Source organism: Plecotus auritus (assembly GCF_963455305.1).
Source record: "Plecotus auritus genome assembly, chromosome: 2".
Taxonomy (NCBI): Eukaryota; Metazoa; Chordata; class Mammalia; order Chiroptera; family Vespertilionidae; genus Plecotus; species Plecotus auritus.
This window is the reverse complement of record NC_137771.1, coordinates 140,615,877-140,904,234: the sequence shown is the minus strand read 5'-3', so window position 1 is coordinate 140,904,234 and position 288,358 is coordinate 140,615,877. Positions and strand designations below refer to the sequence as shown.

The window sequence follows — 288,358 nt, the reverse complement described above, 5'->3', positions numbered from 1 at the left end:
TGCGCATGCCCTTACCCATAATGCATACAGAAAAACCCACAGTGGGGATGGTCAAAACTGCAATACCAATCCTATCTAATAAAAGAGTAATATGCAAATTGACCATACCTCCGCTACACCCACCAGCCACGCCCACCAGCCACACCCACCAGCCAATCAGGAGGGAATATGCAAATAAACCCAACCAAGATGGCTGCAGCCACAGAGAGCAGGAGGGAGGCTTGGGTTTCCCTGGCAATGGAGGAAGCCAAGCTTTCCACCTGCCCTTGCTAGCCCAGGCCTCCACTCAATGCTACAAAGTTTCAATTATAGAAGATAAATAAAGCCCAACAGAAATGGAGGCACCCACGGAGCTGGAGAGAGCAGGAGGCTAGGGTTGCCTGAGGTGATTGAGGAAGCCAAGCTTCTGCAGCCCTGGCCTGCTTTGGTCTACTCTTAAGGCTACAAAGTTTCAATTGTAGAAGATAAATAAATCCCAGATCCCAGGGCCTGCGCTTGGGTTGCCGGGGGGCATGGCCGACCTGCAAACCACCACAGGCCCCTCCTCCAGGCCACCCCATGCCCCAAGGGAACCCCCACCCTGATCTGGGACACCCTTCAGGGCAAACCAGCTGGCCCTCACCCGTGCACCAGGCCTCTACCCTATCTAATAAAAGAGTAATATGCAGATTGACCATCACTCCAACACACAAGATGGCTGCCTCCATGTGGTCAAAGATCCTGCCCCCATGTGGACACAAGATGGCCACCACAAGATGGCCAGCAGGGGAGGGAGTTGTGAGGAACCAAGCCTGCAAGGGAGGGCAGTTGTGGACGATCAGGCCAGCAGGAAAGGGCAGTTTGGGGAGACCCCGGTGTGCAGGGGAGACAAGTTGGGGGGGACCAGGCCTGCAAGGGAGGGCAGTTAGGGGTGACCAGGCCTGCAGGGGAGGGCAGTTAGGGGCAAACAGGCTGGCAGGGGAGCAGTTAGGCATCAATCAGGCTGGCAGGGGAGTGGATAGGGGGTGATCAGGCTGGCAGGCAGAAGCGGTTAGGGGCAATCAGGAAGGCAAGCAGGCGAGCAGTTGGGAGCCAGCAGTCATGGATTGTGAGAGGGATGTCTGACTGCCCATTTAGGCCCGATCCCAGTGGGCCCGATCCCATTTCTGGAATGTATTTGTTTATAAAGACCCTGGAAGAATAAATTCTAAGTCCTTGCCTGCAAGATCATATCTGAGAATTTAACATCCTTCATTATAAAATAGCTCCTGAGAATTAAATTTCAATTCTTTATCTTAATTTAAGTCTCAGGCTCTTTTGTGTATATCAGGAAAAAGTTGATACAATGTGTTCAACATTAACTTTTTATTCATTTGAAGACAGTTCTGAAGACAACCTTCACATGGATATTGAGCCTAAAATTCACTCTTACCATGGCAACTGGTGTTTCTATATTTTTAAAAAAATTATGGAAGATATTCAACCCACTTATAAGGGGTTTCATGAATATAATACAAGTACTTTACTTTTAAAGTTATGGATATTTAAAAATACATTTCTAAAGAAAATAAACTGGGTAACAAATTTGCAAATCCAAACATGCATTAAAGCTAAAATTATCATTTCTAAACTAAGTAGCTGAAAAAATAAGACTATTAGTTAAAATAGGTACATATATTATTCAAATGAGATAGCTAACATTTTAAGCTTAAAATAAATTAAAAACAAGTGCCTAATTGATATTCATTTATTCCTGTCACTATATAACCACAACAGTGAAAACTAGTTTTGTATGGCATCATTCACAGGAAGAGTGTCCCAACATAATTTATAAAATTAAAATAATGCATAATATTAATTTTGTTTGTTTTCAGTTTCTATGACATGTCTAACATATATAACTGGATATATCCACTCTCAGTTTCCTATTCTTATTGTAAACCTGATGAAGGGGTGTTAGCATTGTACTCAACAAAATCCATCAAATGATCAATTTTCTTAAACCAGTTTGACATTAGCCTAGTAATATGGAATTACTTAAAAACATTAATTAAATGTCTGTGTTTGCTTACTAACCCTGACCCCCTGTGCACTGTTTAACTGCATAATTCTACCAAGCTGGAATATCCATTTGTCTCTTGACAGACTTACTTTTATGAGATCTAAAATGCAAGGAAAGTTAAAGGTAGAAGTAGAGAAAAGGGGGCTACAAGAGGAGAGTGACTATTTGGTAACCATCAAAAGTCAATTTCCATATGTAAAGGTATTATAGAAATGAGAGTGTATTTTCTCATAGAGAAATGAATTATAAGTAAAGAAGGCTAGAACAAAAATCAGAAATTTCTATATCAGTTTTTAATAGAAATATGAGTAGACATGGGTGGGCAGTTAGACAGACATGAGCAGAGCAAGTATGATAGGCCAGGTGGGATGTCTATGGAGCACACCTGTGCCTTTAAACACCCCTTGCCCCCAGACACATTTTACTTGCCTCTTTCTTCCTCCTTAGCTCCAAGGGCCATTGTTTTGCCTCTGTAAGTTGTTTCCTGAGCCCATTTCTTCTATGGCTCACTTCTTCTACCTTTGTGACTTTCTAAATAAACTTTCTCTTATAGTTTGAGTCTTGGATCTGAATTCTTTCTCAGCCAGAACTCAAGCACTGAAATTACTGAACTGATGTCTGATCTGACTCCACTGGTCTAACACCTGGTGCTGATTTGCCACCAATAGATAGTTATAGAAATAAATAAAGATACATCTGTATGCATAGGTTAGTTTATATGCATATATATTCCAGCTCTGTCCACTGAGAGAACCCAGTAGCAATACTATTCCAGTAATAATAAGAGTACCTAATTTCCAGGTTTTAGTTTCTAAATACTTTGCTCCAATGAAAGGAACTAGGGCTCTTGGAGGAATGGTGGATTCTAGGACTAAGTAGGGAAAATATCAGACAATCCTGGAATATCTTGTGGTGCCAGAAAGAAAGGGAATGTTACAAAATGATGGAAGTACATTGATGAACAGTTGAATAATTTCAATAGGCAAATCTAGACCAATTTAAACAATGAAATAAATGACATACTGTATTTTTTATATCATGGTGAACTATGGATTATATAATGACATCCTATATAATAAAAGCCTAATATGCAAATTATCCCCAGGGCAGTCATTCAACCAAGAGTTCAACTGGGATACCAGGAGTTCGACCGCTCTCTATGATGTGTGCTGACCACGCGGGGGCAGTGCAAAACATGGTGGGCATTGGCGACACATTGCTGGCAGCAAGCGGCAGTGGAGGCACTGCTGGCCCTGATGGGCCCCAATGAGAGTGGGACCACGGCGGGATGGTGGAGCAGGTGAGCAGGCAGTGCCAGGTCAACGCAGGTATGAGAGGGGGCCCAATTGCCCCACCGATCACCCCACAGATGGTGAGCAGCAGCGGCGGTGGTGAGCAGTGCCACTGCCTGGCTCCCAGGCGCTGAGGGAGCAGACGGGGTCCCACCCCAATCTATCTCCCCACAGGTAGGATGGTGGAGCAGGTGAGGGGATGGCGCCAGGCCAAGGCAGAGTTCCATGTGGGACTGCAGGGCTGTGAGCCTGGGGGTGTGACTGGGGCCTGATCTCCATAGGCCACCCCGAGGAACCCCACCCATGCATGAATTCTTGCACCAGGCCTCTAGTATTATATAATCCATAGTTCACCATGATATAAAAAATAATTGAATAAATAAATAAAGGAAGAAAGGAAAAGGGACAGCTTTTGTTATAGTCAAATTCTAATTAATATGTGTAGAGAAACTATGAAAATAGAAAATCATCATTGGGCAAACACCACAGTAATAATTATTGCTGAAAAGAGTCACAGATGGATAAGAAACAGGATATTTGCATAGTTTCAAAATATCACCTTAATTATGAAGAAAACCAAAGTTTTGCCACTCCAAAAATGTGCCTTTTGGGATATTGACTTTAACCTGGTTATTAAAGAAAAAAAAAATTCAGAAAGAACCTTTGAACTTCCCTTTTTCCTGTCTAAGAGAGTTAAGATGAAAAGTTCTGTTCCAGGAAGGGAATCTTATATTCACTTAGCATTAGATAAGAAGGGTCCGAGCAGGAGGCTGTTAGCTAGATTTCTCCCAGGAGTTCCATTGTTTCTAGGTTACCTAACGGGAATTTGTTTGCCATATGTGTTCTGCTCTTTTCAGCTACATATTAATTGCTTTTTATTCCCTTTAAAAATCCAAAACCCTTAACCCCTTTTCTCCTTTGTTCAGAATGGCATATAAGCCTCAACTGCCCAATGAGTATTGGGTCACATTCTTATAGCTCCCCCCAAATGTGCATTTGTTTATTACATTTTTTTATTTTAATCAGTTTCTGTTAATTTGATTATTAGTCCAACTAGAAGGTGGAAGGATTTTTTTTACCCTCCACAATTACAAATAAAACAATAACCTTACAATAGAGAAAACTGATAGACATCACCTTAACCAAGTGACAAAAGTTAAAATTTCATAATAAGACATAATGAATTAAGACATATCTTAAGGCTGTACCTGATACAATATACTGAGAAGGTTACAACAGTATTTCCTTGATATTCTTGCCAAAAAAAATGTATAACTTGAATTTAATCATGAGGAAACATCAGATAAACCCAAAATGTGACATTCTACAAAATAACTGGTTCATGCTCTTCAAAATGTCAAGGTCATAAAAAACAAACAAAGACTGAGGAATTATAATAGATTTGAGAAGGTTAACAAAAAATAATAACTGAAGGCAAAGTGGGGTCCTGGATTGAATCTTGGACTAGAAAGCAGCATTAATTGTTCAACTAGAAAAATTCAAGGTCTCTAGGTTAGTTAATGATTTATACATTAATAAATCATTAATGTATGAGTTAGTAATTTATACATTATTGTATAAATGTTCATTTCTGATGTCATTAATTTTACTGTGATTATGCAAGATGTTGACATTAGGAGAAGCTGGGTTAATGGCATATAAGAGCTCTTTGTGTTATTTTTGCAACTTTAGCAAATGTAAGATTTCAAATCAAAGCTAATTTAAAATAAGTACATCTATATCCCCCATCCCCATAAACTTCAGTAAACAATACCTTTGTGTTATGGTTATCTATTGTTGTAAAATAAACCACTACAATCAATAACATTTTTTATTATGTCTCATGGTAATGTAATAAGATGAGAAAAAAGAAATAAAAGACATACATATAGGGAAGAAGAAATAAAGCTATCTTTGTTTGCAGATGCCATGATGGTCTATGTAGACATTTCCCCAAAATTACAAAAAAAGAACCCCACACCCAACTTCTTGGAAGTAATAAGTGATTACAGCAAGCTTGCAGGATACAATATTAATGTACAAAACTGAATCACTTTTCCATACACCAACAAAGAACAAGCAGAATTTTAAATTGAAAACACATTATCATTTACTTTAGCACTCAAAAAATAAAATATTTACATATAAATAAAATAAAATATTTACAAGATATTTGTGAGGAAAACTCTGATGAAAACTATCAAAGAAGATCTAAGTGAATGGAGAGCTATTTCATATTCGTGGATAGGAAGACTCGATATTGTCAACTTGTCAGTTCTTCCCACTTCGTCCAAAGATTTAACACAATCCAAATCAAAACATCAGCAAGTTATTTTAATGATATCAATAAAAAGATCCTAAAGTTTATATGGAGTGGCAAAAGTCCTAGAAAAGCCAACTCATTTCTGAAGAACAAAGTTGGAGGAGATATATTATTGGACATTAAGACTTATTATTAGGCTACAGTAATCAAGGCAATGTGATATTGTCTAAATAATAGACAAATCAATGAAACAGAATAGAGAGTCTGGAAATAGATCCACATGCATACAGTCAACTGATCTTTGATAAAGGAGGAAAGACATAAAATGGTGCCAAGATTGTCCTTGTAACATATGGTGCTGGAGCAATTAGACATCCATATGCAATATATATATATATCTAGGCACAGACCTTATACCCTTCAATGTTAGCACAATATAGATCATAGTGCTAAATTTTAAACAAAAAAGTATAACTCTTAGAAAATAACATAGGAAAAAATTCTAGATGACCTCTAGATAATGGCATTTTAGATAAAATACCAAAGGTCTGATCCATGAATGAAAGACTTGATAAGCTGGACTTATTAGAATTAGAAAGTTATACTTTGTGAAAAATAATGTCAAGAGAATGAAAAGACTGAGCCACAGATTGGGATAAAATATTTGCAAAAGACACATTTGGTAAAAGACTGTTATCCAAAATACACAAAGAACTCTTAAAAATCAACAATAAGAAAACAGACAACCCTATTTTAAAAATGGGCAAAAGATCTGAACAGACACCTCACAAAAGAAGATATACAGATGGCAAGTAAGCACATGGAAATATATTTAACATCATATGTCATGAGGCAGTTGCAAATTAAAACAGCAATGATATACCACTACTCAAATATTAGAATGGCCAAAATACAAAACACTGACAACACAAGTGCTGGTAAGGATGTGGAGCAACAGGAAATCATTCATTGCTGATAGGAATGTAAAATGCTTTAGCCACTTTGAAAGATGGCTTGGTGGGTTCTTAGAAAAGTAAATATTCTTTTGCCATATGATCCAGCAATCACATTCCCTGGTATCTACCTAAATTAATTGAAAACTTATGTTCACCCAAAAATGTGCAAGTGGATATTTATAGCAGCTCCATTCATATTTATTCAGAACTAGAGGCCTGGTGCACGAATTTGTGCATGGCTGGGGTCCCTCAGCCTGGCCAGCCCAGCAGGGCCAGCCAGGGGGAGGGGCCACAGGAGGTTGGCTGGGCAGCCCTGGCCCCGATCGGGGCCCTTCAGGGCCAGGCATGGAAGGTGGGGGAGGGGCTGCAGGAGGTTGGCTGTGGGAGCTGACCACCAGGGGGCAGCTCCTGCATTGAGTGTCTGCCTCCTAGTGGTCAGTGTGCTTCATAGTGACCAGTCATTTGGTCGTAATTGTCACTTAGGCTTTTATATATATATATATATATATATATATATATATATATATATATATATATATATAGAGAGAGAGAGAGAGAGAGAGAGAGAGAGAGAGAGAGAGAGAGATTCTCAAAACTTGGAAGCAACTCAAAACTTGGAAGCAACTAAGGTGTGTCTTTCAGTTGGTGAATAGATAAACTGTGGTACATTCAGACAATGAAATATTATTCAGAGCTTAAAAGAAATGAGCTATCAAGCCATGAAAATACATGGAGGAAACTTAAATACATTTACTAAGTAAAAGAAACCAGTCTGAAAAGGCTACATACTGAATGATTCTAATTATATAATCTTTTGGAAAAGATAAAACTACAGAGACAGTTAAAAGATCAGTGGTTTTCAGGGTTAGGGTAGAGGAAGGGATGAATAGGCAAAGCACAGAGGATTTTAAGGCAGTGAAATTATTCTGTGTGATAGTACAATGATGAATACCTGTCATTGTATGTTTGTCAAAACCCATAGAATGTACACCAAGAAGAGTAAACCCTAATGTAAAGTAAGGGCTTTGGGTAACAACAATGTGATAATGTAGGTTAAGCGATTGTAATAAAAGCAACACTCTAGTGCAGGATATAGATATCTGGAACAAGAAATATATGAGAACTCAGGGTACTTCCCACTCAATTTTTCTGTGAATCTAAAACTGCTCTTAAAAAAAAAAAAGTGGTTAATTTGAATTTTTTAAAATTTAAATTAAAAAATGGGTGAATATGACATTTTATGGAAATATTTCTTCTTTAATATATATTTTTATTGATTTCAGAGAGGCAGGGAGACGGAGAGAGAGAGATAGAAACATCAATGATGAGAGAGAACCATTGATTGGCTGCCTCCTGCACACCTCACACTGGGGATCGAGCTCACAATCCAGGCATGTGCCCCAACCAGGAATCGAACCTTGACTTCCTGATTCATAGGTCATGGTGGCCAGGCTTATGGAAATACTTCTTAAGCAAAGCACAAGAGGTGTCAACCAAAAATGAAAATAGTGATTACTTGATTACATTAAAATTAGGAACTTCATTCTGGGAGAAGATATTTGTAACTCATTCATTTCCAGAACAACTATAAAAGAAGTACAAACAGCCCTAACCGGTTTGTCTCTGGATAGAGCATCGGCCTGCGGACTCCAGGGTCCCATGTTGATTCTGGTCAAGGGCATGTACCTTGGTTGGGGGCACATCCCCAGTGGCGAGTGTGTAGGAGGCAGCTGATCGATGTTTCTCTCTCATCGATGTTTCTAACTCTCTATCCCTCTCCCTTCCTCTCTGTAAAAAATCAATAAAATATATATTTTAAAAAATGTTAAAAAGGACAAACAATTCAACAGAAAAGTAGGAAAGGAAATGAATAGGCATTCACAAAAGAGAAAACCCAAATAGAAATAAAACAAATGCATAACCTCACTAGTAAACAGGAAAATACAAGTTAAAACCTCAGTGAGATATCATTTCACATCCATCAATTCAGAAAATTTTTTAAAAGTCTAAAATTACTAATATTTTGTGTGGATATGGAGAAATACAAATCTTCTCTCCAATGATGGGAGAAAAATTGGCACAGCCAGGATAAAGAGCAATTTAGCAATATCTTGTAAAGTTAAGATGAAAATACTCCACCATTCCTAGAGATAGTTTTTTCCTTGTGAATAAAAAAGTATGTACAAAAAATTATTGTTACAACATAGTTTAATTTAAATGTCCACCAGCAGGAAATGATAAAGTAAATTGTTATATATTCATTCAATGAAACACTGTACAACTGCTACAATTATTAAATTAGAATTCAGTGTCTCATCATGGGCCAATCTCAAAGCCAGAGTTGAGTTGGGGGACGGGGAGTGAGTAATTGAAAGGTATGTATAGTATAAGAATATTATTGAAAGCTAGAAAATCTGCAGAACAGTGCTATCTATTGTTTGTGAATACATGCAGTTTTAGTTATTGTGTAAAAACTTGCAGAGAAATGGTAAATACTAACTTGGGTTCATCTCAGGAGAGGGAGATGATTAGACTGGGGACAGGTACCCAGGGTAGTTTCAGCTTTATCTGCAAAGTTTTAGTTCATTTAAAAAATACTTTTATTGATTTTAGAGAAGGGAGAGGGAGAGAAAGATATAGAAACATCAATGATGAGAATCATTCTCCTGCACGCCTCATCTTGAAGATCCAGACCACAACCCAGGCATGTGCCCTGACTCAGAATCGAACCGTGGCCTCCTGATTCATAGTTCCTGATTCATAGTTCAATCGATGCTCAACCAGTGAGCCACACCAGTCAGGCTTAAATATGTTTTTTAATTGACTTTTTTTTGAGAGAGAGAGAAAGGAAGGGAGACAGAGAGAACCATTGATGGGTTGTCTCCTGTACATCTCCTACTAGGGAGTGATCCTGCAACCTGGGCATGTGCCCTGACTGGGAATAGAACCTGCAACCTCTCAGTGCATGAGATGATGCTCAGCCAACTAAGCCACATTGGCCAGGGCTTTTTTTAAAGCAAGTAGAACAAAAGTGTTATATTTTATATAACATTCTTTGAAATATTTCTGAATTATGAAGAAATGTGATAAAATTGAACAATTTTAAAAATCTGTTTTCTCTCTACTCATTATCACCTATCTTTGGCATAGACAGGGGATTGTTCTTGAATTTTACAGCTAGACTAGAAGAAATTTTGTAATAATATGATTTTAACAAAAAATTAAGAACAGGATCTACAATCAGGACATAAATTTGTATGAAAAATACATAGCTATGAATCCCCAAATCATGAAAATGAAAAAAAAAAAAATGCCTCCAGGCATCACCTTTCACTGTTCAGTAAGAGATGAAACCTGACAGAAATTGAGTATACCAAACACAAGGTTGTACTTGGTTCTCTAGTTATTAGATGAGACTTCACTCAGGAATTGAAATTATGCAGAGTTCCTATCTGTAAGTTTATAACTCATCACAGTAACTGAAAGGCTAGTCTTTCATCCTGAACTGAGAAATTAAAAATCATACCGAGGTAAGAGTCTAAATTAATAGGCAGGAACTTTGTACCTTGTGTTTGATGGTGGAACTTCTGCAGGAGGGACAATGACATGGCAAACAGTTTTGCTGTAGGAGCATCCAAGGATAGCATTGCCACGAGAGGAATGGAACAGCCAGCTATAATCCCAAGAGAAATGTGAACCTTTTGATTAGCTTCCCTATTTCTTCTATGCTTGTGCTATTATTCATTTCTCATAGATTGGTTTATAGATATTTCAAAGCTGAAAAAGCTTCTTTCCTCCTGGAGCTGAATGAAAAGGTGGAAAGGCAACAATGTCCTCAAATGTTATTGTCACAACCTGCACAGATCCCCCCATTCCCTACAGAGCAAGGCCTGAGAAGGAAGGAGATGGTTTCCTACATTTCTGAGGTTTTACACAATTTAATTCCAATTATATTTGACTTTACATTTCATAAAGCACTAAAGAGTAAATGCCATGTTATCAGCTTTTAATTCTAGGGCTAAAGAAAAAAATACCTGAACTGTTAAACTATTAGTGTCTTTAATAATTTGGCTCTCGCTTCTCTGGGGTCTTGCATTGCAGTGCAATGACTCCCAGGTGGGATCGAATGTCTTATCCAGACATCCAGATGAAAATGTAAACACTTATAAAAGACCAAGAACAATATATCTTCTAATTATAGAAAAATATACATTAGGAAGGCTTTTAGATAAGTAATTGGACTTTATTTTTGTTGCTATGTTTGATGTTCTTTGACTTTAACCTCTGTAACAGATATAACAGATACATTTTTGCACTGAGAAAATGGACAACATGGCAGAGAGAGTGTTACTATTTATGAGATTATGGACAGTTAATTTTGCTGGTAAATGACTTCTTGAGATTTCAATTACAGCCTCAAAGCATGTGGGGTACATCACAAAATTCACGAGAAGCCCTTATATTTGAAACAACGGAGTGCCTACAGCATGCTGTCTTGTTGGTTATTGTACAGCTTCCATTGGAAGGAGGTAGAAAGGTTTATAATACTGATGTTTTAAGTACTGAGTCCTTCCCAATCACAACAACCCCAATGATGAACTAAGAACTTATATGTATGATCCCCATACCCTCTGCCTCGTGCTGCCTTCTGGCTCAGGAACATGTCTTAAGGATAAAAACTGCGTCATTGCATTTGTTTCCTTTTCTTAAGTTAGTGGAGTGCCTGGTATACAGTAGGATCTCAATAAATATGACAGCGACAAATAAATTCTCCATGTTTCACAGATGTGGAAGCTGAACTCAGAGGTATAGGAGCTTGTGCAAAGTGGAAAGGCAGATCCCAAGCCTGGCTGACATCAGCAGCCCCCTTGCCCTCGCCCACGTTAAGGTCTGGAAGGCCCCTGATGCCGCATTCTTGTCAGGCAGCTTCCTAGAAAGACTACAGGTTTCTTCTGTTCCTCAAATGAAAGGTGGCTTCAAGAGAGTGACACCTGATTAGTAGGATACATAGTGGAAAGTACCATTTACCGTAGTGATAACATCCTGCTCACGTAAACTAGGGATGACATTTCTGACTGCTGCCTTAATTCTCAAAGCTGCTTAGAAGGGTCGTTTTCTGTTCCTACATGATTAAAATCCCTTGAGATCTTTGTATTCTTAATGTAATCAAAGAAGAAAAGTGAACATTGCCCCCTATCAAGTGTACTTGGAAGCATTTTCTCTTCCTGGGGATTATAAAACAGATACCTTTCAGACAGTTCAGTGTCAATTAATAGGAAGCAAACCTTCATTGTGATTATGGATACTTAAGCCAGGTGCGAATACCCTGGCTGTGTTGAGCCAGATATCCTGCAGACCCTTTCCATGTAGCGCCTCTCAGTTTGGTCTGATCAAGGTCGATTGGCATCCTTTTCAGTTTACTGTGGCACAGCAAGCTTCCAGTAGAATCTTGTCAGTGCAATTTCACACACTGGGAGGGCAGATGTGTTCTGAATATTAGGAAAGGCTCCTGTTTGCCAACGCAACAGGTCTTTTATTCTGAATTCGTTTAAAGCCTCACATGAGGTTACAACGGTAAATATCACAGAGGAACAAGTTAACAATGACAGTCACGGTTCTCAAATATCTTGGCTTCATCCACCAAACTTGCTGTACTGTGCTCTGTTCTTGCTGCTTTTTAATTAGTAAGGCTCTGATTGTTTTATTAATGGAAACTATGTTTTGCTTTTCATTACTTATAAATTAAATGCATAGGGTAGGTAAGATTAACTCTCATTTCTTACTTGATGCATTTTATATTGTTTGAATTTTCAAGTAGCATGTGCTACCTTAGTAAGTTTACATATTAATAAATAATCTTTAAAATAATGGAAATTTTTCCAAATAAGCAAACACAAGCAACCTCCTTGTTTTTTAAAATTCAAATAATGCCAAAATATACAAGATAGAAAGCAATCCTATCTAGAGACATCAACTGAGAATATTAGTATGTATATATTAAATTGTGAAAATACTTTTGACTTGACTAATATAGTTTAGTTATATATTTATTTTATTTTTTATTTAATTATTAATATTAGTCTTTATTTTTTAATCTTTATTGTTGAAAAGATTTAAAAAATTTTTAAAAAGTATTATCTATGTCCCCCTTTTTTCTCCCATTAACCTTTTATAGCCTGACCCACCCTCCCCCCCCCAGGCCTCCACCACCCTATTGTCTGTGTCCCTGGATTATGCATATATGCATATAAGTTTTTTGGTTGATCTCTTCCCATCTACCCACCCAACCCTGCCTTCCCTCTGAATAGTTATATATTTCTTTGCTTAATAATACATAATGATCATCTGTCCATATAAATGTATGAGTCTCTGCAACATTATTTTTAAATTATTTATTGTTTAAAGTATTACATAAGTCTCCTTTTCCCCCATTTACCTCTCCCCTGCTGCCCCCACCCCAGCAATGCCCTCACCCCCCTACTGTCTGTGTCCATGCAACATTATTTTTAATGGCTTTTAAATATTCCAATTTGGGCATGCCTTAAATATTTTTTAACCAATCCCCTAAAAATACATTTATTTAATTTGCTTCCAATTCCTCAATGTTATAAATATGCTACATAAACATGTAGGCACTTCTGTGATTAATTCTTTAGGATAAGGAGGTTGAAGAGGATGCATATTTTAAGTCTCTTGCCAAAGCATCATCCTCAAGTTTGAACCAATATGTATTCCTACCCACAATATAGTAAAGTTACCATCCATTTATAATGGTTATATTTCACCACACGAAAAAAAAAAGAAACTATTTTAAACATTCTAATCAATGAAAATAAAAGTTAGAAAAGCAAAAGTACTAACATCAGTACCAGCTTTGTTCAAATTCCTTTTCTTGGGAGGACAGAAGAAGCTAACTACATTTTTCGGAGTACCGATAATGGACCAATCACTCTGCAATACCTTGACATAAGGTATTCCATTCAATTTTCATTAATAACTTTAGGGATAGGTACATATTATCTCCAGGTTACAGATAAGGTCATTGAAGCTCATGAAGATCAAGTATCTTGACCAAGGTTACCTAGATAACCTTGACCACCTGAGATGTGCAGGTAGATTTGTCAAACACCATGTTCTTTTGTCATTCAGATTATTCACCGGATTCCCAACTGGCTACATGTTAGTGATACATGACCTTGCTGAGTTCCATGTAATGCAAGGTCTCAGGTATGGAAGAAATACCTGGTTCAACATATACATCTTTTATTGTTAACACAGAAAGCAATTAGGGAGTAAATTAGGAACAATATTAATTTGTAACATTTTCACACAATTTTCAACTCAGGGGTCATTCATACTCTGTAACACTTCTCTCAAAGTTTGAGACATAAAACTTTTCAAATAGGTTTTGGGAAAAGACGTTATAAGCTACACACTTTTGCCTTAAATTAAAAAACAGCTTTAACTTACTAATGATATGCACCTTGAGAAATAGACAAAGAAAAATAAAAAGGCACAATGAAAGCTTAGAAAGCAATACTGTACATCAGGAATATGCACTTAAGAACAATAGTGACAACTTCTAATGGGTAACTCACATCCCACACAACCCTGTGAAAGGCAACATCTTAAGTAATAGACCTAGCTGTCAATTATAATAACTGTTCTCACACTTAGTGTTAATGAAACGAGCAGCAGGAGAAAACACATTTTTTTGTTAGAATAATTAGGTGACTTCATTTGCTCCAACTGTTTAGGTTCCCTTTGTTGACTACACTTTCAGATTTTTTTAATGTTTTATTTTAATCATAAAGTCACAGTTTTGAAAAGAGAATTACCCTCTTGTAATACCCAATGCAGTATCTTGCTAACATGTATAACTTCAGTTATGTTTCCTGCAGAAATGATCACTCTTGGCACTTGAATGAAGTAGGCAGAGCAACACAAAGGTTTTGTTTTCAGCCTTCTCCCCTTTTCCTTCTATCAAAACCTTTCATAAAATATATGCTGTGACCCAATTCTTATAGGAAATTTTCAAAATTCATAGGAAGCTAATCTTGCTTTTTTGTCTCACAACTTTAATTTACAAAATGAAAAATTAAAGTCAGAAAAGAAAGAAACTAGGAACATCCTTGCTTACACTTGGGAGAGAGAAACGTCTTTTTTCTTTTTCTGCTTGCACATAAAAGCCTAAAGAGAAAAATTTAGGAGCAGAAGTGATGCTGGCATTCTCATATAATCTAATAGATGTTTGAAAAGCAGCTCTTCATTCTATTTATCTACTAGAGGCCTGGTGCATAGATTCGTTCACCAGTGGGGTCCCTCGGCCTGGCCTGTGGGGATTGGGCCAAAACCTGCTCTCCAGCATCCTCCCAAGGGATCCCGGATGGCGAGAGGGTGCAGGCCAGGCTGAGGGACTCCACCAATGCACAATTGGTCTGGGGAGAGACCACAGGAGGGCTCCAGGCTGTGTCTGGCCTATCTCACCCAGTCCTGATCAACCGGACCCCACCCAGCAGCAAGCTAACCTACCAGTCAGAGAGTCTATCCCCTGGTGGTCACTGTGCATCATAGCGACTGGTCAAACGGTCAAATGAACGGTTGGACACTTAGCATATTAGGCTTTTATTATATAGGATACTGTGGGAAATCAGTTTTAATCATACTTTGACAAACGACATCTTCCAGAAATGCACATAGGGTGGTATCTTCTATCTAAGATGAAGTCCAAAGTGTTCCTCCACCCTCACCCTCTCTCATGCTTACAGGGGTCCCTGTCTTCCTCACAGAAAACCTTTGGAATACCCTATGTCATCTATTCAGCACTCATCTCAACTGGAGCACTTCTTATATCAAATCAATTATTTTAATCCTCTGAAAGAAATCTCTCCAAATAAACAAATACTAGAATAGTATGGCCTTATATTTACTGAGCATCAGACGTTTTAGATTTAACAACATGCAGTAGAGTGACTAAAATGAATGACTTTCTAACAAATACAAGACATTGGCTTTCATTGCTCACACTATTAAAAGGAAAAAAAGGCATGATTATACTATACGTGATGAATCCCAATTTTAAAAGCCACAGATAAACTCTGTTTAATGTAATTTGTATTGGTCAGAAAGCATCCTTCAATTCTCTTAGACATATTGGGAACGTAGCCTCATCCAGCTCCCATGTCCCTGCTTGAGCAGAAGCAGAAATTCAAAGGTGAGGATTGTGCCATTAGAATGTGTAAGAGGCAGGACAGCTGTGCTAAGCCTGGCAGGCAGTGTTCATTAGAACTCTGCGAGCTGAGGTCTCTCACCAACTCAATTTAAGTAACTTTTATTTACTTAACACCTAGAAAGCTCATAAAGAAAGAGCAGGTAGCCTTCAGGCTATTCCTAAATTACCTCAGGAATAATACAGCTCTTCAATTCTGCTGGGTAGGGAATCCACTTACATTTCCAAAGATGAGTTCTACTTTCCCTTTCACGGTTATTGACAGCAGCACAGGTCTTCTACTGAGATTCAGGCCTGGGGGCAATTTTAATTAGAGCAGACAGAGGCTTCTTAAGAGTCTTACTATTATTTTGACCCAACTGCCCTAATACCCTGGGTTGGACAACACACAGATTGGAAGCTGTCGTTTATACACAATCCATATATCCATCCTTGCTACATTACAAAAATGTAAGATTGGAACACTGAAAATGATGGTGAGGGTACACTTAAAGTCACTGGATTTTTTCCAGACCATGAAAATGCCACCTGTGCAGCAGACCTGACATTACTATATGTAAATGAGCAAATATGAAGAACAAACACACAGTGCTTACTTAGTACTAGTCACTGTTCTAAGTGCTTTACATATATTAAACTCCCTAATCCTCACAACCCGACAAGGTGGGAACTGCTATGATCATACTGTTACAGAATAGAGAGCTGCAAGTTTAAATAACCTATTCAAGGTCGCACACTTAATAAACCAGCTGGTGGAGCTAGGTTCGTGCTGAGGCATTCTAGCTCTAGAGTTCATGCTCTCTTTATTTTTTAAAATATATTTTATTGATTTTAGAGAGGAAGGAAGAGAAGCGAGAGATAGAAACATCAATGATGACAGAGAATCATTGATTGACTGTCTTCTGCATGCCCCCTACTGGGGATCGAGCCCACAACCCAGGCATGTGCCCTTGGCCGGAATCTAACCTGGGACCCTTCAGTCCGCAGGCTGACACTCTATCCACTGAGCCAAACCAGCTAGGGCTAGAGTTCATGCTCTTAACCATCACATTATACAACCTATTTTCAGTTTTTGGAAAATAATTACAATTTACTTTTCCTGTAAACCACCATACAGAGATATTAACTTGATTTATTCTCAGCACTCAATCATTCCCTCCATTTCCAAATGCCCTGAGTTTATCATAAAAGTATGCACATTGAAGTTTTTATTTTCTCAGAGATGGCTTTGTAAATAGCATAACATTCTTTGAAATTCCCAAGTAAATGCAAATAAAATTTTAAGTCAACATTTGATGTGCTAACAAGTTGTGCCAAAGCAATTTTTATTAGCATAAAAGGCAAGTTTCAATGGCCTGATGAATCTTTTGTTTATTTATTTATTCAATTATTTATTTATAACTTCTAGAGCATCTGATCTTTTGGGTTAATTTTACAGATGAAAAATTTCAGAGATTGGATAAAATAACAGATGGCGTAATTCCAGGGAAGGCCAGGAAACTTAGTAGTTTTCTGCATAGCAATTTAAAGTAAAATTCATATCAAAACTGAAACATATGACTAGTCAAAGAAGGCAATCTGTTGTCTGGGTTAGAGTTTATAGGAAAAGCTTAAGTTCACCAGTGAGCATATCATCTCCGACGCCAGGGATGTTCCCACACCCTCTCGTTGGTGCCATTCTGTACTAATCAATACATTACAAGCACCTAACAGACACTTCTGCGAATCCTGGGGAAACAACTTGCACCACAGAAAGCCCTGTAGCCCTGAATATTCATAGCCAAGTGCAAATGTTAATTCATGCAGTGCTTGCGGTAAACTGGTCTAATTATCTACTGAAGGAATCTTTTAAAGACATGCTGTCAATCCTACCGATTGAGTTCAGCAAAGTGAAACTGAATTGCATGCCTTTTCAGCTATTTACAAGATTCTGCCTGGCATGCTTTAAGAATGGTAAAAAAAAAAATTACACACAGCCAGGACACAGCTCCCCAACACACACTGTCTCCTTTCTTATCATAAAAAAAATACAAGACATGATGATACAAGAAAAGAGGCACAGCCTAGGAGACCTGTGTCCCTTCTTTACATCTCTTACCTATATATATAAAACCCTAATAGGCAAATTGTCCCCTCAGGAGTTCCACTGGGAGACCTGGAGTTCGATCGCTCGCTATGATGTGCGCTGACCACCAGGGGGCAGCACAGAACGAAGGGAGGCCCCAGCTAGCAGCCAACAGCGAGGGAAGGGAGACCCCAGCTGGCAGCTGGAAGGCCCCAATCGACCCTGATCGCCGGCCAGGCCTAGGGACTCTACCCATGCATGAATTTCGTGCACTGGGCCTCTAGTGGTCTCATAAGGAATGTGGCATGCCACAGGTACCCAGATTGTTAAGAAATCTTAGGCTGCATATAATTGGTTTTTTATTGCATTTATTGCAATAACCAATAACTTCTAAACACTTAGAGATATTCCTCAATGGCTATGTTTTGTATTCCTATATATTTAGCTAAAAATATTTTGTCTATAGAATTATGTTTGCTTTTGTCTCCAATAGTAAGCTGAAAAACCAAGAGGCTAGTAGGAATCTTCCCTTCTGCTTCATCCACATTCTCAAGCTTGAGACTGGGTCTCAAGTTTCAACCAGCTCATTTCACACTCAGATAATGCTGAATAAACTTTATAAGAAGTACTGAGAAAGCAGTGTATAATATAGCAATATCTAGATAGCATACTAAAATACTTTGTGGGGTGGGGCCAACTTGCTGTCAAAACCAGATATTCTTTTCCTCTACCTGCAAATGTTGACTATCACCCAGTCCAGCCAGAATTTCCACACCCTCTTGTCATATAGGTTTCATACCATCCACATCTCGGTTTAAAACAGATAGAAATACTAAATTCAAAATAATAACCCTGAGCTATCAAATAGGCTGCTTCAGCATCAGCATGTTATTATAGAAAATCTTAGTCTACACTGAGTGGCCAATTATTATGATCTCTTAAGCATAATAATCTAGCCACTCAGTGTGTGTGTGTGTGTGTGTGTGTGTGTGTGTGTGTGTGTGTGTGTGTGTATTTATAGGCCCGGTGCATGAATTCGTGTATGGGTGAGGTCCGGCCAGCCTGGCCAGGGGGAGGGGACATGGGCGGTTAGCCGGCCTGCCTGCTGGTTGAACTCCTGGTCAAGGGGACAATTTGCATATTAGCCTTTTGTTATATAGGATATGCACTAAGTGGACAGATTATTATGCGTTCAGAGATCATAATAATCTGGCCACTCAGTGTATATCCCCTTCACACAGAAGGCATAACATAGAGATAATATAATAAAGTCAAAATATAAAAATCATGTCAAAGTGAAATAAGCCAGTCACAAGATGACAAACACTGTATTTTTTCACTTAGATGAGGTAGCTAAGTAATCAGACTCATAGAAAGAGAAAGTAGAATGGTGGTTTACAGGTGTGGTAGGAGGAAAAAAGGGGGAGTTGTTGTTCAATGGGTATAGAGTTTCAGTTAACCAATGAAAAAGTATTTGAGACCTGTTGCACACTGTGATTATAGTTGACACTACTGAACCATATAGAGAGAAATGGCAAAAATTTTTTAATTAAAAATTAATGGCAGAGCTTATCTTTCCTCTACTCAAAAATCTTCCCGTGACTTCACATGTACTTAGTGAAATTCTAAACCTTTTCCATGGCCCAATTTGTCAAATATTAAAAGAGTATAATGGCTTGGGTCTCTTTCTGGGTTCTCTATTCTATTCCATTGGTCTATATGTCTGTTCTTGTGCCAGTACCAGGCAGTTTTGAGAACTGTGACTTGGTAATATAGCTTGATGTCTGGTATTGTGATCCCTCCAACTTTGTTCTTCTTTCTCAGGATGTATTAGAAAGATCATACACCATGACCAAGTGGGATTTATTCTGGGGATGCAAAGAAGGTAGAATATCCACAAATCAATACATGTGGTACATCACATAAACAAATTGAGAGACAAAAATCACATAATCATATCAATTGATGCAGAAAAAGCATTTGACAAATTTCAACACCCTTTCGTAATAAAAACTCTCAGCAAAAATTGGGGTCTTTTTTTATGACAGATGAATTTTGGGAGAGTTTGTTCTAGATCTTTGAAATATGCCATTGGTATTTTAATAGGTATTGCATTGAATCTATAGATTGCTTTGGGTAGTATGGACATTTTAGTGATGTTGATTCTACCAATCCATGAACATGGTATGATCTTCCATTTGTTTATGTCTTCCTCTATCTCTTTTTTCAATGTCCTGTAGTTTTCCAAGTACAGGTCTTTTACATCTTTTGTTACGTTTATTCCTAGGTATCTTAGTTTTTTTGGTGCAAAGGTAAATGGGATTTTTTTCTCATTTCTCTTTCTGTGAGTTCATTATTGGTGTCTAAAAAGGCCATAGATTTCTGGGTGTTAATTTTGTATCCTGCTACATTGCCAAATTCATTTATTAGGTCTAGTAGTTTTTTGATGGAGTCTTTGGGGTTTTCTATTTATAGTATCATGTCATCTGCAAATAAGGATAGTTTTACTTCTTTTCTAATTTAGATCTTCTTGTCTGATCCCTATGGCTAGTACTTCTAGTACTATGTCAAACAGGAGTGGTGAAAGTTGGCACCTTGTCTTGTTCCTGTTCTTAGGGGAAATTAGTTTAGTTTTTGCCCATTGAGTATGATGTTGATTGTAGGTTTGTCATATATGGCTTTTATTATGTTGAGGTATGATCCCTCTATTCCAACTTTGCTGAGAGTTTTTATCACAAAAGGGTGTTGAATTTTGTCAAATGCTTTTTCTGCATCAATTGATATGATTATGTGATTTTTGTCTCTCAATTTTTTTATGTAATGTACCACATTTATTGATTTGTGGATATTCTACCTTCCTTGCATCCCCAGAATAAATCCCACTTGGTCATGGTGTATGATCTTTCTAATACAATGCTGAATCCGATTTGCTAGAATTTTGTTGAGGATTTTAGCATCTATGTTCATCAAAGATATGGGCCTGTAGTTCTCTTTCTTTGTGTTGTCTTTATCTGGTTTTGGGATTAGAATAATGCTGGCTTTGTAGAAAGAGCTTGGAAGTGCTCCTTCTTCTTGAATTTTTTGGAATAGTCTGAGGAAGACAGGTTTTATTTCTTCTTTAAATGTTTGATAAAACTCCTCTGTGAAGCCGTCTGGTCCAGGGCTTTTGTATGTTGGATTTTTTTTTTATTATTACTGCTTCAATTTCCTCCATAGTTATCAGTCTATTCAGATGTTTTTGATTCCTCCTGGTTGAGTTATAGAAGGTCGTATTTTTTTAGGAATATGTCCATTTCTTCTAGGTTGACCAGTTTGTTGGAGTAGAGTTGCTCATAGCATTTTTTTACGATTCTTCGTATTTCTGTGGGGTCTGTTATTATTTCACCTCTTTCATTTCTGATTTTGTTTATTTGGGTCCTCTCTCTTTGCTTCTTGGTGAGCCTGGCTAGAGGTTCATCAATCTTGTTTATCCTTTCAAAGAACCAGCTCTTGGTTTCATCGATCTTTTGTATTGTTTTTTTGGTCTCTATGTCATTTATTTCCACTCTGATCTTTATTATTTCCTTCCTTCTGCTCATCTGGGCTTTTCTTGTTGCTCTCTTTCTAATTCTTCAAGTTGCAGAGTTATATGGTTTATTATCAGTTTTTCTTGTTTTTTGAAGTAGGCCTGTAATGCTATGAACTTCTCTCTCAGGACTGCTTTCATTGTGTCCCAAAGATTTTAGATTGTTGTGTTTTCATTGTTGTTTGTTTCCAGGATGTGTTTTATTTTTTTCTTTGATCTCTTTGGTAACCCACTCATTGTTTAATAGTATGCTATTCAGCCTCCAAGTGTTTGAATTTTTGTGATTGTTTTTACTGTAGTTGATTTCTAATTTTATGCCATTGTGAGCTGAGAAGATGCTTGATATGATTTCAATCCTCTTGAATTTGGAGAGACTTTGCCTGTGTCCCAATATGTGGTCTATGTTTGAAAATGTCCATATGCGCTTGAGAAGAATGTATATTCTGTAGTTTTGGGGTGGAATGTTCTAAAGATGTCGACTAAGTCCATCTGATCTAGTGAGTCATTTAGGATTCATGTTTCTTAGCTAATTTTTTATCTAGAGTATTTATGCAGTGATGTTAATGGGGTATTAAAGACTCCTACTATGATTGTGTTGCTGTCAATCTCACCCCTGATATCTTCCAGAAGTTTTTTTTTTTTTTTTTTAATGTATTTGGGTGCTCCTGCATTGGGTGCATAAATGTTTGCCAGAGTTATATCCTCTTGTTGTACCATTCCCTTTCAAATTATGAAGTGGCCTTTATTGTTTCTTGTTATGGTCTTCACTTTGAGGTCTATTTTGTCAGATATAAGTATTGCTACCCCAGCTTTTTTTCATTTCCATTTGCCCGATATTTTTCCATCCCTTCACTTTCAGTCTGTGTGAGTCCCTTGTTCTGAGGTGGGTCTCCTGTAGACAGCATATATATGGGTTGTGTTTACTTATCAATTCATTCACTCATTGTCTTTTGATTGGAGCATTTAATCCATTTACATTTAATGCTATTATTGATAGGTACTCGTTTGCAGCCATTTCTGCATTTTATGCCTGTGTTCCTTCTTACCTGTTTATTTCTTCTTTTTACAGTATTCCCTTTAGCATTTCTTGCATTGCTGGTTTGGTAGTGATAAACTCCCTTAGCTGTTTTTTTGTCTGTGAAGCTCCTGATTTCCCCTTCAATTTTGATTGATAGTCTTGCTGGATAGAGTATTCTTGGATTCAGTCCTTTGCTTTGCATCACTTTGTATACCTCCTTCCATTCCCTTCTGGCCTGATGTGTTTCTGTTGAGAAATAATTTGATAATCTGATGGGGGATCCTTTGTAGGTAACTCCCTGTCTCTCTCTTGCAGCCTTTAAGAATCTCTCTTTGTCGTTAACATTTGCCATTGTAATTATGATGTGTCTTTGTGTGGGTCTTTTGGGATTCATCTTGCTTGGGACTCTCTGTACTTGTGTGACTTTTTTCTTCCCCATATCAGGGAAGTTTTCTGTCATTATTTTTTCAAATAGATTTTCTAATTCTTGCTGCTCTTCTTGTCCTTCTGGAAGCCCTATTATACGTGTGTTACTTCGTTTTGCATTGTCCCAAATCTCCCTTAGGCTCTCCTCCTATTTTTTAAATTTTTTTCTCCATTTGCTGTTCAGATTGGGCTTGTTTCTGTACCTTATCTTCTAACTCACTACTTTGGTCCTCTGCTTCTTCTAGTCTACTGTTGAAATCTTCCATGGTGTTTTGATTTTAGCTATATCACTTTTGATTTCTTCCTGATTTTTGCATAGGTTGTTAATTTTCTCATCCATTTGGTGTAGGAACTGTATTACCATTACTCTGAATTGTTTTTCTGTCATGTTGCATACCTCAGTTTTACTTATTTCCTTTCTTGGCGATTCCTCCTTTTCTTTCCTCTGGGGATTATTTTGTTGTCTCCCCATTCTAACTAACAACAGAAGGTTCAAATGTCAGGTTGTGGGGGCCTGAGCCGTGTGCAGTGGGAGTTTTGCACCCCCCGAGTGTCACTGAAGAGCTCCAACACCAAGACTTGTGGCTGCTATGGGTTGGTGGGAGCCACACTTGCCCAGGATCAGAGTCACCGGCGCTTAGTGTGGCCTCATGTGTGCACCTAGAATCTGGAACCCTGCCTGCACTGTGCTGAAACAGAGACCGCACTGGCATGTGCCAAAAATCAGAATCCCCTAGCATGTATCAGGAGTCAGAGACCCTGTGCCCATGCTGATAATCGAGTATCAGAGTCTCTGTTGCTTGGTGCGGCCTCGCTCCAAGAATCAGGGTCCCTGTGTGTGAATGCGCCAAGAATTGGAGCCACTGGCTCTTAGTGTGAATGCACTGGGAATCAGGGATCCCAGTTGCACGCAATGAGAAACAGAGTAAAGTGACTGGTGCTCATTGCTGCCTCTCGTGAAGAGAATCAGGGTCCCTGGTCTGCTTGGGGGACCAGGTTGCACAGTAACCCTGTGTTGGCAGGAGGTCCACTTCTGCCCTGTGGAAAACAGCCTTCCGTGCGCGCTTGCCCTGAATCAAAGTCAGGTGGCACTGCTGCCCTGTGTGGGCATGGGGTCTGGTCACGGGAAACAAACTCTCTGTGTCCGTGAACCCAGGCTCAAATTCAGCACAGCCTCTCTGTGTGGGTGTGGGTCTGGTCGTGGGAAACAAACTCCCCAAGTTCGCACACCCAGGCTCAAATTCAGGTAGAGCCACCGCTGCTGTGTATGGGCAGCAGGCCTGTTTACGCAGAGAGGGTCTGGCAGTTCCTATGCTACTGCCATGGGCCGGCAGGGAGGGGGATTGGTTCTGTGATTCACAGAAATCTGCGGCCGGGGTGTCTGGATTCTTGGTGTCTGTGGGTCTGCAGCTGTGGTTGCAGGTCTTTTATCTGAGTGGCTGTAAGGTCCCGGTTTGTGACGGAGACCAGATTGGGTAGTGGCAAGGCTCCTAGTTTCAAGGATCCTAGTTTCAAGCAGTTCTGTTCTTAAAGATGGCCTGGTCTCTGTGCTGACCGTGTCCTCCTCGGAGTGTTTGTGGTGGCAGAGGGGTTTCGCCGTCTAAGACTGCCCAGTGTGGCAGCCCCTTGGAAGACCTGCAGGGTCTAACTGTCCCTAGCTCTCACACACACACACCACACACGTCCACACACTCCTCTATCACTCCCTCACTCTCGCACACACTCTCCCGCCCTACCTTCTTGCTGGTCACCATCTTGTCTCCCATTTTGTCTAGTTTTTGATGTTGTATATTTTTTTCATTCTCCTGAAGTCATAATATACCCAAAGATAGCATGTGATATGAACAGTATTACTTAGCAAAGCTGTCCTGTAGCACGTATTGAATGGTCTCATTTCTGCCAGGGGGTGACACAGGGAATTAGCCATAAATTACAGGTCAATTAAACACACACACACACACACACACACACACACACACACACACACACACACATCAAAATCTGTGTTTTCTAAAGCTAAACTTAAGCCTGCAATCCCTACTGCTGATATGAATTGGTGCCAAGAGGTCTGTAAGGATACATTTTTTTTAAAGTAGGAATGTAAAGAGGAGAAACATTGTTAAGAAAACTGGAGCAAAAGGAATAAACAAAAGAACACTTCATTTGTAGCAGGCAGGTAAATCAAAGCCTCTTTAAAAAAATGAAAAAATGCAGAAATGCAATATCAGAAGTCAAATAAGGTCATTCATAAGAGAATATCTGTAGCAGGTTTCCAACCCACTGTGGGAGTAAAACTCATGAATAATATTAAAGGTATTTACATGATCCACTATTCTCCTGAATAGTTCTTGCTAATACAGTAAGACATGGGTAGCTTGAGCAAAACACCAGTTTTCAGTTATAAGACCTAAACCTGACTGCCCATGTTATTAAAAAGAATACAGTGGTTTACATGAGTATCATCACTCTGTTCCATTTGTTACAGATCATTGTGATTAAATTAATACTCTGTAACACTTATACTTTCCATGAGAGAGATTCTCTTCTCCTCTTTGAGTAGACTTTGATGTTTGTTTCATTTAAAACAAAGTCTTAAATTAGAATTTAACTTAAACAATCATAGACTTCCTTTGTAAAGTAAATAACATGAGAAAAAAATGCAGCTTATCCTAAAGAAACAGAATATTCTTTAATAAATTAAAATTGCTCATCTTTCCAATTTTTATAAAGTCACTTTTTTCTGGTATTTTTGCAGTTATTTAAAGTGACTTTATCTTTTATTGAATTCATTGGGGTGACATTGGTTAATAAGATCATATGGGTTCCCAGTGTACATTTCTATGATACATCAGCTGTACTTGCCTTGTGTGCCCACCACCCAAAGTCAAATCAGAATTGTCCAGATGACTCACAGATGACTCTTCCGTCACCATATATTTGAGCTCCTTTCCCCATAATTACCCCCTTCCTTCTGGTAACCACATACTGTTGTCTGTGTCTATGAGTTTTTGTTTTTCTTGTTTGCTCACTTTTTTAAAACATACATCTATCTCATTTTCTTCTAACTTTTAAAAATTGACAGATTCACGTTTATAAATGCAAAAAGCAAATATTTACAGTTAAGAAGTTTTCCTCTTTCTATTTTTTTTAAATCTTATCTCAGTGCACATATGTATATAAAAATCTTTGGAGGAAAATGAGTAAAATAACTCCTTTATTAATATCAAAATTTCTAGCAGAACATGTCTCTCAAATTCTCTGAGTGAGGATCTCTTGACTTTATCATTTAACTCTATTTTACCTGAAACGTATCTCCAGATAGTTAGGTCCTCGTGGGAATAATTTAAATGCTTGTTGTAAAAAGCTTGTTTTATTTTTTATTAATATCATCACCTTGGTTCAACTAAGACAAGCGTTTTTTAACCACACCTTCCCTGTTCCCCAAGCACAAGTCTATATGGCTTTGGCTCCAACAATTTTAACTTTGCTGTGGCTCAGAGCAGAACTTCCGGCCATTTTGCTTCCCTTCCTAGTTGTTTTGTTGTTGTTCTTAGCCAGCATTTTAACTATCCAAAGAAATCAATCCTTATCTCTCCTCAGAAGCTCCAGATGACTGTTACTAAGTCAAGTTTAATGTGTTTCAGTTTTCCTCAATAAATAGGGGAGTATTTCAGCTATCCAAATAATAATAGGAAAGCACCTTGAGTTATAGTATGTACATGCTCCTTTAGAGCCATGTGGATGTGGAAGGACGTCTCAATGTGGCACTCCCTGTGTTCTTCATTGCAGATTCGTATAATTGATTCAACAAATATTCTGAGAATCTGTTCTGTGCAATGTGCCATGGAAGATGAGACGAGTTAGGTATGTTCCTTGTCCTCAAGGAGCTCAAAAAACCTAAGGATTTACATTTTAGTTTTATGTATCACAGTAAGTGATGAAACATACAGAAATAAGACAATTGTGTAAAATGTTTGGCAAGCAAAAAAAAACTCTGTATAAGCATTCTATCAGATACTGAATCTGTAAAGAAAGAAATTGTGGTAGGTTGCCAAAATGCCCTCAATTCCTCACCTTCTATGCATGCCCTTTGCAGTGTGATCCACTCCTCCCTGCCAAAGGTAAAAACCATTTCCCTACCCCTTGAATCTGGACTGGCCTTTTAACTTGCTTTGGAAAACAGAAAGTGCCAGAAGAGTCCATGTGCCAGTTCCGAGCTTGGGTTTTAAGAGGCTTAGATCACTCTTCTCTCCCTTGGAACCTTCCCAACAGTATATGAAGAAGCCCAAGCTAGATGGCTAGATGGTGAGATATACCTGGCCCGGTCACCTCCATCACCCCAATCAACAACCAGCACACAGACAGATGTAGCCTATGAGATAGGCTACTCTAGATGAGGCAGCCTCCAGATCTGCCAGATTTCCACAGACATGTGAGCTAGCCCAGCTGAGATCTGCTGAGCCTGGTCCAGATCAGCAGAACTGTCCAGATGACTCACAGGCTTATAAACAGTAATACAAGTTTATTCTTTGGAGCCCCTGAGCTTGAGACAGTTTATTGCATGGAATAATGTATTGTTGTGGTGATGCATAACCGATAGGGGATAGTGGATGGAGCATTTGCAAATGCATGGGGAGCCATGGCTTTCTCTACCAGTAGTATGTGACTGCATCTCTGTAATTTGAGTTGCCTATATATTTCAATGTTTAAAATAAAATAAATGAAATTTCATGAACAGAAATGTACGTTCTACAAAAACATATATATATTTTTTTTCTATTTTCTTCACTGATGGAGCCCAAGCATAAAGAAGAGTGACTGGCCCTAACCGGTTTGGCTCAGTGGATAGAGCATTGGCCTGCGGACTGAAGGGTCCCGGGTTCGATTCCGGTCAAGGGCATGTACCTGGGTTGCGGGCACATCCCCAGTAGGGGGCGTGCAGGAGGCAGCTGATCGATGTCTCTCTCTCATCGATGTTTCTAACTCTCTATCCCTCTCTCTTCCTCTCTGTAAAAAATCAATAAAATATATTTAAAAAAAGAAAAAGAAAAAGAAGAGTGACTGGCTCCAAAAAGTTTTGTTGTTGTCGATAAAATAAATGCGTTTAAGCAAATATTTATTTGTTTATCTCTGAATGCAGAGTTAAAGCCTCAGAAAAGGCATTTAAATGGGTTCTGAGGAAGTGAGTAGAGTCCAAGAGGAAAATAGAATGCTGTAGTGATATTCCAGATGCCCTATAATGAGATTCTAAATTGGAGTGGTGACAGCAAGAACAGAAGAGGAAGGCAGATCAATTTGGCCCCATTAAATGGGCTGCACTTGCCCCCCAAATATGTGTAACAACCCATTCTCTAGAATCCCTTCATCTATCCACTTCAAAAAATAATGAAAATGTGGTAGAGTTTCCAACCTCAAGTATTCACAGTCTAATGAAGAAAACATTCTAGCCATGGTTTCTTTGTATTACAACTCAATTTGACAGTGCCATGATGAAGGGAAATGTAGGCAGAAAATGGAGATGCAGCAGAAGCGTTTTCCTGGGAAAGGTGATCTGTTGTTGAAGCCAAAAGAAATACCCACATAAAGGACCAGGTGAAGGATGTGTAAGGGAGAAGCAATGAACACAAGGAGCTGAGGCAAGAGAGAAGAACATGCATTTGGAAATTGCAAATAATTCAGTCTGGCTGAAGTAAAGCTCCCAAGAGGAAGTGAGGCAAGGGAAGAAGTAATCAGGGATTAGCCCATAAAGGACCTTGGAGATACCAATAAATTTTCAGGCTCATGAGGAACCTCCGAGGTTTTTTAAACAAAATGAGGGTTAGCGTTTAGAAAGATCTTCCAAATGTACCCTGGGGGTTGGGTGGAGAGAAGCAATAATGATGTCAAGGAGCACATTCAGTAAACTGCTTTAGTGCTCCCAGTGTGAAATGGAGAAGTATGTATATAGATAGATTTGATATTTTGGAAAAGAAATATGAGGCAGTAAAGAGTAGATAAATAAAATTCTGACTTTGGCAACTTGTGGGTGGAAAGGTCTTTGTACTTTCACAAAAGTGTTGGTCTGTAATGGGTTGTATTTAAAAGGAAACAAATGAAACTAGAAGATACAGGGTGGGTAGCAGGCTAGAGGGAAGATGGTAAATTCACTCTTTGACGTGTTATGTTTGAGATCATTTGAATCCTGAGGTAAAGATGTGCAAAGAGAAACCATCCACTTATCTAGCCTTTTGTCTAGTCCTGTGTGGTGCCTGAACAACAATCAGTGCTCAATAATTAATTTGTGAATGAACAAAAGAAGCTCAGCAAAGACACCTGGACTTAAATGCAGAAAAGGGAATTAATATATACCTGGAAGAAGTTAGATCCGATCTGTTCAAAGTGTGGACTGCACACAATGCTGGTTGGTCCTCAAACTGCCACCTGTTCTCAATGAGATAAGTATAGATATTAAAAATAAGCATTTTGAAATTTTTGTAGCAATTTGACAGAGTCATTTTGTTTGAATGTTGTAGTGATATTCCAGATGTCCTATATATACCTAATGTAAAGAAATTGATCTAGTATTCTCTGTTTTTGTTTTCCTTTTTAAATTGCATTTCTCTAGTAATTTATTCTCTTTGTACTTTTACAAAAGTGTTGGTCTGTAATGGGTTGTATTTAAAAGCAAACAAACAAAACAAAAAATCCTGGTCCCTTACCACAGGTACTTTAAGTACTAAATTAGACCATTTGGGAAAATTTTTATAGCAGCTCCTCTTTGACCCATTCTTACCTTCTATTCTTCCTTCTTAACTGTTTTTCTAAACCAACTTTATTTCCTCTCTGGGATCCCAATAGTAAACTAAAGCCTCTTTTTGAATTTTGTATGCTTATCTAATTTGGCTCCAAAATTGTTTCTATCCCAAAGATAGAAGGCACTTCTTTCACTTGCCTGAGTCCTGTAGAAAATATAGTGTGGGAGACAAAATTCTAAGGTAACTCTCTGGTGTTATGACCTGTATAATCCATATTCTTGGCAGGACTATGATTTGTCTCTAGCCAAATGAATATGGTAAGCATGATTGAATGTCACACTCTTGATTGCGATAGAAAGACACACAGATAGGCAAATTTACTCTTGCACTGGCCCTGAGAAAACAAGCCACCATATATTCTAAAGCAAGAGAGAGAGAGAGAAAGGGAAGAAGGAAGGAAGGAAGGAAGGAAGGAAGGAAGGAAGGAAGGAAGGAAGGAAGGAAGGAAAAAAGGAAGGAAGGGAGGAAGGAAGGAAGGAAGGAAGGAAGGAAGGAAGGAAGGAAGGAAGGAAGGAAGGAAGGAATAATTCTACCAACAACCTGTCTGTGGGGGCTTAGGCATAGATCCTTTCCCAGTTGAGCCTTCAGATGCGTCCTCACTCTCAGCCAGTATCTTTACTTTAGAGTTATGAGACCCCAAACAGGGGACCCTGTTAGTCATGCCTGAAATCCTAACCCAGAGAAAATGTATGTTGTTTTAAGTGGCTACATTTGTGGTCATTTGTTATGCAACATAAACAACTAGTACAATTAGACAGGCAGTAGTTGCTTGGATTTGGGTGAAGAGAAACTTGGATAAATGGGCACTGGTGGTCCTATTTCTATCATTCAAAGCACGAAGGGGAAAACTGGGAGGGGGGAAAGAAAATTAATTTTAGATGGAATGAATTTACAAGACTGAAACTAATAAAATATCTACATATCTTATGCTTAAAACTTAGAAGAGACACACATTTGTTGTCCAATACTTGAGTGACTCATTATTAAATGAAATGTCATATAACAGAAGAACACAGAGAGGTTGGAAAGAAGAGCTATGGGCAAGCCAGGAGTCATGAGAAAGTCTAGGAAATGAGGAAAAGAATTCATGAAGAAGAGAATTGAAAACCAAGTAAAGTGCTTAAGAGATGTCAAAAAGAAGAATTATGAAAGTCCATTATATGTCATAAGAAAATGGAAAATATCACTGGGCCTTTTGAGGGCAGCTTCTCTAGACTATGGAGCTTCAAAATCAATATTGTAAGGAACTGAGAGAGGATGGATGGTGCAAATTTGGAGATACTGACTATAAATAAACAGAATAATTTTTGGAAGTTAAGGAAAGAAGAACTGTTTAATGGAACTTGGGTGATACAGAATGAGGATTAAGGAAAGCATATTTTATGATGGTGGAAGTAGAAAGAAGGAATGAAGCTGAGTAAGTACTAACAATGCTGGAGGAAGAGGTGAGGAAGGCATGACACCTGGAGCTTAAGAGAAAGTGTTGGCCCTAAAGAAAGATACCTTTACTTGTAAATTCATTCCATCTAAAATTAATTTTCTTTCCCCCCTCCCAGTTTTCCCCCTCATGCTTTGAGTGATAGAAATAGCACCACCAGTGCCCATTTGTCCACGTTTCTCTTCACCCAAATCCAAACAACTACTGCCTGTTAAAAAAAAAAATAGACAAAAGAACATGTAGAGAGGAGAGGATATTTTTTTAAAGCTCACATATAATCTCTAACTTCTTGAGAAAGAAGAGAAGTTGTCCACTTCAAAATGAGGGGGAAGGATGGGCCCCTGAATTGGAAGTGAGTGAAGGTTTGGAAAGCTCTTGCGCAGACTGTGTTAGAGGATCAACAAGAGATTAATGAAAGGATTAAGAAGCAATTAAAGTCAGGCAGTGTGAATTGGTAGGAGGCCAAGTCTGCAGAGTTTCACTTGAAATCTGTCACTGATGCCGGGTAACAGCTAGCAGAGAAACTGGATTGATGACGAATCGCTGGCTCATAGAAAGCACAGCATACATCACTAAGAATGAGACCTGCCTACACGACTTGATTCGAAAAGCTCAGCCAGGAGATGGAGATTTTACCAGAGTTGGCAAAAGTGCTTTCAGCTAACTATGACACTGGTCAATTTTTAAAATTCAACCACTGGAAAACAGAAAACATCCTAAAGTGCTTTTATCATAGCCTAATATTGCATTTTCCTTAATAATCCAGTTAACTTCTTTAGACCAGTACTTTTTATTCCCAAGTTCCTTATATATTTTACTTAAAAATATGTATGAGAAACTTCCATTTTTTTAAATGTTTTAAACAGAAACAGCATGGCCTATAAGGAATTTGTAAGTAGAGCACAGTGTCCTGATTCACTAGTTTCATCAGGAAAGTTATTTCATCTCTCTGTGCCTTAAATTCCTTATCAAAAGAGGACAATAATCTCCGACTCTCAGTGTAGATGCGATCATTAAATGAGATAATTTATATATTGGTACCATGGTGTGTATAATAACGTTATTTAACTTTTGTCATTAAAGCAAAATCATTCCATATACTATTTTTTTTTTTGTTTTCTAAAACAACAAGAGAAACCAGTGAAATACTGAGAAAAATTAGAACACACAGAAAAATAAAAGAAAGAAGGTAAAAGTGATTTTTTAAAAATCCAGCATCTAAGCATTAAAACTTTTAATATTTTAATACCAAATGTAAAATTTTATAACTTTGAAGCCATAAGATCCAATCCCTGCATTTTACCGATGAGAAAACTAAGGTGCACAGAATTCAGCTGGCTTTCCTAAGAGCACAACGCTTATTAGCTACAGAGCCAGGGCAAGCACTGAGGTCTTCCATCTCCAGTGCTTCTCCACTCACTGTGATGAGGTGGGTGAAGCTCTGCACTGTCAACAACCAATATTTATTGGGCCCACACATACTCGGGGCACTCACTGCTCTGGGTGTATAATCATATTTGCTATAATTTCACACCTATTAAGAAACCAATTGAAAGTGTACATGTAGATCAGCAAAAAGACAATCTTCCTAAATAAAGTGGAAAAAACACCTTATACCCATGCCTGCAGCATAAACTGTACAAAATTCATTTCCTCCAATATCATAGTTTGCAAAAAGTCTATTTTTGCAAGAGAAAAACATCATTTTTTTCAACTGTCCTTGATATCAAGGAAAGCATGATGGCTGTAAGTCATCTGCTTTGTAGCTCTTAAAACTCAGTCCCAGGGGCCCTTGTGTCTTATCAACAGGCCTAAATGATGTAAATTCGTTCAGGAAAAAAATTTTCCAGTTGTTAAAGACCTCAAGCCTAGCCCAGGGACTCCATACTTAGCCTGCAATGTGGTAAGATGCAAACTAGCATTTAGAGGTGAACAAGGGTAAAAAACAAGGAGATATAGAGTAACCTGAAAATGATGTTCCCTGGAGGTCCATGTTTGAGTTCAATTTGCAGATGATAATTTAGCAAAGAAATAACTGCAGAATATTTTCTTGTAATGATTTAGACATTAGTTCCCCAAATCTTGTTTACACAATTTCAAAGTTATTGCAAAAAGAACACTTCTGTCTGCCTCTTTTAAAACACTAAGAAGTTGAGGATTATTAGTTGGACAGCATACCAGCCTAGGGGCATCCCTCCAGCTCCAGGTATATTTATGGAGTGTGTGCACAGCATGTTTGGTCAATGTGAAGAGCCAGCTTTGGTCAGTGCAAATATTTTAATTTGGATTAACAAAGACTATCTGCCTACTATGTGTTAGGTTTTTTTAGGCCCTTGAGGATACAAAGCAAGAAAGTTCCAGGCCCTGCCATCCAGAATTCTATAATCTTCTCAGGGAGGCAGACACAAAAACAGATAGCTTCAATATGTTAAATTAGAGATATAATGAGGACTCTATTTTGAAGCACAGATGGGAAGTGGGTGGGTGGGTGGGCAGTATTAAGCCTCATCTTTGATTCAGGATTCCTGAAGAAGATGACTAATGTACTGGATAGGATGACTAAAGAGTTAGCAAGGTAGTAAAAGTTCAGAAAGGCATCTAGGCACAAACAAAAACCTAAGTAAGGCATGAGCCAGTATAATATGTTCTGAAAACTACAGGCTGTTAGTTACTGCTAAATAACACATTTCAAAGCAGAGAGTAGAAAGCGAGAAGGATTAAGAAGTACTTATGGCCAGTTATTGGAGAGACTCATGTACTTGATTCTGTAGCTCACACGGAACCAATCAGTCAGGAGCATGTGGTAGAAAGTTCTCTGGGCAGTGTGGTGGGTGAATTTAAAAGGGACTGGACAAGAAGGACTCTACTAGCTAGAAGGGTCCAGATGAGATATGGTGAGGATCTCATGCAAGATAATAAGTGTGCATGAAAGGAGATCATAGATGAGAGAACGATTAAGGAGGTAAGCTTGGAGGAAGCCATGATGTGTCCAAGGAGGAGAGGGTGTAGCCCAGGAAGATGTTGTTGTTTCTGGCATGTGTGCCTTGATGTTTTTACCTATAGTTAGGAAGACAAGAAAAAGCAGGGCACGGGGAAAGGAAATGAGTTCAATTTGGTACATGTTGAAAGTAAGGTGTCTGTGAAACATTCAAGATAAGTGGTCTGGCAGATGAAGGCTACTAAGACTGATGTTCTGGGGTTTCTCGTGAAGACTACCTTCCTTCTGTCTGGTAGCTTATAGCAATTCTTTCTGGCACCTGCCCCAGAAAGAGTTAACCCAGAGAATCCAGCTGGAAGCATATTCCCTTTGCACATGGAGTATATTCCCTCCTAGGAAGCCTCTCCAACTTGGCTAGAAAGCTAGTCTCTGAATAGGGACCAAGAGACGCCAATAGGATCGTGTGGCATGTAAAAACTGTGGTGCCTCATAGGACACCACAGTCAGTTACTTCTGTCAACCGGTTTCTACTGACCATGTGGGACAGCTTCAGGTACCAAAGACAATGGGGTGGCCAACCATATTCCCATACCCTCTATCCCAGTACATCTTGTAGCCTCTTCTGTTTTTGTCTTCCCAACCTCATAACAGAATCCCTCCCAATGGAATTGGATGGCTCAAGACCACATTCAAGTCTAACTGCATGCCCCAGACACCCACCTTTTCATCTTCCCTTGCTTCATGCCAGACACTTCCCTCTGCCACCTCTGCCCCACCCACCACCCCACATCAGTCAGCTCATTTGGTCTTGCATTTCACTCACAACATGAAGGATTCTGGATATAGATTTTATTTAGTAACATATTTTTTTCCTCCCACATTACAGAATTTGCAGCCCATTTTGTAAACTCAAGGACATTTTATTTGTGGTGAGGTGACACAGTGGACTTGGATTTGTATCCCAAATCTACCACCGGAATATGAAAATATAAATGGAGGTAAAAATATTTCCTTGTTTTTTAGATTGGCATGAAGATTAAACAAGAAAGCAGGTTAAAGAGTCTGGAAGGTGGTAGGTAGACAATAAGCATTCTTTCCCTTCCTGCCCTCTCTTTAATTCTAGCTCTCATCTCTTCTTCATAGTGCATTTCATTTTTTTCTGCTTTCATGTGTTTTTTGTTTTTTGTTTTTTTTGAGTTTTTATTCCCTCATCCAGTTTCTCTCCCCGTAGTAACTCCTTTCTGGTTTCATACTCCCAGTGCAGAGATGCAGTAGAGCTGTGAAGAGAAACCTAGATTGTAAAACATGTACAGTTATGATATCACAGTTTTCTTCTCATATCTCTCATTTCTTTTAAAGATAAAGTCTCCCAGAGCATGGCATTTCTTTACTTATTTCTATAGCTAAATAATCACCAAATAGGTACTTAGTCAACACTTCTGAATCATTACTGATGTGTGTCTCAGTGGATTAAGTACAAGTGAGTCTCCTTTTTCTCTACCACTTTTCTCTGCTGCTCCTCTTGTCCCCATACTATAAAACAGAGGTAATCTGCTCATTAGTGCTTGTGTTTCTCACCCCTGTGTCCTGAGACAACTTCTCTATCACAAAAGGTTGCAGGTTCCTTTCTATTCATTAATACCAAGCCTGTAGCTATGCAGCTCACTCCATAAATTAAATTAGGTAGATTAATAAGATCTCAGGTCTCCAAAGCTGTTTATTGTTTCTTTAACTATGCTTGAAAAGAAAGGAGATATTTGTGTGCTGTTTAATTAAAGCATTAAGGGAATGGCAGTCTCCCCTATAGGAAAAAGAACCACAACTCTACAAATTCAGGGTATTTGATTGCCTCAAATACACTTTCAGCTTATTAACAGAAAATTCACTAAAAATGGCTTCAAACTTTATCTCATATTTTAGAAGTTCAGAAGTAGCATTCATTTTTTGGTTAATTCAGTGGGTCAGCCTTGTCACTAAGGACCCAGGTGCTTGGCATTGCACTAATCTGCCATATCCTGCATGTCAGCGATCCAGGCCTCACAGATAACACAGCTGCAGCAGAGCAAGGCCTCATTTACCAACAAGACCATGTTTAGCAAAGAACAGAGGCTTCCTCCCTGTGTATTCCTTTTTATTAGGAAGGACACTTTTCCCAGGAGCACCGCAGCAGAATTCCTCCAGGTCCCACTCACCAGAACTCGATCACATATTCATGGCAACCAATCACTGTCCAGAGACCTGGGCACCATGCTTGCCTTAGATGTATCCTGACTCAAAGATCATGACACACCCCATAGGGGAGGGCAGAAGCTCATTCCTGAACACGGAACTCTGTGGAGGCACCTGAATAAAACTCAGTCTGTATCAGCTTGACAAAAAGAAGTGGCTGTTATAGTTACAACCTACAGTGTCTTGCCATAGTCATAGCAAATATTGGTTTAGTACTATTCCCTAGCATAATGCAGTGGATCAGAGCCGAGATTAGGGCACCTGAGGCACAGAATTTAAGGCAACATTTACTGTTTTTGTTGTTACTTAGTTTTTATTTCATAATCATAAACTTAATTCTGCAATCCAGCTAGACTGGGAAGGGTAGGGAAACTATGGAATCCAATGAACTGGGGCAAGAGCACAAACGTTAGAGAACACTAGAGGCCCAGTGTACGAAATTCGTGCACTGGGGGGATGTCCCTCAGCCCGGCCTCCACCCTCTCGCAATCCGGGACCCCTGGGGTATGGTCCCTAGGCCTGACAGGGGATCAGGGCCTATTGGAGCTTTCCTTCCCCCAGCTTTTGGCAGCTGGCCCCACCCCACCGCTGCCACTGCTTGCCATCTGTGTAGCGCTGCCCCCCTCTTCTTCCCCACCACTGGTGGCCTCCCTCTGGGGGTGACAGGCTTGAGGTGCAATCACTTGGCTTCCTCTGTTGGGTGATCACTGGCCGGCCTCACACACCCACTACAGCGTCCCTAGCCCGTGGCCTGGGTCTCCCTCACTGGGGCAATCGATCTTGTGGCTCGTAGCGACCCCAGCCGGGTGGCCTGGGCCTCCCTCTGCTGGGCAATCGATGGAGAGCCCTGTGATCAATGGGGAGCCCTGCGATCAATTGCCCCAAAGAGGGAGGCCCAGGCTACCTGGCCCGGGCTCCGCGAACCATCACAGTGCAGAAGGAGGCCCCGCCCATCCGCCGCAGTCCACCCGCAGCAGCGCAGCCAGGTAGCCTGGCCTCCCTCTTTGGGGCGATGGATCGGATGGAAGAGCTCCCGATGGATCACCCAGCAGAGGGAGGCCCCACCCACCCGCCACAGCACCACCGGCTGGGTAGCCTGGGCCTCCCTCTGGGGGGCGATCGTGGGGCGATGGCGCCCCCCCCCCCACCCCGCCGCCGCCCCTGCCCTCCCCCGCCACCACCCCCACCAATCACATCTCACACGCCTTGGCTGGCCTGGCTCCAGTGCGTGTTATAGCATGGTCTTCCAGACGGTCGTTCTGCTGTTGGGTGGATCGGTAGATTTGCATATTACACTTTTATTATTATAGATTCCAAGCTGATGGGGGTGAGGGGGTCCTCTCCTGAGTTACAGAAGGAATGGGCTGGTAGTTAAGATAAAACACAATTCAAACTTATATGAGTTATCCACAGTCAGCAACGGTGACCTTCTTGCTGGTCTTGCTATTCCTGGACCCAAAGCGCTCCATGGCTACCACACATCCATGCCCCCTCTCTCCTGACAGAAGACCACATGCTTGCCATCCAACCACTCGGGCTTGGCAGTGCAGATGAAAAACTGGGAACTGTTTGTGTTAGATGCAGCATTTGCCATGGACAAGATACCAGGGCCTGTATGTTTCAAGATGACGTTCTCATCCTCAAATTTCTCCCCAAACTGGACTTGCCGCCTGTGCTATTATGGCATGTGAAGTCACCACCCTGGCACATCAATCCCAGAATAAGTGTATGAAAACAGGAACCTCTATAACCAAATCCTTTCTCCCCAGCGCTCAGAGCACGAAAGTTGTCTGCTGTCTTTGGAACTTTGACTGCAAACAGCTCAAAGGAGACACGGCCCGAGGGCTCGCCAATGATGGCGATGTCAAAGAACAAGGTGGGGTTCACCATGGCTGGTCATGGCGGCTCCGGGGTGCCGGCATCTGCAACCAAGACATTTACTCTTTGCACTTGTCTGACCCTAACAGTAGATGACTTCTTACATTTTGTGTCCTAGGAATCCTGCTGGCTTCAACCTAGTACTGCTGCTGGCTGTGGACCTAGTACAAGCTCAATAAATGCATTCATTTAATTTTAAGGTGTGTTAGGAAACCCATTTGCCCATAAATATCTCAACTGATTCTTAAAATTCTATCAGTAGCAGTTTATTACTTTGTGTAAAACCTTGCCTTCTCTCTATGATGTATTTTCCTACCTTCAAATGCCCCTACAGAAGGAGTTTATTAAACTATCACAATCTTTGCTCCTACAGAACAGATACATTTTGTTTTTTGGTGTGTTTTTTTTAACTTTAAGATAGCGTTCTTCTTTTTTTAATGTTTATTGGTTTTTAGAGAGAGAGGAAGGGAGAGGGAGAGAGAGATAGAAACATCAGTGATGAAAGAGTATCATTGATAGGCTGTCTCCTTCACACCCCACATTGGGGATCCAGCCCGCAACCCAGGCATGTACCCTTGACCAGAATCGGACCCGGGACCCTTCAGTCCACAGGCTGACACTGTATCCACTGAGCCAAACTGGCTAGGGCCAGATGCATTTTGGAATCAAACCAGTGGGTTATTTGCACACATTATCTGTGTGAGACTTGGGATGCTTAAGGCAACTTCTCTGGGAATGTTGTATGTCAGCAGAGTGCCTTCAAAGCACCATGGTATCTTCATAAATTTTGAGGACAATATCACTGGAAAGGGATGAAGTAGGAGAGGGTAAAGGGAATGATATTGTAAGCAGTTAGCTTTGGCTGCAGAAAACACCATCATCAAACATAGAGGCTTAAAACAACAAATGCATTAACACTCTAGAATCTACGCATCAGCTGACAGGTTCTGCTGATTTGGGATAAACTCAACCGATATCCCTTCGGCTCACTCATGTGTGGTTTGGACAGGAGCTAGCTGCGTGGTATTGGATAGTCTCACTGTAGTGGGCCATGTGCCTTTCATCATCCAGCAGGCAAGTCCTGGCTTAAAACCTTTCTCTTTTCCATGTATAAGAAGAGCACAGGAGCACCTCCCAAAGTGCCAGTGCTTTTTCAGGCCATGTTTGTGTTATTCTGCTCCTGTCCTATCGGCCAAAGCAAATCACACTGCCAAGCTGAGAAGTGATGTGTGAGGATGGGGGCGGGGGGGGATGCTAACAGGGCTTATATAGAGGGTGTCTGTGTGTGTGTGTGTATTCGTGGCCATTTTTGCAATATAATACAGGAAAAGTTCTTGTAAGGCACCTGCAGAAGGATTACAGAAATTGCTGGCAGGCTTGCTATGGATGCATGTGAACCAGAGGAAAACCTGTTATGTAAAGAAAGAGTATATCATTCAGAATAGTTGTTTCAAAAGGAAACAGACAAAGCTGCCACTGTGGCCAATACTGGCAGTATCTATCCAGGTACTGTCAAGGGGAGGGACACCCACAAAATCCAGACAGACCTTCTTGTCGCCATGTATATCCACCTGTGGAGATGGAGGAATCAGGTTCTTTGAATCACGAGCACCTTTGCCCTACTTCTTGCTCATAAAGCAAACCTCCTGCACTTTAACTTATGAATTTAGTCTATAGAAGGAACAATACAGTAAAAACAAATTGAAGATTTGGTTGCTATTCCTCTGTGAAAATTACTACATTAGCATTGCCGCTTATAGACTTCATTATTGTAGGAGATCTTAATAGTACCTTAGGCTTTATTTCCAAAACAAATCACAGATTTTTTCATATCACATTGCTACATGAAATATTTGCAAGATACGATTTATGTTCATCACTACTTAACCAGAACTTGTTATTTATTGAGTTGATAAAGAGACATAGATTACCATAGCATAAAATTTTATAACTGTATTTTAACATAATTTTTATTATAAATAATCACTGGCAAATGTATTTTTATTACTTTAAAAATTATTCTGAAAACAGATCCTTAAGCTTAATAAGATTACAGAGGAGGAAAAGGCTTTTAAAAGGTTATATACACTGAGTTACCATAAGCCAGTCTTACCTGATGTAATAAAATCTAAAGCACTGATTGAGTTATTGGACTTGCAAAGCTAAGAAGCAGATCCTAAACCAAGTAAAATTACTATGGATATGCCACTCTTTGTATTGTAAAATTACACAGATATCCTCCCATACTTAATAGTGAGCTAGAAACACCGTGTTTCCCTGAAAATAAGACATCCTTCGAAAATAAGACCTACTTACAGGTTTCCTTCTGAGTGAAATATAAGGCATCCCCCGAAAATAAGGCCCTAGGCTCTGTCTCAGAATGAAAATTAATTTACCGTAAACTGGTCACTACAGCCGCCCCGACTGGCGTCTAGCAACCAGTGACCTTACGCGGAGTCCTGACGTCACTGCTGTGTGGAGGCTGAGCGGAGGTTGGAGTGAGCAGTGAGCGCAGGGCAGGAGAGAGGAGGAGACTTTCACAGATGTGTGTAGAAGAACAGGAGGATTAGAGCGGACGGGACACGGCGAAGGTGGTGAGTGCTGGTCTGTTTCTGGTGACACTACCTGATGCTCGCGGCTGCCTTCATGATGACTGAAGGTTCTCAGTCAGTGGCAGACCCTGCTCCAGCCCAGATCCAGGCCCCAGCAAGCCCAGTGATAGTCCCCAGGCAGGTCCCAGGGGGTAAATGTCTGATAAAGGGGTAGGGGGGATGTCTGGTGAAGGTGTTCAGTGGCACAGGGGTTGGGGGAGGGGGATCACTTAAAATGACACAGGAGGATCAGAGGGGGCAATCAAAATGACACAGGAGGATCAGAGGGGACAATCAAAATGACACAGGAGGATCAAAAGGGGTTACTAAAATGGTAATCCCCCCTCTGATTCTCCTGTGCCATTTTGATTCCCCCCTCTGATCCCCCCTGTGTCATTTTAAGTGATCCCCCTCCCCCCACCTTGATACCCCAATTCCTTTTTTTTTACCCCTATGATAGAAATGAGCGCAAAAAGAAAAAGCTACTCTGTGGAGTACAAGAAAGGAATCGTGGAAGACTCTTGGGGCCAAAATCTTACTGCTTTCTGCAAAGAGAAGATGTTGAGTATCCGATTGGTCCAAAAATGGCGAGCAGAGTATGGTAACCTCATTGAACAAGTGGACAAGGGAAATGCTAAAAAGTGCAAGTGTGGATCAGGATGGCAACCATTATTTTCTGAGCTGGAAGACCTGATCTGTGAATGGGTTGTTGACAGGAGAGCAAAGGCTTTGGTTGTGAATAGGGCTCAGATTCAAGAATTTGCCCTTGCAATGGCACCACAGTTTGACATAGCTCCCGAAGACTTCAAAGCATCACAACACTGGCTGGATAATTTCCTTCAGCGAAGTGAACTGTCTTTAAGAAGATCTACCAACATTGTTTAGGTTGGAAGATACTCAAGTTATTAAGCGAGCACTTGCATTCAAGTCCTTTATTGATGATGCTGACTTCTCTAAATACAATCTTTCCAACATGATTGCTATGGATGAAACTGCAGTGTTTATGGGCCAATCATCTCAAACAACAATTGAACAGCGGGGTGCCTTCTTAGCATACATTCCCTCCACTGCTTAGGAAAGTGCACATGTTTCCTGTATTTTGGCAATTCGTCTGGATGGCACTAAAATCCCACCTTTAATCATTTCTAAGGGCAAGAAGGAAAAGATTGAACATGTTTTGGGTGTTTTTATTCTTGAAACTGAAAAAGCCTGGGCCACACAAGCAGTTATAAGGAAGTGGGTCGATTTAATGCTGCCGCTTGTTATGCGAGGGAGCCAAAGAGGTCTGCTAGTCTGGGATGCAGCCAGCACTCACCGCGCTAAAGACATGAAGACATTTCTTCACAAAAGAAAAATAGATCAGATAATGATTCCCGCAGGAATGACGGCCTATCTCCAGACTCTTGATATTGCAATAAACAAGCCATTCAAAGACCATTTGCGCATGGAAATTAATGATTACATTGAAAATAGAATGGAGAGAAATCAGCGTGGAAACTTTGTGAAACCTAAACTGCAAGAAGTTGTGACTTGGGTGAAGAATTCATGGGAGAAAATCACTGACAGTTGCATTGCAAATGCACTGCGAGCAGGCTACCTTGACAAGAAGTACTCATTTAAAGACAGTGCTATTGCTAAACATGAGAGATTTGGTCCACTGATTCTGAAAGAAATGGAGTCACAAGAAATTCACCAGGAAATTCAGGAATTGGATTGTTATGATGATGTTCCAGAAGATGATGACATGATTGTCATTGAATAAATGAGTAAATTCTTGATACTGTAGGATTCATAGTCTGTGTTGACAACTACCGTACCGTATACAGGTAATAAATTTCCTTTATTTTCATTTAACAATAAATGTGTACCGTATTCTTCTTCATGGAAAAATAAGACATCCCCTGAAAATAAGACCTAGCGTGTCTTTGGGGGCAAAAATTAATATAAGACACTGTCTTATTTTCGGGGAAACACGGTAATAGGGGTGATCCTGAAATAAGGATACTGGACTAGCCAACCTCTAGTGGCCATTTCAATTTAACATTCTACATATAACTCTGTCCTCCCTCAAGTCCCAGACCCAGTCATTCGTAACTAAATGGAGAAACTTTTATTTGGTCTTTTAGAATGGGATCACAAACTCCTACCCACAAGTCCACTAACTGTTTTGGTCTTGCTTGTGAGCAAAGAATGTTTTCTACATTTTCAGTGGTTGAAGATGTCAAAAGAAGAATATTTTGTGACACTTCAAAATTATAGGATATTCACATCTTAATGCCAATAAATTATGCTTTATTGCAGCACAACCACATTCTTTCATGTGTGTACTGTCTATGGCTGCTTTTATGCCACCCTGGCAGAGTTGAGTAGATGCAACAGAGACCATATGGCTTACAGAGCTGGAAATATTTACTGCCATGCCCTTTACAGAAAAAGATCACCAATCCCTGTTCTGGAGGAAGAAAACGGAGTATCTGATTCTCCGCTTCTCTGTTCCCATTAATGTTCCTTCTCAGATTAAGCAGACCTAAAATAACCCACTCCCGTCCCTACCTCTACTGCTGTGTGGACAGGTTTCCTTGTGTGTTCCAATCACAGGTAGCATGTCAGGCAAACCACACATATAATTCACATTTTAAATGAGTTAATTATTTAAGTGCTCAATCTTTTAGTCCATCAGCCAGCATTATAACTAGGAAATGAATAAACATGAGGACACTTCATCTCCCTCCCCCCATCATTCATTAGAAACATTTCAGAGATGCATTAGGAGTTTAAGCAGCCTTTCTAGTAAGTAGGCTGATAAGATGCCAGGCATTACGCTCCAACTCCAGGAGTATCGCCTAAATGGAGGGAGTGAAATTCCTGTCAGCTCAGTAGAAATTAGCTGTGACTCAGCCTCTCAATGCCTTTCTCTAGCTCTTCAGGAAAATCTAATTCTATCTCTGTGATTTATTTAAATTGCTGGGAAAATGGTGAAGCAAATAAAGCACTTGGATGCATAAAATGAGGTGTCACTTGCATACCATGGAGTGCTTTCTGTTCTATCATCAGGAAATGAAAGAGAGGAAGAAAAAAACAGGCAGTCTTTAAAAGGAGTTTAAATCAGAACACTGCATACCCAGACTCTCTCATGGCTCCTAAAAGCCTCCAATGTACTTTGTCCATTTTATGACTTTACGATGGCAAACGTGTTCTTGTACTTTAAATTCTCTTTCCAAAACACATGGTCGCTTTTAAACAGCCACACAGGCAGCGAGCGCTTCTGAGTAACTTGTGCTCAAAGGCACACAACTGTCTGTGTCTTGTTCTTAGCTGCCTGTTGGTCCCCCTGTAGTCTCACAGGGCATGGATGGTAGCAGGATGGTGGACAGTGACCTTCAGAAAAGTCCCTTAGGTCCAGAAGCTTTTGGTGGCATTTTATGATATTTCGTCTTTATGGCCTCTTGCAGTTTTTCTGCTCTCATCTGGTTGTTGTGCTCATTTGGGAGCTTATTAAAAAGAGCATTATGTTTCAATAAAGGAGCAGTCACTTGAGAGGGGTAATGAAGAAGGGGTTTGTGCTTCCATTTTTGTGTCAAGGTCTGGAGCATTAAATAAAATGAGTGCCTTTTGAATGCTTGTAGTTTTCGCACTTACTCTTCATATTGCAAATCCCTGGAGTTCAACCTGTGTCCCCAGTGCCAGCGTGGCATCTGTTCGCAAAGGTGGGCTCAATTAAATTGTAGACTCCTGATAGCTGGCTTCAAGTCCCATGGGTTGGAAGGGTATGCCTGGTGGGGAGAAATGTTTGTTTTGGCAGATAGGGAAAGGACAGCAGATTGGAGCCTTGAGCTGCCGCTTAAAATTAAAGTTGGCCTACCCCCTACGAAATGGTAACACTTGGCAGTGAAGTGCTTCCAACGCAAAATAATGAGCTCGCTCATTAAAAAGCAATAGTTTGCAAAGTAAAATTTCAAAGCATAATTGATGAGTTTGTGGAAAGTGCCAGGAGAACAGTAGCCTAAATGTCAGTGTTGAGTGTGACACGAGTTTATATGTGGCCGGGGGGATATTCACTGGCAAGGTTTGAAGGTTTACCCAAAACCTCAAACAATTTTTTCTTTCATAAACATATTTTACTACTTTCTTTACCACCCATTGCTGATCATACTTCTCTTGAATTTAGAGTCCAATACATTTTAATTAAAGCTTTTAAAAACATATGTAAATTGTCATCTAAAAGCTATTAAAATGTTTTTCTGAGAGTCAATCACTATATGCCTCAGACTAGAATGATTAAATTTTCCAATGCAAAACTTTAAACACATGGTCACACAGAGGAACAGAATATTTAAATCAGGATTGTTCCAGAAAATCCAGGATATTTGGCTACCATAATAAAAAGTTAAATATAATATTGCAAATGCATTTACTCTTAGTGTAGTAAACCCTGGTGCCTACTACGTTTGTCTGCATAATATGCAAGCATCCCATCCCTCCTTTTCTGTTGACAAATACTGCCCAGTCCCCATCCCCTGCCAAAAGAATGAACAAGGATTGGCCATGGGAGCTCATCACACCATCCTGGCCTCTGTGACTCCTTCACTGGAGGGTAAGCGACCAAGCAGGGATCCAGCAGAGACTCTTCCTGGCATTTCAAATGGAAACTGGGGGGAAAGTCTTGGCTCTCTTTGAAGATGATAAGCTGGGATTCTAGAGGCTAGGAAGGGGCAGGGGGGTGGGGTGCCAACAGAAGAAAGCTGGAAAGCAATAGGAGAGATTGAGGCTAACACAAAAAAAGAGGTAGAGCTGAGTAGTAGAGAGAAAAAGACCTGAAGACACCATTTGTATCCTGGATCTGGTCATACTTGGTACCACTTTCTTTTCTTTCTACCAGGTGCTTAATCAATAAAGTATATTGTTTTGCTTAGGCTGGTTTGAGTTAAGTATCTGACTCTTATAACTTAAAAAGATCTGACAATCTGTCAATAGGGGAGATAATCTCGCATAAAGAGTGCGAAGTCTAGGTATAATGAGAAAGTTATTGAAACTGTATTTAATCAACTCCACGGCAACTGTATACCAGGGAATGATATAATTTGCCCTTTTCTAGTTAAAATAAAGAGGATATTGAGCAGGAAGAAACAGAAGATTAATGATAGCCATCTTCAGAATATTAGTGCCATAGAATAATGTTAGATGAACTGGCCACCTTAGGGAGTCCACAGAATTCATATAAAATGAAGAGTTTAAAACTATAAAACAGACAATAGCAGGCATACTATTTTGTTGAATTTTCAGAATTTGGGGGCTTTTGTAATTTTCCAGTGCTTACTATTTCAGTGCCACATAGATATTTCCATATAGATTAAAAGAAAAATTCTCTAAACGTTCCCTGTCAATGTAGAATAGATGAAAACTGAGGATATATTCATGAAAGTAAAGCAACATCTAGGACTGGGGAGCCAAAACCTAAAGAGCGAGCCTTGGTCATTGTGGCACAGTTGGTTGGGCATCGCCCTGTGCACAGAAAGGTCACAGGTTCAGTTCTTGATCAGGGCACTTGCCTGGGTTTCAGGGTTGGTCCCCAGAAGGGGGTGTGCAGGAGGCAGCCAAGCAATGTTCCACTCTCACATCAATGCTTTTCTTTCTCTCTCTCTCTCTCTCTCTCTCTCTCTCTCTCTCTCTCTCAAAAAAAAAAAAAAAAAGTCAATAAAATATTCAAAACAAAAAAAAAAACTTAGAGAAAGACAACTTTTAAAATAATGATTTCAAGGTTATGCAGTCTTAAAATTGGTTAAGACACGTTGGCAGCACATGCATTTCTTCAGCAGCATAGACCGTAACTGAGCCTAGTTAGCAAGACAAATTAGTCAGAAAGCAGCAGCTGCCAGGTGGTGCACATTGTTAATCATCCCATCTGTGAATTACAAGGCTGATTTGTGGGTACATTTGATGCTTCTTTTCTTGGACGGCAAAGTCAGTAGTAACAGCTTTCTGGAGGTGCCTGGGTGCTCTAGTGGCTTCACAGGTAACTAAGTATCTTCTCAGCCTGGAATTTTGAGGAAAAGTGGCTTCTTCAAGCCCAATCATATCATGCTACACAAAGAGCAAACTGTGTCACTAGTACTTGGGGTTATAGTGAATGGTCCCCTTTTTCAAAATCTAGGAAATTCGTAAAATGAAAAAGCCTTTAGAGTGTTAAACTGTAACCTGGATAAGGATATAGATGTGCAAAGTCACTCAAAGCAGCCAATCCTCTAGGGCAGTGGTCAGCAGACTCATTAGTCAACAGAGCCAAATATCAACAGTACAACGATTGGAATTTCTTTTGAGAGCCAAATTTTTTAAACTTAAACTTCTTCTAACGCCACTTCTTCAAAATAGACTCGCCTAGGACATGGTATTTTGTGGAAGAGCCACACTCAAGGGGCCAAAGAGCCGCATGTGGCTCGTGAGCCACAGTTTGCCGACCACTGCTCTAAGAAGAGGAGTTTGTGTCCAGCCAGGAAGCAAAGAAAAAGCAAGGAACGGGGTCTCAGTCTTGGCAGAGCCTAGCTTTAGCTAAATGTAGCGGGGAAAAGCCCTCAACACTTCAACTGACTTCAAGGAGTCCTAGTCCCACTGGTGAGGTTGGATGGAGGTGGCATATGGAGGCTACAGGCAACAGATTTTGAATCTCCAGGTAGGTACATACTAGTAGACATTTCAGACTGTGGCATTCTGATGTCATTAGACAGCTTGATTCTTTGGATAATCTATTTTATTTTTGTTTTGTTTTGTTATTTATTTCGATGACATTGGTTAATAATATATACATTTCAATTGTACAATTCTATTATACATCATCTGTATATTGTATTGTGTGTTCACCACCCCAAGTCAAGTCTCCTTCCATCACCATTTATCCCCCTTTACCATCTTCTACTACCCATCCCCTTTTCCTCTGGCAATCACCATACTGTTGTCTGTAAGTTTTGGGAGCTTTTTAGCTTAATCCCTTCACTTTTTCTCCCAGCCTTGCAACTCCCCTCCCTTCTGACAGCTGTCAGTCTGTTCTCTTATTCTGATTCCAAAAGCAAACGTCTGAATCCAAAATTGGACAGTATATACTGTAGAATGTTGTAATTATTTGAACCTCAAGTATTTCTATGCATGTTATAGGAATTTTAAACTTCATAAAGTGCTTATTGATTATTATTGTCTTTTCATATGTTAAGTTAAACCTTATAAATGTGCTAATATTTAACTATTTTTAATCTACAAAATAATACCTTTATAACTTGACTACCTCAATAAAATGAATTAAAAACACAGGTGTCAATAATTTTTTTCTACATGTCAATTTATTTTGCAAGCTAATAAACTGGAATTCTAGTGTCTACCTCAGAACCATTTGCCTTTAAGTTAGTGTAATACATATAATCATGAAAAGTCATAAATGGAGAGTCCAGGTATGAAATAGTCCGATTCTCTAATTTTACAAAAGAGTAAACCAAAACCCAGACTGGTTCAGCAACTTGTTTGAAGGTGCAGAGCGTCCCAGTGTCAGAAGTAGGTCCTGACCTTGGCTTCCAGTAGAGTGGTCTTTCCATCATATTGTGTGGAATATGCTATGCACCAGAAACAGCTAAGGAAAAAACTGACCTAAAATAAGAGATGAAAACCTTGTTCTAGCTCTTCCTTCAAGCTTTAACTGTCCATGTTTTTATTATTATATACACTGTAAAAGATACTGTACTATTAAAAGTATATAGTATTCTAGTTATAATTTTAAATGCCTTTACTATAGAAAAATTGGAAAATGCACAAATGTATGCCAAATAATAAATATGATCTATAATTTAGATCTACCCACACAGAAAATGTGATATACCCACCCAGAAAAAATGATATTAACATTCGACATAACAGAACTTTTTTCTAGGCATACATTTGTGTTTTGCTTCCTCCACATGCCCAACAGTACCTAGCAAAGAAAAGGAAGAATCTATGTGGATTAAGAACACAGACTTAAAGCAAAACCATGTTCTAATTGTACTGACCATGTGACCTAAGGTCCGTGGTCGGCAAACTGCGGCTCACGAGCCACATGTGGCTCTTTGGCCCCTTGAGTGTGGCTCTTCCACAAAATACCACGGCCTGGGAGAGACTATTTTGAAAAAGTGGCATTAGAAGAAGTTTAAGTTTAAAAAATTTGGCTCTCAAAAGACATTTTAATCATTGTACTGTTGATATTTGGCTCTGTTGACTAATGAGTTTGCCGACCATTGCCTTAAGTAATTAATATCTTTCTTATTCATGAGGTCAAAATAGCTCCTACTTCATTACAAAGTTATAAAGATTCAGTGACATTAATATTTGGAAATTCTTTGAAAAGTCCCTGGAGTATAAGTGCTAGATAAATATAAATAAAACTAGAGGCTTGGTGCACGAAATTCGTGCACGGGGGGGGGGGGGGGGGGGAGGGGTGTGTCCCTCAGCCCAGCCTGCACCCTCTCCAATCTGGGACCTCTCAAGGGATGTCCAACTGCCCTTTTAGGCCCGATCCTGGTAGGATCGGGCCTAAAAGGACAGTTGGACATCCCTCTCACAATCCAGGACTGCTGGTTCCCATCTGCTCACCTGCCTGTCTGCCTGATTGCTCCTAACTGCTTCTGCCTGCTAGGCTGTTCACCCCCTAACCACTCTCCTGCCAAGCTGATTGATGCCTAACTGCTCCCCTGCCAGCCCCATTGCCCCTAACTGCCCTCCCCTGCAGGTCTGGTCACCCTTAACTGCCCTCCCCTGCAGGCCTGGTCACCCCTAACTGCCCTCCCCTGCAGGCCTGGGTCCCCCCACCAACTGCCCTTCCCTGCAGGCCTGGTTGCTCCCAACTGCCCTCCCCTGCAGGCCTGATCCCCCCCAACTGCTCTCCCCTGCAGGCCTGGTCCCTCCAACTGCTGTCCCCTGGAAGCCTGGGTCCCCCCCAACTGCCCTTCCCTGCAGGCCCGGTCACCCCCAACTTCTCTCCTCTGCCGGCCTGGTACCCCTAACTGCCCTTTCTTGCAGGCTTCATTGCCTGCAACTGCCCTCCCTTGCAGGCCTGGTCCCTCCCCTGCTGGCCATCTTGTGTCGGCCATTTTGAGTCCATCTTGTGTGTTGGAGTGACTGTCAATTTGCATATTACTATTTTATTAGATAGGATAGAGGCCTGGTGTACAAGTGGGGGCTGGCTGGTTTGCCCTAAAGGGTGTCCCAGATCAGGGTGAGGGTTCCCTTGGGGCATGGGGTGGCCTGGGCGAGGGGCCTGTGGTGGTTTGCAGGCTGGCCACGCCCCCCTGTGACCTAAGCTGAGGCCCTGGTATCTGGGATTTATTTATCTTCTTTTTTTGCATTTTAATTTCTTTATTGGTTAAGGTATTACATATTTGTCCTCATCCCCCAATTACCTTCCCCAACCCACCCCTACTCATGCCCTCACCCCCCTGTTGTCTGTATCCACTGGTTAGGCTTATATGCATGCATACAAGTTCTTTGGTTGATCTCTCCCCCTTAACCCCACCCTCCCCTACCTTCCCTCTGAAGTTTGACAGTCTGATTGATGCTTCCTTGTCTCTGGATCTGTTTTTGATCATTAGTTTATGTTGTTCATTATTTCCCAGAGATGAGTGAGATCATGTGATATTTATCTTTCTCTGACTGGCTTATTTCACTTAGTATAATGCTCTGCAGTTCCATCCATGTTGTTGCAAATGGTAGGAATTCCTTCTTTTTTAGCGCAGCATAGTATTCCATTGTGTAGATGTACCACAGTTTTCTAATCCACTCATCTGCTGATGGACATTTAGGCTGTTTCCAAATCTTAGCTATGGTAAATTGTGCTTCTATGAACATAGGAGTGCATATATCCTTTCTGATTGATGTTTCTAGCTTCTTGGGATATATTCCTAGAAGTGGTATTACTGGGTCAAATGAGAGTTCCATTTTTAGTTTTTTGAGGAAACTCCATACTGTCCTCCACAGTGGCTGCACCAATCTGCATTCCCACCAGCAGAGCACGAGGGTTCTTTTTTCTCCGCATCCTCTCCAACATTTGTCGTTTATTGATTTGTTGATGATAGCCATTATGACAGGTGTGAGATGGTACCGCATTGTTGTTTTGATTTGCATCTCTCAGATGATTAGTGGCTTTGAGCATGTTTTCATATGTCTCTTGGCCTTCCTTCTGTATTCTATCAAAAAGTTTCTATTTAGGTCCATTGCCCATTTCTTGATTGGATTGTTTATCTTCCTTTTGTTGAGTTGTATGAGTTCCCTGTAGATGTTGGAGATTAAACCCTTATCAGTGATAACATTTGCAAATATGTTCTCGCATGTAGTGGCCTTTCTTGTTGTTTTATTGATGGTTTCTATTGCTGTGCAAAAGCTTTTTATTTTGGAGTAGTCCCATTTGTTTATTTTCTCTTTAGTTTCCATTGCCCTAGGAGCAGTATTTGTGAAGAAATTCCTTCGGCATATGTCTGAGATTTTGCTGCCTGTGGATTCCTCTAGTATTTTTATGGTTTCCCGTCTTATGTTTAAGTCCTTTATTCATTTTGAGTTTATTTTTGTGTATGGTGTAAGTTGGTGGCCTAGTTTCATTGTTTTGCATGTATCTGTCCAATTTTCCCAACACCATTTATTGAAGAAACTGTCTTGACTCCATTGTGTGTTCATGCCTCCTTTGTTGAATATTAATTGGGCATAGTGGTTTGGGTCGATTTCTGGATTCTCTATTCTATTCCATTGATCTATATGTCTGTTCTTGTGCCAGTACCAGGCCGTTTTGAGAACAGTGGCTTTGTAATACAGCTTGAAATCTGGTATTGAGATCCCTCCTACTTTATTCTTCTTTCTCAGGATTGCTGTGGCTATTCGGGGTCTTTTTTTATTCCAGATGAATTTTTGGAGAGTTCGATCTAGGTCTGTGAAATATGCTGTTGGTATTTTAATGGGGATTGCATTGAATCTATAGATTGCTTTGGGTAGTATGGACATTTTGATGATGTTGATTCTACCAATCCATGAACATGGTATGTTCTTCCATCTGTTTATATATTCCTGTATCTCTTTTTTCAGTGTCCTGTAGTTTTTTGCATATAGGTCTTTTACCTCTTTAGTTAAGTTTATTCCTAGGTATCTTAATTTTTTTGGTGCGATGGTAAATGGGATTGCTTTTTTAGTCTCTCTTTCTATAAGTTCACTATTGGTGTATAGAAATGCCATAGATTTCTTGGCGTTAATTTTGTATCCTGCTGCATTGCCAAATTCATTTATTAAGTCTAATAATTTTTGATGGAGTCTTTAGGGTTTTCTATGTATAGTATCATGTCGTCTGTGAATAAGGACAGTTTTACTTCTTCTTTTCCAATTTGGATGCCTTTTATTTCTTCTTGTCTGATAGCAATGGCTAGTACTTCCAAGTACTATGTCGAACAGGAGTGGTGAGAGAGGGCATCCCTGTCTTGTTCCTGTTTTTAGGGGAAATGGCTTTAGTTTTTGTCCATTCATTTTGATGTTGGCTGTGGGTTTGTCATGTATGGCTTTTATGATGTTGAGGTATGATCCTTCTATTCCCACCTTGCTGAGAGTTTTTATTAAGAAAAGGTGTCGGATTTTGTCAAATGCTTTTTCTGTGTCAATTGATAAGACTATGTGATTTTTTCCCCTCAATTTATGTGATGTATCCAATTTATTGATTTGTGGACATTGTACCATCCTTGCATCCTTGGGATAAATCCTGCTTGGTCATGGTGCATGATCTTTCTGATGTACTGCTGGATTCGATTTGCTAGAATTTTGTTGAGGATTTTGGCATCTATGTTCATGAGGGATATTGGCCTATAATTCTCTTTCATTGTGTTGTCTTTATCTGGTTTTGGTATTAGGGTGATGCTGGCTTCATAGAATGAGTTTTGAAGTGTTCCTTCATCTTGAATTTTTTGGAATAGTCTGAGGAGGATAGGTTTTAGTTCTTCCTTGAATGTTTGGTATAACTCTCCTGTGAAGCCATCTGGCCATGGGCTTTTGTTTACTGGAAGCTTTTTGATGACTGCTTCAATTTCTTCCATAGTTATTGGCTTATTGAGATTTTTAAAATCTTCCTGATTGAGTTTTGGAAGGTTGTATTTTTCTAGAAATGTGTCCATTTCCTCCAAGTTGTCTAGTTTGTTGGAATAGAGTTGTTCATAATATTTTTTAACAATCCTTTGTATTTCTGTGGGGTCTGTTGTTATTTCGCCTCTATCATTTCGGATTTTCTTTATTTGAGTCCTCTCTCTTTGCTTCTTGGTGAGCCTGGCTAGAGGTTCATCAATCTTGTTTATCCTTTCAAACAAGAACCAGCTCTTGGTTTCATTGAACCAGCTCTTGGTTTCATTAATCTTTTGTATTGTGTTTTTTTTCTTGGTCTCTAGTTCATTTATTTCTGCTCTAATCTTTATTATCTCCTTCCTTCTGCTCACTCTGGGCTTTTCTTGTTGCTCTTTTTCTAATTCTTTGAGTTGTAGCATTAGATGATTTGTTACCATTTTTTCTTGTTTTGGTTTTTTTTTTTTTTTTTTGAGGTAGGCATGTAGAGCTATAAACTTTCCTCTCAGCACTACTTTCATTGTGTCCCATAAGTTTTGGATTGTTGTGTTTTTATTGTCATTGGTTTCCAGAATGTTTTTAGTTTCTTCTTTGATCTCATTGGTAACCCAATCAATATTTAATAACATGCTATTCAGCTTCCATGTGTTTGAGTGTTTTGGATTGTTTTTATTGTAGTTTATTTCTAATATTATGCCATTGTGGTCTGAAAAGATGCTTGGTATGATTTCAATCTTCTTGAATTTGGGGAGACTTTGCTTGTGATGCAGTATGTGGTCTATTTTTGAAAATGTCCCATGTGCACTTGAGAAGAATGTATATTCCGCAGCTTTGGTGTGAAATGTTCTGAAGATGTCAATTAAATCCATCTGATCTAGTGAGTCATTTAGGATTGATGTTTCTTTGCTGATTTTTTGTCTAGAGGATTTATCCAGTGATGTCAGTGGTGTATTAAAGTCCCCTTCTATGATTGTATTGTTGTCCATCTCTCTCTTGATATCTTCCAGGAGATATTTTATGTATTTGGGTGCTCCTGCATTGGGTGCATATATGTTTATCAGGGTTATATCCTATTGTTGTATCGATACCTTTAGTATTAAGAAGTGGCCTTCCTTATGTCTTATTATGGCCTTCACTTTGAGGTCTATGTTGTCAGATATAAGTATTGCTACCCCAGCTTTTTTTCATTTCCATTTGCCTGAAAGATATTTTTCCATTCCTTCATATTCAGTCTGTGTGAGTCCCTTGTTCTGAGGTGGGTCTCTTGTAGACAGCACATATATATATGGGTCATGTTTTTTTATCCATTCAGCCACTCAATGTCTTTTGTTTGTATCATTTAGTCCATTTACGTTTAAAGTTATTATTGAAAGGTACTTGTTTGCAGCCATTTTTATTTTTTTGAGACTGTGTTCCTTTTTACCTTTTTGTTTCTTCTTTTTACATTAGCATTTCTTGCATTGCTGGTTTGGTAGTGATAAACTCCCTTAGCCATTTTTTGTCTGCAAAGCCCCTGATTTCCCCTTCAATTTTGATTGATAGTCTTGCTGGATAGAGTATTCTTGGATTCAGTCCCTTGCTTTGGATCACTTTGTATACCTCCTTCCAGTCCCTTCTAGCTTGATGTGTTTCTGTTGAGAAATCATTTGATAATCTGATGGGGGATCCTTTGTAGGTAACTCCCTGTCTCTCTCTTGCAGCCTTTAAGAATCTCTCTTTGTCGTTAACATTTGCCATTGTAATTATGATGTGTCTTTGTGTGGGTCTTTTGGGATTCATCTTGCTTGGGACTCTCTGTACTTGAGTAACTTTTTTCTTCCCCATATCAGGGAAGTTTTCTGTCGTTATTTCTTCAAATAAATTTTCTAATCCTTGCTGCTCTTCTTGTCCTTCTGGCAGCCCTATTATGCGTATGTTATTTCATTTTGCATTGTCCCAAAGCTCCCTTAGGCTCTCCTCCTGCTTTTTAGTTTTTTTCTCTAGTTGCTGTTCAGATTGGGCTTGTTTCTGTACCTGATCTTCTAACTCACTTCTTTGGTCCTCTGCTTCTTCTAGCCGACTGTTGAAGCCTTCCATGGTGTTTTTGATTTTAGCTATATCACTTTTGATTTCTTCCTTATTTTTGCATAGGTTGTTGATTTTCTCATCCATCTGGTGTAGGAACTACATGACCATTACTCTGAATTGTTTTTCTGTCATGTTGCATGCTTCTGTTTCACTTATTTCCTTTCTTGGTGATTCCTCCCTTTCTTTCCTCTGGGGATTGCTTCGTTGTCTCCCCATTCTATCACCAGAAAGTTCAAATGTCAAGTTGTAGGGGCCTGTGCCGTGTGCAGTGGGAGTTTGACAACCCCCAAGTGTCACTGAAGAGCTCTGACACCAAGATGTGTGGTTGCTGTGGGTTGGTGGGAGCCACGCTCACCCTGGGTCATAATCACAGGTGCTTATTGTGGCCTCGTGTGTGCACCTAGAATCAGGAACTTAGTGTGGCCTGCGCCACATTGAAACAGAGAACCCACTGGCGTGTGCCAAAAATCAGAGTCCCCTAGCATGTGTCAGGAGTCAGAGGCTCCCTGTGTCCATGCCGAGAATTGAGTATCAGAGTCTCTGTTGCTACCTCACACTGAGAATCAGGGTCCCTGTGTGCACATGCACCAAGAATTGGAGTCACTGGCTTTTAGTGTGAATGTACTGGGAATCAGGGATCCCAGGCGCATGCAATGAGGAACAGAGTCTAGTCATTGGTGCTCATTGCTGCCTCTTGCATGGAGATTCAGGGTCCCCGATCTGCTTGGGAGACCAGTGTCAGGGCCAGCCTGACAGGTTGAACTGGGCTGAGGTAGGGAGATGGGAATTGAGAAAAAAAAGAAAGACAGGAGAGTGGGATTGGGAGGACTACAGGTCATCGAGAGACAGCAGCAAGTTTATTAACTGCGTAATACCTTTTATACACGAAACACTGAATAGGAGGTCTACCAAGAGGAATGTATTCTTTGTTCCTCTTAATCTCTAAGGGAGAGACAGAGCAGAAGGACAAATTCTCAGTACAGCAAATCTCAGTAAATAGTTACAGACTTCTTGGTAAGCTATGAAAGGTTGCTCTCATTCTACTGATAACCGCCATCCAAACAAGCCTGGGAAAACTGTGTGGGTAGGGGACAGCCTTGCTAGTCCCTTCAGGTGCAAGGACCATGTCAGCTTACACCTGGTCTCCAATAGACCAGGTTTCTCAGTCGCACTGTGCGGGCAGGAGGTCCACTTCTGCCCTGCGGTAAACAGCCTTCTGTGTGCGTTTGCCCTGAATCAAAATCAGGTGGCACTGCCACTTAGTGTCGGTGTGGGGTCTGGTCATGTGGGTGTGCACAGTGGAAAACAAACTCCCCGTGTCCATGCACCCAGGCTCAAATTCAGCACTGCCTCCCTGTGTGGGCACAGGATCTGGTCGTGGGGAACAAACTCCCCAAGTCCACACATCCAGGTTCAAATTCAGCGCAGACTCTGCTAAGGTGCAGGGTCTGGTCATGGGAAACAAACTCCCTGTGTTTGCACCCCCAGGCTCAAATTCAGCACTGTCTCCCTGCATGGGTGCAGGATCTGGTCGCAGAAAACAACCTCCCCAAGGTCGTGCACCTATGCTCAAATTCAGAACTGCCTCCCTGCCTGGGCGCGGAGACTAGTAATGGGAAACAAATTCCCAGAATTCACAAGTCCGGGCTCAAGTTCAGTGCTGTCTCCCTGCCCTGCGTGGGCACGGGATCTGGTCACAGAAAACTACCTCCCTAAGGATGAGCAGCTAGGCTCAGATTCAGCTCAGTCTCCATGCCTGGGCGCGGAGACTAGTTGCGGGAAACAAATTCCCAGAGTTCACAAGTCCGAGCTCAAGACAGCGCTGTCTCCCTGCCCTGCCTGAGTGCAGAGATGAGTCACAGAAAACAAAATCCCAGAGTTCACAAGTCTGGGCTCAAGTTCAGTGCTGTCTCCCTGTCCTGTGTGGGCATGGGATCTGGTCACAGAAAACTACCTGTCTAAGGATGAGCAGCTAGGCTCAGATTCAGCTCAGTCTCCCTGCTTGGGAGCAGAGACGAGATGCAGGAAACAAATTCCCAGAGTTCACAAGTCCAGGCTCAAGTTCAGCGCTGTCTCCCTGCCCTGCATGGGCATGGGATCTAGTCACAGAAAACTGCCTCCCTAGGGATGAGCAGCTAGGCTCAAATTTAACTCAGTCTCCCTGCCTGGGCATGGAGACAAGTTGTGGGAAACAAACTTCCCATGTCCAACAACAAGGCTCAAAGTCAGACAGAGTCACCACTGCTCTGTGTGTGCAGAAAGCTTTATTGTGCGGCTGGGGTCTGGTAGTTTCTATGTAGCTGCCACGGGGGCGGTGGAGGGGGGGATTGGCTTTGTGACTCACAGAAATCTGCGGCTGTGGTGCCTGGAGTCTTGGTGTCCCTGGGTCTGCAGTAATGATCACAGGTCTTTTACCAGTGTGTCTGTAGCGTCCTGGTTTGCTTCTGAGACCAGACTGGGTGTTGGCGAGGCTAGGATTCTAGTCTCAAGCGGTTCTGTTCTTCAAGATGGCGTGGTCTCTGTGCCGCCGGTGTCCTCCCTGGAGTGTTTGCGGCGGCAGTGGGGTTTTGCCATCTAAGACAAATGGGCAGGCCCCTGGAAGAACTGCAGGGTCTAACTGTCCCTATTTCACTCACACACACACCCACACACGTCCACACATATCTCTATCACTCCCTCACTCTCTCACACACTCTCCCTCCTTACCTTCCTGCTGGTCGCCATCTTTCCTCCTATTTATCTTCTATAATTGAAATTTTGTAGCCTTGAGCAGAGCCAAGTCTCCTGCTCACTCTGTGGCCGCAGCCATTTTTGTTGGGATTTATTTATCTTCTATAATTGAAACTTTGTAGCCTTGAGTGGAGGCTGGGGCCAGCCAGGAAGTTTGGCTTTCTCCATCGCCAGGGAAACCCAAGCCTCCTGCTCTCTCCAGCTCCGTGGCTGCCGCCATTTTTGTTGGGATTTATTTATCTTCTATAATTGAAATTTTGTAGCCTTGAGTGAAGTCCACGGCCGACCAGGGTGTGCGGAAAGCTTGGCTTCCTCCATTGCTGGGGAAACCCAAGCCTCCTGTTTGCTCTGTGGCTGCAGCCATCTTGATTGGGTTAATTTGCATACTTGTTCCTGATTGGCTGGTAGGCATGGCTTGTGGGTGTAGAGCAGGGGTGGGCAAACTTTTTGACTCGAGGCCCACAATGGGTTCTTAAACTGGACTGGAGGGCTGGAACAAAAGCATGGATGGAGTGTTTGTGTGAACTAATATAAATTCAAAGTAAAGGAGCAGAGGGGAGAGCAAGAGAACCCTCCACTCTTTCGGCTCCGCGGGCCAGATAGAACAGCTGAACGGGCCGGATCTGGCCCGCGGGCCGTAGTTTGCCCATGGCTGGTGTAGAGAATGTATGGTCAATTTGCATATTACTCTTTTATTAGATAGGATAAACAAATAGGTGCTTAATAAATATGTATTGGATAAATAAATATATGTGTATACACATAATAAAAACTGTAGTAATGAATATAGAGTTTGTATCCTGTTTGTTTCTCTAAATACTATATTGCTAACTTTTCCTATGTTAATAAAAGAAATCCAATTTCGTCAGTTTTTCACTTTCTACTGAATCATTCCTATCAGTTTACATATTACTATTTCCCTTCAGATTTCTGCATAGCTAACACCATCATTCAATCTTTGGTCATACTGCCTTCTCTGTGAGACCCACCCTAGCCATTTTGCAGCCACCAACCCCAGCCCACAATACTTTGCTCTAATTTATGTTCCCCACAGCCCTCATATTCTATAAATATTAATTATAAATATTAATTTATTATATTTATTTTTGTCTTCTCCACTAGTCCATAAATTCCCTGAGATCAGGGAAATGATTTTGCTCACTGATATGTCCCAAACTCCTAAAAGAAAATCTTTTACAGAGCAGGTATTCAGTAAATATTTGCTAAATAGAAAGGGTTCTTTCCTCTTTTTTACTATTATAAATAATGATGACAAGCATGTCTGTATGTAAAGTTTTCTCACAATATGTATTTATGTCTTTCATATCCTTGAAATTGTTAGATTAAATGATGAGAGTGCCTTTAAAGTTCCTACTATTTATTGCCAAACAGTTTTCCAGAAAGTTTCTCTCTTAGGGAAGATAAATTTACCAATTGTATAGTGTGTGTGTGTTAGCCGGGGGCGGGGGGGTGGGGGGGGAGTGTGAAGTGAAATTTCAGCAACCAGCCCTCCTCCATGCTTCTGCCATGCCAACCGGCTTCCAAAGCAATGGGGATATGATAATCTGATTCAAATCCTGGACATTGATTGGTAAAAACATGGAAGTGAATGAGGCAACTTTGTATTATATTAAAAGATGTGGCATCTATGTGCGTTCTCTCTCAAGTAGTTTTCTTTATTGGAGCACCTTCAGTAATTGTAAACACACACCTCCTGAAGCAGCCAATTATCTTTTTAGTTCTTCTGATTCAGTCTATTTTATTCTATGCATAGGGTCTAGGTCCATATTCTGAAATTTAACTAAAAATACAAACCTTGAGTCCATTGAGTTTACTAAATATTGGAATATGTTTCTTATATGATATAGATTTTTAAATATGCTAACATTTTGAATGTTCTTATCTGAGGATAGCTTTGTTTGTTTCTATTCTTTTAACAATTTGCTATTCAAAATATAATGCAATATTCCAACAACTGTCTGAGCAGAGTATGCTATCCCCTTTCTCATTCTAGATTGCATTCTTCTGTTAATACCCATTGGTTTTATTGGCTGCCACAACACCCTGTGGCTCATTAAGTTTCTTGCTGAATTTATCTTCCATTTGGCAATTTGTGCTGACACCCAACCTCCTCTTCTCTATATGTATATATGTCCCTGTATTTTGGAATTAGGTTCCAGGTCTTACATAGTGTTAGTTCTCATAGAAAAGAGACTAATATTCACCCCATAAAAACCGTTTGTTCATTTCTAGAGAATTTTCCCAACTCCACTGTAATCTCATGTTTATAATAAGCATTGTTCAAAAAGAAAAGAAATATAAACATGGTACATGGGGGTTTCTGGCATATGCAATCAGCAAGGGAATTTTCAGCATTTTCTGTAGCAAAATTCTAAGCCAATTTTAAAGGATGCTGACTACAGAAAACTGGTACAGGAAATAAGCCAGCAAAAGAATTTAAAACACAAAGGACAATAGAAGTACTAAGCACAAAAATGGCAACATGAGTTGGTTTATACATATGGCAAAATTAGACTGTCATCTTTAAGCACTCATTAGTTAGATCTTAACTTTGCGTCTCTTTCACAGACATAAGTTTTGTGTCTAAATCTCACATAAGTGTTTAAACACTCAGATTATATATCTATATTGCTTTGGTGGAGTACCACTGGGAGAATTGTTTTAATTATATTTAATCCTATTTCAGACTGATAGAGAAGCATTGTAAAATATTGGAGGAGGGGGGTAGATGTAAAATTCAGGTCAAAGATTTTCTATGTTCTTATGTATTTCTTATGTGTTCTCCCTCTAATATTGCATATAAACATTTCTAGGATAAAATAGTTGGGTAGCAAACCCAGAAAAACTTGAGGAAATATGTGCCACTTGCTTTGAAGAATTGTATCTTTCTTTGAAGGCCATACTTGATGGAGAATTTGTGAAATGACAGATTATATTTCACATTTTAAAATCATGATTCCTGTGTGCCTCTCTCTTCTCTCTTCTCTCGATGTAATTTTCCCTGATCTCCTTCTACCATCTAAAGTTCCCTCTCTTGTGTTTTATTCCATTGGGAACCAGCTAGCTGACTAGCTAATTAATAACTTAGCATGAGATAAGGATTGTTATTTTAGAGAACCTATCTATTGATCTTAGGGGACTGTGGGAAGCTTTGGACAATTCCTGAAACTCACCTTGTGCCTTAAAAGAAACATAATGAAAGTGGTTTGTGGTTGCCAATTTCCCAGGTACCATGTTCAGACGCTACCAGCAAGAGCCTTGTACTACTCAGGACAGCATAGTGGTTAAAAATAAAGTGTGTGATAAAATTCTAACTCTTCCACTCACTAGATGTGTGAAGAGACCTTTCTAGGCCTCCATTTTCTCATCATATAATGAGAATAATGAGGCCAATTCAGAGGATTAGTATGAGAACTAAATCATTGCTCGTACATGGAAGGCATTCAAGAAGTGCAGCAATTATTAGATTCATTAACTACTGCTATGTAACAAATTATTTCAAAACTTACTAGCTTAAAACAATGAAAACTTTTTTATCTCATAGTTCCTATGGGTCAGGAGTTGGGAGCAGCTTAGCTGGATGGTTCTGCCTCATGGTCTCCCATGAGAGTGTAGACAAAATGTTGTCCAGGGCTACAGTCATCTGAAGCAGGGGTCCTCAAACTACAGCCCGCGGGCCACATGCGGCCCGCTGAGGACATTTATCCAGCCCGCCGGGCGTTTTTGCCGCTGCTGCCTGTCCTGCTTAGCAGCCGACTCGACCCGGGCCCGCAGTGCGCATGTGTGGAATGTGCGCCGCACTCTCCGACTCCCCTCCTTCTCTCTGTCTCTCGACTCCTCCTCTCAGTCTTGGGTGTGATCAGACGAGTCACGAGCTTGCCTCTGCAGAGCCTGCTGCTGCCTGAGGACCGAGGTAAGAACAAGTTAGGATTTTTTTTTTTTTTTTGAAGTTAGGAGGTCTATTTTTTTTTTTTTTTATTTTGCAGTTAGTAGGGCCTTTTTTTGTGGTTAAGGGGGGCTTTTTTTTTCTGAAGTTAGAAGGTCTTTTTTTTGCAGATAGGGGGTGCCTTTTTTTTTTAAAGTTGGTTAGTTGGTTGGGGGTGGTTTCTAGGGAGGTTGCATCACAGTGATAACGCAAATAGTCAGCGCTCAGTGCTAATGCAAATTGTCAGTGCTCAGAGGTAATGCAAATGGTCAGTGCTCAGAGGTAATGCAAATAGTCAGTGCTCAGTGGTAATGATAATTGTAAGTGCTCAGTGTTAATGCAAATGGTCAGTGCTCAGTATTAATGCAAATTGTCAGCGGTCAGTATTATCGCAAATGGTCAGCCGTCAGTGTTAATGCAAATGGTCAGTGCTCAGTGTTATCACATGGGGGCCCCAAACTGGTAATCTGCCTAGGGCCCCATGGGAACTTAATCCGGCTCTGCAGACAGCCGAGGAGTAGGAAACCCAATTTAATTGACAGTAAGTGCATTTATATTTTGATTGCTATTCAGTTGTGTATGATGTTGTATGTTGTGTGCTGTGTAAGCCCCAGTTCACACTGTTGCGATCTCTGAGCAGTGCGAGTTCAGCCATACAAGCATATGGCTGAACTCATATTAGATTCGGAAGAAAAAAGGCATCGTGCCTTCTTTTTTCCTGCAGTGGAATCTGATTGCATGGGTCTTCTCACCCATGCGATCAGATTCCTGTGTGAGTTCACAGATCTCAGTGCAGTTCACACAGGGTAGTGTGAACTGGAAAGGTGGTGGAGGAACCGGCTCTGTAATCTGTGCCGGTTCCCGCACCGCACCAGTGTGAGCCTGAGGTAAAAGCGGAGTTCCACCAATATGGGCACTGGTGAGGCTGAAATGATGTGAACTGGCAAGGCTGCATTGATGGACACTGATCAGACTGCATTGATGGGCAGTGCAGTCTACATGTCTCTGTGTGGGCGAAGTTATTGCTGGTATATTGCTTTTGTAGTGCTGTAGATATATATTGGTATTTTACTAATAGCAATTTGGAAACCCTAGGAAACAATGATATCAAAAAAGAGAAAAATTGACTCGGAGTGTAGGATATTCAAAGAACAGTGGACTTATGATTACTTTTTCATGCAGTACAAGGAAAGAGCTGTGTGTTTGATATGCCAGAATATAGTGTCTGTGTTCAAAGAATACAATTTGCGTCGACACTATCAAACTCAACATAAAGATAAATATGATTGTTTGGTTGGAGAAGTGAGAAAAGATAAAATATTAAAACTGAAAAATACATTGACAACTCAGCAAAATACTTTCGTGAAGCAGAAGCAGCTAAATATTTCATCACTGCGAGCAAGTTTTCAAGTTGCCAAGCTAATAGCGTGCACTGGCAGACCATTCGTGGAGGGAGAATTTGTTAAAGAATGCCTTCTTTCTGTTGACAAAGAGATGTGTCCAGAGAAGTCTGATTTATTTAGTACAGTGAGTCTTTCAGGACCTACAATTACACGAAGGATTGAAGAAATGGGAGACAATTTGCATCAGCATTTGCAAAACTCCGCAAAAATACTTTCCTATTTTTCCTTGGCACTCGACGAAAGTAATGATGTTCGTGATTCTGCACAACTTCTAATTTTTATTCGTGGGATGAATGACTATTTCGAAGTCACAGAAGAGCTTGCTGCACTGCAAAGCATCAAAGGAACAACTACAGGAGAGGATATCTATGAAAAGGTTTGCCAAACTGTGAATGGTTTGGAGCTGGACGGGGCTAAACTAGCCAGTGTGACGACTGATGGTGCTCCTAGCATGGTGGGGTCTAAGAAAGGAGTAATTGCTCGCATTAACCAAGAGATGGACAAACATAACCATTCTCATCCAATAGCCATACATTGTCTCATCCACCAACAAGAGCTGTGTAGTAAATCACTGAAGTGGGACTCTGTTATGAAAATTGTGGTATCTTGTGTTAACTTCATGAGAGCTAATGCACTAAACCACAGACAATTTCAGGAATTTCTGTTTGAGCTAAATGTTGCCTATGAAGATGTTCTGTACCACACAGAAGTCCGTTGGCTGAGTCAAGGGAGAGTTTTGAAACATTTCTATGACTTACTTCCACAGATTACAGCTTTTCTGCTTTCAAAAAACAAATAAGTACCAGAGCTCAATGGTGCAGAATGGAAATGGCACCTTGCCTTTCTGACAGATGTAACAGAACTACTCAACAGTTTCAGTATGCAACTTCAAGGAAAGGGGAAGCTCATCTGTGATATGCAATCACATGTGAAAGCATTTGAAGTAAAATTAGACCTCCTCATCAAACAAGTGAAGGAGGAAAATTTCTGCCATCTCCCCACAACTCAAAATCTGTTAGCGGAAAAACCATTGGTTGCATTCCCAAACAAAACATGTGTGGATTCACTGGAAAAGTTGCAAAAGGAGTTCCAATTTAGATTTAAAGAGCTTCACCTCCATGAATAGGACATACAGCTTTTCCGTAACCCATTTTCTACTGACATTGAAAATGTGGATACAATTTACCAAATGGAACTGGCTGAACTGCAGAATTGTGACTCTTTGAAAGACGCATTCAAGTCAAGCAGCCTTCCTAATTTCTATGCATCTCTCCCCTCTGAGACATATCCTAATTTCAGGAACCATGCACTCAAAATGGCAACCATCTTTGGCAGCACTTATGTCTGTGAACAGACTTTTTCCAGAATGAAACATCTGAAATCTCCAACCAGATCTAGACTAACTGATGCACACTTGCATCACTTGTTACGACTAGCAGTGACAAATATGGAACCGGACATTGACCATCTCATTAGCCAAAAGCAGGCCCATAGTTCCCATTGAAATACTGGTAACTTTGTTGATTTAACTTTACTTGTTCTTCATTTTAAATATTGTATTTGTTCCCGTTTTGGTTTTTTATTTCAAAATAAGATATGTGCAGTGTGCATAGGAATTTGTTCATAGTTTTTTTTAAAAAAAACTATAGTCCGGCCCTCCAATGGTCTGAGGGACAGTGAACTGGCCCCCTGTTTAAAAAGTTTGAGGACCCCTGATCTGAATGAAGGCTTGACTGAGGCTGAAAGATGCACTCCCAAGCTGGTTTATTCACAAGGCTGTTGGCAGGAGAACTCATTGCTTGCCCTGTGAATCTCTTCAGAGTATTATTTTAATGACATCCTGACATGACACCTGGCTTCCCCCAAAAGCAAATGATCCTAGAGAGAAAGCCTGAAGCTGCAGTGTCTTTTATGACCTAGCCTCAGGTAATCATTTCACAATATCCTACTTGTTTGCACAGGTCATCCCAATTCAACATGAAGAGAACTACAAAAGAGTGTGAAGTCCCGGAGGCAAGAATCATAAGAGCCATCTTGAAGAGTAGGTGATGATAACAACGTTGATGGCACAGACTCCAAGATTCAAGAGCGAAATGAGTGACACTCCCTTTTGCCTCAGAGTACAGAAGAAGAAGCTGGGTATTCAATGTGACACTCTGATCATTTTACAGTGCCTTGGAGAAAGTTCCTGAGTGAACTGTTCTCTTGAAGAACTATATAACTTACCATTTTCCAGGTTCCTAAAATATAATATATTCTAATCTTTCTCAACAAATATTGCTAAGTGCTAGGAACTCTTCTATTTGCTTGAGATACATCAGTGAACAAAAGAGACAAAGATCCCTGCCCTAGTAAAGCATCTATTATAGTGGAGAGAGAAGCAATAAAAACTAACAAATTATATGGTTTGTTAATGATAAGTGAAAGAAAAAGAAGGTGCGCAGTATAAGGGGGATCTGTAATGTTGGGATTGAGTAGGGGGCTGGTGCAGGGCTAAATAACTTATAGGCCTACCTCTGAGAGAAAAAACTTCAAGTTTATATACACTGAGGAACATAACTTAAAACACTAATTGAAAGCAGTAGCTTATAAACCGTGAAAGACATACTCCATGCGGTGCAGGGCCTCAGAACACCAATGAGAGTAGCTGTTAGACTGGACGCATTAGGAATAGCACACAGAGGCCATAGAGCTGGACACTGTGTGTGGCAACCAATTATCCAGTGTAGTACGATCACTGTGAATGAATCCCAGCCAAGAGAAAGGGTGGTGGACTGGAAGCTTCTGCCTATCTGGAGGTCTCCAACGTGTAGGCCATGCAGTAACCTTTACGGCAGAATTAGCATCTATATTACACAGAAGAGAAAAACAACTATTCAGAAGCCAAATGGCTTATTAGGCACCCGACTCTTTTCAAAGACTTATGGTGTGCTTCCCATAAGGCATATCTCTTCTTCCTGAATGCACAAAGGCATCATGTGGGATTCTAAATGTGGGACTCAAGAAGGGACCACAAACTTAAAATTTATAAATGCAGTATGGCATGTAGTGTCTGTGCTGATCTCTTCTTAACATCCCAAACAAGATTTCTTAAGCTTCATGAGGCATAATGCTAAACATGACTGAGAACCTCCTGTCTCTTGCTCTCTACTGAAGGGGCTATACATGTCATGGAAAGTACACGTAACAGAACACAGAGATTGCTGCATACATGGAGCTTTGAGACTTGCCTTCATGTGCTACGGTAGTAGGAAAGTGAGGATCACCCCAGAAAAGCCTTCCTTCAACATGGCAGCAGTGGCTAGTGTAAGGGAAGGAAACTTTTCCTCAACCTTCTTAGGGTCCCTGGCTGGGCCCACAAATTAAACTGACAAAGATTAGCAGGAGAAATTCAACAAATGTATTTACATGACATGGAAGCCTTCATAAGAAAATGAAGACCTGAAGAAATAATTAACCTTGAGTGTTGTTATAGTAGGTTTGAGGAAGAGTGGAAAGTTGTGGGAAAATGTGATAGGATAAAAGGATATAAATTAAGGATACAAACTGAGGGAAACAGCAGCACCCATTCCTTTAGATTCTTCTCCGAGACCCTCCAGAGATAAGGACCCTTACCTTTGGGTAGAGGGAAGGCATCTCTCACATAGGACCTTATGACCTGCTGTGGGAGAAGAGGGACGTCACCTGCTGATCCTCAGATTTCTTCAGTTTAAAATATTCAATATGCCAATAGGTCAGTATTTGGGAGTAGCTTGTTCTCAATCCCAAGACTATGAATTTGGATCAAATGGCTCTCACTTAATCAACTCTGTTGACATGTATACAGAATACAACTAATTCTTAATAGCCCATTGGAAAATTCCATTATGTGCTCATACTTATGATTATTCCTTAGTGAAGTTGGACTAGATGATTTATAATTTATTTTTGATACACAAATAGCTTGACTGCTAAAACAGCATGCTACACTGGAAACAGAGATAGAGAAGACCTACATGTGTATTGCCAAAGAATTTTGAAGGGCTGGTGATCCTTATGCCATTTTTCTACTTTCTAGAGGTAAAGACCATTTTTTGTAGCCTTAATAGAAAAGGGGGAGAGATAGGGGTGACAGCTGAAGAAATCATGCCCCTAGGATAAAATGAGTGGTCTAGAGTATTCCTCACAACATAGAGAGGTAGCTCTCATCCCATGGGGTTCTTTGGAGACTTCTTGTAATGGTCCAGGCCAAGCACCTGTCCTCAGTCTATGCCCTTGTTGCCTGGTATTAAATAACTGCACATGGCATACCAAAGTATGCTGATGGCTTAAAGGCAAATGAAGCCAATAGTAGCTTGCTGAGTAAATACAACTACAACCTCATCTTGCTCTTTGTAAAAAAAAAAAAAAAATGTATTCCTATATATAAATCATAAACCCACTAAGCTCAGCCTCAGAATTTGATATCAATCTTTTCTCTTGAGAGTCATTACTCAGGTTCTCATCTTTGAAAGAGAATGGTGACATTTTTGCTTTAAAAGAACTCATTTTAATTTTAATTCCTACCCACCATGCATATTAAATTATGAAACCCAGCATGAGCGGCGGAATGCTTGCCTCTGCCCCTGCCAGGCCCAGAGAAACCAGGCCAGGGGAGGAAAGGGGAAGAGAAATACCAGACAAGCCTTTGAGAGCCTGAGGAGCCCGGGGGCAGGCAGAGGCCTCAGCAATCAACACAAGCTTTGACAGTTGTCACGTCACTGTTGTCATCTCCCTTTTACCAATGTTTAGCTCTTATCATATTCAAGAATTAAATTCTCAACTTTGAGGGGGGAAAAGAATGGAGATAATGTTTATTCCACATACTCTTATCTCTGGTTTGCCAAGCTGAGTTCTGAATATGTAAATACATTGCGCATGGAGATGTAAAAGACTGTCTTCTTGCTCTTGTTAAAGATAGGAATCAAGCCAGAATGTTCTCAGGGTAGGCTGACAGAGAAGGCAGGGAGGTGTATTTCTACTAGGGTGGCTGTTGAAGCTAATTTATCTAGAAATCCTGACAAAATGACTAGGTACTTTGTAATTGCTCTTTTAGAAATACAGGTTTACGTAGCTGGGGGAGGGGCGTTGAGAACAAATAAAGGGCTTTAAGGAGAAAGTGTGTTCCACTGTTGACAGGTTTTTGTTCCAAGGTGCTCACCAGCGAGGCAGCCTGCCAGCATAACGCATGGCTCCCTGAGCAGAGCACAGGCATTTGCTTAGCAATCGCAGCTTATGGTGAGACGCTTGGGAGTCGTTAGGCCTTTGAGGTATTTTCATCTGGCAGTGCTTGAAATCTGTGACATTAGATGCTATGAGTAGAGACACATCACACTCAGGAAATAAAATATTCTTATAGTTCAGAGTGAAATATATGATTAGTACTTTGCCCATTTCTTGAAATAAGGCATATTTGTGCTCTACATTTGGAAACATGCTTAAGTATTGATAAACCGTTTTTGACGGAGACCTTCACATAAGGTTGGACATTCTGGTACATCTTTTTGCCCTCTTGGCTGCATTTCAGAAGAAATAAAAAGCCAAAAGGGAGACTCTGTGGCAAAAAAAAATACATTACAAGAATGTTAGAGGGACAGGATCAATGCATTCCTCTGTCACCCTATGACCGCCTTTCTAAGTCCCAAGTCTTTAGTAAAGGTTATTGACACACACAGAAGTAAAATCTGTTAATTCTGAGGGATAGTTTGATTTTTTTCCTTTGACTGAGAGCTACGATTGTATTTACAAACACGCTGAGGGCTATTTCTACTGGAGTTGAATCAGAAAAGGAGGCACAAGCTAGGTGAAGGTTGTGCCAAATACCTTTTATCACAACTCTTCTTCGATGAGGTTTATTGAACATTGCATTCATTCATTCCTTCACTCATTTATTCACTCACTCCCTCATTCCCTCATTTATTCAACCAGCATTTACTTTTTAATTTTTAAAATATATTTGTATTGATTTCAGAGAGAAAAGAAGAGGTAGGGAGAGATAGAAACATCAATGATGAGAGAGAATCATTGATCAGCTGCCTCCTGCACACCCCCACTGGAGATGGAGCCTGCAACCCGGGCATGTGACCTGACTGGAAATCAAACTGTGACTCCCTGGTTCATAGGTCGGTGCTCAACTACTGAGCCACACTGGCTGGACTCAACTAGTATTCATTGAATGCATATTATATTCCATCATTTTAGGGTGCCAGAGATAAAAGCTAAGTAAGATAAAATACCTCCCTTTAAGGAGCTCACTATCCTGTGGCACTCCTCTCAAGCTGCTGGGATTCTGCAAATTACAGAGATTAAGCCTAAGAAAAATGAAATTACTGAAAGAATCTATGGACAGAGAGGCTGATCCTCTGTCATGGATATTGATACAAAGAAACTGCTCAATGAGTTCACTGAAAGTTGTAATATATGAATGTATAAGATTACAATTCCTCATAAAATAATAATTGTGTGAGAGGATAATGAAAATATTTTATCATATTCCAGAATTAAATTATCAACTTTGAGGGGGGAAAAGAATGTAGGTAATGTTTATTCCCACCAATGGTGGAGGAGTACTTGCTTCTGTATAAGGGGGTACCCTTAAATGAATCTCTTGCTTGGACACCTATGACATGCAGAAACAGCATTAAACTGGGAAACTCAATGTTCATGTTCTAGTCTTAACTCTGCCACTAATTCACCATTATCAGAATCTTAACTGATTTGGGTGTATCAGCATCCTTAACTGCAAAGCAAGAGGGATAGAATATAAAAGATCTGGCTATGAAGTTCTATAATTCTTTATATCTTGCGTTCCTGAATCAACTAGTAATGGATATAATCAAAAGGTAATAAAATCCAGCCCTGGCTGGTTGAACTCAGTTGGTTGGAGGGGTTGCCAGTTGGATTCACAGTCAAGGATACATGCCCAGGTTGCAGGCTCAATCCCCAGTGGGGGGCATGCAGGAGGCAGCCCATTGATATTCTGCTCTCACATCAATGTTTCTTTCTTTTCCCTTCCTCTCTAAAAATCAATAAACTCTTCTTTAAAAAAAATAAAAAGGTAATAAAATCCAGATAGGCCACTGCCCTTCCACTTTTAAATCCTCAAGCCTCTGTTCTCACTTCTCTGTTAACAGCTCAGCATTCACAGTCACCATCTCTGAACCTCAAAATTACCAAATCCAAGCGCTGTTGTTACTGTGCTTTCCTGTGAGCTCTCTATAGCACTCGACACTGGTGGTCAGTACCTCCTCCTCACAATTAGTTCTCTCCCTGGCAACTATGGAACCCTCCTGCTTCCATCTCAAACTATTCCTATGACTGAGCTCTGAGCCTGACTAAACATTGGCGCTGTGATAGCTCAGCTAGAGTTTCTCATCTGAGCATGGCATGCAGACCCCACGCTTTAGTAGTCACCTCACTGCTTTTCTCCCTCTCCCCAAAGTCTTTCCAGGAGATTCCATTCTTACTAGTGGTTTACAATTTCACTTCTCTCTTCTCTACTCTTCTCTTCTCTTCTCTTCTCTTCTCTTCTCTTCTCTTCTCTTCTCTTCTCTTCTCTTCTCTTCTCTTCTCTTCTCTCTCTCTCTCTCTCTCTCTCTCTCTCTCTCTCATTTGTTTACCTGAAATCACAGTTGGGTATCTCCAATTGCCTGGAAAATAGTTTCAACTGCATGTGAGAAACCACCCTCAGACCCAGCATACCCAAAATGAACTTTTTGTCCCCTCAAAGTAGTTGTATTTTAGTTTTTGCATCAACAATAATACAGGTTCACTATCCTATATCCAAAACCCTTGAGCTGTATATGATTTGAAATTAGATATTTTCAAACATTAGGAAAGTAATATGTTACATATACCATGTATTTTTTAAAAATGTATAAGAATATCTCAGTTGATACTCAAATTTGTTCCTTTGATTGAACTACATAACAAGATGAGGGCTATATATTTACAAAGATGCTAAGGAGTTGAGTCAGGAAAACGAGTTGAGTCAGACAAATCAAGGTCATGAAGTTGAAGCAAATATCTTCTCTTACCCTAAACATATTAATATTTAGGGAGCAAAACATATTATTGTTTACATAGTAAATAAAATTAAAAAAAACTCCTCAGTTCAGGAAAGGTCATGCTTCAAGTCAGGTGGTCAAAAGACTTCAAGTCAGGTGATCAAAAAATATAGTTTCAGAGCTTAATGGGTTTGGGGCTTGTGAATTAAAGAATATGGTCATAACAATTTTAAAATTATTTTACTAGAAACCAACAAGCACTCAATCACTGTGCTAGACATTTAATATACATAATAATAATAATACAAATGTGTGCTTACTATGAGTTAAATACTCTCATTACCTTATTTTACATGCAGGAAAACTATAAAGTACTACCATCATTTCTTAATAGCCAGGCTGGAAATCCAGTCATCTTTAGTTCTCTTCTTTCTTCCTCCCCCATACCTAATTAGTCTTCAAATCTTATTAATTATTCCTTTCCTTCTATACCTCCTTTTGAAGTCCCATTGCTATGATATGACCTAAGTCAGATTCTATGACGCCCTAGGCCATTTCTCAGATCCGTAGTGTTATATAGACCAGAGCAATATTCTCTTTCCTCCAATTCAACCTTCCCCCAGTTATTACTCTCCTTGAAATAATACGTTTAGCATGTATTCATTCTTTTTATCTAAGAACACTTATTCAATATTACTCTGAGTGGCATTCCTCTTCTGAAAAAAAGGCCAAAGGATTGCCATTGCCTATTGAATTAAGTCCAAAATCCTTGGGTTCATATTTGAGGATTCAAATAATATCTACATTTTCTACTTTTATCTCTTCCCATTCATTTAGTTGAACTATGGACTGCAGCCAGACTGCCACCAATATATTTCAGTGTGTACATCTGCTCATGTTACCCGAACCTCCTGGAATATCCCCTTCTATTCTCTCCATCTGGCAACACCCTGCCCATCTCTGTAGTTTTAGCTGTGGTCCTTACTTCCCATAGCCATCTTTGACATCTCTAGCTTATAACTCCATTATTTAATACTCTCTATTCATTTGGCTTATAATTATATACTGCCTTCTACAGACACTTAACTCTTCACGTTTGTATCTTACCTCTACAACTGGAATGAAAATTTATTGATAATAAAGGTAATTTCATATTTTGTACTTTCTACAATGTTGACTATAATTCAACTGAAAGTTATAACAAATTTTCTGTCTAAACAACTAGGTACAGTACAGATTTTAAAAGGAGAGAGAGAACCAATATCTTCCTAACTCTTTACCATTTCAATCGTATTTCTCTCATTGGTTATCTCAAGGTGTCCTAGATGATAATAATAGTAATAGGAACAATATAGTATGGTGGTTTCTTTATTAAATTTTGGGTCTAGAAACAGAGTATTAAATGTAAATAGCTATCAAATATTGAAAAAATTGAAAAATCTCTTAGGAAACTGCTATATTGGGGATCTACAAGCTGCCAATAAATCTAATGTATCCAGCTTTTCCTCCAATCTTAGAAAAAAAAATTGCTGGTTCTTGAATTTAGCACCCTAGATTAAGTAGTTAAGGGCCATGTTATCTAATCAATATGTGTATATAAATAGTAGAATCAGACTCAGAGTGGCAAGATGTTCACAGTAACAAAGGCCTACAGTGGGAGTACATCAGCCACAAGCCTCTCATCTTATACTCACTACAGTATAAATTCTCACTGAGTGTGGGATGGTGGAATCAAATGTGATTCTCTCTTTTTAGTCACTTGTTTCCCAAAACTTAAATGCTTGTTCAGAGAGGATCTGAAATTACGTCTTGTGTTAGGCAGAATTCTAAGATTACCACCGCCTGTGACCCACACCCTTATATAATTTCCCCTTCTTGAGTGTGAGACAAAACTAAGACTATGATGGACTATTCCTCCCACGATTGGTTTACTTATAGGTGACTCTGAGTTCATCAGAAGGGAGATTATGCTAGGTGGGTCTGACCTAATCAAGTGAGTACTTGCAGGGACTGGGAGACTTTCCTGAAGGAAGAGATTAAGAAATTCATAGAGTGATATATGTGGAATCTAAGTAACAAAATAAACTGATGAACAGAGTGGATCCAGAGACATGGAAGCATGGAACAGGGTGCAGAATCTCAGAGGGAAGGCGGGGGAGGGTGGGTGGGTGAGAGGTAATCAACCAAAGACCGTGTATGCATATATGCATAACCCATGGACACAGACAACAGGGTGCTGAAGGCCTAGGGTGGGGTGCGGGGGCAGGCTGGAGGGAGTCAATGGGGGAAAAACGGTGACATATGTAATACTTTCAACAATAAAGAATTATTTTTTAAAAATTCATAGAGTGAGAGGGCCTATGGAGGGGGACATGTGACAAGAATCTATCAGTGACTTCTAGCTGCTGAGAGTGGTTTGAGCTGACAGCTAGCATAAAAATTACACCAATAATCTAAGGGAGCTTAGAGATACATCTCTCCCTAGTCAAATCTCTAGACATGGCTTATACCTTCATTTTAGCCATTTGAAAACATATACGGATAGCCCAATGAAAATATGCTTAACTCTTGACTCATGAAAACTGTGATAATAAATTTTTGTTTTTTGTAAGCTGCTAAATTTGCAATAATTTGTGACACAATAAAAGAAAAATTAATACATGTTTTTTAAATATACGACATTGTGCTCAGCACTTTAAATTCATGGTCTTTTAACAGTCCTTAGTGTAAAGGATCTGACATTTAAAGGAGTTATATAACTTGCCCAAGTTTGCATAACTATGAAGTGATAGAGAAATGATTTTGTATCCAGACTTACTAACAAAGCCCATGTTCTTAAACATGGCTGATAGGAAAGTTGAGCATTCTCCTTTGGTCTCATGGTGTCAGCTAATGTTCTAAATATCAAATTCTCTGTGCTTTCATCACACTCTGTGGGGATTTTCACTCCTTTTTTACTGAGATTGTTTTTGCTTTATTGACATTGAAAGGAACCTGTTTAATTAATAAATTTTATTAAAGATTTATGAAACACCTACTATTAGAAAACACTGAATGAAGTGCCAGGGGAATCCAAAAATTAATAAGACAATCCCTGACCCTAAAGCTTCTTGCATACTGATCAGAAAATAAACTCAGACATAAATATAATGAAGGAGTAAGTAAAAGGTAGGGTGGAATCACCCAGCCTCGAGTCCAAGACAAAACATTCATCTGTTAATTCATTTGACAAAGGGACATTTATAAAACGAGATTCAGGGACAAGTTTATATGCTCACTCAGGTGTTTATGGGACTTGTCTGATTCTGTGACACTGGGAAATAAGGAATCCTTAACTAATTGTATATTTGCTTCTAAAGACTTTAGATGGATACATGCAAAAAAATGAAACTAGATCACCAACTTACACCATACACAAAAATAAACTCAAAATGGATACAGGACTTAAACATAAGACGGGAAACCATAAAAATACTAGGGAATCCACAGGCAGCAAAATCTCAGACATATGCCGAAAGAACTTCTTCACTGATACTGCCCCTAGGGCAATGGAAGCCAAAGAGAAAATAAACAAATGGGACTACATCAAAATAAAAAGCTTTTGCACAGCAAAAGAAACCATCAACAAAACAACAAGAAACCCCACTGTATGGCAGAACATATTTGCAAATGTTATCACTGATAAAGGTTTAATCTCCAACATCTACAGGCAGCTTATACAACTTAATAAAAGGAAGATAAATGATCCAATAAAAAAATGGGCAACGGACCTAAATAGAATCTTTTTGAAAGAAGACAGAAGGAAGGCCAAGAGACATATGAAAACATGCTCAAAGTCACTAATTATCCGAGAGATGCAAATCAAAACGACAATGCGATACCATCTCACACCTGTCAGAATGGCTATCATCAACAAATCAACAAACGACAAGTGTTGGAGAGGATGCGGAGAGAAAGGAACCCTCGTGCACTGCTGGTGGGAATGCAGACTGGTGCAGCCACTGTGGAGAACAGTATGGAGTTTCCTCAAAAAACTGAAAATGGAACTCCCATTTGACCCAGTAATCCCACTCCTAGGAATATATCCTAAGAAACTAGAAACACCAATCAGAAAGGATATATGCACCCCTATGTTCATAGCAGCACAATTTACAATAGCTAAGATTTGGAAACAGCCTAGGTGCCTGTCAGCAGATGACTGGATCAGAAAACTATGGTACATCTACAGAATGGAATACTATGCTGCCATAAAAAAGAAGGAATTCTTACCATTTGTAGCAACCTGGATGGAATTAGAGAACACTATGCTAAGTGAAATAAGCCAGTCAATGAAAGAAAAATACCACATGATCTCACTCATTTGTGAATAATAAAAAACATTATAAACTGATGAACAAAAAGATAGATACAGAGGCAGTAAAGCATCAAACAGACCATCAAATTACAGCAGGAAGGTTAGGGAGAGGTGGGGGAAATAAGAGATCAACCGAAGGACTTATATGCATGCATATAAGAGTAACCAACGGATGCAAAACATTGCGGGGTGAGGGCATGTATGGGAGTGGGGTGGGGGGACAATGGTAAGATATGTACACATATAATACCTTAATAAAAATATATATAAAAGAAAAAAAAGAGTAACCAATGGATGCAAAATATTGGGGGGTGAGGGCATGTATGGGAGTGGGGTGGGGGGTCAATGGTAAGATATGTACACATATAATACCTTAATAAAAAAAAACTGGTACATACAGAAAAAATAAATAAATAAATAAATAAATAAATAAATAAAATAAAGACCTTAGATGGCACTGGTAATTGCTTCATTCATTATCCCCTTATTATAGGCTAAGCAATGTTCTAAGAATTTAAAATTATTATCTCATTTAGCTATAACAAAACTTACATTATATAGATATTATTATTATCCTAATTTTACTGATGAGAAAATTAAGATACAAAGAGTTTAAGTAACTTGCCTAACATCACAAACTCAGCTGTTTAACTCTGGTACATATTCCCTTAGTCAGTACATCTTCCACAATATGATCATTTTATCAAAAAAGGACGATAAAGGGAGAATAAAAGCCATGTGGAGAATGGGGTATGTGAAGGGAGATAAAAATACCTGCTGCAACTGATGATAGTATTTAGCTATGTTTCTCACCACCCAAGCAAAATGAGAAAAAAATATTAATTTACATAGGCTTCCTAAGCTCAAAACATTCATTGAAATCTAACAGAAATTCATAATAAGGGTCCTTACATGGGGAGGACTTTGAATGACACAATGCACCATGTCATATAGAAGGTGATTTTTTTTTTATGTTTTGAAAGTGACTCTTACTTAAACCAAGAACAAAAGAGTAAATTGAAGTTCTGTAAGGACACATGGAAATCAATTAACATAGTACAGTATGTACCCTTTTACTTTACTTCACACAGAAGGGAATGGCTGATTAGCAGTGTTCTCAAACTGCAAACCACAAACCATTAGTGGGTCATGAATTCAACTGAATGAGTCACACCATTTTTTTAAAAAAAATTCCATATGGGCAAGTATATCTTAAGTTTAAGGATATTGTGGAATATAAATTTTTATATGTCTATGGGTTTGCATGTGTGTGTCATTTTGCAAATGTGATTCACATTATTTTACAAAAGTTTGAAATCCACTGCCCTAGCTGAGACTATTCATCTTGACTATCAATTATCTCAGCTGGGATCTTGTCAAAGCTCCTTAAAAAAATAACATCAGAGTAAAGTCATTAGAGAGTGCTTGGAGTGTAGCATCTGAGCTGTTGATTAAAAGGAGATCCTCATGCTCTAGATTTCAGGCGGAGAAGTGGAAAAGAAGTCATTTTGTAATTAAAGAGGTTTTTATTTGTGCTCAGATGGGGGAGCATCTTATTTCTGCAGAAAGGGGACTGTAGGAAAGTGTGCAGGAAGGATACCAGCCCTTCTCATGAAGCATGAGAGCTATTGATCTATTCAAATGAATGAGTGGCCACCCTCACCCTGCCCCATGCTCATTTGGGGAGACCACCTGATCTGTGTGCCCATGATAGTCTTAGTTACACTGGTTGTCCATTATTTTTTTAAATATATTTTATTGATTTTTTACAGAGAGGAAGGGACAGGGATAGAGAGTTAGAAACATCGATGAGAAACATCGATCAGCTGCCTCCCGCACACCCCCTACCAAGGATGTGCCTGCCACCAAGGTACATGCCCTTGATGGAATCGAACCTGGGACCCTTCAGTCCACAGGCCAACACTCTATCCACTGAGCCAAACCGGTTAGGGCTGGTTGTCCATTATTAATAGCTTGCCCTTACACTCTCAAACATATCCTAGTTGTACAATAAATTACATGACCACCTTTTCCATTAGCAAGGAAAAATGTCCCTGGCTTGGAAAGAAACTTTTGTAAGGAAAGGCTGTGTATAAAATGTTTTTCCTTTTATTCAAATTATGATTTTCCTGTGTTTTCTTTCTCCTGGCAAACCCTCTGAGACATACCTGTCAGAGTAGACTCCACATTTTCCTATTCAGGAGTGTTTATAAAGACCAGAGAAATGTTTCTCAGACTGAAGCTCATGGACTTGATGGTTCTCAGATAATTCTCATGTAACTGAGCTCCCTATAAGAATTTGGGTAATTTTGTATTCCATTTAAAGCTATTCTAAATTTAAAAAATAAGATGTAGGCATACTCTGCATCATCTAGATGATTACAATAATATTACAGTCCTAAAGATGTTTCTGTTATCATCTAGTTAAATTAAGCAGTACTATTTTAAGATCTGTTACATAATAATTTAAAAGCCCCAAAAGTATTCTTAATATATAAATTCTGTACTCATGAAAAGTTGGAGACAAATAGGACACCTCAAAAATGAAGGTTTTTTTCCTACAGTCCAAAGAGAGAAAATTGGTGAAAGAAGTGAGAGATTATATGATGCATGGTAGCTGAGATAGGCTGAACTCCAAAGCCCTATATAATAAGTACCATGCTTGGATTTCAAGTGGTACTAGAGTTTCAACAGGACAGTATCATCTGAGTTGTTAAATTAATTCTATTAATTTCAACTTTTAAAAACCTTATAAGGTTTTGTGGGCTTTAGAGTTGTATAAAACTATACACATAGAGAACTTAACATACTATTCTATTTTAAATAGTTGATAAAACACTGAGGCCTCAGAGACTGTTTGCTTTTACTAAGGCGTACCTATATTACCAAAGTGTGAGGTAATAAGAGCGAAAAACATCATGCTTGGAAACAAAGACTGGTTTTCTGCAAAAAATAAACAGAAGCAACCAGGCTTGCTGGCATGTTGGCTTAATAGGAATGCCAGTTTAGCAAAATGAATGTTAATTGCCAAGAATATGAACTAAAGCGGGCAGCTGTCCTCTCCAACTAGGCCCTTCTGTCTGCTTCTCCCTAATCAGCCCCATTGCCTATTCAGACTTACTCTTCTATTTATCACTCCTCTTAGATCTGCTTTGGTTCTCCACTACCGACTATTTTCCTTCTTGACTTTTGTAAACAGAGTTAGCCCTTTACCTCAATCTCAGTTACAGTTAGAGAAGTTTTAGAAAAAAAAGAGATTGGAGTACATAAAATAACAAGTATGTAAATACTTAAAACAATGCCTGAAATAGAGTAATGTCTCAAAATATACTCAATTTTCTTAAAAATAACCTTTTACTTAAAAAATAAGGCAACCAAGGTTTAGAAAGTCCAAGACCCATTTAATGTCATAGATCAAGTTGAAGGTACAAGTATTTCTGAATCATATTTTCACATTTCAAAAAGAGAAAAAAAAAAAACTCTGGAGTAACTGATAAGTTTATATAGAATAAGATTTTTCTATAGTTTCTGCAAGTGCTGCTTTAATAATCTATTTTTGACTGTCCTTGATGTGCTGAAGTACAATTTCTTTTTCTATTTTAAGACATTCTTGTCTGCTGTTCTGCCCTTGGATATTCCTTGTGGTTTTGAAGTATCCTCCAGAAGACAATTACGAATTTATCCATTGGCATTCCAACCTTATTATTGAGCCTATTTCATTTTGAAATTTTCCCACACTGTATGCATGACTAAGCATGCCCATAATATAGTGGATTCTCTATTAATTTACAACTCAGTCCAATGCACAAGCTTTTGAAAATAGTTTCACTATTTTCAAATTTCTATGGAAAAACTAAACAGTACAGCCTAAAATATACCTTTTTCACATAGGGGTATTGTAACAACAAGACTATACTTTTAAATATCTAGGAACAATTAGATAAAAAATAACATCAGGTTCTCTAGCAGAACTCTAGCTAATTATAGAGTAAAAAATGTGGCCCGTTACTTAAATAGTATTCCAAACAATAAGTTTGGGATGCTTTGTTTGTTTAATTTCTCTTTTTTTGTTATTGAATTTATTGGAGTGACATTAATGAAATTAGGTTTCAGGTAAACAGTTCTATAATACATCATTTGTATATTGTATTATGTGTTCACCACTGTAAGTCAAATCTCCTTCCATCATTTATCCCCCCACCCTTTTCCCATTTTTACCTCTCCCCATATGGTAATCACCATACTGTTGTCTGTGTCCATGAGTCTTTGTTTTTTTTCCTTTGCTTAATCCATTAACCCTTCTCACCTAGCCCCAAACCCCACCCCTACTACAGCTCTCAGTCTATTCTCTGTATCTATGAGTCTTTCTCCACTTTGTTTGTTAGTATATTTTGTTCATTAGATTCCACATATAAGTGAAGTCATATGGTACTTGTCTTTCGCTAACTGGCTAATTTCACTTAGTATAATACTCTCCAGGTCCCTCGATGCTGTTGCAAATAGTAAGATTTCCATCTTTTTTTCGGCCAAGTAGTACTCCATTGTGTAAATGGATCACAGCTTTTTTATCTTCTCATCTACTGATGGGCACTTGAGTTGCTTCCAAATCTTGGCTATTGTAAATAACACTACTATGAACGTAGGGGTAATATAGTCTTTCTAATTAGTGTTTTGCAATCACTCGGACATAAGGAAGTTCCATTTTTAATTTTTTAAATGTTTTATTGATTTTTTAAAGAGAGAGGAAGGGAGAGGGATAGAGAGAGAGAAATATCAATGATGGAGAAACATCAATTGGCTGCACTCCCCCACAGGGGACTGAGCCCACAACTCAGGCATGTGCCCTGACTGGGAATTGAACCAGTGACCACTTGGTTCCTGGGTTGATGCTCAACCACTGAGCCACACCAGCTGGGCCATCTTTAATTTTTTGAGGTAACTCCATACTGCTTTCCATGGTGGCTGCACCAAAATGTGTTCTCACTAACAGTGCACAAGGGTTCCCTTTTCTCCACATCCTCGACAACACTTGTTGCTTGTTAATTTCTTGATGATAGCTATTCTGACTGGCGTGAGGTAATATCTCACTTGCAATGGCTACCATACTGGACAGGGCAGATAAAAAATTTCTAACATGTAGAAAGGTCAGTTGAGAGTGTGGCTCCAGACAATGCCAAGGTCTAAGAAATACCTAGGAGTGTGAGTTGCTGGAGACAATGGAGACAAGAGCCACTGAGGGAGAATCAGGAAGGTAGGATATTGGACAAGTTTTTCATAGAGATGTTCAATTCAGCCTGTGGCAGGAGTTGCAATGGAGAAGATATGAGCTAGACACTAACATCCTCAGTGAATATAGAGGGTGTGACCAGGTGATGAACACATAAACCTTGTTGGGGGTTGTAATGTTCTTCCTGTGTATCCTAAACCCTTCAGGCCTATCATAGTGTCCTTCACTTCTGAAACATATTTGACTGACTCATTCCAGATCTTACCCCAGAGTGATATTCCAGATCCCACTTAAGCCTCTTTAGAACCACTCTCTTGGTTTAAAAAAAAAAAATCACCTCTTCTGAAACTAACAAATTGCTTCAGCCAACTCAATACTGAGGGATGGAAAAGGAGCCCGAGTTAACTCTATGTGGTCAAGTTAACTAGATAGCTAAAAATAATGCATCTATGGGCATAGCTATAGCTTCATAAGGAATATGTAACAGAGATTATCTGTACTAGAATATATGAATAAACAAATCTTTTTATTAAAGAGCATAGGTAGTTTGTGTATGTCTGATGAATTTACTAAACACACTTGTTATAATTTAACACTTACACATAATATTTTTATGATTAAGTCAAGATGGATGTCTATCAATGTGGAAATGTGGTATAGCTAGCTATGTTGGCTATTCATGGCTAAAAATATCACACATCACCCAAAACAATTTCCAGTAGCATCATGCTACTTGCCACTACCGTGTCCCCACTTTCCTTTTCTTAAGAGTTGGCAGCTCTGAGCTACAAATGGACAGTAATCCTTCCCACAAACAAATAATGAGTGAGCACAAATTCTTTAGTCCTCTCAATTCTTCCACCCCTCAAGCCAGTGTATTGCTGTGAAATAAAAAGGAGAGAAAGGTTTACCATTTTGGAAAGTTGTTAACATCTTGTTTAGGTGAGTAAATGAGGAATCTATAATAATAAAAGGGTAATATGCTAACTAGACCAGGAGACCTTCCAGGAGACCTTCTGGACATCCTTCGGACAAAGCCATGGTGGTGGGGCCGAAGCAGAGGCGGTTGGGGGTAATCAGGCCAGGAGGGGAGGCAGTTGGGGGCAAGCAGGCTGGCAGTGTGGGGGCATTTGGGGGTGAGCAGGCTGGCAGGGGGGGCAATTGGGGGCGAACAGGCTGGCGGGGATGCAGTTGGGGGTGATCAAGCCAGTGTGGGGGGCAGTTGGGACCGAGCAGGCCAGCAGGCAGAGTGGTTAGGGGCAATCAGGCAGGCAGGTGGGTTAGGAACCAGTGGTCCCAGATTGCAAGAGGGATCAGGCCTAAACCGGCAGTCAGACACCCCCCAAGGGGTCCCAGATTGGAGAGGGTGCAGGCCTGGCCGAGGGACAACCCCCCACCCTCGTGCACGAATTTCGTGCACCAGGCCACTAGTCTCTCTATAACTTATGAACTGGAATAAGCCCAGCCCCTCTTTTCTCTGTCACCAATGCTAATCTCTCTTAAATTTATTCATTATTGTTAATATGTGTAATTTTACTCCTACTTATTTTTAAGAACTAGGGAATAGCTGGGTGCTATAGTTCTGTTTCTGATTTTTTCAATAGGCTATACATTTTTAGTCTTTGTTGAATCTGCTAGGTTGAATAGTTATTTGTGTATAATAGGCTCTTCCACAGCAATATACAGCAGAAAATTCCTTTTGACAAGCCATGGCAAGCTTAATTGAGTCATGACGTATTCCATCAAATAGCTTCTAGTGAGGAAAATAGTCCTTTTCCTAAAGTAGCATATGCTTTCACACAATCTCAACATGACTGTATGGTCTCACATGATTGAGGAGATTACTTCATTTATGAAAAGTTACAGAAAGGTATGGAGTTAATATTTGATTGAGCTAATTAAATTTTAAGGAGATATGCCCTAACCGATTTGGCTCAGTGGATAGAGCGTCGGCCTGTGGACTGAAGGGTCCCAGGTTCGATTCCAGTCAAGGGCATGTACCTGAGTTGCGGGCGCATCCCCAGTGGGGGGCGTGCAGGAGGCAGCTGATCGATGTCTCTCTCTCATCGATGTTTCTAACTTTTTATCCCTCTCTCTTCCTCTCTGTAAAAAATCAATAAAATATATTTTTTAAAAAAATTTAAGGAGGTATATACTCTAGTCTCAGAGGGAAGGTGGAGGGAGGAGGGCAGGTGGTGAGGTGTGAGTGGGTGGGTGGGAAGAAATCAGTGAACTTATATACATAATGCATGGACACAGACAATGGGATGGTGAAGATCTAGTGCGGGGGGTGGAGATGGGTTAGAATGGGTACATGGGGGAAACAGAAGGCATATATAATACTTTCAACAATAAAGATTTTAAAAAATAAAGAAAGAAAGGAAGTATACACTCTACCAGGCTTTCTTCCTCCAAAGATTTAATGAAACCTATTTCTTAAAAACCTTACTACTGAATTACAGGTCAATTTTTACTTTTTTTTTTTTTTTTTTTTTACTCTATTGTTTAAGCATTTCCTAATGAGAATCCCAAATCAATTCTTTTTTATTTTATTTTAAATGTCATATAATAATATGAATAGAAACTATTCTATCAAGACAGTATTTCTTTTTTTAAAATTTATTGAAGTAACATCCTATATAATAAAGAGGTAATAGGCAAATTAACCCTCCTGCCCTCACAAGATGGCTGCCTACGACCAGGCTGGCAGGGGGGTTAGTGAGGGACGACTGAACGACTTAACAGCAGGCTGTGTGGGCAACCAGGCTGGCAGGGGGGCCGTGTGGGGTGAGCAGGCTGGCAGGGAGGGGGGCAGTTAGGGGTGACCAGGCAGGCAGACAAGTGAGCGATTAGGAGCCAGTGGTCCAGGGTTGTGAGAGGGATGTTGGACTGCCCCGAGAGGTCCCGGATTGATATTACTTTCTGTGGCATTGAGTTACTTTCTGTGGCATTGAGTTACTTTTAAAATAGAGGGTGCAGGTTGGGCTGAGGGGACCCCCCCCCCCATGCACTAACTTCATGCACCAGGCCTCTAGTTGGTTAATAACATTATATAAATTCCAGGTATAAAAAATGTAAATTGATACAGCCACTATGGAAAACAGTATTTAAGTTCCTTTAAAAATTAAAAATATAACTACCATATGATCTAGCAATTCCTCTACTGGGTATTTACTTGAAAAATGTGAAAACATCCATTTGTAAAAATAGTATTTCTGATTCACACCCAATGACTTTGCAGCCTGAAGCCACTTCAAATTATGACATTTACTTTTAATGTTTTCAGGACAGAGGTTGTTAGGGCTTTTGGAACGAAAAGTAGATTATCAGCAGATATTAGTTAACTTATGAACTTTCATCTGAATACCATTCAGATACCCATGCGACCTGGGTGATACTATAGCTCAATGTCAGCATGAAGAGTTGCATCAATCATGGGCACCATCCCTTCTTCCCTCCACAATGCAGTAATAAGGCAAGGAAAGGGAGACTATAAACCATTGATTTGAACCATATAAATGGGTTGAAAATAAATTGTGCTGTTATATTTGTCCCCAAAGTCAAATTTACCTAGCACATAATACAAGTAGCCCATTCAATTGCATCAAAGGACTTCCAGGTATCTAATAAAAATGTTGCTATTGGTTCCAATTTTTTCTTTGTTTTCCAGATGAGTTACATTAGCCTATGCAGATTATCTGATGCTTATCTCCCAAGATACAGCCTAGTTGGATAAGGGCCTATTAGATTTGCGATAATTTTTAGTTGCGTAGCCAGTGGTCTGGTCTCTATTATTTTATGTCTACTCACCCTGTATAAAAGGATATTTTTCACAATACTGCTAAGGGGATAACATGCAATTTTGAACATAAGGCTAGATGGATATATATAATTGGATAAAAGGACTGCAGACTGCCTTGATTCCAAACCACAGATAGTATCTGATGCTTTAAAAATTCAGTACACACCATTTAAATGCATTACATTTATTCATAATCTATTTCTGAAACTAGTGGCTGTTCAGTGTGCTGATGGCAGAGAGAAGTTAATGTGTTGGTAAGCAACCTAAATTTTTATAAAGCTATTTTGAAAGTAACTCAATGCCACAGAAAGTAATATCAATTACTCCTTGCTTTTCAATTGACATTGCAAGGCTGCTCCAAATTTCTGTTCTTCAGTTCAGCATCTGCAAAGAAAAGGAAGGCCCAGAGTATGTCCTTGGGATATTTCTGGGTATGACAATCACAAGAAGTACTTCTTTAGAACACACCCTGAAATATTTGGGGTAAAAAAAGCCCCAAATATTGACTAACCCTTAGATGCCCTGTGGATAGGGAATTGCTTTAGAAAACTGAGCAATGGAGAATAAGGGGAAAGCCAGTGGGTAACCCTGAAGGTTCTTATAACCTATATCCTGTGAGACAGCATAGTGCAGAGAGGGACAAGGGCCTGGCCTTTGGAGCTCATTTTAATCTTGGACCCAAGAATAGCACTGAGTTTGGTTTTCTCATCTACAAAAGGTAGTTACAATGATCACTCCTGAGACTGTTTAAAAGATCAAAAGAGCTATCTATCTTTTTTAAAGTTATATATACTTAATCAAATATTTAATGGTCAATAGATATGTCAGCTGTTTCATTATAATGATTGTTAATAATAAAGTGAGATATTTATATGCACAGATGTAGTTGCATTTTTGAAATAATCATAGGAAGGTCTAATCCAATGGCACACTGAGTACTCAGAATAGGCTTCATGGCATTGTGTTGGGGAAATAATGACATTCAATGAAGGGCACTGTGAAAATTTACTTTGTGATTAACCTACTCAGAATGAATGCACTTTTTAAAACTATAGTATCTAAAGACAGGACTTCATATTGAAAAAAATTAATAAGCACACACATACAAATGAATAAGTATCTTTTTCTATTATCGATAATCTTCTTTATTAACCCAGTATATCTGATTGAGTCTAAAAGATCCAGCTTTTCTTTAAACATATTGAATAGATATAAAGAAAAAAATGGTTGTGCTCGCTTCAGCAGCACACACAGTATACTGAAATTGGCACAATACAGAGAAGATTAGCATGGCCCCTGTGCAAGGATGACATGCAAATTCATGAAGCATTCTAAAAAAATAAAAAGGTTAATGGAATGAAGGTATAGAATAAACATTCTTCCTCTGACTTCCTAGTTACAGTAACCCAGTTATATATGCTTGCAAAATAAAAAAAGTTAATGGGTAAATAGTCTATTTACGTGAACAGAATAGAATAAACAATTAAAAAAGATTCAACTTCAGCAGAATTTTATATTTATATAGTCAGAGGTGTTTTTTTAATGCATATTTCCAAAATGATATAATCTTTTGAAGTGTGCATACTTTTTCTTAACAGTTGGAAAAATATGTTTCGGCTCTAAGTGAAGCAATTTCTAGAGAAAACACATGATCCACCCTGAAACTAAAACTTTAAGTACATATACAGAAATGTGTACAACATTCCCAAGATATATGTAAACAGGGAGAGCCACTTAGTAAATGTATTGGGTTTTGGTAATAGTATAATCCACTCTCATTACGCATCTCCCTCTTGTGCATTAACATGTGACATCATACTCTCGTATAACATTGCATAACAGAGTGAAATAAAAAGCCCCTCTAGATTGCAACTGTAAGATAATCAGATTCTGTGGTGCTCATTATAACTGCAATTATGTAACAAAACTCTCCAAATATAGTTCAGTTATTGCAGTTTATTAATCATTCTGGTTTTGTTTCAAGCACTTGCTTTATAGTCTGCTGGATAGACTCCATTATTCTACAAGCTGAATGTCGAAAGTCAAACATGTACATGTGAATCTACTCTTCTAATGGCCTTTCAACATAATTCCCCCTTTCAATTTGTATTTGTGAATACAAAAAAACGTGGAGAAATAAAGCTGGTGTCAGTAGAGAAACTGACCTTTGCAGTAAACAGAAGACAGTCCTTAACAAAAAAACAACTTAAGTAGAAAACATGTTTTTGCTAGAACTAGAAATAGAGCTGCTTAAGAAGTTAGTCTCAGAATACCAATCAGTTCTTAAGAAAAAGGGGGAAGAAAACTCTCAAAGAATCTGTATATTTGATAAGGAGAAAAATTATAAAAGGGACAGCAAATATGCATTTTTAAAGGTTCAAAGTACCAACCTCATGGATAGAATGTACTTCTAAACATCCTATGCACAAAACCATGAAGATTAATTTAACTACAAAATGCCAAGTAAAAGCAATTTTATTATACAGAATAAACACCATCTGCACCACCTAAAATCACTGCTGTGGAAGTATTTCTAGGAAAAATATATACACTTGGAAAATTCTCAAGCCTAAACTCTGAGATGCTAGAGTACTAAGTAGGATTCCAAAACAGATCCAGGGAAACTGACTCCATAATTATTTAAATGTTCACATGTAGAGAGCCCAGAAAAATAAATACAATAGTACATTGACATAATTTCCAAAATGCACATCACCAAGTTCATACAGTCCATGATTTTTTCAACTTGGCTACGTACATTGGGCCCCACGCTTTGCCCTTTTCTGGAATCACCAAGAGTCCACACTCCTGGCCAGTGGGAGCAAATGCGAAGTCTTGGGAGCAAGTCCTTGCCATTTCCTCTATGTTCACAGGCATGATATTACGGCAGGAATTTAAAATTTCACTGATCACATCCTGATTTTCTGCTTTGGAAAGTGTGCATGTAGAGTACACAAGTAACCCTCCAGGACGCAACGCCTTAATTGCAGACCTGCATGTAATCAGGAAAATGCATTAGATTGGTTAGGCACATTATAAGCAAGCTACAACGTTTGAGGACAAGGAAGCTTACATACTTTAAAGTTTTTTGCAATCCTGACTCAGATTGCAATAACTCTGGATGTTTTCTAGCCTCACAACTATTTCTCTCTAACGTATCCCTGGGTGACTAGGAAAATGGTAATCAAATCAATCAACATGGGAAAGACAGCGAGTGTATTTGATTTGTTCACTCTTGATCTTTTAAGGATAGGAGGATTGGGGTAGAATATGATGAAAAATGGGTTTATTTTTTACCAAATTGAGTGGTATGTATGGGTAGGTGGAACAGAGCAGCTGACCTTCAGGAAAAAAAATTAGGGCTCAGTGATAGTTGAAGTGATGGGACTAAGTAGGATTTCCCAGGAAAAGAGCAAGAAAAGAAAAAAGTGGACTAAAGACAGACCCTTAGAGAACGCCTATTTAAAGGGAGGAAGAAATTTAAAAAGAAATTAAGTCTTCACTAGATGAAAGAGTAGCTTCAGGGAAAAGATAGGGAGAAAGATTTATCTGTCTGTCTGTCTGTTTGTTTGAAAGAGAAGACTTACAAATATTTACAAATGCAGATCCAGGAGAAGAGCAGTACCAGGTTTCAGACTACACATGGAGAAGTTAGTTTTTTAAAAGATGGGGTTCAGCTCCTCATGGGAAACAGGATGGGAGCATGGATAGGAAACCAGGATGTTTTAAGGTAATGAAAGTTCATGATAGGCCCGGCTGGTGTGGCTTAGTGGTTGAGCTTCAACCCATGCACCAGGAGGTTGCCAGTTTGGTTCCCCATCAGGGCGCATGCCCAGATTGCAGGCTCCATCCCTGGAGGCAGCCCATCGATGTTGATGTTTCTCTCTCATCGATGTTTCTATTTCTCTCAAATCAAAAAAACTTTGTTTTTAAAGAAAGTTCATGATAGACTCAATAAGAAGAGTGAGAGGCAAGGTGATCTACTGAGACATAAAACTAAAAAAGTTTTAATCATGATGCTGTGGTGATAACCCCAGAGCAATTACTAATCAGTAACTTAAAAAAAAAATCATATTACAGAGCCTCTACTGGATTTGAGTCCAGTCAGCTCCATGTCTCACATCTATATTTAAACAATTAGAGCGCATCCCCAATAATTGAGATTTTTTTTGTATTTTTTTAATTGTTTGAAGTATTACAAATAGTAGTACATATGTCTCCTTTTTTTTCCCCCATTGACCTCCCCCCGGCCCCCCCTTCCCCCCAGTACATGCCTTTACCTGCCCCCACCCCCAGTGTCTTGTATCCATTGGTTATGCTTATATGCATGCGTACAAGTCCTTTGGTTGATCTCTTACAGCCCCCCCGCCCCCCCCCCCCCCCGCCAACCTCCCCTGCCTTCCCGCTGTAGTTTGACAGTCTGTTCAATGCTTCTTTGCCTCTGTATCTATTTTTTCCCCGTTTCTTTCCTTTAAAAAATCTTGCCTCTGCAGACTAGAAATAAACATATAATAACAAAAAATGTTTGAGTCCCAATTTCAATGTCCAACAGTTCTGAGTCCCCATTTCAATGTCAAACAGTTCCTTAAGTGTACATGTCAGCATGGTGTCTAAATAAGACAAAGGAAAATCGTTTGGGCAAAAATAAAAAGGATCCCAAATCAATTACATAGAAAAGATTCCTTTATTAATTTTTGGTCGAGAATATGTTTGTATATTTTCAGAAAACAACTCCAAGACCATGTGGATTCCTGCAACAGAGAGGAATTGACAGGTCTGCTCCAACCACGAAGACAAGAGGAGAAACAGTCCAGAGATGGAAGACGCTGATGACGCCTTGCCACGCTAGCAGTCAGCAGCTGTGCGACGCAGCAGGTTGCCTAGGACCAAACCAGAGAGGGTCGGACCTGCACTGCCACCATGTGTCCACCATCCAATAATTGAGATTTAACAATAAAGATCTACATGGCAGGATGATATTTGCAAATATGATAAAATTAAGGTTCCTGAGATGGAAAGATTCTGGGTTTTCTGAGTGGGCTTAACGTATTCACAAAGATATGGAAAATAGAAGTAAGAAAGTCAGAGAAAGAAAGGTGATAACTGGTGCTAAGGTTGGAATGGCAGGATTGCTGGCTAAAGGCCAGGAGTCAAGGAATGCAGGCTGTTGCTAGAAGTTGGAAAAGGTAAGAAAATGATTATCAATTGGCTTTACCTGTGTGGTCAGTTCAGGCTGCTATAACAAAAATACCATAGACTAGGTGGTTTAAACAATAAGCATTTATTCCTCACAGTTCTGGAGGTTGGAAAGTCCAAGATCAAGGTACTGGTAGGTTTGACATCTGGTGGAGACGTGATTCCTGGTTCACAGATGGCCACTGTGTCCTCACATGGTGAAAGGGAAGAGGGACCTTTTGTAAGGGCACTAATCCCACTCACGAGGGCTCCACCTTCATAACCTAATCACCTCCCAAAGTCGACATTAACTAATACCGTCACCTTTGGGATTAGAGTTCCACATATAAATTTGGGGAGGACACAAACATTCTGTCTATTGCACTCCCCTACAGCTTCCAGAAGGAACACAGCTCTGGCAGCACCTTGATTTTAAAGTTTTGACGTCTAGAAGTGTAAGATATACATCTGTGTTATTTTAAGCCACTAAAATTGTGGTAATTTGTCACAGCAGCAATAAGACACAAATACACACTCGGTAATGTGTTTTGTTTTGTTTTAATAATGATATACTAAGGCATTAGTGTATTTTGCTACAATTGTATAAGTTACAGCTACACTCAATTTGGATCACTTTCAACTGACTACAGCAATGGACAAAAGACTTTCTTTTAAAAAGTTAGAGTATTGTGCAAGGGATATAGGCAGATATGAATACAGATATCTGAAACTTATAGTAAAAAGGCTTTTTTAATCCAAGTTTCATAATTAGCAAAGCCAGTCCTTAATCAAGTAAGTATAATTCTTTCTCATTACAGTTATACAAAAGTATACAGAAGCCTCATCATTCACAAACAGTAAGTTTCTGGCTTAATGCAAATTTAAATTAATTTCTATAATGTTGCCAATGTTGGCTAATTCTTCTGCTTTGTTTTCATTCCAACATTCATAATTTATCTTTCTAAAATTAGGTTGGTATAACTTAACTGGTCTCATTAATTTCTAAACAAGGAAAGGATTTTTTACAAATTGGGTTAATCTCAACACCATAGGGCAAATGTTAGGGATTCCTGTCAAATTGTTGTTGCTGTTTTGCTGTTCATGACTGTTCTTTAAATACCATTTCTATCCTTTTGCTGGTAGTACTTATACATTTTAAAAATACCATAATTTGTATTCAAAGATCAAGGAAAGTAGGCAATGTGAGGGAAAAAAATCACTCCCAGGATTCATATAGCCAAGACTTTTCTATACTAAGAAATATGTTATGCCATAGAAGGCATTTTTCTCATGAATTGAACCAGTTCATACTGAGGTCCACACTGGTTTTGCAGAAAGTGTAAATCTATCTCTACATTAGCATTTATAAATACACATAAGAGTTTCTTTGCTTTTGATACATAAATGGCACAAGGTACTCAATTTTAATTAAGGCTAGAGTATTAACCACTCTATAATCAAATGATTTAAAATCAATACTTTTGGTATTCCAATAAAAATCAAAAGACAGAAAAACCAGCCACTGCTAATGTCAGGACAAGCTGCACTGAATAATGACCCCCTGCCCTGGTGTCAGCCAATCAATCAGTGGAGACCACAACCCTGAAAGGACACACATGAAAAACTGCTGAATATTCTACTGAGATCTTCCCTAGGACCTCCCCTAAAATCTCCACCCTTAAACCCTTAGGAAGGATTTCCCCGTGCACTTTCCTCCTGGGAGCATGCCCTGTCTTTTCCCACCCTGCCTCTCCCCACCCCCAAGGCCTCTTACCATAAGCTCCCTCAATCCCAAGCTCCAAGGGCCCTTCCTTTACCTCCATAATTCGTTTCCTAAGCCCATTTCTTCTAGGAATTTCTTTTTCTACCTCTATAATTTACCCAATAAATGTTCTCTTACAAAAAAAAAAAAAAGATAAATGTAGTATGTGTTTTACATATATTAAATGAAAATTAACATGTAAATGTAAGTACCTAAATATATAATACTTTGCCCACTACGTAGTGCCTAGGATAAATCATCTGCTTCCATAACAATTCACACATGTTTTGAAACAGTCCATCAGATTCTAGTAACTATTATTATATGTTTCATCCAAATCATAAAAAGAAGACTGTGTATGTATTTAGAAGACAGGCAGTAGGGTGTGAGAAAGATTGTGTTGCTCTGGAGAGAAATGATAAGAATGGAAGAAAGATACTACTTAGTAGTTCTTAACAAGCCAGTAAGAAATTAAAAATTCTGGAAGGTAAAAAAAAAAAAAATTCGAAGTTAGAGAGACTGGAGTAGCACTAATACACTGGCAAAGTTGTGGTAATCCTATCTAATAAAGAGGGAATATGCTAATTGACCCTCACACCATCACAAAGATGGTGGCGCCGACAGCCAATAAGGAGGGAATATGCTAATTGACTACCCCGCCCTCAAAGATGGCAGCACCCACAGCCAATAAGGAGGGAATATGCTAATTGACTGGCTCACCCTCAAAGATGGCAGTGCCCACAGCCACAAGATGGCAGCACCCAGTCCTCTCAGCCCTGCCGGGGTGGCAGGCATGTGGCAAGGCCCGGCCCGCCCCAAGGTAGGCCCAGCAGCTCCACGCACCTGCCTCCAGAGTCCCCCAGTCCCCTCAGCCCCCAGCCGCCCAGGGACGGCTCAAGGTGCAGGCAAGCCTCGGATGGTGGCTGCCCAGCCGCCAGGGCCAGCCGAGGCTTGCGCTGCCAGCAGTGGCAGCAGCAGAGGTGTGATGGGGCGTCGCCTTCCCCTGATCGCCGGGTCACCTCCAGCCCCTGAGGGCTCCCAGACTGCGAGAGGGTGCAGGCCAGGCTGAGGGACCGCCCCCTCCAGTGAATGAATTTTCATGCACTGGACCTCTAGTGACCATATAAAAAGGTAAGTCCGGATCACAGAAGAAAAATAAGACATGTTGGATCTGGGTTCTGATAGCAAAGAAGGCAAAGAGTTCTCAATGCTTGTGTCAATTTCTGTGCCATGCAAAGTTATTCTTATGTTTGTTTGTTTTTAAATAAGAGGAAGGAAAACCAAACAACTAACTAAGCAACATCCATTTTGGCATAATGCTATCTTACGCTAATCTCCAAATGAGCCGTGCCCCCTGATTTTTTAATGACTATAAGTTTTATGGTTTAAGAAGATCCTGAGTAATGGATTATTATTCATCTGTACTACACCACTAACTATATTCATGAAATTACTAAATGACAAGTTGTATTATGATTGGAATTATTTACCATTGAATTATGAGTGATGCTAAAAAGAGGGTTAGCAGAGCTTTCTAATCATACAGTAGATGTCATAACTAACAGTAGATGAAGCAAAAGTATTATTCTGATCAGATTAGGGAGAAGGCAAACCTAATACTTTAAACAGAAATGGGAACTAGTAGACATCATGTCAGGTTTTATAATATACATTATTCAATACACAATGTCCAACTATAATACAGGGCTGGGGAAAGCAGACTTGACACATAATACAATCCTTCACTCATTTTCCTGAAACATATATGTTCCCCCCAGAAGCCTCTTATCTAAGTGCTGATTAGACTTAGCCCTACTTGAAATAATAAATAAGATTCTACCTCACAACACTGTTGCAGAAAATAAAACTGACCTTGATTAATAATATAGCATAAAATAGAATGGGAAATGCTTTTACCCAAAGTACTCCTAACAGAAAAAGAATGATGGTTTTCTTGCAGCAGAATGTATGCCTGATACCCTGTTGCTTTATGGCAGAGATTGGCTGTACACATTTCTCCAAATCTTTGATTGTCTTTCAGTGTTTATGGAATCGGCTGAAATACATTCTGTGCTTGAACCACATAGTTAATAAAGCAGAACAACACATATTTTAAAAAATAAAACCATTAAAAATAATATAATGTTAAATTAAAATTTCCCTATTTACAAACAGAAAACCTTACTGATTTTTGGCAGTTTGCAGAGTAGACTGAATAGTATTTACACACTGTTGTGAAGGCCAAAAAGCTCTGCAACCTACAGTTTTTTCTTAAGTTTGTGGAAGACTCATTTAGCCTCAAAATCTGACCTAAACTGATGTAAAGCTATTTATGGTCAAGACTTACCTCCTGTGGTATAACTCTTCATACATTTTGCTGAAAACATATTTATTTTTTATTTCAGGGTGCTTGCTGCCCTAGACACTACTGGGGAAGCTGGTGATGTGATACACCAAATATGTATATCATTACCTTTTTAAAAACAAAACAAAAAAATTTGGGATTCTGAAACACATCTGGCCTCAAAGGTTTGGAATAAGATTGTATTTTAGATTCAAATGAGTTATAAATATATTATGTACTCTATCAACATAATAACCTAGCCACATAGTTATATGATGAAAGCTCAATTTAATTACTTTTTAAAAGTTAACTATTTAAATGTTAACTTTAAAAAGCATCAGATAGGCAAATCTGCAGTCTAGATGCAGGAATCCATCAGTGTTTTCTTATTCTAACACAAAGTAAGAAGGAAAACTGGATTGTTTTGTGTTCTCTCAATGCATCAAGGCTTCCTCTGCAGCCTCCTCCAACCCTATTCAGCAAAAAAGTGTTTTAATTTGTATGTTTGTTATTATTTTTTAATATATTTTTAATTGATTTCAGGGAGGAAGGGAGAGGGAGAGATGAGAGATTGATCAGCTGTCCCCTGCATTCCCCCTACTGGGGATCGAGCCCGCAACCTGGGCATGTGGCCTGATTGGGAATCGAACTGTGACCTCCTGGTTCATAGGTCCACGCACAACCACTGAACCACACTGGCTGGGCAATATGTTTGTTATTTCTTAAAGAACAGTTTGTACAATCAATAATAAAGCCATTTTTTCAGGAGTTCATTTTGTCTTTTTGTTCAGTGCTTTCACTAAATTTCTCCATCCTTGAAAGATCTGCTTAGAAAAAAATAGAGAACTAGGTCCCAAGAGTCATTTAAGATACTGGCTTAGAAACAACATGAGAAAATGCTGCTTTCCCAGCAGAAGAGAGACTACTTTTATATTTCCAGATTTATAGTCCATGTAGCTTTCCAACTATCAAGTAAGTAAAATATAATGACCCAGGAAAATAAAAGAAAAATGATTACGTAATTGTAATAACTTGAAGAAAGTAAGTATTATCCTAATGAAAGCATTATTATTAAGTTCAGTGACCTTGAAAAACTAAACAAACAAAAAACTAAAACATCTGGGAACCCTGACAATTATCCAAGCTCCAGAGGGAGGGTATTTCAAACTTAATGATAACTGAAAACATGAGGCAAGGTGTCCTGTTGTTCCTATGGCAAATCTCTGAGTCTCAGAGAATGTTATTTTTATACTTAGCTATTAAAACAAGCTAACAATTTTTGAAATATAAATTCCACTTTTCTGGTCCATTCTTCAGGTCCTTGATTAGAAATCTGGCATTCTATTGGGAGGGTCAGTATAAATTAGATCACTAAATTTTACTGTTTTATGCATTTAAAAAGACTGAGCCCAAATTGCAGAAGAAAAATACTTAGCACAGCGATAGTGCCATCTTTTGTCCAAAGCAGAAAGTAACTATTCCCCCTTTTCATTAATTCCTCCTGATTTATCATCAGGAGATATATAACTTCTTTTTATGTCTTCCTCGTAACATGTTTCAAGCTACAACTACTGTCTCTCCTATAATTTGTGATGCAGAAGTAAAGCAATCATACATGCCTATACTCTTGAAAAATTTAAGATTACAGCTAAACATTACTGCAATTAATATATTTATTTTTTATCTTTCTTCCTGACTTTTCTATTACAATTAAAGCATCAAGGCAACAGCTACCATTATTTCAGATGTAAATATGGGGAAGCAATCAAGTGAAATAGACTTAAAGATTCCTTATGGTCACAATATTAATTAGCAAGCCTGTCCCTGTCCCCCCTATCTTAGAAACTCTGGCACTAAACATTTTTTAAAACCAAGTATGATTGTAGTAATTTAAAAAATTTAAAATCATAGGAGCATCAATCCTGCAATTGGTTCTTTGTAACCATTTAATTCAATTGATATTTCAGAGATTCTATATAAAGCTACTTTATAAGGTCACTTACAACTTATGAGGAAAACAGTTTTATAATTAATAAAATGAAAAAAAATGTGTGAAAGCTCGGGCAGTCTTTGTATTTTAACTGACAATTTAACTAAATCCAAAACTAAGAAGGTAAAACGCTTATAGAGGACACTGCCCACATTCTTCCATGAGGAAATTATTATTTTCAAAATAGAATAGAATAGAATAGAATCCTATATAATAAAGAGGTAATATGCAAATTGACCATCACTCCAACACACAAGATGGCCGCCCCCATGTGGACACAAGATGGCCGCCACAAGATGGCCAGCAGGGGAGGGCAGTTGTGGGCGATCAGGCCAGCAGGGGAGGGCAGTTGGGAGGGACCAGGCCTGCAAGGGAGGGCAGTTGGAGGGCAACCAGGCTGGCAGGGGAGGGCAGTTGGGGGCGACGAGGCCAGCAGGGGAGGACAGTTGGAGGGCAACCAGGCCTGCAGGGGAGGGCAGTTGGAAGGGACAAGGCCGGCAGGGGAGAGCAGTTGGGAGAGACAAAGCTTGCAGGGGAGGGCAGTTTGGGGGAACCAGGCCAGCAGGGGAGGGCAGTTGAGGCGACCAGGCCGGCAAGGGAGGGCAGTTAGGGGTGACCAGGCCAGCATGGGAGGGCAGTTGGGGCAACCAGGCTGGCAAGGGAGGGCATTTGGGGGGGACCAGGCCTGTAGGGGAGGGCAGTTGGGGGGGGGGGACCAGGCCTGCAGAGGAGGACAGTTAGGGGCAACCAGGCCAGCAGGGAGGGCAGTTAGGGGTAACCAGGCTGGTAGGGAAGGGCAGTTAGGAGCAATTGGGCCAGCAGGGGAGCAGTTAGGCATCTATCAGGCTGGCAGGGGAGTGGTAAGGGGTGATCAGGCTGGCAGGCAGAAGCGATTAGGGGCAATCAGGCAGGCAGGCAGGCAGGCGAGTGATTGGGAGCCAGCAGTCCTGGATTGTGAGAGGGATGTCCGGCTGCCCGTTTAGGCCTGATCCCATTGGGGGATCCCAGATTGGAGAGGGTGCAGGCTGGGCTGAGGGACACACACAACCCCACCCCATCCCCTGTGCACGAATTTCGTGCACCAGGCCTCTAGTAGAATAGAATATTCCTGAATCAATGGGAATGTGGATTTGGTCCAGAAATAAAATGAGATGCTGATGTTATCGAGTGAGGGACAGGTGATCAGCCTAATTAAGAATTTTACCTTATGTTTATTTGGTGCTTAATTTAAAGAGTGCTTCACACATGGAGTCTTAATAAAACCTTATGAAGTGCGCAGGGTGAAGAGTCTGACCCAACTTATCAAATGGAGAGTCACAAAGACTCAGTGACTTGTCTTAAGTTACACAGCCAATTAATTTAGCACAAAGACTGCCAACCTAATCTAATACCAGGAAAGGGACTAAAAACTTTCCCAGTGCTACATATCCTGAAGCAAATATTACCACTGCTAAAATAAGATGGAATCTGGGGCAATAAGACAGAGGACGCTGCATGCATACATTTTATCTTCCCAACTGTCCCAAATACTCACTGAAGGTAAAGATAACTATGTACTTTTAGGCCCTTTTAATATACTAGTAAAGAACTAAAAATTAATAGGTCTGAAGCTATACCCTGAGAATCTGGGCTACCTGCTTTTATAGAGCATACAACCTTCACCTATCAAAGTGCTATTGCACAGAATTTATGAGATAAATGAAAGTACCTCAAGCTGAGACATAATTTGAGGCTTTTCATTACAGACTAGCATCTAAATCATAGTTTTAAGGAATTTTAACAAATTAGACTCAACAGTTAGAAACTCAAAGGTAGTTACTTTATTAACATTCCAAATAATCTGGAGTAATTTGGTAATTATTCTAAATTCCAAATAATCTGGTAATTCATTTAACCAAATTTTGTTCCCACAACTCTAAAAGGTAGATATGTTTTCCTCAGAAACTTGTTGATAAAGTCAATACAAAACCAGTCAAAGTTAAAAGGCTTATTTTCAGCCCTCATCTTACTATAACTGTACTATTGGGTTCTCCACTTCAAAACTTTGTACCACTTTGGCTTCCTGGATGTGACTCTTTCTTAGTCCATCTCCAACTTTTCTGAAGTTTTCTTCTGGCCTCCTTCTGTACCTTTCCTCTTCTTCTTATCCCTTAAATATCTGCTTTCCCTAGAACTTTATCCTTGCTTTATCTATTTTCCTAAACTTAGATGCTGTATATATTATTTCATTCAATCTTTCAATTAAGTTTTGAGACATGAATTATCAGTCTCACTTTTCAGGTAAGAAAACCCAGGTAAGAGAGTTAAGCAACTTGTACAGGTCGACTCAGTAAGTGTCCAAACCAGGATTCAAATCTGGACACTAGAGCTGTATGTAGCATGCTCTTAACCACAGTTATCCTTGACACGTTCTTTTCCTTCCCACTCCAGAGCCAATCAATTACCAAATTTAATTAATTCTCCACTGAAAATATGTCCACATGAGACCTTTGTCATCTACTTCTTTCAAATTGGTTTTCTTATTAATTCTCAGTGTTCTCTGATCAAGGGATTTCCAACTTGTGACAGATACTTCAATTGTTCTTCAATATCTGTTCTCATTTTTCTTTAGTAGTAATGAGATTTTTAATTGGGCATAGCTAAGGCTAATTTCCTAAACTGCCTTTCACTAAAGGTAGTCGTATGACTGAGTCTGACCCATGAGATGTGAGTGAAAATAATGTGCAGTATGCTATTTTAAATAGTAAGAGCTGGAATAGCAAACCCAGACCATGAGGTGGAAGACAGATGGGGCCTGAATCCCTGATAATAGTGGAGTCTGGCAATCAACTGATCACCAGAGCAACCCTGAGAAACCTGCTCAGACTTTTACTTAAGTCACTATGGTTTTGAGTCTCTCTGTGTCTTTCTCTGCCTATCTTTCTCTGTATGTTATATTAGGGGAAAAAAAAAAAACTTAACTGATACTGAAGTTGGCACCAAATGTGGAATTGTTTCAGCAGGATATAAAAGGCAGAACTGGTGGTCAGCTGCTATGGCTCAGTGTTTAAGCGTCGACCTATGAACCAGGAGGTCAGGGTTTCATTCCCAGTCAGGGCACATGCCCCAGTTGCAGCTCAATCCCTGGTAGGGGGTGTGTAGGAGGCAGCTGATCAATGATTCTCTCTCTTCACTGATGTTTCTGCCTCTCTCTCCCCCGCTTCCTCTCTGAAATCAATAAAAAGATATCAAATAAATAATAAATAAATAAATAAATAAATAAATAATAAAATGCAGACCTGGCTTATTAGTAAGCAGGCAATAGGGGACAAAGTCAAACATATACTACAGCTAGAAAGCCAGTGATTACTAATTTTATATGTCAACCTGGCTGGGCTATGGTGCCCAGATGTTTGATTAAACATTATTACAGATGTTCCTGTGAGGGTATTTTTGGATATGAGTGACTCTTAAACTGGTGGACTTTGAGTAAAGCAGATTGCCTCCATGATGTGGGTGGGCCTCATCCAGTCAGGTGAAGGTCTGAAAAGAAAAGGCTGACTGACCTCCTTTGAAAAGGAGGGAATTCTGCCAGCAGACAGCCTTCAGACTTGACCCACAACATAGACTCTTTTCTGCATCTGCAGACTACTGGCCCACCCTGCACATTTTGAACTTGTCAGTCTTCATAATCATGTGAGCCAATTCCTTTTAAAAATCCCTTTACACACACACACCCTTTTGTTCTGTTTCTCTGGATAGTCCTAATACAGCCATGGAAAAACATTTTTAGCAAATCACTATTTATGATATATTGAAAGACAGATCACATGCTAAACAAAGCTTATATAACTCAAGGATGACTAGAAGAAAATATCAAACTGTTAGCATGTGTCAACAAGAGAAGGCTCAGGCAATATCTTGGGAATTTGGAAGCAGAGATGGAAGGAATACAGCCTGTGGATTATAATTTAAGTCAACTACAAATTCAGTAATTTGGGCCTTGTATGATTGGAAAAATCAACAGGTTCTGTGCCCCAAAGTGAAGCTGTGATGAAAAGGTATCCCTGAGGAGGCAGCTCTTACAGAGATAAGATGGTAGCCCAAAGCCCAGCTCAAGCACTTCTGAGTAAATGTTCTTGTGTGGACAAGAGGATTCAGTTCAAAAGCAAAGATGTGGCTTTCACACCTCACCTAATAAAATAGAACAAACTTCTGATACACACAATATGATAAACTTCAAAAACATTATGCTGAGGGAAAAATCACAGATAAAAGAATACAAGTTTGATTACACTTTTATGTAGTTTGAGAATAGACAAAGTTGATCTTCAGTAAGAGAAATCAGAGCAATGGTTGCCTCTGGTGAGTGGTGTGAATGGATTCTGAAAGAGCACTAGGAATCTTTCTGGGATGATGAAAATGTCCTATACTTGATAGGGTCGTGGGTTAAATATGCCTATGTAACTGTCAACATTACTTGAAATGGATATGTAGCTTAGTGTACCCACATGTTTTTACAGATCCACTGGCTCAACTTGTGGGTGGGGTGGGGGGCCTTGTTTTAATTACCTTAAGAAACTTCACCCTAGCAGAAAGACTCCAAGCTTGTTAGTCCCATTAGTCCCATTGTTTCTGAGTTGCCTAGCAAGACTTTTCCTGCCATAGATGTTCCGCTCTTCCTCAATTACTTTTAAATCGTCTATCCTCACTTATATCTAATACCCCCCCGCCCCATTTCTTGTCTAAACATTTCTTATCACTGTCTTGGAAATTTTTATGGGATGCCCCATGCACATGTATTAAAACTTTGATATTTTTCCCTGTTAACCTCTCTATTAAATTTGAGTATTAGCCCAGTCAGAACTTAGAATGTAGGAGGAAAAGTATTAAAATTTCTCAATACCCACAAGAGAAAGGCATGGCTCCTCTTTCTCCTTCTGGGTTCTAGTGTGCCTTTGTCTTCCCCAACCCTCCACTTCATGTGCTGGCCACTGATCCTGCTAACTTTGAGCCCCACACCAGAAGTAGGGAACAATTATACACAATTTCTATAGACTGCTTAACCAGCTCCCATGATTAAGATCTAATTCCTATAAGAAATTGCTTACATCGCTTGCAGGGATTCCTCTCTGACCAAACCCTGACAGTCAGCAATACCTCTGCCCCATGTAGAGTAAGACAGACACAGTTGTATAATTAATTATCAAGTCAAGGAATTAAAATTCATTCTTTGCCTCATCTTTCTTGATGCTTAGCAAGTTGCAATGCTTACATAATTATTTTTCAGTTTCCTTTTGACCAGGCAAACTTTTATTCTTTGTCTTTCTAGACCCACTTCTAAGCTCACGTAGACTCTGAAACCTTCCCTGATTCCCCATAGAATTCTTCCCTTTTCAGTTTTTCCCAAGTGATACATTTTTAGCTTCTTGAAAACAGGGTTTATATTATATTCATTTTGTATTTTTTATATATAACATGACTAGAAAGAATGTTCCCAAAATAGGTTTATTAAACAAGTAAATGAATGAGTGCTATTTTAAGAGGAAGGTCATGCAGAGAATTTTTCACTGTACAACAAAGGGATATATCTTTTAGCATAGGTAGCTAGATATTAATAAAGGAAGGGAGCAAAGGGAATCAGACATCAAGCCTAATAAACTAGGAAGCATAAGCCTGCTTTCCTAGGAAATTACAGCATTCATAGGCACCCCAGAGGATCTCAGCATTTCTCTGACAAGGGGATTAACACCCCTCCCTCCCTGTGTAGGGAGAAAAGACCAGCTTTCCAATCTCCATAGGGTACAAATGCTCATTCCCCACAGATGATGGGAGTGGCGGAGTGGAAGAAGGATTAAAACAATAAAGGGGAAATTCCTCTGCTGGGCACAAGGCCAGTAGAAGCAAAGGTGGCACATGGGAAGTGCTTCTACTATGACACATGTGCAATAGGAGCCAAGTTGATGACCAGAGAGACCTGTGAGTATAGCTTGGAAAAAGGATTAGATTGGATAAGGGACACAGAACCTCGGAAGATCTAGAAAATGGGTTAGGGGGAGGATCCAGTGCCAGCTGAGAAAGCTTGGGAAGATGATTGGTTAGTTTGAAGAAGTGCCTGGTCCTTTTCAAGCCCGAAATAATATAACCCAAGCTCAACAAACAGCTCTCACGCCCTCTTGCCTGGTAACATGCACTCGCCTCGTTTGTGCATTCTCTCTCCACAGCAGCCATGTGGGCACTAGTAGCTGCCTGGGGTCTGCAACCTGGCCTCAAGGGTTCCAAATGTGGGCCCAGGCACAGCCAGACAGAGTGCAGCGGGGAATCCAGACTAAGATAGCTGGGCAGTGACAAGCCCTGAATTGGACTGAACCAATGGCATAGAATTTTTGGATCTAGGCCTTTGTACTGGACTTGATGAAGACAGAGCTATACTTTTCCATGATGGGACATACGGGGATGCTGTGGTAAGCAATTAGACAGACATGAGCAAGGCAAGCGCGACGAGCCAGGCACAGATGGTCACCAGGGAGGAAAGCCTCAGGTGCCTAGCAGCAGACAATTGTAGGGTGGGATCTCATCCCAAGAGCAACCTTTCCTCTCCTAGAATAACACTAGTCATATAGTTTAGACTTTGACCTTTCTTCCCTAGAGATAACATCCAGGCCTCAGTTGTATTTCAGCTCCAGGTCCAGAAAAGCTGCAACACCAGATAATCAACACCACCTCAGGTCAAGTGGCACTAAATAAAGACCCCTGATAGGGTGCAGGGGCCGATCTGGGGTGGGGCTGGGTTGGGGGGAGTGATCAGGGGAGGGCCGGCTGGGGGGAAGCACTGCAGGCCTATCCTGGTGGGGCCGGCTGGCAGGGGGAAAGGGAGGGGGCGTTTGGCCAGCGGCCAGCTCTTGATTGGGGTGGGAGAGTCTGACCAGGGGCAGGCCGTCGGGGGGGAGGGGTTGAGAGGTTGGCCGGCAGGCCCCATCCCCTGATCGGCCAGTTCGCTGGCCACAGTGGGTGTCATAGCGACTGGTCATTATGGTCATTATGGTCACTGGCTTTTTATATATATAGATGTCCTCTTACAGTTTGATTCATGGCTCTGAATTCTTTCCTAGCCAGAACTCAAATACAGAGGTTGCTGAACCCAGGTCTGGTCTGATCCCACAGATCTAACACCTGGTGCCGTTCCCACTGCTGACAACAATGGGACATCAGGAATCTGGGGGCATTCTTCTATTTCCACCTTAATAAATCTTACCATGAAACCACAACCTCCCATGCATGGGTCTCTCGAAATGCTTTTCTCTTAACCCCGTGAAAGGACACCATTTCCACTGGCAATATAGCAAGCATCTAACACTCAAAAATTCTGAATGAATAGGGAACAACTCACAAAACCTACCACTCTTAATTTTAGAACACATAAAAATTATAGAAGCCAGAGGCTTTATTAGGAAAAAATAAAATGAAAATTTTGTCAACAAGTAATTTATAAAAGTGAGAAACATTTTTTTTCTCTCGCCAATAGGGGACATAGATAAATTCCTACAGAAGTAAAATAATCTGCTAATGAAGGTTAGGCATTATGGTCTCATTTCTGATTGAATTGAAAAGTTTGGTAACTTTCAGAAAGTGAAATGGACTCTATGAAAACTATGGCCACTACTTTTAATCAGAGATAGGTGGTACTGTGATACTATGATTCATAATGTGAAATATATATTTGGTCTTCATCCCCTTTTCTGCACACAGCTCCTAAAACCATGGGATTTCCTAAATGATGAGAGCAACAAAACTGTCTTCTGTTATGCTAGCAAGTGACTCTGGGAGGGCACCTAAGTTTGGGGACTAATTGCCAGGAGAAATAACCACAGGACTAGAGGACTTTCAGATCAGTCCTTTGACTCTGGGGAGGGAAAAGGGGCTGGAGGTTGAATCAAGTGCTAATGGCCAATTAATCAGCCATACTATGTAATGAAGCCTTCATAAAAAAAACATAAAGGGTGAGGGTTAAAGAGCTTCCAGCTTGCTGACCAGGTGGTGGTGCTGAGAAAGTGACATGCCCAGAGAGGGCATGGAAGCTCTGTGCCCCTTCTCATGAACGTTACCCTATGCATCTCTTCCATTTGGATGTTATCTGTAACCTTTATTTTATCCTTTAACAGACTGGTAAATGTAGGTAGACTGTGTTTTTAAGCCCTGTGAGCTGCTGTAGCAAATTAACCAAACCCAAGGAGGAGGTGTTGGGAACTTCTGGTTTACAGTTGACAGGTCAGAAATACAGGTGACAACCTGAATTTGCAATTGGCACCTGAAGTGGGGTGGTGGCAATCTGGTAGGACTGACTTGACTCCTTAACCTGTGGGATCTGACACTATCTCCTGGTAGATAGTTAAACTGTAGGACACCCAGCTGATGTTGAAGGAAATTGCTTGGGGGTGTTGGGGTAAACTCTCCACCACTACATTGGAATTTGTACCAGAATACTTTTTAGATATCAAAAACTCCATCAAGACATATTTAAAAACAAAATTTATCCCCATGACACTGCCTTTCTGGACACAAGGGAAATCTAACAGAGGAGGTTCATGTAGGGAGCAGACAATCCTATTTAAAAGAGAGAAAATAAATATAGTCTTTAAAAAAATTATTAGCCTAATTTTTGATGTACCTACGTGTGTGTGTGTGTGTGTGTGTGTGTGTGTGTGTGTGTGTGTGTGTGTTTTGTTCATCTTCACCAAGGATATTTTTTAAATTGATTTTTAGAGAGAGTGGAAGGGAGGGAGACAGAGAGAAAGAAACATCGATATGAGAGAGACATATTGATTGGTTGCCTCCCACACATGTTCCAATCAGGGCAGAGGACTGAACCTGCAAACAAGGTACATAACCTTGACTGGAATCAAACCTAGGACCATTCTGTCCATGGGCTGACACTCTATCCACTGAGGCAAATTGGCTAGGGCCCAATAGATATATTTTAATTACTACAAGATAACTTAACAAATGGTAAAACTACACCTTTGACCAATTGTTATGAGCTCTACAAAGCTTTTTTTTTTAATTTAATAAATCTTTATTGTTCAGATTATTACAATTGTTCCTCTTTTTTCCCCCATAGCTCCCCTCCACCCAGTTCCCACCCCACCCTCAGCCCTTACCTCCCCCCACTGTCCTCATCCATAGGTGTACACTTTTTGTCCAGTCTCTTCCCGCACCTCCCACAACCTTCCCCCCGAGAATTGTCAGTCCACTCCCTTTCTGTGCCCCTGATTCTATTATAGTCACCAGTTTATTCTGTTCATCAGATTTTTTATTCACTTGATTTTTAGATTCACTTGTTGATAGATATGTATTTGTTGTTCATAATTTTTATCTTTACCTTTTTCTTCTTCTTCCTCTTCTTAAAAAATACCCTTCAGCATTTCATATAATACTGGTTTGGTGGTGATGAACTCCTTTAGCTTTTTCTTATCTGTGAAGCTCTTTATCTGACCTTCATTTCTGAATGATAGCTTTGTTGGGTAGAGTAATCTTGGTTGTAGGTTCTTGCTATTCATCACTTTGAATATTTCTTGCCACTCCCTCCTGGCCTGCATAGTTTCTGTCGAGAAATCAGCTGACAGTCGTATGGGTACTCCCTTGTAGGTAACTGTTTTTCTCTTGCTGCTTTTGATATTCTCTCTTTGTCTTTTGCCCTTGGCATTTTAATTATGATGTGTCTTGGTGTGGTCCTCTTTGGATTCCTTTTGCTTGGGATTCTCTGCGCTTCCTGGACTTGTAAGTCTATTTCTTTCACCGGGGGGCGGGGGGGGGAGGTTGTTTTCTGTCGTTATTTCTTCAAATAGGTTTTCAATATCTTGCTCTCTTTCTTCTTCTGGCACCCCCATAATTCGAATGTTGGTACGCTTGAGGTTGTCCCAGAGGCTCCTTACACTATCTTCAAATTTTTGGATTCTTTTTTCTTTTTGCTTTTCTGGCTGAGTGTTTTTTGCTTCTTTGTATTTCAACTCTTTGACTTGATTCTTGCAGTCCTCTAGTCTGCTGTTAGGTCTCTGTATAATATTTTTTATTTCAGTCAGTGTATATTTAATTTCTAGTTGGTCCTTTTTCATATCCTCGAGGGTCTCACTAAATTTATCGGCCTTTTCTAGAAAATTCTTGAAAAACTTTATAACCGTGGTTTTGAACTCTATATCTAGTCATTTGTTTTCCTCCATTTCTTTCATTTGTGATCTGTTTCTTTGTCTCCGCATTTTCGCTGCTTCCCTGAGTTGGTAGAGTAGCTCTGTGTAGTAGGTGTCCTCTAGGGCACAGTGGCTCAGCCTCCCCAGTTACCTGAGGTGGACACTCTCGGTGCACCCCTTTGTGGACTGTGTACTCAGCCTTGTTGTAGTTAAGTCTTGATTGTTGTTGGTATCACTGGGAGGAATTGACCTCCAGCCCATTGGCTGTGAGGATCAGCTGTGTCTACACTGGGAACACTTCTGTGCTGGAGACACTCTTATGAGATAAGACTTGCAAAATTGCAAAAGCCTCTGTGCTCAGCTTGGATGGGGCAGAGTTTCAGGTCGGAGCAGACAGCCTTGGTTTCCCGTCAGCCCTGCCCTATGAGGCCCCTGGGTCTCAGTGTCCCTCGGTAATCGCTGTAAGCACCTCTGAGAGAAAGCCGCCCTCAAGTTTCACCCGCTGCCAGACAGTCCAGTTTCTCCCCGAATGAGTCGGGGTTCCCAGAAACTTGCCCGGAACTGGAGTTCAGCGCAGTTGGGAGCTTCTGTCTCCCTCCCGCTTTAGAAAGCCAGCCACACACTCAGCCTCTCGTGCACTCAGCAGTCAGTCCTCTCTGCGCGCGTGCACCTCCAGACCTCTGCCTTCCGCAGCTCCCGAGTCTCAGTGTGCTTTCTCTTTTCCTGACAGTCCAGATTCCCCCTGAATGCGTCTGGTTTCCCAGCGTCTCACCCAGGACTGGAGTTCAGTGCAGTCGGGAGCTTCCTTCTCCCTCCTGCTTTAGAAAGCCAGCCACACACTCAGCCGCCTGTGCACACAGCCGCCCATCCTCTCCGCGTGCGAGTCTCCGTACCTCAGCCTTTTGCAGCTCCTCTGAGTTTTCCTCTTTTCTTCTAGTTGTAGAATTTCCACTCAGCCAGCTTTCCTGTGGTTCTGGATGGTGTCTATTTTGTCTTTTAGTTGTAGTTTTGATATTGTTGTGCAAGGCAGCAGTTTAGGTGTTTACCTATGCTGCCATCTTGGTTTCTTCTACAAAGCTTTTATTTTTAAGTTGTTCCTTTTTTGCCTCACCCCACCCTAAACGTTTATTACTCTACATTTCATATCTTTTTTCCCCTCTCAGAGTTTTAGAGATTTTTGTTTCATTTACTTTTTCTTACCATTCCATATAAATTTTTCTATGTTATATTGTTGGCTTCTAGTATTCCTTTCCAATTTTTCTATTTTTGTTCCTTTTCAGCAGTTTTCATTTTTCCACTGCTTGTTTCTCATCATTTCACTCATTTGATACATTTGTATCAGTTACTATTTCTGCTGGTAAACAGCAGTCTGGGCAAGAAAGCAAATAAAAAACTCCTACCACTATTATACACTAAAACTAAAGAAAACATTAAGGTGAAAAGTAGAAGTTCATGTATAATCTATCAAAAAATGCAGATTTAAAATTAAGTTTCAGGTACCATAAGTATGTAAAACAGATATTGTATTTCTGGGTTGATAGTTACCTAGTGCTAGCATCGTTTTTTTTTGTGTTGTGTGTGCTTTTTCCTAATATATTTTCTTTATTGATTTTAGAGAGAGAGGAAGGGAGAGAGAGAGATAGAAGCATCAATGAGAAAGAAACATCGAATGGCTGCCTCCTACAACCCGGGTATGTGCCCTGACCGGGAATCAAATCAGTGACCTCTTGGTGAATGGGCTGACGCTCAACCCCTGAGCAACACTGGCTGGGCTCTGTGTTTTAAAAGTATTTTATAAGCCTTGAGGGTACTCTTTACTGTGCTCACGGTAAGTTATCAAAATTCCAGATACCAGGGAGCATTATCTTAATTCATTGATATTCTGCTTCCCAGCAAATAAACTCACAAAAACCCTTTACAGGTTTGAATGTTACTTCACGTTAACATATGTATTAAGATTCAAAAATATTTCTTTTCATTTTTAAAAAGGGGAAAATTTTTCTAGATACTGAACTGTTTATTCTCAAAGAAGTTCTGTAAATTTAAGAGAAACATGACTCCACTTGCAATTTTCAGAGATACCATACCCAGCAGCTATTCCTTTGTCAAACTAAGAAACAAAAACAATGTTGATAATTATCTTTCTCCACTAGCAATAAGTTTTTACCTTGAAGAAGGGTATCTTTATACAGTACTGGTAGAGCAGAATAATGACACTAGATACTCTTGATACAGATTAAAAATGACAAGTTTTTGCATATTTATAATCAGTTTCTACTTGGAGATCTCTAGTTTAATACATCACAACAGTTAATTACCTCATTAAGACGTCAGAAGAATGGCTGCTACAAGGGTGCAACTTTTCCTTTCCCCCTGACATTTCAACAAGTTAACCATCTATACAATTCAACAAAGAAATCCCTGCTCAACACAGATGCACGCCTGACCCATGCAGTTAAACATCTAAAGGCTAAGAGATGAGAAAAATGGAAAGTGCAGACGGCCTGCAGACGCAGCCCTGCAGCTGGGAGCTCGAGGCTCAGCTGGGAGAGGGGGAGAAAGCCAGTAGTAGAACAAAGAGCTGCAGAAGGGAGGGCAGGGGCAGCCTAGCAGGGTGAGTGGCAAGTGGAAGAGTGAACAATGTCACTTCTGCTGTGCAGTTCCCCACTGTCAGGCTGGGTGGTGTTGTTTCAGACAAAGAATGGAACCACAGAGACCTGCCGTTGATTGGACTCCCAAAATTCGCCTGCTGTTGTCATTGTAGTCGGATCCAGGAACATATTATCTGTAAACTAAGAGCTGTTACAATAGAATAGCTGTTTCTCTCTGCAACTGATCCACAGGAGGGTAGTTTGGGGCAGGACTCCACAGAGGTCAGGGGTTGCCATTACTACAAGGGTGAAACAAACCCCACACCCCTAAGAAGCACGGCTGTACTGTCTTATGGAAGCCATGGAGGTTCAAGACTGGGAGACCACATAGGTAAAAATCTTGTGATTCAGCACCATCTACTGGAAAAGAGTAGAAAGATCTCTTTAAAGATAGATGCAAAATCAAAGGAGGACAGTAAATACCATGAAGAGCCACAGTAATGATGATAACCAGAAAGAAAGTGAAAAATCCCCAGAAAGCAGGCTGGAAGACATGGCAATATGTGATATAAATGACAAAGAATTCAAGATTGCAGTTCTGAAAATACTCAATGAGATTCAGAAATATAATGACAGGCAATTCAGTGCACTCAGAAAACCAATCAATGAGAGAGGAAACCAAGATGGCGGCATAAGTTATACACCTATACGTGCTTCCTCTCACAACCACAACAAAACTACAACTAAAAGACAAAACGACTATCACCCAGAACCACGGGAAAGCTGGCTGAGTGGAAGTTCTACAACAAGAAGGAAAGAAAAAAGTGCATTGAGACTGGGTAGGACCTGCAGAGCCACTGAAAAGCAGAGGTACGGAGGCGCGCACAGAGAGGGCTGGCAACTGAGTACGCAGCTGTCTTTTTCAAGTGGGAGGGAGACACAAGCTCCCAATTGCTCTGAACTCCAGTTTCCGGCGAGGTTCTGGGGACCCAGACTCCTATGGGGAGAAACTGGACTGTCTGGCATCAGGTTGGAAAGTGAGGGTGGCTTTCTCGCAGAGGTGCGCACAGGAATCATTGTTTACTGCACTGGGGCTCTGGACCCGGGGTCACAGAAACACAGAAATGCAGAGAAAGCTGACTGGCAGCCATTGCTGTTTGCCACACCCTAGTGATTCCCTGAGACCCCGCCCCACCCAATTTACAAACCCACTGGAGCTGTGCGCAGTGGCTTTTGCATATGAATGGCCTTCCCTTTCGCAGTTTAACCTAACAAATTTGCAGCTGGGTCAGACAGCTCCAAAACTTCCAAACCCCAAACAAAGAGGAGAAATTTGCAGATCTCATTGTAGTTCCTGCTGGGTGGCCTCAGACAGTATCTGACTTGCACCTCCTTGAAGATCCAGGAGCCAGTGTACCTAGTGGTCAGTGTGAGACAACATCAGATTTCAACTCTTCACATCCATAAGTGACACACTCAAGAGGCAGACTCAGTGAGCACCAAAGCCCCATTGAAGCAAGTCCTGCCCCAAAAGGGTGTCTCCAGCACAGAAGTTCTTCCATTATAGACACAGCTGATCCTCACAGCCAATTGGCCTGGAGATCAATTCCTCCCAGTGTACCAACGGAAATCAAGGCTTAACTACAACAAGACTGTGCACACAGCCTACAAAGAGGTGCACCAAGAGTGTCCACCTCAGGTGATTGGGGAGGCTGAGCCACTGGGCCCTATAGGTCACCTAGCACACAAAGCCACTCTATCAACTCAGGGAAGCAGCCAAAATGTGGAGACAAAGAAACATGTCACGAATGAAAGAAATGGAGGAAAGCAAACTACTGGATATAGAGTTCAAAACCACAGTTATAAGGTTACTCAAGAATCTTCTAGAAACCGCCGAGAAACTTAGTGAGACCTCCGAGGAACTTAGTGACACCTTCAAGGATCTTAATGAGAATGCCAGAAAAATGGAAAAGGACCAGTCAGAAATTAAGCATACACTGTCTGAAATAAAGAATAATATAGAGAAATCCAACAGTAGACTAGAGGACCCCAAGAATCAAACCAAAGATTTGAAATATGAGGAAGCAAAAAACACCCAACCGGAAAAACAAAAAGAGAAAAGAATCAAAAAATATGAAGATAGTGTAAGGAGCCTCTGGGACAACCTCAAGCATACCAACATCCAATTATGAGGGTGCCAGAAGAAGAGAGAGAGCAAGATATTGAAAACCTATTTGAAGAAATAATGACAGAAAACTTCCCCTACCTGGTGAAAGAAATAGACTTACAAGTTCAGGAAGCGCAGAGAACCCCAAGCAAAAGGAATCCAAAGAGGACCACACCAAGACACATCATAATTAAAATGCCAAGGGCAAAAGACAAAGAGAGAATATCAAAAGCAGCAAGAGAAAAACAGTTAGTTACCTACAAGGGAGTACCCATATGACTGTCTGCTGATTTCTCAACAGAAACTATGCAGGCCAGGAGGGAGTGGCAAGAAATATTCAAAGTGATGAATAGCAAGAACCTACAACCAAGATTACTCTACCCAGCAAAGCTATCATTCAGAAATGAAGGTCAGATAAAGAGCTTCACAGACAAGAAAAAGCTAAAGGAGTTCATCACCACCAAACCAGTATTATATGAAATGCTGAAGGGTATTCTTTAAGAAGAGGAAGAAGAAGAAAAAGGTAAAGATAAAAATTATGAACAACAAAGTGACAACAAATACATATATATATATATATCAACAAGTGAATCTAAAAATCAAGTGAATAAAAAATCTGATGAACAGAATAAACTGGTGAATATAAAAGAATCGGGCATAGAAAGGGAATGGACTGACAATTCTCGGGGTGAGGGGGAGTAAGGGGTGCGGGAAGAGATTGGACAAAAATCTTACATCTATGGATGAGGACAGTGGTGGGGGGTAAGGACATGGGGGGGGAATCAGGTAGAGGGGAGCTATGGGGGGGAAAAGAGGAACAATTGTAATAATCTGAACAATAAAGATTTATTTTTTTAAAAAAGGAAAACCAATCAATGAACAAAACAAGTACTTTACCTAGGAGAATGAAACTGAAAAAGAACCAATAAGAAATCCTGAAAATGAAGCATGCAATTAAGGAGATTAAAAGTAAAATACTGAGGACAGAAACAGAACCAACAAGATAGAGGAAAGAACTAGTGATATCTAAGATAGGAATTAAGAACTGATGCAGAGGGCCCAGCTTGCATGGCTCAGTGGTTAACCATCAACCTATGAACCAGAAGGTCACAGTTCAATTCCCAGTCATGGCACATGCCTGGGTTGTGGGCTTAATCCCCAGTTGAGGGCATGAAGGAGGTAGCTGATCAATGATTCTCTCTCATCAGTGAGTCTCTCCCTCTCCCTTCCTCTATGAAATCAGAAGAAAAAAATACATAATGTATACATATATATATACTAGAGGGCCAAGTGCACGAATTTGTGCACAGGTGGGGTCCGGCCGGCCCATCGGGGCCATGCCTGACGGGAGGAAGAGACAGCAGGAGGTTGGCCAGCCGACCCGTCCCTGATCGGGGCCCGATCGGGACCTGGCCAGCAGGGGGGAGGGGCCGTGGGCAATTGGCTGGCGGGCCCCACCCCTGATTGGAGCTGATTGGAGGTGAGGCCAGCTGTGGGGAGGGGCTGTGGGTGGTGGGCTGACCAGCCCCACCCCCGATTGGTGTGGGGGGGGGCAATCAGGGGCAGAGCTGGCCGGGGGGAGGGGCCGTGGGCCGACTGGGGTAGTGGGGGCTGATGAGGGGTGGGGCCAGCCATGGGGAGGGGCTGTGGATGGTGGACTGGCCGGTCCCACCCCCGAATTGGGTGGGGGGGCCAATCGGGGCCACCAGCCTGGGGGAGGGGCCATGGGTGGTTGGCCAGCCGGCCCTGCCCCTGATTGGAGTGAGGGGGCCAATTGGGGGCAGAGCTGGCTGGGGGGAGGGGTGTCAGGCTGATCAGGGTGGTGGGGGCCCATCAGGAGTGGGGCCAGCTGGGGGGAGGGACCACAGGTGGTTGGCCTGCCAGCCCTGCCCCTGATTGGGGTGGGGGGGCTGATCTGGGGTGAGGCTGGGAAGGGGGGGCTGCAGGAGGTTGGCTGGCTGGCCCCACCCCCCAATTGGGCTGTTTGCAGGCCGTAGTGGGCATCATAGCAACCAGTTGTTCCAGTCATTCCAGTCGCTGGCTTTTTATATATATATATCTCATATGATCTTATCAATAGATGCAGAAAAAGCATTTGATAAGATACAACATCCATTTATAATTAAAACATTCAATAAAATAGAAATAGAAGGAATAATAAAGGCCAGCTAATATCACACTTAATGGTGAAAAACTGAAAGCTTTTCCTCTAAGATCAGGAACACACAAGGATGTCCATTCTCACCAATATTATTTCAACACTAGAGGCCCGGTGCACAAAATTCTTGCACTGGGGGGGTGTCCCTCAGCCCAGCCTGCGCCCTCTCGCAGGCTGGGACGCCTCAGGGGATGTCTGCCTGCCGACTTAGGCCCGATCCCCCTTGAGCAGTCTGGGACCCCTCGCTCCTTACCACCTGCCTGGAGTGGAGGCGGGAGAGGCTCTCGCCTCCATTGCTGCACTTGCCAGCTGTGAGCCTGGCTTCTGGCTGAGCGGCTCCCCCCTCCCCCCCCCCCCGTGGGAGTGCACTGACCACCAGGGTGCAGTTTCTGCATTGAGTGTCTGCCCCCTGGTGGTTAGTGCACGTCATAGCGACCAGTTGTTCCAAAGTTTGGTTGATTTACATATTAGGATTTTATTATATAGGATAGTGCTGGAAGTCCTAGCCAGAGCAATAAGGCAAGAGGAGAGAGACATAAAAGGCATGCAAACAGGGAAGGAAGAAGTCGAACTGTCATTTTATGCAGATGATATGATTCTGTATATAGAAAACCCTACAAACTCCACCAAAAAACTATTAGAAACAATAAACAAATACAGTCCAATTGCAGGATACAAAATCAATGTGCAAAAATCCACTGCCTTCCTGTATACTAACAACAAAACTTCAGAAAAAGAAATGAAAAAAATTCCTTTTGCAACAAAGAATGTGAAAAATCTTAATACTGAAAATTACAAAGCATTATTAAAAGAGATTGAAAAAGACACAATAAAATGGAAAAATATCCCATGTACATAGATTAGAAGAATCAACATAGTTAAAACAGCCATATTACCCAAAGCAATATACAGATTTAATGCAATCCCCATCAAAATCCCAATGTCATTTTTTAAAGAAATAGAATGAGAAATCATAGATTTGTATGGAACCACAAAAGACCCCGAATAGCCAAAGCAATCCTGAGAAAATAGAACGAAGCTGGAGGTATCACGCTACCTGACTTCAAATTATACTACAGAGCTATGATAATCAAAAGGGCATGGCACTGGCAAAGAAACAGACACACTGATCAATGAAACAGAATAGAGAGTCCAGCTATAAAACCGTATGTATATGGACAGATAATTTTTTACAAAGGAGCCAAAATGGAGTAAAGACAGTCTCTTCAATAAATGGTCCTGGGAAAAATGGAAAGCCACATGCAAACCAATGAAACTGGACTACTGTTTGTCCCCAGGCACAAAAATTAATTCAAAATGGATCCAAAACCTAAATATAAGACCTGAAACAGTAAGTTACATAGAAGATAATATAGATACCAAACTTATGGATCTTGTTCATAGAGAACATTTTATGAACTTGACCCCAAAGGCAAGAAAAGTAAAGGTAAAAATAAATGAATGGGACTATATCAAACTAAAAGGCTTCTGCACAGCAAAAGAAACTGACAACCAAACAAAGAGGCAGCCAACCAGATGAGAGATAATATCTTCAAATAATAGCTCCAATAAAGTTTTAATTGCCAAAATATATAAAGAACTCATAAAACTCAACAGCAAACCAACAACCTAATCAAAAAGTGGGCAGAAGACCTGAAAATACACCTCTACCAAGAAGACACAGGAACAGTCAATAGATATATAAAAAGATGTTCAACCTTACTGGCAACTAGGGAAATGCAAATCAAAACTACAATGAGATACCACCTTACCCCTGCTAGAGTGGCCATTATCAACAAGACAGGCAAAAACAAGTGTTAGAGAGGTTGTGGGGAAAAAAGGGAACCCTCATTCACTGCTGGTAGGAATGTACATTGGTACAACAACTATGGAAAGCAGTCTGGTGATTCCTCAAAAAATTAAGAATAGAGCTCCCTATGACCCAGCAATCCTTTTCCTGGGTATATATCTGAAAAACTCGAAATCATGTATTTGCAAAGATATATGTACCCCTATGTTCATTGCAGCATTATTCACAGTGGCACGACAGGGAAACAACCAAAGTGTCCCACAAAAGAGAACTGGTTAAAGACATATACACAATGAAATACTACTCAGCCATAAGAAAGAATGAAATAGCACCATTTACAACAACATGGATGAACTTTGAGGACGTTATGCTAAGTGAAATAAGTCACTCAGAAAAAGCTAAGAACCATATGATTTCACTCATATGTGGGATATAAAACTGAAACTCATGAACACAAACAGCAGTGTGGTGGTTGCCAGAGGAAAGAAGAAGTAGCTAATGTAGTCAATGAATGGCATCCGTTGTTATTATCTGACTAGTAGATGGAGATCAAATGGATAAAGTCACTATTCATTAGCATTAATGACCTCTTGTTTTCTTGGACCTACCTGAGCTCTGGTGCAACAGGTCCTATCCCTTCATCCTCTTAATCATGATTCCATGTACAAGATATAATCATGTTCCAAGCAGCTGGTTAGAGGAGATGATTGAGTTCCAAGATTTAGATGTGAGGCTGGAATAAGAGGTTTGCACTTGGGACTCTGATCCAAATCATGTTTTCAATTTAGCTTCATTAGAGGTACCTAGTTGGGGTTTAGGGGTGAGCTAAAACTAAGGATTGGATTGTCAAATCAGATTCTCATGAACCAGAGATCTTAACTATTATCACGCTTAACTAATAATCTCAAGTATACAAGCAACCAAGTGTCATAAGAGAAGCAGGGACATTCAATGCGGCTTCTTAAATCCTGTTTCTGGCGCAGAATGTTTTCTAGTCAGTAATAATAGATGAGTTCTCTAAAGCAAAGTTCACTGATCACCTCACACATGGTAAACATTCAGCTTGTCACATCTCAAGAGTTGAATAGCTTATAGGTTACTCTCCAAGAAGCCATGCCTCATAAATATATAGATTCTAAGCTGTGTTTATCACAGGCAGTTCTAACCAAGAACATCCTCCTCAAAGCATGCCATAAGCAAGAGGTTTCCTCTTAAGAGTTTCCCTCTTAGTAAAATTCATTAGTCTATTTACCAAAGAGGTCAGTTATCAACATGTTTAACTGGGTTACCTACCTACTTTCTTTCCATGAGAGTGTCTCCTGGGAAATCAAAAGAGAAATGATCACAGGCCACCTGCTAACTCCTTCCCCAAAAAAGTTATCAGGCTCTTGCTTGGATCATTAAAAAAAACTCATGTTTTAATCTCCATTAAAACATGTTTTGTAATTATTTCTTATATCAATGAGATTCTATTATTAGAAAAAGCAGTCTTTCATAGTCCTACCTGAATAAATGAATGAATGAAGTGATTTCATATGATGTCAGTTCATAAGTATGATTTCAAAGACTACTTAATAATTAAATGTTGCTAATAAATTAAGTAGAAAAAGATATCAAATTGTATATCACTATGATTTCTATTTTATAAATACTATATGCAGTCGAAGGAAATAAGTCAGTAAAATAAGTTTCTTTCAATAGATGGCTTATTTTATTCTTTATATTTTTTGTATATTCCAAAGGCTTTATGAGACTATATTACTTTCATTATTAAAAAAAAACACATTAGAAAATATATTTTCAGTTTAAATATATACCTGTTTCTTGTTTGTTAAAATAGACCTTCTTAGGCCCATACCATATCCTTATCCTCAGCAAAGTTAGGTGTCCCCCTATTGCTCACTCTGTACCCTATTTCTTCTATTACTACATTTTTACTACATTTATGATAATTGCCCTGCAGACCTTGAGAACAAGGATCATCCTATCTAATAAAAGAGTAATATGCAAACTGATCGTACCTCCCCTACACCCACAAGCCATGCCCACCAGCCAATCAGGAGCAAGTATGCAAATTAACCCAATCAATATGGCTGCAGCCATGGAGCGAGCAGGAGGCTTGGGTTTCCCCGGCGATGGAGGAAGCCAAGCTTCCTGCACACCCTAGCCAGCCCAGGCCTCCGCTGAAAGCTACTAAGTTTCAATTATAGAAGATAAATAAATCCCAACAAAAATGGCTGCGGCCACGGAGCAAGCAGGAGGCTTGGCTCTGCTCCAGGCTACAAAGTTTCAATTATAGAAGATAAATAAATACCAGATACCAGAGCCTCCGCTTGGGTCACTGGGGGGTGCGGCCGGCCTGCAAACCACCACAGGCCCCTCACCCAGGCCGCCCCATGCCCCAAGGGAACCCTCACCCTGATCTGGGACACCCTTCAGGGCAAACCAGCTGGCCCTCACCATGCACCAGGCCTCTATCCTATCTAATAAAAGAGTAATATGCAAACTGACCGTCACTCCAACACAAGATGGCTGCCCCCATGTGGTCAAAGATGGCTGCCCCCATGTGGACACAATATGACCACCACAAGATGGCCAGCAGGGGAGGGCAGTTGGGAGGGACCAGGCCTGCAAGGGAGGGCAGTTGGGGGTGATCAATCCTGCAGGGGAGGGCAGTTAGGGGTGACCCGGCCTGCAGGGGAGGGCAGTTAGGGGCAATCAGGCTGGAAGGGGGGCAGTTAGGTATCAATCAGGCTGGCAGGGGTGTGGTTAGGGGGTGATCAGGCTGGCAGGCAGAAGTGGTTAGGGGCAATCAGGAAGGCAGGCAGGTGAGCAGTTGGGAGCCAGCAGTCCTGGACTGTGAGAGGGATTGTAACGGGCAGTCAGACATCCCTCAAGGGGTCCCAGATTGGAGAGAGTGCAGGCTGGTCTGAGGGACACACACCCCCGTGCACAAATTTCATGCACCGGGCCTCTAGTTTCCTATATATTTTAGTATCTGCAGTTCCTAGTAACATTCCTAATACAAAATAGATACTTAATATATGTTGGATAAATTAATAAAGCTGATAAATTCTTATTTTAAACTAGAGGCCCGGTGCACGAAATTCGTGCACTGGGGTGTGTCCCTCAGCCCAGTCTGCACCCTCTCCAATCTGGGACCCCTCAGGGGATGTCTGACTGCCAGCCTAAACCGGCAGTCAGACATCCCTCTCACAATCCAGGACTGCTGGCTCCCAACCATTTGCCTGCCTGCCAGCCTGATCACCCCAACCACTCCCCTGCCAGCCTGATCGATGCCTAACTTCTCCCCTGCCAGCACAATTGCCCCCAACTGCCCTCCCCTGCTGGTCCGATTGCCTCCAACTGCCCTCCCCTGCCGGCCTGGTCACCCCTAACTGCCATCCCCTGCCAGCCTGGTCAACCCCAACTGCCCTCCCCTGCTGGCTGGTCGCCCCTAACTGCCCTCCCCTGCAGGCCTGGTCACCCCTAACTGCCTTCCCCTACTGGCCCGGTCACCCCTAACTGCCCTCCCTTGGCGGCCTGGTTGCCCCTAACTGCCCTCCCCTCCCGGCCTGGTCACCCCCAACTGCCCTCCCCTGCTGGCTGGTTGCCCCTAACTGCCCTCCCCTGCTGGCCTGATCACCCACAACTACCCTTTCCTGCCAGCCATCTTGTGGCAGCCATCTTTGACCACATGGGGGCAGCCATATTGTGCGAGGGGCGTGAGGGTCAATTTGCATATTACCTCTTTATTATTCATGCACTGGGGGGGGGGGGGGCGTCCCTCAGCCCGGCCTGCCCCCATCACACCTCTGCTGATGCCACTGACGGCAGCACAAGCCTCGGCCGGCCCTGGTTACCTGTGCCTCGGGCGGCCCTGGGCAGCTGGGCAGTTGCCATCCAAGGCTTGCCTGCACCTTGGGCTGGCCCTGGGTGGCTGTGCAGCCACCATCTGAGGCTTGCCTGCTCCTCAGGCGTCAGCTGGGCAGCCGCCATCTGAGGCTCGCCTGTGCCTCGGGCCAGCCCTAGGCGGCTGGGGGGCTGAGGGGACTGGGGGACTCCAGAGGCTGCCCTGGCGGGGCTGAGGGGACTGGGCGCCACCATCTTGTGTCTGTGGACCCTGCCATCTTTGAGGGCGTGGCAGTCAATTAGCATATTCCCTCCTTATTAGATCGGATTGTATATCATACTGTTAATCTACATTTGACACATAGTTTTATGGCAGAAAATACAATCGCTACACATTATAGCTATGGATGTCTCCTCAATCTTTTATAATTTCACTTAATGTGGAATATTTTGATCTGTATACTCTTACTGAAAAAAGCATGTACTTTGCCCAAACAAATTACAGACTTCTAATTTCAGAATCTCTGACTCCTGACACCTAACTTAAAGAAAACAGAAGCAAAAGAAGAAGGAAGAAAAAGTGAATTAGTAGTAGCAACAGTAGTAGCAGTAGTAGTATTAACAGTGGCTTGCCTTTGTCTTAGAGATTTCAAAAATAAGACTAAGCATATGATGACAGTATTCAAAGTTAACTGAATTAGTTAACTTTAAAAAGAAATATATACATATATGAAACAGTGGTGGGAATATTCCATTCTAATGTAATTATATGTGTAAAGATTATTTTCCACTATGAACACATCAACGTTTTGGGTGCTGTGTTGAGGAATGATGAAGGCCCATGCTCCACAGTCACTAAGTATCTCTTAGCACAAGAGCATAATAGAAGCAATGTTGGTGCTGTTTTTTCAATATTTCTTTTGAAATACAATTTTCACTGTCAAAGAACCACTTTTTAAGGACTGTTATATGGATGATTTATATGAATTTTCAAAATGTTACAAAATAATCTAAGCTTCCTTTTTCAATGAGTTCACAAACTGGATTTTACTTGTCAACTGATGAGAAAAGAAAACCCAAAGGGGTCAGTATTTTAAATGCGATTGACTTCCTCTGAGGAAATGGATGACATGATACATTACTGCAATAAGATACCTGTATTTTTGTTATAAATCATACTCTTCAATTCATACTTTCCCACCTAAAAATCATGTAAATTGCTCTTGCACAGAAATCATGGACACTTTCTAAAAAGACTAAATATATATCATTTTTAGCATATTTTCCCACTGTTTTTCTTAATATATTTAATTTTAAAATAAGGCAGAAAATCTGATTATGTAGTATGTACATGTATAGTATGTAACAGAAATGATCTCAGAAATTATTTTGAGAAATAATAAAGGTATCAATTGGCACTCTATAATTAGAATTGGCTTCTGTTCAATTATTCCTTATATCCCTTCCCACATTCTCATCTTCTGAAAATGATTGGGAGGACAGATGTTTGAGAGAGTTGTATATAACTTTTTTCTTCATGTTTTATCAAGTTAATAGAAGATTCTAACTTTTCTAATTCTGTGTGGACAAATCAGAGAGTCCTTAATAAATGTACAATGAGCTCATCTGCTTTGAGATCTTTCTCTTGTCATCACTGTGCCTTCCAGTATGCTTTTCATGTTAAAATATCAGGTTAGATTATTATTTTCATGATTATATACATTCTATACATACATTAATTTTTTAAAGAATTTTTGAAAGACTATTACATATATTTTACTATACCATATCCATTAACATTAGTCTTTTTAAAAAATTTAACATCAAGAAACTTCTAATAAATAAAGTATCTATTTTCATTTAAGTATCACATTCATAAAAATGGCAGGTGAGCGATTGGGAGCCAGTGGTCCAGGATTGTGAGAGGGGTGTCCGAGGGGTCCCCGATTGGAGAGGGTGCAGGCTGGGCTGAGGGGTCCCCCCAATGCACGAATTTTGTACACCGGGCCTCTAGTTTACTATAAATATGAATGGTTTCTGATTAGGTAAATGATTATATAGCCATAGAGAGCATCAAGTACCTTTGAATACCACATCTGTCAGCAAACAAAAGCAGATACAAGTCTAGGCCAATCAAAAAGTTTTCCTGCCTGACCAGAGTGGCTCAGTGGTTGAGTTTCGACCTATGGACCAGGAGGTCATGGCCCAGTAAGGGCATGCCCAGTTGGGACTGTGCAAGAGGCAGCCAATCTCTTATCATTGATGTTTCTATTTCTCTCTCCCTTTCCCTTCCTCTATAAAATCAATAAAAAAAATATTTTTTAAAAAGTTTTCCTTATTTGTCTCTCAAATATCCTTTCCATTTCTTTTTTCCCTCTGAGTGCCATCTTCTGTCAACAATACAGGTTAGGCAGTATTTACTTGCTAGCTTTCTAACTGTTCTTTGCAAATGCAAATGAATATCCACTATCAATCCAAAAGAAAGAGAAACTTTTTTGTATGTGATACAGTGACAGATTCATCCCTAATGAGAAAAATACTATAGACTTTCTTTCTTCATTTTTTGGAGTCAGGAGATAAAAGAGATATTGTGGCTGGAATTATTTTTTTCCCATTATCTTTTTAACCCCCATGCTTGTAGGTTTCAGAGAATTAGAACCATTTTCTGTGCCTACAGCTGGGGTATCCCCACCGTCCCCTTTATCATTATAATCACACAGCCATGGGGTTCAAGAGTTCCAGTTGCTTCAAGTGGCTCCAAAACCTCACACAGACCAGGTATCAGAGTCAAAGAATATAGGTTAGCTGCTCAAGGAAAAGAATGGGCGATGGCTGGGATGATGGTCTTTCCCCATCACATATGACTGCATGAAAACCTACACACACTGTGACCGAGATGTCAATTTTTGTGCCCTGTGAATACGCTACTGAAGTGATGTGGTGTTAAAGCCAATTCTTTGGGGGAATAAAATGATAGGAGAGAGGAGAGGCCACCAAAGAAAAGCCCCAGTTGTTAGGACATAAGAAGGTGCCTATGTGAGCTTACGTAAATGCAGGATCTTCGTGATGATGATTGAAATGTTATACGATGTTAAGGGAAATGTATTACATGGGGGAAACTAAACTAAACTAAAACCATGTTTTGGTTAAGTAAAAGCAATACTAATCAAAATAAATTATGTGAATTGCTTTACATTTAAGCCTAATTACCATGCAGCACAATAATGATTATATCATTATTTTTGTCAGATTAACTTTGCTCTAAATTTAATTACAGATGTGAATTCTAAATATTCAGCCCTTGTAATTTCAAGTTTTTAAAAATTATTTATTGACCCCCTTCTACATTCCAAACAACAAATCATATAATGGGAATAAAAAACATTAGACAATCCCTGCTCCCATGGGGCTTACATTCATGTTGAGGAGAGACAAGTACTGGGCAAATATCAAGCAGAAGAACTAACAATCAATAAATTTTTAAGTAAAGTGAAAGACAGAAGGGGGATATCAATCTCAGTCCTAGGAAGTCAGGTAAGAACCGGTAGCGTTAATCAAGAGAAAGGAAGAGAATGAATTAGAACTTTCAAACAAAAGGAACAGGAAATGCTCTGGCCTCAGAAATGAGATACTGTAAGGTAAGTGTGAGGAGCTACACAGTTGGAACACAATGCAAGACAGTCCTGAAACATGAGCCAAGTGAAATAAGAATGAACCATATCCAAAAAGGACTTCAGTATCATACTAAAGAATCTGACATCTTAATGGGGAATTACTGCAGAATTTCAGAAAGGAAACTGCAAGATCAGATCTATATTTCAGATCAGATTTGGTTTTATTATGGAGAGTGAAGTAGAGCTCACACCTGGAGACATGCAGGACAGTTAGGAGCCAGTTGCAATAATTTAGGGGACAGATTGGTAGCTTAGATTAGGCTAATAAGGATGAAAAGAATTAGATGGGCTTGAGAAATATACAGGTACAACTAAAATATCATAGTGATAGATTGCATATGACAAAGGGGAGTTGGAGATGAACTTTGACTTGGGCAAATGCAAGGTGGTATGCATGGCAATTATTGAGATACTAGAGGCCCGGTGCACGGGGGAGAGTTCCCTCAGCCCAGCCTACACCCTCTGCAATCCGGGACCCCTCGGGGGATGTCCGACTGCCTCTCGCAATCCAGGACCACTGGCTCCTAACCACTCGCCTGCCTGCCTGCCTGATCGCCCCTAACCACCTCTGCCTGCCTGCCTAATCGCCCCTAACTGCTCCTCTACTGGCCTGATCGCCCTTAACCACCTCTGCCTCACCCCACACCCAGGACCCAGGATTCCCTCCTCTGGCTGGTTGCAGGCACCTGGGACCTGGGCTTCCCTCCCTCTGGCCAGCCTCAGGCACCGAGGACCCAGGCTGGCTTCGCCAGGGCCACCTGCAGCCGCAGGGGACCGTGGATGGGCAGCTTTGCCTGTGCCACAGTCGCAGGCACTGGCGCCCAGGACTGAGGGGCATGCGGCTTGTCCCTCTCCTGGGCTGCAGGTACAGGTGCAGCCATTGGCACCCGGGACCGCAGGGCAGGTGGCTTGTCCCTCTCCCAGGCCGCAGGTGCAGACATAGCCACTAGCGCCTGGGACTGCGGGGCGGGAGGCTTATCCCTCTTCTGGGCCTCAGCCTTGCTGATCCCCATTCCTCTCTCACAAGCTCATTTGTGCCTGGCTGGTCCCCATTCCTCTCTCCCCAGTGTTGAATGTCTGAGCCATTACAGCGTGATTGCGTGATGACCACTTACATATTATCTCTTTATTATATAGGATAGAAGAGAGGAAAAGAGACAGGTTGGTGGGGTTTCTATTTTGTTTTGTTAATGGGTGGAGCAGAAGATCACTAGATATTATGAGTTCTTTCTTGACAAACTGAGTTCTGTATTTCTGAGGGACTTCCAAATAGACATCTCTGATAGAATCCTATATATTCTATATAATAAATAGCTAATATGAAAATGGTCATCATGCCCTGTCCTAAGCACCAGCAGCTGCGCCTGCACCTGCAGCCCAGGAGAGGGACAAGCTTCACGCCCCATAGTCCCGGGCGCCTGCAGCCCAGGCAAAGCTGCCCGCCCATGGTCCCCTGAGATTGTGGCCGGCCCGGGCGAAGCCAGCCCGGGTCCCTGGTGCCTGTGGCCAGCCAAGGGAGGGAAGCCTGGGTCCCAGGTGCAGGGCAAAGCAGAAGCAGTTAGGGGCAATCAGGCCAGCAGGGGAGCAGTTAGGGGTGATCAGGCCGGTAGGGGAGCATTAGGGGCGATCAGGCAGGCAGGCAGAGGTGGTTACGGGTGATCAGGCAGGCAAAGGTGGTTAGGGGTGATCAGGCAGGAAAGAGGAGGGTTTAGGAGCAAACAGGCAGGCAGGCAGGTGAGCAGTTAGGAGCCAGCGGTCCGGGATTGCGAGAGGCTGTTGGACAGCCCCCAAGGGGTCCTGGATTGGAGAGGGTGTAGGCCAGGCTGAGGGGACCCCCCCATGCACGAATTCTGTGCACTGGGCCTCTAGTCCTATATAATAAAGAAGTAATATGCAGAGAAACCAAGGCGGCATAGGTAAACACCTGAACTGCTGCGTTGCACAACAACTTCAAAACTACAACTAAAAGACAAAACAGACATCATCCAGAACCACAGGAAGGCTGGCTGAGTGAAATTCTACAACTAGAAGGAAAGAGAAAAACACACTGAGACTCAGAGGAACTGCGGAAGGCAGAGGTACGGAGGCGCGCGCGGAGAGGGTGGGCAACTGAGTATGCGGCTGGCTTTTTCAATCCGCAGGGAGACACAAGCTCACGACTGCTCTGAACTCCAAATTCCGGGTGAGACTCTGGGGACCCAGACTCATACAGGGAGAAACTGGTCTGGCAGCGGGCGGAACTCGAGGGCAGCTTTCTCTCAGAGGTGCTTGCAGCGATTAGCAAGAGACACTGAGACCTGGGGGCCTGTTAGGGCAGGGCTGACGGGAAGCCATTGCTGTTTGCTTCGCCCTGAGACTCCACCCCACCCAAGTTATGCCAGAGGCTTTTGCATATGAATGGGTCCTTTGAAATCTAAACTTACCTAACAAACTGCAGCTGTGTCAGTGAGACCCAGAACATCCAAAAGAAGGCCCAAGGCCCCACAGCAGCTTGCATTGCTTCACAGCTGGGCCTCATGTGGGCACCTCCAAACCCAAACAAAGAAGAGGAATCTGCAGATCTCTCCACAGCTCCTCCTGGGTGGCCTCAGGCAGAGGCTAAATTAGCACCTCCTTGGAGATCCAAGAGCCAGTGTACCCAGTGGTCAGAGTAGGACCATCCAGATTACAACTCCTCAGATCCATAAGGGACACAATCAGGGGCAGACTCAGTGAGCACCAAAGCCCCACTGAAGCAAGTCTTGCCTCATAAGGGTGTCTCCAGCACAGAAGTTCTCTCATTGTAGGCACAGCTGATCCTCACAGCCAATGGGCCTGGAAGTCAATTCCTCCCAGTGATACCAACAACAATCAAGACTTAACTACAACAAGACTGTGCACACAGCCCACAAAGGGGTGCACCAAGAGTGTCCACCTCAGGTTAACTGGGGAGGCTGAGCCACTGGGCCCTATAGGTCACCTAGCACACAAAGCCACTCTATCAACTCAGGGAAGCAGCCAAAATGCAGAGACAAAGACATAAGTCACAAATGAAAGAAATGGAGGAAAGCAAATGACTGGATATAGAGTTCAAAACCACGGTTATAAGGTTTATCAAAAATTTTCTAGAAAAGGCCGATAATTTTAGTGAGACCCTCGAGGATATGAAAAAGGACCAACTAGAAATTAAGCATACCATGACTGAAATTAAAAATAATATACAGAGATCCAACAGCAGACTAGAGGACTGCAAGAATGAAGTCAAAGATTTGAAATACAAAGAAGCAAAAAACACCCAACCGGGAAAGCAAAAAGAAAAAAGAATCCAGCCCTAACCAGTTTGGCTCAATGGATAGAGTGTCGGCCTGCAGGCTCAAGGGTCCCAGGTTCGATTCCGGTCAAGGGCATGTACCTTGGTTTCGGGCACATCCCCAGTAGGGGGTGTGCAGGAGGTAGCTGATCGATGTTTCTCTCTCATTGATGTTTCTCTCTATCTCTCTCCCTTCCTCTCTCTAAAAAATCAATAAAATATATTTTTTAAAAAAGAATCCAAAAATATGAAGATAGTGTAAGGAGCCTCTGGGAAAACTTCAAGTGTACCAACATCCAAATTATGGGGGTGCCAGAAGAAGAGAGCGAGCAAGATACTGAAAACCTATTTGAAGAAATAATGACCAAAAACTTCCCCCACCTGGTGAAAGAAATAGACTTACAAGTCCAGGAAGCGCACAGACCCCCAAACAAAAGGAATCCAAAGAGGACCACACCAAGACACATCATAATTAAAATGCCAAGAGCAAAAGACAAAGAGAGAATCTTGAAAGCAGCAAGAGAAAAACAGTTAGTTACCTATAAGGGAACACCCATACGATTGTCAGCTGATTTCTCAACAGAAAATATGCAGGCCAGACGGGAATGGCAAGAAATATTCAAAGTGATGAATAGCAAGAACCTACAACCAAGATTATTCTACAGCAAAGCTATCATTCAGAATTGAAGGTCAGATAAAGAGCTTCACAGATAAGAAAAAGCTAAAGGAATTCATCACCACCAAACCAGTATTATATGAAATGCTGAAGGGTATTCTTTAAGAAGAGGAAGAAGAAGAAAAAGGTAAAGATAAAAATTATGAACAACAAATACATATCTATCAACAAGCCAACCTAAAAATCAAGTGAATTAAAAACCTGAGGAGCAGAATAATCTGGTGAATATAATAGAATCAGGGGCATAGAAAGGGAGTGGGCTGATAATTCTCAGGGGGAAAGGGGTATGGGGGGGTTTATGAAGAGAATGGACAAAAATCATACACCTATGGATGAGGACAGTGGGGGGGAGGTAAGGGCAGAAGGTGGGGTGGGAAAGGAGTGGAGGGGAGCTATGGGGGGAAAAAGGAGAAATAATTGTAATAATCTGAATAAAGATTTATTTAAAAAAAAAAAAAGTGAATCTAAAAATCAAGTGAATAAAAAATCTGATGAACAGAATAAACTGGTGAATATAATAGAATCAGGGGCATAGAAAGGGAGTGGACTGACAATTCTTGGGGGGAAAGGGGTGTGGGGGTGCGGGAAGAGACTGGACAAAAATCGTACACCTATGGATGAGGACAGTGGGGGGGAGGTAAGGGCAGAGGGTGGGGTGGGAACCGGGTGGAGGGGAGCTAAGGGGGGAAAAAAGAAGAACATTTATAATAATCTGAAAAATAAAGATTTATTTTTAAAAAAGAGAGCTTTCTTAAAAAAAAGAATATGCAAATTGACCATCACTCAAACACACAAGATGGCTGTCCCCATGTGGTCAAAGATAGCCGCCCCCATGTGGACACAAGATGGCTGCTACAAGATGGCCAGCAGGGGAGGGCAGTTGGGGGCGCTCAGGCTTGCAGGGGATGGCAGTGTGGGGGGGACCAGGCCTGCAGGGGAGGGCAGTTAGGAGGGACCAAGCCTGCAGGGGAGGGCAGTTGGGGGGGACCAGGCCTGCAGGAGAGGGCAGTTAGGAGTGACCAGGCTGGCAAGGAAGGGCAGTTAGGGGTCACCAGGCCTGCAGGGGAGGTCACTTGGTGGCGACCAGGCCGGCAGGGCAGGGAAGTTAGGGGTGATCAGGCTGGCAAGGGAGGGCAGTTAGGCATCTATCAGGCTGGCAGAGGAGTGGTTAGGGGGTGATCAGGCTGACCAGCGGAAGCGGTTAGAGGCAATCAGGCAGGCAGGCAGGCAAGCAGTTGGGAGCCAGCAGTCCTGGATTGTGAGAGGGATGTCCAACTGCCCTCGAGGGGTCTCCGATTGGAAAAGGTGCAGGCTGGGCTGAGGGACACCCCCCCCCCCATGCATGAATTTCGTGCACCGGGCCTCTAGTATTGAATATAAAGTTCTGAGACAAAGGAGAAAGATCTGAGCTTAGACCAGCCGTGGGCAAACTACGGCCCGCGGGCCGAATCCGGCCCGTTCGGCTGTTCTATCCGGCCCGTGGAGCCGAAAGAACGGACGGTTCTCTTGCTCTCCCCTCCGCTCCTTTACTTTGAATTTATATTAGTTCACACAAACACTCCATCCATGCTTTTGTTCTGGCCCTCCGGTCCAGTTTAAGAACCCATTGTGGCCCTCGAGTCAAAAAGTTTGCCCACCCCTGGCTTAGACCCTTATTTGGGAGATAGTGTTTTATATCAGTTGAAGCCATCTGATAAATAGAAAAGAGCTCTAACATCAGTTGCTTAAGGAAATGCAAAATTTATGGGATAAGCTAATTAAGAGCATATGAAGTATATCAATAGAAAGAAAACCAGAAAAAATATAGGATCCAAAGCTGCATTCTGGTTCAAATCCTGATGAAAGAATAGGGTGATGAAACCTAGGTTTGGGATGGTCCCAATAAGAAAACAATTTAAACCACAGTAAAATCATTTGTGCCTTTTAAAAGACAGTGCACAGTAATACTGTATTTCATTAACAGGGCAGGGGCAAAAGGAACATTCCAGTATGAGAATTGAAAGGGAAGAGATTGAGAATTACCTGGGTGCAGCCTCTAAAGGAGTAAGATTGAGGATTATGAGGATGCAGCCTTTGGAGGAATAAGATTAAGAATTTTCTGGGTGCAGTCTTTGGACATCTACATAGGAAACCTCCTTGTGTCATGTTTTGTCACATCTATTTAAATTACATTAGAACCAAAATAAATGTTTGCATTAACAGCCCTTACCTTAAGAGTTCTATCTGTAGAACTGGCAACTTTCTCCTTTGGCTTATCCTACAGGCTGCCTTCTGAGAATCAGAAGAGAACAACCAACTTCGATCATTTGAACATGGAGCATCAACTAACACCTAGGGGAAAAGAGGATACATGATGCAAGTATGTGCTGAAAATACATCCTCAGACACAAAGTATACAGGGAAGCTGTGTAAACATGACCAAAAATAGCAAATAAAGACATTTCTTTCTTTTAAAGCCAAAAATACACCATGATAATTCTTCTTTATGACATTTCTTTACTAATGCTTTTCAACAAAATTTCCTGTGCACTTTCAGTGTTTGGATTTTTGGAGGAGAGAGAGAGAGTCGGAATGGGGCGGGGGGGAGGACTAAAAATCTACTAATGTCCCCTAATATTTCATATTCTTGACAACTATAGCAAAATATTTTATAAAAGTGACTCATTTTAAACAGATATTATATTTCTGCATTCTCAGCATTTATTTTTAGGAACCAATATTTCAATTTCAGTTTACTGAAATGCTCTTTTTCTTCAACTATCATATTCTGATATAAAATGTTACCAAATCAGAGCAATACAATGCACATGTTTGTGTACTGACACAAGTAATATCTGATCTTTTTCTAAATATCTTTGAGGTACCTGGAATAAAAAACATTCTATAATCTCCAATCCCAATGTTACTGCTTCCTTTGAACCATACTGACCATCAAATGAAAACTACTTCCAGGATCACTTTATCAGAATTTCCCAGGGTACTAAGAAACTGTATCAGGCTCTGTCTGGAAACAGATGGAAACAAACAAACAAAAAAACAACAGTGGTATCACTGGGAGTCCATCAGTTTGTCACAATACAATAAAAGTACCTTGTCAAACTTTTCAGGCTGGGCATCTCCCATTTCTCTGCCATCCAATTCAGACACTTGAATTACATTTTCTAAAGACTCTGGGATGAAAGATTCTAACGTCTGCCTCAGCCACCTCAATCTCAGACTATCATATTCATTGCAATGAAGATAACCTAAAGATAAAGAATTTAAAAATTTTTAAATGAATGCAATGGAATTGTTAAAGTTCTACATTTGGTTGACTAAATTTAAAAAGAAATAAATTTATTATATTTATGCAGAAATAGGGCACAAATGTAAATATTATTATTCTTATTCTTAAAAAAAATACCAGAAACACACACTACATAAAACATTAATAGTTTTGCTTTTATACAGCTTCTCTCAATATTTACTCATTCAAACTTAATATTGGAAGTAAAAACCTGTAATATACAATGAATACCTCAGTTCTCCCTTAAAGCTATTAAGAATAAATGACAAAGATCAGCAAAACCAAGAGCTGGTTCTTTGAAAGGATAAACAAGATTGATAAGCCTCTAGCCAGGCTCACCAAGAAGCAAAGAGAGAGGACCCAAATAAACAAAATCAGAAATGAAAGAGGCAAAATAACAGCAGACCCCACAGTAATACAAACGATTATGAAAAAATACTATGAAAAACTCTATTGCAACAAAATGGACAACCTAGATGAAATGGACATATTCTTAGAAAAATACAAGCTCCCAAAATTCAACCAAGAAGAATAAAAAAACCTGAATAGGTTGATAACTACTGAAGAAATTGAAACAGCAATCAAAAATCTTCCAGCAAACAAAAGCTCTGGTCTGGATGGCTTTACAGGGGAGTTCTACCAAGCATTCAAAAAAGAACTAAAACTTATCCTCCTCAGACTATTCCAAAAAATTCTAGAGGAAGGCACACTTCCAAGCTCTTTCTATGAAGCCAGCATTACCCTAATCCCAAAACCAGATAAAGAGACCACACAAAAAGAGAACTACAGGCCAATATACTTGATGAACATAGATGCTAAAATCCTCAACAAAATTCTAGCAAATCGGATTCAGCAATACATTAGAAAGATCATACACCATGACGAAGTGAGATTTATACTGGGGATGCAAGGATAGTACAATATCCTCAAATCTCTCAGTTTGTTTATGTGATACATCACATAAACAAACTGAGAGACAAAAATCACATAATCATATCAATTGATGCAGAAAAAGCATTTGACAAAATCCAACACCCTTTTTTGATAAAAACCCTCAGCAAAGTGGGAATAGAGGGATCATACCTCAACATAATAAAAGCCCTATATGACAAACCCACAGCCAACATCATACTCAATGGGCAAAAATTAAACCCATTTCCCCTAAAAACAGGTACAAGACTTTCACTACTCCTGTTCGACACAGTACTAGAAGTACTAGCCATAGCGATCAGACAAGAAGAAGAAATAAAAGGTATCCAAATTGGAAAAGAAGTCAAACAGTCCTTATTTGCAGATGACATGATACTATACACAGAAAAACCCAAAGACTCCATCAAAAAACTACTAGACCTAATAAATGAATTTGGCAATGTAGCAGAATACAAAATTAACACCCAGAAATCTATGGCCTTTTTAGACACCAATAATGAACTCACAGAAAGAGAAATGAGAAAAAAAATCCCATTTACCATTGCACACAAAAAATTAAGAGACCTAGGAATAAACTTAACCAAGGACATAAAAGACCTGTACTCGGAAAACTACAGGACATTGAAAAAAGAGATAGAGGAAGACATAAACAGATGGAAGAACATACCATGTTCATGGACTGGTAAAATCAACATCATTAAAATGTCCATACTACCTAAAGCAATCTATAATATTCAATGCAATACCTATTAAAATACCAATGGCATATTTCAAAGATCTAGAACAGCCGTGGGCAAACTACGGCCTGCGGGCCGAATCCGGCTGTTCTATCCGGTTCTCTTGCTCTCCCCTCTGCTCCTTTACTTTGAATTTATATTAGTTCACACAAACATTCCATCCATGCTTTTGTTCCGGCCCTCCAGTCCAGTTTAAGAACCCATTGTGGCCCTCGAGTCAAAAAGTTTGCCCACCCCTGATCTAGAACAAACTCTCCAAAAATTTATCTGGAGTAAAAAAAGACCCCAAATAGCCACAGCTGTCCTGAGAAAGTAGAACAAAGTTGGAGGGATCACAATACCAGACATCAAACTATATTACCAAGCCACAGATCTCAAAACTACCTGGTACTGGCACAAGAACAGACATATAGACCAATGGGACAGAATAGAGGACCCAGAAATTGACCCAAGCCATTATACTCAATTAATATTTGACAAATGAGGCAAGAGCATACAATGGAGTCAAAACAGCCTCTTTAATAAATGGTGCTGGGAAATTTGGTCAGATACACGCCAAAAAATGAAACTAGCTCACCAACTTACACCATACACAAAAACAAACTCAAAATGGCTAAAGACAGGAAACCATAAAAAACCTACAAGACTCCATAAGCAGCAAAATTGCAGACATATGTCTAGCAATATCTTTACAGATACAGATCCTAGGGCAAGAGAGACTAAGGAGAAAATAAAAAAAATGGACTACATCAAAATAAAAAGCTTCTGCACAGCAAAAGAAACTATCAACAAAACAACAAGAAAGCCCACTGCATGGAAGAACATATTTGCAAATGTTATCACCAATAAGGGTTTAATCTCCAACATTTACAGGGAACTCATACAACTTAACAAGAGGAAGATAAACTACCCAATCAAAAAATGGGCAATGGACCTAAATAGAAACTTTTCGAAAGAGGCATTCAGAAAACCAAGAGACATATGTTCAAAGTCACTAATCATCCGAGAGATGCAAATCAAAACAACAATGAGGTACCACCTCACACCTGTCAAAATGGCTATCATCAACAAATCAACAAACGACAAGTGCTGGTGAGGATGTGGAGAAAAAGGAACCCTCATGCACTGCTGGTGGGAATGCAGACTGGTGCAGCCACTGTGGAAAACAGTATGGAGTTTCCTTAAAAAACTGAAAATGGAACTCCCATTAGACCCAGTGATGCCACTTCTAGGAATATATCCCAAGAAAACAGAAACACCAATCAGAAAGGATATATGCACCACTACGTTCATAGCAGCACAATTCACCATAGCTAAGATTTGGAAACAGCCTAAGTGCCCATCAGCAGATGAGTGGAATAGAAAACTGTGGTACATCTACACAATGGAATACTACGCTGCCATAAAAAAGAAGGAATTCTTACCATTTGTAGCAACCTGGATGGAATTGGAGAACACTATGCTAAGTGAAATAAGCCAGTCAATGAAAGAAAAATACCACATGATCTCACTTATTTGTGGATAATAAAAAACATTATAAACTGATAACAAAAAGATAGATACAGAGGCAGTAAAGCATCAAAAAGACTGTCAAATTACAGCGGGAAGGTTAGAGAGAGGTGGGGGAAATAAGAGATCAACCGAAGGACTTATATGCATGCATATAAGAATAACCAATGGATGCAAAACATTGGGGGGTGAGGGCATGTATGGGAGTGGGGTAGGGGGGCAATGGTAAGATATGTACACATATAATACCTTAATAAAAAAATTTAAAAAATAAATAAATTATATTTGCTAAAAAAAAAAAGAAAACTGTGGTACATCTACAAAATGGAATACTACGCTGCTATAAAAAAGAAGGAATTCTTACCATTTGCAGCAGCATGGATGGAACTGGAGAGCATTATGCTAAGTGAAATAAGCCAGGCAGTGAAAGAAAAATACATGATCTCACTCATTTATGGATAATAAAGAACATTATAACATGATGAACAAAAAGATAGATACAGAGGCAGAGAAGCATCGAACAGACTGTCAAATTATAGTAGGAAGGCTGGGGACTGTTGGGGATGGGGGGAGTGGTAAGAGATCAACCAAAGGACTTGTATGCATGCATATAAGCATAACCAATGGACACAAGACATTGCGGAGGGGTGAGGGCATATGCCGGCAGGTAGGGGAGGCCGGGGGAAGGTCAATGGGGAAAAAAAGGAGACATATGTACTACTATTTGTAATACTTTAAACAATAAAATAAAATTAAAAATAAGAAAGATAAATTTTAAAAAAAATGAGTAAATGACATATTCCGTTACATATACAGAGCTCCTTCCAGGACAAAACAGCTTCATGTTAAATAAAGGAAGATATGTGGTATGTGGGGAAAAGCATGTAAAATGCAATTATCACTATGTTTAGAAAGACATGGGCCCAAGTTATGAGCTGTGAGACTTCAGTGGGTGGGGTACAGAGACAGCATGGTTAAGCCAAACAAAGGGATGATTCACATCTGGGGCAGGATGGAACAGGACAGTGCAAGATTTCATCATGCTACTCAGAATGAAGCACAATTTACAACTTCCTGTTGATTTCTTGAATTTTCCATTTAATATTCTGAGACCATGGTTAACCTTGGGCAACTGAAACCAAAGAAAGAGAGAATGTGGGTAAGGGAAAACTACTTTACAGAAGGCACTTAGCAAATGCTTCTCTCCCTAATAAAATCGATGTTTTGATTTTTCTTTATTTGAATATGTATATATTTTTCATTATGCTATAAGTTATATGTAATATAATTATATAATATATATTTAAATATATGTAAGTATTTTTTAAATTCATACAAGTATAAAAAAACACATAAAAAATTATCTGAAACTTTGTCTTCAGATAACTGCCACTTAATATTTTGATAAATAAGCATTCTGTATCTCTTTATACATATACCAGCACAAAAATTTACACAAATAGAATTATATATTTGTGGTATCATTTTTTCATGTCATTCTTCAGCTACCCCTTACACCAACTGCCCAACTACTCCATCAAAAGAAACCTATATAATTATTTATATACCCAGGATTATATTTATACACATCTCTGCCCCCTTACTCTCCACATATGCCTACTTCAAAGGAAATACCATCAAGTCAAGTGGTAGAGATAATTTAAAAAGGCTGCTAAGTGGTACATGGAATAGATGTGTCATCCTTTATTCAACTATTATCAACTGTTGGGCATTCACACTGTTGTAATAATAATTTTTTATCTACTCATCTGCTGATGGGCACTTGGGCTACTTCCAGATCTTGGCTATTGTAAATAATGCTGCAATGAACATAGGGATGAATATATTCTTTTGAATTAACGTTTTGGGTTTCTATGTATATATTCTCAGAAGTAGAATCACTGGGTCATAAGGCAGTTCTTGATCTGTATGTCTGTTATTTAAAAAACAGACATACAGATCAAGAGAACAGTACAGAGAGCCCAGAAATAAACCCATGCCTTAATCATCAACTAATATTTGACAAAGGAGGCCAGAACATACAATGGGGTAAAGATAGTCCATTCAAAAAATGCTGTTGGAGTCATATTTTTGTCAAAAAATTAAAATTTAAAGTCATCAAGACTGTATTATAAAAGTTACAAAAGCCTCCATTAATCAAAAAAGGGGGGATAGAAGGGTAATATCATGTAAGGAAAAATATCCTATAAGTAAATTACATCTAGAAAACTTTTACTTTACAAAATTAGTTTTCATTTGTAATGCTAACAGCAAGACACCCATGAAAAACACACATGGTGTCTAAATAAGACAAAGGAAAATCGTTTGGGCAAAAATAAAAAGGATCCCAAATCAATTATATAGAAAAGATTCCTTTATTAACTTTTGGTCGAGAATATGTTTGTATATTTTCAGAAAACAACTCTAAGACCATGTGGATTCCTGCAACAGAGAGGAATTGACAGGTCTGCTCCAACCACGAAGACAAGAGGAGAAACAGTCCAGAGATGGGAGACGCTGAGGACGCCTTGCCACGCTAGCAGTCAGCAGCTGTGCGACGCAGCAAGTTGCCTAGGACCAAACCAGAGAGGGTCGGACCTGCATCGCCACCATGTGCACACCATCCAGATATCATTGCTGACATGTACACATAAGGAACTGTTTGACATTGAAATGGGGACTCAGAACTGTTGGACATGGAAATTGGAACTCAAACATTTTTTGTTATTATATGTTTATTTCTAGTCTGCAGAGGCAAGATTTTTTAAAGGAATGAAATGGGGAAAAAACAGATACAGAGGCAAAGAAGCCTTGAACAGACTGTCAAACTACAGTGGGAAGGCAGAGGAGGTTGCAGGGGGGGTGGGGGGGCGCTGTAAGAGATCAACCGAAGGACTTGTACGCATGCATATAAGCATAACCAATGGATAAAAAACACTGGGGGGAGGGGGCAGGTAAAGGCATGTACTGGGGGGAAGGGGAGGCCGGGGGAAGGTCAATGGGGAAGGAAAAAAAAAAAAGGAGACATATGTACTACTATTCGTAATACTTCAAACAATCAAAAAAAATAATAATAAAAATTAAAAAAAATAAAAATAAAATAAATTGAAAAAAACAACAAAAAAATGCTGCTGGGAAAACTGGACAGATACATGCAAAAAAATGAAAATAGACCACCTTTTTAAACGATATACAAGAATAAACTCAAAATGGATTAAAAACCTTAATATTAAGACTTGAAACCATAAAAATCCTACAAGAAAACTTAGGCAGCAAAACTTCAGACATCTCTCATAGCAATATTTTTTCTGATGTATCTCCTTGGGCAAAGGAAACAAAAGGAAAAATAAACAAAAAGGACTAAATCAAACTGAAGTCTTTGCACAGCAATGGAAATCAACAAAATGAAAATATAACCCACTGAATGAGAGAACATAATCACTGATACATTTAATAAGGGGTTAATATTCAAATTTATAAATAACTTTTAAAACTCAACACCAAAAAACCCCAAATAATCCAATTAAAATATGGGCAAAGGACCTGAGTAGACACTTCTCCAACGAGGACATACAGATGGCCAATAGACATATGAAAAGATGTTCAACATCACTAATTATCAGAGAAATGCAAATTAAACCCACAATGAGATATCACCTCACACCTGTCAGAATGGCTATCATAAATAAAATAACAAATAACAAGTTTTGGCAAGGATGTGGAGAAATGGGAACTCTTATGCACTATTTGTGAGAACACAGATTGGAGTAACCACTGTGGAAAACCATATGGTGTTTCCTCATAATATGATTGTTTTATGTGTCCTTTTCTATGTAAAAATTGGAATAATGATGCTGTCCATATAGTAAACCTATTAAAAGGGCTATCTGGAAACAATGTAATAAATTTACACAAAAATACAAAATGGTAATAAAGAATTTTAAAATACATTTGAGAGTATAAATACCTTCAGGTTCTGGTTTATTAAGCACCTGTTATGGACTGGGCACAGTGCTAGTTGTTACAGACACAAAGGTAAGCCTCCAGGAGCTGGCTAATGGAGGATGTTGGACAAGACAGCAGTTGAGTAACACTGGGAGAATGTAGCACAGGAGCAAGAGCTAATATTTTAGTGAAAAGTTGAGTTCAGATGCCAGCTCTGCCACTCACCTAGGGCAATTTAGGCAACTTCTCTTTGTTTTGTTTAAAATGGGGACAATGCCCAAATAATGAGTTGCAGCATTAAATGAGATATATGCACTGTGTTCCTCAGAGCCCTAAGACTTCAGAAAGATGTTTATAAGGAGATTCAATCTAAGATGCTAGAAGCAGAGACTACTAATAATGTTTGAAAAACACAGATTTATGCAATGTGATTAATATAGTCCTTGGTACATACTGAGTGTTCCAAGTTGGTTATTTTTATTATCCCACAAAGAAGATGCATCTAATGCAGGGAATTTAGGGAAGTGGATTCTTGAGTGAAAACCTGAAGAATGTAAAGGAGTTAGCAGGAGAAGAGGGGAGAAATAGCATCTACAGGGTATGAAGGAAGCCAAGAGCAATTCACAGTAAAGAAAGGAATCTTTTTAATCTTCTCTATCACCAAAGATTAACCTGATGTCAAAAATATATCACTAACAACAAAGAGAATTTCATGCCTGGAGAGATACAGCATGAAACTAATCAAGCCACTCTGCCAAGGTAGGTCATGCTTCATATATTAATGTTTTTCTATTTTGAATCTGAACTGTTGGTTCTTTTTCTATCAAGACCAGGACTAATCACAGACTGTGTTGACCAAAACAAACAACAACAACAACAACAAAACCAATGGATAGTCCATCACTGTGCTTACAGGTAGGAGCAGCTGGACCAACAGAGAAGTAGAATAATTTTTTTAATCAACCTAAAACATGAGCTTTTTAATCCTTCAAAGCTGTAAGCCTCTTAGCCCAGAATAAAGTTCAGTACTGATCCAAAGAAATTTGGTGTATAAATGCACATTTAGCCAAGCCATCATTTTAAATTTTGCTTATAAAAGCTTTGCTTAGCATTGCTTCTGCATTCCAAATTCAAGCACTGTAGCTAACCTAATTTGGGCTTTGAGCATCAGCATGAAGACATCTGTACTTCTTAGTAAACCATTATCATTAGTCCTACTTAGATGAAAAGCTACTTTATTTGGACCACTGCCTATAGTTCATTACCCCTGATGTAAGAACAGAAGATTCTTCACTTCAAAGTCCTAGAATATATCAGTTTGTCTTAGGATTCCTCAATCACCTTCAAATCATCTTCCCTACCATAAGCATGTAAAATATTTACAGCCTACTAATAGAGATAATTTAAGGTTAAAATGCCCTCTCTTCAAAATGGTACCAAAAATTGACATTTCTTTTCCACCTTTTGCAATACTAAAAATTCTATTTTCAAAACTGATGTAACAGCCAAAATAAGAATACTGTCAAAGAACACAGAGTGAAAGTAAAGCCCAGTACTCCTTATGACACATGATTCCATAAAACTTCAGCTTAAATTATTACAAAATAATCTCTTTTGTTATTTCTTACATAAAAATCCAGCAAGCTGCAATATCAGAGTTTTAACCACAATTCTGAAACACACAGGATGTTTGCTCCTAAATATACTGTTAACTATATATTTGTACCAATGCTTAGTACAACTGGATTCCTGGTTCTCATAAAAATGTTTGTAATCTGTTTCTACAGGGAATGCTCTCAAATGGAGATATAAATTAGCAGTCTTCAAACTGGGATACGCATGGCCCGAGGATACATACAATGTTCTAAGCACAGTGGTCGGCAAACTCATTAGTCAACAGAGCCAAATATCAACAGTACAACGATTGAAATTTCTTTTGAGAGCCAAATTTTTTAAACTTAAACTTTTTCTAACGCCACTTCTTCAAAATAGACTCGCCCAGGCCGTGGTATTTTTGTGGAAGAGTCACACTCAAGGGGCCAAAGAGCCGCAGGTGGCTCACGAGCCGCAGTTTGCCGACCACTATTCTAAGGGATATATGGGCTTGGACAGTTTCGTAAGTATCAATTTTCAGATCAACTTCCTAAAGAAGAAGGCTTGAGTCAGGGCACCTCCTTTCCCAATGGCCCTTCACCAACTTTACATATGAGGAACCAACTTCCTACCCATCCAGAACCTTATTACTGAAAACTGTGCCAGGGTGCAGAAACCTCCAAAGCACCAAAGTTCAACACATTCGAGCTTTGGCTGAGAAAGTGAATGAGTTCAACAACGAGGTGACAGACACAGCCTTTTGTAATTGAGATGGTTCTAATACTTTGCCTTCAGCAAAATAAAAAAGGAACCTAGAGAGTGCTCACCTCGTTGATAATTAAAATAAAGCTTGATGAAAGATAACTGTGTGATGTGGGTTATAACTTAAGAATTTAAAAAACTAGTGAATCTACTATATAACACAGCTCCCATCTTCTTACTTATGTGAACAATAGCATTTGCATTTATAAAAGCAAAACCATCAAACAAGCAAAAAAGATAGAACTGATGCTAAACCCCATCTCATCTAGCTATAAGTAATATTTTTTGAGTCCCATGGTCTCATTAAAAAAATAATGATCGCCCTGACCGGTGTGGCTCAGTGGATAGAGTGTCAGCCTGCGGACTGAAAGGTGCCAGGTTGGATTCCAGTCAAGGGCATGTACCTTGGTTGCAGGCACATCCCCAGTGGGGGGTGTGCAAGAGGCAGCTGATCGATGTTTCTCTCTCATCGATGTTTCTAACTCTCTATCCCTATCCTTTCCTCTCTGTAAAAAAATCAATAAAATATATTAGAGTCTATCTTTAAAAAAATAATGATGATGAAGGTTGACTAATTACTTTTAACAAATATTTATGAAAATATACATTACATACGTTTCATCATTTTTGTGCTAGTAGTAATGGTAAATGACAATTCACTTCAAAAGAACTTTAAATCTTTTAGAATTACATTGTCCCACTTGTGGGCTGGTTCAAATGAAATGTGCTGTAAGTATAAAATACACACTAATTTTAAAAATTTTCTAAGAAAATGAGAATGCAAAATATCTCATTAAAATTTTTATTCTGCTTTCATGTTGAAATGAAATTTTGGATGTACTGGATTACAATGTATTATAAAAATTAATTTCATCTGTTTCTTTTTTTTTTTTTCATCTGTTTCTTTCTACCTTTTTAATGAGATGAAAAGGACCGAAGTTTTGCAACCATAGAGCTGACTTTTGGGATATTAACATTAGTACTCAGAAAGAACATTTTGATACCGTTGTAATTAACCTAGTTATTAATAACAGGAAAGGAGCAAAAGAAAGGCCAGCCCTAGCTGGTTTGGCTCAGTGGATAGAGAGTTGGCCTGTGGACTGAACGGTCCCAGGTTCGATTCCGGTCAAGGGCACCTGCCTGGTTTCGGGCTTGATCCCCAGTAGGGGGCATGCAGGAGGCAGCCGATCAATGATTCTCTCTCATCACTGATGTTTCTATCTCTCTCTCCCTCTTCTTTCCTCTCTGAAATAAATAAAAATGTATTTTTTTAAAAAAAGAAAGGCCAAATATTATAGGCATATCATTTGTGCAGCTTTGCCAGGGAGCTGCAGTTTAACACTCCCCAGGGAGTCACCAGTCAATCCCCCACAGATTGCTGGGGGAATGGAGTGGACAGGGGGAGAATAGATGCATGCCCAGTAAAGTCTGGGTGAAATAGGAAAGGTATTTGTCTGTCAATCATACCTGGGAATAGGTCATTGGCCAGAACGGGCACGGCCACAGCAAAAGCTCAAAATTTGGGCTATTTAATCCCCAAAGCAAAGGAGTTTGCTCTCTTGGTTCCTCTTGGTTGATTCCTGGCTTGCACGGCTCTGGCTCCTGTTTCCTGGCATTCTCCTGTGTGCCCACGGCCATGTGGATCCCACACACAACGGACTAATGAACTGCAACTAGCCTGATGCTGAACTGGACCCAGTTGCAATATGGAATGGAAACTCTACACACCGGCTTTCTCTTTAGCTCTACCAAATCCCCAACTACACTTCTTCCAGGACTGGATTAAGGGAAATGGGATGTTTGAAACACAGAGATGTAAGTCTATGCAAATAAAAATCACTTATCCTCCTATGCGAATCTCAGAAAATTCTTTTTCTTAAGGTATTGTAAGGACTCCACCCCAGCACAATAACAACTTGACTCTACCCTTTTCCTGTCCATAAGATTCAGAGGGAAAGACCTGCTCTAGGAAAGAAATCTTAGCTTATTCATCTTACCCTAATTTGAATTAAGTATGATGGATAGAAGGGCTCCAAGCAGGGCCCTGGTAACTATATTACTCCTTGTGTCCCACAGATTCTGGGCTGCCCAGTAAGAATGTGCCTACAGCCTGGTCGGCATGGCTCAGTGGTTGAGAATCAACCTATGAACCAGGACTCACAGTTCCATTTCCAGTCAAGGCACATACCCTCGTTGTGGGTTCGATCTCCAGTATGGGGCATGCAGGAGGCAGCCAATCAATGATTCTGTCTCATCACTGATGTTTCTATCTCTTATTTCTCTCCCTTTCTCTCTCAAATCAATAAAAATATATTAAAAAAGAATGCACCTACAATGCTTGTTCTGCTCTTCCTCAACTAGCTATGAAATCTCAGACTCCTGCCCCTTCTCTCATATTTCATGACAATCCCTGGCATGTACATCTGTAATAAACTTTGGACATTTCCTCCTGTTAATCTATCTTTGTTAATTTGATTATTGTAGGAAAGAGGCCTCTGTGATTCATCTTCAGCATAGACCACTTTTAGAGAAAACTAACAGCATGAGGCCAGTTGGTTACTGAAGGTTCCCAGGGCAAACAGGATGTAGGGAGAAGGGGAGAGGGTATAAGAACAAAGAACTGTATATGTGACCAGTAGCACATTTTCCAGGAAGACCTGCAACAACTAAACAAAGGGAGGTGGAGAGAACTAGAAAAGGCCTCAACCCATTTATTTTTAAACTAGAGGCCCGGTGCACAAATTTGTGCACGGGTGGGGTCCCTCGGCCTTGCTGGCGATCGGAGCCGATCAGGGCTGTCTCACCCAGTCTGCGGGGAGGGAACACGGGAAGTTGGCCGGCTGCAGGAGGTTGGCTGTGGGAGCACACTGACCACCAGGGGGCAGCTCCTGCGTTGAACATCTTCCCCCGGTGGTTAGTGCGCATCATAGCAACTGGTTGACAGGTCGTTTGATCGACCGGTCCTAATGGCTGCTTAGGCTTTTATATATATAGATAACCCAATGGGAGACAATAGACCTAGGCAACGTATGGGGAAAACTGTTAACTCCATAGTACTCAACCAATGAGGAACTAGGGGAGGGACTCTCACACACTAGGAATAAACAGCCTGTGATCACCGCTCCAAGTGTGTACCTGTTCAACCAGACACCTGATCTTGCAAGACCACATTAAAAGTCTTGTTTTTGCCATTCCTCTGTCTCCAAGTCCATTATTTGAATTTGGACAGGTGAGTGTTTCTCACAATTATTAACTGGGAAAAAACATAAAACTATTTGGTTAGCCCCCACAAAGACTACGCAAAAGTTTTAAATTATATGTAAATGTTACATTATATTTCTACTAGAGGCCCAGTGCATGGGATTCGTGCACTGGTGAGGGGCATGGCCTGCGGTGACTGGCCCGCTGCGTGAGTGCTGCTCACCCCAGTCAGCCGAGTGGCTGTGGACCCGCCATCTGAGCGGCTGCTCCCTGGTCCAATATCTTCTGTGGAGCTGGAGCACTCACCTCTCCAGGAGACAGGGATAATAGCACTGAGAGGCGGCGGAGTCCCGTGGCAGCCAAGAACCCCCCTCCCAGCCTCCAGGGTCAGCTCTGCGAGCCCAGCGACAGCACCGCGCAGCCTGTGGGCATCTGGATGAGGCAGCAGAGAGTGAGGAGGAGGAGCCTGGGGTGAAGAGAATGATCACAGCCCGGGTTCCTGCCCATCGGCCTGTGGTTCGCAGCGGGAGCAGCCGCTCATCCCAGTCAGCTGAGTGGCGCTCCCACTGTGGTAGCACACTGACCACCAGGGGGCAGCCCCTGCATTGAGCGTCTGCCCCCTGGTGGTCAGTGCGCATCATAGCAACTGGTCGACTGGTCGTTCTGATCATTCCGCCAGTCGGTCGCTGGACTTTTATTATATAGGATTGGACAGAACTGCCATAGAACTGTATGATCCAATGATACCAAAAAATGATTTTAAAGGTATATGTTTCTGCTTCATAGTAGTATGACAAGAAAGTCAATATGACTCAAGTATAAATGTAATAAAATTTTTAAAATCTTTGTTATTGGTGTATCAGAATTCATATTATCTGATAGATTTTTATTCCCAAAATGTAATTTTGTGACCAATTACCTACTAGGATTAAGTAACTGGGGAAAAATGTTATTTACACTGATTTCCTCAGCTAAAATTTCCATTCTCTCCATATTGTCCTGGTTTTCATGCTTTCGAAGTCTGCAAACTCAATCTTATGTTTCTCCCCCAGATATTTTAAAAGCACTTTATACAGATGGACATTGAAAAGTGGTTAATAACTGAAGGAAAAGCATACTACCTGGATAAGCACACTGCAGCAGAGCGATTGATTTGCCTCCAGGAGCAGCACACAGATCCAGAACCTTCTCTCCATCCCTTAATTCAAGAGCCAGTACTGGGAGAAGAGAAGCAGCATTCAGGAGATAGTATTTTTTTAGGCTTCCAATTTGGTGTCTTTCTGAAGGCATCCGGTGGGGAATTCTGCTAAGATAACACTTCATTGATTTAGGATAATAAGGTAAAGATCCTTGAAAGAGTGTGTGATAGCCCTTGAAATGTAAATCCTTTTCCAGTTCAAAAGGGTAACTGAATCGGTTAAGAAGGACAGCATGTTGCCAGCATGATGGAGATGTTAGTATATCCCTAGAAATACAAAAACAAAAGAATATTATTATAAACACTAATACAATTTTATATTACTAATCTAGGAACTGTGGTCCTAGTTTTACATTTTACTTACCTGAGATTTTTCAGAGCCAAGATCAGTATTACTGACTTTCCTTTTGCCTCAGGCTCCAATATAACTCAACCCAGCATTTATAATCCTGTCTTTATTTAAATCTTTGACATTTTGTTCATTTTTGGTTTTTCCTTTTGTATCAATTTTGGCCATTAAAGTATTATTTATGTTGATTATAGGTAAACTAGAGGCCCGGTGCACGAAATTCCTGCACTGGGGTGGGGGGGTTCCTCAGCCCAGCCTGCCCCCTCTCACAGTCTGGAGCCCTCAGGGGATGTCCTACTGACGGAGAGCTGGCCCAAGCCATAGTCTGGCCTCCCTCTGTGGGAGGTGACTGGGATGATCAGGGGAAGGCGCCACCCCCATCACCCTGCTGCTGCTGCCACTGCCGGCCGCTGCAGCCGCCAAGGTGTTTTCATCAACACAGACTCCAGGCCCTTCACCACGAAAAAATGCCAACTTTCTTTAGGCATTTTCAAGATGTCTCTTTCATAGGATATGACATTTCTTTCTTTTTTTTATCCTCACCTGAGGATATGTTTCCATTGACTTTTAGAGAATGTGGAAGAGAAAGGGAAAGACAGAGAGAAACATCAATGTGAGAGGGACACTTCGATTGGTTGCCTCCGGCATGAGCCCTGAACTGGGCCCTGGACAGGGAGAAGCCTGCAACCTAAGTACATGCCCTTGATAAGAATTGAACCCAGACCCTGCGGTCAGCAGGCCAAGGGTGTATCCACTGAGCCAAACCAGCTAGGGCAGGATATGACATTTATTAGCTCCTCTAGCAGTGGACCTTCATTTTTTCCTCCAGGAGTGTGGTGGAAAAACCCTGGATCACCTTCTTGGATTCTTATTATCCAAGTTACCAAGAATATTACCAGTGGCGTACAGGGAGCTTAGCCAATGAGCGGTTAGAAAAGGTGTTTCCTCTGTAGCTCACGTGCAGAGGCACCCCTGTGTGTGTCCGCTGGGATGGGGGCGTGCTCCAAGCCGTGCCAGTCGTGACTGTTAGGGCTTGGAGCTGGTCGTGACTGTTAAGGCATCCTGGACAAATTTGCATATTCTCTATCTATCTATCTATCTATATGTATATACACATATATATATATATATATATACATATATGTGTGTGTGTGTGTGTGTATAAATGTTAGGTGCCCTTAAAATTCTGCATCGTTGAGGAATGCCTCAGCTTAGTCCCTCCCTGCAGAATATCTTGCCAAAAAACAAAAAAAACATGGCCTGCCTTTACATACCTCTAAATCCATCAAAGTAGATTCTAGTCAATCATTCTTTGCACAAGGAAGTGTTTTTCTTAGAGACAAAATTTAAAACCTGAGACTATTAATATCAGAAGGAAAATTACTATCATTAAAGGGTGTTTAAATTATGTGTTAAAGTTTTCCTTATGAAGATAAGAGTATGGAAAGCTAACTATAGTGAACTGTACAGTAACAGTTAATGAAGTGATCAGTGGATGGCTTAAAAATCACTTATGGATGGTTCAGGCTCTCACCCCTTCCTGCAGCAAATTTAACTTCTTAATGTTTTATTTAGTCCAATAGTTAGATCTCTTGACAATCACAGGTTCACATCAACTGGCAGATGATACAGCAGGAAATATTTAATTGATCTGCCAGCTGATCTTCCAAGCCGAGTTATTTGGCAGCCTCATTAACCATCGTCAATTAAATAAATTCCAGCTGCTGCTCACACTGGAGTTGTCCATGTGAGGAATGGCTGAATTGAAATGTAACACCTGTGACTTGAAGTGTGCCACATGAATTTCCATCAGGGGCTTATTTGTAAATCTGCTTTCTCCTTTTTATTATGATGGTGCATCTTATGAGCCCAATGCATCTGTTTCGGTATTCTAGAGCAGTGGTCGGCAAACTCATTAGTCAACAGAGCAGCAAACTGCGGCTCGCGAGCCGCATGTGGCTCGCAAGCCGCAGTTTGCCGACCACTGCTCTAGAGGATGACAAACACTTTCTTTAATAATGTGCTTCACAAACTTTAGCATGCATCAAGTGTCCATAAAAGACTGCTGGGCGCTAATGCCAGAGTTTCTGATTCAGTAGGTCTTAGGTGGGGCCTGAGAATTTGTATTTCTAGTTAGGTCTCATGTGATACTGATACCACGACCCCAAGACCACACTTTGGGAACCACTGCATTAAAATGCACTTCAAAGGGAAATCCGTGAATGCCACTAATGTAAATTTTATGTAAGTCCATCCTAATCTTACTCTGCAAACTGGGTAAAAATCTACCCAAGGTTGTAAGTCATGTAGTAACAAGGAAATAATGGTTAGAAACGTAATTAATACAGACTGGAGTGACTTGGCTTACATCATGTGTCCACCCCTTAAGTGACAAGGGTAGGAAACTTCCAATTGGTTAATATCTGACAGGGCAAATCTCCATTCTTTTTTTTTTTTTTTTTTCATAATTTCCAAAACTACTTTATTCTTTCAGATGAACTTTAGAATCAGGTAGTCAGTTTAAAATAATTATAAAATATCTGTGTAGCTAGATAGTAACCTTGATTAGAATTATATTAAATACACTAAATTTGGGGAGAATTAACATCTTTATTGTATTCAGTACTTCCAAACCTAACCACAGTATTTATTCACCTTTCTTTCAGATCCCTTAGTAAAAGTTATTAATCTTGCATAGTTCCTTTTAGCCTTATTGTATGAAAGGATTGTTAGCTTAGGAACACTACCAATTTTTGTATATCATCCACTATCTTGAAGGATGAGGAGGAATTAGCCATAGGACGCAGTGAGAAAGGAAATTCCAGGGTGAATGCAGCAGCACATGTCCAGGCACAAGGTATGAAGGACAGTGCATTTGGGGAATTAAAAGCAGTCCGTTGTGGCTTGTGAGAGACAATTATATGGGTCAAGTATAATATGATAAAGTTTTAAAATTGTGTCTTATAAGTGATGACAAGTCACTGGAAGAGTTTAGGGAGGAAGCTCATTAGACTTAAAAACAAGTGCTTATGGCAGAGGAAGGCAAGAATCTTCTGAAAGTATTCTCTCATTTTTTATTTTTATTTATTTTTAAATAAATCTTTATTTTTCAGATTATTACAGGTGTTCCTCTTTTTTCCCCCCCGCATAGCTCCCCTCCACCTGATTCCCTTCCCCACCCCATGCCCTTACCCCCCCGCCACTGTCTTCATCCATAGGTGTAAGATTTTTGTCCAATCTCTTCCCGCACCCCTCACACCCCCTTCCCCCAGAGAATTGTCAGTCTACTCCCTTTCTATGTCCCTGATTCTATTATATTCACCAGTCCATTCTGTTCTTCAGATTTTTTTATTCACTTGATTTTTAGATTCACTTGTTGGTAGGTATGTATTTGATGTCATTTTGTTGTTCATAATTTTTATCTTTACCTTTTTCTTCTTCTTTCTCTTCTTAAAGAACACCCTTCAGCATTTCATGTAATCCTGGTTTGGTGGTAATGAACTCCTTTAGCTTTTTCTTATCTGTGAAGATCTTTATCTGACCTTCAACTCTGAATGATAGCTTTGCTGGGTAGAGTAATCTTGGTTGTAGGTTCTTGCTGTTCATCACTTTGAATATTTCTTGCCACTCCCTTCTGGCCTGCATAGTTTCTGCCGAGAAATCAGCTGACAGTCATATGGGTGCTCCCTTGTAGGTAACTAACCGTTTTTCTCTTGCTGCTTTCCAGATTCTCTTTGTCTTTTGCCCTTGGCATTTTAATTATGATGTGTCTTGGTGTGGTCCTCTTTGGATTACTCTTGTATGAGGTTCTGTGTGCTTCCTGAACTTGTAAGTCTATTTCTTTCACCAGGTGGGGAAAGTTTTCTGTCATTATTTCTTCTAATAGGTTTTCAATATTTTGCTCTCTCTCTTCTTCTGGCACCCCAAAAATTCGGATGTTGGTACGCTTAAAGTTGTCCCAGAGGCTCCTTACACTATCTTCATATTTTTGGATTCTTTTTTCTTTTTGTTTTTCTGGTTGGGTGTTTTTTGTTTCCTCATGTTTCAAATCTTTGGTTTGATTCTTGGGGTCCTTTGATTTACAGTTGAGTTTCTGTATATTCTTTATTTCAGACAGTGTATGCTTAATTTCTGACTGGTCCTTTTCCATTTTTTTGGCATTCTCATTAAGATCCTTAAAGGTCTCACTAAGTTCCTCAGCGGTTTTTAGAAGATTCTTGAGTAACCTTATAAATGTGGTTCTGAACTCTATGTCGTCCAGTAGTTTGCTTTCCTCCATTTCTCTCATTCGTGACATGTTTCTTTGTCTCTGCATTTTGGCTGCTTCCCTGTGTTGATGGAGTGGCTTTGTGTGTTAGGTGACCTATAGGGGCCAGTAGCTCAGCCTCTCCAATCACCAGAGGTGGACGCTCTTGGTACACCCCTTTGTGGGCTGAGTGCAAAGTCTTGGTGTAGTTAAGCCTTGATTGCTGTTGGTACACTGGGAGGAATTGACCTCCAGGCCAACTGGCTGTGAGGACCCGCTGTGTCTATAATGGAAGAACTGCTGCGCTGGAGACACGCTTATGGTGTAGGACTTGTTTCAGTGGGGCTTCGGTGCTCACTGAGTCTGCCTCTTGAATGTGTCACTTATGGATGTGAGGAGTTGAAATCTGGTGTCTCACACTGACCACTAGGTACACTGGCTTCTGGATCTCCAATGGGGTGCAGGTCAGCTACTGTCTGAGGCCACCCAGCAGGAGCTACAGCGAGAACTACAGTTTTCTCCTCTTTGCTTGGGGTTTGGAGGTTTTGGAGCTGTCTGACCCGGGCTGCAAGTTTGCTAGGTTAAGCTGCGTTAGGGCAGGCCATTCATATGCTAAAGCCGCTGCATGGAGCTTGGGTGGGTTTGTAGATTGTGCAGGGCGGGGTCTCAGGGCATGACTAGGCTAGGGCGTGGCAAACAGCGATGGCTGCCAGTAAGCTGGCTCTGCGTCTCCGACCGTGTCCCCGCGTCCCGCGCCCCAACACAATAAACAATTATTCCTGCATGCAGCCCTGCAAGCAAGCCTCCCTCACTTTCCGACCCCACGGCAGACAGTCCAGCTTCTCCCCGTAGGAGTTTTGGTCCCCCGCGTCTCCCCAGAAACTGGAGTTCGGAGTAATCGGGAGCTTATCTCCCTTCGGGTTGAAAACAGCAGCACTCCCAGATGCCTGTCGCCAGCCCGATTTGCGCGTCTCCGTACCTCAGCTTTTCAGTGCTTGTGCACCCCTCAATGCTGTTTGCTCTTTTCTTCTAGTTGTAGAACTTTCACTCAGCCAGCATTCCCGTGGTTCTGGGTGATAGACGTTTTGTCTTTTAGTTGTAGTTTTGAAATTGTTGTGCGAGGCAGCAGTTTAGGTGTTTACCTATGCCGCCATCTTGGATCCCTCCTTCTCTCATTTTTTAACAACACGATCAAAATAAAGCCTTACTTAGAACAAATACATTTTCCGATCCCTTCTAACTCACACCCAGCCCTACTGAACTTCTTGAATTTCCTGTACCAACTTTTCTTCAGCCTTTACCAGGTTCAATATAAAGTGTTCCCTCTGCCTAGAATGACCTTTCCTTTCACCCACTTGTAGCCTGGCTGGCTCTCCTACTCTCTACTCGGGGGCAATTTAGGCTTTATCTCCCCAGGGAAGCCTTTCTACCTACCACCCAATCCACCTCATCCAGATAATATTACTAATAATAAAAATTACTGGTCAGACGATTACAATTTGCATTCTACATGCTTACCTCATTTAACCATCACAACTGTGGTTAGGTAACTGAGGCTTTCAGAAATTTGACATCTTACCCAAGGACACATTGCTATTAAAAAGTACCTGATTCAAAATCTGGCTGGCTTCAAAACTTAACAGGTGTGTGAGACTCTGGTACTGTAGCATTAATGTATACAACAGAAAGGAATAGAGAACCTCTACTCTAACCTTCGCCTAGTGCCTGTGGCCCCGCCTTCCTGCTATTGTCTCTTAAAAAGGAAAGAACTTGACACATGCTGCAACAGGACCAACTCAGTGAAAACACTGTTCAGGCTGCTCAGGTTGGTGCTTCGTAGCCCCAAGAAAGCAAACTGGTGTATTAATGTGGGTCTCAGCTACCCCTTTACACACACACACCCACCCACTCTCTACCGGCAGATGAACTCCCCTCCCCCCAGTACAGACATGCACACACCCTCCAGTGCTTGAACTGGTGGGATCACAACCTGGGGCTGGCAGGACAGAGGCTACTCAAGTCTAAAGCTCTGATGGATGGGCTACAGCCCAACAGATAGCAGAGTGAGTGTACATTAGAAGATTCAAGACAACGCTGGCCAGGTGCCATACTTCAGGCCTCCTCCCAAGATTCATGAGGAGGAGTCTGAAGCTGCTCCACTTACTGATCTCCAAAACCAGAAGTTCAAGTACACCAGTAGCCAGCAGAACTGGGACCCAAAAAGTCAGTGGCTGGAAACTATTTTCCTAGTATATTCACTGATATCATTGTAAAAACAATGATGTACCCTCTGGCACATTTTCAGTTGACATCAAAATCTTCACCATATGTTCAAGAATGTGATTTCCAGTATACTGTAAAAAAACTGACATTTAAAATGTTATACTACTTTTTCAAGTGTATCCCATAGAACGTAAATATCAGAGTGATTTTGAAACCCATCATTGTCCATTTAAAACTTCATGGACTATTCTTGAACAGATGAAAATTTTACACTGTTCCTTTTTCTCTTTTATTTACATTCTGTTTTCCTATATATCTTTATCCTAATATATTACTATGCTTTAACTCTTTTTTTACTATCCTACTAGTATACTTCTTTGACACACACACACACACGTATATACTAAATTTGCTTTCAACATGGCCTTAAATCTCTAAACGTTAAAATGGTAACTTCTGGATTCAGTTGTAAATATAATTATTAACAATAGTTGATCAAAATAACATTACAAATTTGATAATTATTCAACATAAAAAGGAAAGACTGATAGAAAACGAATCTCTTAATGAAATTAGTGTTTGTTTTTTCATATATCCAGGGATAAATATACCTGGTGCTATGATTCAACATCAACTTTAGCCCTATTTTGTGATTTTATAAGGACCGAGAAAAAGCTTCACTTAAATAAGTGGGTGAGAATTAAATACATTTGTTATAGATATGTCTCCCTTCTGTTGAAATTTTTTCTAAGTTATATTCCCAAATAACTTAATAACCTATCATCAAAAATATTTTAACTCTAGCCGGTTTGGCTCAGTGGATAGAGTGTCAGCTTGTGGAATGAAGGATCCCAGGTTCAATTCCTGCCAAGGGCACATGCCTGGGTTGTGGGCTCGATCCCCAGTAGGGGGCATGCAGGAGGCAGCCAATCAATGATTCAGTCTCATCATTGATATTTCTATCTCTCTCTCCCTCTCCCTTCCTCTCTGAAATCAATAAAAATAAATTATTTTTAAAAAGGTCTTTAAAAATATTTTAAATGACCTGTTAGCTGGCAGGGAAAACAATGGAACCTACCTGACCTGTCAAAGAACTTTAGTCATAAGTCACTTAACTTTCTAAACCCTTACAATGACATTCCAGTAGACTGTCATGTGGGGGTTCTGACACCCAGAGGAATGCAGTGCAGAAGAGTCAGGATGGGGAAGGTGTGCCCTTCTTTGTAAAGAAGGAGAAAGATAATTATATAAGGACAGGCTGGAAAAGAATATTACCCCCTTAGGCACACAGACAGCAGAGTAATTTTCCAAAAAAACTATGTGGAAGTTGAGGATATGAAAGTTGACTGTTATAATTTGATTGGGCCTACATATCCCTTAAAAAATTGCATAGTGTATTATTTGCACAATGATTGTCATTTAATAGCATGATTTTCATTCAATTTTTCTATGACTTTATTCTTTTACTCATCTATTATCCACTATAGCTTCCTATATGAGAACATTTTATCTAGAATGTTTTATCTAAAAATTGCTAAGCACAATTGGTATCACCCTGTAGATTACAAAACCAATTAAATTTTCATGGTTAAAAAAAGAAATCCCTGCACTGGCTGGTGTGGCTCTATTGGTTGGAGCGTTGTCCTATATACCCATCAGGGCACATACCCAGGTTGCTGGTTCAATCCCTGGTCGGGGCTTGTAAAGGAGGCAACCAATTGATGTTTCTCCCTCTTTCCCTTCCTCTCTCTAAAATCAGTAAAAAATTTTAAGAAGACACAGTGGAATACTATGCAGCAGTAAAAAGAAAAAAAAAGAAGGAACTCTTACCATCTGCAACAGCAAGGGTAGACCTGGAGAATATTATGCTAAGCGAAATAAGCCAGTCAGAGAAAGGTAAGTATCACATTATCTCACTCATATGTGAAATCTAATGAACAAAATAAACTGATGAACAAAACAGATCCAGAGACACAGAACCATGGAACAGACTGATGGATTTCCATGGGAGTCTGAAACGAGAGAGATTAACAAGGAACTTGTATGCATATGTGCAGAGCCCATGGACACAGACAATAGTGTGATGAAGGCTTGGGAGGGGTGGGTACAGGGAGGAGGGGGTCAATGGGAATTAGGAAAGAAAATAAAAGAGTTGTTAGCAGAAAACTTTATTTAGTATAATTAAGGAAAATAAGAAATTCCCAATAGAAGCAGATCATTAAATGATATAACTGCCTTTTCAAAGTATACTTCTGGTCACATATATCAAAAAGGGCCAATGTTGACATGAAACTAGCTTTCAGGACATTTCCTATGAAGAGATGTTGCATTTGAAGAATGCCTAGTATGACAAGTCCAAATGCATTTCACAGGTGTCACAATGTCTTACAATCTTCATGCTTCACGAAAATCTTCTACAAGATTCCTCTAATGGTTATGTTTGTTCTTATTCATTTACTTTCAAGTTCAAATCAAGTCTCAGAAATTTGAACTAGAGGGGAACTTGGAGATGAATTCATCTCTTCCCTTCCAATTCTTTTTAAGATATGTTTTATTGAGACCCAGAAAAGTCTGATGATAGGTCCAGTGTCTTCATCCGGGTGATGAAAGGACCAAGACTGATTGAAACCCTGGTTGCATGCCTCACTGTCCATCGGTGTTGCTCTCACTATGCCACTTGATCAATGATCTTGCATGGTGCCCTGACAACTTCTTTGGAATTTCATACTCTCAATAGCCATCTGAGTGCATTGCATCCAGACATTTAAAGAGCAAGTTAAAAAAGAAGCAGGAATATGTTCATGAAATTCGGAACTAGCCAGGCTTTGTCTAAGTCACAGAACTATTGTAAGGGTCAACTGACATGAAGTAGGTAAACTGTTAAAACAGCAGGTTTTGTAAACTGTAATGAATGATACATATGTAAGAAATGTTCAAGGTCATAAAACCTAAAACATAACTATTGAAAGTTTCTTAAAGAAAAACCTAGATATCTTGTCAAAAATGTAGGTATGCCACAAAATATCTATGCCAAATTTTACCCACAAAGAAGTTGATTGGATACATTTTAAAGATATATTAAATATATATTGTTAAGAGTAATCTTATAAAAATATAACTGAGATAGAAATAACCTGAAATTCAGTAAAAATGTAACCAGCATTTGTAGAACTTTGGCTGCTTTCTAAAACTGTACCAAAATGTTAATTCTAAGAGTAAAAGGTTAAATAAAATCATAATTTCATAATTTCATATATTCATTTAATTAAGAAATATACTTTAAAAAGAAAAACAATTTTTTTTTAAAATTCCTTTTGTTTTATTACTATTATTATCCACAAGAGGGCGCTCACTCCCTCACTTTTAAAGTCTGGGTTAGAAATGAAGAATAAATCAATTCATGCAAGTGCACCTATGTATGTTTTCCAGCCATTTCTTTTTTTTTTCTAATGACAAGAATTTCCTCCTACTCTTTCTTGGCATTGTTTCCTCCTTGTCTCTCATAGAAGGGCAATCTATCTCCATATTTGTTATCCACAGTATCTCAGATAAGAAGTCCTGAGTGAAGGTTTTTGTTTCTGGTTGCAAGACTGAAAACACTGCACACAAGGAGTCCCATCTATAAGGAAAAGGTGAGTATACTCCCAAGACTGGGACTACAGACGCTTCATCGCAGCACATTTGGTAGAAGAAAAGGCACAGACTCTTGAGTCACAGGTCTTGATTGGCCAAAAACTGAGACACCTGGTAATTTTTCTAACCTCTGACTAGGAGGGGCTGAAAGTTTCTATCTCCCAGTGATTTGCACAGATTAATGATGAAAATGTACATAGAGCCAAAATAAGGATAAAACAGAAACCAAACTACTAGTCATTTCTGCTTTCCCCAACTACCTCACTCCAGTCCACCCCAGCCCCCTTCAGATTCTGGCAATGCAATCTGGTTATATAATATTTCCCCCTCTAAATGTGAACTATGTGAATTCTGGGTTAGTGAAGACAGTATCCAAATAAAAAATATTTACAGACAGGTCAGGCTTAACAGAGGCTTCCCTGTCCCCTGACCATGCTTTCTGCCCCTCCCCGCCCCCATGCTTTATACAAAGTGACCACAAAAATTCCCAAAGTTCGTAACACTTCCAATTAATCCTCCCCTCATATGTATTTGAGGACAGAATATATAATCCATCGTTGTATCCCCAGTGCTTAACAAAATGCCTGGTATATAAACACTAAATTGTGAATAAGTAGATGACCTGCCCAAATCTTAAGGTATTAGTTCTTAAAGACCCTCCCTTGACAGGGAAGAGACAGCAAGTTACTAAATTATGACAATTCAATCTTGAAAGAAATATAACAGTTGTGTCAATAAATTGCAATGAAAACACAAAGGGCACAATCCCATTTACAATCGCACCAAAAAAATTAAGATATCTAGGAATAAACTTAACTAAGGAGGTAAAAGACCTATACATGGAAAACTACAGGACACTGAAAAAAGAGATAGAGGAAGACATAAACAGATGGAAGAACATACCATGTTCATGGATTGGTAGAATCAACATAATCAAAATGTCCATACTACCCAAAACAATCTATAGATTCAATGCACTCCCTATTAAAATACCAATGGCATATTTCACAGACCTAGAACGAACTCTCCAAAAATTCATCTGGAATAAAAAAAAGACCCCGAATAGCTGCAGCAATCCTGAGAAAGAAGAACAAAGTAGGTGGGATCTCAATACCAGATATCAAGCTGTATTGCAAAGCCACTGTTCTCAAAACAGCCTGGTACTGGTACTGGCACAAGAACAGACATATAGATCAATGGAATAGAACAGAGAACCCAGAAATCGACACAAACCACTATGCCAAATTAATATTCGACAAAGGAGGCATAAACATACAATGGAGTCAAGACAGTCTCTTCAATAAATGGTGTTGGGAAAATTGGACATATACACGCAAAAAAAAATGAAACTAGACCACCAACTTATACCATACACAAAAATAAACTCAAAATGGATAAAGGACTTAAACATAAGATGGGAAACCATAAAAATACTAGAGGAATCCACTGCCAGAAAAATCTCTGACATATGCCTGTGCCGCGCCAGCACACCCAAGGGTTTGGGGAGCCTGAGGGAGGGCCAGCGAAGGATGAAGAAAAGAGGAGAATAAACTGGGTCTAGGTGGATCTTCTGTGCCTGGCTGAGGCCACAGAACAGATCCAGACTGCAAGCTGAGCCTTTATTTTATATTCAGAGGTAAACAAGGTAATTTACAATGTTCTTGCAAGTTTCACTTGTTTTGGCAGCATTTGCTGCACCTCCCACAGCCCATTAGCTACCCAGGAAAGATCTAGGGAACAGTCACAAGATCAAGCTTAATTATGCTAAGAGGGCTGTGCCCTCTAACTGGGACTTGTTTGGGGCTTTACCAGCACATCAGTCCAAGGCTTAACCCTATAACTGCTCCCTACATATGCGAAGCAATATATTCACTGATACTGCTCCTAGGGCAATGGAAACTGAAGAGAAAATAAACAAATGGGACTAAATCAAAATAAAAAGCTTTTGCACAGCAAAGGAAACCATCAATAAAACAAGAAAGCCCACTGAATAGGAGAACATATTTATCAATGTTATTTCCGATAAGGGTTTAATCTCCAACATTTACAGGGAACTCATACAATTTAACAAAAGCAAGATAAACAACCCAATCAAAAAATGGGCAACGGGCCAAAACCGGTTTGGCTCAGTGGATAGAGCGTCAGCCTGCGGACTGAAAGGTCCCAGGTTCGATTCTGGTCAAGGGCATGTAACTTGGTTGCGGGCACATCCCCAGTAGGAGGTGTGCAAGAGGCAACTGATCGATGTTTCTCTCTCATCGATGTTTCTGACTATCTATCCCTCTTCCTTCCTCTCTGTAAAAAATCAATAAAATATATTTAAAAAAAAAAAAAAAAAAAATGGGCAACGGACCTAAATAGATACTTTTCGAAAGAAGACAGAAGGAAGGACAAGAGACATATGAAAACATGTTCAAAGTCACTAATCATCAGAGAGATGCAAATCAAAACGACAATGGGGTACCATCTCACACCTGTCAAAATGGCTATCATCAACAAATCAACAAACGACAAGTGCTGGTGAGGATGCGGAGAAAAAGGAACCCTCGTGCACTGCTGGTGGGAATGCAGACTGGTGCATTCTGTGGAGAACAGTATGGAGTTTCCTCAAAAAACTAAAAATGGAACTCTCATTTGACCCAGTGATCCCACTTCTAGGAATATATCCCAAGAAACTAGAAACACCAATCAGAAATGATATATGCACCCCTATGTTCACAGCAGCACAATTCACCATAGCTAAGATTTGGAAATAGCCTAAGTGCCCATCAGCAGATGAGTGGATTAAAAAACTGTGGTACATCTACACAATGGAATACTATGCTGCGGTAAAAAAGAAGGAGTTCTTACCATTTGCAACAACATGGATGGAGCTGGAGAGCATTATGCTAAGTGAAATAAGCCAGGCAGAGAAAGATAAATATCACATGTTCTCACTCATTTATGGAAACTAATGAACAACATAAACTGATGAACAAAAACAGTTCCAGAGACAGAGAAACATCGATCAGAACGTCAAACCTCAGGAAAGGTAGGGGAGGATGGGGGTAAGGGAGAGAGATCAACCAAAGGACTTGTATACATGCATATAAGCCTAACCAATGGACACAGATAACAGGGGGGTAAGGGCATGAATGGGGGGTTGGGGGGATAATGGGGGAATAAGGACACATGTAATACCTTAATTAATAAAGAAAAAAAGACTAGTGTAGATCATAAGGCAAAATCTATGACTATCATTATTTGTAATTGATATGATGAGATCAATTAGAAACACCCATTTATATACCTCAGGGGAGTGAGAGCCTGAGTGAGGGGGAGGGAGGATAATGGGGGGATAAGGACACATATGTAATACCTTAATCAATAAAGAAATTTAAAAAAAAAAAAAAGAAACACAAAGGGCAGAACTAATTTTGCCAAGGGCATATGAGACAGCTTGATGGAGAACTGGTTAATCACAGTAACAATTATAAAAAGAACATTAACACATATCAAGGGCATACCATATGTCAAATACTATTCTAAGCTATATATATACATACATATATACATATATATATATATATATTTCATTTTACTTTCCCAAATAACTATATGAAATAGATACTATTTTTTCCCATTTTACAGACAAGAATGGTGAGGCACAGATATGTTAAGTCACCTAGCTAAGTCATATGCTGTAATATGCAGAAGTGAAATTTGAAACCACACTTTAACCACCGTACAGAGGAAGGAGGGAGCTCATTCCTGGCAAAGGGAAAAGGACCTAAAGGATAAAGGACCCTGTCTAGTCATGATAAATATTTAGTCTTAACAATGCAAATAGCAGGGGAGCAAAGGAGGCTGTACTCTAGTAGTGACACAATGGAGTACGGCTTCATTAAGAAACAGCGTGGCAGAGTGGATGAGACACACTCCCACAGCTCTTCCAAATGTGAACTGCATATCACTGGGCAAGTTACTTAAGCTCTGTGTGCCTCAGCTTTCCTATCTGTAAAATGAAAATAATAACAACTACCCCACCATGTTGTACAAAGGATTGTCACTATTTATACAGTGATGAGGACTTTGCTTGGCATGTAGTACTTGCTCAAATAAGCAAGCAAATGAATACTGGAAGTGAGAGACGATACAGGGGGGCTGTTGCAGTATGTCAGGTAAGAAATGATGAAGACCTAAGTAAACAGTAACAGTGGAGACACAAGGAGATCCAAATTAAGAAATTTCTCAGGCAGAACAAAAGTATTTGTTGGGCATTTAGACTTGGATGGGGGCGGGGTAGTGGTGTGTGGGAGTACCTAGGGTAATCCCCGAGACCTGCCCTAACCTCTGACACCAACTCTAAGATCAGGGTCCCCACGACCACTTTCAGGTTTACTTATTAGCTAGGAGGACACACAGAACTCACTGTTATACTCACGGTTATAGTTATGGTTTATTACAGCACAAAGATATGGGTTAAAATCAGTCAAGGTAAGGGATGCATGATGCAGAGTACAGAAAATGTCAAAGCATTAAGCTTCCAGTTGTCCTCTCCAGTGAAACATGGGTAAGGACAACTTTTCCTTGCCACAATGTGTGATAATACGCATTGTGTGTTATCACACTGCCAACTATGGAGGCTCACCAGAGCCTCAGTGTCTACATTTTATTTTGCCTCAGCCATACGAAGATGATAGACAGCCTTATGTGGCTGATCTCCCGCCTGTCCAGAGGTTGGAGATCAAAGGTCACCGGCCAAGCTGATGTTGTGGCCCAAAGCCCTCACCATAAATCATATTGTTAGACTTTACGGTGTCGCTCAAGCCCCCAAGAAAACAAAGATACTCTTAGGCAAGGTATGGCAAGGACTTAAGAGACCACCTCTAAGGACCTAAGGGAAATGTCAGACCTGTTTTTGAGTAAGGGTCATTCTTTACTGCAAAGGTAGTGAAGGTATAGAAAAGAGAGGAAACTGATGGATGGGATACCTTCAATTGAGCTAAAGTATGCAAGTAGCAAATAACAAATCAGAATTGGAAAGGAAAAATAATTAGATGCCTTTGAGTTTGCTTGGCATAAAATTAAGTGAAGTTACCAGAAAACACTTAGAAGTATGGGACTGAAGCTTGGGAAGGACTGCATAGCTTGAAATGACAGCGTAGTGAGGGAAGTTTATAGACATGCCATGAGGGGGCTCACTGAAGAAGAACATGCAGGCAACAGGTAGGGCAAAAACTGAACCAGGGTAGACTTCAACATTAAAAGGTTGCCCAGAGGGTGACTGTGCAAGAAAATTCATTACAAAACAATGAAATTAAAATAAATACTAAATCTTCTCCTCTACCACAGGAAACTGAAAATATTGAACAAATTACTTTCTAGGTAGGACTCAAATACCCTCGCCTTTCCCTGGAAGCAGACTGCAAACTAGATTGTACACAACATTATGTCTTGCAAATAAACAGTCAAAAAACAAAAATATTTTTTTCTTCCCCCATCCTATTTTTCATGCTCAGACTACTTTCTAAGCTGAGAAAGTCTTTATTTTGCCTATGGCAAATTTAGCACATGTTTATGCAAAACTTAAATTACCATGAAAACCCAACAAAAAGGTAGATGAAGCAGAAGGCACAGCTAATTAAATGGATTTGAGGTTCACTGCTCATTTTGTTTAGGGTCAAGTAATAATTTATAAATTTGTCTGAGCATATTGAAGACAAAAATAACTCATTACAGGGTATGGGCAGCCAGATTACTATAAAGTCTGAAGACAATATAATATACCTCCTGAAATCTGTGGTTTTTACCAGTAAAAAATCATCCATGTGTGTATAATCACATCACAGGTATGAGAAGCATACAGAATAGAATTTAGCAGTGGGAGTTCTTGAATCAGAGAACCTGGACACTAATCTCAGCTCTGCCACTTACTAAATGGATGACCTTAGGAAAGTTACTTAAACTCTATGCAGTTTCCTCAGGTTTGAAAAATGGGAAACAAATCTCCTAAGTTTATTCTGAGGATCACAAAGTTAGTATTGGGTGGCACATAATAAGCATGCAACAGGAGTTTGGTTATTTGATTGAATACATCGCATATTGAAAACCTCATGAATTTACTGTTCACTATCCGTTCTTTCTCATTTCTTCTCTGTGATAGAAAATACCCATTTTAAAAACCAGTTTTGGGGGAAAAAAGCACAAAAATAAAGTAATTTTCATATTACAGTATTTACAAGTTATAAAACCTGCTTAATTTGTCCTAAAATTATCTCACAATCACCTCAGACTTCAATATCCAAGACTTAGTCTCTTTGTTTTAAAAAGTGCTTTAAAACTGTCCTTTGTAAAGAAGGAATGGTTATTGAGTTGACCTAACAAGAGATGATTAAGACAGCCATCTAATAAAGTTCCAGATGTTATCAATAGCCATGCAACTTTTCTTCCCTGAGCAAAATGCACCAGGTTTTTGTCCCTAACTTCACAAGCAATGCTCTCTTCCCTCCGTCTAAAATGCCTGGCTCCTTTGCCAAGGTAACTCTATAAGTCACCAAGACCTGACTTCTCCTCAGGCCTTTGCTGGCACCATCAGATAAGACCAGGTACCCCTGCCTATTTCTATCAGGATACTCATGGAATTAGAGGTTTACATAGTTTTAAAACCATGTCCCCTCACCCCGTGAACACCAGACTAAAAGCGCACTGAACACAGAGACTGTCTTGCTCTTTGCATCCCACAGGGCCCGGTATGTGAAGAACTCAGTATGAAGAGCCCATAAGCAGTGTTTCTCAACCTTTCTAATGCCGCGACCCTTTAATACAGTTCCTCATGTTGTGGTGACCCCCATTTCGTTGCTACTTCATAACTGTAATTTTGCTACTGTCATGAATCGTAATGTAAATATCTGTGTTTTCCGATGGTCTTAGGCGACCCTGCTAGTGGTTCTCAACCTGTGGGGTGCGACAGTGAGAACCGCCGCTGTAGAGCCTAAGACCATCGGAAAACACAGATACTTACATTACGATTCATTAACAGTAGCAAAATCACAGCTATGAAGTAGCAAAGAAAATAATTTTATGGCTGGGGGTCACCACAGCATGAGGAACTGTATTAAAGGGTCGCGGCATTAGAAAGGTTGAGAACCACAGCCATAGAGGAACATTCTGCAAAAGGAAAAACTCACTAAACATACAAATCAAACTTCCCTCACTTACTTCTATGGATTAAATGCTTATCTGTTTTCTGTAACACATTTAAGGAATCTTGTGTATACTGTATATGTGTGCGCAAGCTCGCATGTGTGTTCAAAACATAGCCAGCCATATAGAGGGAAGAAATATGATTACCAATAATGACTTTAACTAAGATAAAGCAGTGTTGGCTTTAAAGATGTGCTGTATTATCTTCTGAATTTCAGAAACAGGTCAAATATCCTCAAAAGCTTAAAAAAGATTTTTGTTACAGGATAGTTAATTTTGTCAGATTGGTGGGCATTCCTGTTTCAAAGATGAAAGCAACTGTTCAAGGCAAGGGCATAACAACTTTTGTTTACTGTCACTACAGTTTTTATCCCCCTTACTATGTTCCTATGACTTAATCTACTTCCTCCTAGTTCTTCCCTTCTGTAGCCTTGGTAGAAATCACAGCCAACTTCAGATTCCTCTATCTTTTATCCTCACAGCGCCCCGCCCCCAAGACGGTTTCTTTCTTTTTCTATGGCAAAGATCAGAGATGAATTATACTAACCTTACTGCACTCCAGGCATCTCCAAGTTCTTTGGAATACTGTTTTTCAAAATGGTCCAGTACCACTTTGCAAATCTGTTTTGTAAGCTTCCCCTCTGATTTTGCTTTCAGCTATGATGATAAGAAAAAGTTGCTGACACACTCTGATATTACAAATTTATTGAATTTCAACATTAGCAGTCTTTTTTCTTAAGGACACGAGATAATTACTAGTTCTTGCAATGGGAGCAGTACCTCACACATAAGCAAACTGTATTTCCGTAGTCTACCTACTTATTTTAAAAAGTGTTTCTCCAGTTGACTATTGCTCCAATGTAAAACAATGGTAAAGCAGTCTAGTGTTGTTAACACAGAAAGCCAACTTAGGTAAGTCATTTTAGATGTTAACATTAGGGGGACCTGGGTGAAAAGCATATGGGAAGTCTGTATTATCTTCTGAGTGTTTTTGTAAATGTAAAATTATTCCAAAATAAAGTTCATTTAGAAGAAAAGTCACTCTGGTTTCCTCGGAGACTTCCTTGCAATTGTTTCATTTAATCATCCAAGAAAAGAGTATCGAGGGCCAACTATGTCACAGGCACTGTTCTACGCTCCCAGGACAGAGCAGGGACAGACAGCTCCAGCCCTCGAGGAGCCGGCATGCTGGGAAGGCTGCAGGGAGAGGGTACTCGAGTCTGCGCGCTGGAATGCACAGGTTCCCCGAGGCGGAGGTGCGTCTTGGAAGAAAACCACGGGCAAAGCTCACGAGCTAGCGTTCTGGACACTGACACCAAAGAAACCCAGAGATCCCCCAAGTTCCCTAGTCCCAGTCCCCTCCGCCCCCCAGGCCCTTAAATAAGCGTCCGGCCCGCCCTCACCCGGGTCAACATCATCCCGCCAGGAGAGGCCAAACAAGAGGTCTACACGGTCCAACATCGAACGCACTAGGGAACCAAAAGCGGCTCGCTTCGGAGTTCCGCCGGAATTCTCTTCCTTGCCGTATTTTCAACTTCTCGCGAGATACTGCTTTGCCAACGTTATCTAAATCTCGCCAAAGTGGCGTGGGTCCCGCGAGAGGCACTCGCGGAGTTCCTTCCATCCGCGGCTGAAGGAGGCGGAGCCTACTCCCGGGGGCGTGGCAGGGGCGTGGCCGGGACCCCTGGGCGGACCCGCCGTAGACCTCAGGCCGCGCGCTGGGCCGGCCCTGCCTTTTGTGCTCTTGGGGCTCCGTAAAATTGTTTTTAAAGGTTCTCAGAGGCGAAGCTAGTTGTCGAATTAATCTACCAAATCTCACGACGTCCCCGTTAGCCCAGATACGCAGAACTCAGGATAAAAGGATGGATATGGCGAAAGAGAAATTGTCACATTTCCTAGAGATGGCCCATTGGGATAATCTTTTTCTTTTAATGACGAGGGTTAAATGATCGAATTGATTAAAATAAACAAGTAGAGCGCTTAGCGCAAAGGCTAGGAAACAGTAAACGCTCGAATGTTAGCTGCTGCTGTGCATTATTTTCACTACCATGATCTTTATGATTATCAAGTTCTGATACCAAATGCCTAAAGGTCAAAATGACCCCACACTGGCCACCTCTCCCACCTGTGCTAAGGGCAGTATTACTGGTTCTCAGTGAAGCACAGCAGTTTAATTTGTTCTTGAAGTGTTACTCTTTGGTTGCTCCCTTCTAACAGCAATCAGCAACCTAACAGAGAAAATCAGTGCTTAATGTGATCCCTAATATTTAATGAGCATCATGATTTTGAGACCCTTGACACTCAAAATATCAGTGTAGGTGTATACTATAGGTACAAATCTTAGGACCATGTAAACAGATAAATGTTATTACCACTAATGTGATTTGAAGCTTAATATATTTATTTCAACAAGTTCTCCAGGAATCTAAAAATAAATTCAGATTTGGTGGGAAATAAAATATAGTATTAAGAAGTAAAATGAGCACTATGAATATGCTCAAACTACAAAGCACATTCACTGTTTAGAATAAAGCATCTTAATAAGAACTTACTAGTAAACAGGAAAATATTCTTTTATAATCTTAAGCAATTTTATTGCAAAGTCATTTATCTAATATTTCAGAATAAGTACACTTTATAGACTACCTCCTATACTCTTTATGAATAAGACATCTCTCAAAAACCTTCATGTGTATATAGAGGTGTATGTGTCAAAAGTAAAGACAGACTTTATAGTAAAACAATCTGACATTAAGAGAACATTAGAATGGCAGAAAAACACAGGAGAAACTTGCCATCAAAGCAGGAGAACCAAGCATAGTTAGTTACAGGCACTTGGACTTGGACTTCAGGTGAGAGTAGCTAGTTAGCTAAGGCTCTCAATTTAGGCTTCCAAAGCGATGTGTACAAATTCCAGTAGACAACCCACTGGGACTGGGAAATAAATACAGTAACTTGTATTTTAGTTTTATCTAATCTTTAAAAAACATTTAGGGGGATATATGTATGAAGTACAATATAACATGTATATACTAGTAACTGTTATGGGCTGAAACTTATGCCCTCAAAATTCATATGTTGAAGCCCTTAACTCCCAGTCCCTCAGAATGTGACATATTTGGAAATAGTGTCTTTCTAGAGAAGATTAAGTTAAAAGGAGGTCATTAGGGTGGGTCCTAATTCAATCTGACTAGTGTCCTTCTAAAAAGAGGACATTTGGACACGAGGAGAGAACATACACAGAGACAAGGCCATGTGAAGACATAGGGAGGAGACCATCTATAAGCCAGAAAGAGAGATTCCAGAAGAAAACATCCCTACACCTCAACCTGGAATTCCAAACTTCAGAATTATGAGAAAACCAGAGGCCTGGTGCAGGAGATTCATGCATTGGAGGGGGGCGGTCCCTCAGCCCGGCCTGCACCCTCTCACAGTACGGGACCCCTCGGGGGATGTCCACCTGCCGGGAACCCCCAGGGATCGAGCCTAAGCCGGCAGGCAGACATCCCTCTTGCAGTCTGGGGGCAGTCCGGGACCCCTTGCTCCTTACGGCCTGCCTGCAGTGAAGGTGGGAGAGGCTCCCGTCTCCACTCAACAGCGCGGCTTCGAGCTTGCTGACTACCAGGGGAAAGCTCCTGCACTGAGCGTCTGTCCCCTGGTGGTCAGTGTGCATCATAGCAACCAGTCATTCCACTGTTTGGTTAATTTGCATATTAGCCTTATATTATATAGGATAAATTGCAGTTGTTTAAGCCACCCAGTTTGTGGTACTTTGTTATGTATACTCAAAATGTTTACTGAAAGGGATGTATTGTAAAATGTGAAGACCACTGATTCATTACCTAAGGTATATGTATATTCTGTTTCCTCATCAGCATACAGAAGAAATTTACAACTCAGGTTCTAAACATGCAAATGATTTTTATCCTGTTTTTCCTTTAATTATAAGCTAATCCCCTTATTAAAGGAAATTAATTTATGATTTCCTATTTTTTCTCAAAAGAGGGATTCTATTCTTCTGTTTCCACAAAACTAAAGAATTATCATTATTTTGTTCATTTATACCACACTTTAATATGCATTTTGAAATATCTGAATTTTTTGTTCTTTGAATCAGCTGGACTATATATATTTTTTTCTTTTTTTGGACTATATTTCTTGGTAAATTAAATAGTATTAACAGAATCTGATTTGCAACATATATTCCTCTTACAGAAAAACTTATGAATTAAAGCAAAAGGTATTACAATTTATAAGTTATAGCTTTATATGTATAAAGTTTCAGTTCTGATAAATTTTTGCTACCTGGAAGCATTGGATTTCTTTAGTGTGGAATGGGAGAAATTGAATAACATAAATAGCTTGGCATATAGAACCAAGTAAACTAAAATGTTATCTTAGTAAAAGAACACTTAGTAAGAAATCAACTGCATATATACTGACTGGCATAATCTACAGTTGAATGTCTCTGAGCTACTGACAGGAAGTTTTACATATTAAGTGAATTCTATATAGTCCTTCATATGACACTTAAAAGAGTATTTAATTTTAAACTTGCATAACAATGGCACTTAATGTTTTAAAAATTTCAAATTTTCTTCCCCATTATAAAAGTAAGCAAAATTACAAAAATCAGTTTGAAAATTTGAGAAAAAAACACAAACAGGCACTGTTAGCATTTTGCAACACTTCTAATGTTGTTTCCATACAGTTTTATAATTGAAATCAATTATATATAATACTAGAGTCCTGGTACATGAAATTCATGCACTGACGGCGGGGGGGGGGGGGGGGTGGGGGGAGGGTCCCCTCAGCCCAGTCTGTGCCCTCTCATAGTCTGGGGCTCTCGCAGTCCAGCACCCCTTGCTCCTCACCTCCTGCCACCAACGCTGTGCTCTGTGCTCGCCAGCAATGAGCCAGCTTCTGGCTGAGCAGCGCTCCCCCTCTAGGAGCGCACTGACCACCAGGGGGCAGCTGGTGGTCAGTGCGCATCATAGCGACAGGTCATCCCGCCAGTCGTTCTGCCATTCGGTTGATTTGGATATTAGGGTTTTATTATATAGGATTGTACATACGTTATATTCATTTTACATATAAAGGCATATAGAATTACCTTTTATATGAGTAAAAGAATTATCTTTTGGTCAGTAGCTTTAACTTAACAAATGACAGACATCAAATCATAGAGAATCATAAGATGATATGATCTCATTTTTAACTGTCTTTAAATTATTTCCCACATATATGAAACCTTTTGCAAAGTTTTTCAATGTAAAACAGCAAAAAATATTTTAATCTAGCTACTTAAAATCTTTCAACAATTATATTTTAAAAGCTTTCTATTATTTTATTACCCCAAAGAAATAAATTTATCAAATGACAAAACAGAATACTGATATAAATTATGTTTATTGTTGAAATTGTCATAATTTATGATATATTAAGAATAAAAATGCAGCATGTAACAGAATAGGCATTTAACTATTAAAAGCCACCTGGATTTACAAAACTTCTTTTAAAGTATTTTTAGAATGCTTTAAGTATACAAATTTTTTTTTCCAAAATATATTTTATTGATTTTTTACAGAGAGGAAGGGAGAGGGATAGAGAGTTAGAAACATCGATGAGAGAGAAACATCGATCAGCTGCCTCCTGCACACCCCGTACTGGGGATGTGCCCGCAACCAAGGTACATGCCCTTGACCGGAATCGAACCCGGGACCCTTCAGTCCACAGGCCGACGCTCTATCCACTGAGCCAAACCGGTTTTGGCTACAAATTAATTTTTGAGATACATGAAACATGAATTCCGCTTCATTAAATATTTAATTTCAAATTTTATTTTAATTAAACGGCTCAGTGATTATTGTATACTAATCACAAATTTAAAAAAAAATTATTCTCAAACTAGATGAATTTTTAAAAGGTGGCAAAAGTATGAGTTCAGTTTCTTTTTTAAATGAAGAAATGTAAATGTTACAAAAGAAACCAAAAAGATGTACAAATGAGTTTTTTCTCTAAAATCCAGTTCAAAATTTACATGTCTCCTTGTGTTGATTTTCCTTACATTTCAGCTGCCTATCACATTTAGGTTATTATGAATTTTATATCTGAAGTAGAATGCTAGGTGGGTTGGGTTCCATGTATAAAACTTAATAAAGCTGACTCGAGTAATAAGTGAACTGATTAATGAAAGTTCAGGAAGTTTAAAATTGGAATAAAAGGTGATGCTCTCAAGTAAAACTTTCAAATAATCACACTAAACTGCCTTAACATACTTCTCTTATTGTTGTCAGTACAAGTTACCAAGCTGAACAGTTTTGACAAGGTTATATAGGAATCATACCATTTGTAGTATTTTTACCTTGATAGGAATATGTGCTTTCAATTAAATGAAACATTTGAATCTACTCCTCAAAACGTACATCTAAAAGCCAGACAAATAGAGAATCCTATAGATGCCATTCTTCAGTGCAAGAAAAATGCTATTATTTTAAGTGGAAAAATTATTTTGGAATTATTTCTTTATTCTTGTTTTAGTGCCCAAGTATATCCCTGTTATGAAAGACAAGTTTCTGAACCTTCAGGAGCTTTTTCAGTCTTTTTGCCTTTAATTTCAAGGCACTAAAGAATTACAATAACCTACGAGTCAGTGCAGCTGCTGATGACAAAGGAGTGACAAGGAGCAATGATCTCTGAAGAGTTTCACCTTTTAAAGAGGGGTTAATTGGGACTTTTAATAATATCTCACATAGCATTTTTATTTTTTCAAGTGTCTTTTATTAGAATCATCATCAAAGAAAACAACAACAAAAAATTCAACTCTTTGCTTGGGTAGTGCTTTCAAGTAATATAATTTTTAGAATAAAGATCTGAGAATTTATCTTTAAAAATATTATTTTAAAATTAGGTCAAATTAGTATGTATACTTCAAGAACAATACTATTATAAAACATACCTCAAAACATATAAATATATCATTTGTATAGTTAATGTTTGTCCAGTATATGAACTCTATTTTCCAGATACAATTTAAACAAAGCATCTATAGAAAAGTATACAGTCAATATCATAGTAATTAAAATTCTTAAACAAAAGTTTTAGAAAAATATAAAAAGTTAAAAATTTAGGTTATAAATTTCCAAGAGTTCCCCTTCCATGCTCATGTATCTTACAAAAAAGGTTTACGGTACAGAAATAAAGACTATTAAACAAATAGTAATGAAAGTGTGCAAAGTCCATTGGCTTTTTCTGAAAGGTTTTCCTTCAGGAATATGCCCATGAGTGGGGATATATAAACCAGAGTTAATACTAACTCTTGGTAATTTGGTCCATAATGCTCATCCCATCTGCTGGTCTTTTTTGCTTTTTTTTTTTTTTTTTTTTTTTTTAATTAAACCATGAACAACATGGATAAGTAATTATCAGATCAGTGAGATCTTTGGTTATCAATCTCCTCACTGAAATTGCTATGGTTATCTTGCCCCAGTCATCAATGTACAGGGTTTTTCTTTTTTGAGAAAGAAGGTCTTCTAGTTCATCTTGCTGATATTAAGATGGCTCATCCGTACGACTTGGTTATGAGATCATGTCATGAGCATCACTGTTTGGTCTCTGTCGCACCGCCAGCGGAGGCAGTGGCTTCCCATAAAAATCTATGTAGAGAAAGAATAATAAAAATACCAAACTGTTATGGTAAATAAATATTTCTGACACAATTCATTATTTGCCAACTAATACCTTAAAAAAATAAAAAGAGACTCTGACTTGACAGATGAAGCATAGGAGAAAAAAATAAAAATCCAAGAAAACTTGAATAAATTTAAAAGACAACAATAGGGTAAATTCTTACCTCTAGATTATAAATTAATCTCTACTTCATTTAATAAAAAGCTACACCTAATGTATACATTATTTTTTTGTTTCCAATTACACATTCAGATTAGAAGAAAACAAATAACAAATACTCCCAATCTATGGTCAAAGCCATGATAAGTCAGTATTTGTACAATCCATGTTCTTATTCAATGGTGATTTCTTCTAGGTATTTTGGGAGAAGAAGTTAATTAATAATCTTAGTGTAAGTAGGAATCTTTACAATGATGCTTCAAAATAGTTCAGTGATTTAGGGCATATTTGATGCAAAAATGTCTTATTAACTTAATAAGTTCCTATCCCTTCATTATCACAAAATGGCTTATAAATTTAATAGCATATCTAACATTCCAGTAATTAATTGCTTTCTGGCCTATTCCCTTAAAATTATTCTAGAAGCACAGGTGTTCAGGATCACGTGAAACAAATATACTGAAAATGTATTAGGGGCTCATTTCCAGTTCGGCCTGTGTCTATAGTTTAGCTAAGCTACTCCATGGTACTGCTGCCTCAACATTCATTTTGTTTGGCCAAGGGACCTGTGGGGGACCTTAAACAGAGAGAAGCCCTCATGCAAGCACATGCTCGAGATAACTGCCTGCAGATTTGTAAGTAAATGTAAGTTCTTGATATGACTTCCCCAATGGCCCTGTGCTCAACACTATCCCTCACTGAGCTGCCACGGCCTTTTTTCAGATAAGACCAAGGTGGAACTTAACAAAACTCCTCTTTTTGGTTTGAACTGACCAATGTGGCCTTAGCCTGAGAACACCAAAGCCTATCACCCACAGACCCTAATAAAGGCAAGTGCTCAGGTCCTGCAGCTCTCTCAGCCTGCACCCTGCCCTGGCACCCACTGTGGAACCCTGGAGGCATGCCATTACTTCCTCCAGGATTTGTGAATAATAACTTCTTTATTGCAATGTCTCCTGTGGTCTTTCAGGACCCAAGCTTACCATCCAGCATGCAGGAGCTCTACTTAACAAATGTTAATTTAACAAAATCCTAACAGCATTTAAGGAACTTGGAAGTCATCACTTCATCCTAAGATGAAGTAAATAGCTGAAAAGACTGAAAAATCAAGAATTCTTCCTGGATCTGTAAGGGGGAAAAGGAGTCACAGGACAAACCACTGCCTCAAATATTGGACAGACAGACAGGCAAACACAGCGAATCTCAATTTGCTGGAGACATTCATGAACAGAAACTGCTGAGGGAACCAGTGTCCAAGTAGGAAAACCTGGCAAGAAGTATTTTTTTCACCTCCCAAAATATTATTTTTGCAGTTGATTTTGTATTCTTTGCCAGAAAATTTAAATCACTCTACAAAGTATGTTTCTTATTGCCTAACTGTAGGATATATAAGTTGATCTCAGTGCCTAAATGGTATGACCAATTTAATTAACACCCATTTTTATAAAGGCTTCAAACACTTTTAACATGAAAAATTGAAGAGTAGTAATACTAGATACAAAATTTTATCTTTGTTCATATTTTAAAATTTGAAAATATTCTTTAGTTTATACATTTGTTTTTAAATAAATTGACTTATTTCTCATAATGTATAATACATAACATATTGATGAAGTATGGACTGAGTGTTTACAAAGGGAATTTAGATTGTCTCTTCTCTGAATGCATTTGTCTTATCTGTTACACTGAATAAGCAGTACAGATAATAAAAGCAATTAGAAAAGTAGCATCAAATTGCTATGAAGGTAAATGTCTATAATCAAAAAACAAGTAAGAATCTTCCTTAAAAATTCCCATCTGCCCTAACTGGTTTGGCTCAGTGGATAGAGCGCCAGCCTGCAGACTGAAAGGTCCCAGGTCGATTCCGGTCAAGGGCATGTATCTTGGTTGTGGGCACATCCCCAGTAGGGAGTGTGCAGGAGGCAGCTGATCGATGTTTCTCTCTCATCGATGTTTCTACTCTCTATCCCTCTCCCTTCCTCTCTGTAAAAAAATCAATAAAATATATTTTTAAAAATTCCCATCTGATAAGAAATTGTTTTTCATCACAATACATTGTAAGTGCCAAGCCAATTACAGTTAACTTATAATTATCTACACTAGTTCATCATGTATCTGTATACTTTCCATGAACCAAATGCAAAAAAAATGTGTATATAATTAGGGGGGAAAAGACCATGCAATTATAACACTGGCACCTATCAGCATCTCAGATGAAGATCTCATGATAAACCCTAAAAATCTATTGGTTTTTCATTTTATTTATTGCACTAGAGGCCCGGTGCACGAAATTCATGCACAGGGGAGGGGGTGTCCCTCAGCCCAGCCTGCACCCTCTCCAATCTGGGACCCCTCGAGGGATGTCTGACTGCCCCACCGGGATCGGGCCTAAACAGGCAGTCGGACATCCCTCTCACAATCCAGGACTGCTGGCTCCCAACTGCTCACCTGCTTGCCTTCCTGATTGCTGCCTGCCAGCCTGATCACCCCCTAACCACTCCCCTGCCAGCCTGATTTATGCCTAACTGCTCCCCTAACAGCCTGTTTTCCCTTAACTGCCCTCCCCTGCAGGCCTGGTCACCCCTAACTGCCCTCCCCTGAAGGCCTGGTCCCCCCTAACTGCCCTCCCCTGCAGGCCTGGTCCACCCCAACTGCTCTCCCCTGCAGGCCTGGGTCCCCCCCAACTGCCCTCACCTGTAGGCCTGGTCACCCCTAACTGCCCTCCCCTGCAGGCCTGGGTCCCCCCAACTGCCCTCCCCTGCAGGCCTGGGTCCCCCCAACTGCCCTCCCCTGCAGGCCTGGGTCCCCCCAACTGCCCTCCCCTGCAGGCCTGGTCACCCCTAACTGCCTTCCCCTGCAGGCCCGGTCCCCCCTAACTGCTCTCCCCTGCAGGCCTGGGTCCCTCCCAACTGCTTTTCCTGGAGGCCTGGTCGCTCCCAACTTCCTTCCTCTGCCGGCTTGGTCATCTCTAACTGCCCTCCCCTGCAGGCTTGATCGCCCCCAACTGCCCTCCCTTGTAGGCATGGTCCCTCCCAACTGCTTTTCCTGGAGGCCTGGTCGCTCCCAACTTCCTTCCTCTGCCGGCTTGGTCATCTCTAACTGCCCTCCCCTGCAGGCTTGATCGCCCCCAACTGCCCTCCCTTGTAGGCCTGGTCCCTCCCAACTGCCCTCCCCTGCTAGCCTGATCGCCCACAACTGCCCTCCCTTGCAGGCCTGGTCCCTCCCAACTGCCCTCTCCTGCTGGCCATCTTGTGGTGGCCATCTTGTGTCCACATGGGGGCAGGATCTTTGACCACATGGGGGCAGCCATCTTGTGTGTTGGAGTGATGGTCAATCTGCATATTACTCTTTCATTAGATAGGATAGAGGCCTGGTGCATGGGTGGGGGCCAGCTGGTTTGCCCTGAAGGGTGTCCCAGATCAGGGTGGGGGTTCCTTTGGGGCGTGGGGCAGTCTGGGCGAGGGGCCTGTGGTGGTTTGCAGGCTGGCCACACCCCCTGGTGACCCAAGCGGAGGCCCTGGTATCTGGGGTTTATTTAATCATCTACAATTGAAACTTTGTAGCCTGGAGCGGAGCCAAGCCTTCTGCTTGCTCCATGATGGCAGCCATTTTTGGGGGGATTTATGTATCTTCTATAATTGAAACTTTGTAGCCTTAAGCGGAAGCCTGGGCCGGCCAGCGTGTGGGGAAAGCTTGGCTTCCTCCATCGCCGGGGGCAACCCTAGCCTCCTCCTCTTTCCAGCTCCGTGGCTGCCGCCATTTCTGTTTGGGTTTATGTATCTTCTATCATTGAAACTTTGTAGCATTGAGTGGAGTCCTGGGCCGGCAAGGGCAGGCGGAAAGCTTGGCTTCCTCCATTGCTGGGGAAACCCAAGCCTCCCTCCTGCTCTCTGTGGCTGTAGCCATCTTGGTTGGTTTTATTTGCATATTCGCTCCTGATTGGCTTGTGGGCGTGGCTTGTGGGCATGGCTTTGTGGGTATAGCGGAGTAATGGTTAATTTGCATATTACTCTTTTATTAGATAGGATATGCTTTATTTTTTTAAATCCTCACTGGAGGATATGCAGAGAGAGAGAGAAGTGGGGGGAGAGAAACACTGATGTGAGAGAGTGGAAGGGAGGGAGAGAGGGGGAGCAAGAAGCATCTATGTGACGCATTAATTGGTTGCCTCCTGCACATGCCCTGGGGCTGGGGATCCAACTTGCAACTTCGGTATGTGCCCTGGACTGGGAATCGAACCCAGGACCCTGTGGAGCACAGGCCAACACTCTAACCACTGAGCAAACACTGGCCAGGGCTCCATATATTTTTTTTTTTACCTTCAAGATCATTAATTGTTTTTTCTGCTTCCAAATTCTTCTAGTAAATTTTACATTTTAGTTATTATAGTTTTCAGCTTCAGAATTTGTGGGTTTTGTTTTTTGGTGTTTTTTGTTTTGTTTTGGTTTGTTTTTTTTTTTAGGTTTCCTGTCTCTTTAGTGATATTTACATTTCGTTCACACATTTTTTAAAATTTTTCTCTACATCTTCCTTTAGTTCTTTGAGTATCCTTAAGATTATTGTTGTAAAGTCATTGCCTGCTATATCTGCCATTAAATCTTTTTTAGGGACAAATTCTTTTTAATATATTTTTACTTTTGAATGAGCCATATTTCCTGTTTCTTTATATGCCTTGAGATTTTTTGTTGAACACTGGATATTTGAATCTAATTATGTGGTAACTCTAGAAATCAGATTCTCCCCCTCCCCCAAGCTTTGCTTTTTTTAGTTGTTGTTACTGCTTTTGTTTATTGTTTTTGGTTGGTGTATGCTGTCTCTACGTGAGGATCAACCTGAGGTATAAACTTAATGTATTTTTATGTCTTTTCTGAGCTTTTCCTTAGGTTGTACAGTCTGTTTCTAATTTAGCTAATATATGCTGTTGTTTTTTAATGTCCTGTTCTTTGATGTTTGGCTCCTCAAAGGGAAAAAGTGAAAAATGAAGGAGAAATAAAAGGGCACTGGGGGGTCTTTTAAATTTCCTAGAAGTTACTTCAGCCAGAGGTAGGAGGAGCTTGCAACAGTGTCCACATCTTTGCACCTCTGAGATCAGAAGCAGCAATCAGAAATCAGAGCACACATCCCCAGTACTTGGGAGACAGTCTTTTGCCTACCCTAGTCCCACAAGCTATATGTAAACTTCTCTAAAACATGTACACAGCTGCTTGCCATGGTGGATGGGTAGCTGCTACTGTGCTAAGAGCTGAAAGTGACCACAATTTACCCTTCTAGTTTTCCTCTGGAAGTTGCCTTCAACTAAAGCCAGAATTCCAAAATAGTTACAGCAGATAGATTCTGCCAGTGCCATTGGTGTCTAGGTAGGGGGACATTCCTGATGTTCCTACTCTACTCTTTCTGTATTCCTCTGTTCTATTTTATGTTTGTATTGATTTAAAAAAAAAAAAAAAAGATTATCTCCTTTAAAAAAAAAAAACAGAAACAAAAACAAACATTGATGTGAGAGAGAAATACCAATTGGTTGCTTCCTCCATGAGCCCCAACAGGGCCAGGGATTGAACATGCAATTGATATACATGCCCTTGCCTGGAAATCAAACCCGCAACCCAGGTATGTGCCCTGACCAGGAATTGAACTGGCAACCTTTCAGTGCACAGGGTAACACTCAACCAACTGAGACACTCTGGCAGGGCTATATCTGTTGGAGTTTTTTCCCTCCATTAATATAATCAGAAAAGATCATACATTGTTTTTTAAACCAGCTTGAAAAAAAAGAAGATATTTTAAAAACTTGTGAAGTTATAGTGTTTTCTCCTCTGCTCTGAAAAACTAAATTTATTGATACAAACTGATAGTAAACAGAAATATAGGAATATGGTGGTCTTAAACTTGGTTAAGATACTATCATTCTTTCCAAGAAGTTCTAATTAAAAAAAAAAAAAAGCAAGGAAAAACAAAACAAAAACAATCTTCTTAGCCCATTTTCAACCTCTTTTTTCACTTGCCCTTAACTATAATGTTCCTCATAGATATTATCATTAGTTCTTCTCATTCTACATACTTTCCCTAAGAAACAGGGAACTATCATTCTCTGAACTGCATTTATTCATTAAGCAATTACAGAGCATATGGCCAAAGCACTCCTATTGTGTGATGACAACTGAAATTAAAAAAATCTACCTACACACTATCCCACACATCAGGTCCTTTCTTTTCTCCTGAGCTCCAGAATCTTACTTGTACTGGACTGCAGACATTTCCAAATAGGTAAGTCTACAGACACCACCAAAGCAGGTTTCCTTCCTCCTCGTGTATTTTCAATCTCACAGGTAGCACCAACCCATCCAGCTGCTTGAGCCAAATAATCCTCTGTTCCTCTCTTAGTCCATACATCCATTTATCAAATATTACTATTGTTAAAATATTTGTTGCATACATTTTTTACTCTCCATTCCAAATTCCATTCGTCGCTTCTCACTTTGACTACTACAAGACGCTGCTAACACAATCCTTTCTTACCTCAGGTTTGGCCACCATCAGGTCTCTACTCCACACTGTCAAAATAGATTTCCTTTTTTTTTATTAAAACAAAAAAGTTTTCCTAAATAAATCTAGTAACACTATTTCCCTGCCTAAAATGTATAGTGCCTCTTGCAAGTCCAGACATCTTATCTTAACATCTATGTAAGGTCTTTCACAATCTCTCCCTAAACCATAATTCCAGTTTCAACACTCTCTACAACTTTAAATTTCCTCTCTTATCCACTCTACCCGCATGGACATAAGCTCAGAAACTTTATGCTATTTTCCAAATACCCAATGTCTTTTCTAACCTCTACTTTTGAAATTTGTTTCTTCTACTGACAGACTTTTCATATGTTCTAATACCACTTTCTCTAATTGTCCCACAGTTTGTGCACAGTACTCCAATTTTACACCACATAACTTATTACTGTATAGTGTGAATTTTGAAATAGTAAAGTAAGCTGAAGTATGGTCTTCTCTATTAGACTAGGATCCCCAGAAAGGCAGAATTTATGTCTTATTCATCTTAGTATCACCGATGTTTTAGGTAAAATCAAATACAAAATAGTTGTTCATTGGATACCTGACTCAATAAGAGAAAAAAATCTGTCAATGGTGATATTAATATTTTCTATATATACATGTTTGGGTATATATACCTTCCTTTTTTTTTTTCTAACAACATACTGAATATTTAAACTGACAATATATTTTAACCTACACAATTTCAGAGTATAATAAAATAGGAACTAACCTATCATAGTCAATAAAAGCATTGTGATGTAAAGTCAGTCAATCAAATAGATGTGATTTCACTGTAATTCCGATATGGCCTAAGGACAAACTTTTCTGTCTGTCTGTATTTATTTATTTTATTGATTTTGAGAGAGAGAAAGAGAAACACCAATTTGTTGTTCCACTTATTCATGTATTCATTGGTTACTTCTTGTATGTGCCCTGACAGGAGATTGAACCATAACCTTAGCATATCAGGATCATGCTCTAACCAACTGTGCTACCTGGCCAGGGCCAAACTTTTCGGTTTTTATAAATAAAAATAAATATTTTAAAGAAGTATTTCATTACTGACCTATAGTATTCTTAAAAAGAAAGCAAAGAGCACATTTATATTTACATACTTTTTGAATAAAAGTATTTTATACAGTTTGATATAATTTCAAATTATATAGTAAAATAAAGCTTTTTTAAAGATTACACTTCTGACTTTTTTTTTTTCCTAATAAATGGGTCTCTGTAAGAAACCAAACTCTAGATTAGGTAAACAGAGTCATCAAAAAGCAAACTGGATGCTATTGATGGAGAAATTTATTGAGCTATAATATACATATATTATCCTTTTGCATTTCGGAAATATTTCTTTGAAAGAATTTGGGCTGATGGTCTAAAATCAAAACTTCTGCCTGGGTACAAGGCAGTCCTCTACTCCCAAAAGGCCCTTTCTCTAGTTTTCCAGTTGTGGAGTTCTAATGTCCTATGCTGGCTGGACTATACCTTATATTAATTTCATTCAAAGAAAATTACTTTCTTGAGGCAATAAAGCCCTCGTAACTTTCTAGTTAGCCGAAGTTTATTTGGTATACTTTGATTAGTCTCTGATTCTACAACTGTGTTGATCTTTTTACTTCATTTTAATATTCAGCAGCTTGCTGTCTTATTAGAAGCAGAGGAAGAACAATTATATGACATCATTGAGTATATTGAGTACATACATATAAGATAATGCAGTTTTTAAGCACTATAACTGTAATGTCTATTTAATTTAAACTGCTGTAGAGCCTTTCCCTATCCATAACTATTTATATAAATATATAATGGATGAACATTTTTATCTCTGTATTCTAAGGTAAACATCAATTCAAATTATTTAGAGGCAAAGAGCATTAAGAATAAAACGATTAAATAGAAAAAGAAGATGTAGAATGAAAAAGGATGGCTGTGGATTTGAAAGGCTTCTAAAAATAAAAGTTTGCTAAATAATGAGGTAAAGAAAATTGAATGTAATATGTACAGATATTTGAAAACTGATCCTTTTGCATTACCATTATGACGTGTTTCACCAAGAGGCTCAAGTTTTGGAAGTCTAGTGACTTTGGGGGTTCCCCAGCCAACTAAAGAAAAAGAAAAACATTTAAAACACTGTTAAATAATATATCTTTAGATTGGTTGAGAGGATCCCTCCCTAGACAGGAATGTATATAACATTTTATGTCAATTCATATATACTGAATGACACAGTACTAAATAGCCATAATCCCATTTTAAATGACTTCTATTTTAAAATATCACTCATCTTCACCACTACCATAAAAAACTTTAGGTTATTGTTGTAACCCCTACCAGAGGCTATAAGAAATGTTTACTTATTAAATGGAATACTAGAAGTGAGTCTTCAAATAATTCTCAAAGGAAAATGTTACCATCTAAAGCCTTCTGGCTGAGCTAAAAGGACATTATAAACATATATGTTTAGATATTTATTGAGCACATATAGTATACAAGGTACTGTGTCTAGTGCTGAAAAATTACTCACAATTATTATGCACCTAATAAGTCCCAGCACTTTACATGCAGTATTCCATTTAATCCTCATAACAAACTTAGAAGGTCAGTATGTAAATTGAAAATATAATAAAAAAATTCACATATGTTGGTTTCAAATGTTTACTTTCTGGATGAAATATGCAATTTTTTAAAAGCTCATATTAGCCATCCATTCAATAAGCTTAAATTCCTTTTAGCATCTGTGCACTGATATTTTAAATAAGATCTGAATCCATTCTAGGAAGTGCCTGCATAAGATTTTTTTTTTAATTAATTTTTACTTATTTTTTTACCTTTATATTTTTTATTGTTAAAAAAGCAATAGGTAACTTACGTTGATAAATTATGAACAAAAGAGAGCAAAGAACTCTAACTTTTCACAAATTTACAAGATAATGAATATACTGAATAAAAACTACACAATTACTTTCTTTTTCTTCATTGTTTAAAGCAGTATTTCTAAATTCAGTATTGATATTAAATTACTCACCAGGAGGGGGCGGTGGGGGTGGTGTTGGGCTCTTAGGAGCAGAGTCATCTATATTAACGGGTTCTACACGGTGACTTCTTTTTATTCTTAGTCTCTTAGTTTTCTTTTTACTATTATCTACAGAATAGAAAGATGGAATGGGGAAAAAATAAACTTCTATAATAAAAATTAAGAACAGAATAGAATATTGATATTATTATTACCATAGAAATATACCTTCAATTCAACTTTGAAATTATTACTAGTAATGAAATGTGAACTTGCTTTTACTAAGAATTAAGTTATTAGCCCTAACCAGTTTGGCTCAGTGGGTAGAGTGTCAGCCTACAGACTGAAGGGTCCCAGGTTCGATTCCGGTCAAGGGCATGTACCTTGGTTGCAGGCACACCCCAGTAAGGGGTGTGCAGGAGGCAGTTGATCGATGTTTCTCTCTCATCGATGTTTCTAACTCTCTATCCCTCTCCCTTCCTCTCTGTAAAAAAATCAACAAAATATATTTTAAAAAAAGGAATTAAATTATTAATGTTTCCTTATTAAATAATTAATGAATATGATACAAATAACAAAAGCCTATATTCTAGGTTCTAAGAGAAGTTATTCAGAATACAAGGAAAGTTCATATAATATATTCTAGATATAAATAGTTCAAAATAATTCTTTGAAATGTGAAAAGACCCCAATCAAACCTAAACACATTACCCATTAAAATAACCCCCAAATAAGATATACCCAAATACATATATATAATCAAAATCCACATCAGAATTTGCAGAACTGAATTTGTGTTATTTGAAAAAAAAATAATTACAGTGTATTTATAGATTCCACTTAAGCACATAACATTTTAAGGACATGTATGTTGTTAACATGTAGACTTTAACAATGTAAGCCAGGAATGGCATAGTAGTTAAATAACTAAACATTAAAGTTACTGAAACATGTTCATTGACAATCCCAAACTAACTTTATATACTACATAATATATTTTCTAAAATGGGAATTATCTATTACTTAAGAAAGTACTTTAAAAAATATATACACACTGTAATAGCTGATAGCTCAATTTTGAAAATGAAATGTATTTTAATAAACACTGACTTTATAATTACTCAAAGTATGTGTATACATTTTGGAGGGACACCCTATTGTCAACAAAGCAATGAGAAATACAACAATATTTAGAAACATATTTTCTAAATCAGTTAGTGTCATTTGACACATTTACTCCAGATAGAAACAAAGACATCTTTCTATAATTGGGACTGCAAGCTTTACAGCTAAGAGAAAGGAAAGAGAGCCTCCAGAATCATATGGTTCTTTAGGATAGACAGTAACTTGGGTCATGAAAGAGCATAAAAGATAGACCACATGATCTGAGGTGCGGTCTCAGCCCAGCCACAGACAAGATGATCTTAAACACCATAACCATCTATAGACGCATTAAAAAAATATTTTTTGTGAGAATTTTCAACTGAAAATATTCAAGAACACCTGAATTACGAGTAATATATTTACTGTTATAATATTCACTGCAAATTGATTTTTTAAATTAAATTCAAAATATCACGGCATGTGGGGATGGTTTCTGTTTTGGATGTGTGGCAGTTAACTTAAAATAAGTTACTCAACCTCTCCAAGTCCCTGGTTTTCTATTCTGTATAATGGGAATAATATGCCCTAGGACTGCTATGCTAAATAACATAAGGCATCTGAAACCATGTTCTAAATTATGAAATAAAATGTTAATTATAATAACTATTATAGTTATATGATTGACTATCTTAGATCTTCCTACACTTTATTTTCAAATATCTGTCAAATGACTTTGCTCTTTAACAATGTATTTGTGTTAGAAAAAGTTCTTTAAATATATTAAGAGGCTACTCTAAGTCTACCTTCTGTGTAACTCTGCTAACTGAGCTATGGGTCCGAATATGGCTACTCTAACTTCCCCACTTACAAGAAGTATAACTTTCGGAGAAAACCAAGATGGCGGCATAGGTACACACCTGAACTTGCTGCCTCGCACAACCACTTCTAAACTACAACTAAAAGACAAGATGGACATCATCCAGAACCTCAGGAAGGCTGGCTAAGTAGGAATTCTACAACTAGAAGGAAAGAGAAAAGAACACTGAAACTCAGAGGAGCTGAGGAAGTAAAGTGCAGAGGTACAGAGGCGCACACGTGTGGAGAAGGCTGGCAACTGAGTACACAGCTGGCTTTTTCAATCCACAGGGAGACACAAGCTCCCAACTGCTCTGAACTCCAGTTCTGGGTGAGACTCTGGGGACCCAGATTCATACAGGGAGAAACTGGACTGTCTGGCAGCAGGCAGAACTCGAGGGCAGCTTTCTCCCACAGGTACTTGCAGCGATTAGCAAGGGACACTGAGAAACGGGGACCTCTTAGGGCAGGGCTGATGGGAAGCTATTGCTGTTTGCTCTGCCCTCAGACCCCGCCCCAGCCAAGCTGTGCGCAGAGACTTTTGCATATTAATGGCCTGGTCCTTTGAAATCTAAACTTACCTAACAAACAGCAGCTGAGTCAGAGAGACCCAGAACATCCAAAAGAAGGCCCAAGGCCCCATAGCAGCTTGCATTGCTTCACAGATGGGCCTCATCTGGGCACCTCGAAACCCAAACAAAGAAGAGGAATTTGCAGATCTCTACACAGCTCCACCTGGGTGGCCTCAGGCAGAGGTTAAATTAGCACCTCCTTGGAGATCCAAGAGCCAGTGTACTCAGGGGTCAGAGTAGGACCACCCAGATTACAACTCCTCAGATCCATAAGGGACACAATCAGGGGGCAGACTCAGCACCAAAGCCCCACTGAAGCAAGTCTTGTCTCATGAGGATGTCTCCAGCACAGAAGTTCTCTCATTGTAGGCACAGCTGATCCTCACAGCCAATGGGCCTGGAGGTCAATTCCTCCCAGTGATACCAACAACAATCAAGGCTTAACTACAACAAGACTGTGCACACAGCCCACAAAGGGGTGCACCAAGAGTGTCCACCTCAGGTAACTGGGGAGGCTGAGCCACTGGGCCCTATAGGACACAAAGCCACAAAGCCACTCTATCAACTCAGGGAAGCAGCCAAAGCCACACAATGCCACTAGCACACAAAGCCACTCTATCAACTCAGGGAAGCAGCCAAAATGCGGAGACAAAGAAACAGATCACAAATGACAGAAATGGAGGAAAGCAAACGACTAGATATAGAGTTCAAAACCACGGTTATAAGGTTTTTCAAGAATTTTCTAGAAACCACCGATAAATTTAGTGAGACCCTCGAAGATATAAAAAAGGACCAACTAGAAATTAAGCATACACTGACTGAAATAAAGAATAATATACAGAGATCCAACAGCAGACTAGAGGATCGCAAGAATCAAGTCAAAGATTTGAAATACAAAGAAGTAAAAAACACTCAACTGAAAAAGCAAAAAGAAAAAAGAATCCAAAAATGTGAAGATAGTGTAAGGAGCCTCTGGGACAACTTCAAGCTTACCAACATCAGAATTATGGGGGTGCCAGAAGAAGAGAAAGAGCAAGATACTGAAAACCTATTTGAAGAAATAATGACCAAAAACTTCCCCTACCTGGTGAAAGAAATAGACTTACAAGTCCAGGAAGCACACAGAACCCCAAACAAAAGGAATCCAAAGAGGACCACATCAAGACACATCATAATTAAAATGCCAAGAGCAAAAGACAAAGAGAGAATATTAAAAGCAGCAAGAGAAAAACAGTTAGTTACCTACAAGGGAGCACCCATACGACTGTCAGCTGATTTCTCAACAGAAACTATGCAGGCCAGACGGGAGTGGCAAGAAATTTTCAATGTGATGAATAGCAAGAACCTACAACCAAGATTACTCTACCCAGCAAAGCTATCATTTAGAATTGAAGGTCAGATAAAGAGCTTCACAGATAAGAAAAAGCTAAAGGATTACATCACCACCAAACCAGTATTATATGAAGTGCTGAAAGGTATTCTTTAAGAAGAGGAAGAAAAAGAAAAAAGGTAAAGATAAAAATTATGAACAACAAATACATATCTATCAACAAGTAAATCTAAAAATCAAGTGAATAAAAAATCTGATGAACAGAATAATCTGGTGAAGATAATAGAATCAGGGGCACAGAAAGGGAGTGGACTGACAACCCTTGGGGGAAAGGGGTGTGGGGACTGTGGGAAGAGACTGGACAAAAATCATACACCTATGAATGAGGACAGTGGTGGTGGGGGGGGTAAGGGCATGGGGTGGGGTGGGAACCGGGTGGAGGGGAGCTATGGGGGGAAAAAAGAGGAACAACTGTAATAATCTGAACAATAAAGATTTAATAAAAAAGTAACTTTCAAATCTAATTATTGCTAAATAGCAAAATATCCATGTTAGCTAATCTATACCTCAAGATTAAAATCTTATTTTTATAACCTTTTTGATACTATATAAAAATTCTCATATGTAATGGAGCCATACTGCTAGTGAGGAATGGCAAGGAACTCATAATTACAGTACTAGGTAGCTCCCATGTGTCAGGCCTGTGCTTGAGCACTGTAGAGTTATTTTTACCATAAGTAATCCTAAAATCCCTGTACAAAATGATGCTTATTTCCATTTTAGAGATGAGGAAGACTGAAGAACGTCATATAACATAGCACGTGTCTAGTAGATAGAAAAGTCAGGGTTCTATCCCAGGTTGTCTGATTCCAGACACAGGCTGTGTCTTTATGATACCAAAAGACATGAATTTCCTGTTAAATTATATAACCACTGAGAAAAAGAAAAGTAATTATGAATTGAAAATTTGATGATATTAAAATAAGAGGAAAATAACTATTTGATAAGACTTTTATGTTCAACTGATTATGTCTGTACCCTACAGAAATAGCACGTCAATAAATAAAGTGATGTTGATTGTAGCATTATGAGGCTTAAAAAGAAACAAACAAAAACCTCAAAAAGCCTTAAAGGTATTAAATACATTCCAAGGATTCCTGGGGCTATGCTATATTCCAAATTTATGAAAGTAAAATTGAAAAATTTCTGCTGAAATTCAAGTTACAAAAGACTACATTTTAAGGCATCATGAATAAAAACATAAGTTAGCAAACTAATGAGTAAAAACCATGAGAAACCCATGATAAATACTGCATTTGCAGACAAAAAAAAATATTTTGTGTGAAAATAATCATGACAGGGGAGAAACCAAGATGGCGACATAGGTAAGCACCTAAACTGCTGCCTCGCACAACAATTTCAAAACTACAACTAAAAGACAGAACAGACACCATCCAGAACCACAGGAAAGCTGGCTGAGTGAAAATTCTACAACTAGAAGGAAAGAGAAAAGCTCACAGAGAATTGGAGGTACGGCAAAGGGTCTTTGTGCGCGCAGAGGGAAGGGCGGCTGAGAGCCTGGCTGACTTTCTCTGGCGGAAGGGGGAAGGAAGTCCCCAACCGCACTGAACCTCAGTTCTGACTGCACTGAACCCCAGCTCCGGGCAAGCCTCTGGGGACCCACGCTCTTACGGGGGGAGTCTGGACTCTCGGGCGGAGACTCAGGAGCCAGGGAAGGCAGAGGTCTGAAGGAGCACGCGTGCCAGTGTGCACAAAGGCTGCGGAGGTTGCCACAGGCTTTCCCAAGTGGAAGGGAGTCAGAGGCTCGTGACTGCACTGAGCCCCAGTTCTGACTGCACTGAACCCCAGTTCCAGGCGAGCCCCTGGGGACCCACGCTCTTGTGGGGGGAGTCTGGACTCTCGGACGGAGACTCGGGAGCTGGGGAAGGCAGAGGTCTACCAGTGCGCGCAAGGGCAAGGCTGACGAGAAACCAAGACTGTCTGCTCCGCCCTGAGACTCCACCCCATCCAAGCTGAGCACAGAGGCTATTGCAATTTGGCAAGTCTAATCCTATAAGGCTGTCTCCAGCACCGAACTTCTCCCAGCATAGACACAGGTGATCCTCACAGCCAACTGGCCTGCAGGTCAATTCCTCTCAGTGATACCAACAACAATAAAGACTTAATTACAACAAGGCTGTACACACAGTCCACAAAGGGGTGCACCAAGAGTGTCCACCTCAGGTTAACTGGGGAGGCCGACCCACTGGGCCATATAGGAAAACTAGCACACAAATTTACCCTACCAACTCAGGGAAGCAGTGAAAATGCGGCGTCAAAGAAACAGATCACAAACGAAAGAAATGGAGGAAAACAAACGACTGGATATAGAATTCAAAACCACGGTTATAAGGCTTTTCAAGAATATCCTAGAAAAGGCTGATAAATATAACAAGACCCTCGAAGATATGAAAAAGGACCAACTAGAAATTAAACATACACTGACTGAAATAAAAAATATTATACAGAGACCCAAAAACAGACTAGAGGAACACAAGAATCAAGTCAAAGAATTGAAATACAAAGAAGCAAAAAACACTCAACCGAAAAAGCAAAAAGAAAAAAAAAAAATCCAAAAAGTTGAAGATAGTGTAAGAAGCCTCTGGGACAACTTCAAGAATACCAACATCAGAATTATGGGGGTGCCAGAAGAAGAGAGAGAGCAAGATACTGAAAACCTATTTGAAGAAATAATGACCGAAAACTTCCCCTACCTGGTGAAAGAAATAGACTTACAAGTCCAGGAAGCACACAGAACCCCAAACAAAAGGAATCCAAAGAGGACCACACCAAGACACATCATAATTAAAATGCCAAGAGCAAAAGACAAAGAGAGAATATTAAAAGCAGCAAGAGAAAAACAGTTAGTTACCTACAAGGGAGCACCCATACGACTGTCAGCTGATTTCTCAACAGAAACTATGCAGGCCAGACGGGAGTGGCAAGAAATTTTCAATGTGATGAATAGCAAGAACCTACAACCAAGATTACTCTACCCAGCAAAGCTATCATTCAAAATTGAAGGGCTGATAAAGAGCTTCACAGATAAGGAAAAGCTAAAGGAGTTCATCACCACCAAACCAGTATTATATGAAGTGCTGAAAGGTATTCTTTAAGAAGAGGAAGAAAAAGAAAAAAGGTAAAGATAAAAATTATGAACAACAAATACATATCTATCAACAAGTGAACCTAAAAATCAAGTGAATTAAAAACCTGAGGAACAGAATAATCTGGTGAATATAATAGAATCAGGGGCATAGAAAGGGAGTGGACTGATAATTCTCAGGGGGAAAGGGGTATGGGGGGTTCAGGAAGAGACTGGACAAAAATCATACACCTATGGATGAGGACAGTGGGGGGGGGGAGGTAAGGGCAGAAGGTGGGGAGGGAACCGGGTGGAGGGGAGCTATGGGGGGAAAAAGGAGAAACAATTGTAATAATCTGAATAAAGATTTATTTTAAAAAAATAATAATAATAAAGTTTTTTTTAAAAAAAGAAAATAATCATGACAGGTGAAAGAAGTAAAGTTATATATATTATACATGTATATCTTTTTTATTTAATAACTAGATTTACCTGATTCTGATGATGGCTGGTCTGTCTCATCTTCATTCTCCAACTGCTGTGTTAATGCTTCGTTATAATTTTCTATGGTTCCAAACTCATTGCTTTTTTGGCTACTGTCACTGATCTGGCTCTGTGTCTCCATCTGCTCACGCTCCATTTTATTTCTCAGGGGGCAAGCATCACAGTCTTTCTCCACATTTTGCCTCTTTTTCTCTCTTTCAAGTTTTTTTTCATTCTAACAAAAATGAAATATATCATCTTTAATATAACAGTTGTATCTATGATAGTTTTAAGGGGAAAATAAAATAATCCAAGAGCTTTCTGTACCTTCAGGGAACTGTGATATTTCCATTAAAATTATTTGTTAAAAACATCACTGAAACATACTAATTGCCAAACATTCAGAAAGCAGATTGTATAAAGGAATGAAACAACTACTACCAGTAATTCCACAATCTAGAGATGACCACTAGTTGGTGTATAATCACTAAAAGATGCTTCTCTTTGCCTACCGCACACGTACAGACATACACCACCCACAAACATACAAAAATGTGATAGATTGTTTCTCTCTATATACATATTTATGTATTTGTTTTTAAACAAAAAAAGAACTGAAGTTTTTAATTAAGTATATATTTTTTCTTAGAATAGTGCCTGACACTTCATAAAGTGTTAGCTATGATTACTTTCACCAATTACATTATCATTTTGAATTGTTATACCATAACTTATTTTACCAATTCCCAATCAATGAACTAAGAGGTTACTTTCAATTTTCACTATTAAAAAAAACACAGCTATTGAATTATTTAGAATAAATTCCTAACACTAGAATTGTTGGTAATGGCTAAGCACATTTTAAAATGTGACACACTACAAACTTCACTTCAGAAAAACTTATGTCAATTTACACCCTAGGCAAAAGGTTGAAACTAATAAATAAATGTTTTTACCTTAGTGTTGGTTTAACCTACCGATTTCAATACTGTTTATCACTATGAGGGTGAACTATTAAATACTGTTATTGCCATATTTCTTTTTCTTTAGGGAATTACCCATAGTAACCCAATATCCACTTTTCTATTTGATTATCATTATTTTCATAGTAATTTTTAAGATTCAATTTTTTGTCCTTTGTGTCTCAAATATTTTTCATTAGGGTTTGGTCACTGCCTATAACTTTGCAGAGAAGCTCTTAAAAAATGAAATATAGTAAGATCTATTTTTATTTCTTGACTTGTGGTTTGATTGTCCTGCTTTGAAAGTTTTTCTTCCTCCACATATATACAAATGTTTGTATTATGTGCTAGTAATTTTAAGGCTTATTTTTTTAAATACCTTTAAGTCTTCTGGGGTTTAATTTGGTATATACAGTGTTTATTAATTTTACTTTCTTCAAAATGATTATTCAGCTGTCCCAAAATCCTCTTCTCCCACATTTGAAATGTCACCTTTATCTTATACAAATAGCTCAGACATAATTATGTTTATAGCATGTTTACCAATGTTCCATTAGTCTCTCTGTCCTGGAACCAATACCTCACCAGTTTTATTATTTGTGATAAAAATAAAAGGAATGTGAGGTGCTTCTCTAAAATACAAACATTTTGAAATTTTGTGGAAAAAAGGAGAAAATATACTTGGTATATAATAGACTACAAGTAATTGGTTTTCATTTGTTTCATATATTTACTGATCATCTTCTTAAAATTATTGTAGTTTAATAGCATAATAAGTGCATGTTCCCCACACCACTAATTAATTCAGGGATTTTCAATATAAGATATTGTTTACATCTTTATTCAGTGAAAAATACAATGTTGGTAGAAGTACTAAGGCCTTTTCTAAGTAACCATCTATAATTCTATAATAATAAAAGCATAATATGTTAATTAGACCTGACAGCCAAACGACCTTCCGCACGACCTTCTCGACAAAGCCGTGGCTTCAAGGACCGAACCCCTTGCATGAATTTCGTGCATAGGGCCTTTACTGGTACTATAAAATTGGTCATCATTTACAAGGTGAGCTTTATTACACACATAAATAAATGTTTCAAAGTGAAAAGTGAAAGTTGATTTCCCTCTTCTTCATCAATATTTTTAAAGAGCACAAAAGAAAACTTGGCAAAATAATATTTAATAGGATGGAGACAAAAGTTATTAAGACAACTTTGCTGTACTTAGAAAAGCACACAGTTAAATGCAATGGGATTAATAAAAAGACTAAGTACCATTAACCTTCTGGTACCTAAGAAACTTAAATACAAATAGTTCATATTACCAATTAATTTGCAAAATAAAGGAATACCAAAACTAACCAATCATCTCCTTACCTACGGAGCTGCCTCCCTCCTCAGCAGCAGCCCCAGGAAGAAACAATCATCCACCTTTCCAGATGAGCACCTGTGTGGAAGGAGGCAGTGACAGGGGAAGAGGAATGGAGAACATGCAGGCAGTGGGACCAATAAACCAACTGCCACATTAAGCTCTGGTGAATGGAGGGGAAGTTGAGGAAGCTCTGCCTCTGAGGCGGCCTGGCTGCTGAGGGCAATTAAAGTAGGTCTAACGCAAATTCTCTGTCGAAAATGTAAACAAAGACACAAATACGCACGCGCGCGCACACACACACACACACACACACTTAACTTCTTCATGATTATAATCTACAAATTAATTTTGGTAAAATTTCTGATAATTAAAATAAAAAATAAATCATATTCACATATAGAATCCTATCTAATAAAAGAGTAATATGCAAATTGACCATCACTCCAACATGCAAGATGGCCACCCCCATGAGGTCAAAGATGGCTGTCCCCATGTGGACACAAGATGGCTGCCACAAGATGGCAGGCAGGGGAGGGCAGTTAGGGGCAATTGGGCCGGCAGGGGAGGGAACTTGGGAGGGTCCAGGCCTGCAGGGGAGGGCAGTTGGGGAGACCAGGCCTGCAGGGGAGGGCAGTTGGGGATGACCAGGCCTGCAGCGGAGGGCAGTTGTGGGGGGACCGGGCCAGCAGGGGAGGGTAGTTTTGGAGGGGGGACCAGGCTGCAGGGGAGGGCAGTTAGGGATGACCAGTGCCAGCAGGGGAGGGCAGTTGGGGGGACCAGGCCTGCAGGGGAGGGCAGTTGGGGGTGACCAGGCCTGCAGGGGAGGGGAGTTAGGGGCAATTGGGCTGGCAGGGGAGCAGTTAGGCGTCAATCAGGCTGGCAGGGGAATGGTTAGGGGGTGATCAGGCTGGCAGGCAGAAGTGGATTGGGGCAATCAGGCAGGCAGGCAGGCAGGCGCGTGGTTGGGAGCCAGCAATCCTGGATTATGAGAGGGATGTCTGATTGGAGAGAGTGCAGGCTGGGCTGAGGGACACCCCCCACCCCCGTGCCTGAATTTCGTGCACCGGGCCTCTAGTTTATTATAATTTCAAACACTCTTAAGTATCCTGGGTAAACAATTAGAAATTCATTTATGCATCTAAACATTACTGTAAAGAGATGATAGTAACAGCAATACAGTGACAAAGAGACAATGTAAATAAAAGTAAATATATTACTACCATCTGAAATAAATGCCAAAAAATGATTTATCAGAACAGTAACTATTACAGTTGCTACATTCAATCTTCATTTTCATTCTCAGTGAATTCTGAAGTCACCTTTCCTGTTTATGCTAGATCTGAAGATAAATTTGAAGAGGATGAAAAAGCAGCAAATCTTAACCTATCTCTCCCACTTAATTTTTTTTTAGAAATAATGGTAATTGGCCTCTGGTGAAATACTTACTTCTACCTCCCTACCTCCTTTCCCAATTCCCTGCCAACTTTAAAACTTACAATATAAAAATCACATTTGCCACCATCCATACCTCAATGATTACAGTTGCTATCGGCTGGAAAGGATTAACAATAATTGGTTCTGGATCCACCTCAGCCAGACCACTGGTTCCATCGAGTTCAGCCTGCTCTCGCTCTCTTTGTTCTCTATTGTTTGAGGAGAAAAAATTGTAATTCCTGAGAAAATGCTGAACCATGTTTAAGAATACTTGAAATAGTTTTAAGGCTATTAAATTTAGTAATTTAAACATCTGGATATGGCTTTAAATTACTGAGAGATTTTCAGAAATCCTTATGCAGTTTACAGGCCTCTACCCCTCTGTAAAGATTATTCATTTGACTTTTTAAAAGATAGAAATGACAAAAATAGCATTCCCTATGACTGATTGCTTAATGTCAACAGTGCATATTAATTATCCTATATGGTAAGTTATTATATTTATCAATTTACTAATTACCATCCCAAACCAATGCTGTCTTCTTCACTGATGTTAACATAAATGAGTCCTCTTGTTAACCTTCTTCTCAAGGGTTGTGTCAAATTACTTATCATATATGAACTAGATAATGACTGCTGCTTTGCATAATAGAAGAGGCTATAAAGATAAGTTGCACTATATCACTTATATTAAGTATTTCCATATTTGTTACTATTGAAACATTTACTATCTCTGTGACTTTTAATGTTGCCCCATACATGAAGAGTAATTAAGTTATAAACAAGTAGCTGGTGACTTAGTGTAGATCTGCAACTGGGCTGCAAGTATAGTACAGCAATGTGAATGTTCATTACTATGACATTTATTAATTATGTCCTCTGATGGAAAGATCTATCCTTTCATTCTGAACATAGCAAGCCAAGATTTAGAGGTCTGCAATTTACGACCTCTGTGACCTTGGACATGTATCTGGATCTTTGAATGACAGTTTTCCCAGGTGGATAAAAATATCTACTTCATAGGGTTGTTTCAGCTAAAGTAATATATGTGAAAGCACTTACAGGACTGTAATTGTTAATAATGTTACTAATTTATTAGCAAGCAGTTTCAGGTATCTAGTATTATAATACTATTTTCAGATACCAACAATAATTTTTTTACAGTTCTTCAAAAATATCTGAATCTTTAAGATTGGATTTAATGAAGTAAAAAAGTGTTTTTTTGTAATAACTCCTCTCTAAATGCCAATTTACTTTTAATTATGGAGACTGTGCTCAACAGGAGACGCCTTAGACCACACATAGTATGGCTAGGAGAAAGGAGGAAAGGGGAATGGGTATTAGAAAAGGCTGCCATCACATGACCTAGAACATCTTTATGGAAAAGGTAAGAACTTGGGGTGGGGGGGGGTGGGGGGTGGGAATGACTAACATCAGATTTCTTTTATCCAGCTCAATATTTTTTGTTCTTTTTTTTTGTTTTCTTAATGGAAAAAAAGCAAAGGAGTCTTCAGAAAAGTATGGCCATATATTTTATTTTTATAAGTATATAAAAGGTAGAACTACATTAATGATTGGTTTACTGAGCTTTATATCATGAAAATATACAGTAGGAGAGAATACCAAATTTCTCACAGGAACTAAAACCTCATATCAGTATCAAGAGAGATCCTAAATAAATGATCTGCTCATGTTATTGCGCACTTGGCAATGCGGAGTTATCTCTACAAGTATTTCTTTCCTTGAAGTCCTACCTCTAAATTAAATGAAAGATACCTTTAATCAGTGGATTTCCTTTCAGTGTAAGAAAATACCTCACAGAGGCACCACCAAGGGCAGTTTAGTGGGTTCATGTCTACTAGGCTGCAAGTATGTTAGACTTAGAGCATATGGAAGGCTAATATTTCTTAGGTAGATGGAAGACAACTTTAGATCTTGCAAGAGCTCACTTAAATATCTTTTAATTTCTCCCCTCCCCTACTATGCAACTATCTAGTTGGAAAAAAAAAAAAAGAGAAATCTTGGGATAAAGTACTAAATTTGACTTTTAATCAAATATGAGTACTTTTTCACAGCATTAAGGTTATTTGAAGTGATTCTGTGGTAGAATTTATGAAATCATTGTTTTTTAATTCAAAGTTTGCTAAATTTAGTTTAAAAGTTTCCTTTCAGGAAATATATTTTTAAAATAATTTGAAAAATATATTTTAAAAACCCGAGACAGTATAATTTAGTTTATTTTGTGAGAAAACTAGTGTTGAAGATCAGATTTTGCTTCAGTTGATTGATCCACTATCAGCTTGCCTTCTGTCTTTGCTGAGATTAAAAGAGGGTTTCTCAATAATTGACAGTGGACTCAATAATTCTCTGTTGTAGGGGACTGTCCTGTGTAGCGCTAAATGTTGAGCAGCTTCCTGGTCTCTACCCACTGGATGCCAGTAGCACTCCACCTCGTCCCCAGCTGTGACAAGTAAAAATGTCCCTAGACATTGCCAAATGCCCTCTGAGAAGCAAAATCAGCATACTGATTGAAACCCACCACAATAAGAAATAAGAGATAAAAATTTTAAATCTCTTAGAAATAATAAATACATAAGGAATAAATTTAACTACCATAATACCACCAGGTAAAGTAGAATCCTACCGCCCAAACTTGTATAGAGAAAGATCCATAAAAACAGAAAATTTGTATAGTGTCTTCCCTCAGACATAAAAAAGAAACTGAATAGACAGAACTAAGAAATTATTCATAAAATTGTGGTGTTTTTTGTTTGTTTTTACGTTTCAAATGCACTGTGATACAAAATTAATCTACTTACCTTTCTTCTCGTAATTTTCGCACTCGTTCAGCCCTTTCTCGTTTCTCTTGTTCCTCAAGAGCACGTTGTTCTGTTGTGTCCTTTTGGATGCGTTCATTTAAGGCATCAAAGTCTCTTGCAATGATATCTAACAGCCAATAAAGGCCTTTTTTAATGGACTTGTCAATTTTCTTTCCAGATCCCAAGATTGCTGAACAAGGTTCCTAAAAAACACCAATTTATTTGGCTTAAACATTAAAACTAAAAGTTCTCCACAAAAATCTACTCAAAAACCATTAAGTATAATTATTGGTAAATCAAAATTAAACCATTAAATTAATGATATAAAGCACCTGCTTATTTAACTCACAAAACATACCACTGCGATGACCACTAACATTAGTACACAGGAGCTGAAATATTTCAAGTACAATATGTGTAAGCTGTGAGAGATACTATAACACAGGAAGTCAACAGTGCCAGTTAAAACAAACTCAATGGAAGACAAAAATCAAACTTCCAGTCCTTAAGGAATTAATAGCAGTAATCATCTTTTAAGACTGACAGTCTAATGTCTCCATATTCTGAAACCAGAATACTTCAATCTTCTGCCCATCTTTCTTAAGATTAATAACTCTACTGATAAGATTTTTCAAAACTCATTGCAAACCTCTCGTATGTTTAAATTTTGTATTTATATGTTTTCTTTACCATTTAAAAAATTTGCCTGGTTGGCATGGCTCAGTGGTTGAGCATCAACCTATGAATCAGCAGGTCATGGTTTGTCGATTCCCTGTCAGGACACATGCCCATGTTGTGGGCTCAATCCCCAATAGCAGGAGTGTAGGAGGCAGCCAATCAATGATTCTCTCTTTCTCTCTCATCATTGATGTTTCTTCTCTCTCCCACTCCCCTCCGCTCTGAAATCAATAAAAATATATTTTAAAAAAATTATAGCTTGTCAGCAAGTCCTGTCAGCACTATCTTAAACAAAAAGCAAATCTAGAGTCTTTGAAATCTCAAAAGACAGTTTATGGAAGTCAATAACAACTAAACAAATATTACTAACCTATATAATAAAGATGTAATATGCCTAATGACCTACCACGTAACGACCGGACCATGGATCAGCAGGAAGGTGGGGCAGCAAGCTACAAGCGGGCGGAGGAGAGCTACAGGAGGGGGCAGGGCATCAAGCTATGAGGGGGAATGGAGGGAGTTACAGGAGGGCAGGGCAGCAGGTGGAGAGCTACTGGAGGGCAGCAGTGAGCTACTGGCGAGCTACTGGTGCACGGATTTGTGCGCAGGCTACTAGTATTAAATAATAGCAACAAAACAGTGAGAATGTGATTTCCTGGGTAAAAAAAAAAAGCTCTTTTAAAACACTAATACATTATTTTGTTAGCTATCTGCCACCTAATTGCCTTTCACCTTTACAAAAACTAAGTTATACAGAACACATTTCATAGGAAAAAAGGAAAACAAACCCCAAAACTTACTATCTGACATAGGCACTTGTGTTCATTGACCATTTTTTCCAGAGACAGACATTCAATCACATCAGCTTCTCCTAAAGCCCCTTCCTTGTCTTGTTTATTTGCCAACCTATAGAGATATAAAGTATTTTTATAGCAAATATGTAATCAGACAGCCATTTAAAAATATTTTCACCATGTTCTCATCCCAGAGTTTTAAACCTACTGACTATAGAATATACTGGTTTAAGAGAGTACTACAAAATCTATTTCACCATTTTTTCCTTTATTTTACAGCTAAAATAAGTTCGTAAGAATTGACCTAAGAAAGAGAAGTCAGGTAGGTTAAGAAAACAAGCAATAGGTCAATAGGCCAACAAGATAGAAACAAACTATTTTTCATAGCCCTCAGCCATCAGTTCTAATTTTCACATTATGTGTTTATCTTCTTAAAATACATGCATCATGATCCAAATACCTTTATCTATGTCCTTATCTTCTGAAAATACAAAATATTCATGTTTTAAATACTCAAATGTTCATTCTGAGCTTGTAATATTTGAGTTCATCTGTATTTCCAGTGTGTGAATGTGTCCGCATAAATCATGCAATTTACTGGAGAGGTGGGGCTGCTTCTATCTCATTTATTTTGCAAAGCACTACACATAAAGAACATTATATTCAATTAGAAACAAACTGGGAAACAACAAAATGAAAAACACCAAAAGTTCTTTATATATATATATATATATTTTATTGATTTCAGAGAGGAAGGGAGAGGGAGAGAGAGAAACATCAATGATGAGGGAGAATCACTGATCTGCAGCATCCTGCATGTCCCAAACTGGGGATCAAGCCTGCAACTCAAGCATGTACCCTTACTGGAAATCAAACTGTAACCTCCTGGTTCATAGGTTGATGCTCAACTACTGAACCATGCCAGCCGGACCAAAACAAGTTCTTAAAAAAAAAAAAGTTATCACAAAATAACACAATTTGTTATCAGATAGCAGAGGTCAAAAAGTTTAATAACACACTGTCTTGGTCAGGGTTTGATAGGTATTTCAGGTGAAAATATATTACTTAATAATTATATAGAACAATAAATCTAATGAACCCTTATCACCTATCTTTAAAAATTATCCACATGGCCCGGCTGGCATGGCTCAGTGGTTGAGTGTCGACCAATGAACCAGGAGGTCACGGTTCAATTCCCAGTCAGGGCACATGCCTGGGTTGCTGACTCAATCCCCAGTGGGGGTTGTGCAGGAGGCAGCCAATCAATGATTCTCTCTCATCACTGATGTTTCTATTTCTATCTCTTTCTCCCTCTTCCTTGCTCTTTAAAAAAAAAATATATATATATATATATATATATATATATATATATATATATATAATTTTAAAAATTATCCACATTGTGCTGGTTACTTTGAAGGCATCTAGTTGTACCATTTAGTGATGTAAAACGGATCAGTGGATTCAGCTGGAGTCAGCCTGATTCAGCCAAAATTCTTCCATCTAATGAATTTAGCATCCACTGATGACCTTTGCTAAATTCCATTATTTTATAAGAGCTTATAAAATCATGACTTTTCTAGTTCTATATTCCTTTTGCATTTACTGGCTGAATTTTTGATAAAAAGTGAGCTTTCATCAACTACTTGCTAACTCTTACTTATACAATTCAGAGAAAAGTCAAGGTAAATGTTTGATCCTTTGGCTTTATTTCCTAATTTTCATAATAATAAATTGATGCTCTATCTACCTCCAAAGGTGATCAAGTTGCTTTTTTTGGTTTGTGTGGCATATCATTATTAAATAGATTTTTAAAATATATTTATATTTCAATATATTGTAGTTACTTTTTAAAGATTTTTTTCATTGATATTGTGAGAGAGAGATGAAAGGGGAGGGAGACAGGAAGAAACATTGATGTGAGAGGGAAACATTGATCAGCTGCCTCTCACACTCCCCATATGAAGATTGAGTGGTGAGAGGGGGATTATTTTTGAGGCTCAAAGTTACACAATTTGGTCAGTGGGAATCCCCATGGTATTGCCTTCTGTGTTCTTCCCGTACAACTCCGAGTTTTTGATATTTTCTTGTAAGAAACAATATTCCAGACCTGGAATCATCCATTTCCCTAAGGAGCCCTTGTTCCTTTCAGTGAGGACTGATATTTTAAAGACCACAATCTGGGTGCTATGAACATTTATTGCTATTGCCTTGCCATTGTTTTCTAAACCCTTTTTCAATGGACAAAGCTGGGGGGGGGGGGTAGTTTTTTTAAGAAAGAAAAATTTAAATCATGAGCCCATATTGATTTTTCCATTTTTAATAAAATATTATCAAACTTTTACTTAACCTCTTAAATTGTATCACTTTTTTCTTATGCTGAAAACTGCAGTTCCTAATAACACTGACATTGGCTATTTGCTTTATCCAACAATATATGTTTCAACACAAGAATAATGATATCATTGTAATTAACTAGTTATGGGTAACTGGAAAGGAGCAAAGGAAAGGCTAAATATTAGAGGCATGCCCAATAAATAGGGAAGGTACTTACTTGCCTGTCAATCACACCTGGAGACAGGTCATTGGCCAGGATAGGTGTGGCCACTGCAGGTATGGGAAGATTTGAGATACCTAAGCTCCTAAACAAAGGAGTTTGCTCTCTTGCTTCTTGGTTCCTGCTCCTGGCTTGCAGGACTCTCATGGTCCTGCATTTGCCCACATGGTCCATGGCCATGTGGACCCCACACACAATGGACTAATGGACTGCAACTAGCCTCATGAAAAACCAGACCCAGCTCCAACATGGAACAGAAATTCTGGACACTGGCTTTGCTTCTAGCTCTCCTGAATCCTCAGCTGCACATTATCCAGGACTGGATTAAGGGAAATGGGACTTTGGAAACAGAGGGGTATAATTCCACACATATAAAGCTTTCTACCACATCTCATCCTCCTGTGAGTGCCTCCAGAAATGCTTATTCCAGCAGCAGCACTCCAAGAACCCCACTCCCAGTGTGGAGAAAAGACAATCCATACATTTCTCCGATAACAATGCCAATATTATTAAAGATTACTAAATGCAGGTTAAAATCTCTTTGTGATTATTCTTGTCTCTAAAATATATTCCATAAGAAATGCAGTCAAAATACTGAGTTTTAAATTACTTAAATAATCCCTCTCTGGTTACGACACCATCTAGATCAGGGGTGGGCAAACTTTTTGACTCCAGGGCCACAATGGGTTCTTAAACTGGACCGGAGGGCCGGAACAAAAGCATGGATGGAGTGTTTGTGTGAACTAATATAAATTCAAAGTAAACATCATTACATAAAAGGGTACGGTCTTTTTTTTTTATTTCAATAGTTTTATTCATTTCAAACATTTTAACAAGAATGTAAACACTAATTATTATAATTTGAAACTTCGAAAAATGGAGGAATCATAGCACAATAACATACCTTATATAGAAGATGGCAAAGGCAAAATAAAATTGCCTAACAAAGGAAAGGTACAAAAGCCTTTCAAATTAAACTTAAATATAATAAAATAATTTAAAACTAAAACAAATAGAAAAGAACAAAATGTGTAAACAGTAAATTAAACATTTTCTTTAGTGCAACTTCCAAATTATGCCCGGGACGTCGATGTAGATGGCAATGTAGACTGGGTTGAAAGGTTTTTGGTCTTTAAAACATCAACTTCAGTGGGAACAGTGTTGTTGGTCTCCTTTTTAGCTAATGCTCTGATACTGTGCTCTCCAGGGGCGTGTCTCCCTACATCACCAGGATAACATGTCTATGCATTCCCAGGGTGATGTCGGGGGGACGAGTCCGCGGGCATTACAAGGAGCCTCTGGAAGATTGAGAGGTTGTTCCTTCTACTGAATGGGCGGATATAAATCCGCCCACTCAGAAGAAGGAGCTGCGGCCGTGTTTCCCGACGTTGCCATGTTAACAGTGCTGCTGGTGAAGGAGCGGAGGGGAGAGCAAGAGAACTCTCCGCTCTTTCGGCTCCGCGGGCCTGGTAGAACAGCCTAACGGGCCGGATCCGGCCCGCCGGCTGTAGTTTGCCCACGGCTGATCTAGATATATAGCTAGGTTCACTTTTTCAGGCTGCTTTTGCTTTTTAGTTTTATTTTAAGACTGAATTTCTAAAACATTTATGTGGTTCCAAAGTCAAAACTATAAAAACAAAGTACAATCAAAAGTACTAGTATTACCCAACTCGGTCCGTTTTCCTCTTTCTATTCCATCCATTCTCCTATAAGTAACCCTTTTCATTCCTTTTTAGTTCAACCCCCCCACCCATTATTTCTTTTTGAAAATACAAACATGTGTTTGTGGAAAACGATAAAGGTCACAATTTGGGCCCTATAGATATTCACGGCTATTGACTGGATGGGAGATGTTTGTGTATGTGTGTCTCCATACTCCCTTTCTTTCTCAAAAACTAGAATGTTATATATACTCTTGCTTTCCACCTTCTGTTTTTTTAAACAGTAAATCTTTTTTTTTTTTTAAGATTTTTTTTTTAAATGTATTTTATTGATATTTCACAGAGAGGAAGGGAGAGGGATAGAGAGCTAGAAACATCGATGAGAGAGAAACATCGATCAGCTGCCTCCTGCACACCTCCCACTGGGGATGTTCCGCAACCAAGGTACATGCCCTTGACCGGAATCGAACCTGGGACCTTTCAGTCCGCAGGCCGACGCTCTATCCACTGAGCCAAACCGGTTTTGGCATAAACAGTAAATCTTAAAAGTTTTACTGTTTAAAAAAAAAACCTGAAGTAATGTAAAGACATTTATTATATTCTTTTTTTAAAATATATTTTATTGACTTTTTACAGAGAGGAAGGGAGAGGGATAGAGAGTTAGAAACATTGATGAGAGAGAAACATCGATCAGCTGCCTCCTGCACATTCCCTACTGGGGATGTGCTGGCAAGCAAGGTACATGCCCTTGACCGGAATCAAACCTGGGACCCTTCAGTCCACAGGCCGACGCTCTATCCACTGAGCCAAACTGGTTAGGGCTATTATTATATTCTTTATAAATGAGTAAAATGCTCATAGGCTGTTTTATCATTTATTCATCAAGGCCCACTCTGAAGGAACTTTTGGGTTGTTTCCAGTGTTTTGTTTTCACAAGGAGTGAAATTACTGTGGGAACAAGTTATTTTTTATTTTGGGAACAGATTCCAGGAAGTAGGGATACTAAATCAAAGAATAAAGGCAAATGTCACTTTGATAAAAATTATACCAGTGCCCCTCCTCTTACCCTCAAATCACAAAAATCAGGCAGAAAAAAAAGGGACAGTAAAGAAATTTACTAATGTTAGAGACATTTTATTTCTAATTTTTCAAACAAATATTTCACTCTGGTAAAAATTAATTTTGAATTGTTATATTGATAAAATAAACTGCATAACATTGCAGCCCAACTTCAGTTTTCCTATATTGAAAACTCTGGAAAAAACTTATTTTAAAATAAGAATACCAGGTACAATAGCAAGAAAAGTGGGTGGAAGGTTTAAAGACAGGAGCTCTTTTCAGGCAGTTGTCGTTTTGAAATTCAGTGATTTTATGAGTGAAGCCCTTGGGATTTCCTAAAATAGAATAGAATTCAATCATTTTAAAGTAAATGGAACAAAAAGCTTTTACACCAAGCTTCTTTCCATTCCTATTTATTCTGAATTCTGCATATTAGCAAGTTTTGATACCTAAAAAAACAACAAAGAAACCTTTGTTTAATTACAACCCCCTTTTTATTAACTAATGTATTTTATATGTAATATAGAAATGGAATTACAGGACCTGTGCCAAATACTCTATGTAGGCAGTTTAACAAGGACTTCCTGTTACCAACTAGCTCCAATGAAAATGATCTTCCTTTAATCTAAAGAATGGGCGGTTAACTGGCAGAACCGGATTCTCCGGGTGTGAAGTAAGCAATTTGTTCTTCTCAGCAAAAGGACAACTTTATCTCTAACTTATTTGGCTTCATAATTTGGCTTTCAATTAAGTTAATGATATGAAAATGTACAGAAATTGCCAGTGAACTATAAGAGACAAATCATTTGATCAAAACGTTACAGATGACAGGTTTTCTTCTCAAAGGCAGGACTCCAACACCGCAGGTGGAAAAGCAACAAAAGGAACAAGACAAAGGTAATAAACCACTCTTTTCTGTTTTTTTAATGTGAGACACCTGTGGCCTGAAATTTGTGACATTTAAAAATAGCTCAACAGATAATTAAAATCACCTGTTTTGTTCAGATTTAGACCAGACTACCAGCAGCTGATATGCTCATATATATTGCTAATAAATTGAACAGGATCTGGGTTTAGAGATCTCAGAAATAGACAACCATAATAAAAATCAACTTCTTCTTTTAAGTCCTTTAAAAAAGAGCTTCTCATTTTGGAAACACGGGAAATTCAGATCCTATAAAAACAAACTTAAAATTCTTGCTTTTATAGACTGGTTATAAATTAGTCATACTGTGCTTGCTTTAAAGAACACTTAACATTGAATTCTGAAAAGAAGCTTATGCCCAAATGTGACACATATGTATAACCTTTAAAAAGTTAAGATAATTAATTTATTCATTGTTGTTTCCCAGAATATTTTAAAGTTAATCTGAGGAAATTAGAACATAATCTTGTACAAGGATCACTGTGAAATATCAAAATATTAACTTTTAAAATGTTTTAGCTAGTGTATTAAAAGTATGTAATTGTAAAACTTAATATATTTATAGTTGATTTGATAGTTTTACATTTTTAATTCAGAATCATTTAATTGTTACATATATAGGATGTCTAACACTTTCAAAATAAAGCAATATATATAGAGAGGCTTAACCAAAACACAGTTTATTTTCTGATATTTCTTCGAAGTTATTTTATAATTGTTACCAAAGTATGTATGCACAGCATACTTTCATCAGGTAAGTAAGAGTCTTAATATTTAAACAAGTCAGTTAACAATTAACTTACTTAAGCTATATTAAAGTAAAATAAAATAAAAAGGCCCTGAAGGACTGCATTACAAGAACATCATATAATTCAAACTGTGAGAAAATATATACAACTTGCAATATTTTTTTTTCTCATTTAAGTAGCCAAAGTGCTGACTATTCCAATAACATCAGCTCCTTTCACCTTGAACTAGGGAAATTCTTCAAGCTGGTCTCATTCACAAAAGCCAAAAATAAAATAAAATGCCTCATTTTATGTTAGATAAGAACTGGTTCTGGTTACATTTCTTGAAATATTTTATTTAATCAATATAGTAACTATAAAAAGAAAACATCTTTAAAAATCTATAAATCTATAATGTATCTATCCCAGGGTATATTTCTTAAAGCACTAGGTAATTTTTATTTATATTCCTGTTCCTGGAAATGTTCCCTGTCTGCATTAGGGTGGAGAAACTTTTATTTGAGTCATACAAGTTTACTTTTCTATTTCCCAGAACAAATTGTTGAAGTTGATTACCATGTTTATAAATTAATGTTCTTTCTTTTTACAAATATGTTTAACCTAAAAAATATAGTCAATTATTGACAGTACAATTCAAAACAGTATAGCAATATATTAAGTTAAACATGCTGAAAGATGATTCACATTTGAATAGAACTCTCCCAACATTAAGAAAATAAATTTATGGTATAGTAAAGATTGTGTAAAATGGTAGTCTCATCTATTTCACCCTAGCCTAAGCAATTAAATGATAACTGTGAGCTTTATATTTTATGTTCATGAATTTTGTCTCTTCTACCTTTTAAATTCTAATATGATTACATGTCTCACTTTGCCTAATATTCTATTTTATAAAGATATATGATTAAGCAATTAAATTGGATAGTTATACATGTAGTTATGAGTATGCAACTACTAGAAAATGCAATTTGCATACAGCATGTAAGTGCAACTGAGTATCTACATTAAGTCAATTTCTGCAGAAATGAACAAGGATTTGAGGAACATTCTGAATTATGTTAAATCTGCAAAGATAATCATTATGGCTCAGGATGGTTTAGCTCAGTGGGTGGAGTGTCAGCCTGTGGACCAAAGGGTTCTGGGTTCAATTGTGATCAAGGGCATGTACCTTGGTTGCAGGTTCCTCCCCGGCCCCGGCCCTGGCCCTGGCCCTGGTCGGGGCTCATGCAGGAGGCAACTAATCGATGTCTCATTTATGTTTCTTTCTGTCTTTCCCTCTCTCTTCCACTCTCCCTAAAAATCAATGGAGAACTATCCTTGGGTGAGGATTAACAACAACAAAAAAGATAATCATTATGACCTTCAGTCAAGATGAACAGAAAAGAAATTCTTCCCTCTTCTACATACAGAAGTGTTAATATGATCCTGAGAAAAGAAAGACAAATTTTAAAACTACATACTATATTTGAAGTAAAGAAATGTCCAAGTGCCAGAGATAAGGAGGGAACATACTTATAACCAAAGCAGAGAGCAGCAATTAAAGCAACTCCATGAGCTACTAAAAGCTGAGTTTTAGGGTTTTTTTGCATAATAGGGAACTAAAACTGAGCTTCCTAGATGAAGCATGAACCAGAAAAAATAGAACACAGTCTATAGACAGAGATAGGAAAATCTGTTGGTTTGTCCAGGATTACAACAAGAAGTGAGGGATCCACTCAGGCTATAAAAATTAGGCCCATATTTATACTGCCTGGGTTACTCCACGGTGCCCCAAAATGAGATAAGAATGTATCCCCATGCAGGGCATCCTATCTAATAAAAGAGTAATATGCAAATTGACCATCACTCCAACACACAATATGGCCGCTCCCATGTGGACACAAGATGGCCAGCAGGGGAGGGCAGTTGGGGGGAACCAGGCCTACAGGGGAGGGCAGTTGAAGGGGACCAAGCCAGCAGGGGAGGGCAATTAGGGGCAATCAGGCCGGCAGTGGAGCAGGTAAGCATCAATCAGACTAGCAGGGGAGTGGTTGGGGGTTATCAGGCTGGCAGGCAGATGCAGTTAGGGGCAATCAGGCTGGCAGGGGAGCAGTTAGGCATCAATCAGGCTGGCAGGGGAGTAGTTAGGGAGTAATCAGGCTGGCAGGCAGAAGCAGTTAGGGGCAATCAGGAAGGCAGGCAGGCAAGCAGTTGGGAGCCAGCAGTCCTGGATTGTGAGAGGGATGTCCGACTGCCCGTTTAGGCCCAATTGAGGGGTCCCAGATTGGAGAGGATGCAGGCTGGGCTGAGGGACACTCCCCCCCACCCCCCGTGCATGAATTTCATGCTCCGGGCCTCTAGTTCTTATATAATTCCCCACTGAAGATAAACTACTGATAAACTTCACTAAGTCCACTTGCCCACCACCAAGAGAAAAAGCTCGTGACTACAACAAAGATATTCATTCCTCAGAAACCAAAATAACCTAATAATGTAAAGGGTCTTTAACATAAATACCCTTTAACTATTCAAAGGAAATAAATGAAGACATGGGACCCATAAACCAAGATGAACATAGTATATAAACTTTATAGTTAATTTTACATAAACACCATTTACTATATTATGCATGCCATGATATAAAACCCTAAAAGGAAATGTTTTTCCTATAGTATCAGTAACATATAGAGATTCATATATAAAAAAAAAGATTCAACATATTTGCTTGTTTTTTTCTAGTCAAATTATTAAGATTAATGAATACAAAATACATATCAATATATTTTGAAGAGTTTCTTAAATTAACTTTTATTAAAATATGAAAGTATGGTACTCCTTCAGGAAACTCTTCTTCCACAGACAGGAACCCAGGGAAAGACAACCTTTACAAAGGTCAGAGTCAAATATCTTGGTTTCCACAATCAGTGACAGTAACATTCACCTTCCTAAAGTATTTTGTAAAGGTATACTGTGCTACAATATCAATTTGAAATATTCTATTTCTTGAAAGCAAAAAATTTAATCTATGATGTTTTAGAAAAATAGGATTTTGATAAAATTGGTCATTTATTTCTAATTTAAAAAAGAGAAAGATCTATCCAACCATAAAAATGTTAAAGTGGGTTGTTTCAGGATTTGTTCTAAGTCATACCACCAAAGAGAAAGTTGGAGACCTTGTAGTTTTTGAGAAATTTAAAGGTTTCTAGACACTTCTTAGCAGTTATATAAACATTTAGATATAACTTATTCTCATAAATGAAAAATCAAAATGTTTTGTTTTCATCCCCCTCATTGCTCATTTGAGTCTCCAATACTGTTACTCTTTTCTTTTTCCCATATTATCAGGATCACAAGTTCATTTAAAAAACAACAACAGTGCACAAACAGCATATCTACTATATACTTTGAAGCTATAAGAATTCATAGTTTCAGGTTAGTACAAGAATAGGAAACAGGCTCGGCTGGCATGGTCCAGTGGTTGAGCATTGACCTATGAACCAGGAGGTCACGGTTTGATTCCCAATTAGGGCACATGCCTGGGTTGCAGGCTTGATCCCCAGTGTGGGGCATGCAGGAGGCAGCAATCAATGATTCTCTCTCATCACTGACGTTTCTATCTCTCTCTTTCTCTCCCTTCCTCTCTGAAATTAATCCTATATAATAAAAGGGTAATATGCAAATTGACCCTAAAGGCAGAACTACCAAGAACGACTGGTCGCTTTGACATGCACTGACCACCAGGAGGCAGATGCTCAATGCAGAAGCTGCCCCTGATGGTCAGTGCGCTCCCACAGGGGGAGCTCTGCTCAGCCACAAACCGGGCTGATGGCTGCGAGCGCAGCAACGGTGGCAGGAGCCTCTCCCGCCTCCTCCACAGTGCTAAGGATGTCTGACTGCAGCTTAGAGCCGCTCCCCGCAGAAGGATGACTGATTGCCAGCTTAGGCCCGATCCCCCGGGGAGCAGGCCTAAGCTGGCAAGTGGACATCTCCCGAGGTCTCCCAGGCTGCCAGAGGGATGTCTGACTGGCAGCTTAGGCCCGTTCCCCCGGGGAGAGGGCTTAAGCCGGCAGGTCGACATCCCTCAAGGGGTCCCAGACTGTGAAAGGGTGCAGGCCGGGCTGAGGGACCCCCACCTGCAGTGCACAAATTTTCGTGCACCAGGCCTCTAGTACAAATATATTTTTTAAAAAGGAATAGGAAACAGAAATTTCTGTATGTAAATAGGAATGAAGTATACTTCACTTCCATCTATGTTATCTCAGCCTATGACTATGAGCTAAGGCACAAGAAATTATAACAATCCCAGTTTCTACATGATGTCAAGGATAGGATTCAAATTTTCTTAGAGACTTCCTGTGACATAGGTCTATGAGATCAGTACTAATTCCTTTTCCTCTTCTCAACTGTAAAGTGTTTAATTTGGTCTGATTAAAGATCCTAATAAAGCTGCAAACAACATAATTATTTTAGATCTGATATGCTCTACTACCTTCTTTCTGCAAGAACTTTTTCCTTTTAAACATAGTATTTGTAATAATACTAGAAGCCAGATGCATAAAGATTCGTGCAAGAATGTGCCTTCCTTTCCCTGGCCCCCGGAGCCGCCTCTCTACGCTCTGGCCCCGCCTACCCACACTGCCCAGAGGCCCTGTGTGGCTGGGGCCATGGCGATGATGCAAGCGTCCCGGCCCTAGCCACTCAGCACCTGCATATGCAAATTAACCCGCCATCTTTGTTAATTTGCATGCTCACTCCTGATTGGCTGGTGGGCGTCACAAAGGTACAGTCAATTTGCATCTTTCTCTTTTATTAGTGTAGATTTGATACAGATCAACTTCATTTGTATGTTTCACTAGGATAATCTATCACCATGAATTAGGAAAAAAGAACAAAACAGGCAGATTTATATCTGAATGAAGGCTCTGCCACTTTTTAGTTGTGTGGCCTCTAGCAAGAAACTTTACCCTGCAGACACTAGAAAAATTAAAGTAGTTAAGGAAGTCACCATCCAAATAGGGGAACTTCAAAGAAAAGTATACAAAGAAAATGGAGAAGCAGAAGTTCTTTTAAAAATTAAGATCTCTGCCCTCCAAGAAAATCCCAAACACATGAGTTTTCAGATTGAGAAAGCTACTAAGTGTCTAGCAAATACTGCATAAGGACCTACGCTGGACATCTTATTGTGACATTTTAGAACAGTGGTTCTCAACCTTTTTAATGCCGCAACCCTTTAATACAATTCCTCATGTTGTGGTGACCCCACACCATAAAATTATTTTCGTTGCTACTTCATAACTGTAATTTTGCTACTGTTATGAATCGTAACCGCTGCTGTAAAGCCAAAGACCATCGGAAAAAGCAGATATTTACATTACGATTCATAACAGTAGCAAAATTACAGTTATGAAGTAGCAACGAAAATAATTTTATGGTGTGGGGTCACCACAACATGAGGAACTGTATTAAAGGGTCACGGCATTAGAAAGGTTGAGAACCACTGTTTTAGAACATCAGAAATAAAGAGAAAAGGCCAAATGTTTCATGAAGGAAAATTTTTTTTAAATCTCAGATTTTACACAAAATATCAGGAATCAGATGGCAGATTCCTCAAGGGCAACAAAAGAAGTTAGAGAAAAAGAGCAAAATTTTCAAAATGCTAAAGGAATATATAATTTTCAAGTAAGAATTATATCCACAGAAAACATTTCAGGTGAAAAAAATAGAAAAATATTTTCAAAAATAAAAGTTGTTAGCACTTTACATTTTAAAAGGAAGTATATGGCAGAAGGCATACAAGAAAGAAGAAAAAAAATTCCAACATAACAGCTATGTGGTAAATCAGGTCAAGCTACAGGGACCCAGGGAAGAAGTCTCAAAAGATAAAAATAATACAATGACAGAAAAAAAAACCAGAATATCTACTATATTTAAATGTATTAAGAGGATATTTTCAGCTCAACTTAAGAGTTTTGGAAGGAATTAGTGATGTATACTTAGAAAATGAAGCAACTGAAAAACTTAGGTAATAATTTTAAGAAAAATTAAAAAGATAAATGGTTCTTGATCATTGTGATGATTATATGGGTATGTTCACTTTGTGAAAAATCACCAAATTACACATTTTGTTTTGGACACTCTCTGTATATGTGAAAGTATGTCAATGAAAAGTTTTCCTAAAATAAAAGTGTAAATCTCTTAGCTCTAGCCACAGAAACAAACAAAAAACAAACTTATTTGAGAAAGTATATAGTACCTTAGGTGACTCTAATCTATACATATAAAGAGGTAATATGCTAATTTGTCCATGATGTTGTACCTGTAACGACCAATTTGCATATTGATGTGCACGCAGCAGGGGGCAGGTAGCTAGAGCCAAGTTCCCCGGGGGTCTGAGGAGACTGCCTGACAGGAGCCCAGAGTGCAAAGAAGGAAGAGGAAGCGGCCACGGGGAGCTCTCCTGATCCCCCAGCTCGGACACCCTACCCCAGCCCCTGTACCCTTGGGGGGAAGGACGAACACCCTACCCCAGCCCCCGTACCCCCAGGGGTACAGGGAGGCTGACCAGACAGGGAGAAGACCCAGTCTGGGGGGTAGCTGCAGCCCACACCTCCAACTCCCGATCTCTTCCCTCCGCCACCACCACCACCAGGGGAGCCCACAACAATAGCATGCTGTCGACCACCCGTTCAGCGCCTCCGAGGGCCCCGGGGACTGCAGCCCACCGCTGCTGGGCCCCCTCTGCTGGGGCTGGAGGCAGGCCTGAGAAGCCCCCCAGGGTCAGACCCTTTTCCCTCCCTGCCCCCCATAGCAGCAGGGCAATCTTCACAGAGGAAGCGCACTGAACCTTGCTGGGGATTCTGCAAAACCTGCCCTCCTAACCTGCCTGGCTCCGCCCTGGCCCAGCCCCCACCCTGCTCCAGGAGATTGGAGCCCCGCCCTGAGCAGGTACAGCTGCGAAACAGCCACTTAGGATTCAAAGAATGGCACCAAGTGGGAAGGTTTGACAGTTACTTCCCCTTTGACCTCGCCACCCCCCTAGCACCCTCCTGACTCCCGGCCGCCTCCTCCCCCTCCCCCCCGTCAGCGCCTCCAGGGATGACCACTGCTACAGGGCTGGCCAGAGCCCGCCCCTCTGAGGCCTGTGGAACCCTCTGCAAAGCTTCCATAGCTACAGTCCCAGAAAACAATCATGCCCTCCTCCCCTAATCAGCACCTGCTGAGGGTACCCGTGGGCTTAAAAATAACAATCCCTTCCCATTTAGACATCACTTACTTGATGAAACATTTCTAGGTTTATTAGCTCAGAACCTCCTCATGACAACCCAGTGAGGTAGGCGGAGAAGAGATTACAATTCCCATGGTATATGCGTATGTATTCAGAAATGAAGCTCAGAGAGGAAAAGTGTCAAGCCCACTGGTTCCCAGGGTGCAGCACATGCCCCATGGGGGGGGAGGGGGGAGGCAATTTGATTTTAAGTGGGGGCAATTTGAGAATGAGTTAACAGTGAATTTTTTGCATTTCTTATGGTTCTAAGGGGCCTCATCTATAGCGTATCCTACATAATAAAAGGCTAATATGCAAATGACCGAATGGTGGGATGAGTGGTCACTATGATGTGTGCTGACCACCAGGGGGCAGACACTCAACGCAGGAGCTGCCCCCTAGTGGTCAGTTTGCTCCCACAGGGGGAATGCCGCTCAGCCAGAAGCCGGGCTCATGGCTGGCGAGCACAGCGGCAGTGGTGGGAGCCTCTCCCGCCTCTGTGGCAATGCTAAGGATGTCTGACTGATGGCTTAGGCCCACTAAGCCATCAGTTGGACATCCCCCCAGGGCTCCCAGATTGTGAGAGGGCACAGGCCAGGCTGAGGGACCCCCCCAAGGGCAGGAATTTTGTGCACTGGGCCTCTAATGTGTATATTTGGTTATAAATGCAGAACACTGGTTAACCCAAACTGTGATATAACTATATTGAAGTAAAAATTGAGGTGATGGTGGGGTATAAAAAAAGGTTAAATCAACATCTTTCACAACAGAGATTCAGAATAATTTTTAAATCTGAAAATTAACACCTACATAAGCAGATTACCAAGAAATAGGGAGTTTAAAAGCAACTTTTATCTAAGGAGCTGACAATGACTCCCTTTGGGAACTGGGAACTGAAAATGAGGTGTGATGGGGCAGGCAGGGGTTGGCTGTATATCATTATAAGCAATGAAATGATTTGACTTCTTAAGCTGTGTATGAAAACGAAAAGCATTAAAAAAAGACAATTTGTATTCCCACCAACAGTACACCAGGGTTCCTTTTTCTCAACATCCTCACCGACACTTGTTTATTGATTTATTGATGATAGCCATTCTGACAGGCATAAGTTGATATCTCATGATAATTTTGATTTACATTTTTCTGACGATTAGTGACCTTGAGCAGCTTTTGATATGTCTATTGGCCATCCATATGTCCTCTTTAGAGAGGTATCTATTCAGGTCTTTTGCCTATTTTATAATTGGATTGGGGTGTTTTTTTTTTGGTGTTGAGTTTTATAAGTTCTTTATAAATTTTGGAAATTAACCCCTTATCAGATGTATCATTGGCAAATATGTTCTACCAGTCAGTGGATTGTCCTTTCATTTAGTTAATGGTTTCCTTTGATGCAGATTGGTACAGCCACATGGAAAACAGTATGGACTTAACTAAAAAAATAAAAACTGCCAACGATTCCACTTACACTAATTTGAAAGAATATATGTAGTACCCCTATGTTCATTGCAGTGTTATGTACAATAGACAAGATTTGGAAGCAGCCCAAATGTCCATCAGTAGATGAGTAGATAAAAAAAACTGTGGTACATTTACTCAATGGAATACAACTCTGCCATAAAAAGGAAAAAATTTACCCTTTGTAACATTATGTATGAACCTGGAGAACATTGTTAAGCGAAATAAGCCAGTCAGAGAAAGAAAAGTACCATGTGATTTCACTCATATGTGGAATTTAATGAACAAACTGAACTACCAAGCAAAATAGAGACAGACTCACAGAGAGCAGGCAGACAGCTGGGTGGGGGTGTGGGTAGGAGATGGAAGACTGAACAAATGAAAAAAAAAGAGAGAACTCATGGACAAGGACAATAGTGTGGTGATTGCAAGAGAGGAGGGGATAAGTGGAGGTGGAAGAGGGCATAGAGGGGATAAATGGTGGTAGGAAAAATAAATTTAAAAAGCAACAATTTAAAAAAGGAAAAACTATGGCTATATCAAAAGTGACATGATATCTTAAACACTTTTTTTAAAATATATATATTTTTTTATTTTTTAAATTTATCTTTTATTGTTGACAGTATCACAGATGTCCCCCATCCCCCCCTTTACTCCCTTCCACCCAGCCTCACTCCACAACAGGCCTTCACCACTCTATTGTCTGTGTCCATGGGTTATGCATATATGCATATAAATTATATGGTTAATCTCTTTCAGCCCCCACCCCTCCCTCTGAGATCTGTCAATCTGTTCCATGCTTCCATGTCCCTGGACCTATTTTGTTCGTTAGCTTTTGTTCATTAGATCCCACATGTAAGTGAGATCATGTGGCATTTGGCTTTTTCTGACTGACTTATTTTGCTTAGCATAATCTCCAGGTCCATCCATGCTGTCTCAAAGAGTAACAGACCCTTCTTTTTTACATCTGCATAGTTGTCCATTGTATAAATGGACAGCATTTTTTTTTTAATTCTTTATTGTTGAAAGTTTTACATGTTTCCTTTTTCCCCTATTGACCTTGCCCAGCCCGCTCCTGCCTCCCAGCACAGGCCCTCACCCCCCTATTGTCTGTCCATTCGTAGGTGCATGCATACAAGTCCTTTGGTTAATCTCTTACCCCTCTTCCCCGCTCCCCTGCTTCCCTCTGAGGTTTGATGGTGTTTGATGCTTCTATGTCTCTGGATCTATCTTTCTCCGACTGGCTTATTTTGCTTAGCATAATGCTCTCTAGGTCCATCCATGCTATTGCAAATGGTAAGAGTCCTTTCTTTATTACAGCAACATTGGGTAGATGTGCCACAGTTTTTTAATCCATTCATCTGCTGATAGGCATTTTGGCTATTTTCAGATCTTAGCTATATAAATAATGCTGCTACGAATATAGGGATGTATATATTCTTTCTGATTGGATGCTTAGAATATATTCACAGAAGTAGGATAACTGGGTCAAAATGCAGTTCCATTTTTAATATTTTGAGGAAATTCCATACTGTTTTCCATAATGGTTGCACCAGTCTGCATTCCCACCAGCAGTGTACTAGGGTTCCCTTTTCTCCATATCCTCACCAGCACTTGTTTGTTGGTTGATGGTAGCCATTCTGGCAGGCATGAGGCAATACCTCATTGTGATTTTTAATTTGCATCTCTGATGATTAGTGACATTGAGCATTTTTTATATGTCTATTTGCCATCTGTATGTCCTATTTGGAGAAGTGTCTATTCAGGTCCTTTGCCCATTTTTGATTGGATTGTCTTCCTTTTGTTGAGTTGCATAATATATTTTGGAAATTAACCCCTTATCAGATATATCATTGGCAAATATGTTCTCCCATACAGTGGGATCCCTTTTCATTTTGATGATGGTTTCTTTTGCAGTGCAGAAGTTTTTTAGTTGGATGTAGTCCCATTTGTTTATTTTTTCCTTTGTTTCTCTTGGCCTAGGAGATGTGTAAATAAAAATTCTGCTACGAGAGATGTCTGAGATTTTATTGCCTATGTTTTCTTCCAGGATTTTTATGGCTTCACGATTTGCATTTAAGTCATTTATCTATTTAGAGTTTATCCTAGTGTATGGTGTAAGTTGGTGGTGTAGTTTCATTTTTTTTAATGGTTTCAAGCAATTTATTTTCTATTTTTTCTTTTACAGTTATTTAAAATTTATTTTTATTGTTGAATGTATTACAGATGTTCCCTTTTTTTCCCCTTTGATCCCTTCTAGCCTGTCCCCACTCCCTGTCCGCCCAGCCTGCCCCAGGCCTTCACCACACTATTGTCTGTGTCCATGGTTATGCATGTGTGCATATAAGTCCTCTGGTTAATTCCACCACTGCCTTCCCTCTGAGATTCAATAGTTTGTTCCATGCTTCTATGTCTCTGGATCTATTTTGTTCATCAGTTTATTTTGTTCATTAGATTCCATATATGAGTGAGATGATGATACTTTTCTTTCTCTGACTGGATTATTTTGCTTAGCATAATATTCATCTAGTTTCTTTTATTTTTTTCTGTTAATCCTCACCCAAGGATATTTTTCCATTGATTATTTAGTGAGAGTGCAATGGTGGGGAAGAGACGACAGAGAGAAACATCAATGCGATAGTTTCATTTTTAATTGTATATTGTCCATCTCCCCTTGAATAGTAAATTATTCAGGATAGGTATTGTTGAATATATTTTATAGCACTTAAAACTTTGCATATAGTAAGCCATAGTAATTAATTGATAAAATGTCAGTCCTTTAAAAACAAAGGAATATTAGCAGGACATTGGTTTAACTTTTTATGCAATGCAGGCATCGTTTTTACATCCTCAACTGGATCATCATTGAAGAATATCTTGAACATCTCCAGTGATGGCAAGCTTATTATCTCATGAAGCAGTTCATTTCATCTCAGGACAGCTCTACTTGTGTGAAGAGTCTTCTTTATACTAAATTAAACCTCTCTCCATGTAATTTCCACCTTTGGAGTTAGGCCAAGTAAGTTGAATTCCTTTTACATATCCAGACCTACACATTTTAGAAAACAGTTGTAGTTATTGCCCAGATCTTCTCTTTTGCAAGACAAATACTTCCATTCCTTTGAGTAATTCTCCATATATTATGTATGGTCTTCCAATCTCATCCTTTCCATGACAATTTATAAATTTCTAATTTATGAATTTTTGTCACAAAATACCACACTCAGAACTTAACATAATCCCTCTCCCATTTGCTTTGACTAACATAGTCAGTGGAACAAACACCTTTCTTAGCACTATTACTCAAGAGAGCAAAATGACTATTCTGATAGTTCTGATAGAAAGCTTGTATGTAACTAAAATCTCCAGTAATTTTCATAAGCCCTGCTATGAATGCAAGGGGCTTCCATTTTGTAGATGTAAATTTGTTTTCTAAACAACTGGGTGAACATTTTTTATCTACCCTGATTAAACACATTGTTGTAACTTTTAGTATAGTGTTCCATGTTATTTTAATCTTTGAATCCCAACTCTGTACTTCAACATAAGACCCCTCCAAATTTTGTCCCATCAACATATTTGATAAGCATGCCTTTATAAGAACATCTAAATCACTGAAAAAATATCTGCATAAATAGCCCTAGCCAGTTTGGCTCAGTGGACAGAGTGTCAGCCTACGGACTGAAGGGTCCCAGGTTCGATTTCCATTAAGGGCACATGCCCGGGTTGCAGGCTTGATCCCTAGTAGGGGGCGTGCAGCAGGCAGCCAATCAATGATTCTCTCTCATCATTGATGTTTCTATCTTTCTCTCCCTCTCCCTTCCTCTCTGAAAGCAATAAAAAATATATTTTTAAAATATTTGCATAAATATATTAAAACTGAGTCCCATAGCATAACAGCATAACATTAGAGTTCCTTTCTTGTGATTGACATTGATTCTCTGTGTAGTTCAATGAGCTGTTTGTAACTCCCTTAACAGCTTCTTCTTAGCTGCAAAAATATGATGAAAGGTACTTTAAATGCCTTTCTAAAGTCAAATGCTCTCTGAAAATTAAATATTTTATTAACAAAGATTGCTTTTTATTCACTTCATTTCAGATACATATAAGTATATATCATTATATATAAATTATGCACATCAACTTAATCCTATGAATAATTATCAACATAATGTCAATATTATCAGTGCCCCTAAAATAAGATTTTATATTAATACTAGAGGCCCAGTGCATGAAATTCACAGTCCGAGAGCCCCCAGAGGATGTCCAAAAGCCAGCAGTCGGACATCATTAGCACTCCCATGAAGGCAGGAGAGGCTCCCGCCATCACTGCTGTGCTTGCCAGTCATGAGCCCAGCTCAGGGCTTCTGGCTGAGTGGCACTCCCCCTGTGGGAGTGCACTGACCCCCAGGGGGCAGCTCCTGCTTTGAGAATCTGCCCCCTGGTGGTCAGTGTGCATCATAACGACTGGTCATTCCGCCGTCAGGCCGAAACCGGCCCTCCGACATCCCCCAAGGGGTCCCGGATTGCGAGAAGGTGCAGGCCAGGCCAAGGGACCTCACCAGTGCACGACTGGGGCCAGGGAAGGACGTGGGAGGTTGGCCAGCTGCGCAGGACCATGAGAGGGCTCCAGGGCTTGTCCTGCCCATCTTGCTCAGTTCTGAATGGCCGGACCCCAGAAGCAAGCTAACCTACTGGTCAAAAGCATCTGCCCCCTGGTGGTCAGTGCACATATAGCAACTGGTCAACTGTCTGCCCCCTGGTGGTCAGTGCATGTCATAGCAAGCGGTTGAGCGGCCTTAGCATATCATTAGCATATTATGCTTTGATTGGCTGAACAGTCGACTGAAGAACTGGACACTTAGCACACTAGGCTTTTATTATATAGGATATTCTCATGTTTGTAAAATCTCTCTTAACATAAATTTTGTTTTAAGACTGTCTGGATATCTTTGCGGATAATGCTACAATTGAGAAATCAGCAAAATCAGACCAAGAATAGGTTTTCATATGTATGCAATGGATGAGAAAACAAAACTATACCAAATAGTGTGTTACTCTGGAAGCATCAGTTATTTTAAGATAAATTTAACATTATCTATATTGCTTAAAGCTCTCATATGAAATCTTCCCTGTCACTATACTGGTTTTAATTAAATCATGTATATTTAGCAAAATGAGTATATTTTTAATATTACATGGACGAAATTAATCCAGAACAGTAGCTTTAGTAATAAGGGAACTTCCAGGTGCCTTTCCATTTTAAAAGTTAAAGATATGGTCAAGTAAAATCTTCCATTCTAAGACATATCTTCCCATATCAAGAAAAATCTATTATTATGTGACAGCATCATGACACAAAATATTATTTTGGGGAAGCCCAGCCAGTGTGGCTCAGTGTCTGAGCATCGATGCAAGCATCAAGAAGTCACCGGTTCTATTCCCAGTCTGGGCACATGCCCCAATTGCAAGCTCATCCCCAAGAGGGGGTGTGCGGGAGGCAGCTGATCGATGTTTCTATCTCTCCTCCTCTCCCTTTCTCTCTCTCTAAAAATCAATAAAGAAGATCTTTTTAAAAATTATTTTGGGGTAGTTGTATCTCTGTCACTACTTTCTCAGCTACTTCACACAACTGAATGGATTCATAGTAGCACCACAATCATGCAAAGTAATTTAGACATTATTTTACATCACGTTTTCTCTTTTAGCAATGTTTATCAGGAAATTAGTGATTTTTCTAATTTTTTAACCTCTTTTCAGAAAACTAGGAGGATTTCTCTGGGAGATAGTTATAGCTTTGTGAAGCCAACTGATCCAGGGGGAAATACCCACCTTTTCTTTGTTCAACTCAACCATTTTTGCTTCCTAGGAAAAAAGGGAAGATGAAGGATCGACTTCAAGAACTAAAGCAAAGGACAAAGGAACTCGAACTCTCTAGAGACAGGCATGTGTCAGCTACAGAAGCAGAGGAACAAGGAAGGATTCTGCAGCAAGCTGTTATTTATGAAAGAGAGCCTGTAGCTGAGAGACACCTACATGACATCCAAAAACTTCAGGAGAGTATTAACAGTTTGACAGACAATGTTCAAAAATTTGGGCAGCAACAGAAAAGTCTGGTGGCTTCAATGAGAAGATTTAGTCTCCTTAAGAGAGAGTCGAGCATTACAAAAGAGATTAAAATCCAAGCAGAACACATCAAGAGAGGTTTAGATGATTTAGTAAAAGAAGCAAAAAAATCAGAGGCTGAAACTGGTCCATCATCAGTGGTCACAAGGATACTTAAATCTCAGCATGCCGCAATGTTCCACCATTTTCAGCAAACTATGTTGATATACAATGACACAATAGCAACAAAGCAAGAAAAGTGCAAGACATTTATTTTCCGTCAGCTTGAAGTTGCTGGAAAGCAAGTGCCTGAAGAAGAAGTAAATGATATGCTTCATCAAGGAAAATGGGAAGTTTTCAATGAAAGCTTGCTTACAGAAATCAATATCACTAAAGCACAACTCTCAGAGATAGAACAGAGACACAAGGAACTTGTTAATTTGGAGAATCAAATGAAGGATTTAAGGGAGCTTTTCATGCATATATCTCTTTTAGTAGAAGAACAAGGAGAAAGCATCAACAATATTCAAATGACAGTGAATGGTACAAAAGAGTATGTTAACACTACTAAAGAGAAATTTGGACTAGCTGTGAAATATAAAAAAAGAAATCCTTGCAGGGCACTGTGTTGTTGGTGTTGTCCATGCTGTGGCTCAAAATAAAGAACCTGTTTTAGAAACCTCTCCAGCTTTAGAATGAAGGATGCCTTGTATTTCAGTATCTTGTTTTTCTTCATTTCACAGATTCATTCACATACTTTCATTATTATTGTTATAATCTCCTCCTTTAGCCCTTACCCACTAGAATTGCATACATTTCTAAAGCCAGTGACATAAAACGTCTTCATTTGCTAAACTAAAAACATTATGCTGAGCTGTTGAAAGTGAGGTGAATGATCTTGTTTCTAATCAGGTATCAAGCTCTACCATATATTTTTGTAATTTCCAATGTCTTTAGGAGATAAACGTAAGTGACACCTACTTAAACATTCTTTTGGTTCATTTGAGAATATCTGGTAGTTAAGAATTATATAAGACCTCAAAGGATACTATATTTAAGCACATTTAACGGCAGCTGTATCAAATCTTTTATGTCCAGATATTGCAGATAATTCAGTGGTCAATTAAATCCTGATAAAATCCAGCTATACTTGATGAAGACTCTAGTTGGTAACTGGGAGCTGAATCTAGCTTAAAGACTAAGGCAAATTAAGGCACTGTTTTCCTGAACTTGGGTTCATTCAGGACACCGTGTAACATACAGAGTAGGAAGGTTGGGAAATGAAGTAAAAAAATAAAGGTATTCTCAAAAGTTTCTCCATCACTTTTTTGTAAAGCCAGACACTAAACTAGGGGTTAGGGATATAGTTTGAACTCACAAAGGCATAGAAATCTGTAATTCATATTCTAGTGGAGAAAACAGATAACAAACAAATGCAAATATCAGATCATGCTAAGTCTTGGCAAACTTAAAATAAGGGTATGATGAGTTAGAGATTATCATTACCAGAGTGGCTTCTTTGGGTTGGGCAGTAAGAAAGGTAACATTAAGTGAAAATCTAAATGATGAGGACAAGGGATGGTATATTCTAGGCATAGGATACGAACAGTAGAAAGACCCTGAGGAGGGTAATTTACTCTGGTCAAAGAAAAATAAATAGTACAGCTATATCACAGTGGCTAAAAGAGCAGTAAGGGAAGAAATGAAGTTAAGAAAGGTCAGCAGGGGCTAGAGTTAAGAGTCATGTAAGTCTGAAATTTACAGCAAGTATAATCAATGAAAAGCCCGCAGATTATTTTTTATCCTGGGAATGTTATATAATCTATATCTAGAAAAGTCATTCTATTGTATGCAGAGTGGGTTAGAATGGATTTGGGGCAGGTGAGTGGAAAACAGGCATATAGGTAGAGAAAACAATTGGAAGGTTAATGAAGTAGTCCTCATAAGAGATGATAGAGGGTTAGACTAGGATGGGAATGGAGATGGTGATGGTGGTAGAAGCAGTACTCATAATCAAGAAGAATAAAGTACTTGCTATGTTCCAGCATAGTTCTAATAATTTCCCAAGTTTACCAACACAAATAGTGAGATATACAGTGACGTTAAGTAACCTGTCCCAGGTCACAGAAACTGTATGTGGAGAATCAGGATTTGAACTCAAGCAGTATGATTCCAGAATCAGCTCTTAACTATATACTATACAGTGGTGATTTAAAAAAATTAAACTAAACTGTGATAGTTTTAAGAGGTAGAAACTACAGGGTATTGATTGGATGATATTGTCATTTATTGAGATGGGAAAAGACAGAAATGAAGGTTTGAACAAGGGAATCTGTGATGATAATAAAATGTCCAAGTGGAGGTTTCTAAGATATTAGTTAAATCAGTAGGAACTCTTGGGAAATGTCAGGGCTGAAAGTATAGATTTGGGTTATCTGAGTAAATAAATGGTATTTAAGATCAGCTGACTTAGGGATGAAGTCATCTAAAAAGTATATAAAAAAAAAACTGGAGGCCCAGAAAGGAGCCTGGGGTATTTAAAGCAGAAAATGAGTTACTGAGAAGAAACGATCAATAATGTAGAACCAAGAAATGTGCTACAAAATGCAAAAGAATTGTGTTTAAGAGGAACAAAGTTGAGGAAACTGTCAATTGTACAGTTTGGCCAAGTGATAAACAAGAATGGCAAAGAGAAAGGGGATTTGGGAACATGGAGATATTTTGCTGAATCCAACAAGAGCAGTTTTAAGCAATTGTAAGGATGGAAGCACAAGTGGAGTATATTGAGGAAAGAATATGATATGAAGAACTACAATGGCCACTAGAGACAATTCTTACCAGAAGTTTGAATAGAGGACTATAAAAAGGAGTCAAGAGCTGGGGAGGGATGTGGAGTCAGGACTCTGTAATAATTAAAGTTAAGAAACATGAGAGCACATTCTGCTAGTGGGAATAATCCAGAGACAAACTCTTGATATAACAAAGGGAAGAGAGAACATGAAGTAGAAAGGGTCGGGATCTGGAGTACAAATGGAGAAGCTGGCCTAGGATAGGAGCAGAAATAATTCTTCCATATTATAGGAAGAAAGGAGAGGGCTAGGAACGAAATCAGATAGTTGAGCAAATTTGGTGGTGGGAAATGAGAATTCTTATAAATGCCAGTTTCTATTTCCTCAAGGAAGTATGAGGCAAAATTATTAACTGAAAGCACAGTGGGATTAAGAGAGAATAGAAATATACATACACATACCTCCTAACACTATAATTTTTAATTTATAAAATATAAAGAAATTGAAGAGCTTTCCACTCTGTCAATTATCAACTATTACTGAAGAAAAAGATGTTTCACATATGCCAGCTTCAAATGTTTAAGGAACATTATAACAAAGATAAATGTAGAACTGATGATAAACTCTCCAGGTAATGAGTGGTAGCAGACATATTTCTTCTGCCCCTCCCAAAGTTGTGCTATATCCTTTTATCTAGTGCCTTACCCATATTTGTTAACAACTGTTTCTAATTTTTTTTTATCATGAAAACAGAGAATATTAAGTACTATGTAATGTTCACTAGCATACTTATATCCAGGTGGATTTATAAAATAATAATTTTCTAACAGCACTTATTGCTACAAGTACTTAGCATTTTAAAGCAAGACTTCAGCACAGAAATTTTCACAGCAATGTATCACATACAACTTTGCTATATTTTAAAACCATAGTATCATGCTAACTTAAGCAACAAAAATAACATGATAATTAACTAATTACTTGCTGAACATTTTGTATATTTTATTCACATAGTTAATAGGCACTAATAGTAATTTTTTCTTAAAATCACTACCTTAATGGAAAAAAATTCTTAATTATCAGAGGTACAAAATATTAGTAACCTACGGTTCTGAAAGTATGCAATATTAAAAATAAAAGTATTATGAGTACTTGGGCTAATATTCTTACCCACTACACTCTGTCTCCTCTAATCAAAAGCTTCATGTAGCCTAAATTCATATAAGACACTGCCAAACTGGATCTCCTAATCCATCTCCATTTGGACACAACATATCATCAACAGTAATTATTCATATCCACTATCACATTTATAGAACACTAGTAAAATAATGCACTAGGTGCTTTAAGCACAGTATTTGGAACTCACATGACAACACAGGCATTAAAAATCCTATTTACAAGTGGAGACACAGAAGCTCAGAAAGATTAAGTAAGCTATCAAAGGACTGACTCCAAAGCCCATACTTTCCCATATCCCAGGAGTTCTCAGTTTTTGCTGTGTACCAGAATTATCTGAGGAAAACATGTGAAAGAAAAACAGATACATTCCTGGCCCTACCCTCTAAAATTTAGGAGGCCTGGGCTGAGACTGAAGCAGGTGTTCCCTGGACAACATCTTGCTGCCTAACAACCCTGTGAACAAGCTTTTCTTTCATATTTTGTCTTTAAATAGAGTGTGTTGGGATGTGGGTGGGGAAGGATGGGCACCTCTGCAGGTTGCTTGTGCATAAATTACATAGGAAATCAACCGAGAGGCTTTAGTGTAAACTCCAGCTGCCAGAGTGAAGCTGGATGCCCTAAGAGACAAAGGAAGCCCTCAGCAAGAAAGTGTGGAGGTGAAACAACAGCATAACTAAGATTTATGAACATGAAAGCTTGGTAAAGTTTCACTGAAATAAGAGAAATCTTAAGCCAATGGACCCTACAAATCTAGTGAGTAGGGGTTTCAGATGGTAAAAATAGTAAAATTAGGGGACTCAATACTATACCTGAGGATGAAGTGAATCAGTGACATAGGTAATCCATACTTTCATACTTCTGGGTCTCCAGCACTCTATAAAGGACCCAGGTCCTTCTAGTTATTATTTAAAGGTCTAACTTAGTAAAACTATGTTTGACTCAAATTCCAATGAGAATATTAGTAAAATCATAACTAAGTTAACTTCTTCTGGATACGTATGATAAAGAATATGATTTTTTTAAAAACCCAAAACTTGCAAAGTAATATTTGCCTGTAATATTATCTAGAAAGAAGGTGAGTCAAGGAGGCATATAAAGGTCAGAGATGAAAATCCCATATTGGAAAAAATAATAATAAACGCTTAGTTACTGTGCTATCTAATATGGAAACTCACTGTCATAGTTTTTAAGCTTTTTGGTCATAAACTCCTTTCAGTGTTTGATGAGAGCTACATTCTGCTCCCAAGAAAAATGTACATGCACTTAGAATATGTGATTTCACAGGGTCCTGGGAGGCCACCCAGGTGCACAGACCTCTAAATCAAAAATCTCTTTTTTAGATATTGATGCTGTGTCATCCATCTGCTTCCAGAACAAGTACCCAGGCCCCTCTGATAACTCCTGAATGAGAAGAAGGGGATTTAATAAATGAATTTTAAATGTGGAAAAAAGTCTTTTTTTATTGAAATGTTCATAACATTTAGTAAGATCATGTCAGATATTATGTTTTCTTCCCTTAGTGAAATCCCTCTATATTCATCACTTTTTTTGTAAAGCATCCAATTTGTGAGATTTGGCCAAAAGTTAAGTTAGGTCATATGACTCCACAGAAAAGCAGACAGTATGTAATGAGACAGTGGTGCCATTCCAAGAGTTCAATTATGCTAACACAGGTAGAATTGTTATTATCCTGGGAGGAAATATTAACCTGGATCTCCAGAGTTATTCCAATAATAAATATTAGGAGATTCAACCATAAAAAAGGAGGGTAATTTACTGTTTCTCTGAGGCTAACTTTCAAGACTACACAAGAGAGAAGAGATGTAGAAAGAGCATGTGCCTTCTTATAACATCAGTATAACCTTGGGCTTCTGAAAATTCAATAGGCTGAGATGTTTAAAATAGCTCCCAGCTCAATTCTTTCCATGGATCATCAACAAAGAGTAACTTGTATTATTAATGGAAACTTTTTATGGTGGATGTTGAGCTTCAAATTTGGGATTACTGCTGATTTATTACTTTTTAAAATTGCAAAAGTTATTTACTTTTTCTTGGAAATGTCTTCTTTATCTGTCAAGATTACCAAGTTTTAGGTTTAAAATTGTTATAAATAGACATGAGGGTAGATAACATAATTCACACCGTAATAAATCAGAACATAGACTAAAGTTAATCTCTATATAGATATGAGAGAAAAAGACTTTCTTGGAAAATAAACAGGTGAATTACAGAGCAGAATGTTTGCATGGCATCTATTTCTGCTCTCTTCAGAAGGAATACAAATCACTTTTACCTTTTTACTGAAATGGATTCTTGGGATAACTACAGTATGGTTTATGTTACTATATATGGTTGAATACAAATGCATAATTACAATACTTTACAGCTGCTTTTATTATAGAAGAGATATTCAGCCACTATTTGCGCAACAGAACTTCTGAGCTAATAAAATGCAGAAGCCTAGTGATGTTGTATGATTTTGATCTTTTAGGAGAACCCTCAAGTCTATGACATAAAGTGAAATTTGGCTGAGGCTTCATTTGCAATGACAGTTGCTGTCAGACTCATGTGCATGAGCAAGTTAGGCAGAGGTAGATTGTCCAGGATCTCTGTGGTCATCTACCCTGCTTCCCATACTATGAATGAATCTGGCTCTATCAATTTGTAATTTTATGATTATAGACAAGATTCTCATTCTTCAGGTTTATTTTCTTCTGTTGGATGATTGGATCTTCTCGAGGTCTATGGTTGTTCTCTATGTGCTCATAACAGGGTGGGAAAAGAAAATTATCTAGGTGTTTAAGTGAGCTCTAAGAGGCTTTGTGGGACCCACTAGTAAACTAGTGTATGCTCAGACAAGGGGTGAACAGAAGAAATCAAATGCTGTAACTGGATTTTGTAGTTGAGAGGTCCAGATGTCTATGGGCAGAAAGGAAGCAGCTGTGTGCAACAAGGAGTACTGCAGACTGCCTCCTAAGTCAGGTGCCCTCCCCATACTTCTCCATAATCCATCAGCCCTTAGCACTGAGCTTAGCAGGATTCAGCTGGAGGCCCTTCCCACTTATTATCCACTAGACTTTTCAATGCTACAACTATTAGGTGCTAGAGTTATATCAGTTAAAAAACAATTTCCTAACTGCATGGCCCTATGAAGGCAACCTGAAGGTCTTTAAGCAGAAGAGTAGCAAAATGATCAAATTTGCATTTTAAAAAAGAAAGCTCATATTCTTTATATATTCTTGCTTTATATCACTTGTTAAAGCATCTAAAAGCATGTACCAGCTTTATAATTTTAAAAACATCAAATAAAAGAGCTCCTGCTAGAAACCTAGAGGAGATTGGAGAATGGGCGAGTCTGCTGGCAGGGAGAGAAACTTGTTAGGAAACCACTGCTCTCAGTAACATGGAGGAAGTGAAGAAGGGATGAGAGGAGGTAACAACAAAGGGAATAGAAAGTAGGAGGGATATGAATGATATTCAGTCAATAACATCAAGAGGAAGAAGTAACAGAACTTTCAAAAATGAGGCTTGGGAAGATATTCAAGAGGTATATATATAAACATAAAAAAAGAGTAGGATACAAAATTGTATATATTATGTGATCACTGCATATATTATATTTTTACAAAAATATGCACAGGAAATTCATCAAAATAGAAGTGGTTCACTCTGCATGGTAAGTCAATCATTATTTAAAAAAACTCCTTCCCTAAATCTTTTAAATTTATTAAAAATATACTTTTTTGTACATTCTGTATATTTTTGAAGCACATTCATTTCAAAAGCAGTTTACCTTCTTAATAAAAATTCTATGGTTGTAAAACTCCCTTGAGAAAAACTGGTCAAATGGCAAACCATATTTCATAACACATTATACCACCTATAATTAATTCTCATGTCTTTGTGAGATCTCATTGACTATGAAATTAGAATGGTGAAGCAATCACCCTAGCTGTGGGTCTTCTCTTTCTGGTCTAGAAATTCACAGCTGAGAAAGGTGACAGAATTGCCGAGGATCATTTGATTACTCAGTAATCACTGTAGTCACTTATGAATTGCATGCTCCTGCCTAGGGACTTTTCCACTTCCATCTGTGTGACTGGTTCTTCCGTCTCAAGTGTCATCCTCTCAATAACATCTACTATGTTTATCCTGATTATAAGAATAACGTGTCCCTGTCACCACCATCACCACAGGATTCCCAATATTTTACCTGCTTTGTTTTCAGTGCACTTATCACCTAATATGTGACATAATTTATTTATTATATTCAGTGTGTTTCACCCCCTAGAATATAAGTTCCTGAAGTCATACATGGATTTTTATTGTTTTTGTTCCCAAACATGTCCCCATCATCAGAACACTACTAGCACATAATGGATACTCAATAAATATTTGTTGAATTAACATATGCATAAATGAATAATGCATGAAAGAATAAATTAAATAACTATTAGATTTAAACAATCATATACAATTACTTTACAAATGAATATCAGTCATTACTATTGTTTAGTTTAGAACTTGCTGATTTTCTGCTTAAACATTTGTAGAGACTAATTTAGCCTATGGGGTTCAATAAAGTTCACTATTCTTATATATATATCTATTAATGTTTCCTTTAGATTCAAAAAGGTGAAGATTGTATTAATAATTTCTCTAATTAGTTAAATGTATAAAAATTAAACATATAAGCTTTATCAATAAATGATGCAATAAAGTTTCACTTTTTGTAATTAGAGCTACCAAATTGTCTTTTTTTTTATAATTTTTTTTAATATATTTTATTGATTTTTTACAGAGAGGAAGGGTGAGGGATAGAGAGTTAGAAACATCGATGAGAGAGAAACATCGATCAGCTGCCTCCTGCACATCTCCCACCGGGGATGTGCCCGCAACCAAGGTACATGCCCTTGTCCGGAATCGAACCTGGGACCTTTCAGTCCACAGGCCGACGCTCCATCCACTGAGCCAAACTGGTCAGGGCCCAAATTGTCTTATTTAAAGATATTCATTTGTGGTTGAGGACACTGAGAAACTATGCTCACAATTTCTCGTTTAACCACATTTGTCTAGTTTTTTTAATCTTTAGTAATGAACAAGAAGAATGAAGGCAAATGCATAAGAAGGCCAGGGCACACATTCAACTTCAATTATAAGAGCAATTTAAACTACTTTACTGTGTCTTGGAGTTATGGCACCATCTAGTGTTTGCTATGCAGAAATGCTATGAGAACAAGTAATGCAAAAGTCTTTAAAAAAATTTAGGCAGCTGGGCAAAATGATATAAGCACATGACTAAGTGACAGATTACATGTTTAATTTTGAAATATAGAAGGAAAGTTGAGAAATAAAGGTGGCATAAGAAGAATAAACCATTTAAATAACTTTGAAACAAGAATACTCCAAGAAAAAAAAGACAAAGGCAAATTAGTAAAGAAGGAAAAATTTGAAAAATATTCTAGAACTCTGTGAATAAACCATTTCAAAATGTAAAATCTGATAAAAGTAAATTATCAAATAACACAGAGTTTATCTTTGAATACCCAGGAGCTATAATTATAAGGCTTTTTCATAACATAGCCTCAACCCTTAATCCCTATGGATAGCATTCTAACAAGGCCTCAGTATATTAAGAGCTCCCAGGTAATTTAAAAACATTTTATTATACTAGGGTGTGACTATTTTAGCTTATTCAGTATTTTGTAACTTAGATAAATTTATTTATTGGCTAATGCTGCTACAGGTACATTTACAATGACACTAACATTACTTACACCAATATAGGCTTTCCCGATATCCTAGGATGTCTTAGCACTTCTGACATTGTCTCTTTTGTCTCTTCCATTCTCTCTTCATCACTGGAATCCACGACAAATATTACCCCATAGGACTCAGCATAGTAATTCTTCCAGATTCCCCGAATTCTTTTTCCACCTCCCAAGTCAAAGATGGTGACTTCAAACTTTCCTTGTCTAAGGTCAATTTTGGAAAATCCAACAGTAGGAGCTACGTCTTCAGGATATTCTGTTTTGAATGATATGAAAGAAACAATCTTTAGACTTTAAATTAATAACAATTTAACTTCACAACTTAAATAACATACAATGGAATGGAATGTTGGAATAAAATGTTTATTATTTCCTTACACAATGAGATTACATCTAAGCATACTGGTCTGGGGGAAGGGTGGATAATATAAAATACCCAACTAGAATTCACACTCCATGCAGATAGGAGTTTCTGTCTGTTTTATTCATTTGTTTTTATTAATATATACCCAGCTCTTAGAATAATCCCTACTGTGTAACAAGTACCTAATAAGTATCTGTAGAATGAATAAATAAATGAACTTTTGCCTTTAAGATATTTACTCTCCAAGTTACAAACAATAAAAATTTCAATCCTCAACACCACAGACATCTCCAGGAACCATGACAACCTCTACACGGTTATTTTTTAAAAATCTGAACATTAGAGAACAGTTTAAAAGAACCAAAGAATGGCAGAAGCTAAGGACCACTCTTTTTCAATTAACTGAATTCAAGCTATAATTAGAATTAATAAGACTTGTGAGGGCAGCTAATAAATATAAAAAGTAGATTTCATTATTTCTACAGGAAGATGTTTTGGATGTTCTTGTAAATTTATAATTGAATTTTTTTTACTTCTGTATATGACAAAGATGGTACTAGAAGTATATGATTATAACTAAGGATTGGTAATGACCATAGAGATTTAAAAGATCACTAAGGTTCAAGAAAGACAAACTAGAAGCTGGGATTTAGACCTTAAAGCTAGGAAGGATTTAAACAGAAAAATGATCTAAGTAACAGAAATGGTAAAGGCAAGAAGTACGGACAAGTTGAACACTGTGGTTGGAGCAAACCCTTAAGATTGTTAATGCAGACTAAAGAGAGTTCTGAAGAGAGAGAATTGTGAGCCACAGAAGATATTTGAGCAGACCAATAATATAATTAAGGTGACTAGAGTGTGATTTATTAAGATTCATCTTTGCAAAAGTCTCCAGAACTGACTGGAAATATGAGTGATAGCCACTTTTCAAAGAGGAATGAAAATAAAAAGAGATTATGAAAGAGTAATAGGACCTGATGTCTCAATGGTTATAGAGAAAAGTTTAAACTTCATGTCTGTCTTTTCCATTCTCTCTCCACCACTGGAATCCACAGAAATATAATTCCATTGTACTTTGTTTACAGTTGCAGGGCTGCAAATTACATGGGGCTTTTAAAATTTAAACCAATCAAATTAAATAAAATAAAAAATTCAGTTCCTCAGTTGCATTAGCTACATTTCAAGTGCTCAGAAGCCATTATGTGGCTAGTTGCCCACCTTACTGGACACAGCCAATCTAGAACATACCCCTCATTGCAGAAAGCTCTAATGAATAACCCTGGTTTAGAGGATCTTATCCCACCTCCTCAACATGTGCATTACAAAGATAAATTTGAAAGGCTTCTGCTGCTAGGCCTAGGTGTGACTGAGAAACAGAGTTGCAATGCACCACTTCCTTTCACTGAGCACTCTAGGGCACTTTACACAGCTTCCTAGAAAGCTAACAGAGACGTTATAGGTCACATTTTTGTAAGAGTTCCTTATTTAGAAGGAAAAAAGGCAAGTTTAGAAGCAATATAAGCAGCCAGATATTCCAAAAACAGGATTACACTAGACATTTAAAAATGTGAAATCTAGTCCAGGCCAAAACTGATTTCCACAGTTAAAATAGGCAGCTGGTCTTTGAGTAGGATTTGAGAGATGTCCTCAAGACATTATCAGTGGAAATAAATAACTATGCTGGAGTAGGGATAAGGGAACAAAAATGTACAGAACACCTACTGTACCAGGATTTGTTAGGCATTAGGATGTACAGGTAAATCAGATAGGGTTGTCCTCCAAGAATACACAGTGCAATACAGAGAGACAGAATATTAATGAGATTTTTAGCATAAGAACCAATATATTCTGTGAAAAACTCTGGAGAGGATACTGTGAAGGTATTATGGACTGCATGTCTGTGTCCCCACAAAACTCTTGTTAAACCCCAGACCCTGAATGTGATGATATCTGAAGGTGGGGTCTTTGGGAGGTAATTAGGTTTAGTGAATTCATGAGGGTGAAGCCCCCATGATGGGACTAGTGTCCTTATGAAGGACACAGAGAGCTTGTTTCCCTTCTCTTTTTCTTCCACCTGAGGACACAATGAGAAGATGGCTGTCGGTAAACCAGGAAGAGGGAAACACCAAGAAGCCGACCATGCTGGCACCATGATTGCAGACTTCCAGTGTCTGGAACCGTGAGAAATAACTGTTTTTGAAGCCACAGTCTATGGCATTCTGTTATAGCAACCCAAACTAATAAGACAGTGAGCATTATTTATGGCATTCTGTTACAGCAGCCCAAATTAAAACAGAGGGCATTCAAGAGGAAAGGGATAAAGAGAAAAGAGAGTTATGGTCTAGAAAGGCTTCAGAAAGGAAATGAAATGGGAGTGAAGTCTGAAAAGCTACAAAATTATAACAAAGAAGGAAGAACATTCTAGGCAGGAAACCAATGTAAACACAGATAAAATGAAAGCAATATTCCCAGGAACCCAATTAAGATTAAGTAATTTTTTTAAGGCTACATGGTAGGCAGAGCCAGAACTCAAATACAGGACTCCAAAAGCCTGCTTATTTTGATATATCGAATGCCCTACTATTCTCTATTCTTTCCTCTGGTTCCTACACACGATTCTGTGTTTCAAGATTCAACACTAAATATTCAGGTTACAATCATCCCCTAAATCTTTCTCTGATGATCCATTCATACTTTCAGCATCATAAATTTTCTTCTTGCTCGTTTTCACAATAGTCCAAACCTTCCTAATAGCTGGGACCTATCTCTGTATTCTTAGCATTCAGCACAAAGCATATAGTGGCTCAATTCATAACACCAGACTGCTAAGATAGCTGAAGCTGCTATCCTTATGTCCATCCTTCTTTTTCCTTCCATATATTTATCCATCCATCTATGCTTATAATAATTTATTGAGGGCCTAATATATGTAGATCAAGCATCATACAAGAATCAGGGGTAAAAAGACATATGGTTCCCAACCCTGAGAATTTCATAAAGTATGTGTTAAGAAGACAATCTCTATAAAGTCTAAGATAAAATGAAAATACATAATCAATAACTATTTATTGAACATTTGTTATGTGCTAAGCACTGTGTAAGGTACTAGATATATAAAGATTAATAAGGTCCAATCTTCTGATCTTAAAAAGCTATTACATAAGAAAAATAGGAGGAAACATATATAAACAAATAACTATAATATAATGAAGATGTATTAATATCCACCATCATAGGGACCAATTTACACAAAGAATTGTCCCACCCAAAATACCAATAGTTCTTTAGGAACTTTTAGGAAACAGCATTGGATAGAGAATCCTGGATTATTTTAGCTAAGCACATAGCTTTTTAGGATAAATACTACAGTCCCTAGTCTCTATGGCAGTTAGGTGTGACTGAGAGAGCAGGTTCTGTGTGCTGGTGGTATACTGTTAGACGTTTAATTGGGCCAGTGGAACTCTGGTAGGTAGGGTTTGTCATGTCCATGGTGAAAATACTCCCACTATGGACAATTTCAAACTACCAACATGAGATACCAGAACACAGAGTTGGAAAAGAGATGTGCACATTTGGCTCTTGCTTAACTGATATGAGGCAATAAGCACAAGTAGGAACCAGATCCAGAACACCACTGATTCCAGTCAATGGCAGGTGGTATCTTCTGGTCCCACACTTAAAGGAAAGGAGGATGGCCTCCCCTTGTCCTTTATCTCTTCCTTCCAGCTGAAATGAGCCACCGTGGACCAGGTAGGCAAAGAAGAATACTTGTAATGGCAAAGCAAACAGGAGAAGGAACTTGAGTCCCTAACACCATGGAGCTACTATACCAGCCATCGACTACTTTGACTGCATTGTTATGACAGAGAAATACACTTCTATTTTGTAAAATCACTGGTATTTTGGGTCTCTGTTAGAACAACCACATCTATACCCAATTAATACAATCATTTTGACAACCCTGAAGAAGAGAAGTTGATGAATAACCCATGGACACAGACAATAGGGTGGTGAAGGCCTGAGGTGGGGGCAGTCTAGAAGGGGTCAATGGGAGGAAAAGGGGGACATATGTAATACTTTCAACAATAGAAACTTTTTTAAAAAAGAGAGAAATTAAGTTCAAGATAGGGAAAGTACTCTTAGATTAGGAAGCTACAGTAATGCTATAAATGAAAGACACTGTAGGTCTGGATTTAGACAACGGCAATACAGTTAAAGAGGAAGGAGATATATCTCAAAAGAAACAAGCAAATATCAAAAACAAAGAAACAAACAGAGAGAAGAGCCAGAAATAAGCTGAAGAGAAGTTATGAGTAAAATGTTTTAAGAATATTGGCTGCTACACTTAAGGTGTGGCCTAAACTGCAAAACAAATAAAACTATCCTTTGGAAATTTACAGTTTGGAGAGGTAGAGAGATACATAAACAAAAAGGCAATTAAGTAGTGATTCAAGCAGGTTTAGTAAAGGTAAGAGTAGACCAAAACAGAGGAAATAGTTCTACTCATGATAATAGATGAGGGCAGCAGAAGATCAGAAAGGAATTCATTAAGAAGGAGACTATATTACAAAAATATATATTCAGAGATAAGTAGATAATCTATCTTAAAGGCTCAATTTGAAAAAGTTCAAGTACTTCTATATAACTGGAATCTTTAAAAAAGAAAAAAATCAGTCCCTGGAGTATGATGAATAGTAAATATGAGGTGAAGAACAAAATCAGAGCCAGAAAGGAGCTCAAAGTTAAAGGTAGTTTTGACTATTTGTTCATTTGACACCTTGAACATTTTCTAACTTGGATAAAGAAACTAATGGATACAAGAAGGTGGAAATCGGCAGAGGAAGGGCCATCGGGGAGGGAACCTTTTTTCTGCCAAGGGCCATTAGGATATTTATAACATCATTTGTGGGCCTTACAAAATTATCAACTTAAAAATTAGCCTGCATTTGATCAAACATTTAATTAACTCACTCCTAATGCCTTGGCAGGGCCACACCAAATGATTTTGTGGGCCTTATATGGTCCGTAGGCCAGAAGTTCCCTACCCCTGCTCTAATGGAAAGAGGATACTCTAGGTACACATAACAAATTAGATGGTCTGATGAGCAGATTCTTAGAATCTGTTCCCTTCAATGTTAAGACTTTGAAGGAACAGAAGAAGAGAAGATTTTTAGATAAAGGAGTCATGACCGAAAAGCCAAATCTGGCTCACCAATGTTGTTGTTTTTTTAATCCTCATCTGAGGATATGCCTTTACTGATTTTAGAGGGAGAGGAGAAAGGAAAGGGGGAGGAAAGGGAGAGAGAGAAATATGGATGTCAGATTGACACCAATAGATTTCCTCCGGCACATGTCCTGACCTGGTACATGGGATGATGCGCCAATTAACTGAGCCAACCAGCTAGGTCTTACCAACTTTTTCTTTGTTTGTTTTTAACAGGAGTTGATCATCACAGATTTTGCTGCAAGAATCTTTGATTCTGAAATATAGGAGCCTGTGTAATTTTATCTCTAATTTTCCAAAGGCACCAAATGCTTGCCATTGACTTTTTCATTGAGTGCCTACAACAAAGAATGTGTAAATCCTCTCTCATTTTCTGCTCTTGTGACTGCAGTTTTTGAGTTCTCAGGCTAAGAATGTGTTTCACATTTTAAAATAATTGCAAAAAGAGAAAATTTCATAACACACCAAATAAAGTTTCATTAGAACATGACTATGCTCATTTGTTTACACACTGTGTATGGATGGCTAATTTCATACTAGTGTGTTAGAATTGTATAGTTGGAAGAGAGCATATCGTCCTCAAAATCTAAAAGATTTACTAACTGGCTCTTTGCAGAAGTTTGCCAAGCCTGGTTTAGATGATGACAGCAAGTGCTCTACAATGATATAATCTAGGAGACAGCATGAAGGTACCAAAAAAGCTTTAGAAGAATTCACAGACAATAATATGCCATTTACATCTAATGTCACATAGTAAAATTTGGGGTGACAAAATATTTTTCTCCAACAGCAAGTTTTGCAAAGTGTTAATTTTCTTTTACAAACTTCCATAAATAAAAGCCCCCTGACTGTCTGTATACATGGTATCTTCTTGAAACATCCATTTTCAGACACAAATATATGTTAGGTTTCCTCCCACTTCATTCCCTTCAGACACCTGGCTGGTGCTATATCTCCTAGGTACACAAAAAACTCCCTAGCACAGTTATTTCTATACCAGAAGCCCAGCGCGTGAAATCACACGGCCCCGCCCACCCGCATGCGCCTCACCACACATGCAACCCCGCCCACCCACGCATGCCTTGCCGTGCACGCAGCCCTGCCCACCCGTGCATGCCTCACCACACACACAGCCCCGCCCACCCACACACGCCTTGCCACACACGCAGCCTCCTGGTGACCCGTCTTTGGTCGTTACGACATTACGACCACTGGGTTTTTATTATATAGTCTGTAGTACAAAGCACTAAATTAAGACTAAATAAATACATCCAGTAAGTTATAACATAAATGGCATAAAACCCTTTCATGATACAGAGGTCCTATCCTATATAATAAAGAGGCAATATGCAAATTGACCATCACACCCTCACAAGATGGCTGCCTACGACCAGGCCAGCAGGGGGGTTAGTGAGGGATGACCAAATGACTGAACAGCAGGCTGAGTGGGGTGACCATGCCGGCAGGGGGGTTACTGAGGGACGACCAAACGACTGAACAAGCAGGCTGTGTGGGGCGACCAGGCCGGCAGGGTAGTTAGTGAGGGGCGACCAAACGACTGAATAGCAGACTGTGTGGGGTGACCAGGTGAGCAGGGTGGTTAGTGAGGGAAGACCAAACGACTGAATAGCAGGCTGCGTGGGGCAACCAGGCCAGCAGGGGGGTTAGTGAGGGACGACCAAATGACTGAACAGCAGGCTGCATGGGGTGACCAGGCTAGAGGGGGGGCCATGAGGGGCAACCAAGCCAGCGGGGGGGGGGGGGGGGACAGTTGGGGGCGACCAGGCCAGCGGGGGAGGGAAGTTGGGGGCGACCATGCCGGCAGGGGGGCAGTAAGAGGCAACCAGGCTGGCAGGAGGGACAGTTGGGGTGATTAGGCTGGCAGGGGGTAAGTAATGGGTGACTAGGCTGGCTGGGGAGGCAGTTTGGGGTGACCAGGCTGGTGGGGGGGCAGTTGGGGGTGACGTGGCCAGCAGCGGGCAGTAAGGGGTGACCAGGTCGGCAGAGGGGGCAGTTGGGAGTGACCAGGCCAGCAGGGGGAGAAGGAGTAAGGGGTGACCAGGCCGGCAGGGCAGGGGCAGTTAGGGGTGACCAGGCCGGCACGCAGGGCAGTGAGGAGCAATCAGGCCAGCAGCAGGGGGCAGTTAGGGGTAACCAGGCAGGCAGGCAGGTGAGCGACTGGGAGCCAGTGGTCCAGGATTGTGAGAGGAATCTCCGACTGCAGGTTTAGGCCCGATCCCTAGGACAGTCAGACATCCCCGAGGGGTCCCAGATTGGAGAGGGTGCAGGCTGGGCTGAGGGGGCCCCGTGCACGAATTTCATGCATCAGGCCTCTAGTCTATATATATAAAACCCTATTATGCAAATAGACTGAACAACCGGTTGCTATGATGTATGCTGAATACCAGGGGGCACACGTGGAACATGGTGAGCGTCAGCAGCAGGCGGCAGAATGTGGAACATGGTGGGCGCTGGCCATGGCGTGATGGTGGAGGAGGTGAGTGGAGGCACCAGACCAAGGCGGGACGCCGGTTGCTGTCATCTGGGCGAGCCTCCGATAGTTACTGAAAATTCTTTGCTTCCGCGCACTGCGGTTCCGCCTGGCACTCGCACCTGCTGGTAATGCCAGTTACACTTGCACCTGTTGCTGGCGCCGGAGCCACCACTCATATGCACTGCCAGCGCCAGCCCCGTCAGCGGGTGCAAGCGGTGGTGCTGGCCCCAAACACTCCTTAGGACTTCTCCACCTCCCCCTGCTCCTGAGGGGCGATCAGGGCCAGCAGACGCCACTCGCACCCACTGCTGGTGCCAGAGCCGCCGCTCACACCCACTGCTGGCCCTGGCCCCACTTGCACCCACTGCCGGCGCCTGGCGCTGGCCCCGATCACCCCTGAGGGCTTCTCCACCTCCCCCAGCTCCTGAGGGGCAACCAAGGCAGCAGCCACTGCTCACACCCACTGACAGTGCCGACCCCACTCGCACCCACTGCTGGCGCTGGCCTCTATCGCTCCACACCATCAACGTGTGTGAGCAGTACCGGCACCATCAGCGTGTGGGAGTGGCGGCAGCGGGAGTGGGGCTGCCGGAAAACGGTAACAGAGGCTGCGGTGGGAGGGGCCAGGTGGGGGCGCGGAGGATGGGCCAAGACCCACCCCTGTGCCCACCGCAGCCTGGTGGCCCACAGGTGCACGAATTCGTGCACTGCACCCCTAGTCTTTAATATAATTCTAAAAATTACATATCATATAGAAAAAATCAAAAGATGCACACATTTGTGCTGGCTAACTATATTTCTCCCTCCCTTTCATTTAGTGTAGCCTTGTGACTAAATTCTGGCCAAGAAAGTATAAGTAGAAGGTAGATATCCTTAAAAACAGGGGCATGTAGCTTTTTTTACTCTTCCTTCCTATGGGCTAGAACAGTGGTCGGCAAACGGCAGCTCGCGAGCCACATGAGGCTCGCGAGCTGCTGTTTGCCACTGTTGACTAATGAGTTTGCCGATCACTGGGATAGGGGCTTAATCACAAGGAACAACAACAGCCTGTAATTATTGGAATCGAGAGTCTAGGTCAGTGGTCGGCAAACTCATTAGTCAACAGGGTGGGAAACAGCGGCTCACGAGCCGCATGTGGCTCGCGAGCCGCAGTTTGCCGACCACTGGGCTAGAAAACCAATGTAATCCCTATTAGCTGATAAAAGACCTCAAGGAGCCTCTGAATCTTTGCATTTATTCAAATATGAAACATGATAACAGGCTGGTATTATGAAGGTGGATTCTATTCACCACATTAGCCACAGTATAGTGAGAATATAAAATAACGGAGTGCACACTACCTGTACTCAAGGAATATGTAATAACATAAATAGATAAATAAATCGGAATAATTTAGTAATAAATATTTTCTGCTTACCTCCTTGGATTCCCTTTGCCGTTGCTGTTTTACCAGCATTATCAAGTCCCACCATCACAAGAGTCACCTTTCTTAAAAAAACAAAAATTTAAAAATCACTTTGAGTTAATTCAATACTGGAAAAAATAAAAGCAAATACATTAATTCAAGCAACATTTAGGAGGCTCTACTATACAAGACAATGAGTTAGATATTAAGGGTAAAATGATGAATAAATGTAGATTAAAAAGCAAAATTCATAAAGAATACCTTTAAAGTGTCATTTTTTTTCATTCTCTAAGCAAAAAAAAAAAAAGGGGGGGGGGGAGGTAGGTTGGATTATACAATAGAAACCCAAAGGATAGAGAAGAAATAAGGAAAAGAAAGAAAAGAGAAAATGGAGGGAGGGAGATGGAGTCTAACATGAGTTATGTATCATGACTAAAGATTAAATGTTCTGGTTAACTAAGGATTATCAGAAATATGCTTTTTCTTATGAAATTAAATAAGAAAAGAATTACTGTTATTTCTAGGCACTACTTGTGTGCTAAACTCTGTTTTTAGAAATATGTAGCACCTTACCAAGTATAAATTTTCCATATAGTATAATCACATGACTATTAAGTGCTAACATATTTTCAAAGAGCACTACAATTATAAAGCTTAAAATGTATCTGATGATGTAGCTAAACTTCACAGAATCAGAAAATACAGTCTAGTTCAGTTTTACAGCTGAAAAGTCATAAGCCCAGAGTTGGAAGACATAAGACAATGAATAGGTTTAACAAGAACCAAAACTTAATTCACCTAAATCCTAGGAAATTCTTTAACCTGGGACAGGTACAAAGGAACAAACCTATTACACTGGTCCTATGAACATGACAATTCAGTCTACCACTAAAACTCATTTCTGTTCTAGGCTACACTACTGCACAATATGAGATGAGACCATCCATTAACAGCATGGATTTGAGAATACAGAGAGAAAGCCACAGCATAACACAGCTAGCTGCTGGGTTAAAACCACAAGGCACCCTCGCTGGTTTGGCTCAATGGATAGAGTGTTGGCCTGTGGACTGAAGGGTTCTGGGTTCGATTCCGGTCAAGAGCACATGCCCGGGTTCCAGATTTGATCCCTAGTGGGGGGGGGGGTGCAGGAGGCAGCCAATCAATGATTCTCTCTCATCATTGATGTTTCTCTCTCTCTCCCTTCCTCTCTGAAATCAATAAAAATATTTTTTTTTTTTTAAAAAAAGCAGATGGCTACAGGAGGCAACCAGTCAATGTGTCACTCTCACATCGATGTTTCTCTTTCTCTCTCTCTCTCTGTTGCTCCCTTCCAATCTCTCTGAAAATTAATGGAAAAAAACATCCTCAGGTGAGGATTAACAAAAAATAAAATAAGTAAATTATGAGTTATATAGTATGTTGGAAGGTGATTAAGTACTATAGGAAAAAGAACAGAGCAGGACAGATGGGAGCAGTAGTGGGGATAGGAGGTGGGCTGCAGTTTTATGCAGGGTGACCAGGGTGGGTCTGATTGAGAAGGTAAAGCCTGAACAAGGCCTTGAAGGAGGGAGTTAGTCATCTGGGGCAAAAGAGAACAGCTGGACCAAAGGCACTAAAGTGAGGACATACTGGCATGTTCCAGTATCAGCAAGGAAGCCACTGTGGTAAAACTCAGCGAGAGCCCCAGCCCGATGGCTTAGTTGGTTAGAGAGTCGCCCCATGCACTAAAAGGTGGTGGGTTCAATTCTCGATCAGGGCACATACCCATGTTATAGGTTCCATCCCTATCAAGGCCCATATGGAAGGCAACCTATTGATGTTTGTTTCTCTCTCACTCTCTCTCCCTTCCTCTCTCTAAAATCAATAAAAGCATATTCTCCAATGAGGGTTAGAAAAAAAAAAAAGACACTTGAGAAAGGGGCAGGGAAGGGCAGGAGATCAGAAACACATCAAAGGTAAGATCATGTACCACCTTATACACTATGGTGAGGACTTTGGCTTTTGTGAATGAAATTAATTTACTCTGTGTTAATTTCCTTTGTTATCCCGAAGCCTTAGTCTTTTCCAAATGTTTCAACCATCCCTACCCACAATGGGGAATAAATGGAAGGATGTCTATGCTTGAGTCAGTGAAAGAACAAAGCAAGTCACAATTAGCAGCATCCCCATACACCATGCCCAGTCAGCCAGTGCTGGGATCAGAGAGAATGCCAAAGTGATCAACAGCAGATTATGAATTTAAGGAGCTGAGATAGTATGTAGGTACTACTATCCATGTGAAAATTTTACCTGCATTATCAATTTTGAAAAATATCAGTTTACTTCTTGAGAAAACTGTGAGGTATTTAGAGTATAATTTATTACTTTGTTTGAAGAACTCGTAACTACCAAATACTAAGGAATGAGATTTAAATGCAAAATAATTTTCTAAACAAAATATAGTAAATGACTATACTAAAAAAGATAAATAATGTAGCATTTTAAGCAATATTTTAGGAAATTCAAGACATTACATATACAATGAATTAGATTAAAATTATATTAAAGTTAATTAAATTGTTCTTTAATAATTTATAATGCAGTTCAAGATCTACAGTGCTACTAACATCACCATGAGCCAAAACAATTACTTTTGGGAACAAATCACCATTTACTGCTTGTTTGCACCATTTATTCTACAGATATTGATTAAGCACCTATTATACAATAGCAAATAAACATCCACAATCCCCAGCCTTGATAAACCATAGAGCCTAGCAAGAAAATAGGCAACGGAGAGGTAATTATGTGTGATGACTGTTGTCAAGGAAAAGCACAGGCAGCCACAGGAAGAGAGAATAGGCAACTGTGCCTGTTCTGGAAGTCAAGGAAGACCACACTACAAATATGCAGCAACTGGGTCAGCAGTTCCTAGAAACATCATAAAACCTTTCACATCCCTTATGAGACAAAGTAAAATATCTTAAGTTACCTTTTAAGGAAAATGGCCCCTCATTTTCTTAAATGGGTAGTATCTTATGTCCACCTCCCCAACTCCATCCTTGTTAATATTTCAGTCTTTAAAAAATCTTCCAGCCCTGAATGGTGTGGCTCAGTTGGTTGAGTGCCATCCCATGCACCAAAAAGATCAATGCTTCAATTCCTGGTCAGGACACATGCCTGAGTTGCAGGCTGGATCCCCGGGGAGGGGGGGGGGGGGGAGAGGGCGTGCAGGAGGCAGCTGATACATGTTTCTCTCTCACATCAAGGTCTTTCCCTCCCTCCATCCCTCCCTCTTCCTCTCTCTTTAAAAACATTTTTGTAAAAATATTCCAAATTATTACTATTACACATTGTTCTTAAAGCTAGCTACCAAGAATGTTAGCTTTTTCCTTAAATGTTTTCATTGTTTAAAAATGTATCTTGCCCTAACCCGTTTGGCTCAGTGGACAGAGCTTCGGCCTGTGGACTGAAGGGTCCCAGGTTCAATTCCAGTCAAGGGCACATGACCGGATTGCAGGCTCGATCCCCAGTGGGGAGCATGCAAGAGGCAGCCAATCAATGATTCTCTCTCATCACTGATATTTCTCTCTCTCTCCCCCTTTTCCTTCCTCTCTGAAATCAATAAAAAATATTTTAAATGTATCTTTATTGCTGAAGGTATTACAGATGTCCCTCTTCCCCTTCCCCCTCATTGACCCCCTTCACTCTACTCCCCGCCTCCCCCCAGGCCCTCACCACACAATTGTCGATTGTCGGTATCCATGGGCTATGCATATATTCATATAATTTTTTAACAGGATATTAGGTTCAAATAAAAAAAATTCTTCAAACATGAAAATCACTTGGAATATTGTAATCATGATGAGACTAGCACAAAATAACCTTCTCTCTGGATTTCTATTTTTACTTTGACTAACCTTGCAAGTTAGTTAATTTTGAAGATCATTAAGCCATATACTTGAAAACATGGATTTAATTAAATATGTGGGGTAATTAAAGCCTTAATGAACAAATATAACATTAGCAGTACAAATAAAAATCACACTGTGAATTCCGACATTCCTAATAAAACATTAAATTTGTACATTCATAACAGAATGGGCTTACAAGGATAACATTTACCTAACACTCAAAATTCTATTTAACTCTTTATATAATGAAGATGTTACAATTTAATGCATGTTAAAATGTACACGCCACTATAGTTTTTTTTTTAAATATAGTAAATTATCACTGAGTGGAAACAGTTTGGCTGTGGTGCTCTATGACCAACACTAAGAAGAAAGATTGTCTATGCCTGTTAATCTTATGATTATTGATCAAATACGTTAGTCCTTCAATTGAAAAAAATAATATACTGTGTTCTTAGATTTACAGTATCTAGAAAAGTTGTCTAGTAATAAATCAATCATTTAGTCATTTGTTCAGACAGTAATTCACGAAAAAGTACATTAAGCACTAAACATTGTGGACACAAAAACGCCTCCTGAGACATATTCCCTATGCCAGAGTTCTCATCCTGAGAGTGATTAAAATGTAAACAAATATTGATAGATTGTGACATGATAACAGTTTAAAATGCTCATCTCTATACACAAGATGCTAAAGGAAAACAGAGCAAGGGGAATTTATCCAGCCTAGAGACATAAAAAAAAAAGATCAGGAAAGCTTCTTTCACAAGGTGATGCCTCAGCTAAGTTCTTAAACTGGAGGAGTTTGCCAAGCAATGGAAATGTGAAAGCAGAAAAAAGGAGGAAGAGATTCCAGACTGAGAACACTGCCTAAGAAGACACCACATCAAGGAGGTGGGAACTGGCAGGGTGTTGAGTTGCTGAATCCAGGGGTTAAGACCACACTTCAGTACAGCAGCCTTAAACAAAAGGAGAACATGCTCGTTAGACCCATATATAATCACAAGTCAATACAACCATGTATTGAGTCTAAAGGAAACTTGACATCTTCTACTTAAGAAATCAGTATTGCCTGGCTGGTGTGGCTCAGTGGTTGAGCATCGACCTATGAACCAAGAAGTCACAGTTCAATTCCTGGTCAGGGCACATGCCCAGGTTTCGGGCTTGATCCCAGGTGGGGGGCATGCAGGAGGCACCCAATCAATGATTCTCTCTCATCACTGATATTTCTATCTCCCTCTCCCTCTGAAATATATATATAAACCAGTATCATCAAATAGTAAATAATTTGATCTTTCCAGAAGCCGAAAGTGACCACTTTACTCAGTACAGTTATACCTGATCTTTAATTATATAACCAAACTATAAAGGCTGATATGGGAAGAACTCTGGTATTATAAGATATGTATTACATTTGTATAGTAATAAGTAACATAAAAGGGATTTAGGCACTCATATATAGCCATAAACCTAGTGTAAGATCTGTGTTCAAATCACAGATTTGCCATTTCCAAGCCATCTGACCTAGGACACATTATTTAGTTTCTCAGAATTTCATCAGTAAAATGATAACAACAATATCCAATCCAAAATTAAATAAGACAATGCAAGTAAGGTGCACAGTGCTTGTGGCACATAGTAAGTGCTCAACCAACAGCCACTCTTATTACAGTATCAAATTTAAGACAGGGAGTCCACAAGATGAGACCAGAGAGATGGGCAGGGACCAGGTAAGGAGGAGGATTAAGGGGTTCAGTTTTGCACATGTTAACAGTGGCGCTTGTCTGACACTGAAGTCTGAAGCTGGAGGAGAGATCTGGACTGGGTTTATGAGACATATCCATGGTAGTTGAAACTATGAGAACAGATAAAAAGAGCCAGAGAGAGCACAGGAGGAAGAGGAGTCGTAGACAGGGGAGCATGGCATTCTGAGAACCTTTGAAGAAACACTTAAAATTGTGGTCAGAAAGAAATGAGCAGACCAAAGACCAAAGACATGGCAGCACTGGAGCAGTTTCCAGGAGGTAAAAAATTAACACTATAAAATAGTGCAAAGTTTTGCAAAACAAAAGTATGTTTTTAGTAGTTTTCCCAAATTAAGTACCTCAGAAATAAATGCTTTCGGTTTTTCCCAAACCATGCAATAACCAATGCTTTCAATTTATACAGCATGTCTTGACAATTCAAAGCTATTTTATCCTCTCATTTATCTTCATGCTGTCCCTGCAAGTGGAACAGGTACAATTTACCCAAGGTTATGAAAGGAGTTAAAGCAGAATTAGTTAAACAGTGTAAGGGGTGGAAGGAGGAGAAATCATGGAGCTAGCTAAAACTATAAAATGTTTTGCAGAAAAACAGGATAGCAGAAACATAGGATGTTTTTCTTTCAAGTGCAAAATAAAATGTTGTAAAAGGCCAGGAACTAATCAGAGAGCAGCACAGATAGACAAAGAGCGGGCCTTTAGCAGATATAAGGGGAAGAGCAGAATGCTTTGGTAGGAAACCATTTGGGTTCCCTCCCCGAGTGGGGAGTCTGTGTTTGCCTGCAATAAACTCTTGCCTTGCTTGAACTCCGCTGGTCCATGGCTTCATTCCTCAATTCCGTGAGACAGGACCCTGGGAAGAATTCCTGCTCACCAGGTCCAATATCAGTTACAGTGATAATAAGAAGTTACCTGATGTATATCTATGTGTCGTCTGCCTCGTTTCCATCAAGATAGTTTATAATTTTTTCCCCAGATTTAGGCCTATCAGAATCATAACCAAGTTCCTGGACGTAATAGAATGTATACTACCTAGTTATAGGTAAATTAACTAAAGTCATAAATTGCATGCTATTTATAAAAGCTACCCATGATGTTGATGAAAATCAAATCATAGTATTTTTCTGCTTACAGTCCTTAAACAGAATCAAGTCCAAACTCTGTAGACTCTTCTTCTGCCACTCCCCAGCAGGCCTATAAGACCAGGAATTCCCCCAGTCCTTCCTGACCATCTGTGCGACCACAGTAAATAGTTCCTAACTTTGTCGTGGAACTTATCATACAGTCTCCTCTACTAGAATCTCCATCAACTCTGTAGCAACAGGATCAAATATGCGAGGCATCTTTACTGAATGAAAAACATAAATATGTCATTTCCCCATTTGCTGAGTAAAAATTAAGCAAAATTAAAGTATATAACTTTAAGCAGAAAAAGTACATATAGAATTTGTAAAAATCTTTACCTCATGGTAAAAGTTCAGTATTAAAGAATATAATTAAAATCACCTATCTTCTAGCATCAAACTGGCTAAAGTTTTCTGAAAAAGTTTACATGCTCAGGGTTTCGGGGTAATAAGTGTTTATTTCAATTAAAAGTGAAAAAGATTTTTAAAACTGAAATAATTTCCAGTAAAAAAAAAGGAAATTAGGAATTAAGAGAGTAAAGGCCTGTTTTACATTTTTTTTTAATTTTTATATTTTTTAATAAATCTTTATTGTTCAGATTACAGGTGTTCCTCTTTTTTTTTCCCCCATAGCTCCCCTCCACCTGATTCCCCACCCCACCCCATGCCCTTACCCCCCACCACTGTCTTCATCCATAGGTGTAAGATTTTTGTCCAATCTCTTCCCGCACCCCCCACACCCCCTTCCCCCTGAGAATTGTCAGTCCACACCCTTTCTATGTCCCTGATTCTATTATATTCACCAGTCCATTCTGTTCTTCAGATTTTTTATTCACTTGATTTTTAGATTCACTTCTTGGTAGGTATGTATTTGATGTCATTTTGTTGTTCATAATTTTTATCTTTACCTTTTTCTTCTTCTTCCTCTTCTTAAAGAATACCCTTCAGCATTTCATGTAATCCTGGTTTGGTGATGATGAACTCCTTTAGCTTTTTCTTGTCTGTGAAGCTCTTTATCTGACCTTCAACTCTGAATGATAGCTTTGCTGGGTAAAGTAATCTTGGTTGTAGGTTCTTGCTTTTCATCACTTTGAATATTTCTTGCCACTCCCTTCTGGCCTGCATAGTTTCTGCCGAGAAATCAGCTGACAGTCATATGGGTGCTCCCTTTTAGGTAACTAACCATTTTTCTCTTGCTGCTTTCAAGATTCTCTCTTTGTCTTTTGTCCTTGGCATTTTAATTATGATGTGTCTTGGTGTGGTCCTCTTTGGATTCCTCTTGTATTGGGTTCTGTGCGCATCCTGAACTTGTAAGTCTATTTCTTTCACCAGGTAGGGAAAGTTTTCTGTCATTATTTCTTCTAAAAGGTTTTCAATATTTTGCTCTCTCTCTTCTTCTGGCACCCCAAAAATTCGGATGTTGGTACGCTTAAAGTTGTCCCAGAGGCTCCTTACACTATCTTCATGTTTTGAATTCTTTTTTCCTTTTGTTTTTCTGGTTGGGTGTTTTTTGTTTCCTCATATTTCAGATCTTTGGTTTGATTCTTGGGGTACATTGATCTACAGTTGAGTTTCTGTATATTCTTTATTTTATACAGTGTATGCTTAATTTCTGACTGGTCCTTTTCCATTTTTTTGGCATTCTCATTAAGATCCTTAAAGGTCTCACTAAGTTCCTCAGAGGTTTTTAGAAGATTCTTGAGTAAACTTATAAATGTGATTCTGAACTCTATGTCATCCAGTAGTTTGCTTTCCTCCATTTCTTTCATTCATGACATGTTTCTTTTATTTTTTAATTTTTATTTATTTATTTATTTATTTTAAATAAATCTTTATTGTTCAGATTATTACAATTGTTTCTCCTTTTTCCCCCCATAGCTCCCCTCCACCTGGTTCCCACCCCATCCTCTGCCCTTACCTCCCGCACACTGTCCTCATCCATAAGTGAACGATTTTTGTCCAGTCTCTTCCTGCACCCCCCCATACCCTTTCCCCCTGAGAATTATCAGTCCACTCCCTTTCTATGCCCCTAATTCTATTATATTCACCAGTTTATTTTGTTCCTCAGATTTTTAATTCACTTGATTTTTAGGTTCACTTGTTGATAGATATGTATTTGTTGTTCATAATTTTTATCTTTACTTTTTTCTTCTTCCTCTTCTTAAAGAATACCTTTCAGCATTTCATATAATACTGGTTTGGTGGTGATGAACTCCTTTAGCTTTTTCTTATCTGTGAAGCTCTTTATCTGACCTTCCATTCTGAATGATAACTTTGCTGGGTAGAGTAATCTTGGTTGTAGGTTCTTGCTATTCATCACTTTGAATATTTCTTGCCACTCCCGTCTGGCCTGCATAGTTTCTGTTGAGAAATCAGCTGACAATCGTATGGGTGCTCCCTTGTAGGTAATTAACTGTTTTTCTCTTGCTGCTTTTAATATTCTTTGTCTTTTGCCCTTGGCATTTTAATTATGATGTGTCTTGGTGTGGTCCTCTTTGGATTCCTCTTGTTTGGGGTTCTGTGCGCTTCCTGGACTTGTAAGTCTATTTCTTTCACCAGGTAGGGGAAATTTTCAGTCATTATTTCTTCAAATAGGTTTTCAGTATCTTGCTCTCTGTCTTCTTCTGGCACCCCCATAATTCTGATGTTGGTACGCTTGAAGTTGTCCCAGAGGCTTCTTACACTATCTTCAACTTTTTGGATTCTTTTTTCTTTTTGCTTTTCTGGTTGAGTGTTTTTTGCTTCTCTGTTTTTCAAATCTTTGACTTGATTCTTGCGTTCCTCTAGTCTGCTGTTGTGTCTCTGTATAATATTTTTTATTTCAGTCAGTGTATGTTTAATTTCTAGTTGGTCCTTTTTCATATCCTCGAGGGTCTCGCTAAATTTATCAGCCTTTTCTAGGACATTCTTGAAAAGCCTTATAACCGTGGTTTTGAATTCTATATCCAGTCGTTTGTTTTCCTCCATTTCTTTCGTTTGTGATCTGTTTCTTTGTCTCCCCATTTTCACTGCTTCCCTGAGTTGGTAGGGTAGCTTTGTGTGCTAGGTTTCCTATATGGCCCAGTGGGTCAGCCTCCCCAGTTAACCTGAGGTGGACACTCTTGGTGCACCCCTTTGTGGACTGTGTGTACAGCCTTGTTGAGGTTAAGTCTTGATTGTTGTTGGTATCACTGGGAGGAATAGATGTCCAAGCCAGTTGGCTGTGAGGATCAGCTGTGTCTACTCTGGGAGAAGTTCAGTGCTGGAGACAGCCTTGTAAGATTAGACTTGCAAAATTGCAAAAGCCTCTGTGCTCAGCTTGAATGGGACAGAGTCTCAGGGCGGAGCAGACAGTCTTGGCTTCCCGTCAGCCCTGCCCTTGCACATGCGCCTCCGGACCTCTGCCTTCCACGACTCCCCTGAGTTTCCACCTGACAGTCCAGATTCCCCCGTAAGAGCATGAGTCCCCAGGGGCTCGCCCGAAACTGGGGTTCAGTGCCGTCAGAACTAGGGTTCAGTGGAGTCAGGAGCTTCCAATTCCCTTCCGCTAGGGAATGCCTGCGGCAACCTCCGCATTCAGCTTTCTCTGCGAGCACTCATGTACACGCGCGCCTCCAGACCCGCCGTGGCTCCCCCGGGTCTTTGAGTCTCCGTGTGCCTTTCTCTCTACCAGACAGTCCAGACTCCCCCTGTATGAGCCTGGGTCCACGGGGTTTCACCTGGATCTGGGTTTCAGTGCAGTCGGAACTGGGGTTCAGTGCAGTCGGGGGCTTCCTTCCCCCTCCTGCCAGAGAAAGTCAGCCAAGCACTCAGTCGCCCTTCCTCTCTGCACGCATCTCCGTACCTCAGCCCTCCTTTGCCGCTCCTCTGACTCTCCGTGAGCTTTCCTCTTTCCTTCTAGTTGTAGAATTTCCACTCAGCCAGCCTTCCTATGGTTCTGGATGATGTCCGTTCTGTCTTTTAGTTGTAGTTTTGAAATTGTTGTGCGAGGCAGCAGTTTAGGTGCTTACCTATGCCGCCATCTTGGTTTCTCCATTCGTGACATGTTTCTTTGTCTCTGCATTTTGGCTGCTTCCCTGTGTTGATGGAGTGGCTTTGTGTGTTAGGTGACCTATAGGGGCCAGTAGCTCAGCCTCTCCAATCACCAGAGGTGGACGCTCTTGGTACACCCCTTTGTGGGCTGAGTGCAAAGTCTTGGTGTAGTTAAGCCTTGATTGCTGTTGGTACACTGGGAGGAATTGACCTCCAGGCCAATTGGCTGTGAGGACCCGCTGTGTCTATAATGGAATAACTGCTGCGCTGGAGACACGCTTATGGTGCAGGACTTGTTTCAGTGGGGCTTTGGTGTTCACCGAGTCTGCCTCTTGAATGTGTTACTTATGGATGTGAGGAGTTGAAATCTGGTGTCTCACACTGACCACTAGGTACACTGGCTTCTGGATCTTCAATGGAGTGCAGGTAAGCTACTGTCTTGAGACCACCGCCACCCAGCAGGAGTTACAGCGAGAACTACAGTTTTCTCTTCTTTCCTTGGGGTTTGGAGGTTTTGGAGCTGTCTGACCCGGGCTGCAAGTTTGCTAGGTTAAGCTGCGATAGGGCAGGCCATTCATATGCTAAAGCCACTACTTGGAGCTTGGGTGGGTTCGTAGATTGTGCAGGGCGAGGTCTCAGGGCGTGACTAGGCTAGGACATGGCAAACAGCTATGGCTGCCAGTAAGCCGGCTCTGCGTCTCTGACCGCATCCCCGTGTCCTGCGCCCCAACGCAGTAAACAATTATTCCTGCGCGCAGCTCTGCAAGCAAGCCACCCTCACTTTCCGAACCGATGGCAGACAGTCCAGCTTCTCCCCGTAGGAGTTTGTGTCCCCCGCGTCTCCCCAGAAACTGGATTTCAGAGTAATCGGGGGCTTGTCTCCCTTTGGGTTGAAAAAAGCAATGCCAGCCACCAGCCTGGATCGCGCGCCTCCGTACCTCAGTTTTTCAGCGCTGTGCACGTCTCAATGCTCTTTTCTCTTTCCTTCTAGTTGTAGAACTTCCACTCAGCCAGCTTTCCCGTGGTTCTGGGTGATAGACGTTTTGTCTTTTAGTTGTAGTTTTGAAATTGTGCGAGGCAGCAGTTTAGGTGTTTACCTACGACGCCATCTTGGATCCTCCTCCTGTTTTACATATTTTATCTCATGATCTCTTTTTATATAAAAATGTACAACATAGCCCTAACCGGTTTGGCTCAGTGGATAGAGCGTCGGCCTGCGGACTGAAAGGTCCCAGGTTCGATTCCGGTCAAGGGCATGTACCTTGGTTGCGGGCACATCCCCAGTAGGGGGTGTGCAGAAGGCAGCTGATCGATGTTTCTCTCTCATCGATGTTTCTAACTCTCTATCCCTCTCCCTTCCTCTCTGTAAAAACTCAATAAAATATATTAAAAAAAAAAATGTACAACATAGCATACCAGGAATATAAGCAACATAATATTGGAGTTTTAACTCAGACTCAGAAAACACTTGAATTTGAATCTTTTCTGAATGACATTACTACAATCATTTGAACATCTACAACTCTAAACTGCATCTGCTAATTAAGGAAGACAATACTTCAAAGGAGGTCATTACATAAAAGCTATTTCTAAAAAATACTATACAAGTCAAAATATTCCATTAAAAAACAAAATTTGAGACGTCCAAACTGGTATGTATTACCTAAAATATTTAAAACTATATGGAGCAGGTTCTAAATTTACAAGTAACAAACACATACATGAAAAGGGATTTGGAAACAGTTTTGTAACCAAACAGTTAAGAGAATGAAAAAAAAACTATCACAAAGAAAATGATACAATGAACAAAATCATGATGTGATTTTATTGTACAAGTGAATGACAGTTGGACATTTTTGGAGAGGGTGCTGGCTGGCTGAGGGGGACCCCCCCCCCCCCCGCACGAATTTCATGCACCGGGCCTCTAGCCCTATATAATAAAGAGCTAATGTGCTAATTAGACCAAACAGCAGAACGACCATCCAGACAACCTTCCAAATAAAGCCGGGGCTGCGAGGGCTGAGGCAGCCGGGGCTGCGTCCCTTGCATGAATTTCGTGCATCGGGCCTCTAGTCTATACTAATAAAAGAGTAATATGAAATTAGACCAGATGTCCTTCTTGCCAAAGCCATGGTGGCGGGGGCTGAGGCAGACACAGTTAGGGGCGATCAGACAGGCAGGCAGGTGAGCAGTTAGAAGCCAGCGGTCCCAGATTTTGAGAGGGATGTCAGATTGGAGAGGCTGCAGGCCGGGCTGAGGGATCCCCCTCCTTGCACGAATTTTGTGCACCGGGCCTCTAGTATTACATAAAATTCTTGTTCCAAACATTCTTTCACTTAAATTACTGTGAATTTTCTTCTTCTCTTAAGTGGGCCATTCCTGAAATCACACTCATAGTAAGCTTAGGGAGCACAAGTTTCTTCAAGACCCAGGTAAAATTAAATCGCTCCCAAAATCCTGCTACCAATTCCTGATAAAAATCTTGAAGATCATCTTTCAACTGTTAAATATTTTATCATACTTTATATACATGACTAGAGGCCTGGTGCACGAAATTCATGCACTGGGGTGGGGGAGTCCCTCAGCCCAGCCTGCACCCTTTCCAATCTGGGACCCCTAGGGCAATGTCTGACTGGGATCGGGCCTAAACTGGCAGTCAGACATTCCTCTCCCAATCCGGGACTGCTGGCTCCTAACCACTCACCTGCCTGGCTGCCTGATTGCCCCTAACCACTCTGACTGCCAGCCTGATAGCCTCCTAACCGCTCCCCTGCCAGCCTGATACTTAACTGCTCCCCTGCCAGCCCGATCACCCCCAACTGCGCTCCCCTGAAGGCCTGGTCACCCCCAACTGTCCTCCCTTGCCTGCCTGATCACCCCCCAACTGCCCTCCTTAGCAGGCCTGGTCGCCCCCAACAGCCCTCCCCTGCCGGCCATCTTGTGACAATGTGGGGGTGGCCATTTGTGATGACGTGGGGGCAGCCATCTTGTGACAACGTGGGGGCGGCCATCTTGTGATGATGTGGGGCGGCCATCTTGTGATGACATGGGGGTGGCCATCTTGTGATGCGAGGCTGTGAGGGTCAATTTGCATATTACCTCTTTATTATATAGGATTTCTTGCATCAACTAGATGCTACTTGGTATAAAAACAGGAGTTCAAAGTAGGTAGGTGATAATATTTAATGATGAAGACCTGCTTAAAAATATTTACTGGTCCAGATATTTACTGAGCAGCATGGCCTAACAGACCTTGTGTTGAGCCCAAGATGAAGACTGCTCCCGATATACAAAATAAATTTAAATACAGATCTATATATTAAAAGTTAAAACATAAGTGTACTAGAATAAAGTATAAGTGAATATAATCTTGGAGTAGTAATGAACATCCTAATATTACAATGAAAGTATGATATATTTGAATAAAATATTTTTAAGTTTTATGATTCAAAAAAAACATGAAAAAATTTAAAACTATAATAGAAGAAAAAATATATTCAACATATACTACAGAGAAACAGTTCCTACGATAAACAAAATCTTTTTTTAGAAAATTCAATAAGAAGATGAATGCAGCTACCCCAAGAAAAACATCTAAGAGAAACACTGGGAAATTCCCCAGACAATACAAATGTCCAAGAAAAAATTTTTAATTTTACCAGTAATCATGAAAATAAAAACTTCCCGGCCGGCATGGCTCAGTGTTTGAACATTGACCTATGAATCTGGAGGTCACGTTTTGATTCTGGGTCAGGGCACATGCCCAGGTTGTGGGCTCAATCCCCAGTAGGGAACCTGCAGGAGGTAGCCGATTGATGATTCTCTTTCATCACTGATATTTCTATCTCTCTCTCCCTCTCCATTCCTCTCTGAAATCAATAAAAACATATATTAAAAAATGAAAACTAAAACTAGTGTTTCTCTTTAACAAAACAACTCACACTTTTTAAGGGAAAAAAAGGCACTCTCAAACACTGCTAGTAGGAGTAGAAATTAGTTTTTAAAAAAAAAAGCTTTTCTGAAGAGCAATTTGACAATATATATCATATGCCTTAAACTTTTTCATATTATTTGATCTGGAATTTTCAAAGATATTTATATAAAAATGCTCCCCAAAGCATTGTTTGTAAATACTGAAGTATTTTAAACATTCTAAATATATAATAATAATGATTAAACACACTTTAATGAATGCATGCAACATACTACTCTACTATTTAAAAAGATGCTAAAAAAATGTAAGGATGCAAAAACATGTGAATTATACATTAAAGCAAAAATAAAAAAATAAAAAGCTGTGAAACAGCACTATTACTTCATTGTTGTTTTAAAATTTACATGTATGTAAGAAATTCTGCACTGAAATATTAAAAATGGTTATCTCTAGAGGCATGAGCTTATGGATAACTTAAATATACCGCTTTTAGCTTAACTGAGCCTTCAATGTTCTCCAATAAACATGCATTACCTTTAAATAGCAATGAACATAAATTATTTTTCAATGTTTGAAAAATAACAATAGCTCCTGCCTACAAGATATCTTTGAGAACTAGTGAAAAGATTAAACATTTCACTACAATAAATGATTAAATATAGACACAAATACAAGGTGCTAGGCAAATACAATGAAAGTCTGAAGAATATAGCTGGAATTCAAAGACAGTTTCCTGAAGAAAAGAATATCCCAGCTGAGATTTGAAACATAAGGATCAGCCAAAGAAGAAAAGGCATTTGGAGGAAAAGGGGAACTAGAGAACTTAAGTATCCCAAATTTGGCATGACTAGAGGAGAAAGAATGGCTTATGAAGAGTCTACTTAGCCAGGTCAGAACAAATCATAAGTAACTTGTAAGTAATAAGATTAGATGTTATTTGTAAGGCAATTAGGAAAGATTGAAGACTTAAAATCTATTGAATACTACAAAAGAGCACTGACACCAGTGTGGAGGATTAATCAAAAGGGAATAGTGGAAAGTCTGTCAAAGAAATCTGAGAGAGCCCAGCAGGTATAGCTCAGTGGTTGAGCATCAACCTGTGAAACAGGTCAGGGCACATGCCCTGGTTGAAGGCTTGATCCCCAGTGTGGGGTGTGCAGGAGGCAGCCAATCGATGATTCTCTCTCATCATTGATGTTTCTATCTCTCTCCCCCTTCCTCTCTGAAATCAATAAAAAATATATTATAAAAAAAAAGAAATCTGGGAGAGAATGGAATAATGGATAGAGCATTGGGTATGGCAAAGCTGAAAAGAGTGCAAGATAATTAAGTGGTAAAAAAAAAACAGGTAGAAATCAAAGGATTTTGATGGTTTAAGAGAATAAAGCACAAAAGATTGAGGGTTCTGTGAACGGGATATGTATGTCTTCAAGTGGTAGATGAGTCTTTGTGCTGGAAACTTGTACTTGGGAGTGAGTGTTGAGGTGGTAGCTGAAGTCCCAATATTAAGTGAGATTGACCACAAAGGGAGAATATGTAGAAGAAAACAGTTGAAGACAAACCCTGGGCAAACTTGGGGAGTCAGATGAAGAAAGGCTAACTGGCAAGTAGACACAGAAAAGGAAAAAGGCAGAAAAGATTTAAAAATTCAGGAAAAGAAATCAGAGAATTTTAAAAGGGGAGTTGTTTTTTAAATTTAAATATTTATTGCTGAGAGTATTACAAATGTAATACCCACTTCCACCAAGTTCCCACCATGCCCCAGGCCTTCACCACCCTATTGTTTGTGTTCATAGTTAATGCATATATGCATATGTTCTTTGGTTAACTTCTCCTCCCCCACCCCCTTCCCTCTAAGATTTGTCAGTCTGTTCCATTTTCCATGCCTTTGATTCTATTTTATTCATCAGTTTATTTTGTTCATTAAATTCCTTATTTATTTTGATTTTTATATTAAATTGTTGATAGCTATGTATTTATTGCCATTTTATTGTTCATGTTTTTTTCTTTTTCTCTTCTTCCTAAAGAATACCCTTCAACATTTCATGTAATACTGATTTAGTGTTGATGAACTCCTTTAGTTTTTTCTTGTCTGTGAAGCTCTATATCTCACCTTCAATTCTAAATGATAGCTTTGCTGGATAGAGTGGCTGTAGGTCCTGGCTATTTATCATTTTGAATATTTCTTTCCACTCCCTTCTGGCTTGCAAAGTTTCTGTTGAGAAATCAGCTGATAATCATATGGGTGATCTCTTATAGCAGGGCTCCTCAAACTACGGCCCGCGGGCCACATGCGGCCCGCCGAGGACATTTATCCGGTCCGCCGGGTGCCGCTGCCTGTCCTGCTTAGCAGCTGACTCGTCCTGGGCCCGCAGTGCGCATAGGAATTTGTTCATAGTTTTTTTTTTAAAACTATAGTCCGGCCCTCCAACGATCTGAGGGACAGTGAACTGGCCCCGTTTAAAAAGTTTGAGGACCCCTGCCTTATAGGTAACTAACTGCTCTTCTCTTGCTGCTTTTAAGATTCTCTCTTTGCTTCAACCTTTGGAATCTATATATATATAAAACCCTAATATGCAAATAGACTGAACAGTGGAACAACCAAACAACCAGTCACTATGATGTGCACTGACCACCAGGGGGCGCATGCGGATCATGGCAGGCGTCAGCAGCAAACAGCAGAGCACAGAACATGGCGGGTATCGGCCATGGTGGGATGGTGGAGCAGGTGAGTGAGGGCACCAGACCAAGGTGAGGGGCTGGTGGCTGTCACCAGGGTGAGCCTCTGGTGGTTACTGAAAATTCTTTGCTCCCGCACGCAGTGATCCCACACGGCGCTCACACCTGCTGCTGGGGCCAGCCCCGCTTGCACCCGCTGCCAGAGCCACTACTTGCACCTGCTGCTGGCACCCAGTGCCAGCCCTGATCGCTCAGCACCGTCAATGGGTGCAAGTAGCGGCGGCTGGCCCCAATCGCCCCTCAGGGATTCTCCACCTCCCCCTGCTCCTGAGAGGCGATCGGAGCCGGCAGCCACCTCTCGCACCCACTGCCAGCACTGACTCCGCTGGCAACTGCAGCCGGCGCCGGAGCCACTGCTGGCACCCCTTGCCAGTGCTCAGTGCTGGCCCCGATCGCCCCTGAGGGCTTCTCCACTTCCCCTTGCTCCTGAGGGGCAATCAGGGCAGCAGCCGCTGCTTGCACCACTGACGGCGCTGGCCCTGCTCACACCCACTGCTGGTGCTGGCCCCAATTGCTCCGCGCCATCAGCAGGTGCGAGCGGGGCTGGTGCCATCAGCGCGTGGGAGCGGCAGTGGAAGCGGAGCTGCCGGCAGACAGGAGACCGGGGTCACAGCGGGAGGGGCCGGGCAGGGGCACGAAGGATGGGCCGAGACCCGCCCCTGTGCACACCACAGCCTCGTGACCCACAGTTCCTTTTAAGGTGCACGAATTTGTTCCCTGGGGCCCTAGTTTTACTAGTAAACATATGTCTTGGTGTGGCCCTCTTTGGGTTCATCTTGTTTAGGACTCTGTTTCCTGGACTTATATGTCTACTTCTTTCACCAGGTAGGGGAAGTTTTCTGTCATTATTTCTTCAAATAGGTTTTCAATATCTTGCTCTCTCCCTTCTACTTCTGGTCCCCCTTGACGAATGTTGCTTGAAGTTGCCCCAGAGGCTCCTTACTTCATATTTTTTTATTCTTTTTTCTTTTCTGATTGGGTGTTTGTTTGTTTTTTGCTTCCTCATATACCAAATCACTGATTTGATTCTCAGCATCCTCTACTCTATTGTTGATTCCCTGTCAATTATTCTTCATTTCAGTTAGTGTTTCCTTCATTTCTGACTGGTCCTTTTTTATGGTTTTGATGTTCGCACTAATTTCCTTGAAATTCTCATTAAATCCCTTGAAGCTCTCATTAAGATCCTTGAGCATCATTTAAAACATTGTTTTGAATTCTATACTAATAGTTTGCTTCCTTCCATTTCACTTAGTTATTTTTTTGGAGATTTCTTCTATTCTTTCATTTGTTACCTGTTTCTTTGTCTCCACATTTTGGCTGCTTCCCTGGGTCTGTTTCTATGTATTAGGTAAAGCTGCTATGTCTCCTGGAATTAGCAGAGTGGCCTTGTGTAGTAGGGGGTCCAGTAGGGTTCAGTGGCTCAGCCTCCCAATCATCTGAACTGGGCACTCTAGGTGCTCCCCTGTGTGGGCTGTGTGCACAGTATTATTGTAGTTGAGCCTTGATTGCTGTTGGTGTCACTAGGAGGAACTGATCCCCAGGCCAACTGGCTGTGAGGACCAGCTGCAACTACAGTGCAAGAGCTGCTGTGCAGGAGACACCTCTATGGGGCAGGATTTGCTTCAGTGGGGCTTGGTGCTCACCAAGTCTGCCCCTTGAGTGTGTTTCACATGGATGTATGGAGCTGTAATCTGGTGTGGTCTGAAGCTGTCCTCTGGTGCATTGTATCTTGGGTCTCCATGAAGGTGCAAAGTTAGCCACTGCCTATGCCCTGCCTGGGGCCACCTATCGGGAGCTACAGAGTGATCTTCAGATGGCTGATAATTATGGTAGGCTTGGAAGTTCCTAGGAGAGGCCAAGCTGTGAAACAAGGCGGGCTGCTACTAGTTCTGGGTCGGGGGCCACTTATTGAGTGGTATGGGGTATGCTGATGCCAGCTGCTACTTGAGAGATTTTAGGAAAGTCTGAAGCTTGAGCCAGGATAGGCCATTCACATGGAAAAGCTGCTGCAAACAGCTTGGGTGGCGCTGCAAATTGGTTGGGTCAGGATGTCAGGGAATCACCAGAGTGGAGTGAACACTGTGAGCTAGGCTGATGGAAACTCATATACTAGTATAGTACCTGCCAGTCAGCTCTGTGAAGGGGGAGGACTCAGCATCAGAACAATGACTTCTGCCAGCACTATTGTCTGGGAAAAAGGCTCCAAGTTCTTGCCCTGGTGCCAGACAATCCAGTTCCTCCCAGTATGTCCCTGGGTCCCCCAAGTCGCTGCCCCAGTGCTGGAGCTCAGAGAGAGCAAGTCTGAGTAAGTCCATGCACCAACCCTTTAAGAGGAACTGCCTGGGACTCCAGCAGGCTCCCTGTCATTCAGCCACTCTCCCCACTGGTTTTTATAGCCTGAAGTTACAAGGATTTCTCTTCCCAGGACTGGTCTGAAGGCATCTGGTGTGGGATGGGACCCCTTGCTCCTATGGGAAAACGCTGCAACCTATATATCCATCCTAATTTTAAAAATGCCACATGTGGCTGTCGGACCAGCACATTCTACACCTCCACCCCTCCTACCGGTCTCAATGTGCTTTCTTCTTTACTTCTTCAGTTGTAGGATTTCCATTCAGCCAGATTTCAGGTTCTAAATTATGGCTGTTCTGTATTTTAGTTGTAATTTTGATGTGGTTGTGGGAGGCGGCACGGACTGGCATTTACCTACACTGCCATCTTGGTTCTCCTCAAAAAGAGATTGGTTTTATGTGTCAAATGATGCCAAGAGATTGAAAATAATTCATTGGATATAATAACCAGGCTGTATCAAATATAGTACAAACAACTAAAATGAAGGGTCTAGGCCAGGGGTGGGCAAACTTTTTGACTCGAGGGCCACAATGGGTTCTTAAACTGGACCGGAGGGCCGGAACAAAAGCATGGATGGAGTGTTTGTGTGAACTAATATAAATTCAAAGTAAAGGAGCGGAGGGGAGAGCAAGAGAACCGGATAGAACAGCCGGATCAGGCCCGCGGGCCGTAGTTTGCCCAAGGCTAGTCTAGGCCAAGCATGTAAAACTCAAAGGCTAACACAGGCCAAATAAACAAGTTTATGTGGGTTGCAAAAAAACAAAAGTTTCGATTTTCATAGAAACGTAGATTTTGATAGAGACATGCTGAATTCAAAGGGCTGAAATAAATGAGTAATCATTAACATAAAACAATAGAACATTTTAATAAAAATTAATATTTTTTCTTGAACATTAACTTACCAGACACTAAACAACTGCACAAATTAATGAGCATAACACAAATAAACCTATTTTTCTTGTTCTCAGAAAGGTAAATATTTTCTGTTGCGCACACCAAACAAGTCAGTACAAGACTAATGACTTGCCAATCAGCTGCTAAAATATTCGCTGCTAGTAATAGTGAAGAGAAATGGTGCGCCTGTGCATAAGGCATGTAAGGGAAATGAATGCAACACGATTATAGTAATCAGTTATTAGCAAATGTTGTAGTTCGTTATTAATAATTTTGTACAATAGGATATTGTAAAAATTAAGTTACAAAATTTTTATTAAAATATTAGGGCCCGGGGCATGAAATTCATGCATGGGTAGTTTCCCTAGCGGCTGCCGGCCAGGACCTCCCTTCATTCCGTGCCGCCCCCTGGTGGTCAGCGCACATCATAGCGAGCAATTGAACTCCCAAGGGGACACTTTGCATATTAGGCTTTTATATACATTGACTAGAGGCCTGATGCACGAAATTTGTGCAAGAGTAGGCCTTCACAGCCCCAACTGCCTTGGCCACCCTTGCAGGCCCGGCTTTGTCCAGAAGGTCGTCCGGACGGTTGTTCCGTTGTCTGGCCATTCATTGGATTTGCACATTATTCTTTTATCATTATAGGTTTCATACATACCATTATATTGGCTGGGCTGCAAAAATATTCATTGTGGGCCTCCAGTTTGACATGCTTGGTCTAGGCAGAAATCTTCTAGTGAAAGATGTTAAGGAATATATGAGAGGGGAGGGAGTTGAGAAAGTGTCTGTTAGCCATTGCCAACTGTTGAGTTTGGGGTGAAGGGAAGGAGGAAGGGTAGTTAGTGACTGCAGGGGAAGAGGGTTATTTAATATGGTAGACACAGAAAAATGCCCCCCTCAAAGATGTCCACATCCTAATCCCTGGAACTTGTGAATATGTTACCATACGTAGCAAAAGAATTTTGCCAAAATGATTAAGGATCTTGGAGGGGAAGTATATCTTTGAGTATCCAGGAAATCACAAGATTCCTTATAAGGGAAAGACAGAAGATCAAAGGAGAAGATGTTATGCTGTTGGCTTTGAAGATGGAGGAAGGAGCATGGGCAAAATACCAGACAGCCTCTTCCTTTGCTGGAAAAAGCAAAAAAAAAAAAAAAAAAAAAAAAATAGATTCTCTTCTAGACCCTCCAGAAGGTATGCAACTCTGCTGACCAACTGTAGGCTTCTGGAGTCAAAACTATGGGATAATAAATTTGTGCCTCTTGAAATCACTAAGTTAATATAATTTGTTACAGCAGCAAAAAGAAACATTTAGTTTGCTTTGTTTTTTTAGGTAAGGAAGCTTAGGGTCTTTATGACTTTAATTAAATTTAGTTTTAAATCCTAGCTCTAGAAATCATATCTAACTCTATATATACCCCTCAGAGACCCAGGCTTTCCCCCAGATAATCAGCAACTCCCAAGGCAGAAGACAGAAGCCTAGACCTGACAAATGGTCACATCATCTGGACCTCTGGCAGGCTAACCACAACATCTTGACCCAAGTTATGTTTCAGTTCCTGAGCACTAAGGTGGAACAAACACTGGCTATTTTCCCATGAGACCAGACAGAGAGACACTGGAAAAGACCACAGAGCTGTCCTCATGACCTGAAGAGATGATTCACTACCTTTATCCCACCTCCAACCAATCAACTCCCAGCTCAACCCAAACCCCTAATTCACCATGTCTTGAGATTTTGCCCTATATAATCAGTAACCTACACACCATAGAGAAGTTCCAGCTTTGGGGCATTCGCTTCCCATTCTCCTGGATGGTGTCATTCATCAATAAAACTAGAGTCCCGGTGCACGAAATTCGTGCACGGGGGAGGGGTGTGTGTCCCTCAGCCCAGCCTGCACTCTCTCCAATATGGGACCCCTCGATGAGTGTCTGACTGCCCGTTTAGGCCTGATCCCGGTAGGATCAGGCCTAAACGGGCAGTCGGACACCCCTCTCACAATCCAGAACTGCTGGCTCCCAACTGCTCACCTGCCTGCCTTCCTGATTGTCCCTAACTGCTTCTGCCTGCCAGCCTGATCACCCCCTAACCACTCCTCTGCCAGCCTGATTGATGCCTAACTGCTCCCCTGCCAGCCTGATTACCCCTAACTGCCCTCCCCTGCAGGTCTGATCACCCCTAAACGCCCTCCCCTACAGGGCTGGGTCCCCCACAACTGCCCTCCCCTTCTGGTCTGATCGCCCCCAACTGCCCTCCCTTGCAGGCCTGGTCCCTCCCAACTGCCCTCCCCTGCTGGCCATCTTGTGGTGGCCATTTGTGTTCACACGGGACAGGCATCTTTGACCACATGGGGGCAGCCATCTTGTGTGTTGGAGTGAGTCAATTTGCATATTACTGTTTTATTAGATAGGATATCCACTGCAATTCTCAGGGTCTAGTGTTTGGCTTTGCTAGGGCCGAGTGAACAAACTCTTCCTGTCCTATAACAACAGTAAGAGGAGCTTGAAGATGAAATAGAAGCGAAGCTCTGAGGGAAAAACAGATTTATTTAGTTGAATGATAAAAATGAATAATAAATTTTGGGATAAAAGTTTAGACTTATTCTTGCATCCCAGAAATCCTATCATTGATTTCTGGCCAAATGCTGAACAACTGAAGTTCACCAGGAAGTAGGAAGAAATTAAAGAGCACAGTCATAAGAATTAGCCTTGGAAAAGAAAATGGTCCCTTCCTCCACTAACATAGAAAATGATAAGTATAAAATGAAACGAGGAGGGTAATTTACTAATCAGCACTTGTCTCCTAGGATCATAGATATTATTTACTGTGTAAGTATTATGCACAAAGCATCAAGTACTTGGGTAAATTTTCTTTCTCAAAATGCTTCATCTGCATGACAGAAATTATCCACACTTGACACATAAAAAATTTCCAAAACCCCTAGGATTCAGACATGAGTCTGTTTGACTCAAAACACTATACTGAGAAATTGGGCAGACACCATGATACCAAGTGATCAAGGTTAACACCACCAGTAACAACACATATCAACATCACACACCCCTGGATGTAATGTATTGAGAAGGATACCTCACCTTTGTGGTATCCCTCTGCCCAACTAATGCAACAACACCTTTACCAAATCACAAAAAAACACCAAACACATTGAAGGGGGGTTCTACAAAACATTTAACAAATACTCTTCAAAGTCTCAAGGTTTTAAAAGACAAGGAAAGACTGAGGAACTACTACAGATTGAGGGAGACCAAAGAGACATGGCAAAGCAATATGGAATCCTGGAATAGATCTCTGACAGCAAAAAGGTCATTAGGTGTTAAAACTGGTAAACTCAGAATAAAGTCTGTAATTTAGTTAATAGCATTGTATCAAAGTTAATTTCTTAGCTTTGACCACTATATTGTGGTCTCAAAATAAAAATTTTTTTTTTTAAAAACCCACACTGCCTGGCTGTTGTGACTTAGCGGTTGAGCATCGTTTATTAACCAAGAGGTCACCAGTTTGATTCCCAGTCAAGGCAAATGTTCAGGCTGCAGGCTCAATCACCAGTATGGGGCATGCAAGAGGCAGCGATTGATGTTTCTCTGTCATCAATGTTTCTATCTCTCTCTAAAAATCAATAAAAATATATTTTAAAAAATAAAAATAAAAACCCAACACTATATTGCACTGCTTCTACAGGAGCACAGCACTTATATAACTACTAGAGGCCCAGTGCACGGATTCGTGTGCATTGAAAGGAAATTAATTAGAAGGTGGCTGGTGGGGCGGGACTGGGCCAGAAGGGCGCCTGCAGAGTGAGCGGGGTCCCTCCAGCAGGTGGGGTCCCTCGGCCTGGACTGCGGGGATCAGGCCGAAACCAGCAGTCCGAAATCCCCCAAGGGGTCCTGGAGTGCAAGGGGGCACTCTGCAAAGTTGCTGTCACTCTGCAGCTCCTGCATTGAGCATCTGACACCTGGTGGTCAGTGTGCATCATAGCTTCTGGTCGGACAGTTGAACGGTTGGACGGTCGCTTAGGCTTTTATATATATAGATGGGTCTAGCTATTAGTTTATTCAAAACTAATTTACAAAGACTGAAAGCCTAGTTCAGGTTCTGACTGGTGGTTAATAGCATGCCTATTGTCCCTGAATTGCCTGGCATCCTGGTCCTCACTCCTGACCTAGACTGGTGCCTTACCAATTGATCTCTGACTCCTACCTTGTCCTTAACACAGGTTCCGAATACTGTATCTAATCCCTGGTTATTGTAGTTGTCTACAATAATGTGCTCACTGGGAAAGCAGCTAAGTGAGGACGGTAAACCCAAAAAGTGCAGGATATATTAGGTAAGTCAGCAAAGTAATCTCAAAACATAATGTATTAATAAACATCATCTTCTCTTACATGCTCACATTTGTAAACATATCTCCCTAAAATATAAACATGAAGAGAAAACGCAATAAGGAGCAGCATAACAAAAAACCTTCAAAATACAAAACAGTAGCTCATAAAAGCAAAAATTTGATATATACTTTAAATCAGTTTGCTCACCATTCATTTATTCCAGTAACTGCAACTACTTGCCAACATTATTTACATTAGGATAATTATTGCTAAGGAGTGATCAAAATACATACAATATTTTGCAAATATTTACTTAGGCACTATTATGAACTAGGCATTGAACAATGATACTTAAAAGATGGGTGTAATCTAACTTGTTAATTCCTTTGACCGTTAACTCTATCCAACAATGAGAGGTATTTACCTATGCCTCTATATTATGCCACGTAGATCAGGGAGTTCCCATAGAATTACACTGTAAACCATATATGTAAGTTTAAATTTTCTAGTAACTGCATTTTAAAAGAAAATAAAAGGTGAAATCATTTTACTATTATATCTCATTTTATCCTCTACATGCAAAAGTTATTTCAACATGTAATCACACTGAAAAAAACGACATGATATTTACTTATTTTCTTTTTTGCATAATAAGTCTTCTAAATCCACTTTGTATTACATTATATATTTCATCATCTCAATTAGGACTAGCCACATTTCAAATGCACAACTGCCACATGCAGCCAAGTCCCTACTCTACTGGACAACACAGACCTAGATGCTACTTGGACAAAGATACATTCTCCTTTCTCTGAACTCTATCTTTTCTTTAAACAATTAACCCCAATGTTACACTATACCTGCTAAGAGAAGCAAACACAAAGAATGATGAATTAAACTGAAAACTCCTTTGGAGTGCAAGCTTTTTGGGTGTTTCAGTTAAAAGAAGACCTGGTATTGTGTCCTCTTCTAAAAACAAAATACATCTTTAAAAAGCAGAAATAGGAAAAAAAAAGAAGAGACCATTTATTATGAGTGATCCTCAAATCTTAGTAGAGATTCTGTTATCTGCACATAACATGATTGGACAAATCTACACACCCAAACAAATCTTTGACTCTATCAGTCAACCATATTACTTATATTTAAAACATTCAAATCCAGTTGAGTTAAGAGGAAATAATTTTAAAAGTTTTGTTTAGAGCACATTTCTTTTCCAAATGTAGACATATATTTTTTCCTTATAATATACAATAGCTTTTCAGACTTACTCTTTAAAGGATCACTCATCCTTACTGCAAATACTATGCTTGAAAAGTTAATTTAAAAACACACACACACAAAAAAAAATTTACTACAAATTACCCTTGGCCTAATTCCAAAGTAGAACTGTAAGAAGTCGTTATTATTTATAAAGAGTAACAAACTTAAGCTTTCTTTATAGGTTGAGCCCCTCAATTTTAAAAAACATCATTTTCACAGACTCCTTCCTAGTACAGTGCCTCTGGCCCATAACATTTTCTCAACAAATATTTGTTGAGAAGTGGATGAATGAATATCTAGTATCGGGCAATGAATATTAATATATCTAGCATACCCTACAGTTAAGAAAACACTTTCCATCAGTTATTCGCATTTAATACAACACTCCTGAGGCACAGATGTTATCACCCCTCATTAAATATATGAGGAAGGTGGGGCCAAAAAATTTTAATTTTAAAGTCATACACTGTAATAATTATGAATTAGTGGAGCAAGATTTCAAGCCCAAGTAAGTCACCAAACAAAACGTGTGTGTGTGTGTGTGTGTTGGAAAGGAGTGTGTGAATGTTATGAAAACGATAACCCATGCTTCTCTACCTAAAAAAGAAAATTCTCATTACAAAAACTTCAGAGGAGAAATACACACGTGTACAAAATCCACAACTTTTAAAGTATTTGAACCCATTTAAATTATAACAACAAGCGCTCTTGATGAAGCCTTAAATGCAACTAGACAAGAAGGTTGCATCCTTCTGTTCTTCCCTCCAGGGACAAATCAAACTGGGACGAAAGCATCCCCCGCGGCCTGGAACAGGCTCGCCCCGGCCCCGAGAGGGGAGGCGGCTCCCCTCCCAACTGCTCGGCGCGCAGCGGTCCCCGTCTCCCGGGAAGGCGCGGGCCAGCGGCTCCAGCCTACCTGACGGGCTCCTGCCGCCGCTTGAACCAGCTGCAGCAATTGGCCATCAGACTGAACATCCCAGGCCGCTCCTCTCTCCGCCTCCCATCCGAGCCAGGAGCGGGGATGGGCCCCTGGTGGCCCCGGGCCGAGTCCCGAACCGCCTTCACTACGAAAAGCCTCGGAGGAGAGAACGGGAGAGAGGTGAGGGCGACGGTCAGTCCGAGCAAAACAGCCGGTATAACCGCGCCGGCCCGCGAGCGGACAACAGCTGCGCCCCTCGCCAGGGATGGCGGAGGAAGAGGCACAGATTCACAGACCCGAGCAGGGTTAGCGGGCCGAGCGGAGAAAACCCCCGCGTCGACGTGCTGACGTCCCTCCCCGGCGTGCCAGGCCCTTCCAAGCACCGCCCATACACCCCTCCAATCATCGTTCGAGGGCCGGAGGTGGGGGCCTCTGAGTGGCTGGAGGGGCCGGCTCTCCTCCCCCCGCCCCGCCCTGTTTATGCCCGAGAGGTGGGAGGAAGAAGGGGGAGGGGTCTAGAAGAAGGAGGTGGAGTCCCGGGAAGATTATTCTCGTTACTAGGCAACGGGAGCGTCCAGCGATGTTCGGAGGAATCCCGGACAAATCTCAGGAGAGGTTTACCTGTACATCCATCCCAAAGTGTGTTACTGCCGAGGGTGCTGCAATTGGGACCGGAAAAACCCTCCTCTGTCTCCAATCACAGCTGAGATCCAAAGATCTCAGGTCTTGTGCGTGTTTTGTTTTGTTTTATGCACCAGGGATAGGGATCCATTGGGATTACAGCAGACTCTGACTGCACAACTATAGAAACAATACATTGGGGGAATTATTACAAAGACAAGGGGAAAAACTCATTTCCTAATTATATCAAGAGTTCAGATGAGAGTGACATGTTCATTTGTATAATGTTATTGCTGTTTGTTACATAAAATGTGAAATGGAATTGTATATTTATTGTGCGGGTGGTATGATTACTAAATAAATATGTTTATTGTATAAAATGTAAGAAAAAAACACTAAAAAAGGAATAAGATTTAGAAAATAAGATGTCACACTCACTACCCAAAGATGACAAGTGTTAACATTTTGATGTATGTTCTTTCCAGGTATTTTAGATACATAGATTGCTAGCTATTTGTTTTCTGCAAGATGGAGATCTACTGGCTCTTTTACAACCTGTTTGGTATTATTTAAAGAGACATGTGATATCTTTTTGTAATATTCTTGGAAAAAGAAATGACAAGTGCATTCCTATAGGGAAAAAATCATGCATAATATATAAGGGCCTGTGTATGCATTCAGTTTCTACTAATATATTTTCAAATCCTGGTAAAAGGAGAGAAGGCCCTGGGAAACCCAGTGTATCCAGGGGAAAATAGTGGTTTGGAACTACGATAGAGTTTTTAAATTATTCTCTGTCCTTTACTAATTTATGTAATCCTAATTCAAACTCATATATATTACTTACAGTTCACTATTTCTGAAACAAAGTACCCCAACTATAAAAGGAGAATAATAATACCTCCTTTGTAAGGTTGCTAAGATGATGAAATGAGAAATAAAGCTTAAATGCTATTTGTAACAAATGAGAGCAGATTTTGAAGTTGGTGTTTCCTGTCTCATAAACATTAATGGCACATATCCTCGTACCTTTTTCCAAACAGCTAGGATCTTATTCACCCCTAGTGACCCGGTGTTGCAGAAGACTGGAGAAAAACCAAGCAACGCTTAGAGAACTGGAGTCACACTTTATTATCATTACGCACGGACCCAGAGGAAAATGTCTTTCAAATTCTGGGCCAAGAAACATGGAGGAAGCTTCCCTATTTATACTTTTTCCAGCTCTTTGTCTCCCAAATAAAGGTTTTTCCGGTCCCAATTGCAAGTTCTTAAAGAGTCCTATGTTCTGGGGCTTTGAGACCTCAACCAAAGGCCTGTCCTGGTGCCAACACTGATAACTTCATCTGGGGAAGGTTTATGGCCTCTCTGGAATGGGAGTAGTCTTATTTTCCTTATTATTTAAGCAAGCAAGCGTTTATAGAAGCCAAAATAGTAGGGGTAAAATTTCAAACAGTAGTTTTTATATAAGATGGATGCTTCACTGGTACACGGATTCCTGCACATTGAAAGGAAATTAATTAGAAAGTGGCTGGCGGGGCAGGACTGGGCGAGATGGGCTGGGCACACCCTGGAGTGAACCTCCCGTGGCCCCTCCCCCACCACCGCACCTGGGGAGGTGCTGTGGCTCGAAGGGCATCTGCAGAGTGAGCAGGATCCCTCTGGCAGGTGGGGTCTCTCGGTCTGGCCTGCAGGGATCAGGCCATAACAGGCTCTCCAACACCCCCCGAGGGGTCACGGAGTGTGAGAGCTCCCTCCTCTCTGGTTCCAGGGTGCATCCCTGGAGAACCACCGCTTCCAAGACACGGCAGCTTGGCAGCTCCTGCATTGAGTATCTGCCCCCTGGTGGTCAGTGCATGTCATACCTACCAACCAGCTGGATGATGGGATGGTCACTTAGCCTTTTATATACAGTACTAGAGGCCTGGTGTATGAAATTCATGCACGGGGGGGGGGGGTGTCCCTCAGCCCAGCCTTCACCCTCTCCAATCTGGGACCCAACTGCTCACTTGCCTGCCTTCCTGATTGCCCCTAACCGCTTCTGCCTGCCAGCCTGATCACCCCCTCACCACTCCTCTGCCAGCCTGATTGATGCCTAACTGCTCCCCTGCCAGCCTGTTTGCCCCTAACTGCCTTCCCCTGCTGGCCTGGTCACTCCTAACTGCCCTCCCCTGCAGGCCTGGTCCCCCCCAACTGCTCTCCCCTGCAGGCCTGGGTCCCCCCAACTGCCCTTCCCTGAAGGCCTGGTCCCTCCCAACTGCCCTCCCCTGCTGGCCATCTGTGATGGCCATCTTGTGTCCACATGGGGGCAGGATCTTTGACACATAGGGGCAGCCATCTTGTGTGTTGGAGTGATGGTCAATTTGCATATCACTCTTTTATTAGCTAGGATAGAAGCCTGGTACATGGGTGGGGGCCAGCTGATTTGCCCTGAAGGGTGTCCTGGGTCAGGTTGGGGGTTCCCTTGGGGTGTAGGGTGGCCTGGGCGAGGGGCCTATGGTGGTTTGCAGGCCGACCACGCCCCCGGCTACCCAAGCGGAGGCCCTGGTATCTGGGGTTTATTTATCTTCTACAATTGAAACTTTGTAGCCTTGAGCGGAGCCAAGCCTCCTGCTTGCTCTGTGGCCACAGCCGTTTTTGTTGGGATTTATTTATCTTCTATAATTGAAACTTTGTAGCCTTGAGTGGAGGCCTAGGCCGTCCAGGGTGTGCGGAAAGCTTGGCTTCTTCCATTACCGGGGAAACCCAAGCCTCCTGCTCTCTCCATGGCCACAGCCATCTTGGTTGGTGTAGAGGAGTGATGGTTAATTTGCATATTACTCTTTTATTAGATAGGATATAGATTCTTACTTTTCTGCCTCCATAATGTCAAATTTCTTTTTGATTACTCATGGATGTATGACCTCTACTGATTTTCCTAGTTTAACCTGCCCTTCCTCATCAGTAAGAGGCGCTGCCTCTGCCCAGACTGTTCTGGCCCTATACTAAAATGTCTCTATAATACAGTACTAATGAAGAAAGTTGAATGACACCTTCCACACATTTTCTTCCCTCTCTGTTATTCCTGTTTCTTCTTCATTTCTAATATCTCAAGATATCTATAGTTCCTCTTTTCCAAGGTTAACCACTTTCCTGGGACTTTGACAAACATAATTGTCTACTTTTCTGAAATCCTGATCCTTCAATTATTTCTTCTTCCTCCAATATCTTAAATATATCCCTCCTCATTTTCCCCCCTAGCTCTTAGGCTACAATCACCAGGTTGGGATGGAGGTGAGAGAGCAGAGCAAGACAAGGCTACAATTCCTCCTTAACTATGAGCAAGGTTACTACTGTTCTGGTAACTCTTTAATTTCACAACCCAAGTTCTTAAACTAATGGTTCACAAACCCTAAAGCATTATTTTTTTAAGCACTATTTTTTGCTGTTCAATTGTTTTAATCAATTTACTGTGATTAGGTTTCTGTCCCATCAAGCTACTCAAAACATATTTTTATATAACTTATGTCTTCCTTACCAAATCAGTTCTCATTTTCTTTCACATCAATTAATATTTTTAATACAGTTAACTCCTCTAAAGCGCTTTCCTCTCTCGGCTTTTCACAATTATGCACTATTCTGGTTCTCTTCTGATCTTACTGGTCATTCCTTCTCCAGCTTCCTATATGTATTCTCAAGATCCTACCATATCCCTCTGCTTTCTTTTTTTTTTAAATATGTTTTTATTGATTTCAAAGAGAGAGAGAGATAAAAGCATCAATAAGAGAGCACCATCAATCAGCTGCCTACTGGGGATCCAGCCCACAACCTAGACATGTGTCCTGACTGGGAATAGAACCAGTGACCTCTCCGTGAAAGGGATGATGCTCAACCCACTGAAACACACTGGTTAAGACTCTCTGCTTTCCTTTTTAAGAAAATTTTCTCTTGGAGATTCCAATGATTACTTTTGTGCCTGAGGGCCTTATTATGTGATGTTTCTTGAGCATTTGGAACCATACTCTACAACCTATTTTCAAAATTATTCTCAACCCAGCCCTATTTCATGGCTTTCCTAGTCCTGATAGTGATACAGTAACAAACATTTGTGGTGCCAACATACAGTCAGTCAGTCAGTTAGTTTATTAAGTTGACTATTAGCTTTCAATATAGTAAGTGATTTGGTAAGCATAAGTGTGCTCACTATTTCTAGTTCTCTTTTCCTCACAAGCACATGAAATAGTTATCCCCACCCTCTCAAAGTCATGGATTTGTTTCCTCCAGTAAAATGTGTGTGGTAGTACACATTGTGTCACTTCTTGATGAAAACATTTAAAAGCTTGTGTACAATTCACTATGTTCTCTCTCCCCTTGCAATGTTAATTGTGGAAGCCTGTGTTAACTCTAAAGTAATATCAAATCAAAACAGCATGGAATACTAAGCCAACACATGGAGGACAGCTGCTTAGAAAGTCCTACAGTGGACGTCCCATGAACAAGAAATAATTCTTGCTCTAGCTTGTTTGGCTCATGGATAGAGCGTGGGCCTGGAGACTGAAGGGTCCTGGGTGGTCAAAGGCACATGCACAGGTTGCAGGCTCGGTCCCCAGTAGGGGATGCAGGAGGCAGCTGATCAGTGATTCTCTCTCATCATTGATGTTTCTATCTCTCTCTCCCTCTCTCTTCTTCTCTGAAATCAATAAAATTATATTTTGGGAAAAAAACACTTATCTTAAGCCACTGTAATTTTGTTGCTGTTTTATCACATTATAATCTATTTCATTCTGAATGATGAAAACAGTCTTACTGCCATCATTCTAGTCAAGTATCTCATTTCATCTCCCAGACACTGTTGAAATAGAATCCTAGATATTACTTGGTTTCTGTTATTTTTTCCAGCTTCATTGAGGTACAACTGATAAACATAATTATAATGCATTTAAAGTGTATAATACAATGATATAATGTATATATATACATATATATATATATACACACATTGAGAAATGATTCTCAGAATTGATTTAATTAACATATTAACACTTTTTTTCAGTGAGAACATTAGAGATCTATTCTTTTAGCATTTTTCAATACAGTATAATTAAGTATACTCATCATGCTGTACATTAGATCCTTAGAACTTAATCATCTTTTTTTTACTTTTATTAGCATTTATTTTATGCTCAATTTACTCCTATGCCATAAATTTTTGTTTCTTCTGTTATATCATTTTCTTCTGTGCAATCTCCTCTTCTGGTTTAGGAACCATCTGATCTTTTTCAGTAAGGATCATCTCAATGTGGAAGGGAGAGCTCCCGTATGGGTTCTGTGCCATGTCTTAGGCGCTTTGTTCACCTGGATATGCTGAATGACCAGAGAATCTCCATCTAAACCTTTAAGTACAGCATTACTCTCTGTAATTTTAAGCATGTCTGGCAATAATTAAGCACTCTTTTGGGGCCACCGACCCTGTGTCCAGCCTACTGTTTGTCTTGAACACACCTACAAACTCCACCATTGTAATGACAGAATGGAACACATTGCTTCTGTGAAGTGACATCCTCCAGATACCTGGTGGCTTTACAGATATGCATACCCTTGATGGCCTGGGCAGTCTCACGAGTGTTCTTTAAGAGAACACAAAAATTTGAAACCTCTTGTTTTGCATGATTTTGTGGGTTTCCTGGTTTAAGTGAATAGCGAACCATTTTCAGAGGTCACCTCAGGCCGTTTATGGGAAGAGAAATTATTCACCTTACAATTGAAAATGTATACATTTTGCCAACCTCTCCTATTTTCCCATATTCCTCAGCCTCTGGCAACCACCATTCTACTCTGTTTCTGGTTTAATTTTTTTTTTAATTCCACATAAATGATACCATGCAGTATTTATCTTTCTCTGTTGGGCTTATTTTACTAGCATTTATCCTCCAGTTTCATCCATACTGTCACAAGTAGCAGTATTTCTTTCTTTCTTTTGGGGGGGGGGGGGTAACGTTTAATAATATTCTACTATATATATTTAATATACAAATATATGATACATATATAATTCCTAGTATATTTATATATAACATTGGCTTATCCATTCATCCATAGATGGACACCTAGGTGGATTTCATATCTTGGCTATTGTAAATATGATGAACACAGAAGCACAGATATCTCTTTGCCATAGTGATTTTATTTCCTTTGGTTCTATATCTACAAGTGGGATTGTTGGATTATACAGTACTTCTATATGTACTATACATATAGTAGTTCAGTATATATAGTTCTATTTTTGTACTTACATAGTATTTTATGCTACTATAAACATATAGTATATATATATATATATTCAATTTTTAATTCTTTTTTTTACATTTATTATTGTTTAAAGAATTACACATAGTAGTACATGTATCTCCTTTTTTTTCTCCCATTGACCTTCCCCCAGCCTCCCCTACCTCCTGTCACATGCCCTCATCCCACACCCCCAGTTTCTTGTGTCCATTGGTGTGCTTATATGCATGCATACAAGTCCTTCGGTTGATCTCTTCCCCTCCCTCCCCAACACTCTCCAGCCATCCCGCTGTAATTTGACAGTCTGTTCGATGCTTTACTGCCTCTGTATCAATCTTTTTGTTCATCAGGTTATAATGTTCTTTATTTTCCACAAATGAGTGAGATCATGTGGTATTTTTCTTTCATTGCCTGTCTTATTTCACTTAGCATAATGCTCTCCAGTTCCATCCATGTTGCTGCAAATGGTAAGAATTCCTTATTTTTTATAGCAGCGTAGTATCCATTGTGTAGATGTACCACTGTTTTTTAATCCACTCATCTGCTGATGGGCATTTAGGCTGTTTCCAAATCTTAGCTATGGTGAATTGTGTTGCTATGAACATAGGGGTGTATGTATCCTTTCTGATTGGTGTTTCTAGTTTCTTGGGATATATTCCTAGAAGTGGGATTACTGAGTAAATGGGAGTTCCATTTTTAGTTTTTTGAGGAAACTCCATACTGTTCTCCACAGTGGCTGCACCAGTCTGCATTCCCACCAGCAGTGCACAAGGGTTCCCTTTTCTCCACATCCTCAACAGCACTTGTCGTTTGTTGATTTGTTGATGATAGCCATTCTGACAAGTGTGAGATGGTACTGCATTGTCGTTTTGATTTGCATCTCTCTGATAATTAGTGACTTTGAGAATGTTTTCATATGTCTCTTGGCCTTCCTTCTGTCTTCTTTCAAACAGTATCTATTTAGGTCCCTTGCCCACTTTTTTTATTGGATCATTTATCTTCCTTTTGTTAAGTTGTATGAGTTCCATGTAAACGTTGGAGATTAAACCTTTATCAGTGATAACATTTGCAAATATGTTCTCCCATACAGTGGGCTTTCTTGTTGTTTTGTTGATGGTTTCCTTTGCCATGCAAAAGCTTTTTATTTTGATGTAGTCCCATTTGTTTATTTTCTCTTTAGCGTCCATTGCCCTAGGAGCAGTATCAGTGAAGAAATTGCTTCGGCATATGTCTGAGATTTCACTACCTGTGGATTCCTCTAGTATTTTTATGGTTTCCTGTCTTGTGTTTAAGTCTTTTATCAATTTTGAGTTTATTTTTGTGTATGGTGTAAGTTGGTGGTCTAGTGTCTTTTTTTTTTTGCATGTATCTGTCCAATTTTCCCAACACCATTTATTGAAGAGACTGTCTTGACTCCATTGTATGTTCATGCCTCCTTTGTCAAATATTAATTGAGCATAGTGGTTTGGGTTGATATCTGGGTTCTCTATTCTATTCCATTGGTCTATATGCCTATTCCTGTGCCAGTACCAGGCTGTTTTGAGAACAGTGGCTTTGTAATACAGCTTGAAATCTGATATTGAGATCCCAACTACTTTGTTCTTCTTTCTCAGGATTGCTGTGGCTATTCGGGGTCTTTTTTTATTCCAGATGAATTTTTGGAGAGTTCTTTCTAGATCTGTGAAATAACCCATTGGTATTTTAATGGAGAGTGCATTGAATCTATAGATTGCTTTGGTTAGTATGGACATTTTAATGATGTTGATTCTACCAATCCATGAACATGGTATGTTCTTCCATATGTTTACAACTTCCTCTATCTCTTTTTTCAATGTCCTGTAGTTTTCCACGTATAGGTCTTTTACCTCCTTAGTTAAGTTTATTCCAAGGTATCTTAATTATTTTGGTGCAATGGTAAATGGGATTGCTTTTTTAGTCTCTCTTTCTGTAAGTTCACTATTGGTGTATAGAAATGATTTCTTGGAGTTAATTTTGTATCCTGCTACATTGCCAAATTCATTTATTAAGTCTAATAGTTCTTTGGTGGAGTCTTTAAGGTTTTTTATGTATAATATCATGTTATCTGCATATAAGGACAGTTTTACTTCTTCTTTTCCAATTTGGATGCCTTTTATTTCTTCTTCTTGTCTGATCACAATGGCTAGTACTTCCAGCACTATGTTGAACAGGAGTGGTGAGAGTGGGCATCCCTGTCTTGTTCCTGTTCTTAGGGGAAATGGTTTTTGTTTTTGCCCATTGAGTATGATGTTGTCAGTGGGTTTGCCATATATGGCTTTTATTATGTTGAGGTATGACCCTTCTATTCCCACTTTGCTGAGAGTTTTTATCAAAAATGAGTGTTGGATTTTGTCAAATGCTTTTTCTGCATCAATTGATATGACTATGTGGTTTTTATCTCTCAATTTGTTTATGTGATGTATCACGTTTATTGATTTGCGGATATTGTACCATCCTTGCATCACTGGGATAAATCCTACTTGGTCATGGTGTATGATCTTTCTGATGTACTGATGGATCCAATTTGCTAGAATTTTGTTGAGGATTTTGGCATCTATGTTCATGAGGGATATTGGCCTGTAATTCTCTTTCATTGTGTTGTCTTTATCTGGTTTTGGTATTAGGGTGATGCTGGCTTCATAGAAGGAGCTTGGAAGTGTTCCTTCATCTTGAATTTTTTATAATAGTCTAAGGAGGATAGGTTTTAGTTCTTCCTTGAATGTTTAGTAAAACTCCCCTGTGAAGCTGTCTGGCCCCGGGCTTTTTTTGCTGGAAGCTTTTTGATGACTGCTTCAATTTCTTCCATAGTTATTTGCCTATTGAGATGTTTAGATTCTTCTTGATTGAGTTTTGGAAGGTTGTATTTTTCTAGGAATATGTCCATTTCCTCCAGGTTGTCCTGTTAGTTGGAATAGAGTTGTTCATAGTATTTTTTTTAACAATTCTTTGTATTTCAGTGGGGTCTGTTTTTATTTCTCCTCTTTCATTTCTGATTTTGTTTATTTGGGTCCTCTCTCTTTGCTTCTTGGTGAGCTTTGCCAGAGGTTCATCAATCTTGTTTATCCAAGAACCAGCTCTTGGTTTTGCTGATCTTTTATTTTGTTTTGTTTTGGTTTTTTTGGTCTCTGTGTCCTTTATTTCTCCTCTGATCTTTATTATTTCCTTCCTTCTGCTTACACTGGGCTTTTCTTGTTGCATTCTTTCTAACTCTTTGAGTTGTAGGGTTAGGTAATTTATTACCATTGTTTCTTGTTTTTTGCAGTAGGCTTGTAGAGCTATGAACTTCCCTCTCAAGACTGCTTTCGCTGTGTCCCATAGATTTTGGATTGTTGTGTTTTCATTGTCGTTTGTTGCCATGATGTTTTTTATTTCTTCTTTGGTCTCTCTGGTAACCCAGTCATTGTTTAATAGCATGCTATTTAGTCTCCAGGTGTTTGATTTTTTTGGATTGTTTTTATTGTAGTTGATTTCTAGTTTTATGCCACTGTCATCTGAGAAGATTCTTGATATGATTTCTATCTTCTTGAATTTGAAGAGACTTTGCCTATGACCCAATATATGGTCTAGCTTTGAAAATGATTCATATGCACTTGAGAAGAATGTATATTCTGTGGCTTTGGGGTGGAATGTTCTGAAGATGTCAATTAATTCCATCTGGTCTAGTGAGTCATTTAGGATTGATGTTTCTTTGCTGATGTTTTGTTTAGAGGATTTGTCCAATGGTGATAGTGGGGTATTAAAGTCTCCTACTATGATTGTATTGCTGTCAATCTCTCCCTTGATATCCTCCAGGAGTTTATGTATTTGGGTGCTCCTGTATTGGGTGCGTATATGTTTACCAGAGTTATTTCTTCTTGTTGGATTGCTCCCTTTAGTATTATGAAGTGGCCTTCCTTATCTCTTGTTATGTCCTTCAGTTTGAGATCTAATTTTTCAGATTTAATTATTTTTTTAACATGATATATTTACATTTATTTATATCATATTTAATTCATTTAAACAATGTTTTTTTAAATAAATCTTTATTGTTCATATTATTACAGGTGTTCCTCTTTTTTTCCCCCATAGCTCCCTTCCACCTGATTCCCCACCCCACCCCATGCCCTTACCCTCCGCCACTGTCTTCATCCATAGGTGTAAGCTTTTTGTCCAGTCTCTTCCCGCACCCCTCACACCCATTCCCCCTTGAGAATTGTCAGTCCACTCCCTTTCTATGTCCCTGATTCTATTATATTCACCAGTCCATTCTGTTCTTCAGATTTTTTATTCACTTGATTTTTAGATTCACTTGTTGGTAGGTATGTATTTGATGTCATTTTGTTGTTCATAATTTTTATCTTTACCTTTTTCTTCTTCTTCCTCTTCTTAAAGAACACCCTTCAGCATTTCATGTAATCCTGGTTTGGTGATGATGAACTCCTTTAGCTTTTTCTTGTCTGTGTAGCTCTTTATCTGACCTTCAACTCTGAATGATAGCTTTGCTGGGTAGAGTAATCTTGGTTGTAGGTTCTTGCTGTTCATCACTTTGAATATTTCTTGCCACTCCCTTCTGGCCTGCATAGTTTCTGCCGAGAAATCAGCTGACAGTTGTATGGGTGCTCCCTTGTAGGTAACTAACCGTTTTTCTCTTGCTGCTTTCAAGATTCTCTCTTTGTCTTTTGCCCTTGTCATTTTAATCATGATGTGTCTTGGTGTGGTCCTCTTTGGATTCCTCTTGTATGGGGTTCTGTGTGCTTCCTGAACTTGTAAGTCTATTTCTTTCACCAGGTAGGGAAAGTTTTCTATCATTATTTCTTCTAATAGGTTTTCAATATTTTGCTCTTTCTCTTCTTCTGGCACCCCAAAAATTCGGATGTTAGTACACTTAAAGTTGTCCCAGAGGCTGCTTACACTATCTTCATATTTTTGGATTTTTTCTTTTTGTTTTTCTGGTTGGGTGTTTTTTTTTTCCTCATATTTCAGATCTTTGGTTTGATTCTTGGGGTACGTTGATCTACAGTTGAGTTTCTGTATATTCTTTATTTCAGACAGTGTATGCTTAATTTCTGACTGGTCCTTTTCCATTTTTTTGGCATTCTCATTAAGGTCTTTGAAGGTCTCACTAAGCTCCTCGGAGGTCTCATCAAGTTTCTCGGCGGTTTTTAGAAGATTCTTGAGTAACCTTATAAATGTGGTTCTGAACTCTATGTCGTCCATTAGTTTGCTTTCCTCCATTTCTCTCATTCGTGACATGTTTCTTTGTCTCCGCATTTTGCTGCTTCCTTGTGTTGATGGAGTGGCTTTGTGTGGTAGGTGACCTATAGGGGCCAATAGCTCAGCCTCCCCAATCACCTGAGGTGGACACTCTTGGTACACCCCTTTGTGGGCTGAGTGCAAAGTCTTGGTGTAGTTAAGCCTTGATTGCTGTTGGTACACTGGAAGGAATTGACCTCCAGGCCAACTGGCTGTGAGGACCCGCTGTGTCTATAATGGAAGAACTCCTGCGCTGGAGACACTCTTATGGTGCAGGACTTGTTTTAGTGGGGCTTTGGTGCTCACTGAGTCTGCCTCTTGAATGTGTCACTTATGGATGTGAGAAGTTGAAATCTGGTGTCTCACACTGACCACTAGGTATACTGGCTTCTGGATCTCCAATGGGGTGCAGGTCAGCTACTGTCTGAGGTCACCCAGCAGGAGCTACAGCAAGAACTACAGTTTTCTCCTCTTTGCTTGGGGTTTGGAGGTTTTGGAGCTGTCTGACCCGGGCTGCAAGTTTGCTAGGTTAAGCTGCGATAGGGCAGGCCATTCATATGCTAAAGCCGCTGCTTAGAGCTTGGGTGGGTTCATAGATTGTGCAGGGCGGGGTCTCAGGGCGTGACTAGGCTAGGGCTCTCAGTAAGCCGGCTCTGTGGTTCTGCGTCTCCGACCGTGTCCCTGCGTCCCGCGCCCCAGCACAATAAACAATTGTTCCTGCGCACAGCCCTGCAAGCAAGCCTCCCTTACTTTCCGACCCCACGGCAGGCAGTCCAGCTTCTCCCTGTAGGAGTTCGGGTCCCCCGCGTCTCCCCAGAAACTGGAGTTCGGAGTAATCAGGAACTTATCTCCCTTCGGGTTGAAAACAGCAGCTCTCTCAGTCACCCGTCGTCAGCCCAATTCGCGCATCTCTGTACCTCAGATTTTCAGCGCTTGTGCACCTCTCAATGCTGTTTTCTCTTTCCTTCTAGTTGTAGAACTTCCACTCAGCCAGCTTTCCCGTGGTTCTGGGTGATAGACGTTTTGTCTTTTAGTTGTAGTTTTGAAATTGTTGTGCGAGGCAGCAGTTTAGGTGTTTACCTACGCCGCCATCTTGGGTCTCTCCCAGATTTAATTATTGCTACCCCAGCTTTTTTTTTCATTTCCATTCGCCTGAAAAACCTTTTTCCATCCCTTCACCCTCAGTCTGTCTGCGTCTTTTTTTCTGAGGTGGGTTTCTTGTAGACAGCAGATATATGGGTCATGTTTTCTTATCCAATCTGTTACCCTATGTATTTTTTTTTTTTAGTGAGTTTTATTATTTTTATTTATTTATTTATTTTTTTCAAATTTTTATTATGGTATTATATGTGTACATATCTTACCATTGCAACACACCCCCACCCCACTCCCATACATGCCCTCACCCCCCAATGTTTTGCATCCGTTGGTTACTCTTATATGCATGCATACAAGTCCTTCAGTTGATCTCTTATTTCCCCCACCTCTCCCTAACCTTACCACTGTAATTTGACAGTCTGTTTGATGCTTTACTGCCTCTGTAACTATCTTTTTGTTCATCAGTTTATAATGTTTTTCATTATCCCCAAATGAGTGGGATCATGTGGTATTTTTCTTTCATTGACTGGCTTATTTCACTTAGCATAATGTTCTCTAATTCCATCCAAGTGCCTACAAATGGTAGTAATTCCTTCTTTTATATGGCAGCATAGTATTCCATTGTGTAGATGTACCATAGTTTTCTGAACCAGTCATCTGCTGATGGGCACCTAGGCTGTTTCCAAATCTTAGCTATTGTAAATTGTGCTGCTATGAACATAGGGGTGCATATATCCTTTCTGATTGGTGTTTCTGGTTTCTTAGGATATATTCCTAGGAGTGGGATTACTGGGTCAAATGGGAGTTCCATTTTCAGTTTTTTGAGGAAACTCCATACTGTTCTCCACAGTGGCTGCACCAGTCTGCATTCCCACCAGCAGTGCACGAGGGTTCCTTTTTCTCCACATCCTCGCCAACACTTGTTGTTTGTTGATTTGTTGATGATAGCCATTCTGACAGGTGTGAGATGGTATCGCATTGTTGTTTTGATTTGCATCTCTCGGATAATTAGTGACTTTGAGCATGTTTTCACGTGTCTCTTGGCCTTCCTTCTGTCTTCTTTCGAAAAGATTCTATTTAGGTCCATTGCCCATTTTTTTATTGGATCCTTTATCTTCCTTTTATTAAGTTGTATAAGCTGCCTGTAGATGTTGGAAATTAAACCTTTATCAGTGATACCATTTGCAAATATGTTCTCCCATACAGTGGGGTTTCCTGTTGTTTTGTTGATGGTTTCTTTTGCTGTGCAAAAGCTTTTTATTTTGATGTAGTCCCATTTGTTTATTTTCCCTTTGGCTTCCATTGCCCTAGGGGCAGTATCAGTGAAAAAGTTCTTTTGGCATATGTCTGAGATTTTGCTGCCTGTGGATTCCTCTAATATTTTTATGGTTTCCTGTCTTATATTTAAGTCCTGTACCCATTTTGAGTTTATTTTTGTGTATGGTGTAAGTTGGTGATCTAGTTTCATTTTTTTGCATGTATCTGTCCAATTTTCCCAACACCATTTATTAAAGAGACTGTCTTGACTCCATTGTATGCTCATGCCTCCTTTGTCAAATATTAAATGCGCATATTGGTTCGGGTTGATATCTGGATTCTCTATTCTGTTCCATTGATCTATATGTCTGTTCTTGTGCCAGTACCAGGCTGTTTTGATGACAGTGGCTTTGTAATACAGCTTGAAATCTGGTATTGAGATCCCTCCTACTTTATTCTTCTTTCTCAGGATTGTTGTGGCTATTCGGGGTCTTTTTTTATTCCAGATGAATTTTTGGAGAGTTCTTTCTAGGTCTGTGAAATACGCCGTTGGTATTTTAATGGGGAGTGCAATGAATCTATAGATTGCTTTGGTTAGTATGGACATTTTAATGATGTTGATTCTACCAATCCATGAACATGGTATGTTCTTCCATATGTTTACATCTTCCTCTATCTCTTTTTTTAGTGTCCTGCAGTTTTCTGCGGATAGGTCTTTCACCTCCTTAGTTAAGTTTATTCCTAGGTATCTTAAATTTTTTGGTGGGATGGTAAATGGGATTGCTTTTTTAGTCTCTCTTTCTGTAAGTTCATTGTTGGTGTATAGAAATGCCATAGATTTCTTGGTGTTAATTTTGTATCCTGCTACATTGCCAAATTCATTTATTAAGTCTGTTAGTTTTTTGATGGAGTCTTTCAGGTTTTTTATGTACAATATCATGTCATCTGCAAATAAGGACAGCTTTACTTCTTCTTTTCCAATTTGGATGCCTTTTATTTCTTCTTCTTGTCTAATTGCAGTGGCTAATACTTCCAGTACTATGTCAAACAGGAGTGGTGAGAGTGGGCATCCCTGTCTTGTTCCTGTTCTTAGGGGAAATGGTTTTAGTTTTTGCCCATTGAGTATGATGTTAGCTGTGGGTTTATCATATATAGCTTTTATTATGTTGAGGTATGATCCTTCTATTCCCACCTTGTTGAGAGTTTTTATCAAGAAAGGGTGTTGGATTTTGTCAAATGCTTTTTCTGCATCAATTGATATGACTATGTGACTTTTATCTCTCAATTTGTTTATGTGATGTATCACATTTATTGATTTGCAGATATTGAACCATCCTTGCATTCCTGGGATAAACCCTACTTGGTCATGGTGTATGATCTTTCTGATGTACTGCTGGATCCTATTTGCTAGAATTTTATTGAGGATTTTGGCATCTACATTCATGAGGGATATTGGCCTGTAATTCTCCTTCATTGTGTTGTCTTTATCTGGCTTTGGTATTAGGGTGATGCTGGCTTCATAGAAGGAGCTTGGAAGTGTTCCTTCCTCTTGAATTTTTTGGAATAGTCTGAGGAGGATAGGTTTTAGTTCTTCCTTGAATGTTTGGTAGAACTCTCCTGTGAAGCCGTCTGGCCCCGGGCTTTTGTTTGCCGGAAGCTCTTTGATGACTGCTTCAATTTCTTCCATAGTTACTGGCATGTTGAGCTGTTTAGATTCTACCTGATTGAGTTTTGGAAGGTTATATTTTTCTAGGAATATGTCCATTTCCTCCAGGTTGTCCAGTTTGTTGGAATAGAATTGTTCGAAGTATTTTTTTACAATCCTTTGTATTTCGGCGGGATCTGTTGTTATTTCATCTCTTTCATTTCTGATTTTGTTTATTTGGGTCCTCTCTCTTTGCTTCTTGGTGAGCCTGGCTAGAGGTTCATCAATCTTGTTTATCCTTTCAAAGAACCAGCTCTTGGTTTTGTTAATCTTTTGTATTGTTTCTTTGGTCTCTATGTCATTTATCTCTGCTCTGATCTTTATTATTTCCTTCCTTTTGCTTACACTGGGCTTTTCTTGTTGCTCTTTTTCTAACTATTTGAGTTGTTGGGTTAGGTAATTTATTACCATTGTTTCTTGTTTTTTGCAGTAGGCTTGTAGAGCTATGAACTTCCCTCTCAAGACTGCTTTCGCTGTGTCCCATAGATTTTGGATTGTAGTGTTTTCATTGTCATTTGTTGCCATGATGTTTTTTATTTCTTCTTTGATCTCTCTGGTAAGCCAGTCATGGTTTAATAGCATGCTGTTTAGCTTCCATGTGTTTGATTTCTTTGGGTTGTTTTTATTGTAGTTGATTTCCAGTTTTATGCCACTGTGGTCTGAGAAGATGCTTGATATGATTTCTATCTTCTTGAATTTGAAGAGACTTTGCCTATGTCCCAACATATGGTCTATCTTTGAAAATGACCCATGTGCACTTGAGAAGAATGTATATTCTGTGGCTTTGGGGTGAAATGTTCTGAAGATGTCAATTAATTCCATCTGGTCTAGTGAGTCATTTAGGATTGATGTTTCTTTGCTGATTTTTTGTTTAGAGGATTTGTCCAATGGTGATAGTGGGGTATTAAAGTCTCCTACTATGATTGTATTGCTGTCAATCTCTCCCTTGATATCCTCCAGGAGTTTTTTTATGTATTTGGGTGCTCCTGTATTGGGTGCATATATGTTTACCAGAGTTATTTCTTCTTGTTGGATTGCTCCCTTTAGTATTATGAAGTGGCCTTCCTTATCTCTTGTTATGTCCTTCAGTTTGAGATCTAATTTGTCAGATATAAGTATTGCTACCCCAGCTTTTTTTTCAGTTCCATTTGCCTGGAAAACCTTTTTCCATCCCTTCACCCTCAGTCTGTGTGCATCTTTTTTTCTGAGGTGGGTTTCTTGTAGACAGCAGATATATGGGTCATGTTTTCTCACCAGCTAATATGGAGTGAGGTAAGGGAAAGCTGAAGCACAAAACAAACAAAAAAATAAACAAAAGAAGAATAAGCAAAACAATCTCACAAAAAAGCATAAAAATTCGATATAATCTACATTCAAGCAAACAACAACAAAAGGACAGAGAGAAGGACAAGTTTATGGATAGCTCAGACAGCGAAGGGAGAGGTGTATGTGGACTTGGAGCAGGGGATTGGAGAGTAGATATGTAAGTAGGGTGAAATTTTAACAAGGGGTAAACAGAAAGAATAGGGAAAATCTAAAGCAGTAAAAGGGTAAGATAAACAGGACACTGAAAAGGGGGAGGTTAGGAAGAGAGTGATGGCCTAAAGGTAGAGTTGAGATAGAGTAAAACGATGCTAAAGGAAAGATAAAAATAGAATGTAGAACCCTAATCCCAAAATAAAATGAAGAGAAAATAAAATGACACTTAAAAAAAAAAAGATAAAATAGCAGTAGTAATAATATGGATTGAAAATAAAAATGTAATAATTAAAAAGGTAAAATCAAGTGATGAAAAAAGAAAAAAAAGTTTCTTGATTAAAAGATGCAAAAAATGAAAATAAAAAAAATAAAAAAATAAAAGGTAAAAATAAAATGTGAAGTAGTGAAGGTCATTCACTTCCTCTGTTTTTCTGTTTGGCACGCCTGTTTCTCAGTCCAGACAGTATTGCAGTTCCCTGCGATCCACTGCTCTTCGGTGTTGTAAGCCAGTCCTGATTTTAAGTAGGCGGTGTGTCTTAATTTCTCGTATTCCTTTATTTTTGATTACACAAGAGTCAATTTGTGATTCAGCCCCTGGGTGGCAGTGTTTCTGGATTGACTTCCGGGTCTATCTATGGCCTCTCTAGGCAGTGTTAGAGCCTTCTTTCCCTGTGGCACTCGCTACCGGTTTGTGGGAGTGGGCTGCCTCAGAGCTGACTCTCCGATGGTCACTCCCTGCTCCGATCCCCAGGTTCCAGAAAAACAACTTTCCCCTGCAGTTTCCCAGGGTGTCCCCAACTGGGTGATCCTATGTATTGGGCTTAGTAATCAGAAGCAAGAATTTCAAGAGGAAAAAGCCCAGTTGTGCGAACTCCGGGACTGCGCATAAGCCCAGGCACCCAGGGAACGCAGGGGCTGCGCGTAAGTCTGGACTGCCTGAAATTCTTAGGGTGTCCCTGCACTTCAGATCAAAATGGGTTGCTTTTTAGAGTGCCCTTCTCTTAGCAGCTCTGAGGACCCCTTTCCACAATCACAGATCACGCCAGCCCCTACAGCCACGGATTTTTCTAGGCACAGACTTCCCTGGTCCTCCAGCTCCCGTAAAACGCGCGTTCCTCTCTCCCGCCAGGACCAGAGACCTCACCTTATCCCATGTGAAATCTGACCTTTCCGTGGTGGAGTGTAGAGCTCCTCTGAACCCGTGTGTTTGCGCCAATTGGGGAGCGTTGTTCTGGGGCTCGCAGCTGTTCCTTGGGTGCCGCAGTTGTGGATTCTCAGGCTTCCGATAAGCTCCACTTTCCAGATCAAGATGGCGCAGACTCCGCGTCCAACCCCGCAGCTCCGGGAGGGGACCCAGCCGCAGTTGGTGCTGCCAGGTCAGGGGAACCCCGTTTAGCAGTCCCCCACCTCCTTCTGGAATTCAGCTGTCTCCCAACCAGCCAACAAACACTCCTTGTGCGACCCTCAGCTGTTCTTTCTTTCTGCTCCGGGACAAGGCTCGGAACACGTCTGTCTATTCCGCCACCATTATTCCTTCTCCTACCTATGTATTTAATTGGGCATTTAATCCATTTACATTTAAACTTATTATTGATAAGTACTTGTTTGTCGCCATTTTTATTCTTTACCCCTGTTTTCTTTCTTTGCTTCCTATTTCTTTTTTTTTACAGCAGACCCTTTAGCATTTCTTGCATTGCTGGTTTGGTGGTAATAAACTCCCTTAGTCCTTTTTTGTCTGTGAAGCTCCTGATTTCACCCTCAGTTTTGATCGATAGCTTTGCTGGGTACAGTATTCTTGGATTCATACCCTTCCTTTGCCTGACTTTGTATATTTCATTCCATTCCCTTCTGGCCTGATGTCTTTCTGTTGAGAAATCAGTTGCTAGTCTGATGGGGGATCCTTTGTAGGTAATTTTCTGTCTCTCTCTGGCCACTTTTAAGATTCTTACTTTGCCATTGGTGTTTGTCAATTTAATTATAATGTGCCTTGGCATCAGTCTTTTGGTGTTCATTTTGTTTGGGACTCTGTGAGCTTCTTGGATTTGTGTTCGATTTTTCTTCCCTATATCTGGGAAGTTTTCTGTCATTATTTCTTCAAACAGGTTTTCTATTCCTTGCTCAGTTTTTCTCTCCTTCTGGCACCCCTATTATGAGGATGTTGTTTTGTTTCATGTTGTCCCAAAGTTCCCTTAGGCCAGTGATGGGCAAACTCATTACTCAACAAAGCTGCGGTTTGCAGACCACTGCCTTAGGCTTTCCTCCTGCTTTTTAATTTTTTTTCTAGAAGCTGCTCTGCTTGGGTATTTTTTTCCTACCTTGTCTTCTAGCTCACTGATGCGGTCCTCTGCTTCTTCTAGTCTACTCTTGATGCTTTCTATTGAGTTCTTTACAGCAGCGGTGTCATTTTTCATTTCTTCTTGGTTCTACTTCATTTCCTCTTGGTTCTTACACATATTGCCGAATTTGTCTTCCATTCTTTTTATCCACCTTATGACCAGAATTCTTTCTCTCACAGATTGCTTGCCTCCATTTCGTTTACTTCCTTTTCTGGCGATGCCTGCTTTTCTTTCATATACGGGCTGTTTCTTTGTCTCCCCATGATCTCTCTTCTCCTGCTGTCTGGTTATGTAGTTCTCTCTCTCCTTTCTGTGAAGGAGTGTAGAGCTCCTCTGAATCTGCGTGCTTTCACCACTTGGGGGCCAGTGTTCTCGGGTTTGCAGCTGTTCAGTGGGTGCTGTAGTTATAGATTCCCTGGGCTTTTCAGGCTTCTGATAACATCCACTTTCCACTTCAAGATGGTGCGGTCTCTGCGTCTGAGCCAGTCGCTCCGGGAGGGAACCCAGCAGCAGTGGGGGCTGCCCGGTCAGGGGAGCCCCATCCAGCAGTCCCCCACAGTCTCCTGGAGTATAGCTGTCCCTCAACTCACCAATAAATACTCCTCGTGTGACCACACACTCTCCCTGTGTTTTCTCACTCACACACTGTCTTGCAGTCTGCCTTCCTGTCAGCAGCCATCTTCTTTCTCCAACAGTGCAATATTTAAATGGAAAAAAAGAACCCTAAACACATGCACATTTTATTACAATCAAAGGTTAGATAACAATTGTAACTACTACTCTCTTTAAGGTCATCAACATTATAGGTAATGTATAACCCCAAAACATGCTGAAGATACGGTCATTCAGTCTAAAGCAATTCTGATATTGGGTTCCTGCTCCCTGTGAAGAAGATCCTCAGAAATCTGTGCTACCTTCTTTGCAGCATGCCTTCTGGTTAACCACCATAGAGACTCTCTTTACTTTCAGCTGACGTCTTTGGAAGAGTAAAATTTTTCTTTTAGTAATTCACTTCTCTGTTTCTCTACTTTTCCTCTCTTTATAGTCTTTTTTTTTTAATGTCTATATCAGAAGTGATTTGTTATGAATGTTGTTGAATCACAATTTTGGAGGTTTTCCCTCCTTGTGAAATTTTGGGATCTCAAAATTGATATTCTACTCTTAGTTCTTTCTCAGAAGATGAGAAAGGCCCATGGCCTAAGTGCATTTAATAAATAAATATACTACTTAAAGGTTATTTTGTTTAATGATATGACTGCTAGCACACCAGACAAATTCACAGAGATTAGAATATATTTATAATTTAATAATTTGGGGTTAAGAATAAAGTGGTGAGAGAGAGAAACCAAGATGGCGGCATAGGTAAGCACCTAAACTGCTGCCTCGCACAACAATTTCAAAACTACAACTAAAAGACAGAACGGACACCATCCAGAACCACAGGAAAGCTGGCTGAGTGAAAATTCTACAACTAGAAGAAAAGAGAAAAGCTCACAGAGAATTGGAGGTACGGCAAAGGATCTTTGTGCACGCAGAGAGGAAGGGCGGCTGAGAGCCTGGCTGACTTTTTCTGGCGGAAGGGGGAAGGAAGCCCCCGACTGCACTGAACCTCAGTTCTGACTGCACTGAACCCCAGTTCCAGGCGAGCCCCTGGGGACCCACGCTCTTGTGGGGGGAGTCTGGACTCTCGGGCGGAGACTCGGGAGCTGGGGAAGGCAGAGGTCTACCAGTGCGCACAAGGGCAAGGCTAAAAGGAAGCCAAGACTGTCTGCTCCGCCCTGAGACTCCACCCCATCCAAGCTGAGCACAGAGGCTATTGCAATCTGGCAAGTCTAATCCTATAAGGCTGTCTCCAGCACCGAACTTCTCCCAGCATAGACACAGCTGATCCTTACAGCCAACTGGCCTGGAGGTCAATTCCTCCCAGTGATACCAACAACAATCAAGACTTCATTACAACAAGGCTGTACACACAGTCCACAAAGGGGTGCACCAAGAGTGTCCACCTCAGGTTAACTGGGGAGGCCGACCCACTGGGCCATATAGGAAACCTAGCACACAAATCTATCCTGCCAACTCAGGGAAGCAGTGAAAATGCGGTGTCAAAGAAACAGATCACAAACTAAAGAAATGGAGGAAAACAAACGACTGGATATAGAATTCAAAACCACGGTTATAAGGCTTTTCAAGAATATCCTAGAAAAGGCCGATAAATATAATAAGACACTCGAAGATATGAAAAAGGACCAATTAGAAATTAAACATACACTGACTGAAATAAAAAATATTATACAGAGACCCCAAAACAGACTAGAGGAATACAAGAATCAAGTCAAAGAATTGAAATACAAAGAAGCAAAAAACACTCAACCGAAAAAGCAAAAAGCAAAAAAAAAAATCCAAAAAGTTGAAGATAGTGTAAGAAGACTCTGGGACAACTTCAAGCGTACCAACATCAGAATTATGGGGGTGCCAGAAGAAGAGAGAGAGCAAGATACTGAAAACCTATTTGAAGAAATAATGACAGAAAACTTCCCCCACCTGGTGAAAGAAATAGACTTACAAGTCCAGGAAGCCCACAGAACCCCAAACAAAAGGAATCCAAAGAGGACCACACCAAGACACATCATAATTAAAATGCCAAGAGCAAAAGACAAAGAGAGAATATTAAAAGCAGCAAGAGAAAAACAGTTAATTACCTACAAGGGAGCACCCATACGACTGTCAGCTGACTTCTCAACAGACACTATGCAGGCCAGACGGGAGTGGCAAGAAATTTTCAATGTGATGAATAGCAAGAACCTACAACCAAGATTACTCTACCCAGCAAACCTATCATTCAGAATTGAAGGGCAAATAAAGAGCTTCACAGATAAGAAAAAGCTAAAGGAGTTCATCACCACCAAACCAGTATTATATGAAACGCTGAAAGGTATTCTTAAAGAAGAGGAAGAAGAAAAAAGTAAAGAGAAAAATTATGAACAACAAATACATATCTATCAACAAGTGAACCTAAAAATCAAGTGAATTAAAAACCCGAGGAACAGAATAATCTGGTGAATATAATAGAATCAGGGGCATAGAAAGGGAGTGGACTGATAATTCTCAGGGGGAAAGGAGTATGGGGGGTTCATGAAGAGACTGGACAAAAATCATACACCTATGGATGAGGACAGTGGGGGGGAGGTAAGGGCAGAGGGTGTGGTGGGAACCGGGTGGAGGGGAGCTATGGGGGGAAAAAGGAGAAACAATTATAATAATCTGAATAAAGATTTATTTTTTAAAAAAAGAATAAAGTGGTGAATAGATTGACATGGTTGAATCAGATACTAAAAAAGAAGAGAACTTAAAAGGAGGTAAAAGTTTAAAAAATCAATAATTCCTTTGTTTTTTTTAAAAAAACACACAGTTATTTGGCTGTGTTTGCTCAGTGGTTAGAATGACGCTCCCCCCGCACCCCTCACCCCCAGCTGTGCCGCACCAGCACAGCCAAGGGTTTAGCAAGCCTGAGGGAGGGCGGGCGAAGGATGAAGAAAAGACAGACAAAGAGAATCAGCTGGGTCTAGGTCGATCTTCTGTGCCTGGCTGAGGCCACAGAACAGATCCAGACTGCAAGCTGAGCCTTTATTTTATATTCAGAAGTAAACAAGGTAATTTACAATGTTCTTGCAAGTTTCACTTGTTTTGGCATCACTTGCTGCACCTCCCACAGCCCATTAGCTACCCTGGAAAGATCTAGGGAGCAGTCACAAGATCAAGCTTAATTATGCTAAGAGGGCTGTGCCCTCTAAGCTGGGACTTGTTTGTGGCTTTGCCAGCAGGTCAGTCCAAGGCTTAACCCTATAACTGCACCCTACACCTGGCTCTACCAAAGGGTCACTGGTTTGATTCCCAGTCAAGGCCACATACCTCAATTGCAGGCTTCCCAGCCCACCAGGCCTTGTGCAGAAGCAACCAATTGATGTCTCTCTCTCTCAATGGATGTGTTTCTTTCTCTCTGCACACCCCGCCCCCCCACCTCCCTTCCACTCTAAAGAAAAAAAAACAATGGAAAAATATCCTTGGGTGAGGAGTAAAAAAAACCAAAAAACTGACTATCCTCAACTTCATCCAGTTGGATCATAGAACTGTGGTAGGCAGTTAGACAAATGTGAGCAGAGCAGGGCAGAAAGCCCTAGGAACCTAGCAAAGCACAATTGTAGGGTGGGACCTTGTCCCCAGGGTGACATTTCCTCCCCTAACATATCACTGGTCAGGTGGGGCAGCCAGAGCTAGCACCTCAGGCCCCGAGAGTAAATCCTGTTGCTCTCTATAAGATTAGAAACTGCCAGGTGTCCCTTACCTTGGAAGCTAAATGAATTTAGGTTCTCATTTATCCAGCAAAAGGTTTTGTTCACACACTCAGAAAGCAACTCCAACTGAAAAGCCAAAGTTAAAAAGCAACCATTCTTTTTTCCCCTCCCTGTCCTTAGTTATCTGATCTTATCTTTAGCCTAGTGTCTCTCAACCCCTAACCTTTAGCTTTACTTCTAGGATTTTATAAATAGTTTAAAGAAAGTCAGCCTTTTACCTTAAAATGGGGAGATTGGGAATTCCAAGAAAAAACTCACCCAAGTCCACCTGACGCAAAGCAAGGAGCCAGTGGCCACAATGGGCCTTGCTGGTACTGAGCACTGGTCCGGGTCTGCAAGGTGGTCCTGGATGGGTTCTCCCGAATCTTGCCACACAACCTTAGAGTCCAGGAACCTTAATGTTGTGGGAGGGAGGAAGGGCACCAGGTGTTAGACTGCTGGGATCAGACTGAACTTGGGTTCAGCAATCTTGGTACTTGGGTCCTGGCTAGGAAATAATTCAGAACCAAGACTCAAACTATAAGAGAACATTTATTTGGAAAATCACAGAGGTAGAAGAAGTAATTTCTAGAAGAAATGGGCATAGGAAACAAGTTATAGAAGTAAAGGAAAGTCCCTTGGAGTTTAGAAGTGAGGAAGGTAAAGGTGACTGCCTAGAGGTAGGGGTAAAGGGAAGGGAAAGTCACCCGTATGCTCTCAGAATCTGAGTACTCTGTCCTAAAGGGTTTAAGGGTGGAGATTTTAGGGGAGGTCCCAGGGGAAGATTTCAATAAAATATTTAGTCGTTTTGTAGGTGTGTCCTATTAGGGTCTAGGTCTTCACTGATTGATTGGTCAGTACCAGGGCAGGCTGTCTTTACCCAACGCTGCTGGTCCTGAGGTCAGTTGTGGGGTTACTTGTTTGGTGTTTCTGCATTTCTGGGCCTGGATATGAAATACAACTGAGGCCTAGATGTTATCTAGAGGGAGAAAAGGTCAGGGAGCCCAAACCATATGACCAGTAATATGCTAGGGCAGGAAATATCACCCCAGGGAGGAGGTCCCACTCTATAATTGGCTTTGCCAGGCACCCAGGCTTTCTACCCTGGTGACCTTCTGTACCTGGCTCAGCTTCCTTGCTCAGCTCATGTCTGTCTAACTGCCTACCACAGAACCACAGAAAGCTAGACTGGAAGAGACTCTTTGAAATATGATCAGCCTATCAAATCTAGCTCACACATATAGGAAATCAATTGATATGTTCATTTGGTCAGAAATACTAGGAGTGGTAATAGTAAATATGCCTTAAGTAATACTATTTAACACACACTAATTGGTTTATATTTGTTATCTCTTTAAATCTTTACATTAGATAGAGGATCTACAGAAAACATAGTCACAAACCCAAACAGACAACCAAAATGAGGAAACAAAGAAACAATGACCAAATGAAAGAACTAGATAATTCTCCAGAAGAAGAGATAAATGAAGCAGAGATAAGAAATTTATCTGAAACAGAGTTCAGAATAATGATGTTAAAAATGCTCAACAGTATGAAAAAATATATAGTAACTATGAAAAAAGAACAGTCTGAGATAAAGAATGACATAACACAAATAAAGAACACATTGGAAGGAATACACTGCAGATTAGGGGAAGCTGAGGATCAAATCAGTGAATTAGAATACAGAGTTGAAAATATCACTCAATTAGAGAACCAAAAAAAAAAAAAAAAACAATTAAAAAATAGGAGGACAGCTTAAGGGAGCTGTGGGATGATGTGAAATGTAACAATATTAGAATAGCAGGTGTGCCAGAAGAGGCAGAAAGGGAGAAAGTAATAGAGAAGGTGTTTGAAGAAATAATGGTAAAAAACTTCTCTAACCTGGTACAGGAAAAAGTCACACAAGTTCAAGAGGCACTGAGAACCCAAAACAAGAAGAACACAAACAGACCCACACCCAGACACATCATAATTAAAATGCCAAAAATTAAAGACAAGGAGAGAATCTTAAAGGCAGCAA

At 40.0% G+C, this 288,358-nt stretch overlaps 3 protein-coding genes and 1 pseudogene across 5 annotated transcripts; 1 reads left to right on the top strand and 3 right to left on the bottom strand.

Annotated features, from left to right (window-relative positions):
- Positions 1 to 37,657: 37,657 nt before the first annotated feature.
- Positions 37,658 to 38,144, bottom strand: LOC308241878 (peptidyl-prolyl cis-trans isomerase A-like; annotated as a pseudogene). The gene has a single exon. The product of its transcript is annotated as a peptidyl-prolyl cis-trans isomerase A-like (transcript).
- Positions 38,145 to 85,484: 47,340 nt separating this feature from the next.
- NSUN3 (NOP2/Sun RNA methyltransferase 3) lies at positions 85,485 to 162,342 on the bottom strand. Its single transcript, XM_080654266.1, has 6 exons — positions 162,221 to 162,342; positions 161,365 to 161,474; positions 143,105 to 143,448; positions 129,111 to 129,265; positions 128,230 to 128,351; positions 85,485 to 87,361 (listed from the first exon to the last, which is right to left on the bottom strand). Exons 1-6 carry the CDS (start codon positions 162,233 to 162,235, stop codon positions 87,091 to 87,093), a joined length of 1,017 nt encoding a protein of 338 aa, XP_080510392.1. The 5' UTR covers positions 162,236 to 162,342; the 3' UTR covers positions 85,485 to 87,090.
- A 5,244-nt stretch (positions 162,343 to 167,586) lies between these two features.
- On the bottom strand, positions 167,587 to 262,355 carry ARL13B (ARF like GTPase 13B). Of its 2 annotated transcripts, XR_013959989.1 has the most exons (11): positions 261,995 to 262,355; positions 234,770 to 234,840; positions 225,277 to 225,526; positions 193,781 to 193,886; positions 192,303 to 192,505; positions 189,578 to 189,692; positions 185,726 to 185,951; positions 178,611 to 178,711; positions 178,240 to 178,356; positions 177,248 to 177,316; positions 168,209 to 168,472 (listed from the first exon to the last, which is right to left on the bottom strand). XR_013959989.1 is itself a non-coding variant. In XM_080657298.1 (10 exons), the coding sequence occupies exons 1-10, from the start codon at positions 262,051 to 262,053 to the stop codon at positions 168,396 to 168,398; spliced, it is 1,293 nt and encodes a 430-aa protein (XP_080513424.1). In that variant the 5' UTR covers positions 262,054 to 262,355; the 3' UTR covers positions 167,587 to 168,395. The 2 variants fall into 2 exon arrangements, 1 of the variants encoding a protein (XP_080513424.1); XM_080657298.1 differs by lacking the exon at positions 178,611 to 178,711 and having other exon boundaries at positions 167,587 to 168,472.
- Positions 215,306 to 216,208, top strand: STX19 (syntaxin 19; the record flags this gene model as incomplete). The annotated part of the gene is made up of 1 exon (XM_080657299.1): positions 215,306 to 216,208. The coding sequence occupies one exon, from the start codon at positions 215,306 to 215,308 to the stop codon at positions 216,188 to 216,190; it is 885 nt and encodes a 294-aa protein (XP_080513425.1). The 3' UTR covers positions 216,191 to 216,208.
- Positions 262,356 to 288,358: the final 26,003 nt, after the last annotated feature.

Bases quoted from the DNA above. Each gene is read 5' to 3' on its own strand.
- NSUN3 (XM_080654266.1), bottom strand. The intron at 143,449-161,364 runs GTTAGTATAATT...TTGTATTTCTAG, and splicing joins GATGCCTGGAGTGCAGTAAG to GGATATACTAACATCTCCAT. The intron at 129,266-143,104 runs GTAGTATGCTTT...CTTTATCTTTAG, and splicing joins GCTGCAGTGTGCTTATCCAG to GTTATCTTCATTGCAATGAA.
- ARL13B (XM_080657298.1), bottom strand. From the start codon at position 262,053: ATGTTCAGTCTGATGGCCAATTGCTGCAGCTGGTTCAAGCGGCGGCAG. The intron at 193,887-225,276 runs GTAAGTAATGTT...ATATCTCTATAG, and splicing joins TCGGGAAAGCCTATATTGGT to GTTGGCAAATAAACAAGACA. The intron at 178,357-185,725 runs GTAAATCTAGTT...TCTATTCTGTAG, and splicing joins CCAGCCATCATCAGAATCAG to ATAATAGTAAAAAGAAAACT.